This window comes from Strongylocentrotus purpuratus, unplaced genomic scaffold, assembly GCF_000002235.5.
Source record: "Strongylocentrotus purpuratus isolate Spur 01 unplaced genomic scaffold, Spur_5.0 spur5_contig_868, whole genome shotgun sequence".
Classification (NCBI taxonomy): Eukaryota; Metazoa; Echinodermata; class Echinoidea; order Camarodonta; family Strongylocentrotidae; genus Strongylocentrotus; species Strongylocentrotus purpuratus.
Window position 1 is genome coordinate 2,501 of NW_022145577.1, and position 249,791 is coordinate 252,291.

At 37.0% G+C, this 249,791-nt stretch overlaps 11 protein-coding genes and 3 long non-coding RNA genes across 18 annotated transcripts; 7 read left to right on the plus strand and 7 right to left on the minus strand.

The window, feature by feature from the left end:
* Window positions 1–5,707: 5,707 nt before the first annotated feature.
* LOC100887919 (probable indole-3-acetic acid-amido synthetase GH3.9) lies at window positions 5,708–16,060 on the plus strand. Its single transcript, XM_030975882.1, has 9 exons — window positions 5,708–5,855; window positions 7,118–7,374; window positions 7,677–7,978; window positions 9,020–9,489; window positions 10,619–10,754; window positions 13,033–13,197; window positions 13,479–13,621; window positions 14,604–14,701; window positions 15,576–16,060. The coding sequence occupies exons 1-9, from the start codon at window positions 5,723–5,725 to the stop codon at window positions 15,828–15,830; spliced, it is 1,959 nt and encodes a 652-aa protein (XP_030831742.1). The 5' UTR covers window positions 5,708–5,722; the 3' UTR covers window positions 15,831–16,060.
* Window positions 16,061–29,023: 12,963 nt separating this feature from the next.
* Window positions 29,024–40,560, minus strand: LOC115918379 (ras-related protein M-Ras-like). Its single transcript, XM_030975890.1, has 6 exons — window positions 40,378–40,560; window positions 33,196–33,759; window positions 31,871–32,024; window positions 31,009–31,108; window positions 30,327–30,409; window positions 29,024–29,531 (listed from the first exon to the last, which is right to left on the minus strand). Exons 2-6 carry the CDS (start codon window positions 33,389–33,391, stop codon window positions 29,471–29,473), a joined length of 594 nt encoding a protein of 197 aa, XP_030831750.1. The 5' UTR covers window positions 33,392–33,759; window positions 40,378–40,560; the 3' UTR covers window positions 29,024–29,470.
* Window positions 40,561–56,107: 15,547 nt separating this feature from the next.
* Window positions 56,108–125,009, minus strand: LOC115918380 (rho GTPase-activating protein 21-like). 5 transcript variants are annotated; one of them, XM_030975908.1, is made up of 18 exons: window positions 124,420–125,009; window positions 99,292–99,451; window positions 98,381–98,567; window positions 96,312–96,320; window positions 89,447–91,124; window positions 88,837–88,981; window positions 87,512–87,661; window positions 79,054–79,189; window positions 78,379–78,538; window positions 77,794–77,889; window positions 75,072–75,200; window positions 73,882–73,950; window positions 65,792–65,957; window positions 64,438–64,610; window positions 63,720–63,875; window positions 62,666–62,879; window positions 61,223–61,564; window positions 56,108–60,741 (listed from the first exon to the last, which is right to left on the minus strand). In XM_030975908.1, exons 1-18 carry the CDS (start codon window positions 124,594–124,596, stop codon window positions 58,970–58,972), a joined length of 5,919 nt encoding a protein of 1,972 aa, XP_030831768.1. In that variant the 5' UTR covers window positions 124,597–125,009; the 3' UTR covers window positions 56,108–58,969. The 5 variants fall into 5 exon arrangements, with proteins under 5 accessions (XP_030831768.1, XP_030831759.1, XP_030831774.1 ...); XM_030975899.1 differs by having other exon boundaries at window positions 87,476–87,661; XM_030975914.1 differs by lacking the exon at window positions 124,420–125,009 and adding an exon at window positions 104,073–104,246 and having other exon boundaries at window positions 87,476–87,661.
* A 16,178-nt stretch (window positions 125,010–141,187) lies between these two features.
* On the plus strand, window positions 141,188–148,283 carry LOC100890964 (uncharacterized oxidoreductase MexAM1_META1p0182). The gene is made up of 9 exons (XM_003727411.3): window positions 141,188–141,290; window positions 142,389–142,528; window positions 143,651–143,743; window positions 144,196–144,334; window positions 145,009–145,049; window positions 145,657–145,726; window positions 146,028–146,064; window positions 146,622–146,670; window positions 147,548–148,283. The coding sequence occupies exons 1-9, from the start codon at window positions 141,251–141,253 to the stop codon at window positions 147,707–147,709; spliced, it is 771 nt and encodes a 256-aa protein (XP_003727459.2). The 5' UTR covers window positions 141,188–141,250; the 3' UTR covers window positions 147,710–148,283.
* Window positions 148,284–149,860: 1,577 nt separating this feature from the next.
* On the minus strand, window positions 149,861–153,642 carry LOC115920333. Its single transcript, XR_004062348.1, has 3 exons — window positions 153,574–153,642; window positions 150,515–150,649; window positions 149,861–149,940 (listed from the first exon to the last, which is right to left on the minus strand). It is a non-coding gene; the product is annotated as an uncharacterized LOC115920333 (long non-coding RNA).
* An 832-nt stretch (window positions 153,643–154,474) lies between these two features.
* Window positions 154,475–173,731, minus strand: LOC115920316 (polypeptide N-acetylgalactosaminyltransferase 1-like). Its single transcript, XM_030975876.1, has 7 exons — window positions 173,492–173,731; window positions 170,835–171,012; window positions 168,721–168,887; window positions 163,695–163,911; window positions 162,791–162,869; window positions 162,204–162,416; window positions 154,475–154,840 (listed from the first exon to the last, which is right to left on the minus strand). The coding sequence occupies exons 2-7, from the start codon at window positions 170,966–170,968 to the stop codon at window positions 154,475–154,477; spliced, it is 1,176 nt and encodes a 391-aa protein (XP_030831736.1). The 5' UTR covers window positions 170,969–171,012; window positions 173,492–173,731.
* Window positions 173,732–177,957: 4,226 nt separating this feature from the next.
* On the plus strand, window positions 177,958–185,067 carry LOC100891116 (UDP-D-xylose:L-fucose alpha-1,3-D-xylosyltransferase). The gene is made up of 4 exons (XM_003727412.3): window positions 177,958–178,227; window positions 181,625–181,685; window positions 182,569–182,635; window positions 183,425–185,067. Exons 1-4 carry the CDS (start codon window positions 178,148–178,150, stop codon window positions 184,312–184,314), a joined length of 1,098 nt encoding a protein of 365 aa, XP_003727460.2. The 5' UTR covers window positions 177,958–178,147; the 3' UTR covers window positions 184,315–185,067.
* A 10,088-nt stretch (window positions 185,068–195,155) lies between these two features.
* Window positions 195,156–197,385, minus strand: LOC115920348 (slit homolog 3 protein-like). Its single transcript, XM_030975993.1, has 2 exons — window positions 197,263–197,385; window positions 195,156–196,880 (listed from the first exon to the last, which is right to left on the minus strand). Exon 2 carries the CDS (start codon window positions 196,873–196,875, stop codon window positions 195,367–195,369), a length of 1,509 nt encoding a protein of 502 aa, XP_030831853.1. The 5' UTR covers window positions 196,876–196,880; window positions 197,263–197,385; the 3' UTR covers window positions 195,156–195,366.
* Window positions 197,386–200,137: 2,752 nt separating this feature from the next.
* On the minus strand, window positions 200,138–207,275 carry LOC100891488 (histidine protein methyltransferase 1 homolog). The gene is made up of 8 exons (XM_030975942.1): window positions 207,143–207,275; window positions 205,597–205,691; window positions 205,003–205,147; window positions 203,909–204,072; window positions 203,086–203,222; window positions 202,323–202,421; window positions 201,394–201,509; window positions 200,138–200,983 (listed from the first exon to the last, which is right to left on the minus strand). The coding sequence occupies exons 1-8, from the start codon at window positions 207,207–207,209 to the stop codon at window positions 200,919–200,921; spliced, it is 888 nt and encodes a 295-aa protein (XP_030831802.1). The 5' UTR covers window positions 207,210–207,275; the 3' UTR covers window positions 200,138–200,918.
* Window positions 207,276–210,758: 3,483 nt separating this feature from the next.
* LOC115918383 (pyridoxine-5'-phosphate oxidase-like) lies at window positions 210,759–219,373 on the minus strand. The gene is made up of 8 exons (XM_030975949.1): window positions 219,207–219,373; window positions 217,448–217,649; window positions 215,952–216,094; window positions 214,230–214,329; window positions 213,837–213,890; window positions 212,371–212,499; window positions 211,560–211,636; window positions 210,759–211,094 (listed from the first exon to the last, which is right to left on the minus strand). The coding sequence occupies exons 2-8, from the start codon at window positions 217,628–217,630 to the stop codon at window positions 210,929–210,931; spliced, it is 852 nt and encodes a 283-aa protein (XP_030831809.1). The 5' UTR covers window positions 217,631–217,649; window positions 219,207–219,373; the 3' UTR covers window positions 210,759–210,928.
* Window positions 219,374–220,097: 724 nt separating this feature from the next.
* Window positions 220,098–222,563, plus strand: LOC115920338. The gene is made up of 2 exons (XR_004062352.1): window positions 220,098–220,557; window positions 221,412–222,563. It is a non-coding gene; the product is annotated as an uncharacterized LOC115920338 (long non-coding RNA).
* A 5,748-nt stretch (window positions 222,564–228,311) lies between these two features.
* On the plus strand, window positions 228,312–229,990 carry LOC100888072. The gene is made up of 2 exons (XM_030975957.1): window positions 228,312–228,790; window positions 228,971–229,990. The coding sequence occupies exons 1-2, from the start codon at window positions 228,322–228,324 to the stop codon at window positions 229,894–229,896; spliced, it is 1,395 nt and encodes a 464-aa protein (XP_030831817.1). The 5' UTR covers window positions 228,312–228,321; the 3' UTR covers window positions 229,897–229,990.
* Window positions 229,991–230,105: 115 nt separating this feature from the next.
* On the plus strand, window positions 230,106–232,616 carry LOC115920340. The gene is made up of 2 exons (XR_004062354.1): window positions 230,106–230,610; window positions 231,465–232,616. It is a non-coding gene; the product is annotated as an uncharacterized LOC115920340 (long non-coding RNA).
* A 4,597-nt stretch (window positions 232,617–237,213) lies between these two features.
* Window positions 237,214–245,366, plus strand: LOC115920343 (protein PLANT CADMIUM RESISTANCE 3-like). The gene is made up of 3 exons (XM_030975977.1): window positions 237,214–237,640; window positions 244,095–244,163; window positions 244,913–245,366. The coding sequence occupies exons 1-3, from the start codon at window positions 237,428–237,430 to the stop codon at window positions 244,949–244,951; spliced, it is 321 nt and encodes a 106-aa protein (XP_030831837.1). The 5' UTR covers window positions 237,214–237,427; the 3' UTR covers window positions 244,952–245,366.
* Window positions 245,367–249,791: the final 4,425 nt, after the last annotated feature.

Here is a 249,791-nt window from a genome sequence, read left to right on the forward strand (position 1 = left end):
CCCTAACCCTAACCCTAACCCTAACCCTAACCCTAACCCTAACCCTAACCCTAACCCTAACCCTAACCCTAACCCTAACCCTAACCCTAACCCTAACCCTAACCCTAACCCTAACCCTAACCCTAACCCTAACCCTAACCCTAACCCTAACCCTAACCCTAACCCTAACCCTAACCCTAACCCTAACCCTAACCCTAACCCTAACCCTAACCCTAACCCTAACCCTAACCCTAACCCTAACCCTAACCCTAACCCTAACCCTAACCCTAACCCTAACCCTAACCCTAACCCTAACCCTAACCCTAACCCTAACCCTAACCCTAACCCTAACCCTAACCCTAACCCTAACCCTAACCCTAACCCTAACCCTAACCCTAACCCTAACCCTAACCCTAACCCTAACCCTAACCCTAACCCTAACCCTAACCCTAACCCTAACCCTAACCCTAACCCTAACCCTAACCCTAACCCTAACCCTAACCCTAACCCTAACCCTAACCCTAACCCTAACCCTAACCCTAACCCTAACCCTAACCCTAACCCTAACCCTAACCCTAACCCTAACCCTAACCCTAACCCTAACCCTAACCCTAACCCTAACCCTAACCCTAACCCTAACCCTAACCCTAACCCTAACCCTAACCCTAACCCTAACCCTAACCCTAACCCTAACCCTAACCCTAACCCTAACCCTATAACCCTAACCCTAACCCTAACCCTAACCCTAACCCTAACCCTAACCCTAACCCTAACCCTAACCCTAACCTCTAACCCTAACCCTAACCCTAACCCTAACCCTAACCCTAACCCTAACCCTAACCTCTAACCCTAACCCTAACCCTAACCCATCAGTCCTTCTGTATTATGTCCCCGGTTAAACTTACTTCTATTGTGAATTTCCTGGCAACCTTAAAACAACTTTGACTTCTAGTGAGACTTTCGTCCTTCCCAAATGAAAGAAACATGGCACCTGCGAACGTCATAGAGCTACCAACTCACTACTCAGAATTAAACGCTCTATGGTAGATGTGAAACAAACTATGGTGTCTTGTAAATTAAAAGGAAAACAAATAAGATAACTCCTGGGTGTGTTTCACAAATCTTCTGAATGGAATCCGGACATCGCTAGAAATCAGCACTATTGTCCAGAGCTGGTGCATTTTAGATCAGCTTCAAGAGGTCTTTATTTAATTGATTTTTAAAGGCTACGTGTGTATTTCCCGCCCCCTCCCAACTCCGAGAACGGAGAGATGCCATGCGTGTCACCAAAATGTCCGGTAAAGGGGTACTTTTCGTGCGACAAAATCCGGCCCGAGAATTCTAAAAAAAGGAGGTGTATTTGACTTTTCACCCAGAGATTTCTTTAAAAAGGGGTGTTTTTTATTTTTTCTCTCGTCTCTTTGGACTCCTTGGAAATTAAAACATGTAAAAATACGTTAATTTTACCTTTTTGGGGAGATGCCCCCCCCCCCCCTGGCGCTCAAGGGGGGGGGCGATTTTCAAATTTTCGGGAGCAAAACAAAAAAATTAGTGTTCACTAATTGTGTTGCGGGTGGTCTTTCGTTAGCTGGCCCTCAAAAATCCTCACAAAGGGCTTCCTCGACTCTCACCTGAGCCCGACCCCATCAATTGAGGAAGCAACTCGGGGGTAAGACCACCCAAGGCAGATGTCGCGATCCTCGCGGAGCTGGTATATGAGTCAGTAGAACACTGTCTTTGCCACCCAGCTTTAATACGGCTTTAATAGTGGAGGGGACGGTACATTACTCTAATATATAGACTTCACTATCAAGAATAATCCATATTGTTACAATTCATATTTCTATTATAATGTACTTGTGGGGTCCCGATATCAAGCAGTCTTGCTTCTCAGGGGCCCTGGCCATCAGGCAGGGGCGGCGATTTCTTGTCATGACCGGGGGGGGGGGGGGAGGACGAAATGCGAGGGACGAGGGAACAAAGTGAACAAGAGGGGCGAAGGTGATAAAAGGGACTACCCCCTCACAGGTTGTTGAAGTTTTGTTGTATTACAAAATGTCATTTCGTAGCAAAACTATAGTATAAAAAAAGCAATAAACTTTTGTCACACTTTGATTTTCTTTGCCGGTAATTAGAAGTCCGAAGGATTGTAAATATTCAGTAGATAAATTTTAGTAAGTAGGGAGCTTGGGCATGGATGTAATTCTATTTTCACTCTAGGCCTCTGTTATATACAAGTATACTGATATCGCTATGTGAGTTGAAATAGCAAATATATAGTAGTGGTAGTGAACTATTAAAACCAACCAATATTACGGGATACCTGTAACATGCAAGATGTCACTTTTGCACCCCCCCCCCCCCTCCAAAGACGGACTGGTTTTTCATTTTCTATGCCGAATGAGTTATATTTTTAAATGAAATCTGTATTTATCAAATAATCTGCAAAAGTATGTACCTATTCCATAACTCTTTTTTTTTTTTTTAATCTTGATAAGTTTTATTGGTCAGAAAACAAAATGATTTACAAAATATGCGTTACATTTCATAACTCTTCATTTGGTTTACCATACAGAGTAAACTGTGCTTACGTGATACCAACGGAATACAGATTTTCTACAATATTTCTCAAGAACCAAAAGGCAGATCGGGGTGCTTTATTAGTATGTTGTTCTTGAGATCAAACAAAATTAGAGTGAAAATATTTGCGCCCGATCGGATAATGTTTAGCCAAGTTCCAAAATATGATTTTTGATAAAAATCAATTTTTTGGGAAAATTAGTATACTGCATGTCCGATCTGGTTGAAAGTTCTCTGCATAGCTCCCATATGACCTGGACTACATGCATTAGACAACTTACAAAGTATTTAAGCACTTCCAAAAGTTCCCAGGCCTATTAACTCTAATCCTAACCTAGACATAAATAACCGTCTGGTATGGATCATTCTTTAATAAAAAAAACTGACATTTGCCAACATTCCCTATACACAGACGGTAACCCGTAGGCTCGCACAACGGGGGGGGGGGGGGGGGGGGGGGGGGGGGGGGGGGGATTGAGCCGATTTTGTACCACTTTTGCTACAAAAAGTTTCTCCCCCGATTTTCTATATTTAGATCAAATTTTCTGATGTATAAATCAGATAGAAAAAAAAAATGTACATTTTCTCCTTTGTACAGTCATCAAAGTTTGTATTACCTATTTCCATATGCGAAATTTACGGACTAACTTTGTACGAGTTATCCAATTTTATTTCAGAACCATTAAAATGTTACGTTCCTGCATTCGAACTGGTAATCCATGACATGACCCGGCCAATATATTTCCGGTTCAACTTACCAAAACTTAGCCAATCAGAGCACTTGTTTAATATTGGGTTTGTGAATATTCATATATTACTGGGTGAAGCCGGGCTGACTCGTACGTATAACGCATAGCTAGAGGTAGACGCTCGAGAAAAAAAATATTCATCAACTCAAACCAAGATTATAAAATATTTGAATGCACCTTGAATCAAGAGTAATAACCAATTATTGTCGATTGACAGGACTCGTTGAGTACTATTTTATATTTTCCTATTTAACCTTAATCAAAGCACTGCATTCAGCAATTTGTGTGTCTTTGGGCTTTGTTTTAGTTCAAACAATTAAGAAAGATAATTTGTCTATACTAGATAATACACATGTCATTACATTATTTTATCCTAAACATAAACAAACTAATAATGCCCATATTTGCTCTACTGATTTGCGGTCACATGCGCTCACAATGGAATAAGAATATTCATCCCTTTTTAATTAATGTTTGATAGAAGAGAAATTGATTGCGTGTTACTTCATTTTCTTTATGTTACAGTCCAATGAGACCTGCAACAATTTTTCATTTAAAACATCTTTTATCATATGAACTTCTCTTATTCCCCGCCCCTCCTCCTCTCCCTCTCTCTCTCTCTCTCTCTCTGAACTGTACTAACTGCAATACTAGGACCGCTACACTTCTTTCCTACTCGTTAGGTACCATCCCACTACTATAACCTGCAACAGCTTTGCATCTTTACACCACTACACTACTGTACTACTTCTATCATAGGCACCGAAAGCGAGGGGCAGAACGCATTTTCTCTCCCGCCCCCCCCCCCCCCCCCAAAAAAAAAAAAAAAAAAAAAAAAAAAAAATCAGCAGTAAACAAGTAAAAATGGTTTGTATTTTTTTTAACCAAAAAGAAGACAAAAATAATAAACATGAATGGAATCACATAAAAGTTTTATTCCATTCAAAGAAAAGAAGAGTAAAACGGATTTAAATTTCCTAAACATTCCGCATTCCCCTATATTTATCAATGATGAGGCTACCCTGGGTAAACAAGACATACTACTATTATTATTATTATTATTATTATGAAGGATTATATAATGTCGATACGCGCATATCGTGGAAATATTGTGAGAGGATTAGAAAGCGTGTGTTTTTTTATTATAGGGGTGAGAAGACATGAGCCCCTGAACACTAGCATACTGCTGTGGGGGGGGGGGGGCAGTTGCCCCCCCCCCAATAAAATTCAAACGTGGTTTATTTCTAATTCGATACCAGTGATTTGCAAATTTTGCTGAAATGACATGATTTTCCGGGTTTTTCTTTTTTTTAACTTGTTTTGTAAAATATTCAATTTTATGCGTTTGTTGGAAAATTACCAATCACAAAATTTAAAGTTAGGCAAAACATTTACTTTTTAGAAGCCTTCAAGTTATGGCCTGTAAAAAGGCGGGGCTTGGGGTTCGGGGCTCGGGGCCCTCACTTTTTTTGAAAAAGTATGTTAAAGAGAAAATGAAAGAAAGAGAGAAAGAAATAAGGTATCAAAATGTGCTCATCTGACCGTAATTAAATGCCTAAAACCCCTGAGCTTCATGGGGCTCAGCCCCCTGGACCCCACGCCAATTATTGACCTGCCAGTGTCACAAATAAGGTATATAATATGCTTATCTGTACGCTATTGAATGTCTAAAACCCCTGAGCCCCTGGACCCCACGCCAATTTATGCTCCAATCGCTTCGCTTGCTACACTCTACCTGATCGTTAATACTCTACCTTGAAAAGGGTGAGCCCCTGGAATGTTTGCCCCCCCCCCCCCCCCATCCCAAACTGCTTCCGGCGCGCCTGACTACTACTACTACTACTGTAAACACAACCACGACTAATAGCACTACTAATACCACTACTAATACCACCACTACTACTAGTACTAGTACTATCACCACCATCATTATCGTGAATGCCGCTGCCACGCTACTATATAAGATGACGATGACGACTATGATACAGTTATTACTACTATCATACGAGCTACTCCTTTTACCGGCCTACTCTTTTACTCTGACCCAGTATTACAGGGATATTTCTCTACTGTTTACTAAAACAAAGACATTGCCATCTCTTTGATACACTACACTCCTTACATTCTTATGAAAACGTGTGTATATTTCACATGCCATATTAAATACTAATCGCTGCGTGTTTAAGATAAAGAGATTAGTCAACAAACACAACCCGACAATAAGCTGCTGTTTTCCGCTAACCACTGATTCATGTAGTGTATTTTCTTTCCTTTTGGTTAGAAATTAGTCACCATTCATTCACAAGGGAACATAAATCACGATGTTAAAGAGAATGCTTCAGATTCCATGCCAAAATTTAAAAGCAAGCAAGCAGATAAAGGGTCAGTACAAAGTTTAACGTTGTAGGAGAAACATGGCTCACCGCTCTATCCAACCGTGTTTGCTGTTGCTATCGTGTGTGTCTTTTATAATTGGTGTAAACGGGCTTAATTATTGCTTTCATTCTCTCAATGCTTTCGGAGCAATGTGGAAACGTACTATTTCAGGTAAGAATATTAAAACAGGTATCGCTTAAATAGGGAGAGGTCATAAATCTCATAATATGGCCCGGATACTGCTTTTTCAAAATAACCATCTGTAGGAATGACACCTTAAGCAGCAGTGTGCCAAACATTTCAGATCGGATACCGGGTTATTCTAACAGACATTCTGTCAGGACAAGTCAACGAGAAATATGAACTATATTCTGGAAATTCGTGTCTTTGCAATATAGATGTACATTCAAGTGATCGAGTTACACGTGAATGGAATTCAGCCTTATAAACATGTAAATGTATATACACAATTCACCGTGATACAGGTAAATTTGTTCACATGTCAAAAACAACACTTTTTATGCCATTCAGTAATTATGGCGTATGATTTTCTTAACATTATTACCACAAAAGTGCTAAGAAACGGGAATATCAACGTTACAGATCATGCAATATTACAGTGATTGGGTGCTGTATTCATCTGCTATGCTGGCTCCTTAACCATCAACCAGATAGTATAAATCCTGATGCATTTCCATATGTAAGCAGTCAGGCACGTACGCAGGATTTTTGCAAGGGGGGGGGGGTTAACATTTGAAAATTACGCAGAAAATTTCGCAATTTTTTTTTTTGTTGGCTTGTTCGTGTTGGTTAATACGCATAACCGGCCGGCCCATGTATTGTTATTATTACACCATGTTTTTTTTTTTTAAGTGGAGCTGAATTGGTATAATCTTATTGGCTAATTTTGGCTAAAATTACCTTCATAGCAACGGAAGAAATCACATTTAGGTGCGATTGTTCGGTGTACGAGAGGGAGGGGTAGGGCATAATACTAGTAGGGGTGACAGCTTTTCAAATAGCGGAACTCCCTAATGAAAACATTTTCAGAGAACAACAAAGAGATAGATAACACTGAATGAATGTTGAGCTTCCCAGTAGAAAGCAATAACTTGATCTCTTTTCGACAAAGAGGTATATGCTGTCCATGGCCTTTAATGAGTGGTAACAATGGAATTATTATGAAACCTACTGTTACGGCACAAACAGATCTATATTGAGATCGTATATTGAGTACATTTCTTCTGATATGCTTTTTGTTTTACCTCTATACCTCTATTACCTAAATATGCCCATTATTATACATGGAATAACATGCAACATGCAATGGAAAAGAAATGCATGACTTCTATCGAGAGTTACTATAACTATTATAACATTAAATCACATTTAAGCATATTAAATGGAGGGAAAATCTAATTAACTTTATCTAGGTACTCTAGGGATAATATGTCTACTGCTTTCATTGGTGACGGTCCGCATTTCGACACTACGAATAGCTGATGGACATACGGTCATCACAGCTATACTCCACTACGTACTTATCAACTGCACCTTACTCAGAAATGAACTACGCATGCGTGATTATCATTCAGCGTGGAGAAATCCACGTGAAGCACAGGAGAAACTCCTGCAGGACATCATCCAAAAAAACGGTGACACAGTTTACGGGCGACAACACAAGCTGAAAGTAAGAACACTAATTATTTATTATCAACACTTTGCATCATTATTCAGAGACCGTGGATTTTGATCATTGAGTTTGGGTGGGGCATGATTCTTAAAGATTTCATACAGGTTGTATGGAGTTAGGGAGAGGACTTGGCTATTCTTCTATGTTATTTCAAAATAATAAACCAGTCAAAGTCCCCCATTTTGTTGATTAAAGATCAATTTTTTAAATAATGTAATGATTATTATAATCTAATTATCATTCCCTTCAAAATAAATGTTAAAAACAAAAAGAGTGTTGTTTACCTTCTATATCCATAGGACGTTCATTTTCTAAATGATCTAAGGAAGACACATCCTCTGACTACATACGACCATTATCGCTCATACATCGACAGAATGGCAATTGGAGAGAAAGGTGTGTTAACTTCTGAGGCACCAATGCGCTTTGCTCTCACCTCCGGTACTACGGGCAAGGCTAAAATGTGGCCCTATCTCAAATCATATATATCAGATTCATACAAGATCATGTACGGTTTGGTCAGTGCTATCACGTTTAAGACCTTCAACGAGAGGAGTCTGTTGCAACAAGATATTTGGCTTTACACTGCCCCAAAAACAAGGTAAGAAAGCAATCGCTTCCATTACTCAAGAAAATTGAACATTTTGATATACTAACGCATTATGCATTATTCTACACTGCCAATACTACAATGTGTTTTGAAAGATGTGCATGTCTTTATAGTAACTGTAAACAAAGATTTGAATTCGATGGCAAACTTTGCAACTTTCCGACATTGATCACACCCTTTCCCCCTTTTATTTCACTCACAAGATTCACCGAAGGAGGTATCTTAATGGGACTTGGGTTCTATTAACATGATCACACCCTTTCCCCCTTTTATTTCACTCACAAGATTCACCGAAGGAGGTATCTTAATGGGACTTGGGTTCTATCAACATGATCACACCCTCCCCCCCCCCCCCCCTTTTATTTCACTCACAAGATTCACCGAAGGAGGTATCTTAATGGAACTTGGGTTCTATTAACATGATCACACCCTTTCCCCCTTTAATTTCACTCACAAGATTCACCTAATGAGGTATCTTAATGGGACTTGGGTTCTATTAACATGATCACACCCTTTCCCACTTTTATTTCACTCACAAGATTCACCTAATGAGGTATCTTAATGGGACTTGGGTTCTATCAACATGATCACACCCTTCCCCCCTTTTATTTCACTCACAAGATTCACCGAATGAGGTATCGTAATGGAACTTGGGTTCTATTAACATGATCACACCCTTTCCCCCTTTTATTTCACTCACAAGATTCACCGAAGGAGGTATCTTAATGGAACTTGGGTTCTATTAACATGATCACACCCTTTCCCCCTTTAATTTCACTCACAAGATTCACCTAATGAGGTATCTTAATGGGACTTGGGTTCTGTTAGCATGATCACACCCTTTCCCACTTTTATTTCACTCACAAGATTCACCTAATGAGGTATCTTAATGGGACTTGGGTTCTATTAACATGATCACACCCTTTCCCCCTTTTATTTCACTCACAAGATTCACCGAATGAGGTATCTTAATGGAACTTGGGTTCTATCAACATGATCACATCCTTTCCCCTCTTTCATTTCACTCACAAGATTCACCGAAGGAGGTATCTTAATGGGACCTGGATCTCTGATTGCTCCATGGATGAAGAAATTCTTACTCATATTTTCGACTCCTGGAGAAGGTTTCTTCATAAGTCGTCCCTTCGAGGCCACATATATCCATCTTCTGTTTGGTCTCCGAGACCGCAACCTTGGGGGGATCATGGCCAACTTTACCTCCAATTTGATGTCTGCCATGCGACAGCTTGAGCACTGCTGGCAGGATATCGTCAGAGACATCGAACACGGCACCATCTCGTATCTCAACCTAGAGTCCGACGTCCAGAAAAAGTTTTCAAAATCGTTGGGGAGTGGAGACCCGGAGAGGGCCGCTGAGCTCAAAACAGAGTTCGAGAAGGGTTTCGATGGTATCATTCGACGGGTATGGCCACATATACATTACATCAATGCCGTAGATAGCGCAGGACTTAAAGGCGTACTACTCGATACATATGCCAAAGGTATGCCATGTCTAATCTTTAATAAGCACTACGGTAAATGGTCGAATAACAAATATTCTAAATATGAATTAGTGAGAGAAGCTGTCTTTATTATTAGGGAAAAGTTGATTATGAAGTACGCATGATAGTGTACTAAGAGATTTCTTAAAGAAAACAAAATCGTGCGCACACCCCACCTCATTCAGAGTGGTCTCGGGCTAGTCGAATTATTTTGTGACGTACGTCACAGACCACATCTATGTTTGAGTACATCTGATCATAGTATCAAGTTGATAGCACTATTGAAGCTTTTATCGTGAAACCAAGGTAATTTGATTTGTTTATTAATAGTGGAATACAAATCGTGATTGGCAGCCAATGGCGGAATCGTTAATAGAATATGCACAAATTAAAATACATATAAAACACAATATTGCAAATGGTCATACAAACAGCACGATTAAAACATAATAATCAGCGTACGAAGACCATCGTGGATTAAATGATTTAAGAAAAGAAATTTAAAGTCTTAAATTATAAAACATAATTCTATGGAGAGAAGTTTTTGTAGTTAGATCGGCCATATGGTAATCATTGCTAAACGAATTACTTAAATAATTATTTATATAAAGCTAAGAGGCTTATTAGTATTTGACTACGGTCAATGTTTTTAAATGGCATGTGTATTCCAGGTCCGGTAGCAAGTCGCCGAGCATACTTTAAACAAGACAGGTCAGGTACCGAGTCGATGGGCATACTTTAAACAAGACAGGTCCGGTACCAAGTCGCTGGGCATACTTTAAACAAGACTGGTCAGGTACAAAGTCGCTGGGCATACTTCAAACAAGACAGGTCAGGTACCGAGTCGCTGGGCATACTTTAAACAAGACAGGCCAGGTACCGAGTCGCTTGGCATACTTCAAACAAGACAGGTCCGGTACCAAGTCGCTGGGCATACTTTAAACAAGACATGTAAGGTACCAAGTCGCTGGGCATACTTTAAACAAGACTGGTCAGGTACCGAGTCGCCGGGCATACTTCAAACAAGACAGGTCAGGTACCAAGTCGCCGGCATACTTCAAACAAGTCTTGTTATCGTTACCCTCTAGTGAAGCCTCTGTGACTGAGAAAGTGTTCTGATTTCTTGCAGGTGTCCCGATGTACGCACCTGGTTTAGGGGCGACAGAAGGAATGATGGGTATCAACCTATGGATCACATCAGGCAAAGACGAGTTCGTCCTTTTACCGGGGTATACAGTCTTTGAGTTCATTCCAGAGGAGAATATGTAAGTCCTGTTTAGATGACTATATCGCTCTCTCTCAATCAACTCTCTCTGTATTCCCTTCCTACCCCCGCCGCTCCCCCCCCCTCTCTCTCCCTCTCTCTCTCAAGTTCATTCCAGAGGAGCGTCTGGTTAGATAACTATATATACAGCCCTCTCTTAATCACCTCTCGCTGTATCCCCCTCCAACCTCCCCCCCCCCCCCCCCTCTCTCTCTCTCTCTCTCTCTCTCTCTCGAGTTCATTCCAGAGGAGAATATGTAAGTCCTGTTTAGATGACTATATCGCTCTCTCTCAATCAACTGTCTCTGTATCCCCCTCTCACCCCCGCCGCTCCCCCCCCCCCCTCTCTCTCTCTCTCTCTCCCTCTCTCTCTCTCGAGTTCATTCCAGAGGAGCATGTGTAAGTCTTGTTAGATAACTATATATACCGCCCTCTCTTAATCAACTCTCTCTGTATCCCCTTCCTACCCCCGCCGCTCCCCCCCCCCCCCTCTCTCTCTCCCTCGAGTTCATTCCAGAGGAGCATGTGTAAGTCTTGTTAGATAACTATATATACCGCCCTCTCTTAATCAACTCTCTCTGTATCCCCTTCCTACCCCCGCCGCTCCCCCCCCCCCCCCCCTCTCTCTCTCCCCTCTCTCTCTCTCAAGTTCATTCCAGAGGAGCATGTGTAAGTCATGTTAGATAACTATATATACCGCCCTCTCTTAATCAACTCTCTCTGTATCCCCTTCCTACCCCCGCCGCTCCCCCCCCCCCCCCTCTCTCTCTCCCCTCTCTCTCTCTCAAGTTCATTCCAGAGGAGCATGTGTAAGTCATGTTAGATAACTATATATACCGCCCTCTCTTAATCAACTCTCTCTGTATCCCCTTCCTACCCCCGCCGCTCCCCCCCCCCCCCCCCCCTCTCTCTCTCCCTCGAGTTCATTCCAGAGGAGCATGTGTAAGTCATGTTAGATAACTATATATACCGCCCTCTCACAATCAACTCTCGCTGTATCCCCCTCCACCCCCTCGCTCTCTCTGTTTCCCTATGCCATGGATTACATCAAGCAAAATTTAGTTTGTCTTAATACCATGTATACATAATTAGTACTTTGAAAGATGAAACTATCGGGTCTTATCATGCCTTTGTATTACTATTATTTTTATTAATCCTGTTTTGTACCAGCGTGCAGAGCGGAACAAAAGCTTTATGACAAGGCAAGGAAAATGCAGTGATCGATATATTAATAGAAAATTAATAGAATTATGAACATTTTGTCTGGTTTGGGAACTTTGATCAAACCTTTTCAAATAGTTCTGAAATGAACAATTTCCCCGTCACACAGACAATGAATGATAACTGATTTTGTCAATTATCTGATAACGTATACGAATGACACTATTATATTTAGCCGGCTTTATGAAACTTACTGATAAGAAGGTAAGGGCCCGATGTATGGATACAATCATACACAGTCCATAACATTTAAAGCCCGTGAGTTGTACGCCATCGTTGACGTACCTTTGGCTACCTTTCATGATCACAAGGTTTAACTCACGATGAGATATCGACGATCCAGACCATTTCCATTTCCCCTTACTTCTTTGCGAGGCAGATTTGTTGCAACGACAACCAAGGGTATGGTCAACGGAGCGAAAGCCCGAACTCAGCATAATAAACTTCACGTTGGATTCACGACATTAATCATTTTGTCAGACGAAGGAAATATCAATTCAGTTCATTTGGAGATTAGGGTTATAATGAGAAATCATATAAGCTCCAGAATGGAAGATCTCAGTAACTAAAGCAAAGCCCAAAGCTTCGAAAAGGATAACGAACTTTTGCTATAGTTTATCGTTGGTCTTATCGCCAAACAAACTCAATCTTTAACAGCTCCCCCACCCCCTCCCTGCCCCCTCCACCCACCACCCCCGCCTTCTGCATACGGTCGGCCTCCCTAAATGAAAGCATACAATAACTAACCAGTCAATTACTCCTACATAGGAAATTGCTGAATTTACAAAATTCGAGGTAACCCTTACGATATCTAGATACCCCCCTCACACATTTCACCACCATCACCATCACCATCACCACCACCATCAGCAACAACATCAACAACAAAACCACCCTAGCAGACAGTATCTCCCTTTACGTACGTACCCATAACGAATACGCAGTTATAAATGCTATAATGTGTGGAAGCGTTGGTTCCCAGGGGACGGGAATCAAGTGAAGACTTCCTTGGATATAAGAAAAGACTTTGCCTCCTTTTGTTATTTTAATTATTTAAGGGAAGACGAAACTCCCGAGACGCTGTTCCTTGATGAACTGACAATCGATGGCGTGTATGAGATCGTCATCACTCAACTCTTCGGCTGTTATCGGTTTCGCTATGGTGACGTCATCAAGATAACTCGTTTCCACATGAATACCCCCGTGGCTGAGTTCATGTATAGGTATGACATCAAACAACACCCTTTTATTTATTTCCATATATTTTACCTTACTACATAAAAGTAGAGAATATTAATACATAGATTGGTTTATATGATCGAATATCATATCTAGTTCATTGTGGAAATGGGTAACTAGAAGTTTCTAGAACATTTTATTCGAGAGGAAGTCGTCATAATATCGTCATGAGATTTAAAAAGAGTTCGCGACATCCCGGTCTTATGCAGGGTTCGGTTTTCTCGGCAGTTAACAAAAAAATGTTTCTTGGGTTCAATATTCCTAGGTCTGGTCAGATGTTAAATGTTGTATCAGAGAAAGTTGATCAGCGGACAGTGCAGGAAGCCATGTGTGCTGCTGTGGACCAGTGGCCTGATGTTCAGATACGGGATTATGCCGTAGCAGAAAGCACACTCTTAGCTGAGTTAGGTGAGGAGGAGGCACAAAATGTACTATATTCTAATGCTTTCTCAGCTAATATTATTTTGTAATGTCTTCTATGACCACATTATTCTGTTATTAGCCTACCCCCCCCCCCCCCCCCCCCCATCCCCTCTACGATAACAAACTGCATAGGGTCGCACCGGCGTCACCCCTCCCTTTTTTGAAGGACAATAAAGAACTAGAGTGGTACGTTTATCTAAGCCCCTCCCCCCCCCTCCCCCTGCTATATAATATATACTCTGCGTCCCAGATTTTTTGTTTTTTGTTTTTTGTAATGCACAAATGGCTTTTGTTATCAAGCTCTGTTCTCTTTTACCAAAATTACTTTGTTCCATAAAGTAAAAGTACATATCATGCTTTGTGATACTTTGATGCCTTCCATCCGAATATTACCGACTGGAGCCCAATCACTTTGAAAAGGACATTCTATCCCAGTTGGTGGTGTGCCAGATTTGTGTAAAGCTATGAAAAGTAAACGTTGATCCTCTGGGAAGATTCTTTTAACAGCGAGCTACGAACGCTAACGACCTTATCATTAATAAAAGGATATTACAATTATTGTCGATGGTGGGGTATATAAAAAATACACATTGGAAATGAAATTCATGCAACAGAAACAAACGGAAAATTTTGAATTGTCAGAATCTTTTTTTAAAGTACGGTAAGGTGGTATATCTATAAAATGTAATTAAAGGGCAGGTTCCATTAAAATGAAAATAGGAAAATCGTATGAAAGGCACACTAGGCAAAATAAATATCATAATATAACCAGTTTACAACTCAGAATGGGCACCTTTGCTATCACAGGAGAGGCACTTTTTATCACTCGATGGACATTGTCGGTCTCCTCCCCGATTTAAATTCCCCACCCCAGTGAGTTTCTTTGTTAAGGTTGCTCGTAAATTTATTCTCTTTTGCAATAGTTTCCATTGTTTTTGTTATCTCTCTCTCTCTCTTTCCATCTTAGATAACCGTGATAAGACTGTGTGTCCGTATTACATCGTGTTCATCGAGTTGGACCAAGATCCAGACTCAGGTGACATAGATCAGGACCAGTACTGCCTGGTAAGCTTATTCAAAATCAAAGGTACCGCCCCCCCCCCCACCCTCAAAGAAGAAAACAAATTGACCTAAACAATAATTATACAATATAGACGGTGACATGAATATCCAGAATTTAGCTTTTAAGAAAAATTAAGAAAATATATGTCATCGAGTTCTCAGATAGACCTATCACGATCACTACTTTATCATTATCGTTTTTGTACCATGAAGATGCATTGACTTCTGACAAAGATTCATTTTTGATTTTTTTTAAATAAATATTTTGAAAAGGAATGTAAGAGTGTTAATCACTATCAGATATATATTTAAGCTAAGCAGTGTGAGCAATTTGACCGATTTTCAACCAAAATTCGGTTTAACCCTACGCGAGGACTAAAAAATGAAGCTGCGTTTGGGCGCATTCTCTTGTCTTTTGGTTATGCGACGTTGGGTTTTACTGGAAGAAGAGCCCCCCCCCCCCCCCCGCCCCGAAAAGGGGGGGGGGGGGTACTCAGATTTGGTTTGGACGGGGGTGTGCCGCTCAAGCCATGAAACTCTTACCCATTATAAGGGGTCATTTTTCTCGAAAAAAGACCCAAATTTTTAAAATTTCCGGGTGTTTGCATGGCAAACACTCGAAAAACATTGAAAAAACGGACCCATCGGTATTTTTGATAAAAAGTGGGACCCATGTTTAGGGATGTTAAAGTGACCCATTGTGACCCATCACCCATTGACCCATGTCGTAATATGCGAGGGGGGAGGGAGCAAGCGCTTCTGTGTTATTTCTTAAATCCATCAATAATTACACACGATATTATTCTACTCGTAGTGTTTGTTTTTTTCTCGTATAATTGAACCATGTATTTGTTTCACTTTTGCTCTCCTCTTGTAGATTGACAGTGAACTGCAGCGGTTGTCTTTCACCTACAAATCGTATCGTGAGAAAGGTTGCATAGCAACCCCCAGCGTTCACATTGTGAAACCCGGTACATTTAGCCTGTTACATGACTTCATCCTAACGAACACGACCACTACAGCCAACCAGTACAAAGTTCCAAGAAAACTACGTACACCACAGATGCTCAGGCTTATGCTTGATAACTCCGCCGTGAGATCAAATACATTCGGGAGGATGGCCGAGCTGTAAAGATCGACTGAAAAGCACTTTATATAGACCGCCTAGCGCTACCTTCACTATAATAACACAAACATTAGTGTGTTTCAAATAATGCACCATACATTTTCTAGCAAAGGAAAGCAGGAGTATACTTGACACACTGTCTTACAACCTGTGTATTCTTTAAAGGTTTACAAGATTATTTTTATCCGAGGCAAATATTGTTCTTTACGCACATTATTTTCTTCATATTATTACCATAATGAACGCGTTTTGTACGCCTAGAAATTTTAATAAATAAATAAATTAATTAATTAATGTATCATAATTGAATATGTTACTCAAATTGATTTTTCATAAATATTTGCTATCTATATTAACTTTGCTCGTGATGAATTAATACTCTTATTTACATGTCTTTAGTTTAAGGTTTTTATATTTCGTTTTTGTAACTATTTAATTATACTTGTACATGATTATTTTTTACTTTGTAAAGCGCATAGAAAAACTTATGTTTATTATGCGCTCAATAAATCTATCTTTTGTATTATTATTAATAAAGCGGAACGTCCAATGAGACCGACTGAACACGAAGCCAATGTTTGTCTGATGAACGATCAGCCGGTTGTCAAAAAGACTTTCGTATGGGATGTCCCAAGAACCTCATGCCGGTCGGGTTTGTTGAAGCCTATTGTGTATAGTATTTATTTATTTGGTGACATCATTTAGCTTTGTACATATATTTTGCTATATTTTCAGCAGGTATTCTGCACATTCCCTTTTTCTATGACGCGGAGGTCATACGAAACAGCTTTTTATGGTTTGAAAAGATAGATTGTTTTAGTTTTAGTGGTGATTATTTTACCTGACTTCTAAGAAAGCATAAATGCTTGTTAGTAAGCAACCATATACATGATGCCATCATTTATTTTGCTCAAAAAGCGATATCAAAAAGAAGTTTTTAAACATGCCAAATTGAAGCAGTCTAGTATTAAACAGAGTTAACATTTATTTGCTGACACACATTATAGCAATACAAATATTTAGCATATGCAAATGCTTATGGGAATTGTGTTTGCATAGTTATATATTTTTTTTAAATAACATAAATCAGAATTAGCCATGCCCAAAGTATTCAGTGAAAAATCTTGAAACTAAAATAACGAAAGGCAGCATTTCAAAGAAATGATATAATTTTGTCCAGCCTTGAAAATGTTAAGTTAAATTTGATGCCCATTTTATTTTCCAAGTCGGAACTTTAAGAATATTTTGAACAGGCATTTGATGAACATATTTCCATCCTTAAAAATAAAAATTATTTAAGTTATACAACAATTCATTTCGAGGTGTCTTTCTTTAGCTTTGGGTTGGTGTTGACGAATGCAATTATTCCATTTCGTTTGGAACGGAATATATTAGTGACTCAAGAAAATTACATTGATTTTTTTTAATTTCTGCATAGATGTCATGATTATGTGAATAAAAATTATATTGTTCATCTAACAAATGCTTGGCATGAGAGAATCCAGTATCTATCCCATACAACCGTTCCATTTTACTTGATCAGAGGGTTAGTCCAGAACGATGCTCTTGGAAGTTTATATCCTGAATGTTTACATCATTCGTTTTGCGTGAGAAAGCTAACTTCCTCTGAGCATGCAAGTACAATTTACATCATAAAACTATGTTGGGGGGTCATTAAACTTTGAATTGCAAGATCAAGGCAATTTTCCACCAGGATATTTCGTGTAAAATTTACCTTTATTTTCCACCTCAATTAACCAGTTTACCCATGCAACTTTTAAACCAGTTAAAACAGAAAGATGTAACATTTAACCCTCCTAGAATGTAATCCCTTTTGGATTGTGGGACGGCTGATCTTTTCTGATTTTAAATTGATTTCATTTACCCCCGCCCCCCCCCCCCACTCAGTGTTATTTAGAGTACGCGTATGCATGTTCCCTCCTTTTGAAAACACCCCCCTAAGTCAGGTGTTTAAAGTCAATACGGACCGATTTTGTGTGTTTTAAGAGCCGGACTTTGTTGCGTGAAAATTACCCCTTTACCGGACATTTTGGGAATATGAATGCGGTCCCTCCGTTCCCGGAGAGGGGGGGGGGGCATTTACCAACAGCAATACAGTAATACATTTCATACAATGTGTTTACATATACATGAATAAAACTATTGATTGGTAAAAAGGGCCAGATAATAGCACATTTGCTAGTCGAGCCTAACCCATTAACGGCTAAACAGAATATTTTGGCACAAATCAATTTAGAAAACGTAACAAAACAAAAATAATGGGGTTAATTTACTATTACACTCAATACTTTAAAAAATACGAATACTCTACAATGTCTTATAATATACAAACTGATGATGTAAAATATTACTTTTATACATATGCAGACTATATATTTAACTTGGTATTTAATTCATGATTTGTCCGTTTTAAATATTTTAATGTATTTGAATTGAATGAGTATAATATTCTTATATTTATGTTTGTGTGTCATAAATGTATTATTCCTCCTAGTCTATCAAACAAATTTATTTTGAATTCTGAAATACATTCATATATAACTAGACAATCATCTCATTTTCATATAAAACTTATCAAAACTTCTGTCTCCAAAAATTCAATTTTCTTTAAAGGTCCAATTTTATGGAATGAGTTACCTCCTAATGTTAAAGCAAGCCCAACTCTGAATACAATTAAAAAGAAATACAAACAATTACGTTTTTGTGAATAGTATTTTATTAGTTTTTATATATATATGCAATCAGGTGTTAGATGTTAGGTGTTAGTTGTTAGGTGTAAGGTGTTAAGTGTTATGGGTTAAAATTCTTTATTATGTCGCAAGGGACCAGCACAACACAAGACTTAATTGTTCTTTCTTGCTGGTTCCTCATTCGTATATAATATTTGTATATTATGTTTATCTTTCGTTATGTTATTCGTATGTTTTTTATTCATCTGTAAATATCAATGTTATAATCATGTATGTTTTTATATGACGAATGAAATAAAATGAAAAGAAATGGAATGAAATACAACAAATGACTAGTAATAGAATTCCGGAACCAATTTCTAGACCTTGTTAATCTGACATTAATAGATAATCTATTTCAAAATTCACTGCCCGCAAAAGACAATGAATGAATGACGTAATTGTCCACCTTCCTTTTGTTTTTTGGAATAGCTATGCTTAATACTGTCACAGTACTCTTTTGAATTATGATGCAAATTGTCATTGACTAGACCAAACATGAAAGTATATATTGATAAATCATGTTAATTATACACAATTAGGATTGGCAATCTGATAGATAATGGAGCTGGCTTTCGAAAGCTTGAATAGTGATTTTTTTTTCACAAAGAAATATTGGTAATATTTCACTTTTTATTTGAACTAACAAGGGGGAAATCGAACGTGATAAAATATGAATACAAAAGCCTTATTGTGTCAAGAAATGTGTTTATATTGTATAGTAGCAGTTTTGATTTGTGAAAAATAGTTTAAATATTAAATCCTAAAATCTGCAATTTGACACTTGTCTTTTCCGATTACTTCAGGCTCACGAAAATAAAAAGTGATTTTGTTCATGTAGTTCTTTATTATGATATTAGTGCCCACAAATGCCCAGTCGAGTAATTTTGATTAATATTTCAGGAATTTTTGCTTCATTTTCTTTCGCTTTCCTCCTGTGAGCTGTGTAAGTAAGCACTGTGTATACTGCTCGTATTATCAGACGAGTGGTAGCGAAAAGTAATTATCCTTACAAAAGCATATTTCCCTTTGAAATGACTTTGTGGCCCGTTAATTTGCAGCTCGGCGGGAATCTTTTGTCTACGTATCTGCACTTACAACGCACGTTGTTCGCACTGATTTATGCAGTAGATAGTCTCTTCGGCGGCATCTTGAGGCAGCAACAGCTGGGACTTCTGGAGAACGTCGGAATGTCGTCCTATATAAATACGAGTTCATCGTACGTGCACGCACTTACAACATGCGAGTGAGTAAGGACACCGTACGTGAGCAGCACTTGTAAGTACGGCCTCCGTACGATAACTTGGCAACCGCACGGAGACCGTACGTTGTAAGCACGTTGTAAGCACGTACAACGCACTTACCACGTGCGCGACGTACGATGCACGCAACCGTTCACGGCCAGGCGTGGCGTGCGGGACACGTACTTACACAGTGCGTGTGACGCGCGTTGCCGGTACTCCCTCCCTGCCTTTGCCACTCTCTCCCTACGTTTTCAGAAAAACGTGGCGGCCGTGGCCTCCCCCAAAACCGTACGGACTAAAAACACGCACGGTGGGATGTGACCAACGCTTTAAGCACATGCCTGACATATTTTCTCATGGCGGCATCGAAGATGATGGAATGAGGTAGATATGACTCCAGCTCTTTATTAGATTGGGGGATTGGGCTATGTACTGCTTTCAAAATGTGCTAGTGTTCTTTTTCATCATGATCGTCAACAAGCAAATAGAGCTTCGTTTTTTTGTCTTCCTGTTTTTTTTGATTTTTTTTTACTGAATACAAAGTCAGTGTAAGTAGTGCTAGTAGGGCTGCCCTCTCCCTTTCCGTGTGTACTACAATGTATAATAAAAGTACAATTTTAACAAGCTGATGAAATATACATCCTTCCCTAAATACTATGCAGAGAAACACATGCATGACACCTACAAACTAACTCAAACAAAACCATCTTTGCAGTATAGAACAACAATACCCACAAGACGACTACAAGTCGGGCTAAGAACAGCAAAACTTGAAGCTCTGCCCATAGGACAACAATTCCTATACCAACTGAATCCCGTACGATAGAGCGCTATACCAGCGAGAAAACTATATGACGACAACATTTTTAAGATTTGTGAGGTCGCAGTGAAAAAAATTTACATCTTATAAAGAGGAAGGGAAAAAAACTCCAGATGGGGTTATAAGCACATTCTCATAACGGAATACTGAAATGACCTGTGATAAGTAACATAATTATATCGTTTATAAATGCGAGCGAGCTTTGGGGGAAATTGCTCTTAGTCGCTTTAAATTAGGGGCACGTTTAATGATGAGAGGAAAAGGGGACACTTATCGAAAGGGATAAATTTAAACACTTATTAGAAGAGAAAATTAGGAGCACGTGTCAAAGTACAGTACAAAAGGTAATTATCATAGGTGAAAATGAGGCACTTCTTACACCTGGAAAGAGATACTCACCAGGGATGAAAAAGGCACTTAGGAGAATGGGAAACGGGCATTTGTTGACGGGAATGGGGCACCCATCAGATTTTGATAGGGGCATCTATAAGAGGTGAAAAGGGGATAGCTCCCTTATTATAAAGGAAAAGGAGCACGCATCATTGTTAAAAGGGGCACTTATCGCACCTGAAAAGGGGCACTGACCAGATATGAAAAGGGGCACTTATAATAAAGGAAAATTTGCATTTTTTGAAAGAAAGAAAATTTTAATAAAAGCATTTATCGGAGGTGTATAGCGCTTTTATGAGAAGGGGAAAGTAGCTATTATTAAAAAGAAAAATAGCCACATGCCAACGGGGCACTTATCACAGATGAAAAGGCGCAATTATGAAAAGGGGAAGGGGGTACTTATAAGAAGGAAAAAGAGCGTTTATTAGAAAGGAAAAAGGGCACGTGTCAAAATAAAAGGGGCAGTTATTAGAGGTGAAATGGGGCACTCATCAGAGATGAAAAGATCAATTATCGGAGGTAAACGTAGCACTTATCTGAAGTTGACAAGGAGTAACTTCTCGTACCTGAAAAGGATAATTTACCATAGATGAAAAGGCGCTCTTATAAGAATGAAAAGGGACACTTTTCATATGTTAAAAGGGGCATTCATGAGAAGGGGAAGGCGCTCTTAATTTTTTTTAATGGGGGCACTTATCATAAGGAAAAGGGGCACTTATTAGAAAGGAAATAGGACATATCACATGTTAAAATTAAAGGTGCGCTTATCTGAGTTAAAAAGGGGTAGTTATTAATAGGGGAAGGTGCACTTCTTACAAAGGGAAAGGGGCACTTGTCAAAGTAAAAGGGGCACCTCTCAGATTTGACACGGGCAATTATCAGAGGGGAAGGGGGTACTAATCAAAAGTGAAAAGAGGCACTTCTCGTACCTGAAACCGGGCACTTACTAGAGATTAATAAAGGCACGTATGAGAATGGAAAAATTGTCGAAGGAAAAGGTGAAAAGGGGGAGGGTCACTTTTCAAAGTAAAAGGGTCACTTTTCCAGTGTAAAAAGGGACAAAGTTAAAGGGTCACTTTTCGTTGGTAAAAAGGGGCACTTGTTGGGTACTTGTAAAAGTGCCCCCCCCCCTGTCAACCGGGAGGGCCGTCTCTACCTGCAAGCATAATGCATAATGTTTATATATCAAACATCATAAGGCCTAACAAAAAAGATGTTGTATTGCCCTTTAGGTGCCAGAACCTGGGTCGGTCGGTCGGTTTTCTTCTTTCTTATTTTAACCCCCCCCCCCCCTCCCCCCTCAAAACAGAGACCGTCACCCCAAAAAACCAAAAAACGGGAAAGTCGCCCATATCTCGTTGGTTTCTAGCTGGTGCATTGCATGGTGTATACATGTACACTAGGCGGGGGTCTACGTGTTTACAATACCAGGATTTCGAAACTAGGCAAAAGATAAGTGTTTGGGAATGATTTGATGATTTTATACATGTATATCCCGTTTTAACAAACAAAATGAATATCTTTGTATTCATTAAACATTTTTTGTCTAAAAAATGGTTAAAAAAATAAAAACTTTATTAAAAAGCCGACCCTAGATTTAAAATTGTTTGTTTGGGTCGGTCGCAAAGGGCAATAAAACATCTTTATTTAAACACCTGTAGGGTATGTGCATAAGACTTGAAACGGAAAATAAATGATTTACAGACTGCTACAAAGAATAAATGTCACTTTAAACAGAATCATTTCCATTACTTAGATATATTTATTCAAATACAATAAGTAACCTTTGATGGCAATGTACTTATGGGTGTACTTATAACATTTCCAAGATTGAATAATAAAAGAAATCAGAAGAAGAAAAAAAAATCTAAAAATTTATAAAAAGAGACGTGACTTTATCGTACATTCTTCTTATACAGAAGCAATATAAACTTTGCATAATAATGTATCGTTTTATAAATTAAATCAAACGAACAAGGATCAAAATAAAATTAATATGGTTATCTCAACAAAGCGATTCTGTTTGTAACCTCTGACATCATGACCTTTGAATTATACAGGTCAACATACATCGCAGGATATAAAGTTCTCAAAAAGACAATTTTCACCTTTTAACATCTGAATTCTAGCTATGTCAAATTGGTACATGTATGTTAGGATTGTGCAAAATGGATCTATAGATATTGTGGTGATAGAACCAACATATTATTTGTACGTTAGAATGAATGTCACCTCTTTTAACCTTTGACCCAACTAGTCATTAAAACTGAAATTTCGTTCTGTGACAACAAATCAATAAACACTGGTTTGCAAAAGTAAATTTAGATTGCTGAATTTCCACACATAAGATCTTCTGTCCTATTTCTTTATTAAACTAAATCAACATATAGCTCTTTCTTTATTTCATGAATCATGTTATCTCCCTATGTGAATGAATGCTCATTTAAGTTGTTCATATGTTCATACCCTAAAAGGATCTCAAGTGATTGGGATAACAAGTTCAAATGAACCAGAGCGGACGGACAACATTGACGGACTAAAAATTAATCTTCATACAGCACCTTTAAAGGCATAGATATAAACCATAGTAACAATACATGCTACAGTTCAGCAGCAAATTAACAATGAACATGAACTAAATCTGAGTTACTATCCGTTTTAAAATTCTCAAAAATAAAAAATGGAATCTGATATCTTATTTGCCCTGCAGTAAATGGAGATCAAATCATTTATTATGGTATGGATATACCTCATTAAGAAAGTAGAGATCAGTGGAATATTGACATCATATTGATGGCATGTAATCCATAGGGATCTATCTAACCTGTTTTCTTTTTGTTTATTTTTATTTGGACAAGTCATTGCCCTCCGCCTGCCGGATGGAGGGTTTTTAGGCCGTTTTTTTTGGTTTTTCACATTCATCCAATCAGAGATCAGTAGAGCATTGACATCCTACTGGTGACATGTAATCCATAGAGGTCTATCTATCATCCAATCAGAGATTAGTAGAGCATTGACATCCTACTGATGACATGTAATCCATAGAGGTCTATCTATCATCCAATCAGCTACTCATGTTCATACCTTTAACATCTTGAACCTTTATAGAAAATTATTTCTTAAAACTAACCACTTTATAATAATGATTGTATTACTGCTCAAGCAAATAATCTATTATGATTTTTGCTTCTGTATTATTCCATAAAAGGAAATACAATACTCAATATGTAAGTACATCATTTGACCACTAATAGATAGAAAAAAGGAAGATCTTTTTGTAATCCTCTTACAAACTATACACTATAAAAAATGACACATTTTAAGTACATGACAGACAATATTACAAAACATTACTCACTTCACAACATTGTAATTTACTCTACGATTGAGCACTACAAAATGATTTTTTTTTTAATTCACAGAAATGGGCTCTCAAAGAGCAAAGGTTCATGAAAAAAATACCATCATGATTTTAGTATTGGCAGGTACAAAACAAGGAAACAAAACCAAGGAAACACATTTTCCAGTGGAACTCTTGCGATAAAGATTTGGCGCTTCCTATTACATAAAACTGTGGGATGAAAATTGGTACAAAATGCAACCAAAGAACTGCAAAATTTTACTTGAATCTGTAACTGATATCACTATCTTTCCAACCATCTTTAATTTGTTCATTTGTAATCAGTGTTTATCATCATTTTGACAAGGACCATATGCTTGTAATTCACATAACCACGATTTAAACTTTAAAAACTTTTAAATCCCAATCCTTTATAATCATTTATGTACATGTACTGGGTATATTGCAGATTTAGTACGTTCTAAACTACCGAGGTCATAAAACTGTGGGATGACTGTTGATACGAAATGCAGACAAAAAAAACTTCTTTTGGAGCACTCAAGTCTTAAATGCCCAAATATAACCCTCGTTAAAGCTACATTTATTGCATCCTAGATATGGAGGGTCAAATTTCATAAAAATGTGGGATGATTGTCAGTATGTATACAGAAAAAACAGTGAAATGTCAAAGTAACCATCTTTAAATTACACTGTCATCAAACTGTACCTGATTTGGTTGTGTGTATTGAGTATGACTGTGTTCTTAATTGTATAGTTTATATAGGGAGACAATGCTCATTAAAGAAAATTAAACAAATTGAAATCTCTAATCACTTATAATCATTGATGTACATTGCAGATTTTGGTGGTTCCTATTTCATAAAACTGTGGGATGAAAGTTGGTACAAAATATAGCAAAATAACTGAAAATAGTTTAATCCTTGATGTACATTACAGATTTTGGTGGTTCCTATTTCATAAAGCTGTGGGATGAAAGTTGGTACAAAATGTCGCAAAATAACTGTTGTTATAATCATTGATGTACATTACGGATGTTGGTGGTTCCTATTTCATAAAGCTGTGGGATGAAAGTTGGTACAAAATGTAGCAAAATAACTGTAAATTGTTATAATCAGTGATGTACATTACAGATTTTGGTGGTTCCTATTTCATAAAACTGGGATGAAAGTTGGTACAAAATGTAGCAAAATAACTGTAAATTGTTATAATCAGTGATGTACATTACATATTTTGGTGGTTCCTATTTCATAAAACTGGGATGAAAGTTGGTACAAAATGTAGCAAAATAACTGTAACTAGTTTCTCACATTGTATCCACCAGTATAAAAATAACGTTGAGTTCTCAGGGGGTGTTTCACAAAGCATTTTTTCAATGACAAATGACAAAAGTCAGTGACAAATCTGCTGATGACCAATCAGAAGCAAGGATTTCAGTAGCTTATAACAAAAACTGTCATTTGTCACTGATGACAAGTTTTGTGAAACACCCTCCTGGCCAAGCAAGGACAATGCAAAAGAGATGTATGTGGAAACAATTAGTACACACGAATTGGTTTATACTGTAGGCTTTGGAATCATCAAAATGATAAGAAATAAGACTTCTTGCTGAAAGTTGCATGCATACACTGCACATTGAAATGTATGTATATGACTACATTTAGTACACATTATTTCATGTCATATTTTGAATACCAGTACATTTAAAGTGCATATCTTTCTAAGGGAAATTTCAAACTAGTGTGAAAAGAATGAGAACGTTTTGAAATGATTTTCCATCTTTAATTACCAGAACATAACCTTCTCTCTTAACATGGTGTAAATCATTCTCGGTGTAATGTTGTTTCTCTTCAATAACATCCATCTCATTCTAATTCGTACTGGCAGCGATTTAATACAAGCATGACATTCATGATTAAAGTATATGTCAAAAGAGATGGAAGCAAAGTTGAGTAAACATAGATAATTTTCACTAAAATGATATTGAACTGAATTACTGAAATGAGAATTGGAGCATGTTTGTTATGCCCAACTAAGAGCATTCTTCTATTGCTATACCTAGCAGGCTATTATTAAAATATCCCTTTATGGGTGTTTGATTATTGACAAGAATGGAGAATTAGAGCATGTATTGGTGAGCATTACAAAGAACATTCCTACAATTTATTTAAAACTTCTTTTATTTTTACTGTACAAAAAAATCTTAAAACTACAAACTATTGCACTTACATACTTTAGTACAATATACAATTATCAACATGTTGAATGTATATTTCATACATGAGTTTTCTAGGGCTACATAAAGAGGAATCAACTGTTGATAGAAAGTTGACTCAAGAGGGAGTAGGGAAACAGATCTCAACATTCAGACAAACGATAAGAACATTAAGACTTTCTTAAAGTCATGCCACCTCTTTGAAATAAATATGATTATGGAGAATTTCCTATGAGTGCAATTGTATAGTAAGAACCCATCCATATAACTCGTAGTTTACTTTTCTCAAGTCTCATGATGGAGTAGCATACATGTAACCATGTACACATAGCAGGATAATGAATACTGTAGTCTGTTCTATCATTGAAGTGGACAAGGGGAAGTATCACATAGTTTGCTTCTTTTTTCTTCTGTTTTACAGAACAAAAAGTGAGTTCTCACTGTTTGATGCTCACAATTTGATTTTCATCATGTGACATCATACCAGATGAAAACATTACCAGTCAGAAGAAGATAACATTAGTAATCTTACTACTTTGTTAATTTTTCTCAAATTTTCACTGACCTGCATTTCTGATTTTTTTTTTTTTTTCCATTAAAGCCAACTTTCTACAAAGAATAAAAACTCTTTAAATCCATTAATCAAATATTTGTTTTACTGTTTTGATAAATTATAGACAAAAACTAAAAACAAATTCCATTCAGTATTTCAGTCTTCTTACTACCGGTACTCCACATTGTGAGTTAAATTAAGGTCACTATTAAAGCTCTATTTATCTCCTATAATCCTCTCAGATATAGCTTTCAATCAGACCCTTCAACTACTTATACAGAGCAAGAAAGAAAAATTACACACTTCATAATTTGCCCATTGTTGCAAGATGGAGCTACAAATAGAACTTCTTCCTGCTTCTTTTGGTGCTATTTTTTGTTGGACAACTCTTCATGGCAGACTGCAGAAGGTTCAATTGCATGTGTTTATGTCAAACTCCATTCGTGCCAACGCCAGGTGTTTTCTTGCCTCTGTCTTAATACATATGTTCATCTTAGACTTGATGCTATTATTGTAACCATCAATTCATATGAAAATCACTAAAGATATAATAATTAATGGCATATTAATATGTTACACACATATCTTAGATAATCAACAAGTTTTTTAAATATTTTATTGGGTATCTTGAAAGGAATATCTTATCACTTGATAGCATCATAGACTTACTTCAGCCCTTTATTATCTTAGATATAATATTGCAAACACTTCCAAAACAAATCAATGGCATATTCACAATTTGAAGGATAAATATTTCCCACTTGGATGTCTCTGAAATTGACTTGTTGGTTGATCAATTCAATCATGGTTTTATAAATCATGTTATCCAGAATTTGTTATAACACCACATTTTTGCTTCAATTACAAACATGTTGTAATGTGCGAGGGCTACATTGTCAATATACTTCATATCTAAAAAGGGTAAGAGCAAGGCGTGGCCTGGAGTTGGTAGAAATGGAGTTGACATTATCCCATACACTGACCTCTGTACAGCCAACCATGTAGAACAGCCCAACATAAATGGTAAGATACAACATTTCAGAATTAAGAGTTATAGAACTTTGCAGCTAGATAGCTGAATTGTTTCAGTTTTACAGATTACAAAATAAGAAGTTACAATATTCAAAAAAACATATAAATCGTACTCACCAAAATTTAAAGATGGTACCCCACAAAAACGCAGGAGGAATGATTCTGTTACTCAGGTTCAAATCATTTCATATTTTATAGCTCCATCTTAAAACAATAAGCAATTTAAAAAGTGTGCACATTATTTTCTGACATATATATTGTAAAATACAAGTATGTCTGAAATATAATAAAGGAGTATGGTTTTAAGAACAAAAGGAGAATATCACAATCATGTATCAATTCCAATAAATAAATGTATACATGTATGTAAGTCATTACATGGTATGTATAACATATCCTCATCTTTTAACTTTGTTGTTATAAACCCACACAGTATTAGATATGTTGGAAGAAAATATACTCGCCAACATTTCCTACCATATACCCTATTTGGCATTTTGTGTTAATGTTAAAATGCAGACATTAGACACAAAGATTGTAATCTATAATTTCAGATGCACTTATAATGAAAATAATTGGTCATAAATATTCATCCATTACATAAATGAAGATAAAATAAGAGCTGTATAAATACTCCTAAAGTGTATATTAAAAATCATGACCTTGTATACATGTACTACAAATTGTCCATTGAAATACAAATTTCAATGCATGATATCATATATTCTGTGAAATTCATCCAAGAAATTGGAGTTATTGTATATATACTTGTACATATTTCTCTGCTTGAGAATCTGAATTAAAAACTCAACTTTGGCATACATCATTCCCTATTACAATACAATAATCCACTGGAGGGAAACACGAGATCAAGAAATGAATAATTCGCAATATCAATTGCTTACTGATGTTCTCAGAAAAGAATTTGCATATAATGGTTGATCTTTACAAAAACAGCAGTTAATATGAGCTCAGCTACAAGTTCTACTCTCTGAGTTGCAGATTCACTAAACAGACAGACAGACAGACAGACAGCACTCATTACATATCATCCAGACTCCTCTATACCTTGTCCTTCACAGTCTGCTTCATCTTCCAGCAATGAGATTGGAGGAATCAGTCCACTGGTATCCTATTTGTAAAAACTCCCATTCACCTTTCCAGGCCCATTGGCACCCTGGTTTTAAAAACTCCCATTCTCCTTTACAGGCCCATTGGCACCCTGGTTTTAAAAACTCCCATTCTCCTTTACAGGCCGTTTGGCACCCTGCGTTTACAAGCATATCACAGTAGAATACACCTATCCCTTTTTCTATCTTTCTTATTCGAGTCCACGGGCTGTCTCCTACACACAATAAAGAAAGAACAAAGAAAACACTTGACATACATGTGAATTCACATCACTTATGTGTTGAAACTAATCTTAAGTTCTGATAATAGAAATTAAATTCACAAGAAACTGATTTGAACTAATTCTAAATTGTTATCATGCAGACTTCATTTTTTTCAGATCAGTGAAAGGTACAGACTTGTTAGACATTGGATTCATTCACTGACATTACATTCTATATTGTCCTAACTTGGATGGGACAACTAGTGACAGCTTCCAATAACGGGTGTGGGGGGACAAAGAGACAAAGAAACACCTTATTTGGTAAATCAAAAATAAATTTAAAAAATCTAGGAAATGACAGCGTTATAACAATATTTCAAGGGTCACTACATTGTGTATTGCTGCATAACCACACTGCCTTTTATCTTAACCCTCTGACTACTTGCAACCCTATCCCAGCAGCCTACCCCAGCAGTTAGGTAGCCTCAGCTAGCAGTGATGGTACATAGTCCTGCACTGGGGCTAGTATTCAATTAATGATATTGTACTTACTTGCAACCCTATCCCAGCAGCCTACCCCAGCAGTTAGGTACCCTCAGCTAGCAGTGATGGTACATTTGTAGCATAGTCCTGCACTGGGGCTAGTATTCAATTAATTATTTTGTACTTACTTGCAACCCTATCCCAGCATCCTATCCCAGCAGCCTACCCCAGCAGTTAGGTACCTTCAGCTAGCAGTGATGGTACATTTGTAGCATAGTCCTGCACTGGGGCTAGTATTCAATTAATTATTTTGTACGTACGTACCTGATTACCCTCACTACTTCATGAAAGGCTGCGTCAATGTTCTTAGGAGGATCTTTTGCACTTGTTTCAATATAAGGAATAGGCTGTAACAAAGCAGTCAAAACAAACAAAACAATTATGTTATTAGACAGTGTTCGTTGATTAACAGTACCATACATGTATTGACTTTTCTTTAGAAATGCATTCATAGTTTGGTCCTAATGTGTATTAAATTGATGTTATGACAGTCATGCTTCTCTCTGACTTCTGTGAGTGGATGAATTATTTAGTTGGATGATGGGTAAATAAAATATTCAATGATGTCCACATGTACATGTAATGAACTGCTGCTACGCCCTGGCCTGTATTGTTTTCATTTGTTCATCACAGATAACTGTGCATGATCAAAAAAATTGTTGAATTCTGGTTAATTTTGGATTATATTTTTTGGCATATGAACATGCGCAAAACTAGAAAATGTTGTCACCTAAATTTTCCACAAATTACTGTAGAAGCCATTTCTGTAGCAAAAAAAAAAATGCAATTTTCAACAAAAAAAATCATTGTTGTAATTTAGTCTTTCTGTAGCACAAAAGCTTCAAGCCTGTAGCAGTAATGGTTTGACAGTATTTATTTGTTATTTGCAATGCCAGCTTTTCCTCTCCTTTACCATCATCCCCTTCCCATAGATACATTCACTTACCCCTAATTCTGCAGCTACATTCTTGCCTTCTTCTTCCGTTACCTTCCTCTGATGTACTAGGTCCACTTTGTTGGCAACAAGGATCATGGGATACGAGTCTCTGTAAAATAATAGCACATGGGATCATTGCATCAGAGACACACTATAATGCAATCATTTCTTGCAGGGCTAGCAACTGAGATGGCAGTATATTGAACATGTGTGACCAGCTTTGACTCTGAAATATATTTCAAGTTCTTGTTGCCTTTTCTACATGCGAGGATCTCTAGAGGCTTACACAATCCTAAGAAAGATTTTGAGAGAAAGACGTGCATGAGTACTGGAGTAAAAAAGAAAAGAAAAGGAGAACAAAGGGTTACCAGTAAGGAATCTACTGAAGTTCACTCAAGGAATAGATCTAGTGTGAAAGAGGCATCATGAGTGAAAGAGTTATGAGTCTATGAGTATTTGAGTGTGAAATTATTCTCTGTTAATTTGTTATCATCTCATGGAGCTCTATGTGTGACCAGGTGGTAATCTACATGTATGGATGTCTGAAAGTGTGAAGTGTGAAAGTGGCAGGATTCACACATACATGTTTAACAGGATGTCTGAACTTCAATTTGGGGAAGGGGAGGGGGATAATGTTTCACTGACCCCTGATTTTTTTTTCTCAACCACCTACCCCCCCCCCCCTACCCCACTTGAGTAAAAAAAAAAAAAAAAAAAAAGGATTCAGGAAAAAAATTATATCTAACAACATTCCCCCCTTTTGAGAAAGAAAATTGGGAAAAAATCAGGGGAAATTGGGAAAATAAGGAAAAAATAAGGAAAATTGGGGGGAGGGATTCAGGTAATTATCAGGCCTAAACAGGTTACTTACTTGTCTTTGACTCTGAGAATCTGAGTATGAAAAGCTTTCATGTTCTCATAGCTGGCTCTATCAGTGACTGAATAGACGAGAAGGAAACCATCACCAGTCCTCATATATTGCTCTCTCATTGCAGAAAACTCTTCTTGACCAGCAGTATCCAACACTACATAAAATGAAAGAGAGACAAATCAAACATACAGTTAGATTAGAGACAACTGCTTGTAGTATTGAGTCAAGTAGCTGTAAAATGTACAGAAACCAAACATTCAGAAAGTTGCCTCGAGTGAAAGCAGAAAACACAAACAAAAAGAATGTTTATCACTATTTGAATATTACATTGTATACATTGTACATTTATGGAATCATAATTTAATTATTCTCTTTAATACATTCATGTATAGTTGTTGTAATTGTCATAGCTATAAATGTACATGTACATGAAATGCAAGAACATTTCTTTGCTCAATATTTGAAATGATTACAGTACCATGGTGGATATAAAAGTATAATATTAAAGGTGAGTTACATGTATGTCTTGTTATCTGTTACCATTTTGCATAACAGCGGCAGTCAAATGAAAGTTAGGAATTTGTAAGTCGAGGTCATGCAAATAATCATGCATCAATGTAAAACTTAAAATACATGTTTGGGGTCTACATGTATCCTTTAAAGTTAAAATAGCTGGGCTCTACTAGATTAGCAAATTTCATCTGGATTTTTACAACTCGTGCCCAGCACAATGCTAGGTCAATGTACCAGTAGTATGCGCTTCATTAATGGGTATACATTTTTAAATAGTTTTAGTCTGTAAAAACTATGTACTGTAAACCATCAAAGATGTAAGCTGTGATATCATTACTTTAGTAATCAAACAAAATAGGTTTTTCCAATACTGTTGAATGTCGTGGGTCACACAATGATTACCTACCATAGAGTATACACCAATCACCATCAATCTCAGTATGTTGAATGTAAGAGTCTTCAATGATTACCTACCATCTAGAATACACCAATCACCATCAATCTCAGTGTGTTGAATGTAAGAGTCTTCAATGATTACCTACCATCTAGTACACCAATCACCATCGATCTCAGTGTGTTGAATGTAAGAGTCTTCAATGATTACCTACCATCTAGAATACACCAATCACCATCAATCTCAGTATGTTGAATGTAAGAGTCTTCAATGATTACCTACCATCTAGAATACACCAATCACCATCAATCTCAGTATGTTGAATGTAAGAGTCTTCAATGATTACCTACCATCTAGAATACACCAATCACCATCGATCTCAGTATGTTGAATATAAGAGTCTTCAATGATTACCTACCATCTAGTATACACCAATCACCATCAATCTCAGTATGTTGAATGTAAGAGTCTTCAATGGTGGGGTCATAGTCTGCTACAAAGAGTTTCTGGAAGAACTGTATCGTGATAGCACTCTTGCCCACGCCTCCATCTCCTACCACAACCAACTTGTAAGTGGTCAGATTCTCACGAGAAATGTCTGATAATGTCGTCATTTTTAACTCTTTCTTTCCTCTTCTGGTTAGACTAAGTGATATTCCTCACTTAAGCACAGTCAGGGCTATGCTACTTTGTCTGTCCCAATGATTGCATCACTCCAGCTCTGTAGAGGAGGTGCTAGCTGTTTAAATATGACGATCACCACTGCCCCCGATTGTGGGGTAGTAAGTCTGTAGGTGACTTGATGAAACTCTCACTTAACCATCTTAGCAGGTCATGTTTCTATCAATCAGCACAACATCAATGGAATGATGACACCTTGAGGACTCCTTGTGTGGTGAGGTAGAACTCTACATCATCTTCACCGACTTGAATTATCTGTCTTTTTCATTGTCATTCCTTTTCTTCCAATGATCATCAGTACCTACATTCAGGAGACACAATAACCATTGGTTTCTATTAGTAAACAAAATCCATCCACATAACAGCACAATTCTTACTCTATTCTGTAATCAATAATGTATCCAGGCCTATATGATTATTTATGCTACAGGGAAAAGAGAGAGCATGAGAGAGCATGAGAGAGAGAGAGAGAGAGAGAGAGGGGGAGAGATAGCGAGAGGGAGAGATAGCGAGAGAGGGGGAGAGAGATAGCGAGAGAGAGAGAGAGAGAGAGAGAGAGGATGCTTCCGCACACAAAATTTATACAGAAAAGTTAATTGTAGTCCACATATTCATTGGTAATGGTATTTGGTAATGAGTTCGCCTTGGCAGTCACAGTCATAAATGTATGTATTAGAAGTTTTACAAGGTAGGCCTACCTGGCAACATTGCAGAGTGCTTTTAGTACTTCCTGCCAATTAAGTTCCTGGGTCCTATTGCATAAAACTTACCATTGATGGTATTACGTTGCCGTTAATTAATGATAAGTTTTAGACAATGGAGCCCAGGGGTAATTTGCACTCAGTAGGCTTGTTTTTCAACTCACAGCTATAAACATAATACAAATAAAAAAAAACCAATATATGACGAGAATCTTGATGTAATAGTTCTTGTCGGTTCATGTCCAAACCATTAAGCTTCATACTGTACATTGCACACATGATAAAAATCAATCAAACTTGAATAAAGACTGCAAACGTCCAAAAATTATGTGTTAGGATAGAAAATAGATTTCACATACATGTACTTATTATAGAGTATTTTTAATGCACCAACTCAACACGAATAATGTGTTCGAGGCGGAATGGAGAAGAAAAACTAAAAGTACAAAAAAAAAAGGTAAGGTCCAGTTTGTGCAAATGACAGATTCCCGCATGATTTCTTAGTTTTCGGAACAACAAGCAATTTAGAATCGGATGATCTTAAAAGCGTCTGGGAGGATAATAAGGCATCAACAAATTATTGTTGTACTCTGGGGGCAGATCTATGTATAGTTGTAGGCTTACGGTACTGCTAATCAAAACTATTTTACTGTAAACTTAAACACTACATGTACATGTAGATGTGAGTAATGTTGAAGAATCTACTTGATATCTTTCAAGCAATTTTTGTTTTAAATGTTGACCTTTACATGTATGTGTACGCTCTTCAGGGAAAGTGATTGTTCAATGTTTACACTTAGCTGGACAACAACAAAATATTTTACTGCAAACTCTAATTTAATTTATATCTCACCACGCCTTAACATCTTGTGCATGAAATGCATTTGATAATTCATGTGAAAACTACTACCGTATTTGCCGGCGATAAGGTCGCAGTGTTGGGGTGCGGCCTTTACAACAACCTACAACAAAATTCAGCGATCAAAACAGCACTTCCATTTGAACATATGGGACTAGGATGACTAGACAATTCTAGAATAACTCCACACAACTTACCAACAATTTTATGATGCATAGTTGACATGAAGATGAAAAAAAAAAGCATAACTTATTTTTCTAACAAAAATCTGCCGATAGATCTACACACATGTAGATCTAAGTCCGTACCATTGCATCGCCAAAAAAGTAAAAGAAGGGACAGACCATTACTTACGGAGCTAGCAGATGCCGTGCAATGCAACAGCGCAGGTCGAAAACGCAATTCCGGATTACACCGCACATCGTGGTAGGGGTATTGTAGGATACCAAATCTGTGTGCGATACAGTACCGGTACTAGCTTAAAAATCTATGAAGATCTGCTAAATTACGATCATTTTTTAGGTAAACTTCTTGTAAATTTATTAGAATATTGATGAATTTGGTATCAGTTTGTAAAAAAAAAGTGTTCTACAAGAAAATTACAATTACCGTACTTCGTTTGGTCCGGGTTTTTTTAATCTCTTTTTTTTTTTTTTCTTTTTCCCTCTATGAAATGTCAAAGTTGGGGGTGCGGCCTTATCGCCGGCAAATACGGTATCCGGTTGGCAAGGCTCCTTTCTTTCCTAATGCACCGCAACTCAAGTCAAATTTACCATAAAGACATGTACCGGTATATTATGGAATAAAGCAATGCACATTTACATTGTACATGTAGGGCCTGCTTGATTTTGGAATCATGATCACTTTCACAACTTTAAAAAAGGGCGAAGGAAGGCGGCAGACAAAAAATGTGAACATATGAACTTTCACAAATTTCCCTGAGAAATAAACATGTACACTTGCTAAGGTGTCGTCATGCCATGTTGATCGAATCACAAGTTATAACACTGAAGTTCTGCAATTTGGCAAACTCTTGCTTCAATATGTATACCGAGTATCTACTGTACTGTATGTGTAGATGTACTCAGGAGTACACTATGTACACAGTAGCCTATTTGAAGAGCAAAGGAATCTCATAGATGATATATAAAGATGTTTTAGACTATGTGTAATGTACATGCATTACCGATGACTCACCTCCATCATCAGCACACCCTGCACCAGTCAATTTCAGAGAAACCAAATCACTCAATCTTAATAATACACTCATGTTGGTATTGCCCTGAAAGCATTACTGTATAACACTCTGCTCCCACATTCATATCGTACAGAGATCTCATTATTTTCAGCTATATTTTTAACTTTCAATTCGCTAATTTCTACATGCAGGAATTACTCATCAATTCAGGAACATTGCAAAATATTACTTTAAATGTACACATGATTAAATTTTCTAAATTGCCACAAGTATTCATACGTATTAGCGGCCATTTAAACAAAATAGATGAAAGAAGATTTTGCTAATAATCTAAAATTGCAAATTTACTACAACCCTACATGTAATGATGTTGTACAAGAAATGAAGAAATGTGTACAATTATATATGCATGTACATCAAGGCATTTAAACAAAGTGTACATGTAGTCCCCTTGTCAATATGTGAACAGGTTGTAATGCATTACTCATACAGGCAGGCCCTCCCTAGGCTACAGGTTGAGAAGTTTAGATATTACAATGTACAGGCATGCAGGCCTACATGTAAAAAGTAGATCACAGTAGGCCTACAGTACATGTAGATCTAGGTCAAGGCCGGATTCCCAAGCCATCATTGTTTTGCCATCTATCTTCCATAACACTATCACATACATGAATGTACATGTACATGTAAACAAGGCTACATGTAATTGGGCAAGCAAGCTTATATCCATGTACATTATAAAGGGTCAACCTTTATATAAGGATTATTTTTTTCCTTTCAGGTTGCAACCTATTCAGTTTACTTTATGTCCAAATGTCAAATATGTTCGTAATGTGTATTTTATGTTATATAGCTGGTTGTTATATGAAATGTTGTCTTTTTAAACTGAATGAAATAAAATTGAATTGAATTGAATTGAATATCTGTATCTGTCCGTGACGTACAATCACCAGCATCTGGTTGTCGCGTACTTTATAAACCAAGGACTGAATGAGTGCTGGTAACTCCTTGGTTTAACAGGATGCAAAACAAGCTAAGAGTAAAGAATCACATCCTGTATGAACAGGATTCTCTTTACCAAACCAAGCTCATTTACATATTGCTTGAGATTAAAAAGTTATTCAATATTTTTGTTAAAATCACATTTCTTCACACCCTTCCAAACAAATTATTTAAGCCAGTCAGTGTTGCAAATTATAAAATGGAATTAGAGTTTTGGGAGTTTTGTTGTTGTTTGTCTTACTTTCATTTCTTTAATTTTCTTTTATATGATTATAGAAGTTGCAAGATAACAATAACCTCATCAGACACATTGCAGACTTTCACTGGGAGCTCTGATGTGTCAATCAAGTGATTCATAACATCTCAAAATAACTCATTGATTATAATACAACTTACAAATAGCAAACTCATGTACATGTACATGTACCTACAATGTACTTCAGAAGAATTCAATGAATATAGAGATTGTAGGCTAATGATCTAGCCAAGTGGTACATGAACATTTTACTCTTTGAGTCCACCATCCCCCCATCCCCTCAAAGAGGAAAACAAGAGTCATTTCAAAGTACAGGGTATACATGTACCTTTTCATTTTCTATATTTGAATACTGTATGTGTGGAGGTAGTATATCCCATGGCCTAAAGGAGAGAAACATTACACAGACAGACCTTGTATTGAGAGGATTAAAAAGGAAACATGGAACAAAGAAGCTTTAAAAGCATGAGTCAACTCTGGGATAAAAAGAGAGAACAAAATCAATACAGGTTTCAAACAATGAACCGGAAAGCCAGCTCTATACATACTGGATTGGAAGTCAGTTATCCATGTATAACAAATATCTAAAGAAAGTCTACATGGACCTTGCACAAACCACCCACTCAACAAAATCAATTACCGGTATGGATTCACACCCAGCCTACCCTGTATTGCATGAGCTTGGAAAATATATGTAGGCAAACCGGTACTGTATATTATAATGTACTGTGGGGCCATTGTTGTATGTAAGGTGGTAAAACTGTTTCATAAAATAAATTATAGATACACACTAGCTATCATGCTGAACATAATTAGGGAATTGTGAGTGACTTGCTTATGGCCTATTGTACAGCACACAAAAGTGTTCCATGGGGGGAGGTGAGGGGCCTTTTCACACTTGTTTTGCTTAACCCTGTACTTTGCTTAGCCCCGTTCTATCCTTAACCCCAGACTAACTTTTTTGGCTTACCTCACTGCAATTCCTTAGCCCCGTACTAGCCAAAGTGTGAATATTCATTAATTCGCTCCACTGCGTAGTCCCAGACTATTTTTTGTTTCTGTTCTCATTCATTTGCTTGGCACTGCAATTGCAGAGTTAGCAGGATTTAGCACCACAATTGCGGGGTCAGCCCTGCTATTTTGCAGGGCCAGCTAACCCCGTACTATAGGTGGGGCTAGCCCACTTTGGTAAATACGAGTCTGAACACAAAGTGGAAAAGGTTTAACCCCGGACTATAGGTGGGGCTAAGACCCCCCCCCCCCTTTAACCCCACCTATAGTACGGGGTCAAGCAAATGTTTGCCAGTGTAAAAAGAAAGTGGAATAAGCTTAACCCAAGACTATAGGTGGGGCCAAACCCCCCCCCCCCCCTTTAACCCCACCTATAGTACGGGGTTAAGAAAAATATTGCCAGTGTGAAAACAGAATTAGAGTCTCACACCTCCTGCTTAGAAAGAGGGTCAGCAAAAGCGAGCTACAGTTAAAAGTCAAAATTTTCTTTTTGGCCAGGATTTTTTTTGCTTTATCACAATCCCCAATTTTTACCGATGCAGGCACTGACAAAGTGTGGTGACACATTGTCATAGAATGCAATGTACATGTAGGTGTCAGACAATTTTTTTTTTTTTTCATGGTGTCTCCGATTTACAGACAGGCTTCTGGCCTGCATATCTCTTAGTAAGTGACACTGCGTGATAAGTTTTCTTGGGGTCAGAGACTGATGTACATGTACTGTACATGTACATCATATGGGTAAGTGATGGGAGGTTTTGCTTGTCCTCATCGCGCATTTTTCAAGTAAACTGGCAGATTAGCTAAACTGAAAGTAAGTCGCCAAATTTTGATGTTTTCAGCTTCAGCATAATTTTCGATGTGATCTTGAAATTATATTTTCCCGCTTAAAGGCAATACAAAGTTTTGGGAAAATTTGAAAATCGGGTTGATAATGATTCTTTACAAATTTGATAATTTAGCCCCTAAGACACTTCTGCTTTCGAGAAAAATTTAATATAAAAATTTACCGGTGCTCCCGGTAAATTTTCAAATAGCGCCTATGACCGTACAATGGTAGCTGCGACCATGAAAATCTCAGAATATGTAGTTGTGGTATATAATTTCCAAACGGGAATAGCAAATCGGTCGATTTCAGTTAAAAACGTTGTTTTATAGCTTAATTAATATCTTGACCTACAGAGGGAGCTATACAACATAAAGAGTTTATTATTTACAATTTCATAACTTTAGACTCGATTTCAACCGCGACAACGATCACTGAATATTGTAGGATCGTATATGCTTCCAATATGTTCATTTGAACCAAATTCATTACCCCATACCAAAACTTTGTATTACCTTTAAGCTTTCACATTTCATTAAATTATTAGAAAGAAAGAAGACGATTCATTATGGGGCTACACGCCTGGCAAGAGGGACCCCATTATGCACACTGTAAAATTTTGTGCGCCCCTTTCCCGGTAAAAAGCAACACCTTCTTATTATCATCCCCTTTCTTTCTTCTCTCCCTTCTCATTATTCTCCTTTTCCCCCTTTTCTCTCCCCTCTCACTTCACCTTTCTTCCTTTCCTCTTCCTTTTTCTCCTCTCCCCTTTTCTGTCCTCCCTCTTTTCTTCTTCTTTCTCTCTTCCCTTTTCTTTTCTTTCCCCCTCCTTTTTCTCCTTTTGTCCCTTTTTCTTTCCCCCCTTCCCCACTTTTTTATTTACCAGGGGGCACGTGTCCCCCCCCCCCCCCCCCCCCCCCCCCCCCGTGAATCGTTGTTCAGCCACAGCCCAAGAGCAAGTAGCGGGGAGGATGCCTGACGGCCTCGGGCCTCGGCTCCGACTAGCTCCGCTCGCTCGCAGTACACTCGGACACAAACATAACTCATTGAACATGTTCGCACTTACCTCATTGGACGTCGAACTGAAAATTACTTGAAACTTCAATCTCTACAGATTACAAACATCTAGCTGCATTACGCATAGGTTACGATTTGACTCTGAATTTAGCCTGTTTGTATAACTATTTTACTTCCTGTGGATGAAGATAGAGTGCAGACAATCAATACGGACTGATGTGGCGTACTGTAGCTAGCTGGATGAAGCTCGACCTTAGAATAGTTCGGTCGATCTAAAATCGATGTGACCGATTGACCGTACCGACCGAGTGTCTTATTATCAACCGAATTATCAACATTTTCATCATCATCACATCGACATCACGTAGGCTATAGAGAATTTCATCAAGTCGGACTTTGTTTCCTTTCAAAAACAATTTTACCTTTAACATTTCTCTTTTTATAGGTTTTCTACTCTTCTTTCCATACTTTTACCATCACGACTCTTTGACTCTCGTTTTACACAGTTCACCATTACGACTCTTTTACATTCTTTCATCCTAAATGAATCCTTTTCATACTTTCCTTCGAGACATTTCACCATTACGAACTTTTTCCATATTCTCTCACGACTCTCTGACTTTCTTTCTCCATCGACAGTTATTTTCTCACCATTAACTTTACGACGTTTACAATAGAAGTTTTGACTCAATAGTTGTCTGTTTTGATGACGTTTAATATAATTTATACACTCCAAAGTTACGAGAAACGGTAAAGTATTCATTAATATTATGCACTCCAAAATTACGAGAAACGTAACGTATCTATTTTATGACATAATCATAAATATACAACATAAATTTACAAAGTATAACTTCAAATGTGTAATATAACCGTACAAAAGTTAATCATGTGAAATTACAATATTCATGAAATGAGACCAGGGGCGGCCGAGCGACTTCCAAAGTGGGGGGGGGCACCAAGAAAAAAGGGCACTTTCTGGGAAAAAAGGGCACCTACAAAGGGAAATCTCAAAGCGAAAATATACATTTTTTTAGAAATTGGTATATACCCATACATTGTGATTACAACAATCAGGGATGATTTCAGTATTTGTTTCACTTTATACACCATTGCTTAAGCATCATGCCTTGCAGTTGGGTTTGATTGTCTAAAAAAAAAATTGCGAGGGAGCGAAGTGAGCGAGGAAAAATGTTAAGATGTGTGAGGTCGCAGTGCGAAAAATTCTATCTTATAAAGAGGAAAAACAAATCCTGGTGGGGTTATTACAGGTATTATAAGCACATTCTCATAACGGAAGACTGAAAAGAACTTTGATAAGTATTATATCAGCTATAGATGAGTGCGAGCGTAGCGAGCGAGCTTTGGGGGAAATTGCTCCTAGTCGCTTGAAATTAGCTAGGGCGCGTTTAATGATGAGAGAAAAGGGGGACACTTATCAGGAAAGAAAAGGAGCATGTGCCAAAGTACAAAGAGTAATTATCAGAGGTGAAAATGGGGCACTTAGTTCTTACATTCTCTAAAAGAGGCACTCACCAGGGATGAAACAAGTCAGTCATGAGAAAAAAGAAATGTGCATTTGTCGACGGAAAAGGATATTGATAGGCGCATTTATAAGATTATTATTTATATTGTTAAAAGGGAAATTATCAGAGGTGAATTGAGGCACTTATCGCACCTAAAAAGGGGCAATGACCAGATATAAAAAGTGGCACTTAGGGGAATGAAAAAGGGGCACTTGTAATAGAGGAAAATGTGCATTAGTTAAAAGAAAATGGGCACCGATCAGATTTTAAAGGGGCATTTATCTGAGGTGAAGGGGGCACTTATCTGAAGTGAAAGGAGTAACTTCTCGGACCTGAAATGGGTCAATTACCAGAGAAGGGGCACTTATGAGAAGGGGAAGGGGCACTTTTTTAACGGGGCACTTTTCATTAGGAAAAAAGGGGCACTTATTAGAAAGGAAAAAGGGCACATGTGAAAATATAAGGTGCGCTTATCCGAGTTAAAATGGGGGAAGTTATTCAAAGGGAAACTTCTTACAAAGAAAAAGGGGCACTTGTCAAAGTAAAAGAGGCACGTACCTCTCAGATTTAAATAGGACAATAATCAGAGGTGAAGGGGGCACTTATCAAAAGTGAAAAGAGGCACTTCTCGTACCTAACTAGGGACACTTACTAGAGATTAAAAAGGGCACCTATGAGAATGGAAAATGGGAACTTGTCGAAGGAAAAGGGGCACGTGTCCAAACAAGGGGCACTTATCAGAGTTGAAAAGGGGAAGGGGCACTTTTACAAATTAATAGGGGCCCATGTCAAAGTAAAAGGGGCACTTTTCCTATGTAAAAAGGGGCACTTTTCGGGTGCTTGAAAAAGTGGGGGGCACTGTTCCCCCCTGCCCCCCCCCCCCCCCGGGAGGGCCGCCTCTGATCAAGAGAAACCCCCTTAAGAAAGTTGAACGGAATTTTTTATCAAAAGCCATAAGGATCGTATCTAGGTCATCCAATATCATACGTTTTATCATACACGAAACAATGCATTTTCGTTTCGTGAGCATCTCGATGGGCATGATCCATGCCATAGCCAACCATGGAACTAGTAGATGGTTTCATTATACCCCCATTAAGAATTAAACCTATTGTCTTTCTCTAAAAAATAACTTACGGAAAAGCACTGAACATGTCGATGCTATAGTAATCTGATAAAAGGGATCAATAATTGTAATATCCATGTAGATATTCCTCATGGGTAATACATCCTTTCATGGGAATAGCGACATCGCTACGAGCCTACGACAGTATACGCAAAGCATAGATTTGGTACACTGCCGTTTTTGTTTTATCCCAATTTTTCGTCTTGTCGACACTCAAATTCATACTGAACACCGAATGTTTTTGCTCCTGGTCGGATTATTTTGACGCTTTTTTATAATAATGTTTGCCCATGGTTTGCCTTTCCATTTCTTTGATCTTTCATTCAAGGTCGACAAGTAACACTGATGTTTCTGTGTATTGCTTATCTAATCGTACCACATTTCTATTTCTTATTACATCTGGTATCTACATTTATACGACACATTTAACATTTTCATATCCTCTCGCAAACTGATTTGGGATTCTTCTTTCCCTGTCTACGGCTGATTGGCAACGAAACGGAGTTAAGTCTGTCGTCAACTATGTTTGTGGCTACCAGGGGTGTCGATTTGTATCCGTGGTTGGGGGGGATGATAGGTGCCAAAATATTTTCGGCAATGGATCAAAGCAACCAAGAGGTAGAAGCGTATGGCAGGTTGCACCCCTCCCTTCCAAGTTATTAACTTTTTTCAAGTCACCCTCGATAAAGATAACATTTCAGATAATATGGGACCCATGTGGGTCCCATATGGGCTTTGTACCTGGGTTATTATCCTCTCAAGCGCGTAGCCAGGATTTTATTTTAGGGGGGGCGGTAGTGAGCACGCGAAGCGCGTTCCCTAGGGGGGGGGGGGTGCAGGGGGGGGGAGTTTCCTCCCGCGCGAAGCGCGGAAGCTCTGACGTTTCATTAAATTATTAGAGAAAGAAGTCGATTCGTTGTACCGTTAATTCTCGACTCTTAATCCTTGTTTGAACCAGGTTCCCCTTCCTCCGCGTAGCGCGGAAGCTTTGACGTTTCATTAAATTATTAGAGAAACAAGACGATTCGTTGTACCGTTCTCGACTCTTAATATAATCCTTTTTCTTCCAACGTCCTCTTCCTTTCTTCTTTCTCTCTCTTTTTTTTTTGGGGGGGGGCGACCGCCCCCGCCCCCTGCATACGCGCCTGTATCCTCTCTGTCTCTCATTATCTCTCTCTCCCACTCTCTACTTCTTTTTTTGCACTTTTGCGCTTTGCGCTTAACATTTAGCTCGTTGCTTTTTAACGCTGCGGCTTTGCATTTGGCGCACTGCATTTCTATAATGCTGTTGATTGAATAAATTGTATACATCCATCAATTCCTGATGAAACCGTATGAGCGAGATTTCAATTTATTCTTGTCTCCTATAAGGTTGTCTCATTTACTTCGTTTTCTATTTATATATGTATGTATTATGAAAATGTGATAGCAAAATGTGTATATTGATGGTCATCTTGCGAGTAATAACCATTAACTACTCTCCATCGGGCTCTCATCATTAATTTTTCTCTTCACTTTTTTTTTTTGGGGGGGGGGGGGTGATGGTGAATTATTGGGGGGATGATTGTACAGGCCACTCCCCCCCCCCCCCCACCTGAAATATTGGGGGGATATCTGCACATTTTCCTGATTGAGTGATGGTACCTCCCAGGTAAACAAACTTTTCCACCTGTAGTAGTTTGGTTCCACCTATGCTGATGTTAATGTCTTTCTGCTGTTTGCTTTAACATTACATACAATAAGTGATTTTGTTTTTCTTCATAAGAAAATGATCAGTATACATTTGATACAGGTTAATAATACTACCTCCAGTCTCCGTACTGGGTCAATAGCTCTTTCTTGAGAGGGATCGATATTTGTGCCGTCATCCATCACGAGCGCCCGGTTGACCAACTTTAAAACGAGCATCTTCTTGGTCAAGTGTCCAAACAATAGAAGGTATTTGTATAGCTACAGAAAGGTCTTCACAACGGTTGTTGGTGACGCTTAGTCACTATCAACATAATAAATTGTTCTTCTTCTCCGGTTTCTTCTCCTAGTTTTTGGAATTTATCATCACAAACATGAACTACTCACCTCATCTAAATACGAAAGTGTTATCTCTTACAATGGTGAAGCATTCGTTCACTTACGATAGAGTCGATGGTTCGAGAGTTCGGAAAGTTCTGATGTTGATCTCCTGGATGGATATTTCACAGATTCGAAATTGAGGAGACAGACAAAGTCTTATAGAGCAAGGGTTGGGGTTGTTGAATACTATGTATCCAAACGGTAAGACACCGTGTGAATTTGTTAGATTTCAAATAGGTGTGGGAGAAGATTTTAGACCCAAATGCGTAAGTGTTACTTCATATAACAATGAAGTATTCGTTCACCTACGACAATTCCATAAATTCGATGGTAAAGTAAAAATGACTCCTTCATCGATATACCTTACTGAAAAGGGTGCGCTCAAATTACTCAATCTACGAGATAAGGTGGGAGATATCGTTACAAGACATGAGAAAAATAGTGCCAGATTTCTGAACAGAGATGTTGCGATGTTTTTCATCTTTGACGGAGTTGTACCGACGACGCATGCAGACAACCGAAATACACCACGGTGTTCATCATCACAAGCACAGTGTTTGATTAAAAAAAAAGTATATATCCATGTACGCAACTTCATCAAAAGGCAAGCTTCAGCATGGATAGGTATATACAAACATATAGGTGTCAGCTTCGAGACAATAGAGTTCAGGGAACTCGTCAGCCAAGGAAATGACCTCAAACAACAAATGTCTAGAGTAAAGAGCTGCAACCAGGAGGATGGCTGTTAGAGCTCCATGTGTTGCATCGAAGATAAAAGATACAACAGAGCCGCTCATTTCGGAGAAAAGAAAAGAAAAGACAGAGAAACAAGAGAAGACGTCTAGACTTCAAGAAGTCACGTGAGTCAAAAGCTTTTCTGAACCTATTTTTTCACACCATATATCACTCAAGATCACACTCACCTGACATTCTTACTTGTTTTAGTTACATATTAACATGTTTTTATATTTTCAATACACAAGGTTTTATCCTCAATTGTGCTTAAACATCACTGCAAACTTGATATCATACATATATCACAGTATATCGTAAAATATACTCAAAGCTCAAACTAATATATAAATATAATTTAGGATACAAGTTATTCATGGATCCGAATAATATATAAATATCATTTAGGGTACAAGATATTCATGGTTTTCAATTTTACACATCATGTAGTATTAATTTATGGATTATACATATCATTTAGGTTACAAGATATTCGTTGTTGTGAAATAAAGTATTTCGTCTTCTTCGTGCATGGCTGATCGTCAACGAAACGGAGTTAAGTCGTTTGTCAACTCTGTTTGTTGCTACGGCAGGCAGCCAGTGAAAACGAATTCGTTTAATCAAATTATGGAAATGCAAGCATTACTTTAAACAAACAGAACTTTACTGATTAAGGTGTCATATGAAAGGGCAGAAATTAAACTTTCTAGAAATGGGATTTTCTCTTTGAAATTCAGATACCGCCAGCCAAATGACTTTTTGGTTTCCTCTCTTCAAATTGTTTTAATCACTCATGCGTGAAATATGCATCATATCAGTTGCATCAAATGAAAGAGGAGGATCTAAGCTTTACAAATATGTGTCATTTATTAATAATAATTGTGATTAAGTTATGATAAAACATCGACAATTCTTTTTTTAAAGCTTTACAAATATGTGTCATTTATTAATAATAATTGTGATTAAGTTATGATAAAACATCGACAATTCTCTTTTTTTTCGTTGTTCTGGGACGCACTGTATATAAAAAATATAATTGTAATTGAAATACATAAACATACAATTTCAATCAGGTTACATCATATCTTATCTTTTTTATGACATTATGTAGGATTATTGTTTAATATGTATATATTTTTCTCGTTTGTTTCATTTATACATTAGACAACTACTCACCTCATACAGTATGGCTCCTTTACTTTGAAGTCCATCATCTCGACCAGGCGCGTACGCAGGGGGGGGGGTTTGGGGGTTAAACCCCCCCCTTTGGAATTTTTTTTTTTTTTTTTTTTTTTTTTTTTTTTTTTTTAATTATTAAAAAAAAAAAAAAAAAAAAAATTATTCCCATGGCCGACCTAAAAAAGGTGACCTTACCCCCCCCCCCCCCCCCAACGGAGCAAAATGTCAAATTTCCAAATTTCGAGACCCAAAAAAAAATTATTAAAAAAAAAAAAAAAAAAAAAAATTATTCCCATGGCCGACCTAAAAAAGGTCGAGACCCAAATTTCGAGACCCAAAAAAAAATTATTAAAAAAAAAAAAAAAAAAAAAAAATTATTCCCATGGCCGACCTAAAAAAGGTGACCTTACACCCCCCCCCCCCAACGGAGCAAAATGTCAAATTTCCAAATTTCGAGACCCAAAAAAAAAAAAAAAAGTGTCCTCTTACCCCCCCCCCCCCCCCCCCCCCCCCCCGCTTATTTAGCGGTCGGCTGAGTCGTTGCGATTTTTTTGGGACCAAAAAAAAAAAAAATGTGTCCTCTTACCCCCCCCCCCCCCCCCCCCCCCCCCCGCTTATTCAGCGGCTGGCTGAGTCGTTGCGGACCGATTTATAAATGTTAAAACCCCCCCCCTTGAAAAAATCCTGCGTACGCGCCTGATCTCGACCATGTTCAACACTCAGCTCAACTAGCTTTAAAAACTCTGTGTCCTGACTGCCGGGGATGGTGTAGATGTCCGATGTTGCTGAATTCAGCAGCATCGGGTGTTCGAGGCCTCTTCAGACCTTTGGGAAAGCTGGGGAGTTTGGGCACTTGATACGTCATCGGAAGTCTCCCAGTTCTAACATCATCTTTACCTCTAGGGACTGGAAATCTTACACCATTGGTCGGACTTTCCCACTGTGTTTTTGACGTTCGACGGTTGTAAAAATAGATGATGTTTCCCCATCCGAATACCCGCCATTTCACCCACCTTTCTTTCAAAAGGAGGCAGAGAAGCACTGATGCCAGATCCAGAGCAAGTTGTCTGGCTATCCGTCGACCATTCAGAAATCATCACCGAATGACTTCGAATCCCCCGTAAAATGTTTTGGTTTAATTCATTGTAAAGTGTTTCCTCCTAGAGGGGTATATCTTCCTGTTCTTTCTATATCGATGCAATAATAAATTACTCTTCCCTCTGTGTCGAAGTTGTAGCGAGAAGAAGTTAGAGAAATGTACACATTCTGAGGAAGAACGTTACATTACTGGTACGTGGGTAACGGAAAAGATTAAGAAAGCAATGACTTTGGGGTATCGAATTATTAAGACTATATAATTTTATGATTCAAAATACTCTGAACTGAGTGGATGTCAGCTTCTTTGGTACAACAGATCTATTCGTTCAAAATCTAAGCAATATTTTTATTTCCCACTCTGGTGTGATAGAAATGTTTTGACCATTTCTGACTTATTCAACCCACCTCTTCCTGGCAACAAGCTATTTGAGGAACTTGTTATAGATTTCAATATTCCTTCTACAGATAGAAAAAAGTTTAATTTCTTGTTGAAGAATATCCCAAGAAAATGGATGGAGTAATTTGATAGTAGTTATAGCAGTGAGTATGGGGACGGCCATAGGTTTTGTACACAAATATTTTCGTACTATTTCTAATTGACTCGTGTACATTAACTTTGACATAGTCTATTTTCGAGAAAAAACGGACTTATAACACGCGTGTCTATGGGGTTTTGTTGAGGTCTTGACTTTTCGAATTTAATTAGGGATTTGTCATTTTGGACTTGTAAATTTTTTCGAAAAAAAAACTGAATTATAACACGTGTGTCTATGGTAGTAAGACTTTATGAATATGACTTAGAGACTTTTCATTATCATCTAGACTTACAATTTTTTCGAGGAAAAAGTGACTTTTAACACTTGTGGTTATAAGTCACTTGTGACTCCCACGTCAAAAAATCAGAATGTTCATACTTTCATTAATCTCGACTCTCATACTTTCACCAATCTCGACTCTCATACTTTCACCAATCTCGACTCCCATACTTTCACCAATCTCGACTCTCGACTTTATTTCATACTTTCATTTTTATCCATCCACTCCATACTTTCATAAATCTCGACTCTATTTCATACTTTCACCAATCTCCACTCTCGACTCTATTTCATACTTTCAACATCTCGTGAAGATTTCGATGTTACTGCGCTCGCACATAATTCATCGGGTTACGATTCACATTTTCTTTTGAATTACGTTGAGTCCAGTGCCATTCAGAACAAGGTGATTTTAAATGGTAAGAAGATACTTTCATTGACGGTCAATAATGTACATGTGATTGATTCGTTGAACTTTCTCTTAATGCCTTTGTCACACATTCCGTCTACCTTTGGTCTTACGGAACTCAAGAAGGGGTTTTTCCCTCATAATTATGTTTAACACCAAGGAGAATCAATGTTATGTTGGGCCGTTACCCGATGTAAAGTATTTCAGACCGTCTAAAATAAAATCCGCACAACGGGTGGAATTTGATAGGTGGTACACAACTCAAAAAGACAAACCATTTGATTTCCGAAAGGAGATAACTGAGTATTGTCGGAGCGATGTCGATATTCTGATGAAAGGATGCATGACAATGAGGAATATCTCCATGGATATTACAAATATTGATCCCTTTCATCAGATTACGATTGCATCGACATGTTCAGTAATTTTCCGTAAGATGTTTTTAGAGAAAGATACAATCGGTTTAATTCCTAATGGATGGTACCGTTTGTCTGATAATCATTCTCTACTGTCTACTGTCATGGTTAACATGGTTAATTAACAAGGAACAGGTTGATATCAAACATGCTAGGAATGGAGGAGAGAAGAAAATCGGTCATTATAGCGTAGATGGGTATGACGAAAAAAATAAAACCATCTACGAGTTTCATGGATGTCTATGGCATGGATGCCCTCGATGTTACGTCCGTCGAGATACTCTCGTTCCTGGGAGTACTGTTCAGGATGTGTACGGTACACATTACAGCGAGAATTCGATTTACGATCCATTGGGTATAAGATGGTTACCAAATGGGAATGTGATTTCAGAAAGGAAATTAATGAAAGTGATGAACTCAAAATGTTCACGGATCAGTTCACTAACATTGAACCTTTGAACCCTAGGAAAGCGTACTATGGTGGACGTACGAATGCTACGCAGTTACACAGGGAGGTAGAAGGGGATGATAAAATAAGATATGTGGATGTTTGTAGTCTATATCCATGGGTATGCAAATACCAAAACTTTCCCATCGGTCATCCAGAAGTTATAACCGAAAATTTCAAGTCTCCCACTGAATATTTTGGTTTGATTCAGTGTACAGTATCTCCTCCTAGAGATTTGTATCATCCTGTTCTTCCATATCGCTATAATAACAAATTACTCTTTCCTCTATGTCGTAGTTGTTGTGAAAAGAAGTTAGATAAATGTACACATTCTGAGGAAGAACGCCACATTACCGGTACATGGGTAACGGAAGAAATTAAGAAGGCACTTAGTTTAGGGTATCGTATTGTTAAGATTTTTGAGGTTTGGAATTTCAAAAAAAACTCACAATATGATGCCGAAGAACACACTGGAGGTCTGTTTACATACTTTATAAACACATTTCCTAAAGTCAAACAAGAGTCCAGTGGTTGGCCTTCTAATTGTATACCGACATCTGATCAAACGTTGGAATCCTCGGAAATAAAGGAGGCACGTAGGACGTATGTGGAGTTATACTTTGAACACGAAGGTGTACAACTCAATCCCGATAATATCAAAGTCAATACGGGATTGAGAACTGTAGCAAAGTTTTGTCTCAATTCGTTCTACGGTAAGTTCGGTCAAAGGAGTAACTTAACGCAGACAAAATACCTTACAAAAGCATCCGACTTTTTCGATATGTTGACTGATCAGACGATCATCATCATAGACGTTCATTTTGTGTCAGATCAGATGGTGCGTATCCAATACGATAATGTGGGTGACTTCATTGACATTCTTCCAAATACGAATGTTGTCATAGCTGCATTTACAACATGTTATGCACGTTTGAAACTCTATTCGTATTTGGAGGAATTACAACGTAATGTGTTATATTATGACACAGATTCCATCATATATCTGGATGATGGAACCGTTCCCTGTGTACAGACGGGAAACTATCTTGGTGATATGACTGATGAACTTGAAAACTCGGATTTCGGTTCTGGAAGTTATATCACCAGGTTTGTCAGTGCTGGACCTAAACAATATAGTTATAAGGTATGGTCCAGTAAACAGCAAAAAGAGGTTCCCGGTACATGTAAAGTTAGAGGTATAACACTAAATTCTAGCAATGTGGACCAAATCAATTTTTCAAGTATTCTTCGCATGGTCCACAATCATGATGAAATCGATGTTGTACATAACAAAGAAAAATTGCAAGGGATAAATTAGGACCAATTGTATCACGAAACGAATCGAAAACACATCGTTTCGTGTACGGTAAACGGATTCTCTCGGATGATCTAGATACCATTCCTTATGGCTTTTAATAATGAACTATCTTTCATGTTTTAATAGTCTTTTTCGTGATCTCATTTCATGAATACTGTTATTTCATCTCATTAACTTTTATACTGTTGTATTACATATTTGATTTTATATTTTGTAAATTTATCTTGTATATATACCTTGCGATCCTCATATACCTTGCAGTAAATACCTTGCAGTAAATAACTTAAGATTCTCATGTACCTTGCAGTGAATACCTTGCAGTAAATAACTTAAGATTCTCATGTACCTTGCAGTGAATACCTTGCAGTAAATAACTTAAGATTCTCATGTACCTTGCAGTGAATACCTTGCAGTAAATAACTTAAGATTCTCATGTACCTTGCAGTGAATACCTTGCAGTAAATAACTTAAGATTCTCATGTACCTTGCAGTAAATACCTTGCAGTGAATACCTTGCAGTGACTCGTTTCTCATATACCTTGCAGTGTATACTATTATTATAAATAAACGTTATCAAAAACGGACAACTATGGAGTCAAAGCTTCTTTTGTAAAAGTCGTAAAGGTAATAGTGAGACAAGAACTATTGATGGAGAAAGAAAGTCATATACTCGTGAGAGAGTCGAATAGTCGAGATTGGTGAAAGTATGAAATAGAGTCGAGAGTGGAGATTGGTGAAAGTATGAAATAGAGTCGAGATTGATGGAAGTATGGAGTGGATGGATAAAAATGAAAGTATGAAATAAAGTCGAGAGTCGAGATTGGTGAAAGTATGGGAGTCGAGATTGGTGAAAGTATGAGAGTCGAGATTGGTGAAAGTATGAGAGTCGAGATTGATGAAAGTGTGGACATAAAGTCGAGATTAATGAAAGTATGAACATTCTGATTTTTTGACGTGGGAGTCACAAGTGACTTATAACCACAAGTGTTAAAAGTCACTTTTTCCTCGAAAAAATTGTAAGTCTAGATGATAATGAAAAGTCTCTAAGTCATATTCATAAAGTCTTACTACCATAGACACACGTGTTATAATTCAGTTTTTTTTCGAAAAAATTTACAAGTCCAAAATGACAAATCCCTAATTAAATTCGAAAAGTCAAGACCTCAACAAAACCCCATAGACACGCGTGTTATATTAAGTCCGTTTTTTTCTCGAAAATAGACTATGTCAAAGTTAATGTACACGAGTCAATTAGAAATAGTACGAAAATATTTGTGTACAAAACCTATGGCCGTCCCCATACTCACTGCTATAACTACTTTTGATGTTGACATTTTTGGTGTTCATGATACAGTTTTTAAATTATTGAGTTTTACAAAAGTTCCTAAGAATGTGTATAGCTTATTACTTGGTCCTTATAGCCCTGATAAGAGATGCCTATTGGAATAACAGTTTACCAGTACCTCCTAACACTAACTGGGAAAAGGTCCTTAATACAATTTTTTCTGCTCTATTGATAATAAAATTAGATCTTTTTATTTTAAAATTTTCCACAGAGCAATTGCTTTGAATGATTTTCTTTATAAGATAAAAAGGAAGAAATCACCTAATCGTGCTCTATGTGACCACAATGATTCGCCAAAAATGTGATTCCAATTTCAATATTTCTAATTTTGAAAAAGTATTTGGAGTTTGTGGTGATAAATTCATCTCATTTTTATTTTTACTGTTGAAATATCATATATACTGTTGTAAATTTAATGACAATCTTCCTAATTGTGTGTCCTTTAAATCCTTTGTGAAAAAAACAGAAGGAAATTGAATATCATTTAGCCAAGAAAAGAAACAAATTACCTATTCACTTTAAGAAATGGCGTTTTGATGTTTAGTATTCTTTTCTTCCCGCTTTGTTAATATCCCTCCCTCTCTTTTGTATTTGTTTATTTTTGCAACCTCTCGACTACTGTACTCATGCAAAGAAAGTGTTACTTTTATGTATATTGCTGCCTTGTACTTGCATTTCTGTATATACCATTTGTCTGCTTTTTAATTTTTATATTTATTTGTTTATTTGTTTATTTTTAATTTTTATTCACTTTATCAAATCTTGTAAATATGTGATTCTCATGGTTTGTTTTAATAAAACACACAAAGAAAAAAAAAGAAAAAGATTTTTGAAGTTAGGAATTTAAAAAAAAACTCAAAATACACCGTTGAGAAAAACAAGGGAGGTCTGTTAACAGAATATGTAAACACATTTCTCAAACTAAAACAAAAGTCAAGTGGTTGGCATGTTAATTTCAATTGCATGTTAGTTGCAATGAACCTGTTTCTAAACATAACAAAAGTCTGATCAGTCGGAGGAATCCTCGGAAATAAAGGAGGCACGTAGGACGTATGTGGAGTCATACTTTGAACACGAAGGTGTACAACTCAATCCCGATAATATCAAAGTCAATAAGGGATTGAGAGCCGTTTCAAAGATGTTTAATTCGATCTACGGTAAGTTCGGTTAGATAAGTAACTTGCCGCAGACAGAATCACTGACCCATCCGTCTTCTTCGAAAAGATGACTGATCAGACGATAATCATCAAATATATCCATTTTGTATCGGATCAGATGATCGGTATCCAATACGACTCTGAAGAGTCCTTCATTGACATTCTTTCAAATACGAATGTTGTCATTGCTGCATTTACAACTGATTGTTATGCACGTTTAAAAATATATTCTTATTATCTATTTTGACGATGGAAATGTTCCTAGTGCACCGATGGGAAACTATCTTGGTGATATGACTGATGAACTTGAAAAGGATTTCGGTTCTGGAAATTATATCACCAGGTTTGTCAGTGCCGGACCAAAACAATACAGTTATCAGGTTTGGTCCACCAAACAACAGAAAGAGGCTCCTGGTACGTGTAAAGTCAGATGGATAATAGTATTTTTGTTTATTTGTATAAAGCGCTTAGAGACATTTGTATTAAGCGCTATATAAACATTAAATATTATTATTATTATAACGTTAAATTGTAGAAATGTTGAACGAATCAATTCATCGAGTATTCTTCATATGGTAAATATGATGAAGTCAATGTTGTCCAAGCAAAAAACAAATTCCAAGGAATACATCAGGATCAATTGTATCACGAAACGAAACGAAAACGCATCGTTTCGTGTACGATAAACGTAATCTTATAATGACCTCCGTTTGATGTTCTTAACAGGGTTTCTCTGACTTGTCAATGATCTCATTTCGTAAATACCGTTATTTGACATGATTAACTTTTGTATTGTTATATATTTGATATTATGCTTTGTAAATTTATGTTATATATTCATGATTATGTCATAAAATAAATACTTTACGTTTCTCGTAATTTTGATATTAAACGGTATCAAACAAACAACTATTTGGTCAAAATTTCTATTGTAAACGTCGTAAAGTTAATAGTGAGAAATGACTGTTGATGGAGAAAGAAAGTCAGAGAGTCATGAGAGAGTAATTTATGATGAAAGTATGAGAGTCGTAATGGTGAAACGTATGGAAGGAAAGCATGAAAAGGGAGTCAAAGAGCCATTTTGGTGAAAGTATAAAACAAGAGTCTAAGAGTTGTGATGAAGAAAGTATGGAAACGAGTCGTAACGATGAAAATTATAAAACGAGAGACTTAGAGTCAGGGAGTCGTGATGCTGAAAATATGGGGAAAAAAGTCGAAAACCCATTAAAAAAAAAAAAAACACGTGTTATAAGTCTCTTTTTTCTCGAAAAAATTGTAAGTCCAGAGGATAATGAAAAATCTCTAAGGAAATTCAAAGGCAACACCACCACCATCACTATCACTGCTGCCACCACCACCATCATCATAATCACTGCTGCCATCCCCACCATCACTATTATCACTGCTGCCACCACCACCATCACCACCATCACTGCTACCACCACCACCACCATCATCGTCACTATCACTGCTGCCACCACCACCACCATAATCACTATCACTGCTGCCACCACCACCATCATCATAATCACAGGCGTCATCAGGGGCGGCGATTTCTTTTCATGACCGGGGGGGGGGGGACGAAATGCGAGGAACGAGGGAGGAGTGGCGTAATGAGCCAAAACGTTTTTTTTTGGGGGGAGGGGAGAAAAAAATCTGCATCATCATCGCTCTTGCATGTTACATACAGGCCCCGCGGAACCGTTTTTCAAAGTTGGAGGGGGGAGGGGGATAAAGTATTTGCGATCAGATAGAGCAAAGCAATTAAGTTGGGTGTAACTTTGGCGTGGGTTCCAGGGGCAAAGCCCCGATGGGTGTCAAGGGTCGGAGCTCAGAGTTTTTAGGCAATGAGTAAGGGTCAGATGAGCATATTTTGATACCTTATTTGTGACACTTGCATGCAGGTCACTAATCCCCCCCTACAAAAATCGAGGGGGGGGGGGGGGACGTGTTCCCCCCGTCCCCCCGGGATCGCCGCCCCTGGGCGTCATTAAATCAATATCATCATCATATTAAAATTATCACTATTAATATCACCATTCTCAGCCTGCTTTACCAAAAGCACAGACACCAATCCTAATAACTATCAAAACCGTTTTATTCATAATGAGAATTTAAACACAAATATTAATCACATTGATGAAGTTGTATAAGGAAATATTCACTTTAATATTATACCAATGAAACTATCTTTTTTTTTATACAAACACAATACAAAACTTACAGGAGCAAATTTTCTGCAATAACATTGCTTAAAAGATAAAGAAAACTAACTACCAATCTGTACTAGGATTTAATCTCTCATTTTCCATCTTGATTATAATCATTTCATATAATTTCACAAATGTAACAAGGATGATATATGTTTAAAAATGTACATTAAAACAAGAAAATAAACAACCAAATAAAACATCCAATCTCAATCTTTCTTCATGTCTTTCATTCCTTGCTTTTCATTCTGTGTACCGTAGAGCATGTCAACATTAGGTGATATATCTGGTGTAGGTACAAAGGTTGTAATTGGTCTTTATAGACAGGTACAAATTTAGTGTTTGGATTCACTTCTCTGAAGCAGGTATGACTGGCGATGGTGATCTAGAATGAATCTGTCAGTGCCTGGCTGTATACAATACATATGCACTAAAAATCCGACATTTATTCTTGATTAAAAAACAATCATAAATAATAAAATGTGCATAATTTTCATTTCCTGGTTTCAAGACAAAAACTGGTGAATCCATTGTGCAAACATGGATAATCTTTAAAAGAAAACATGAATGTCTGTGTCTCTGATTTGCACAAGCTTCATTTAAGACATGATTAATCTCTCTATAATAAATTTCTACATGATACTAATAATAATATTTCACAAATCATTGAATGTCAAAATGGTCATATTGCGCATTATGACCATGTAACCAAAGAAAGATTGCTTCATTCTGGGTAAAACTTATTCCCAAAATGCTCAACATAATAATTACTTGACTTTAATATTTTCTACCTACTCATCAGCTTGTAACTGGTAATTATTCTGATTTCACTTTTATACCATAGGTTTTAAAACAACGTCAAATGAACAATTTTACACATAATGTGTGTTGAGATCTGGGGGTTTAATTTCTTAATCGGTTAATGGCTTTCTTCCACTCGGCAAACAATTAGTCATCTACATTCAAAAGGTCATCTCACAACTATTGAAGGAACAGCTGAAAGAAAAGAGGCTATAACCAAACTACTGATTTAACAAAGCAGGACTCAATTTTTTGAACGACTTAAATTATTTGGCAATGGTCATGAAAATCATGAACCTTAAGAGCAATTTCATACCTAATTTTCCCATACCAAAATATTATCAAAGATGTTTGAATTTTTACACAGTCATTGGGTGACCAAATAAAGAAAGGATGCTTTGCGTGCAATCCATCCTTGGCCAACAAACATTAATACATTTTTGTCAGAATCCATATTCGATAATACTGTGCTCAACAGAACAAAGGTGAAAATTATTTTTAAAAGGTGGAATTAAATTTTCTATATTTATGCTGGCTAGTCATTTACCCAATCCTCATCATTCCATGCACATTTGTTTGGGGGTGATTATGGACCTCCACTCAGGCAGGCATACTACCTCCAAATATATCCACATCACAAATTATTCAAAAATAATATTACATTATCTTGGAAATCATTTGTTGAGATTACAAAATAATCATAAACCTTTCAATTCTAGAAGTCTAGTGGCAAGCTTCTGGAGCTATTTTATGTAGCACTGTACTTTCTTAAAACAAACCAATGTATCTTTTATAAAAATTAAAAAAAGACTTTACAAATTAGTCTCCTTCCCCCACCCCCCCCCCCCTCGCTGTTAGCTTTCTTAAAAATAAAATGCGCCTTTCTTTATTATTTATATTCCAATCTTTGAAGGCAAGGGTATCAATATCTATACTATGAAGAAATCAATAGCATCACTTCAGTCTTCTGCGGAATGTGAAATAACTAGTTATGAACAGATGTTTCAAGGTAAATTGTCTTTACTGTTTTTTTGTTTTAAAGATGTTAAGAAGACTAGTATATGGCCTTTGGCCTTCAAAACAATTTCCCACCAAACAAGTCATTATAAAGGTGTGTTACATCTTGTTTGTAGACCTTCTTTTCTCTCTTCCCATCATTGCACTTTCCTTTTCAAAATATTTTCCAAAAAAGAAATAAAAACAATTGACATTTCATTTTATACATCGTTGTCATGGTTAACTGATGTATTATCTTTTCAGCAAATACAATTAAAACAGTGACCAAAACAATGATTTTTGCGCCCTTCAGCCAGGCTTACATTAATACTGTTATTCTGAATGCACTACAGTAGCAAGTACAGGTGTGGTGGGCATACATCAAGTATGTTGCAAAAAGTATTAAATGTCACAATCCAGAAACATATTTTATCAAAGTCAATCAAGAGTCATACTTTTAGTAGTTTTCATCAAATACTGCAATTTGTTAGCAATGATGAGTTAATGAAACAGGGCTGTGATCTAACTTTGTGAAGAATATGAATTAGGAAATATCTCGCATATGTTATCACACAATCTGATTACCTTCAGAAAGTCTACAAAGATATAAAAATGAACTTACAATTAAATGGGCCAAAGGATTACTGTTTTTCATGTTATATAATATAGTTTTAGTTATAACTTAGACCCGTATAGCATTACCTGCTACTTTGGTAGCAATGTCATATATAATAACACAGATACAGGGACACACAAGGACACCACACAGTCACATATAAATAGATATTAATGGTGAATTCCTATTGGTTAAAGAGCAAGATTCATTTTGCCTTAGGAATTCATTTGGATATATATATATATATATATATATATATATATATATATACAACGTCTCTCTCTCTCTCTGCTATATACACACTGTCATAACTTATGTCACTATGTTGCTGTCACAAAATTTCAGTAGCTGACTCTACCATTAAGACTCCCCCATTGTTCTATAAGTACGATTCAATTTCAAAATATCTTGGCATTCTAGAAAGCTTGTGAGGCTCGTTGTTGAAATCTGTTGCACCTAAAATAGGTGTGCTTTTTCTACGAAGTTCTTTCTCTTTCCTCTGTTTGTCCGTTTCCGTTGGATGTAACCTTGCAATAGATGCTTGGACTGAGCTTAGGAGGTTGGGGCTGCTTGTAGTGCTCCGGTGACGCTCAGACTCTAACCAGGATTTGATGTCTTGAGGTTTAGAGGTGGATTTCAAGTTCTCTTTACCAAATGGCTTGAGTCTTTCCACAGCACTGACTTTCTTAGATTCTTCACTAGCAAGGTGCTCACTGATAGCTTTCTGAAGGTCCTTACCACCCCCTACAGTATGTCTCCTACGCCTCTTCTCCCTGTTCTTCTCCTTGACGGACGTAGTGTCTTTGGCAGATCCTCTACGGGTCTTGGAGATCTCCTGGGCATTGTTGGCGATGTTATCACGGAGGGACGTTGGAGTAGTTTCTCTCTTCTCCATCGTGAGGATGACTTCAATACGACTGCACTTCTTAGGAGAATGAGATGTAGACTTGGCCATCTTGGACTTAGCAGATGATTTGACGATGTCCTTCGATCTTACGGGAGAGCTGGTGCTAGAGCCTGATCCTGAGGAAGCAGGAGATTCTAGTCTCCGTCGCAGGACATCAGACCTGTCTACAGAGTTACTCCTATAATGAATCCCCCTGGGTTCATCAGCTTGATGATGATGATGGGTGTCACTCACAAGACTAGTAGGACGGGAGGTGTCATCTTCACTCTCATGCTGTAACACTCGCTGTAACCGCTCTTCAAATGTGGCTTTCATAGACTGAACAAAGTCACTTTCATCAATGTGCAAGGAAGCAAATGAGTCAGTAGATGATTGCTTCTTGGTTGATTCTTCTTTAGCTACAGTGTTAGCCTTGAATGCATTGTTATTATTGGAGGATTTTGATTGATCCCTACCTGAAGGCTTTTCAAGAGAGTGTTTCCGACTAGCAGAAGGGCTCTTCATACCTTTACTTGTATAGTCCATGATCTTATTAGATACAGCTGCTAGCTCACTTAGGTAATCTTGTGACTTGAATAACTCTTCTATGTTTGTATTGTCTTCTTTCTCTAAGTCACGTAGCGCCTCAGCATGCTGGCGCTCTATTCGCTCACGCTCTTTGGAATAGTCTGACTGCACCCAGCTGTCTCTCTTTGATGTTGCATTGGTAAGAGATTTCAGCTCCTGCTCTAGATTCAATGGAGGATTACTCTCTGAGGAGTCAGATAGTTTTCTACCCCGTGTTGAACCAAACTGGAAATTCTGATAGTAAGATCGTTGATAAGATCGATTGCTAGAACCAAAGAGAGAGCCTTGAAACATAGCCTCCATTTCCTTGGGGCTCTCATCGCTCCCGCAGCTTGATTTGGAATCAACGGAACCCTGAGAGTTCTGACGCAGTACCACCTTACCGGTGCTATCATCCTTTCTAAGTCCAGCCGCGTGTAACGACCTCTCATCACCCACATCTATCGTGATTGGTTGCTGTCCAACTGTAAGACGCAATGACTCTTGATCATGTAGTTTGATAGTATGTAGCTGAGGTGGCTCTGGACTAGGTCTTCTATACTTGACTTCACTCGTGTCCACCTTCTCAGGAGAGAAAGGTTTGTTGGGTGTCTTTAGCTTCCTTTGAGCAGCAGAGTTCACGGAGAGAATCAGATCTTTAGAAGAGAACAGACCACCAGCATCACGGCGGATATCTTCTGCAAAGAGAAATGTCTCAGGATATTAATAATGACATACAGGGTTGAAATCCTCCATCTACCCATCACAAATGAGAATACAAAGTATGTACACCCCCAACAGAATGAGTGTCAGCTAAAGACATGACACAATGTAGGTAGTAAGGTGTAAAACAATTTGCAACTGCCTTCCCCATCCACATTTTTATTTTGAGGTAACACTATTTGCTTAACCCTTCCAGTGCAATCAATAATCTTAATCACTAAAATTTGGAATTGACACTACTAATTTAAAAGCAGGAAAAAATGTTTTCCTAATTGAAATTGAAAATGACTTGACTGTGAAGCGACATATCACCAAATGTACACAAAAAGATGATCCATAATCAAAAATTTAAAATTTAAAAACATATTGTGAAATCATACTTGTGGTACATGTCTGTAAACTTGGATGTACTGTACTGGAGGAAAGAATTATGTTGAGAGTTGAGTGGAGTCTTACCCATTGAAGATGTTTTAAGTGGACCAGTCTTATCCATCTCATTCTCTTCCTCCTCTTCACCTCCATCTTGTTCATCTTCTCCTTTCCTCCTAGACGGACTCTTCTTCTTCTCCCAGCTGTTCAACCTCACCGCATCACTAGGGACATCCTGCTGACTCTCTACATCATCACTGAAGAACCAATCACAGTGAAGGATCAAGCTCTCTACTATCTTACACTGGTCAGACATGTCTGTTACCATGGTAACCATGCTATCGTCTCCAGAGCGCACCAGGGTAGGACCGAAGACAATGGCAAGGTTACGGACTTCCATGCGATTCACATCTGCGTTGGCTGCAACTCCTATCAAACAGAAGAAGAACAAATTTGTTACACTTCAACTTTATATAATCATAAATCTTGTTCATTTCCATACAGTTGGGATAAATACATATCAGCTGGCAATTCAGTTCTAGGGTTATAACGATAAACTCAACATGTATGATACACTCATTTAAAACCTTGGACATAATGGCCCGAATTCACAAAGGAGGTTTGTCAACAAACCTAGGTTTATGTGCCTCATGTGACGCGTTTTAACGCATTTCAAACCAAGGTTTGCGTCGAAACGCGTTTCAAACCAAGGTTTGCGTCGAAACGTGTTTCAAACCAAGGGTTGTACAAACCTTGGTTTGAAACACGTCAAAACGCGTCATATGACGCACATAAACCTAGGTTTGTCAACAAACCTCCTTTGTGAATTTGGGCCAATATGATTGTATTGTATTGTATTGTATTGGTTTATTGAGATAAAAATCATTGGACATGTAGCTAAAAGCTGAAATTGTTCAATTTACAGAGTAAAAAGTACATGGCATAACGTTGCATTAATAACACATTAAAATATATAGAACACTTAACAAATATTGTGTATATTTAAATACGATTTACAGTTTCATTGATGATATAAAATTGTCATTCGTTTTACATGAGATAGAAAATTGATAATTAACAATTTACAGGTTTATTGCAACAGTGATACGTAGGTGGGATGACATTTAGATGTTTATACCGAAAAAATATGATGAAAGATAAGATATTAAAGCTATGTTTCAATATTGGTTAAACAAGGTGATGTTCCTGAATTAAGCGAAATTGGCAAATTAATATTACATCAGAGAGTATAAAGTGAAGAAACCTTGAATGAATTAAATATAGTGATGAAGATTGTGCAACACATGCTCTGGCAACAATTCTAAGAAGACAACTTCTCAAACTGCTCAAATTTCTTATTTCAACCATGAACTAAACTCTACTACTTGTTTACCCAACACTATTCCTATGCCTACACTGAAGTCCAATCACACCAATAACCCTACATCAAATGATATATCTCAGACAAAATCATGACTAGAGCAGGAGCTCATCCAATAATACACCATCTACGGACCAAAGAAGACTAACCTTTGAGATGGTTGGCAAGGTATTTGAAGGACTCATAATGATGATCTGGTAGGTTATGGATCTGTCTACGTAGAGCCCACATCCTCTCTGAAGGTTCTTCCATACGATTAGCTGCAATGAAATCCTTGTACTGGTTGTTGGGTACCATTGGATTGGGTAGCTTACGGAAGAATAGCTTCATTAAACTACTGATCACATTCACATCCTGCCAGCGCTGCGATTTGGAGAAAAGGTAAAACATTAGTAACAAATTACCATACGCAAAATCTCAATTACCCACACAAGAATGACATTTTTATAATAAAGTTCTTTATATTTAAAAGAATCTCTTCTCTTGAAGCCCTTCCAAGAGAGCTTCCTTATAACCCATATGCTTCTATTAAACAGGAAGTGTTATAAATCAACAATTAAAAACACTGATGAGTACACATGCCATAGACAAGGAATGAACTTCTTATAGAATCACTGTCAGTAGGTAAAACTTTTCAACCCCTCAATGGTTCTATGAAATCTAAAGAATTTTTAGAAAAAATGATTTATACAGACTTTGCAATTGACCTAAATTACTGTGAGCACAGCAAAAATACTGAAAGCCTATCTGCACTGGTTTAGCCAGGAGGGATTAGACCTCCCTGCGTGTCACTGACAGGTGGTTATCTCATCAAATCAGCTCTCATTTAACATAAGAAAGAGGGCATCATGAGGGATCATCGGGTACCGCTTAGACATTGTTTGCTATATAGAGGGTGCAAGTAGCTAAAAGTAGTGCAGTGGGGCTATATCGTTTGACGTTGGCGATCATGCTGTTCCACAACCTTCGGCTCCTAGCCTTCTGTATTAGTACCACTCCCAGTTCTTTCACTCCTCTCTCTTCCAACAATTTCTGCAGACTGTCCAACCAAAGTATCCTCCTTCTTCCCCTACTCTTTCTTCCCACAATTTTCCCTGTCAAAGCAAGATTCTCTAGGCCTTCTTTACATGTAATGTGACCCATGAACTTCAACTTCACACGATGTTATATTGCTAATAAACTATTAAGCTTCTCAGATCTTACCTCATCAGTCAGATCAATCTCATCTACTCCTTTCTTGAGTTCTTCTTTGAGATATGAGATACCTCCGCTGTTCCCAGGTACTCTGTAGATCCCTACATAGTCCATCCCTTTAGCTTCTATGATGGAGCAGCAGATCTCAACAACCATCGGTACAAGCTGAGAAGAGACAACAATTATAATAATTATAATAATAATAATAATAATTATAGTAATAATAATAATAATAATAATAATAATAAATACTTATAAAGCACACTTATCTAATTACTTACTCAAGGCGCTATACAAAACAAAATACACAAATCTCTCTCCAGAATTTTAACATAATATCATTGGTAACTCTGAGTAAATAAAACCGTTTTAACATGTTTCTGAAAGGTTTCTATGCATTGAATGTTTTGAATGGCAATTGGCACAATAAGATATGCACACATCATAAACCTACAAACAATCAATTTTAGCCCCCCCCCCCCTCCTTTCATCAAACTTTTCAAAGCTGCTGTGATTTTGTTTAAATATTTTATTATATCAATTTTTTTCTGATACAAGCAAAGCAAGTCATTATATTCAACTGTTTCATTTCAATTTCCTTTTCTGTTACCGTAACCTTTCATTATATTAAGACATGCAACTTGCCTTTATCTATATGTAGCCAACCCCCCTGCCCCAATGCCTCTTCCTATCAAATTACATGCAGATTTATATGTAACATCATTACCTCATTGGACTGTGATGCGGCACATTCATCCAGAGGAACTCCAAACGTAGCATTGCCGATCATCTGATCATCCAAAGGGTAAGCAAAGCCCCCAGTCCGCCCTCGACCACGGATGTGTCTCTTCATACGATCAGCAAAGCTCTGGCTTGCTTTGGCCTTGGCAAGCATCTCCTCTGTACACAAGCAACAAGAAATCAAGCAATGAGAACTCGACTGAAGAATTCCATACAGCCACAAGATTAAAACAACTAAGCTAATGATGTTATTTGGAGATATTTACTGCTTTTGATGATAACAACATTTGTTTTCTCCAGAAATGAGTATTCATGTATTACTCCTTCGTTTTCAGTCATTATACAGCGTAAATGTATTTATTAACACATGAATTATAAGTTCTCTAGAAAACCCCAAATTTGTTGAATAAGATTATGGGGAAAGTTCACCTTAATATTAGTTTGTGTTTAATAAAAGCAGAAAAATTAGTGAAACAATATAGTGAAAGTTTGAGGATATCTGATTAAATTTTTTTAAATTGTCATCAGTGAAGCACAAATTGGTAACGCTGTGACATATCTTGTGATCTCCTCTCCAGTTTGCTCTGTACAGAAAATTTGATAAACTTTCATTTTCTTAATTATTGATGACGGAACAGACTTGTTTCATACGTGGGTTGTATAAAGACATATTTGCAATAATTAAATTAACAGTGAATGTATGATTGAAATTGCTGTTAAGAGAAAATATACATTTCGGAAGTTTTTTAGTCCAGGGCGTTTTGGAGGGGACCTTGCAAGATATTGCCAATTTGTGTTTAATTGATCAAATCTTCAAATATTCATAACTCTCTTATTTTTAATCAGATTTTGCTCAAACTATCACTGACCTGTTTCTCTCAATTTTCTGCTTCTATGAAAACCAACTTAATATCAGGATGGACTTCCCCTTTAAATAAAACCAACTTGCTAGAATTGATTATAATGCAAGTTGAAAGACAAAACATGCCTTTTTATCTGAATAATTCCACTACCAGCTTTAGCAGGTGTACCATCCAATTATACAATTCCCAATAGGTTGGAACAATGATTACCAAGAAGCCATTAAAATTACGTCAAACCTGCTTTAGTGACAGGTCACCTGTCTACAAAGGCCACATTTGTTGTTTCCCTTGAAAAAGGTTTCTCGTTAAGTCATGTTCTAAAGGAACCTGTCTACAAAGGCCACTTTTTGTGTTTCCCTTGGACAGTCGCTATAGACAGGTTTGACTGTATATCTACTTGTTTTCCTTTGCAAGCTGTGATAAGATTTAGTCCATAACAGGCAGTGTACACTACTGCTTGAGTGTTTGAGTGCTAACCTTTAGCTGTTGGTCTTGGTTTAGGTTGTGTTCCTGGTGAAGTGACCGACTTGAAGAACTTCTTCCTATAGGAGCTTGGTGATGGGACCTTGACCTGATGATGGCCAGGCTGGGTCTCACCCTTGCTTGACTTGTCTAAGAGCTGCAGTAAGTTGTTCTCTTTCTCCTGTTCATGAAAAATAACAAATCAAAATGAGTTTAGGATATCAATTTGACCAAGATATCTCAACTTGACCAAAATATCTCAACTTGACCAAGATATCTCAACTTGACCAAGATATCTCAGCTTGACCAAGATATCTCAACTTGACCATGCTATTTCAAAAGAGCCTCGGTGGTATCTAATTTGTTTCTTGAACTGTTTATACCACTCAAGTCTCTTTCCAAAATATTTATCATGCAGTCCAATGTGGACAAGTTCTGCTCACACACAAATACATTATGTATACTCTGCATGTACATGTATCTGCATGTACATGTATATACATGTAGCTTAAAAATATGGCTGTCATGTTGCTACTGCTCTGAAGGTTCCATCTGATGACCTTTCATGTAAAATGCTGCCTACACACATCCTCACTCAGGTAACTCTACATTGGAGAATATAGGAGCAATAACACTCTTCTGAAAAAGATTCCATAATGCAACTTGTTTCAAAGCAGTCCAAAGAAAATGAACGATACCATGTTGTCTGTATCTGTATGGTTTGATCAGCAAAATGTCCTCTTCAGACACATCCACACTAATGTCACTGTTTATTCTCTCCATAAAGTCTCCCTACATTAACATCCTCAAAGTTATACATGTACGATCAAATCACAGGATAGAAGATTTCTCAAAGTTCTATGACCAGATCAGTGGCAAGAATATTCCTCAAAGTTCTATGACCAGATCACTGGCTATAAGATTGCTCAGATTCAACTAGGAGGCAGAGCCCTGATAATCAGCAGTCTATGCTCATCTTGATCAGCGGATGTTTGTAATGAGTCAAAGTGATCAACAAGCAAGGGAGTCTAGCTGGCCTATGACCATGTCATGGATTGAATTGTTCAAATAGTAAAGAGATCGCATGTATCAGGTCACACACGTATAGGCCTCATCACCTTCATTAGTATCATGGTATGTGACATTCAAACTCATAATGAGTCTCGACACTTAATCCAAGGGAACACTTTATGATGCACACCAACACCATGATATTCAACGTATCATAATGAGTCTGGACGCTTATCTATGCACACCAAGGGAACACTTTAACCAACACCATGATATTCAACGTATCGTAATGAGTCTGGACATGTTATGATGCACACCAAGGGAACACTTTATGCACACCAACACCATGGTGTTCAACGTATCATAATGTGACTGAACATAGGAGTCTGACAAGCACTTTACACCATCCCTCTCTCTATCATGGTGTACATGTATCTGACATTCAACACACAAATGAATCTGGAAACATGATGACACAACTGAGCACTGAAAAGCAATACAGCAGTCTAACAGAACACAAACAAATACAAATGGAATGGGTAGTAGGGCACTTTACAACAACTCACTATCAAAGTATTGTGATATTTACAATATAATGAGTGTGGACACATGACAAAGGAGATCAAGGGGCACGACTTCAGGATAGGAATACCCCTTCTTGTTATAGTATGTAACAGATAACACTGCTCATAACTCTGTGTCTGGACATGGACATGGCACAGAGTTGGTATTAGAACATCCACCCCCCCCCCCCTCCCCTTCCATGGGAATCTTTGGTATGGCACAGTCATTCATCATTTACATAACAAAATGAGTCAGGAAATAAACTTGCAGGAAGCTAGGTGGATGCTTGGTATACTTGCCCTCTAGCTCTTGCAGCCCCTTGATTAGCAGAGATCTAGGATCAAGTGAGTCTGGGAAATCATGTACAATGAATGAGAGAAAGAGTATGTACTCCTCTCTCTTGCTCTCATGTCTCTACTCTATTCATACTCAGGTGGAAGTAACATTGGCACAGAACACTTCAAAACGTTTCAATCTCCTTTCTATTCTGATTTTCAATTAACAAAGACATACCGGTACATGTAAATGTACAACTCAATATCAATATGGTTGAAAAGCTTTTTAACAAAAAGGTTGGTGTAGCTGGATGTGATGTTCTTCACAGTGGAAGTGACAAGAAAAAAACCCACATATTATTCAAGAGAAGACAAATTTGCTTTGGACTAATTCAATATTTCACTTCAAACATGTACACTATTGATGTAGGAGGTGCCGGTCTATATAAAGTGGAAGTAGAAAAAGAATTCCATAGAATTCATCTATTCACAATTGCAGTACAATTTCTGCAGAATTTGTTTCACTTATAATATAAAAGAATACAGTGTAAATGTATATGACCGAATGAATTTACCCACCGTAGACTGAAATGCCAAGTTGCAATGACACACATGTAGCTTACTTGAATCCAATTGGTACATAAAAACGTTCCAATATTATACTTGGATGATATCAAACTGTTACTCAAATGCAACATCCAATGTCCTTTCTACATGATACGATGCCATACTGCACGCACACAGTGTCCAAGAACGTGTAATGTTGACATGCAGCTAGGACAGGAAGAAAATAGAACAGTCGTCTCTTCAAGTCTCGAGTGTGAGTGGTCATACGTCACATTCTATGACGTTGCTTGAAAACTGGAAATTTACTACTTCCTCAACCTCCTTTGGTTAACAGCATTTCATCATCATTCAATAACCTACATATTACATATATTTCCATTTAAAGGTAATACAAAGTTTTGGGAAATTTCGAATATTGAGTGGATAGTGATTCTTTACAATTTTGATATATTTGGATGCCCCTGTGGATGTTTTGTAAGGACTAAAAAATTAGCTCCTAAAACACTTCGACTCCTGCTGTCGAGAAAAATTGAATATTAAAATTTACTGGTGCTCCCTGTAAAGTTTGATGAATTTCAAATAGCGCCTACGGCCGTACAATGGTAGCCACGACCATGAAAATCTCAGAATATGAAGTTGTGATATATAATTTCTAAACGGGAATAGCTAATCTGTCGATTTTAGTCAAGAGTCATTGTTTTATAGCTTAATCAATATCTTGACCTTGAGAGGGAACTATACAACATAAAGAGTTTATTATTTACAATTTCATAACTTTAGACTCGATTTCAACCGCGACAACGATCACTGAATATTGTAGGATCGCATATGCTTCCAATATGTTCATTTGAACCAAATTCATGACCCCATACCAACACTTTGTATTACCTTTAAGTGACAACTAACAAAATGAAAAAAAATTATCACTTAAACTATACTTATGGCAGCATGTGAAAAATCAAGAAATGACAATATAAAAAAGTAAAGCTAGCTCTGAAAAACTACACCAAGAATCTAATACACTTGAATAGATTTTAATGAAGGAGGCTAGCTGTTCATGAACTATTAATTCAATGGCAGTACCCTGTAAATATTACCAACCCTATAGACCTAGCGCTGCTCAGTGGCTGCCAGGCTCACCATCAATTGGGCAAAAAGAATTTCCATTTTCGGTTTAACTTAATAAAATTTGGAGTGGATTTTAAAGAATATTATTATTAGAATCAATTTATTTATAGTTAACATGCATCAGTGTCACTGTCACTGCTATGAAATTGAAAAGAACTTGTATTGTTTACTGTTGGAAAAGACATTCTGGCTAGGCAGTCTCATAGGGGTAGTAGGAGGTGACAAACTTATTAAACTTAATGGATTCTTTTAAAAGCTCTCCTCTCATTATGATATCTATGACAAAAGTAATTTGTAGACAGTGTAGTATGAATATAATCATTCTAATATGGAATTATAAAACTTTCAGGGATGCCTCTTTCCTACCATGCAACCATATCAACATGTTGAGTATCTCCTTGAGGGTCTTAAATCACTGATTGAAACATACCAGTAAATATGGCTCATTTAGATCAACATTGCACAATAATCTAACTTATACTGATATTGCAACTACTCCGAAGATCAAGATACACTAATCTTGATCTAAGGAGACACGAACGAACGAACAATTGCATAAAAACAATGTATATCGCACCAAAAATTATATATTTACCATTACAAAATTTAAAGACTTATATTGCCACATCAACAGATTGTTCCCCCTATTCCACAAACCCCTGAATATTATTTCCTCTCTCAGGAACAGTCATTGTCAAAGTTACTGAATCAAAACTAGGTATCGTTTGATACTATCACAGCGTAAGACCTCAAACAAGATCATATCACAGAGTGCTGTGAAGATTTCAAACAAACTTTCTTTGCTATCTCGAGTAAAGTGAAACCTATCAGTTTCAATTTGGGAGGAAATGCAATTAAATTTAGAAGCTTAACTGATATCACACAAAGAGAAAGGAAGTTAGCTGTCTACATATCAGCATGAACTTCATGAACATAACCAAACTAGTACAAAAACATGAAAAATAAGAAATTTGGGGTGTTCACATATAGTTGGAGACACTGTCATAGTCAAGTATAACAAAAATAAATTGAACAAACTACATAAAATATTTGAATTTGTTGTTTCTACAACAGGAACTGCACTCATTATGGAAATGATAATGATGATCATGGCAATGATTTTAATGATGATCAAAATGAAAATGTTGGTGCTGGTACAAAGGATCGTGAAGATGATGACTTAGATGATAGAGTTGGCAACTGTATCAGGAGTAAATTAAATATCAAATTGCGCAAAGTTATTCAAAACCTTTTGTACAAGGCATATGGACAAATGCTTTTGATTTGATTAACTCTAATACTGGACCCAACAGTACCTCTACTCCTAATCCTAACCTTTTTTTCAATTCAATTCAATTCTCATTTATTTCATTCTCGATTAAAAATGACATTCATACAAATGAAACAAAAGCACAATCACAACATAAGCCCTAACCTTTTATCTCTGTGTCTGAAACTGATGTCACCACTCAAATGCCAGATTGTTATTAATTATCAAAACTAAGCCTGTTAAGATGTGTTTCTTTTACTTTGGTATGGTGCAAGAATGACCTGTAATAACCCCTGGTATGAATGAGAGAAGGATGCCCTTTCTTCATGCAATTAATATTCTTTCTTCCCATTCCAAGTTTCCTCCTTAAATGCCAAACAGCTTCCATTCCAAAACAACATAGGTATTGAGTAATCATATCAATTTCTGACTTAGTTCATATTGATGAACAAAAGATATTCAGGGATCATAAAAGGAAGATGGTAATTAAGTGTCTTCAAAAAGAAAATTGTAAAGAAATACTTCTTCAAAACTGTTGAGGATCTTGGAGAGCAAGTCTCTAGTAACATAATGCAATGGCTGGTGGCCAAACGATGATACCTAGTACTCAATCCATGAAACCAATGATACTATACAGGTGGCAGAGGGAGAGCCTGAAAACTAACATCCTGCATCTATATGTATGCTTTAGCAACATTTCTGAATAATAAATACCCTTTTCTTTGGAAAGTAATGACAACATGACACCCCCTGAATCATTGAGAACAAGAGGTTGGATCAATCAAAGGGCGTCTCTATATTAGACTGGGCAGGCAGGCAGTATGAGGAAGGATGTAATCAGTGTAGAATGGATATAGTCTAGCTAGCTAGCCAAATACAAGGAAACAACAACCTTTCTGCCAAGTGACCAAACCCTTCATCATCCCCTATACAGCACAGGACTCAGTCAATGATGAAACTAAAGTATTGGGAAATGGGATTCTGTGTTCCTACATCACCTATGACGCCTAGCTGGAATGCTCCCCAGGGAGTGGAGAATGTGCATACATTGTGTGCAGGTAAGCCTGAATACGATGACCAGGGTAATAATATATATCTGTAAAGCGCTTTGAGAGGGCATGCGGTCCTGAAAAGCGCTATATAAGACCGCACTATCATTATTATCATTATGATCATCACTGTCTATTACCATCTGGTTAAAGGTACTTGACAACAGTTTTAAGTAAAAAGAGAGTATAGAAATATTCACAATGTTTTAGATATTGTTAAGCTGGGATGACGGTCTGAAATGATTACATCATTTATACATGTTATACCTCACCAAGGCAGATTAAATTGTGCAATTAACGTTTTAATCAAGTTTACACAAATGTTGTATCAAACGGTTAACCTTCTATCCGGTATGCCAACTGCACACACACATTATGTGATTTCACAATTGAAATACCTCTCATAAAATTAAAGATGGGACCATTATAAGAATCAAAATGCTACCCCTATCACAGTATGGTTTTAATATCCTGACAGAAAATGACCATACAGTAAGCAAAGTAAAAATACAAAGCTTAAATTAGTTACAAACACTATTCCAAATTTTGAATTTTGACTTTCCTTATTCCTATTATGCCTTTGGTTGTTTTAAATGGGTCATCTCCCAGATCTGTTGCTCTCTTTTACCATTTCCTCTACGGTACTCTAAATACAAGTTTGCTACAATTCATCATGCTCAAGAAAATGGAGACGAACAATATACAACTTTATCTGTTTATACCCTTTCAATGCTTTAGACATTTCAAATCTCCAAAATTGATATATTACATTTTTTAAACTTCAAGATTATCTTTTAAACAAGTTCATAAATTGTACAGTACCTGTATATGCATGATTTCTTGATGTAATAGAAAAGAAAAAGTGGGTTTGGCAATTTCTCAAGATGGGCTAAAAGATACATCTAAAGTGCAATGTACAGCAAAACATTACAAGAAAATTACAAGAAAATTACAAGAAACATTTCTATATCAAGACAGAATTTCTAGGTTACTGCAGCAAATTTTGTTGCTAAGGAAATAGAACAGAATTGCCAAATGAATATTCCCTTTTTATCAGTTCCACTACCCCTATACTCACCTTTACAATATATACTACTGGCCTCTGTACACGAAACAATGTGTACTGCCTGCATACAACATGCCTCTTTTCAGAGTTTCCCATTGAACTGCCCGTGGTTACAGAGATCACACAGAACTAGCGACTATCGATGAAAACTTACGACTCAGAATCAAAGAGGAAATATTCATTGAAGTGCAAAGTCTTAGCCATGAGCTCCGGTCAACTTGCCCATTCATTAACACATACAAAGTCAACTAAAAATGTGGGGAATCCAAGTCCAACTTCATACTGATTTGTAGCCACAACACTGAATATGAAGGTTCATTTGAGTAAAGATATGTCCAGAGCAGTCGTTAAAACAATGCATTTAATGAGGTACAAGGAGAGAACTAATCTGCAAGTAAACTCACCAGGGAGCTAGCATCAAAGAGGTGATTATGATTATATAGAATAGTCCGCAAGCCATGCATGTATCATATTGCAGGTCAAATATTGAAGACAACAGATACAAGTATTTGTCACTACCCTTACCCCCTATCTAAGCTTACCGACCTCATACTCTCCGTCTCTCTCTCTCTCTCTCTCTCTCTCTTAACTTGTGCGTCATACATCATTGACCTCTTCCTTTATTGCACTCCCCCTTCTCTTTTCCTATTTTGTTGCCAAGTAACATTAATATTGTGTAAGTTTCCCTTTTTCTCTCTCTATGTCTCTCTCTTTCTGTCCGTCTGTCTGTCTCTCTCTTTCTGTCTCTCTGTCTATTTCTCTCTCTGTCTCTACCTCTCTCTCTCTCTCTCTCTCTCTCTCTGTCTCTGCCTCTCTCTCTCTCTCTCTCCCTGTCACTCTCTCTCTCTCTCTCTCTCTCTCTCTCTCTTAACTTGTGCGTCATACATCATTGACCTCTTCCTTTATTGCACTCCCCCTTCTCTTTTCCTATTTTGTTGCCAAGTAACATTAATATTGTGTAAGTTTCCCTTTTTCTCTCTCTATGTCTCTCTGTCTCTCTCTCTTTGTCTCTCTGTCTCTGTCTGTCTCTGTCTCTGTGTCTGTGTCTGTCTCTGTCTCTGTCTCTGTCTCTGTCTCTGTCTCTCTCTCTCTCTGTCTGTATACCTCCCTCTGTCTACAGCATGACCCTGATCAGAAGATAATGCATGCTAAGTATAGAAAGTCAGAATACTTACCCCTTCGCAGGGATCATTGTTTTCCTGAAGTACTTTAATCCAAGCAAGCATTGTCTCTGCTTCACTGACCTGTGTGCAAAAAAGATCATGATGTACGTTACATCCTCAAATTATATAATAAAACAAAAACTTGTTGCAATACCACAGAATAAGTCTGTACTACCGATCATGTGCAATGTAAACCATGAATATTAGTTGTCTGTAAAGTATGTCTGTAAGGTATCGGTTATCTTGGTGTGGTTAGAAACATGGCTAACATTGTATACTCCAGACCTGCCAACCTCTGAAGTTCAAAAACGGTATTCTTTAATCCAAAAAGTTGTATTTTGCTGACAAAAATTGTATTAGAAAAAGACACTGCATCAATGCCTCTTATACATGTGCATGTAGTTCCTACATACAGGAAGATTTTCTTTGTATGGATCATTGGTTGAAAATTTATGATTTTGTCATGACTGGTGTGTTCAATGAACCGAACAGCATCCCCAAATTGCCAATGTGAGATGATTGTATGATACTTTACAGGACGATTCAATCGTACTGGTTGGCAGCTCTGATACTCTATGAACATGGCTATAGTCTACTGTAAATAATACATCACTCTATTATGAACAGGACAAACACTTTCATAATTCAATTAACACATGTCAATCATCTAGATATAATGTAAAACTGAGCTAAAGATGAAATAAATAGAGTGAAAGGTTTTCATCTCTCTCAACTATATTGTTTGCCTTCTAGCACAGGAACCTATTACAGTGATCCTTTCACATTCTAATGATTTACTCATGCCACGACACCTCATGTGTACATGTATGACAGCTATTTGGATGTTCCATGGAATAGCAGCGAATATTTAACAGTTCAATTCAATCCATATTTCATAATAAGGCCTAAAAAAAAAGATGTTGTATTGCCCTCTGCGACCGCCCCAAAAATCTTGAAATCTACGGTGGGTTTTTTTTTTTTAAGTTTTTTTTTTACCGTTTTAAAAAAAAAAAAAGGTATTAAAGCATTCAAAACTGAAAAATATCAGCCCAAAGAGGGAGTAAAAAATAAATAAAAAAAGATTTCTGACCGATCGACCCATGATTTGGCACCTAAAGGGCAATACAACATCTTGTTTTTTTAGGCCTAATGCCAATGATAATTTCTTCTTAAAACTCATCACTCCAGAATTCTCCTCTCACCTGCAGCAAGTAGGTTGTTCCAGCTACGCTTGTAAGACGAATGACATTCTTCTTCTTCTTCGTGTAATCATAGGCAATGTCAACCGTTGATCCATTCAGACTGATCGGCTGGTCAAGGAGGCCAAGATGCTACCAAGAACAAAGGTTAGAGTTCAGAGGTTAAACAGAATAATTACCAAGGGTGTTTAATCAGACATCAAGAGTCCCATCTCTAGCTTAAGGTCATACATTATACAAGATGATGTCCAGGAAACTGCCACAGGTTCCTTGAGTAAAACATTGAAGCTGCACAGTTGATTCGTCAACTTAAATCGATGTCTCTATAGTAGCAGTTTCCAAAGGCGATTCAACTGAATTTGTTGCCTCTCTACCTGTCTTGGGTCCTATCACAGGCCTTTTTAATTGCAAGTCTTTAAATAAAGATAAATTCTAACAAACCTCCTCATGTTGTCTCAAGTAGGAGCTGAGAAACAAGTTCACTCTCCTTGGTTTCTCACAACCCTTTGTGAACAACTGCTTTTTATTGCCTTTCTAGATCCCTTCTTGTGACTTTGTTAGTAAGTCCAATCTTCAGTGGACTGGTCACAGATTTGTATGTATGCACAAACATATGTATCCCCACTAGACAATGCACCCATTAAACCAGAAAGTGAGCACATACTTCACAAACAACATACAATGAGGATCCAACATGGTGCAGGAAAGAAACACGATACTTAAACAAAGAATGGTATCTGCCCAACTGATACTTATGATAAAAATGAAAGAAATAAAAATATGGTTTCATATCCTATCTATTCAGCCCTGTCTTCCTGTTAGCATTTCCTATATCCTTTCCAGATGCTACAGACTCTCTTTCCTTTCTTTTTCACACCCTAATATCCTCATAGGAGCAATGCCAATGTGAGGACAATCATAAGCAGTGAGGATCGCACTATAAGCAATGGTCCCCTGTGGAAGAATCATTTTGATTACATATCCTATCATATACACTGTAGAAAAGGATGTGTTACCCACTACAGTATTTCTGTATTGTTTAACGTTTTTCATTTGTTTTTACCTTTTGTAATTATTGTACAGCGATTTTGTGATTATTGTTATCATTATGTGTGTATGAATTATTTGATTAATAAAAGTTTTAATGGATTTAAAAAATAAAAATCATAAGCAGTGACCCAATGTTTTCAATTACATTACATTTGTATAAATATTCTCTTTGTGCCCATTCAAAGAACATTTCCTTGTCCATGGTCTATATATGTGATTTTCAAGAGGTCTGGGGGTGGGGAGTGGGGAGGGGGCTGCTGCATGGTGATATTACATTGAAAAAATACAAGAAAAAGGGGGGAAACTTCCCTAGAAGCTAAATGTGTGTCCTGCAGATTGTACTGTATGTTATACATAGAACATTTCAGTGAAAGTACGATCGGTAACAGATAAGGGCAGAACTTGGATTTCAAGTAATCCGGAACAACCCAAATACAGGAAATTGTTACTTTACAGGATCACTCTCAATATGCTTGTTGGCTTGAAGCAAAACATGGAATATGAATCTCACTGCGGTTTATATTTAGCAGATGTTACAAGAACTAATACATCATGGGATGTACATCATACATGTAGCCTTAAAGGTGATACAATTTTTGGTACGGGGTCATGAATTTGGTTCAAATGAATATACTGGAAGCATATGCGATCGTACAATATTTAGTGATCATTGTCGCGGTTGAATTCAAGTCTAAAGTTATAAAATTGTAAATAATAAACTCTTGATGTTGTATAGCTCCCTCTCAAGGTCAAGATATTAATTAAGCTATAAAACAATGTTTCTTGACTAGAATCAACCGATTAGCTATTCCCGTTTGGAAATTGTATATCGCAACTACATATTCTGAAATTTTCATGGCCGCAGCTACTATTGTAGGGCTGTAGGAGCTATTTGAAAAGGCAGTAGTATTTTGGGGGCTAAATTTTCTAGTGCTTATAATACATCCACAGGGGCATCCAAATATATTAAAATTGTAAAAAATCACTTTCCACCCAATTTTCAAAATTTCCCAAAACTTTGTATTACCTTTAATGAATTAGAATTATTTCAATTGACTTAGACAGAACACAATCATTAAAGCAGGAATCTAAATTTTAGCAACCATATGCCTTTCTGAAACAGGAAACACTTAATGTATACATTGATCAATCTGATTGTGGACTGGAGCTTTTAATTAGTACAAAACACAACTTCAAATACAAGGGGATTGCAGTTCAAAAGGTTCATGTACTTGGAATGATTTACAAGAGGAGGCGTAGGGGTGGGGGATAAATTAGCAGCTGGATTAATAATTACTGATTAATCATGATTTTGTTGGAGCCTTTTAAGTGCAATAAAAGAGATTTTGAACATTTTCATGCGATACCAAATATATACGACATGGCCTTACAATAAGGCATTTCAATCAGTTGGAAAAGGACACTATACCTATTAGCATTAAAGTGTACCCCTCCATCCCCCCCCCCATTCTGTTAGTGCTACATCTATGCTAATTGCTCAATAAATATGTACGTTTATGCAAATTGCCCAATGAATATGTACATTAATGCTAATTACCCAATGATATGTACATGTATGCTAATTACCTAATGAATATGTACATTTATGCTAATTGCCCAATGAATATGTACATTTATGCTAATTGCCCAATGAATACATCATTCTCACTCTTACCTGTGATGGATCTCTCTGTTCCTTCATCAAGAATAGTTTGTTGACCTGTCCTTTGAGGACGGCCCATACAGGTTTCCATGATCTGTTAGGAGCCAGCTGCAATACAAAACATGCACAAAGGTGCACAAGGATTAACACTCAAATATCTTGTAAAGGAAGAATATATGCCATAATGCCATTGCAAATTATGGAAAGTAAATAATCAATTTGATGCATGAACATGCAAATCAAATGAACAGATATGAACTGGAAGCATGAACAGGCTTATCAAGTAAACTGTAAAAAGACTCCTAAATATGTGGTAAACTGAATTCTATCATCTCATGTAAAAATTGCCTTCATTTTGATTATGTTCACAAAAAAAAAAAAAATTATTATTATTTATTTACTTTTTTTAAATATATTATTTCATTTTTTAAATTATTTTTTAAAGTAACATTATTTGACCACTCTGAGAGGCATCTAATTGGCTAAAGATCTACTGCCTAAAAGATTATTAATAACCAGAAATTAATAATCCATGATAACCGATCAGTTCACCTTTAATAATCAACAATCATTAGCTGTCCTAGCTAGCCTACATACCTTGATATTAAGAGGCCCCTCTTTAGCTACAGGTCCAGTACCAAGCAACTCAATCATAGAAGGCCTTCGACAATGCTGCGCTTCTACTATCTTCGGTGTTCCCTCTCCAAAGAAGGATTTCAGCTTCCGGATGCTTGCATTTCGCTTTGGAGTGATCTTCCTATAAGGGAGCAAAGCAGATGAGACACGGCATATTATGCAAATGATCACCTTCTCATCTCCCTTCCAAGAAGATCTAGTTCTTCCCTGTAATTACACAGTAACAACTCAAGTTTTTTATTCAATTTCCACTGAAAACATAATTTATACACGCTTGTTTCATTTAATTTCAATTTAGTCCATTCAAGTACTGGTAATACATTTGATTTTGACATGAAGATTAATAGCGACATCCCCATTCCTTTTCTGTAGCAAATAGGCTTGGGAGTGAGCGCCGAGTACCTGATTCTACCCGATTCTGAAATCCAGAACCGAGGAGTCGATCCCAATCTCTAGAGAGTCAATTTTCCGAACACATCGGTTCCGAGACTCCCAGACCCAATTCTTTGGCGCTGGAATCTATTCCACAGCACCGAGAATGAGAGCCGAGCCTCTCGACTCTCTCAAAGCAGCTGAGCTTACAATTTTTTACTCATTTTTCTATGAAAAGACTTGATACGAGACACTGTAGCTTACTCTCTTGATTGTCTTTCTCCTTCCTGTGATGATGTGACGCTCCCTGAATCTCCGTGTTCTTCTTCCTCTTCACCATCAGACCCTGTCGCCCTGAGATACGAGGTCCTCCGTACAAGTCTCTGACGTCCGGACTGACCTGAGAACATTAATCAACATTTTATACAACTTGTTAATGACCAGACAACAAATAACATGAGAGCAGGCAGTGATGGGGGGGGGGGGGGGAACTAATAAATAAACATAACAATTTTGCTAAAAGAATCTATGATAAATAGTATACAAGCTTCTGTGAATAAGGAGATAGTCACTACTTTCCCAATATTACTTTTTCAAAAATTGAACCAATGTAACTGAAACCTATCACGTCTCTGGCTTCAAATTCACCAGCACAGACTGTCAAAGGTTCACAGGATTCAAATGTACTTAAAAATGAGCGATTCCTTGGAAAGGCAACGAAACGAAAGGCAACGAAACAGGAAAAACAGGCATACTTGGAAGTTGAAATTTGAGACCAGTTCTCTCCAACTCCAAGAAAAAGAAACGATCCGAGCCCTTCTAGACTGATTGCTTGACTGAAATCAGTGAAACTCATTACAATTGTAGCTCACATCATCACATGCCAGGAAATGGCATGGCGATCAGAAATTAAAGGAGACTAATTTTGGATTAATCTCAGCGGTAGGGCTTAAAAGCGATAAACATTTCTGAATTTGATATGCCGCAGCGTGATAAGCTTGGGAAGGATTGGGATGATAAAAGCTCACATAAAACTGAAATAAAACAAAAGATTGGATATGAAAAGAGTGAATCTATCTATGAGAACTATGCAAGCCAGTGTAAGGTATACTCTATCTATATAAACACTCTGTTGCTTACCCACGCCTTGCTATACATTACACTGATAGAATCAATTTATATAAAACAGGAAATACTACATTTAAAATGTATGGATATCACTAAAAAAATATCATTGAATCACTGACAAAGTCATTAAATTTACTGTAGAAACTTCAAATGGAAAATTCACAACATATGCATTAATTTATCTCTCCACGTTTCTTTTGTCTCTTTGCAAATCTTTTATTCATAAACAATTCTTTCTATTATGAAAACAAAATAAACTAAATGAGTGCAGTCAATAATAATATAATACCCATGAAACCCAATTCAATTGCTGCACCTATAACCAGGCATCTCTGCCCAGAACCAGAAGAACATACCAGTAGGCCTATATCATTTTGGATTCTTTGTACTAAAAACAAATCAAACCCAAATAAGGTTTAAAGGTAATTCATTATATTTTTTTCAAATTACTCAAGTTAATACCATCAAATATAAACTAAACCAAGTGTAACTATTAACCCACTTCAGTATCCTTTTACAAACAAATACCAACATTAACAAAAATGGTGTCTCTATTATTTATGAGAAAGAAAATGATTTACAAGAACTTAGCAGTATCTTCATAGTTTGGAAATAAGGCCAAATTCTTTCTGGTTCTCAGTAGAGTTTACAGACAAAATCAATCACATGTTCATCAAGGAAACAGCATGGTTGTTAATAAACGCCTTGCATCCCATGGCAAAATGATAAACAACTAAAATAAATCCACTTCAATCAAATAATAAATGAAATAAAATATAGTTTGCATTAGCCAACATACAACTCTGAAATCTTTGCAAAATAATGATTAAACAATATAAATAATTTTCTTAGAAGCAGGAGGACACTAAACTCATTTCATACGAGATTGAGTTGATGTCTTTTTGGCTCTCAACAACTGAATAGCATGATCTAATAGCAGTGAAGTAAATCATAAATATGGAGTGAGAAAGTGCACCTAAAACAAAAAAAATACATGAGATTACATAGAGATTAACATGGTTAAAAAAACAAGAATTCTTGTTTTCTAAACAATGGTTCATACTGCAATAGGTGTACAATTGTTATAAACTCAAATGACATTAAGAAAATCTTGTGGTAACATGAATTTCCCTGTTATTTTCCTTTTTGGTGACATGTGAGGATACAATATCCCCCAATAAATCCTATGGAGCACATTTTCAAAGTTCAAAACATGTACACTCTGATACAAAATATATATATTCAGTATCATTTTACAATTCCATACTGACATTATATCTCTTTTAAGTTTTATAACATCATTTCCTTAGGATTTTTTTAATATAAACATATGCATAAATGTAAATCTCATCAATATATTGATAATATTTATGTCATCATTGGAAATTCATGTAACCACTTTGCATCCAAATGAAATGTATAACAATGAATCAAAATCAACAAAATTCAAAAGTACAAATTAAAATAATGATACCAATGTTACCCCATATATCAAATGTTAAACCAAATACATGTAAAGTTAACAACTAAATTATTCATATCCTTACCAAGTTTTGTAATTTTGTAAGTATGTGAAAAATTGATTTGTCTTTGGTATTCATGTGTCCTGAGAATGTGACATGTTAAAGCCAAAGGACATCCAAAATTACTATAACAAAGGCCTTGATTCAACCAGTCCCCCTTTCATTCCTCAGTTACGAAAACACACAAAACATAAAATTTACAAGGGTTATGAATAATTTACAAGGGGTATGAATAATTTACAAGGGGTATGAATAATTTACAAGGGGTATGAATAATTCAGTTGTTAACTGTATCAATTATGAATTGAATACTGCCCTCTGGTGGGTGATAATAAATATTGCTTACTTGATCTATCTTCCTGAGTTACAGTCTAATTCAATAAGAACACAGTAATTAATCATGTTAATACAGTATCAATGGCACACTCTATAAATGACGGAATTAGAAGTAATATAAGTTTGTAATTCCATGAAAACCTTGAACATTCATTCACCCATTGAAACACAAGGTTTGTTATATTTATACCATTCTATGAAGTGTGAAATTAAAACAAATTTCTCATAAATAGATCTTTAAAAATGAATATTGCACACATAAATGTAGGTACTAGATTGAATAAAGACTTACACAAATCATTCTTGGAAGATATATGATATGAACTGTGGTAAGCAAATTTTAACTTTCTCATAACAGAGCAGTGACTGAAACAGGTAAATACACCTAATTTCAGGAAAATGTCTCTAACAGTTTTTAAGGTATAGGATAAACATGCAGGTAATTTTACAGTTTGCCTTCCAAACGAAGTAAAAATTCCCCCTCTCTCAAAGAAAATGAATAAAATCAAGTCAGGAATAAGAAGACTATCACCTTGGTTTCATCTTCCGATAGTCTTTAATACTTGGGACTCCGCATGGTTTTTCATGGCGATTGGAAAATTATTTTGCCTTATGGCTAAGCTTTATTAGGTATACATACTATCACATGCATGGTTAGAGGATGTATGCAATTCATGATCATTATAAAGATATAAGAAATACTGTTGATACATAGCTGATTTAACTTGGGAATGGTCCAAAAGATATATAAAGGCTGGCTGTACTAGTTATGCTAGGGCGGATTAAACCACACATCGTGGTCAATGACAGGTGGCTATCTCATCAACTCAGCTCTCAATTAACATAAGAAAAAGAGGATCATGGGGGACCAATGGTCACCGATTAGGCATTGTTTTCTATATAGAGGGAGCAAGTAGCTACAAGTAGGACAGTGTGGCTTTAATGAAGACAGGACATCTGCTGAGAGCCAAAATGGATAGTGTCAACAAGGAAATAAATCCATAGACAAGTGGTTCATATCAGTAAGGACCGTGGTGACCGTAGAGGGGGTATGTCACAACAAGAATGTGGGTTATAACAATGAGGGCACAGAAAGGGGTGGAATCATCTCAATTCAATTCAAGAGTTCTTTATTCGCTTTAAAAAGCACATATAAAAAATAACAAAAAAATATACACTATATTCTACAAATAGGCACATTCACAATATATGTAAAGACAAACAAACAACATCAACAACAGAATACATGTATAACAGGGTAAGATCAGAGTGTGCATAAATACAAGATAATTTCCTCGCACTCCTCTCGGTTAAGGAAACCCTTACATAAATAATCATCCCTCGAGTTGATCAATTCCTTTACTTGTTCAACTATGCGTATTGTCTCATCATTCACTTGGCATTGCACAGCCCACTGCTTTTGAATTTCATTGTTATCCATGAAGTACTTATCATTCAAGAATCTTATGTTACCTCCCAACACAGAATGAGCTCCATACCTGGCCATTCCAGCTATATGTGCCACTGTATAATTTTTGGAATTCATAGCTTTCAAAACAAAAGATAAACATCTTTTTGCAAACCATAACTCTGGATCCATAACACCTGCTAAATAAGGCAAAAGATGACAGTGTGTCTGCCATGGAATTTTCCAAACCCTTCTTATTGCAACCCGCCATTGTCTACAAATATTATCAAAACATTTATCAAACAGAGGATATAACTGTGAGCCATAGAAACTCGAACAATATTTATGAAACAATATATTTCTTATGTGAGAGTTAGCATATTTGAAATTAAACAAAAACATATTACATTGTCGATTGAAATCTCCAACACACTTTGAGATATCAAAATCATTTATATTCTTAGAAATATCATTCCCTAGATGAGTTACTTTTGATGCAATATCAATATGTCTTCCATTTATCGTGATTCCTGGATCCATAACTGGTTTACCATTACAGCTGAAAACTATTAACTGACTCTTTTCAGGGTTAAACAAAATATCAAATTTAATGGCATAATCTAAACAAGTTTTAATCATTTCTTGAAGAGCAGTCACGCTAGGTGACAGCAGTGTCAAGTCATCTGCATAACCAAATGCTCCTGCAAAAACATTGCCCATAAAGCACCCTATCCCATTGTCACATAACTCTTCTATCAGCCCATCTAGATACAAACAGAACATGCAAGGAGAGATAACTCCACCCTGTTTAACACCATTTTTAACTGTAAAATAATCAGAATATGCATTGTTCCATTTCAACCTTAGCCTTTGATTCTTATACATATTAAGCAATAGCCTGCATATCATTGGGCAGACCCCTTTGCTCAGCATAATGTCAAACAATTTCACATAATTAACTCTATCAAATGCTTTACTAGCATCTAGCAATAATCCATACACATTACTCCCTTCATGATTAAAGTACGATACAGTTTCTTTAACCATAGCAGTACATAGTGTAGTTGATAACCCTGCTTTGAAACCAAACTGTAGGTCATTAGTCTGCAAGTTCCCTTCTTCCCTTTTCATAAATACATAATCCAAAACTTTACCAATGATACTACCAAGTGTTATTGCACGAAAGTTTCCTGAATCGCCCAAATTTTTCCAACGACCTTTAGGTATTGGTACCATTGTACTTTTGAGCATACCATCTGGCGACACTCCATGCCATAACATGGCAGTAAAAAGCATTGCTAAATATCCACTGATTATTTTCTTTCCATGTATAATATGATCAGACATCACACCTGTTACACCATCACTTTTGGAATGATTTAACCTAAGTATTGCTCTAGATACTTCATCTCCTCCTATAACATGGTCATTCTGTAAACACTCATTACATTCATAAGGATGTATTAAACAGAGGGTTACATCAATAAGGATAGAGTTAAGACAGAAGACAGGGGTCATGTCAATAAGGATAGAGTTAAGGGACGGGTCGTGTCAATAAGGATGTACTTAGGGGAGGGGTAATGTCAATAAGGAATGAGCTAAGGGAGGAGCTTAGGGAGGGGTTATATCAATGAGGGCACAAAATGGAGAGGGATCATGTAAAAAAGGATGGAGCTAAGGGAGAGATGTCAATAAGGATATAGTGAAGGAAAGGGTCACATTAATAAGAATGTAGTTAAGGGACGGGTCAATGAGGGCACAAAATGGGGAGGGGTCATGACAGTAAGGATAGATTTTAATGGAGGAATCAAGTTAACATGGATGAAGTCAATGCAGATGAAGCAAAGAGGGGATGGGGGCCATGTCAAGTAGGGTAGCTAGGGCTTCTTGAGAGACAGGTTATATGAGGATAGAGGAAGGTGGTCTGATCTTCTCCTTGACACATCCTTGGGAGGTATACGAGAGGGAGGGCAAGAGAGTCTAGGAATAGCTACATTGCCACGCATAACAGGAAGCACTTGATTTGAGACTGGTTTCCTAGAGATTTATAATGAGGCCAGAGCTCATCAAGAAACATGTTTTGATAAGACACTCTACAGGTGATCTTATCCTGCCCTGCCCATGATAGGATCAGTACAATGCTTTACCCTTACCTTTACTCTTACTTGCTATGTCATACAAACTGCAGTAACCTAATCAGTATTTAATTCAGATTGAGAGTAACACAATTTTGCATTTTTATCTTACATGGCAAATGAAACTTGTCACTGACCTAAAAAACCACTTTAAAAAAAAATCTTACTTGGCCGAACGTCAACAATCCATCACCATTCAACAACTGCTCAAGGAATCTCACATTCAAATTAGTATGAAAACATGTTGCCCTTTCGTACAGCGCTTCACCAATATTTCATTCAACCTCTAGCCCACATCAATACCAACTTGGGCATCTACCTGCTTGACCCAACTTTTGTTTATATAAGAAAAAAAATCACAATCAACTAGACTTTAATATAAAGGTATCAAAACTAATGATCAGAATGGATAACTGCACTTATTGATTTGGGTGTGATATCTTTCAAATGTCATGCATTTTTTTGTGGTCCATCTAGCAAATCTGGAGGCCCGGATGTTAGTAAAGTGTTTTAAAAAACCTGCTCGCATAATACATAACTGTGTGCACTACTTTCCACTCATATGATATTTGACATTATCAATCTTTTATGTACCTGTGAAGTGTATCCCAACATTTTGCCTGCTTGCAGCTCATTTATTCTGACAAGCATGATCAATCTTGTCTCACAGGTGTAGCACCTTTCTATCTCTTTTCTTTTGATTGAAAGGTCTCAAAGAGAGATCACAGGATATACAGCTTAACAGCGTGATTAACCCTAGGGTGATTACTAATGCACTGGCTAATCCTTGCCAGGATAAACAGAGAAATATAAGTTTACAGGGGAACCGCACAACCACATACATATCTTGAGGAACATCGAGTGTCAACACGTACATAATCCAATTTGAACAACTATGTTAACACCCCTACGACAGTAGGCCTAGGGATATTCAAACTTTAAACTGAAACACAGAAAGATGATAATATTCCAAAATGAAATTTGACATAGAATTTTTGTGAGTTTAGGAAAACAAAAAATCCTAAACTAGTTACAGAAATTATTTTACAGTGTTCATTTTCAATTTGAAGAGTTTTCCTTCGTAAGAAAATATTTGTTTCACATATTAGCCTTCAACATTGCACAATTTCAGCTAATACTCAATGCTCATTGTTAATCCCATCACCAAGATAATCTATGGATCAAGAGTATGGAGTATACTTTACAAATCCCCTCTCTATACAATCATGAAAACTTTATGACATTCACATCAAACTGCTCCCTTGAATATGGCATTTTCCCCTCATTGATTGCTTCCCCACAACACACATGAAATGTCCTCTCCTGTATCCTGTGCACAAATGTTTTTTGTGAGTGCGATTTTTCTTGTGTGATTGTTTGTTCTCTACTTGCATGAGGTGATGTGGGTTAGATGAGCAGCATACTTATATAAGGTTAGGTGCATGATATGATTGCTTTATTGTATAATACAGTGCATACATGTATAGCAGCATTGTGTTTCAATATAGCATAATAAGATGGCAGTGGTATGAAGATAGACTTGAGTTCTGGTAATTTGACTGCATTTTAAAATAAACTGTTAAAAACATATTCAATTAAACGAGTCCTCATATCAATGTGATATTATGACTAATGAAAGAAAACAAAGTGCTCACAGATAAGCTAAGCATTGTAGATAAAATTTCTTATACATTATCAATCCTCAGTTTTAGCCTATTCCCAGAATATTCCATGAGTTACTAAAAAATGATACATTTTCTATAAAAAATGAATGAATTAATTATGTTCTCCTCTTGATTTGTTTATCCCAATTTAAGTCAAATCAACCAAATGCGCATTATGCTACTGTCACAAATGTTCGTAAGATTAATAATTTTGTACGAATCTCCCTGGTTTTCCATTGTCTTCCCGAGTTTCCATTGTCTGAAAATCGTTCGTAGCAGTTTGTAATGGCATTTGTGACTGAGGCTTTAGGTTTAATTAAATCACAAACATTTCTAAAGTTAAGAACGATTTATATCAGCATTCATTCTTTTTGCAAAATTTTGGGATATATTAATGTTTGACTATCACCAGACCTCAAGTCTACCTGTACATGGCAACCTATGATAGCAATGGTTTGAATGAATACATGAATGATACAACCAGCACCACACCTTCCTTCCACTGTAGAAGACGACGCGTAGACCCACCAAGTATCTTATCTTTGATCTTTCCTCCACTCCCTCGCTTGGTTGACCATGATCCATACCTGAAGAACCCTGAATCGGACACGGTCCGTGGGCGATCCTGTCCAGTGTCAAACGATGTTGATCTCGGTCGCCTCATTTTTAAGATGAATGCTGTTTACATCGGGGAAGAAAATTTTCTAGACCTTACACATTACTATGAGTATGATACTACCTCCTACTACTGTTTACAAATTCTTAGAATGGAACTTAGAGAGAGGAGAAAAACAAATGTGTATGTACCTTGATACCCAAGATCAGTAAGAGAAAGATCTCAAGATACCAAGTATGAAATATTGAAGGGATCAGTACTGGGAATAGCAAAACTTAAATACAATTCATGTGAGACTGGGAAACATATGCACAAGCAATAGACTTCTTAACAGAAGAAAATGATGATAAAGTATTGTAGAGTATCATCCACAAAAATCCATGACAATCACGCACAGACACATTTTGTGAAATAATGACAGCATGATGTTTGAAAGAAAAGAAGACTAGTGGGAAGGAAAAACATATATGCAGGGTGCTTTAGTACATTGCACGGCAGCTGGGTAAGAATCAGGGTAAAAGTCAGAGTGATTTAAAAGACTATTTTCTATGGTGTATTGGAAGTGAAAACAGAGGGTAATGACAAATGAGAACTGTGTTCAAGATGAGAATACACATAGCTTTGGTACGTGGCTGCAGTATAAAGAAGGGAACAATTGCATCTACAATGATTTGCAATTTTGTATTACGTTTAGGAAATAAAGAAAAGCATTTGTATTTGTGAAGGGTGTGGAATGTATATGTAATGAATATGTTTTTTTATACAATGACCTTTTTTTGACAATGACTTTTACATGTACATTTTGATGAATGTAATGTTCTTCACCAAGGCAATGAAAATACAGATCGTAAAAGTGGCATATTTCCTGTTGCTTTAATAGTATCTTTTAATTTAAAAAAAAGAAATGCTATGAATCTTCCTAAACATATATTACTAACAATGGAGTAAAACGTACCACACATTACGTGCAAAATTGATGTTAAATTACAGGGGAACAAGACCAGAAGCAAATTGGTTCATAAAAATAAGATGACTGTTGTGTAAAATACCTTCCTAAAACACCAACTAAATGACATACAGGAATTATCAAAGCACTTGTGGAAACAAGACAGGGCTCCAGGACACAGTCACTCAATTAACACAACAGGAATGACTTTGCTTTTAAAAAAGGCCTTCAAAATGATAGGGAAATATTTCTCTTTACATACTACATGAGTGTATAGATGCAGTAGATTACCTGGGAATAGTTTGGTTTCCTTTTCTCCTGTAGATCCTGCGCTGTTACTGCTAGCGCTAGAATCTTTCCTTCCTGGTGGTATGAGCGTCCCATCATCAAGCTGAATACCTTCAGGTACCGCACCTGTTGCATTCTTCCTGTATGCCTATCATCAAATCATATCAAAAGATCACCAATAAGTTATCAAAGTCATCTAAATACACTCTGAATAATGTCACTTTCTCTTCTCTTATTCATGGATCAAATCATTCAATATCATCATTGGGTAGTTAAATTCCATATTCTCATTTTCTAATCACTTTCATTCATTGCTCCAATATTTTCAAGGGATAATGGAGGAGTCCAATTTAGTTCAACATATTTGAGCCCATGGGTGCTCCCTATATACTGCGTAAAAAAAGCTAACTTCCCTGCATATCAAGAAATTTTTAAAAGTAGTAGTGAAAGCTCATTACTTGATAGCGTTTGATAAGGGAGTGCTTTTCTTGACACTAGCTCATTTCTCTTCATCCCCAAGAAAGAAATGTGATGAATAGTTTTACAATCAGATTAATACTGTACTTTAGACTTAGTACTTGCTAAATATATAAATGTACTGTAATTGTCATACCTGAAACTGGGACCAATTGGTTCTCTGGTGCGCACGGTCATAGCTTCGACTTCGATGTCTCTCATTCCTAGTCTTGTCTCTCTGTTTCTCCCTCTCAAGACTTCTTTCTCTAATCCTATTCCTGCTACTATCTCTTTTTGGCACTGCTGGCTTAGGCTTTCCCTGGCTGTTTGTAGAGCCTCTTCCCCCGCTCCCATCGCTATCACAAGAACCTCTTCTTGATCCTGTTCTCTTCCAAGGGAATAAGGAGCCATCACTGACTGTTAAGTTCAAATCATCTACTGGCTCTGTAGGGCTGGGTTTCTTGTCCCAGTAGACCTTACTGTCCTGTGGTTTATCAGGGAGTAACTGACATTGGTTAGATAGATGTACCACTCTCCCTGATGCTAAGGATGGGGATCGTGAGACTGGCACCAGAGCAGTAGATGAACTACTAGAGATGTTCTTAGAATCCTGATTCAGAGTCAACCTTCTCCCTTCATGTTTGGGAGACACATTAATGTTCCTTGCATTCTGTGAGAGGTTATCCGCAGAGACTGAAGCTGAGACAGTAACGCGCGTTGCATGTGTTGAGTACTCCTCTCCTTTGAGGGATGCCTTGTATGCATCATGTACATCAGGATCATCCACATGTAATGATACCTTAGCAAGGCCTCCACTCCTACTTACTTTCACACTCTCCTGCTCACTCTTCCATGTATGCATAGCTCCATCAGGGGAGTCTTCACCATCTGTTCTTTGTACACTTTGTCCATTGATAATACTCACTTGTCTGTTCAGTCTCCCTACCTCTGAACGTGCAGCAGCTGAGTTACATAAATCATCACAAGATGAGGATCCATTCAGTCCTCTTTGGGGCTGGACCCTAAGCACCGCTTGTGCGGGTGAGAACCCTGAAGTAGAAAGCAAGTTGTCCACGCTAGAACTGTAGCCACGGCTTGAACTATTCTTTGAGGTATCTGCAGGTTCTTTTGACAGTTGTGAGGAGTTGGCAAGTTTGGCTGCTTCATAGTAGCTCTTGAGTGATGCTACATGTCTCTGAGGTTGTGTGTCATGTTGTTCATGTGAGTCCGAGACACCTTCCAATGCAGCAAGACTATTTGGCTGTTTACTAGAACTTTGTGTATTTAAAACGTTTGTTAATCGAAAAGTCTTCTGTTCTTTTGTCCCATGTGATGCTTCCCCACCAGATGGATTAACTAATGTGACTTTCATCGGTCCTGCAGATTCATGGTTGATCGTAGATGCTGTCACTCGCTGGACTTTGTACTGTTGCCTAGAGTCTGTGATCTTTCTTTCATTCTTTTCATTGTGATAAACATCAGAATTTGGCGTTGATGTGACCAGTTTTGTCTGGCTTCTATGCTCCGGTACCCTGTATGTTGGTGTGTCCGTCGTCAAGTAACTAATGTCACTCCTTTCTTTGACCGACTCTGTGTCTTCACATTCCATACCCTTACCCACCACCACCACATCATTGCCATCTGATATAGATGATAGGTTACTAGTCTGGCTGCTGTACTCTGCAGGCTCTTTTCTACCTTGGTCTTGGACCAAGCTTGTCTTGTGCTCTGTCTGCTTAGGAGTTTGATTGACAGCTTTATAAGCAGATGATGGGTAGGCAACCTGGAGGATGTCTTCTTCTCTTGGGACCACAAACAGGGTCAGGTTCGTGTCACTGCAAAATACAAAAATTATGTAAAGCTTGTTACTATAATTAGATTGATAATTTATGACATACTTCACTGCTATGAAAGCACAATAGACTATTTATGGTAATTTGAGGACCTACAGCTTTAAATCTTATTCAAAGGACTGAATTGAGGGACTGATGCCTTACAAGGGAGGGCTACCACACCAACTTGGTTTTGCACTAAATACCTCCTGATTACCAATCCACTGCTCTACCGCTGAGCCATCACGCCACGTTGCCACCATTTAAATATCACACTTAAGATCATTTATAATACTGTATCAGATGATATAAAATGATAATGTATCACATATCAAAAGTCTTTTGTGAAATCATTCTCTGGTATGACCACATTCAACCTGCTCATGTGGCATTTATGAAAAATTCTAAATTAAAAAAAAGGTCATATCCAATAAATATTCTCCATACTTTATTTTCATCTTAAAACATTTGGCTAATACACCATCATTCACTATCCTTCTTTGTTTTCCTCTCTCTTGCCCTTTCTCTCTCTCTCCTTTAAATTTTTGTTATTCTTTCTTTTTTTAATTTTGAACCATCATCAAAATAAACTATGGATCATAACCATCCTCACTACATTGTTCTATCAATCTGTCCAAGTCTTTGACATATATATTTCTTTCTCATTTCGTTTCCCCTTTCTGCATTGCATTTCCCTGTCATTACCTAACATTAACAACAAGTTATTTTAGTCTTTATTTTTGTAACAATTTCACTTAAACTGAATACTGGTAAGGAACTTGTGATTCATGTTGGTTGTTTATATAAGGAAAGTTCTCATTTAGCATTTTCAAGGAAGACTTACTTATGAAAATGACGTGCACAATGTTTGGGTACCGGTTAACTACATGTCAGGACATATAAACTCAGAGACGTACATGTACATGTATGTGACTACATGTATAATTGTATAGAAATAAACAAAATTTGATGCTCTTGGTTTGTTAATCTTAAAGTGAACAGGTTCTAAAGCCGATACTGTGTACAAATACTGGCATTATGCTAAGCTTTTAAAGTGAATCTATCTTTTATAATCAGTGATTCATTTTTAAGATTACATTATTGATATTGTATGCAATTTAAATGGAATAGTGTGAATTTGTAATGATTCTGTGCAACATGGCACCAATTTATCATTTACTCAAGGCAATGTTATGCCTACATTGAAATGTACAAAGTAGTTCATTTTGAAGTACTCCTTTCCCTTTTAATTTTTAACAGGTAATAAATTTACTGAAGAAAATCTAGCAGAGATCTTTCTTCCCCTCAAGATTTACTGCATACACATGTAAGCTGCTTTAAAACTAGCCCATTAACTACTTTCTTATCTCTAAATCTATAGTCGTTTAAGCCAAACTTTAATCCAAACTTTTATCCATGGATGAAAAACTTGATGTCAACACTAAAAGCAACAACAAAGGGTGGGGTACAAGATATAACCCGATACAAACGTTTAAGTAATATAATAACACATGATGATGGACAGAAAATTTGAATTTTTCAACAGAAAGAGTGATTCCCATTTTGACGTTTTGTAATTAAATACATAAGAGAGATTCATTCCCCGAAATAGATTATTACTAGTCTTGATTGCTACATAACATCTGACTATCAACTACTTAAATAGATGTTTTATTACTGCTTTTCTTGGATTTGTTTTGAAAATGATAAGGTCTATTGCATTCTGAAAGTGGAAAAAATGCAGCAAATAAGGTAATTATCCCATTAAGTTAATACACTGAGCCATCTTCATCATGGGTCAGCAACAGGGCATCGCATCTAGTTATTGGCTTTCATGAAAAAGCAGCTACTTCAAAATAAAGAAAGAGTACTTTGGGATAGTTTGTTTCCTAGTCGACAACAAATACTGGAACACCAATAAAGACAGTTAAGAAATCAAAGGGATGATAGAAGGAAACAGTGATACATAAACAAAGGAAGAACAAAACATAACAATCAGAACAAGTCCAGACAATGGGCAAATGAAGGAACAAGTTTGGGCAGATTCAACAAAAATATTATTTGAGAGAAAGATCATAACTATGTCATACTCTCACCCCTAATCTAGTAGTGTGAAACATAACAAAACAAGTCCAGGCAAAGGACATATGAAGGAACAAGTTTGGGCAGATTCAACAAAAATATTATTTGAGAGAAAAGTCATAACTATGTCATACTTTCACCCTAATCTAATAGTGTGAAAGATACAGGGTTTTACACATTGAGGAGATCATTTAAAGAGAGTTTCATAAGCACCTTTAGACGAGAGACCCACCTTCATCTATTAAAAATAAATAATTGCTGAAATTTTTGGGAGATTCTGAATTTTAAGGGGCATTATGTGTCTATCAAACCCTTGTTATACTCTGCCCGTGCTTTAAGAAGGACCGAACAGAAATATGCAGGGTACATACTTGTTGTTAAAAAGATGTTAGAAAGTATAGTTCTGACCCAGTATGTACCATGGTAATAAAGATTGAGATAAATATAATAATAAATGAATAAATACCAATTGCACACTGGTGGATTATTCAACTCCACTGCCCAAATTAGGATATATATATATGGCTTAACTTATCATTTGGTTGAAGTTTGAAGTTTGAAGTTTGATTTATTCCACATTTTACATAGAAAAACAGTTTATATTCTTGTCTTTTTTTTATACAGGTTTATACATGTATTATTATAGAATAGATTGCACACAAGAAGAAAAAGAAAAAAAAAATTAAAGATCAGTATATTACCAAAAACTGGAAAATGTAAGTGTATATAAACTATATAATAATGCAACGTTTTATGCTGGAAAAAATACTTGTTTATGCTGTACTGTACAACATTTTGAGGGATTAAAATGCCTTTATATAGAAAATGAAAAGTACAGAACATTGAGTTCTATAACCCCTCCCCCCCCCCCCGAAAAAAAAAATATATACATCGTCGCTGTTTTCACAAAGTGACGGTAGTGAAAAAAAATTGCATTCACTTTGCGTGACGATTCTCCTCACTACCGTCACTTCGTGAAAACAAGGACGATATATATTTGGAGATGATTGCGACAGAACTGGTTGATGTACAATGTATAGACAGACAGACAACACAATGTATTACAAAAACAAGACTTACTCTGAAGGAAAACAAACAGTTTACACATTGAAAACAGAGTCCTGTTTCTGTAGTGATAATTTCATATTATTTCCTTTTCATTGTTTCTGTAATGATAATTTCATATTATTTCCTATTCACTGTTTTTCATGCAAATTAGGCTGATGCAGAGTAAAGAGGGATTTACAAAAACATCAACATACATGTACATGGTCTGCACAGAAACATGGTCACTAGACAATGAATAAGATCAGAGTAGAGAGAAAGACAGAGACAGACAGAGAGACGGAGAGACATAGAGAGACAGAGGGACAGAGAGAATAACAACAAATGTAATGATGATAACATCCATTATAACTTTTACATTGATAATTGTGATGACAATGATTAATATGATGAGTGATGTTGATAATGATTATGCTGATTATGATGATGAGTATAAATGGTAATGAAAATCATTAGGAATAATAATGATAATGATAAAAATAATGATAGGAATAAATGACATGAGAAGACAAATATCGCAGCTGCAGGCCCCATGTCTGTATGGCAGTATTAAATAACAGAAATAACAAATGCAATACCCATTGCCTAAGTAACCAGAAAACCCTACTTGATTAAAAGAGAATATATAGATCAATATAGAAAAAAATAGGAATGTGTTCTACCTCATTTAGTGTGCATACTCAATCAGCATTTGACCTGATTAATTTTCCAGTTCATTAAAATCCACCATAAATATGAATTTCTGCATGCCAAAACTAAGTCAACTAGAGTTTTATACTTGCTTGGCTATTATAGGAGGGATGATCTATATGACTGGGGTGAACAATAATTTATTGACTGAATACAATATTGGGTTCTTGTATATAGCGCTCATGTCTGTCAGACTTGACACTCCTGGCGCTCCCGATTATTACCTTGACTTTAGCAGGGCTGCCATTACGGCGCTCTAGCATTTCAAGGAATTAATTCCTGCCAGGTACCCATTTATATCACCTGGGTTGAGTGTGGCAAATGTAGATCAATGTTTTGCCAAAGGACATTAGTGATGTGGTGGATCTCAAACCTTGAACCTCGGGATCGACAGTCCGGATTTCATACTATTTGAATACTTGTCTCATTTGAGATGAACATGAAATCATTATATTAGCCAGGCTTCCAAGCAGAATAAACCATTCCTCATCTACCCCAAATAATACAATTTCAACTAAATCTTGTGTATTAAAGTAGTCTACCCCCTTTGCATAATCACCACTACTTTCCCACTTGCATGCATGCAGTATGAGGTATATGAGGGAGATAAAAATAATACAAGTTCACATAATGTTCTCAAAACTTACAAATAATTGAGAAGGTGAGGAGAGACAGAAGGAGAAGGGAGAGGGAGGGTGAGGGGGGAAACACCTGCTCTGTTTCATGTGTCAATAAAATACAATAGAAATTACTTTTGGCAAATTAAATTATTTCAAAAATACTTTTATTTGTAAGTGAAGATTATTTGTATGGCTAGTAACTTTCAAGTGCTTCATCTTTGTGTGATTCAATCCTGTTATGGAATGTCATACATGTAGAATAACACATTCAGGAATCTCAATCTCTAATACAATTTGTGAAAGTTTCTGTTTCTACAGTACACCTAGCTCCACCCCTCTAAATACTAGATAGTAATTGAGCACAAGTCGTGCTGAAATCCAACTGCTCCCAACCTATATGCATCTAGAAAGAGAAGACTGGTTCATTGATTGTCTTACACAGTTTGGCTCAAGTATGTACAGTAGCCATGATTCATATTATATACATGTATAATGTCCCAGATGAGAACAAAAGCCCAGACCAAACCGAACAAACAAATGATTTGAAAGGGAGAGTGAGATTATTTGGTCTTACTTTAGTTCACCCGTCTGATCTGTGTTTACTGTAGTGTATTTTGTTGAGGAATATTGAATAAATATGGGTATATTGTAAATACTGAATATTAGGATACCATACAGCACAGCACAATATACCATATAACTAAACAAGGACCATATAGAATACTATAGTTACCTGTATTTACTGTCAACAGCAAATAAGAATAGGACAGACAAAATCAGAATATTAGACAAAATATACTCAGAAAATACAACTACAATAACATTTGATGATGAGCAGCAGATACACATTTGAAACATGACACCAACTTGAATGTGCATATGAAGAGATCAAACATTTATTTCTTGAATGTTATAATACCTTCATGTATACACCATATTGATAAAGGATCCATTTTATATTTCATGTTTGCATTGATAATTTGATATGATGGCTCATACTGTACATGGACATTCATTTATAAAATGCTTTTTAGGATTTCTCATTTTGTTGCTGTGTTGGCAAACAAAAACAAAAATCTGATTTTTTAAATATTTTCCACAAAAAAAATTGATTTAAATCTATTTGATTTGTCGATTTGGATTTAGATTTAGAAGCAGTTAGCATTTATTATCATCATACACATAATTTGATTTATATTACCATTTATCAGACTTCATCTAAGTCTCTTATGAAGAATGCACTGATTGAAAAGGGAATATCTTCTTTTTATCATAATTCAAATCCAAAATTAATGTTATTTGTGACTTGTGTGAATATGACTTGACTTCAGGAGATTATTATGTTCATTTAACAATCACACATCAAATACATGTACTTTCAAATTATATCCATTAGCTTTTTTTAAATTGCTTTTCTGGTTGGCACTCCTGGTTGTGCGTGCCATTATTTCATGTTTTTAATCTCTTTTTTTTTTACCACCCACGATCAATTCTCATCAATTATGAAAATGAAACCACAGTTCCTCTCCTCAATGCCTCCCTCAATGCCTTGCTCAATGCCAATACTCAATAGCTTCCAGCTTCCTATAAACTTGGCTTCAATCCGGTACGCACTATGACTGATGGTGTGGTTATGCTTTCAATACAAAGCATTTCTATTAAATATCTGTACACCTCTACGAATCCTCCCATTTTCTTTTCCAGCTAATCTTACGTTCAAAATGACACATTTCTCTCCTATCACATGATTTTTTCCACTTATTGCAGAAAACAGAAAACTGTTCTCTGTGGTAACACTGATGACTTTACATTTGAATGTCAAATGGATATCAAGTGCATTTTGTTTTTCACTTGTCGATTTTAAAAATGTTATTGTCACACTGTTTATAGGTTTCATGCCCTGGCCTGGAGCTGGGTTAGTGAGCAGCACTTCAACAGAACACTCGGCAGCTAGGTTTATAGATTCGTAAATCAAAAAGCTTGTTCACTGCCAATCTTGCAAAGTTATACTTGGCTCAGAGACCTACAGTATGTAGCGTAGCAAGCTTACTTTGGGGTGCAAGCAAACATTCAAACAAATTACAACAGGAGACACAAGCCAATATTGGAAGAGAGTTGCTCCCACATTAGGTTTCTTAAGGCTAGTTCAGATTTGATGAGGCAAAACCGCTGCTTTTTAAAATTTGTATTTATGATGACGTAAAGTGTAGTGATTGCATTATCTTCAAAATATTATCATTATCTCAATAGCTTCTGAATCTTATAACATAGAGCTCAGTGAATACGTGCAAGTCGTCTGTTGCGTGCTTTTGCCATTCATTTAATATGTTTAATAAATGCAGCAGGTGCTTTTTTTTTTGCAGCCCTTTACTGTGCCATATCTGAACAAGCCTTTATGCTTCATCATATTACCTGCTCAAACCATGGACCCTCAAACTTTCACTTATTTTTCAATTTTATCTGCTTTCATTTAAACTGACACTTGGTCAGGTCGTACTTCACAATCGTAAAGAAAGGTATGGATTATCTAATAAAGACCATCTGTTTATAAAACACCATTTTCCTGGTTTCCTTGGACTGATCTTTATATGCTAGAGGTTATTGTGAGATTGAAGTTAATAGGGCCATTCCCACATAAAACAATCAGAGAGATTTAAAAATAGATTTATGAACAATGATCAGAATCAGAATCTCACTTCTGTTTCGAGGGTGAGAAAAATTCCAACTAATTACTGAGATTCAGATCATGCATGATTCATATCTGGCTCTTTCAGTTTCAGTTACGTTTCACTTGTTACTTACCATAGCTGTATAAGATTGACCACCTGTTGGTACGTCTTGCCTGTAACACTCTCTCCATTCACAGACACTATACGGTCTCCATTAGCTAGGCCAGCCTGGTGAGCAGGACCATCCGATTTAACCTGCTTTACAAAGATGGTATCCATCGGCTCAAGGGCAGAGATCCGACTCTTTGACTTGGGTCCATCTAAAATAACATTATTATGAATCAAGGACAACAACTTAAATTTGAAGGATACTATTCTGGTGTTGAACTTTATTCATTAGAAGAGTCCATGTTGTATGGGCCATCGGGACATCTATAGTCACCCGACTCAACACATAACAGATGAAAATTAACAATTTCTGTGGCCATTGCAAAACGTTACCACAAATGAACAATAATCGATGGTCATTTTTATCTATAAAAAAGTAAATATATATATTCATGTACATATATACATTTAATAAATAGGAAGTATGCAGCATATTTCTTAGAGTCATCTGAAACACTTTATTTGGTATAAATCTGTATCAACCCTTTCAATAACCTCCATAGAGCATAAAAGTTGAATTTCATTTTTACTGTAGTTCGATAAAGACAGATCATTAATTTTATGGATGAAAATCACACTACTTCACCTCCAAAAAGACTGAATAAATCATTCATGTGGTCATCACTAATGATGCCTCAAAGGAACATTAATCAATGGTCAGTTTTGTATCTAAGTATATTATATAGCTCATTAAAGCACCTTGAGCACCCTCTGGGTGGATATGTTGTGTGTTATTAATGTCTATATTATTTATTTATTTATTTATTTATTTATTTATAAAAAAAACATAATAAATTATTTAAGCTTTATACTTAGTTTATGGTTTGTGTTGTTGTTTTTTAAAGATATTACTGAATGAGAAGTTACTATCCTTACCTCCACCAGTCTCCTGTAGTCTGTTCAGCTCGGCCACTGCAGACTCAGGTGGATAGACGATGAAGTGACGTAAAGTGAACCCAAAGCCATTGGACCTTCGTTGTAGGGTCACCTTCCTCGGGCCCTTCCAGGTGGACAAAGGATCCTGATGGTCAGAGTCCTGTCAGAGAGAGAAAAGATAGCAGTCAGGAAATAGACAATTAAGATCCTATTCAAGTAACATGGATATGTCATTCATGTCTGTTTAGAAGTGAACAATTTCACCATTGAGGTTTATATCTCTTGACCCTTGTAGGTGGACAAAGGATCTTAATGTTCAGAGTCCTAGAGAAAACAGATATTGGTCAGAAAATAGACGATTAAGATCCTATTTAAGTAACATGGATATGTCATTCATGTCTGTTTAGAAGTGAACAATTTCACCATTGAGGTCTATATCTCTTGACCCTTGTACGTGGTCAAAGGATCTTGATGTTCACAGTCCTGTAACATAGAAAAGATATTGGTCAGGAAACGGACTATTACATGTAAGATCCTATTCAAGTAACATGGATATTATTGCACCCTCTGTTTGTAAATACAGGCAAATTTAAATGCATAGCTACATACAAAAATTGAGGCAATTAGCATGCATCTCTTTATTAAGAACCCCAATAACCACACATCTCTACTAGAATCTGTTGATGAGAAATATAAAGTCATCAATATTAAGCTAGTCTTTAATTAAAGCATTAACAATATTGTGAAAATGCTAAATGGATCCACTATGTTGCAGCCATCAGCTGAATTCTGAGTGCAAAGGAATGTATTAATTACCACAAACGGGAAGGGAAAGGACTAACGCCCTTTGCTAACAAGTGTTTGCAAACTCTTACACCGTGCATGAACCTATCTTGAAGTCAGGGGATTCATTGTCTATATCTTGACAAGTATTTAAAGTACTTGCTCACCCTAAAAGGCCCTAATTAATTGATGCTGATATCCTGTCTGTTTTCGTAACAATTAGCAGTTTGACTTCTCACTACCACCATTCAATCAATGACAAAAGTCCCTTTACCAGGGCTCTACTGAGCAAAGACTTGATTAAAAGAACAATTTACTGAGTAATAGACTACCATCACTTGAGATAAAGGTTGAGATATTGACAGAAAATTACCTCAGCTGTTGAAACTTCACCCAAGAGAAAATATTTTAATAAAATCATCTGAAAAACCCTTTCTGCAGGAAGAAAAAAATAGTTTGTAGCCAAAATAGTTTGCAGAAATATTTTCATTATGTTGTGATGTTCTTGGTCAATTAAATACTCCATTAGTTTTTAATGCCAGGAATGTTTATTAGCTACCATTTTGCCCCATGATTTCAATAGAGGAAACATCCCAAAAGGTTTTTTTGCTTGCAACTGTACACAATGCAAATTAATTTAATGGTTTGAATTGTTTAAGCAGTATGTACAAGCAAGTCAATCAATCAAAAGTGAATATATTTCCAATGTTCATTTTCTGTCTAACTTACACAATAATGAGATACTCTTACAGGCCAAACCTTTATTTAATATGGTTAACATCATTCCTGAAAAGAATATCGATAAGGAAGTACATGTAAGAGAATGCATTTTCAATTATTTTGTTAAATCACATTGAAACTATATTCAAGGCGAAAGGAAATACTTTGAATCTCAAGTCAACAGAATTGTTAAATGATATCTTCAAGTATCTACAGACACAGTTTAAAGGTTTTTTCTGAACCTGTAGTTTGTGGTCTATCAAAAGAAAAGCTTCATTTATTGATTCATTTTATAATTCTCCTGACTGGGTAATGAAAATTTTTAGACTTTGCTGCCAATTCTTTCTCACACAATTGTAACCGATACTTTAAAAAGAATACCACAGAAATTGTCATCCGGATCCTCAAATTCAAGGAATTAAATTGATACGTACATGTATTCTACAAGGAAGTTAGATTGAGGTCTAATTAAGTCTTCTTTTCTTAAACATGAATTAGCATTTAGCAGAATTCCAACCATTGTATTTAATTGTTGATCTGTGCAAAATGTGTAAAATCATGGTATAGTCAAGAAATACATGTAATCTTTATTCAAGGCCCACATCTCAAATGCAATGACTTGTCTGTGTCTTGATCTTGTGCCTTTAAAACCAAAAATGTTGACAACTCAGTTTTCTTAAACTTAGTCCTCAACAAATTTACTTCTAAAGCTTACATGTAGACTTGTTGAACTTACAATGTATATTCTGGAACAAACTTTTCTTGATCTTATAGTTTTCTAAAGCCTAACTCCTGGAACTTCTTGATCTCAGCTCTCAAGATTACGTTCATCAACTTCGTTCTCAAGAACTTAAAAACTTCTGAAACTTTAGAACTTAGGTTGTGGGACCTCATAGTCTAGATGACAACCATATGTTCATGGACAAGGTATAACTGCAACGTGAATGCAGCTAGGTATTGTAAAAGCACATTATCCATGTACAAGGTATAACTGCAATGTGAATGCGGCTAGGTAATGTGAAAGCACATTATCCATGTACAAGGTATAACTGCAATGTGAATGCGGCTAGGTAATGTGAAAGCACATTATCCATGTACAAGGTATAACTGCAATGTGAATGCGGCTAGGTAATGTAAAAGTACATTATCCATGTACAAGGTATAACTGCAATGTGAATGCGGCTAGGTAATGTGAAAGCACATTATCCATGTACAAGGTATAACTGCAATGTGAATGCAGCTAGGTAATGTAAAAGCACATTATCCATGTACATGTACTAGGTATAACTGCAATGTGAATGCAGCTAGGTAATGTGAAAGCACATTATCCATGTACAAGGTATAACTGCAATGTGAATCCGGCTAATGTGAAAGCACATTATCCATGTAGCCTATAGAGGCCTCTAGACAAGAAGATGGTCGTTCAACTCATGGAATGTACGTCACATGTGATGGGGAAAGGAGATAGGGAGGGTTTATCTTGGTAGGATCAATGCAGTTATCATCAGAAGAGTAATGGGATGACAAGATAGATAATTCATGTTGGGAGCTGCAGCATGCGCAAGAGAAAATAAATGGGCTACAAACAATTAAAAAAGAGCTCCATGATCTCACTTTAACAGCAAAGATACATTACATGTGAACACTACACAATTATTGGGCAGTGGCTGAACACCCCCACCTCTGACTGAACCCCCCCCCCCCCCCACCTCTGGCTACGCCACTGACTGGAATGGAATGTAAGATCATGAAAGGTTGCATCTTAAAGTTCCAAACACTTAATGATCAGTCAACAAAAGTTCAATCAAAAACTGGCAGGCAAAACTAATATGGGACTACACATATCGTCGGTGGGGTGACAAAACCTTGTATCTCAAAAATCATGAATTTTCAGGAGAGCGAAAAACATTTCCTGTTTCAACAGATTTAGTGCTGTAACACCCTCCTTTTTGTGGAATTTGTGAAAAAAACCGAGACAGGAGGCGTTCCATGGATTTATCAGGTGGTGTCGTAGGCCATTAGGTACACAATTATGCAAAAAAATCAAAATCTAAAAAAATTGAGATACGAGGTTTTGTCACCCCACCGACGATATGCTGTTAAATTCTACAGCAACTAAACATCAACATACAAGAATATGTGATCCATGAAGCCATTTATACTTTAGGATCAATATGACCATCGTTTGGAATTAGAAAAAGAAAAAAAAAAAAAAAAAAAAAAGTTTTTTCCTTAAAGGTAAAGACCAGTTATGGTCATGCGATTGCATTGTGAAAGAAACGTGGAATCGATCAGAAAAGGTTGATCATCTAGCATCTAGCATTTGCAAGGTTGTGGAATCATCAAAATGATAAGAAATTTGGCCCATTCTTCGTAAAGTTACAAGCACTTTACACAGAAAGATGTATTTGGGACTACCCTATATCTCTCACAGACCATGAGAGAAACAAATTTACCAAATATATGAATTAGTAGGCAGTTTCCTGGCAAATTTTTTATCATCATGTATTAGTCAAAACATTTTCTTTCACATGATTGGTAATGAGAGCTTCCATTTCATTTTTTGAAATTGGGGCATTTCCAATACTGGTCTTTACCTTTAAATCTTCTGTCATTAACTTTGCTGATTACTTTGTTTACAAAGTCAGTCAAGGTCGATCAAAACAGTCCTGTTGATAATGAATTGCACAGATTTAATTGTTCAGTCACATGACTATTTAGTCATCCATTCATACAGAACAATGGTCATGAGTTCGTGAGAAATCACTCAATCCAAACATGGAATGCTTAACCCTCAATCAAGGTTAATGAAGACAGCCGATGGTTAGACAATAAGTCAACAAACTTTCATTCATACCATGCCGTGATGTGAGCTTATATAGCTATATTGAGAAGATTTGAAGAAAGAAAACAAAATCTATGATCTTAAAAAAAAACGACCATATAATTAATATTTGTATAGAACACTTTTAATTTAGACCTTTCAAGGAATGCACACAGAATATTAGAAGCCTAGGGCAGAGCATACACACATGTACATGTACAGGTACTCTAATTAAAATCAGAATATTTGTATGGAAGTATGGAACTTTGCTGATTTGGTCAGAAAATTTCATGCTGCAAAATAATTGAATTACAGTATACATGTATGCAACTGACAAACCATGGAATTTCCATGACTTGCTGAGCTTTCTTGTTGCAAATTAACATTAACGCTTTGTGTTACTTTTTTTTTAAACAGTTTCAAAATAGAAAACCATACAAAAACAAATATTTACCATAGTTATGCCTGGCAACAATGGGTAGAGTGCAAGAATAAGTCCATGCCACACGTAGTGAAGAAGGCTTGCTAAGAAAGTGACTACTAATGCGACAACTATCACACAACCAACGGGTAAGTACTCTATCCAAGACATTGGTACACAAAAGAAACTTTAACCCAGTCACAGTTAAATGGTGATGACTAGTCCAAGTGTTTCATTCACAATCTAATCCCTGGTAGTGAGAGGGTTTCACCAGGATGAAGTTTGAATAATCATCTCTTAATCAATCCTTAGTAAGTCATCAAGTATTTTGATTAGTCACAGATGAAGAGTCACTTTGAAGATAATGCTTGCCAATCAAACATGTTCATCAAGAAGAAGCCTTGTGAATCTTCAAGTCAGTGATGACCTCAGACTTCTCAAGAGAAGATGTTTAGATGGATTAACTCTGACAATCCAGCATCAATAATAGCACACAAAGTGTGTCACACATGGGATTCAAATCTGAAGATTTCCAGCAAATCACAATTGACAATGACTTTAATGCCTCCTTTGGTACAAGTTGTGATATATTTCTGAATGGACTGAATCAGTTCCTCATCCCTTCAGAGTCAGACATGGTTAGAAAATAGAAATCAGAGTTATGAACTTATAATGCATCCAGTAAATATGCTGCAAAGCTCGTTGTTTGACATCCACATCGCATCGTATTTGACAAGATAGTCATGAAGAACAAACATGTATGAGCGATGGTTAAGTGATGAATGAAGGAGACTGCTGGTTTAGTATTGCCTCATGTGAACCAAGTCAACATTCTGATGATGATGACAAGGTTCCTAGCTCCATCAACTCAGGCTGCAAACAATCAAGTTCAAAGCCAAACTCCAGACAGGTCCAGACTAACCCTAAAGCAATACTAGTTTCCTCCTGAGCTGTTCCTGAACATGTTCACAGAATAATAAGCTAAGCCATCCGAGAGGTCATAATGTGCACTTCTCATTCAAGTTCTGCATATATGTACACGGAGGTTAATATCATTGAAACACAATCACGACACTCCAGTTTCCTGTTTTCCACATGTATGCACTATCTCATTGTGGCTTGATGAGATAAGTGGAATCATGATATGAATCAAGAGTGACGTAATGGGTCATCGTACATGGACATGGTCACTTCTGGGCCACAGCTGAACTTGCATGCGATATCCTGGTGGTCACTGACGCAACACCGGTACCTCGCAGGATTAAGATCATTACTCATAATGATCTTGGTTTCATTTTGAGCTCAGCGAGAACAGATCCGTTCAGATATATCACATTAATGTAAAGGATGAGTATAACCCATGAACACAACCCCATGTCACAACAAGGAAGAGTTACAGTGATTCAAGTTCAACCTTGGCAAAGGTAAATTATAGAAATACATGAGCCTCATGTACATGCTTCCTTTCACTTGTTATATGAGATTTCAAAAGACTGCTAAAGCCATTATCCGGTTACTTGAGACTAGTTTCTATCAGTCTAGATGTCTTAGGGGAGGTGCTACTATCGACCAAGCATGCAGACATAGATCTCTCTTTATAGTACGAAGAGGAACCACGCTAGGCATGGGTGCAAAGGGGGGCATACAGGGGGGCATACAGGGGTACAAGAAGGAAAAGATAGTCTACACAAAGAGACTGAAAATGATCCAAGATCCATATCAAATGTTAAAAACAGCAAGTTACATTCAACCAAAAACAATTCAGCCATTATATCTGTTGTTTTTTTTTTCATTTAAAAGTGCTTTGAACTACATTGTACGGTTGGCTTCTTTCCAATTAATTTTGATTAAACACTAAAAAGAAAAAAAATCAAAAACATTTGAAATGTAAGTGGAGCTTTCACTTCTTTTAAATCAATTCTCAACGGAGAAGTTAAGTACATATTTTTTCCAATTCTGGTTATTCAAATGACTTTATTTTTTTCATTTTGAGTTCATCCAGCCCTCCATTACTTACCTCATGCTATAAACATTTAAATGTTTAAATACCTAAGAATCTTAAAACCCTTGCCAGAAGTATGGCCTTTAAAAGTTCACTTTGATCAGTAAGCCAAAACTAATCATTCCCAAGACTATCAACAGGAAGAACACTATAATGGGTGATAACAGTTGTAGAGATAGTCTCATTTTAACGAACACATTGACAGGGCAACATGAATGATATGACTGTCTGAATCTAATAATGAACATTAATAATGCAAGCATCTATCAGGAAATGAATATCAAAAGTAATTTTCAAGGATGTGAAATGAAATAAATGAAGAAATAAAAATGATATCCTGCTCAAATAACAATTTCAATATTTCTAACATTAGTCTATGAAATAATCCAAATAAATCTTAGAAGATATTTAAATTTAGAAATATGAGGCCATGTGAACGTATGACCAAACTGCTTCTAACACTCAAAATATGGGCTATTATTTTAGCATCAATTAAAGATATAATGAAATAGCCCCAGACACCCCACCCCCCCCCCCTACATGTACCTCTGACCATTACTTAAAAACAAGCTGCCCATCTTCAATTAAAAGGGATTTGATACATTTTGGATGATAGCCAAAATGAATGAGCTTCACATTCATGATTAATAAGGCTACCTATTCATGTAGCTTGACTGACACGCAATAGTATTGTGCCTATAGCCTTGCTAATTATCAATAGACGGAAGTGTATAATTAATAGTCATCAATCTTCAACTGTGATGGGGCGCCTAGATGAAGATCATGTTGTATTTACATGGACAACATACAACATTAGATAATAACAAAATTAAATTCTATCAGTCTTTTTACAATAAATTAAAAAAATTAAGTTCGTATTTCTAGACTAGTTGGCTGGAGAATGAAAGAGGACCATCTCCTAGCTTTGATATCTCTGTAGTAAAGTAATTGGGGAAATCCTGACCATGCAGGTTTGAATTAAAGCCTCTCCACATGAACAAGACTCAATGCCAAGGATCAAAGAGACCATGATGATAGTGACTGGGATCATTCCTTTATGACTACGTAATGTGCATTAAAAGAGAAACATGAAGTCTTGACTAATGTGAGCAGGGCATTCTTCAATGATAATATGCGGAGAGAATTCTTAAAAAAGAGAGGGCGCTGTTCAATCAAAATACCATAGACAAATCTACAAGGAAGATCCTGAGCTGTACATGTACTTTTAAGTATCATACACATACTGTACATCTATCATCCACCTTTTACCTTTCAATGTTCCTTCGTTATACTTCGTTGTACAATGTAAAACTGTGTTCATGTTTCACTTGTACAGACAGCTAAAACCTGCAATTTATCTTTAACGGCATTTGGAAACAAAAGCTAATCTACATGTACTTCCAACAACTTTGCCACATACATTATGTCTCAACCTCATCTTAAGAGTAACTCGGTAACATTGTTGAAGATTGATGAAAAAAATTGCTTAATTTTTGTATAAAATATTACTTACTATATTCATTCTACTATACTAACCCTCTGACATGCAAAAAATCCTGAACAAATTCTCAAACCACAAAGATATCTATGGCTTTCTTTGAAGGCTTCGATGTGAGGCACCCTCTAACAGTGATTAACAGTAAATTCTCCCAACCATTTTTGAATTTTCCCAACCTTTTTCCATGAGAAAAATACATAAAACAGGCTATAAAAATCTGTCAACACTTAACTGTCTGGAGTGGAATGTAGAGCCATTTTATTGCTTTGTGACGATTTACATTCACCTAAAATGTAACTAAATTGTCCTTGTCTTGATGCTGAACAGGCTTTGACAAGTAGCAGAATAGAAGTAGAATATAGTTGGGAGAATTAAGGAACCGATCAGATCAGTTTTTCCCAATTTGTACCATGAATAATGATCCGTTTTCACTCAAATTTTCAGATTATCTCTAATTGTACATCTAGCATTGAAGTCACTACCTTAGCACCACTATCTCTCATCTGAACAATGTTACAAAGTCCCTTTAACGTAAGTCTAAAGTCCCGTCCAATCCATGTCCTATATATTCTGATACTTCACTTTCCATCAAATACCAGGCATAGCATGATATTAATTAATAAATTAAGTTTCAAAACTATTACATGACATGAACTTGTACTGTATGTGCATTGTGAAATGTGAAATGGGTGTGTTGCCTCTATACACGTACTCTAATGACCGAGGGTACATGTAACTTATCAACAGGATGTGGATAATAATTAGTATCGACCATTGATATTATTTAATCTTTCGTTCTTAGTGCCAACAATATCCCACTATTTCATCCAAATTAATCATCAACCATGGCTGAATGGCTCATACATCAATGTAAAATACATATTACACATTCAGCTCTCAAAAATCTTTGATTTGTCACATTTTACATAAAACATCCTTTTTTCCTACATTGTGTAAAAGATCACCTAATAAACCTATCAGGGAAAAAAATATTGACAAAATTGGGGGGCTACGTTTCAAGCTTGCTTGCATGAAACACTGTGTAATTTATTTTGCATTGAACTATATGCGTAGTTTGGGGGGCTCTTTTATGACTTTCAGAGGCTCTTTTTTGCCTTTAGGGTGTGAATTCGCCCCGAGCCCCAGTGCATTTTTTCCCTGACACCTATTATCTACTATACATTTACATAATTTTTTTGAGACCTGCTGATTTTACTGACACAAAACCGATAGAACGGTCATAATAATTTGTATTGATTCCAACTATTCACGCTGTATTGTACACATACTGTACATGTATATCAGTTTATTATTGTATTATACTAAGGGCGTGTTTATGCTTAACTTTTTCTGGCCAGAATCATGCATCTGTTACGCGTTTAGTTTCAAACACGGTTGCGTCCATGCTCACTTTTGTAGAATCACCGAAAAACAGCGATCACGATAGCCGATCGTAAACTCACAAAAAGATGCGTTTACAATTTGTAAACGCGTTTAAATGGGGTCAACGCACTGACCTCTAGTGGGTCTACGTAGCATGCACAGTGCAGGTTGCGAATCCAGCTGCAAGGCCAATTACGGCCACACAGGGAGAATTACCTGGAAGAGCCAGAGAAGTGAGCATAAACAGTACACCGTGGAACTGCGATTACGATGAGCTTTTACGATGAGCGTTACAAATCGCTCATTCTACCTTTAAAATCAAGCATAAACGCAGCCTAATTGATGCATGGATGATATTCCATAGTAAAATCAGGTGCACTGTCTTCCATTGTACTAGTGTAAAGGTCAATTCATGCATCTTAACAATGTGAGTCAAAGTTCATTCACCCTATACATGACTGACTGACTGACTGACAGGATACTGGGTGTGGATCTGATACAGTGACTGAGTGATAAAGCTAAACCATGTGTAACTCATAACAGCTACTGTAGTTCCCTGGCTTCAGCAAGGTTGCTCATTATCCAATCACTATCAAACTCAATAAACACACTAAATTATCAAAGCCTCTGGGATTATACAGTTTGCCCTCATAATATAGATCTGTAACTTCCAGCTCGAGATATTAAGAGCCAAAGCAAAATATATTTAGGACACAGATTTCAGAAGTAATCACATAATTCCTCCTTTAAACAAAATGAATTTCTGTATCTCACATGTACTTTTATGCAAAAGTCATCGGTTAAAAGTGTAAACAAACAAACATGTACATAAAAATGTCATCAATAATACATATTGCTATATTGCTAATAGATTTTATAATAAAATGATTTGTTGCAAATCAAAACAAATAATTGTTGAATTTCGACATTATGTGCAATTTGAATGGATTTAATAGAAAGTTGTTATTCAACTTCAGATCAAAAGCTTATGAACATTTGTTTTCTTTAGTGGAGATTCTTTCTCTTCCAAACATGTTAGGCCCTTTAAAATGTGTATTCTTGTCCCAAACTGCTACCACAATGCACCGGTTATACTATCCCTAGTAGGCCACCAATGTCTATCTTCAATTCATTCTACATGTACATGTATTCATATAAGTATTCAATAATCAATAACAAATACATCTAACCAACAGAATGTTTTAAATCATTACCTGTTCTCTCCTTAACGAGGGAGCCCAGCTGCTCAAATACATCATGTAATATTCCATGCTATCCAGCAATGCTACTTCCGCACTCCCCATACTGCTTTTCAACACACAATCATAACTTTTGATGAAGTTCATGTTTACAAATAATACAATGTAGCGATCAATTTAGAGATCAAACTACTCAAGAAATATTTTAAAGCGCAAGTTACTTCAGCAAGTAATCTTTCCATGATAAAACTTGGTGGGAACAATGCGGGATATAATACCCATATCTCTAGATGGTTGGATGCACTTGAGTGAAGTTGATGAATGAGCAGACAAACTGGTCTTTGTTTAGATAAATCAATTTGTACAGTATGATGGCAATGATCTGATATTTGCTTGACTGTGTTCCACGAGTCTGGATCGCATTCTAAGCCCATCTTGGCATGCCAATCAAAAAGCTGACATATTTTATTGGTTTGACCCTCTATATGAACTATTTCAAGATGTGCTACAAGGCTACAGCAAGGAAGTCTCCCCCATTCATATCTAATGAAAAAATGAATATTTACATAAATTTTCTCAATATAATAATATGTTAAAATCTGAACAGATCATTGATAATATTCAGAGTATATTTTTATTGATTTGAAATTGCTCATTGAAATCAATCATTTTTACAACGGCATTGGTCATTATTCTTTACTTATTTTCTGTTATATGTATTGATGTTTTTGATGATGTTTATATTGTTCCAAGTATAGTTTCTATCTTCATATATGTTGCATTTGTTTACAGGGCCCCCTGGAAAACAGTACTGTTATTACTGACGGGGCTACCCTGTTGAAATAAAACGGAATAAATAAATAAATAAATAAATAAATAAATAAATATATAACTACATTGATAGGAGAGTATTAAAGGTTTGAGTAACAAGGTCAAGTTTAACCTGTCATAATAAATCAAAACAAACCTTTATACCATGTATTTTTTCCTTTAATGGGAACTACTACATACAAGTTTTTATAAACTTTTTTGTAGTTTCCGTTTTTTTCTCTTACTATGTATATTTGCCATTCTTGTATATATTATAATATTGTTTTTATGCTTGAGAAAAATTAATAAACTAAACTGAACTGAACTGAACTGAACTAAACACACTCAAGTAAAAGTATCAAGAAGTTAGTGTACTGAAATGCAATGATGCAAGCATTTATAGCATGCCCTTAATTCTGTCCCTTAACAATATGCCATTTTCTTGTATAAAGTATAAGTTTAACTTTTAATATGTCTATATTTTTGTCTTCCTATTTCAGCAGAGCGTAAGTTCCTGTGTGGTTTATAAAGGGGTATGAAGGGGGTAGGAAGGGGGTAAGGAAGGGGCTAGGGCCAGTAGGGTAGTGATAGGATGATATGGTCAGATAGAATGCCTAGACGTCACCCTTCCTCTTGAAGAAAGAGATTTCAATTCAGGCTCTCAATATTGTACGTAGTGCACCTGCAAGAAACAGTTATTATAGGACATACATGCAGAGTAAAAAATAATTTTATTTAGCACCAGGAATAATTTTCCTGGTATCGCATCGCAATTTGCTATGCATTTTTGCATGACTGCTATACAAAATATCTTTTGTGTAGCAGTTTTCTTCCATAGAAATGTACAGAATTTCATTTGAAATATTTATCCATCGGCTGAAATTGCTAATCAAAAAATTTGAGGAAAATTATTCCCTGAGCACTATCCTTTTGTTTTTAATAATAACAAATATAAGATTCCACAAACGAGCCTTGACTAGGGCATCCATCTTGCATGTTCATAATCAATATATTTGGCATCAAAATGTTGTCAATTTCATAAGTGGTTCTAATTCACAGGTTGTGTGGAATGTGTGACATCATTTAATCAAAATATTGAATTTTTCAGCTTCTGAACTTTCCTCTTTTTTTTAATGCCTATCAAAAACAATCAGCAATAGTACATTACATAATATTACAAAAGTTGGTTTTACAATTTCATTATCATGCTTCCTATTTCTTTGAAGGTTGAAAATTTGACAAGGTCTTTAATACCAGTATCTCTTGATGTACAAGCAGGTTGATCAATTTTCTTTACTTTAGTAATTTTTTGTCAACTTAACACCCACTATATTCCATAAGATGTCACACACAGGTATTTCAAAAAGTGAGAAGAGAATCACATGCATATTATGACAGCTATTACATGTATGTCTTTACATGTACGTAGGTGTATGGTGTAGATTTCACAGACAGTTTTGAGAAACTGAGTCACAGGTTAACTCTATCAGACTTTTCAAACTCATTTATCCAATGATGTGTCAATAGCCACGTTCACACTTCAGAATCTTCTGGAACTTAGACAGTTTCCTATAAGATAGGCAATGGAAGGTTCCTACATTATCAATTCACACTACTCAATCTTCAAGAATATTCACAATCCAGGCAATACAGCTGCAAATTATAAAGACAATTGATCCATTTGCATGAGCCGACAATGGTTCCCAAGTTGCCATACATTGTACATATTCTTGCTGAAATATCTTTGCTAGCTTTCACATAAAATAAATGAATGTCATCAGAATGTACCAGGGAACCAAATACATTCAATCAGACATGTAGGAATATTCCCTTGAATTGTGAAGTATTTGTTCTGGCCAACACATCTGTATTTGGCATCTCTCTCAATCCTTAACCCATACACCCACCTCATATGACATCATTGCTTAAATTCAATTAAAGGGCTTAGGATCAAAGGGGGAGGGGTAGAAGTTGGGGGGGGGGGTAAAGAGTTTCATGTACATTGTACAGGCTGTGAAAGAGAGAGGGGGTAGAGCTGAAGCAAGTAAGCAAAACTAAATTAAACAGAACCAAATCCTCCCTGATTTTACATTCTCAGCAATAATTCACATTGTAACATGATCAATGTTGGTGGATGAGTCAAATTAAATTCATAATCAAGACATTTTCAAGTTGCTAAAGATCACTATCTGCAGATAATAATGCAAATACTTGCATAGATCTACATGTACATGAACATGTCTAGATGTCAATTGACATGTATTAAAAAAGAAGAAACAAAACAATCCCATATCTTTGATCCGATGGCTAATTTTGTCTCAAAACTGTTTAAAGTCAAATTAATTATACCTCAAAGAGAAATCCTGAACTAGTCTGGCCTGGCCTGCACAGAACTACAGATGGCGATATTTCACTTCATTCATTAATTGCACTGAACACTATGACCTGACATACATTGTACATGATCATCATTCTAATACATGATATCACAATGTAAAGCTCTGCTGATTATGAGTTAGGACCATTTTGCATAAAAACATCAAGTTCAGACATCGATATACATTTACAGTATGAAAGTGTACATGTACATTACATGTATCTCCTAACACTGATCACATTTTTTTATACACCGTTGGTCCAATACAATAAATAACCCAATAGTGGTCCTTGGCATTTCCATTTTATTATTATTTGTTGAGAAAGAAGTCTCCATGTACATCATGTACAGTCATGATTTGTAAAAATTATTCTCTTATCCACAGAAGCTTTTTAATTGTTCTTGTTGATACACTTATAAGGCAAGATTTTAAAAGGAGAGGGGCAGTACTCTGTATCTTTCAAGCTCTTTTCAATACCCTTCATCTCCTGTATATCATTATCTTCCCCTTGACTTGGACAGTTGGACCGTAGCTACCGAACAGCATGAGAGTAAGGCCTTTGTCTTCTAACAGCGCCCTAATGAGACGACCATACAGCAGTTTGTCACATCGAGTCACATTAATGCTAATGAAGTTTGGCATGTTCCCAACACATTAATTTAGCCCCATGCTCCAGGGGCCGGCTGTATCTAAACTCAAAGGTTACTTCATGATGAGCACATTCTCATAACAGTTATGTCTCTAGTGAATGATGTGCTTAATGTGTTACACATGACAGCGTTTGTGCATACAAATTGCCTGCTATTAGATGTACATTATAACAGCATGTTTTACTAACATATTGCTTCATATTCATTAATGTCCCCTCATTGAGCAGGCCAGCAGGGGCTATACATTTTGTCGCTGTTTTCACGAAGTGACGGTAGTGAAAAAAAATTGCATTCACTTTGCGTTACGATTTTCCTCACTACCGTCACTTCGTGAAAATAGGGACGATTTGTAGTAATAAACTATTATATTCGGCCAGAATTTATTATACTTCACTTGTTCACTACCATGTATCAGCACACTCATCATTTTCTGGAAGTCCAGAGTCACAATTGCCAAGGACCACTGACCAGTTTCTCTCTCATTTTTCTGCTTCTATTAAAACCAACATAATATTAGGGTCGTTTTCCCCTTTAATGGTATCAAGCTCTGTATTCAATGCATTAAATCAAATGACACAGGGTTTTGAGGTACAATTCGTCGCTGTTTTCACGAAGTGACGGTAGTAAAAAAAAAATTGCATTCACTTTGCGTTACGATTTTCCTCACTACTGTCACTTCGTGAAAATAGGGACGATTTGTAGTAATAAACTAAAAAATATGCTGTTGTCAGAAGGAGTATCTTTCAGCATAAACACATCAATAACCAAAAAATATTTTCATTTTGTATTTTCCATCATATCTTTCTTTAATCGCAACAAGAGAATGATATAAATTTATTCATAGAATACAGTAATAATGTAGTGATACACTTTCAGAAAATGAGAGTAAATTGAGGTGGACTGTCTCAATCAACCCTAGATCATTCTGGCCAGTGTTTATCATCTTAATCTGCCCACGTCAAGGGAAACATCAATCTCAAGATATTCCTCTCTCACTTGGCCCCAGACTCTACCAACTTCCCTCCTCAGACAGAGTGTGTTCACTATCTCCACAGAACAGATTTATAGCAAATGTGTCTTCCCTCCATCCAACACTCACAAGGGCAATGTTCACACACACACAAGGGCAGTGTTCACACTCACAGGGGCAGTGTTCACACAATAGGTTACCGGTATTCAACATTTATCATTATTAAAGTGAAGGTTGAGTTCTGGGAAGAGGTGAAAAATAATTTGTGAGCATTACTCATTCTTATTATGCAAGTGTGGAAGAATATCAGTTAAGACATGTTCCCTGAAAAGCATGGCTCTTCAAATGCCTTCAAATTCTAAATATGCATGTAACATCGTAAATATCGGGGGGCCGGCTTTTTACGCCACGTGTTCGTGTAGTCCCATATACATCTTTCTGTGCAAGTGTTTGTAACTTTACCAAGACTTGGCCAAATTTCTTATCATTTTGATGATTCCAGAACCTTGCAATACACACAAATTCTTATATGCTAGATGATCAACCTTTCCTGGTCGGTTCCACACCGTTTCTTTCACAATGCAATCGCATGACCAGAACTCAACTTCATCTTTAAGAGTGGTGTATATCACAAGAAAACTGTGAAAGTTTGAATCAAAGACAATAGAGTTAGAATATTCAGAACTTTAAAAAGTTAATAATTAATTAAGGAAATCTCCTATTGGCAATTTGTTCATACATGTATGCAATTTTATGTAGACTCCTCAGAGCATGAAGGATATTGATAAAGTTTACCACATCCTAGCTCTGAGCAGAGATGGGTAGACAACGTCTTCAGCTCCATCGATTCTCCTGCTCATACATAAAAATTCAAAGTATTATAATGTTTTTTCTTCTTCTTCATATATTGCTTTATGTCTATCCATTTGTATCTTGAGCAAAGACACAGTAGAGAGGATTTACAGGGAGAAATATGAAAATTATGATGTTTTATATATAACGAACAGCCGGCCTACATTGTACATGACGGTCTTCCATGGCAACACTAAACTGTACACTAAATGTACTGTCTGTCCATGAGCATGTATTTACATGTACTCAATCACCCAAATTTGCTAATTTCCATTTTTTTGTTCATGTAAGAACTCCATGTACATTGTATGAACACAGCTGTATTCACACTGTGATGGATTTAAACTTATCAAGGAATCATCCTCATTCTCCTAGGCAGAAAGTATTCCGTCTGAGGAATAATCCGTTTGTAAGCGTTTAATTGGCGGCAGACTTCCTACAAACTATATAAATAGCATACATGTGGACATTAAGACTAGATATATTCTGATAATACTACAAATCAAGCCTACAGTAATTGTAAACATCTACATGTACAGTTTATCATCTTCTTAAATCACCCATTTATTCATGCATACAATGTACATGTTGTTTGGAATTGGAAGTAAAGTACATGGCAAAAGATTTTTCATCTGTTTCTCTTGCAGGGGTGGGGCACAATTCAAAATAAAAAGTAAGAAAGAAGTTGGAATAACGGAGTACAAGCCAAGATGGCAGTATAAAGTCAAACATGAACAATTAGAAGCCTCTCTCTGCAATAAGAAGAGCAAGGCTCCCCATTGTAGTGCATGCATAGCTGAGCACAGAGGGACTTTTAATGCTTCATTAAATATGATAATAACTATGGAGTCAATGAATACTCGGGACAGACAGTTACACACTGAAGCCATGCTACAATAGAGGAATATTATACAGTGATCCCAAAGAATTTTTTCTTTTTATACTTGTATGTTTAACAATAGATGTACCAGTAGTGTGTATTTCATTCCCAACTTGATATAGTGACAACTGTGACATACATGTATTTATCATTCCTCCAAAATGTGCTAAAGCTTAAATGATAGATTTCCAATTAACATTTTTCCTTTTGTCTCTTTGATAGGAGATCAATATAAGCAGGTCAGTGTATACTATCACTGGTATCCTTTCTCTATTGAAACTACAATGTATAGGCCTGATGCTTATTATGTACCCTTGAGTATAAAGGATTATCTAACTGATCAATCTTCATAATCTAATTGAGTCCTTCAAGAAAATGTGGTGTACATTGTCTCGTTGCTTATCTATTACGAGCGTTATGTGCAAGCATACGTGTAGCCCAGGCCTTCTCAACTGGCGGCGCACGCGCCACTTGTGGCACTTGCGATCTGTCGGAGTGGCGCGCGACTGTCGCAACAACAAAACAAAAAACAGAAAGAAAGAAAATATATATTTTAGAATTAAATACTCAGCTAAATCAAGAAGTTGCAGTCGAATTTGAGCCAAAAATACCTGCTTAAGAAACAGGAAGAAAGGGGAATTAATAGTTTTAACCATTTTATACGAATCTAAACCTAAGGTCTGAACAACAATTAGCTTACGATGGGATACCAATTTTAACATTGCCAATCTCTGGAAACATGTTGTTTTTGTTTGTTTGATTTTCACTTTATTTTGACATTTCCAGGGTTTATTGCACACAAAAAACTACATATAAATATACCTCCAGTGTAATTGCACCCAGGAATTGTACTAATTTTGTTCACATCAATATGGAATTATGCTCGATTATATTGTGGAATGAAATGGTGCTAAAAATGCCCCATTTGGGCCTTTAGAAAGCCCTAAATCCACCAGCTTCAGGGGGCTCTGCCCCCTGCTACCCCCCGTTAGGGCTTTGCCCCTGGACCCCACCCATTTTCGGCTCGGTCGCTACGCTCATTCCCAGCACAGTCAATCATACAGGGTGGCACTTCAACTACAAAATCTTTTCGTTTTGGCACTCCTAATAAACTAGTTGAGAAGGCCTGGTGTAGCCTGTAGGGCCTCTGTATCATTTGTATCTTAAATAACAACCTTTATTCCCATACAGTTGTAATAATTAATTTTCAGTTCGTCGGCTATACAGTACAACTACAAAGCTCTGAATCTGTGTTATCAATGTACACAGGTAAACAAATTGTTGGGACCTACATAATTATGTTCATGGTAGATACACACGTACTGTATGCTAATGCTATGAAAAACACATTTCTATAAATGAAATATATTGGAGAAAACATGCATTCATGATGCTGCAAGCAGACATCACATGTACATGTAGGCCTACTCTAGCATGTACATTACAAACTTACATGTAAATAACTAAATTGAGACATTTGGATAATAGTCGATGAAGTACAGTACATGTAAATGTACACTGTACATGTCAAAGGGCAATAAACACACCACCAATCTCCATCTACTGACTGTACCTTCACTGGGAAACTTCTCATTGTAGAAAAATGCTTTATATGGGCTGAGATGAATTGACTCTCTGTGGCTCTGAGAGAAAGTCCAATAAACGAATTAGGATGAGAGGGCTAGTAACTGGTACCTGCTGATTCTTAGTAAGACTCTGAATGACTTTCATGGTCTATTTCACAGACTCTCTTGTCCTCTAAATACACATCAAAGATTAAATGGTGAATACGCAGTGCAGGCAAAGATGGTGGCCTATGATACAATGTATTAAGAACATGTACTGTACATGTACAGGTTTCATGCGCTCATTTACTCATGTTCATAATTTTGAAAAATTAATATGAAATGTGAAGAAAACAAGCATTTTGATTCTCAGTTTTGAAAATTGCAAAACATATTTCAGAGACATGTACAGGGTGTACATGTACATGTTTACTCTACAGCTACATGTGTACATGTAAATTGTAATGTAGCTCTGCATGTGTACATTACATCATATAGAATCTACATGTTCATGTACTGAAGATGCTAGGCATTTTATGTATGATACTAGACATGAAAAACTACATGCACAAGTTTGACAAGTTGGCCAGTCTTACAGGCCTATCTTGGTGTACATTCCTCTGTATAAAGGAAACTGAATTTCAAATGGGATCATATTGATTCACTATACAGTGTACAGTGCAATCAATACAAGTAATTGAGTGATCTCTGCAAGGCTGATGGTCAGTCTATAGACTTACAAGACTGACATTGTGTATGTAGGTCCAACAGATAGCGCTAGCAGTAGCTCTATTCAGGAACACTACAATAGGAACAATCTAAGTGTGTTATGTTTCCTTTATTATCTCATCTCACTCAAATGTATACCGAGGTGGAAGGCCAGGGGGTTGGCACTGTTTGGTGGGATCTGCCTTATAGTAACCTTGGCATATCTTTCATTCAAAGGACATTGGTAACTATTGGGATTACAATGCACATGTACAATAATCACATGTACAATAATCACATGTACATGTACTATGTACAAAACTGCATGTGTTAAGTATATAGCAAGGAGGGGTTGTATTTGAGTCTGAGATGTGCATAGTGTGTACAAAGTTTCATGCCGGCTGCCATCTCAGATGCCGTGCTTGTAAATAGCATGTACCTACTGTACATACGTACACATATATTGTGAAATAACTTCACCTACATGATTGTAGCTGTACAATAAAGACAATAAGCTAATTGCAATCTTCACTCTCCTTTCCATCCATGTAATAAAAAACTACAATGTCCATTGTTTGTAAACAAAACAGAGCTCCCTGGATTGAAGTGGCCCTACAATGTGGGGTCTGTATTCATGTGTGTGTGTGTGTGTACCGTGTGGTTTGTGCAATGTGAGCTGAATATCAACTGCACACATACACACAACTCCTAGAGCACACACATGTAATCATGGGCTGTGCATAATGTACAAAGACCTAACCACATAATCCCAGGGCATACATGCTGTGTCTGTGCATTGGGTGAGAAGCTGACCTTGAACTGAATTCTTGAGGACAAGGTCACCCAATCAAGCATTGTGACATCATCAACCAAATGATTGTGTCAGAAACAATAGACCAGAGAGAGAGACAGAGAGAGAGAGGGGGGGGGGCATTGGAGAGGTGAAGTCTCACTCTATATTTTGTTTCAGTGCATACTGAACTACTGTGAAGGTACAGTGTATGCCCAAAGAGTGCTGGTATCTCTTTGGCATGCCTAGATACATGTACTTTTACTATTTGGCAATACCTGTATGGATAGACAACTTTGTGAATGAGATCAGAAAGAGTTGATAGTTTGAGCCCTCTGGCTCTATCACCCGATATCCCCTTCAATATTGACTTGGAAATCAATACCTAAAGAAGTTCATTCACCCGGCCTACCTACAGTACATGTACATACTTCAATTAAACTCCCAGTTATATAGCCTCTGTTTATAGACAAGTACAAGTTCAACCAGATCCAGTACAGAGGCAGAGTCAGCTCATTATGATAGGGGGTAGAACCAGGGAAAAAAGTAATATTTATTTTCCAGGGGCTACTTTTCAAGCTTGCCTGCATGAAAATAACATTCTAAAATTTGTTTTGCATTGAACTCTATGCAAATTTACTGGGGCTCTTTCGCCCCTAGCCCCCGTGTATTTTTTTCATTGGCTAGAACCCTAGCTAAAATTGTACTATCTACTATTCCTTAGGCTTACAGTGTAGTTCATCATTTCATTTTCATCCCAAGTAGTATTACCAACTACCCCATATGCAGAAAGAACTTGAGCATGAAATTGCAATTAGTTGAGGCAGCCATTCCATACTGGTGAAGTCAAATCATGCTGGCTTAGCACACCATGCTGAACCAAAGAGATGTTGTTGGTCTTGCATTCAGGTGTACTATGTTTATCCATCTCCCACTGTCAATGCACATCTAATAATAAGAGTAATACCAATAGCATTTAGCTCTCCTTGAAGTAATTAAGCATGACCGAGACTACACATGTGTGCCTGTTTAAAATACGACATGTATTTGTTGAACAAATAATTTACAGGTGCCTGGAAGTCAGGCTAAATGATTATCAATTTATGAAATATCTTTCACAGTATGGTGCTGAGTGGTTAACTGCATTCTGTATTTCAGACCAAATTACACTCAGTCCATCACATTCACCTACTCAACTCAACAGTGTGAGTGTACAAGACCACCAACATCACAACATGTTAGTATTTTTTTCTGGAATTCATTTAAAGGGAAGGTCCATCCTGATATTAAGTTCATTTTAATAAAAAAAGAAAGAAAAAAGAGAACAGATCAATGAAAGTTTGAGCTATATATATATATATATATATATATATATATATCTGATTAAAAATAAGAAAGTTATCAATTTTTGTAGGTGCGATCAATCAAACACAAATTAGCAACTCTGTGACGTATCTTGCGAGCTCCCCTCCCATTCGCTATGTATATGTACTACTAAAATATCAGATGTTTCTATTTTTACTCTTAGAAAGAAAATTTCCAATCATACATTCACCCTAAATCTAATTTTTGCAAATTTGTTTTTGTATACAACCCCTGTATGAAAACAAATCTATCCAATCATCAATAACAAAGAAAATGAAAGTTTATTCAGGTTTCTATACCAAGCAAATGGGACAGGAGCTCACAATATTTGTCTGCTTCTATTAAAACCAACTTACTATCAGGTTGGCCTCCCCCTTTAAAAAAAAAAGGAGAAATGACAAAAGCATGTACACCCATGTATGGTGCGTAAGAATAACTTTGTTGTCCTACTTTTTGATAATTCTTGCAATCTTATTCTGAGTATATGGTTGGTGTGGCATGACAGGACCTCTTTTGTCTGCTTTTCACATGTCCTTTCAAACTTCTGTGAATCTCATTTACAATGAGAACTGGCTTGGACCGTATGTCTGTCTGTAGACTCCCCAATGCAGCCAGCGCTCCACTCTCCAGAGTACAGCTTGCTTGTGTCACCTAACGGTACCCAGGATGAAATTAGATTACCTAGTACCTACACTGTACATATTCCCACTCATTCTCATCAAGCTAGTCTGGTTTTAAGGCTAGAGACTACCCTCCCCCCCCCCCTCCCCTCCTTTCCCCAATCACAATTCACATTGTACAGTATGTTCGTTCACTCTGGATTCTGGATACACCTGTACTGCACATGGAAAGTTAGCTATTAAACCATGACAGTATGCTTCTACACAACTGCTACTGGTCGAATAAATATCTTCACCTGGAAGTTATAATATATTATCCTTGTGCAAAATCAGTTTAAAACTTTCACAATAGCATGTTAAGCACTGATTCAACAAACAGCAAGATCAGTGAGCACATTTTTTTCTCCTAATTGCAATGTACACTGTACATGTAATTTCTCCATGCAACTAAAATATGACCATTATTGTAAACAGGAACTCATGTTTTATATTAATGAGAGAAACATAAATCAAGCTTTATCAAAATGTTGAAACTTGAAACCAAAAGTGAATATATATCACGGTCATTGATTTGTAATCAGAGCACACTTCCTTCAACCACAAAGAGAGGGAAACTGAATAATGTATACACGTGTGCATACAGTGCATTGTGCAAACTCCATAAATCAAAGGCCCAGTGAACATTGATGGCATTCATTCATATGTATAGGCGTACACCTCTTGATTACTGTACACGTTTGCCCTAACTTCATGTACACTGTACAGGGATATGTACTGTAGGCATGACTGTATGTTTGGTGAATGTACATTGGCCCAATTCATACAAGGAAGTCTAGCAATTAAAGTGTTTTGTTACATGTATTAAAGGAAGACAATGTCCTTGAGGTTGCATACATTTAACATACATGTACAGGTGTATACACATGTACATGTAACAATAAGCCTTGAAACCTTATCCACACAATCAAAATGGACCTTCATGTATAAAATGAAGTAGCATTTACCGAGGAAAAAGAAGAAGAATTCATTTAGCTTGAGCAGCCAACACAATCTTGCACAATTCTAAATGTTTCAACATGTATAACCGGATTTATTCATTTGATCAAAAAATGATATAACCATGGCTACATTAGTATTGGTCCTCTGGTTCTCTGGTATGATGGTATCACTATCCACTATCAATAGTAGTGAATGATCTAGATCTTTCATCCTTGGATAAAATACATTGTGCACTAGATGGAAAAGGGACCTTTTATGTACATGTATGTTGGAGGGCATTTACACTTTACAGCCTTATTCTCATGCCCCCTTTTCGATGACCAAGATACACACAATGCTACATGTATGAAAAGGAAAAGTCTACACTGTACAAATGTATGTCTATTTTTGAAAGTTATATGCATATTGTCTGTTAAATTACATGAATTACCCAAATAAATTACATGCATGTTGTACCGCAAATTCGTGTTAATTTGTTGCGTTTTCTGGGGTTTTTTTTTTTTTTAGGGGGGGGGGGAGGGATGGACATGAAATAAAGAGGAGTAGTTGTGTGGTTCAATGTACAGTGTTCTATGCTGATAAAGTAAAACAAAATATATTAATCTGAGATGAAATGAATATCATAGGCATGATAGCTTAGTGACGCATACAAAATTCTAACAAAATTACTTCAATAAATCTATTAAAGTTGTTTTACCTTGTATAAAGACACAACTCTTATAGTGGACAATCAATAGAATGAAATATAAATCAAATCTATCTAATAAATTGAATTATATTTAAACAATAGTTGAATTAGATTACAGTGTCTTGTGTACAGTGACAGGTACACGTACCGGTATGCATAGTGTACATATCCTGGTTGACAATTCAACGTAGGTACAGTACAAGCCAATGACTCAGACAGGGAGTGGATAATTAAACGTGAGTGTGTTTGCACAAACCAAATTAATTATTCAATGTTTACGTGCAGGTCTGCTATTAAAGCTCTGCTATTAAAGCTCAGATTTGAAGTTTGAACTTTGAACATGTACAGTACATTGTACCTAATGAAAGAATGCATGTCATCCCAAACACATGAAGTATGAAAACAAACAATGTCAAAATGGGTCTATAATATGCAATCAAAATAACACAATAGTGTACACATTATTTGTACAAACACCCAAGGCTATTGAATGCTCGTACTACATTGTCAACTATTAAACAATTGTTTTTCATTTTTCCATTTCTGTTTGGTGTTTTGTATGACTTGTGTGCATAACAAAGGTGATTTATTTGCTGTACATGTACATAAATGTTAACTTATGTTATCCTCAAAATGTACATTGTGTGTACTTGTATTAAATGTACATGAATTGAATACTTAATAATTGATCAAGGAAAATATTTCAGTATTTTAAAACAAGTGAGACATTAATTTGCCCAGGCTACTTTGTTAGGTTTTTTTTCCTAAATTCCTGAGCTACACATGATTCATAGCTCTCTGCCTTAATTTGTTTTTCTCTCACTATATTCTACACTGATGTACACCCTGTGTGATGACTTTTAGAGCAACACATCATCTTCAGATAAACTTTGTCCAACATTTTGAGGAAAGTTTGAGTTGTTTTAGGCAGCGATTTACAAAAATACCAAGAGAGGACAGGTACATGTATGCGCTCTCACATTGCCTGGCGAAAATCATCCACAACAACAACAACAAGCTCACCCTGAAATAGAAGACTGGGTTTGAATCTTGGGTGCTTTCTTCCTTCTTCTCCTCCGGATAACACACCGTCAACACTGTGTTCGTATCTTGTCTGTTAGATTTGGCCTGGATTAATGTTCCAAATTGGATCCTAAGAAGAGTCTGGTATCGAGTCACAGGGATCTGAGAGGACTCCATGTCCACGTCTCCACCATCTCCCTTTACAGAGAATCTATTATGAAGAGTCCCGCATCAAACTACAACTTCACCAAACAACAAGCACACGTAGTGCTCACCGTCTACGTCTCAGAGGTAGAACACACAATAAAAGGAGTTTGCTGATCCAACCGACCCAAACTTCTCCTTTATTTTCTTTCCTTGACTCCGGTAATGAACGACCTTTGGAATGTGTGCGCCTAGATGATTGATGTAGTAAGGGGGTTTCAGGCCAACTGGTGGGAGTACGCTGATTCGGTAATGCCTAAAGCACATGTCATATCGCTACAGGACCTGTAAACATAGTTCTCCCTCTTAGAAAACAATTGATGAAAATAGTTAGTAGCTTGAGCACCCCTGTGTGCTCTCCACTCCAATCGCTTGGGACTCCTTAACTTCCTTTACAATCCACGCATGCCAGCACCGCAGGAAGTTCTTATTTTCCATTAATTTCTATTTCTTGTCTTGAAGAATTTCCGTGTAATAGAGAGCCGTGTCATGAGAAAGGGAAGTGGACTTCCTAGCGAGGTATATCCTGCCTCTATCATCAATAACATCTCTTTTTCAAATGGCTCGACCCTCCTGATTAAGTCCAATCTTTAAATGTTTAAGCTACTTTTCTGTGATTGAAGTAAGCCTTATTATGGTTTAGTTGCTTTGTTGTTAGTTTGAATAGATTTTTTCTATCAATCATAAGAAGATTTGAAAACCTGTAACTAATGACCTGTGAATAACCCCTAAGAACAGGGTCAGTCTAGATGCTCACAATATCTACAATGTGTCACAAAACAAGGACTTGTTAACCGCGACAGACAGGATGCTGGTATACAATGTACACGTACATGTACATGTAAAGCACAAGCAATTTGCAAACTTTTTTTTTAAACCAAAATAAATCAATGATTCAGATTTATTATTTTAAAGCTCCAAATAGTCATCAATTATCACTTGTACAAAAAGGAACTGATATTTATGAGCTCGACGTACTGTATGAAGACTTAATACTTTACATGTACCTGTACCTGTACATGTACATGTACATGTAATGTACAGGAATTTCAGCTGAGGGTCTGTATTACGTACGATGTACATGTACATGTTCATATTTATAGACTACATGTTACTCACATTGAGTGATTGACCACACCGCTCTATTGGATCATGGACCTACATGAACTACAAAGAAGATACAGGCTTGATATTCAGACAGGATTGTAGAATAAAACCACAGTAGTCTATTAGTAGATACATGGCTGGACCACTGTCAGTCACTGCATATGGCACAGTGTCTGAACTGCATAGACTACATTAAAAACGCTTTACTTCAGACAAAGTGAAAATCTTGTATGCATCAAATTATAGAGTCTGTATGAGCAGACTACAGATTGTCTTGACTGCATCATTCATGTGCAGTATTAGTAAGCATGTGGAAATAATCTATTATTCAGACAGAATGTGATTAAAATCATTTTCCTCTTGATAAGATGCAGTGTTTAAGATGGTCATGATAGCCCAGATTGCAGAATCTCAATTATTTCTCTCCCAGGGTACTGTTCATGAATTTGTCCATCTAAAGGTGTTTTTTTTTAAATAAACAATAAGTCTTAAAAGTTAAAACCATACATGTACATGTATGTTCATTCAAATTTGGCCTATTCTTCAGTATGTACAGTGTCCATTAATACAGGTTATTTGTTTACAGTTTAAAAACGAATGTGTTGGCGCCCTTGTGGTTCCAAACAGACAATACACTATAGCCAGGCCTACAATTGTACATGTACATGTACATACATGTATACAGGACACGTTTTTAGGTTTTTATGATTTATAAAGGTGATGGACACTAAAATCAGGAATTTTTACGGGGCATACTATATTAATGAAGAATTGTTTTGGTATCATTAATCACAACGGATAATAAACAGAGCGAGACAATGGTCACACCCTACTGATATGTATGAATGAAAAGCCCTCAGGCCTTCACCTATAATGGGTTGAATTAAAGGTTAATGTCCCATCATATCTTAGCAATTCACTGGTCTATGACCAGGTTACCCTTCCATATAATCCACTGTCACAAGATAGTAGGCGCATTTCAAATACCTCATTTAGAAAAAAAATTGCAATGTTTTGCGCTCCCGTTTACTCTTGTGCGGAAACATCACTGACTGAAAAGGTTATCCTGCACATGTAGTTTAGCACCTTGGGCACCTGGACAGGGGATAAGCATGCTTTTTGAAACTTACATGTAAAAGTTTGCTTTAAACTGCAAGCAATCTTATGTTAAATGTAATATCTATCTATATTATTAATACACAAAATCGCCGCGGGGGTCCAAAACGGGCCAAAACAGTTCCTCAAAAACGTCTTTCCCCGACCGCGCCCGCCTCCGCTGGGGCGCGGGGACAGCGGCACAATTACACGAGGCCTGTCTCCCGTAACCCGCATGCCACGTCGACCCCGCGATCGACGTCCATGCCGTTAAACGCGTTTTCGGGGTTCCGGGGAGGACGGGCGGACGAGAGCACTGCGGGCGTGGTGGATTGCAAGGAGGCGTCGAACCTGTGAGAGCGAGTCGGGAAGGTGTGCATCCGCCCTCTGTGCAATCAACAAAGAGACACACAGCGGACGAGAATCCACTTCTGTCAATGGGTGTAGCACATCACGTAGTAACGGGTGTGACTTACCCCGAGTTTAGGCCTCTTGCTATAGGATACGCTATGTAGCATGTAAGAGAAATACACATTAACAGATGACTCACCCGGTGAGGGGATGTAAAAATGCACGCTCTCACGGGTTGGGCTTACCCGTGTTATGCGTCTTTTTATATATGCTTTGTAGGCCAGCCGGACCTGCTGCGTGTACGAACGTACGTGTATAATGTATGCGATGATTCTACGCTCACCGTCACACGCACAGCTCAGTCGCTTCGTCTTTGATTCTATGATGATTGCCGTGATTTATATATAGTTTACGTGAATAGAGGTATGCAAGTAGGGTTACTTTGGTATTATCCTGTTCATGTTTACTGAATTTTGAAGATCATTCTTCAAAGTAAAGTTTTCACAAGAAATTCATCGTAACTGACAGTTCAGTTGCAAGCTAGCTGCCGTGAGGCACGGGCAGTGCAGTGCGCCACTGCTGCCGAGCACTGCCGGAACTGTGACTGTGTGTGAGGTGAGGTGAGCTGAGCTGAGCTATTATAGAGTAGACTCGACACCATTTTGAAATTGCTCTTATTGCCCCTATTTCAATATAGTTTCGTGACTATAGAGGTATGAAACCTGAGCTTAGATTGTGATTATTCTGTCCATGTATAGTTGTATGCTGAATTTCGATAATCATTTTTCAAAGTAAAGTTTTCACAACAAAATCAGACGGTCGTTTAAAAACATAGCCATTGGCATTGTCTATAGCTGGATAGAATACTTAAACTATGATACAGTTCCTTCATCAAATCAATGCATTAAAATGGGTATTACGGTGCGCCATTCATGGTCAAACAGCGTTATAAAAATCGTCTAGATTCTAGGCCTAGACCTTATATAAAAATAATCAAATTTTATTTTCGATAGCACATAGGGTCTAGGCCTCTTTCTATTTTCCATTTAAAAATTTTGCGCGCGCACTGACGTGCGGACGTACACGCACACGCGTGTTTTTTTACCTGAAACTAACTGGACTGATATTGACCTTAATCATGATAAATATGAATAAGAAATACCTTTTGGTTATGAAGATATGATCATGGGTTGATTTTCAGATAATTTCACAAAATGGCGCCCTGATGACGTCATCAGTCAAGGTCAAGGTTAAAAACCTTACCGTGTTTTGTCCATACATGTATGCCTATTCATACGTGTGTCAAATTTCAAGGTATTTGATTGAACCATTTCAAAGTTATCTTGTTAACAAAAAAGTGGGTAGAATTAAGAAAAATAAATAAAGGCGATTTTAACAAAATTATAAGGTGGTCTGTATTAGATACAGCCCACCTGATAATAATTAAACATTTTTATATGGCACATAACACATAGGCAAAATTGCATGTCTCTATGCACTTTAAGAAAAGAAAAAAACAATGCACTGAGTTCAGGATTCTGATTATTTATGAAGTGGTGAAGAGATATGTTTGCAGAGATTTGATAAAGGTTTTATAGGATCCTGTGCTGTTCAGATGTTCAGGCAACTTGTTCCACAAAAAAGCGGCTACATATGAAAAGGACCTTTCCCTGTATGATTTTGTCATTGTTTGTGGAACACAAAGCAGGGACTTGGAACTGGATGATAAATGATGGTATTAGTATTACCATTGAACCTTCCTTGTTCATTCACAGATGTAGCTGAGATGTTTACTTGAAATGTTACACCCCTTCCTTTTCCTGCTATTACAGGATAGCACAACCTCCTATACTCTATAGTATTTGATAGGTCATGGAAAATCACAAGGTACAATAACATGCTTACCTGGAATCCAGGGGTGTTTTTAATGAAATATCATTTCATCTCTTATTTCAGGGACATACACCTTCCAATTGGTCTTCGCAACAAATACATAATCCATTATGATGCATCATACAACTTGTGAATCTGCACAGGCAACCAAAATAAAGCTAACTTTAAATACACATTGTTGGCCTACAGTGTACACTGTAATGTATTGCAGTGTTGGTGTCACCTACAATGTATTACATGTAGGTTTCCTATAATTTTGATGTTTGCTTTTCTATTGTACAAAACCTGTAATTCGGCTTTCGAGCCATGATTGATTTTTATTTCAATAAACCATTACTACTACAGTACTACTACTTCATGTACCTACCAAATACACACATACAAGTTCACCATACAGTACATACACAGTTCATGTTCATTGTACATGTAGGGCCTTCAAGTTCATAGTGTATGAAAGTCTTGAAAGTGTGACTTGGCAACTACGGTAGACTAAAATGTGCTCTTCCAAATCCAATCCAATACAGGAAGCCCCTTCAAATCTTAAATTCAGATCTAGTCAGCACTGACAGCAGATGAGTTAATCCTATTTAATCCCGCTTAATCCCAGATTAGACATTGCTTAAAAATGATGTGGGCCAGCTTCAAGATTAAAAGTTCACTGACCTACATTGTAAAGGATAGGAAATGAAACAGTCCTGTACAAACATTTGAAAACATATGAGGCACAATACAAGAAACTGCATGTAAGGAAACTGTATATTACCACTAGATACAATGTAAGGCCTAAAAAAAAAGATGTTGTATTGCCCTTATACATGTAGGTGTCAAAACATGGGTCGGTTGGTAGGTCAGAATTTTTTTTTCTTTTTCTGCCTCTTTGGGCTGGTATTTCTCAGTTTTGAATGCTACATTTTTTTCCTAAAAAACAGTTAAAAAAAAAAAAAATTAAAAGCCGACCGTAGATTTCAAGATTTTGGGGGCGGTTCGCAAAGGGTCATACAACATATTTCTTTTTTTACGCCTAATGGATTCAAAATTTAAAAACAGGAGATAGATCATGAAGTTGTACAGTACAAGGAGGTTCAATAACCCTTCTTTATTTACTTTTCATTATAGAATATTTCAGATTAAATCAAATAATTTAATTCAGGCTAATTATTATTGTATTTGGCAATATTTCTAGAATATGATGAATAGACTTACCTCAGGTGAAGATCCTTGTCCTACGTTGTACGTCGCCATACCCCCAGTACACGATGGTCAACCACAGCTATAAATCCAATGTTAGAGGGTCCAGTGTATATCTGAACCTGTCTGATAAAATAATGTTTCAGGGCACGGCAGCCCTTTAGTGTTTCAACACTGGCAAAACACCATCGTTAGATGAGAATCCAAATTATCAGAGGCGATACAAAAATGTTAATGAGTTCATGGTTGATTCACCCCCACACATATCATCCAGTGTGGCATTGGGTGCATTCCTATTCCGCTTTGACTGCCTTTATAATCCTTCTGACTCTCTGACTGTGTGATTCAATGGAGCAGGACTCCCAATGTCATGATGGTAGGATCGGTCGGTTGAGAGGATAGGATGCCGGCCCACTCTGCCTTGATCACTCAGCTCTGCATTCTTGGTACACAGAGTGAATGGATGATGCCCCTCATGCATGCAGCCAGTAGCAGGCACGGTGTACTCACTCACTAATTACTATCCATAAACTGATGCCGGTCATGTAGAGGGCCACTGAGCTGAGGAAGTCTATCTTGTCCTGTTTATCATAAGCAAGAGAGGAAAGCAAAACAGGAATCAGATCACTTGCAGTTTATGAACAAAATTTAAAGTGCAAGTGAGAGGGCAAGGCAATATATAGGTCAGTGTTCAAATATGATTTACATACATGTACATGTAGGAATCAACTGAGATGATGTCCAGAGCCAGAGCCAGAGGTAGTCACCACATGTATGCATCCTTTAGTTTCACTTTCAAAATAAGTCTGCATGTCTGGAGGTTTTTAGTTATCTTCACTTCTTAGCAGCACAAGTTTAATACTCACTTGTTATTCAGTTTTAATGTTTTTATCTTCTGCATAATTTATTAAATGGCCTTGTCTGCACTCCCTACACCAACAATTTTTAAAGGGGCTGTAGCATGGGAAATACTGGTTGACGCCATCTACGTCTTCTTTTGGATAACTGCACGTAAACAAATGGACTTGATTAACCGGGTCTGCGTGCGCTAGCTTTCACAAAAAATTCTCCTAACATTTCGGTTTCGCGTATGTTGCACACACGTGAATACGTACATGTAGGCCTACTGCTTTCGCGTCGTCCGTAGTTGTATCATACCTGATTGGCCCCGGGTCAGGCCACAGGAAAGACACGTAGTTACGCCATGCTACAGCCCCTTTAACAGTGTCAATAAATAGATCATGATGAAGGCATCAGTTTTCAAGTTTACTTTCACATGCTTCAAACTAATAGCATTTCCACACAAAGGAAGTTATTATAAACAAACATTGATGAGCGTATCAAAGGGCGTATATTTAAGATGCCTGTATGGTGATCTCAGGGCCTACACATGGTAGGAAGTAGTGCTGTTACATCACAGATATTTCCAACTCCCTTTAAACGCTAGTCAAAATTGGACAGTTTTTGGTTACCAGGTAAACAATTTTTTTTTTTTTTTTTTTTTTCATAACTTTTTTATATGTGTTTTTATTGGAAAATTATAAGAAATCACAATATTTACAAATAATTTTCATTATTAGAAACAAAATCACTGAAAAAATGGAGACTTTACTGTCAGGCATGCATTGGAACAATGACTGGGTTTCACTTTGTTCATGAAGCTAATGAATCTAGTAGTACAGTTGTGTATTCATGTTCATAGCTATTTAAATGGCAACAGTGAAGTATTGTGCATGTACCGGTACTTCAAGGCTGGGAACTTAGTTTTACGAGTCAACTTCCCAATCTGCATTCTGCAATCTTGAAATTGATTGTTATCATGTACATTACCATGCTCTGCAATTCAACATTCAACAGTCGGGGCTGACTTATGATGACTATAATGTCGGCAAAATTTGATTTATTAGCTTCATATTATAAAACAAAGTGAAACCCAGTCATCATTTCCGTTTTTGTTCTGTGATTTTGTTTCTAATTTGTATTGCTTTCTTTTGATTTTCCAATAAAAACACAAATTTAAAAAAATGTGTGTTAACGAAACCGTCAAATTGAAAACGGATAGTGCCATGGACGGTCGGATACCGGACGGTCAAACGTTTGACCACATCACTAATTTGTAGTTGAGATTGCTAAAAACTAAAAAATCTCCCTGGTGCACTAAGTAAGTCTAGCTAGCAGACATTGTGAGGCATTTGTAGTTGAGACTGCTATTAACCTTAAAGGGATAGTTGAGTTCTGTTGCAGAGGGCGCTACACAAAATAAATTTGTTGTGAGATAATGAAAAAGTGAGTGTCAAATTTGAAAGAACATAATATTTAAATGACAAATTCATCTTTGTTTGATCAAAATCGGTTCAGAGACGGCTGAAATATAACAATTTCTAATACTTGTATACCACCACAAATATTAGATATTTTGACAAATTTGAAAAACCGTTGAAAAAAAAGAAATAATGCCTTTTACGTCGTCTTTCAGCCAATGCCGATGTTGGATTTTTTTATGGCATTTTCGTGTTGCTTATAATTTTCCCACAATAATATTAGCCGGCTCATGTATTGATGGTTACCATGTTTTTTTTTAAAGTGAAGCTGAATTGGTATGATCGTTTTGGCTAAATTTCACACATTTTGGGGTCTAAAATTACCTTTATAGCAATTTTAGGTTCTAAAAGGGCACTATAAATGTCATAGATAAGAATAAGAGCAATAACCATGCACTTTGAAGGCATTTGCAGTCTGAAAACAGAACTCAACTATCCCTTTAAAGGGATCCGGTTACTTTGTCTCAGATTCTGAAACAAAATCCTACGTGTAGATTTAGCTCATGCTGCAATGATAATTACAAACCTTCAGGTCAGTCAGGAACCACATGACTTTTACAAGCCGATCGCCTGTCTGATTATCAGGATATTTATGATTGGAAATCAAAACCAAATTTTGTGTTTACCTAATGGTATTCATAACACTGCAGTCTATTGGGGAAAACAAGTATGGTAAAACCGGTTACTCAGAGGTTTTTTACACTTTTGAGACACTTATTGATCATTCTGAAGCGCAATTTTTTTAGGGCTTCAATATTACACCATATCACAGACACTAATAACACGTACATGTACATGTAGGGCCATGCATCTCAGATTTAACATTGTTAAAACGATGCCTTTAAGATTTCCCTGTTGCACTTGTCCAGAATAATAGAGCCTTCCGCTCAGGGATCGGGCGAGATTTCCTCTTCCTGCCAAAAGGCTTTAACAGCATTTCGGCCACAGTAAGAAGCCAAGCCATGTGTAGACACACCCCTCCATGCCATGCCAGGCTAGGCCAGGGTGGGCTAGGCTAGGATGGCTAGGCCAGACCAGGCCAGACTAGATGAGTCTCAAACCTCCTCCTAAGGCATAACAATCACATGGGGATTGGGGGGAAGAGAGAATATATAATATATCCACATTGCTGAGCAAAAGGGGAAATAAACATAAGGCCCTTCACTACGCTCGCTGCTCAATGATTAATCAGTAAATTTGAGGGAGTACACATCATAATACATGTACAGTGTATGTTTATTTTTATTGCATCTAGCTATAAAGCAAATTATATTATCTTGTATTCAACAATGATATCAGTATTAGGAACTGTTGTGGAAACTAATTCAAAGCTGTGAATGAGAATCAGAACAATATTTTTGGATGAGGCAAATATTAAGAGCAAATATATTGAAAGTGGAATAGGGTAAACAGAAATATGGTCCCTCATTTCCTACAGTATATTAATTATAACTAAATTATAGAACTATTTGCCCAAATTTGCAAACTGTTCAGTAAACATGTGTCAAAAGAAAATTAAGAACAGTCATTGCTACCAAAAACATCAACAACAACAAATACAATTCTGATGTACTGTACATGTACATGTAAATCCATGACAGGATTAGTTATCACCGGTACAGTATGTATCATATTTTATATTTTGTTTAAAAGATAATGTTTACATGTATACCGGTAATGTACATCGTACAGGAATGGTGTTTGACCTACAAACTGTACACTGTACAATATTTGCCCTCTAAAATAACAAAATAATTCTTCAAGACCATATTCATTTGTGGGCGGGGTAACACATTTTGTTTTTACTATCCTGTATGTATAAAATTCATTACCATAACTGAATTTGATTACGTTAGTCACTTTATAATCACTTTCTAAATCAATGCCCCTGAGAGTCCAAGATGACAAAGTCAATTTACCGGTAAAAGAAAGATGGGGACACAGGTTTTGAACCCAATGTATTATGGTGTATGATATTCTTCATCTGATTTGTTTGGGGTAAGCATAGTAGCATACCCTGTTTATTACCAACCTGCTTTATAATATTCATGTAGAGTAAGTACACCCTTCATATTCTGTGTATATCACTGTACTATTAAAAAAAATGAATGGAGCAAATGAGTCTATGAATGGAAAACCTGGTTTCCTGGTTGGGTTTCCTACCAAGAATAATCAGGGAGAAAGGAGGGTCAAATAGATTTCCTGAATTGCATTGGGCTGGCTGGCTCTCTGCCAATCTTGAAATTCAATTCAAAGGCTCATCCTAACATTGTAAGGGGGATGAAAGCAATTCAGCTCTGAAGGGTTCAGAAATTGCATTTTTTAGTGAAGAATCTCAATTCTATTATTTCCATAAATACATAGTAGCTCCCTTGAATTGTCTACTTCCTTCTTTTTTTCCACTGCATACATGTACATGTACATGTATAGTCTTCTTTTCTCTGACAAAAGTGACAATAGTCTATTCAACCAGTAATAATCCATACGTTATGTATGTAATAAGAGTTACGATACTACATGTACAGTACATGTATCTATGACTACATGTACATATGTACATGTAATGTATGTGATATTACGAGACCAGAATAGTACATGTACCATTTTGGTATGGGTTGTGACTTGCGGCATCCAAGCCGAAGCGGTGATCTGGTTCTGGCCTAGTCCACCACCTCCAGTCAAAACTCTTCTTCGGAGTATTTAGGAGGAAAAGAATCCAAGAACCAAGATCCAATGGCAATACTTGCGTCTTGCATCTTGTTCAGCTCCTTTTAGTTAAAATCTAGACTCTAGATTAGTTACATACATGTAAAGCCTAGTTAGAACCATCCTACTACGGTAGTCTACACCATTGGAAGACGGTGCAGGTGCAACCGTGATTCATACGGCATGCAAAAGTCTGCACACACAAGCCCAACGAAACTATATGTGCAATTCAAAATACCGCTATACCATTAGAACGGGCCAGAAGCCTGTATCAGGCGAACTGTGAAAATAAAGAGAGAAAGACGATTTGGGAGGTCGCCTGACAAATTGTCATTGGATATGTGTCACCTCACTTTTTCTTTGCCTGCATTCGTATCGTACATGTAGCTTGCGATTAACCCCCCAAAAAGGGCACCAAATCTCAAATTTGGGGGACATTTTTGCTGACCGTTTCATATTAAAACAGGCTTTCAGATTTTTCTGCAGGCAGCAGAATCACATTTTGATTTATTTTTTTTCTTTGAGTTCTGTTGTAGTCAGTGACTATGTCTGTGTGTGTAATGAATTGATTTGAGTGGTTTAGATCATAGATGTCTTGGCAGTGTAATTTAAAATATGTCAATCTGTGTACGAATCACGATGGTGTAAGAATCATGGCGGTAAACAACGTCAGGGCACTCTACTGAATTGACTCTATAGCGCGAACACAAATTAACATGCTTGAGGTTGATGAATTGAAACATTTAGTGTTGTTCTTTTACTGTATACTTTTTGGTAGCAGGCATTTTTTCACAAATCTAATTCTATACCATGCTAAATTCACAAAGATTTCATCAGTAGGGGCACTGGTCCGTTAATAAGGATACCCTCATACCGCAGACAAATTGCGTCCTAAAAAATAAGGATTTTCCGCATTTTTGCAGATGATCCTTATGAACGATCCGCGCGTTGGTGATGTGAAAAACGGATTCCGCGATGATGCTCCATGATGCATTTCTCATTGACCTAACACAGAGACTTTCATGTTATGAACGATAAATCCTCAGGAAGACGGATAACTCTTAAAAGTAGATGGTGAACTGGGGGTAATTATTACGCGGAATCCGTTTTTCGCATTGCGCGCGGTTTGTGAACTATACACCTGCAGAGCGCCAAAGAAATAAAAATGTTTCGCGGACGATCATTATTTTCTATGACGCGATATGTCCACATTTACGAGGATATCCTTGTTTAAGCAGATGATCCCATTCTTGGACCAGCGCCACTACTGTTCATGCACGCAAAGGTTTCTGGCACTCTACCATTTTAGTTTTACAGTCAGTACATGCACAGCTTCACTTCAGCCTGGAAAGGTTTAGACCGAATTTTCCGTCTCTTTCGTTGGTTAAGCCTCTTATTTGGGTAGGGTCGGCTCTCTCTTTACAGACGGAAGCCAACTATACGCATTCCCTTGCTAACACCAAGGCCATTTATGGCCATATTTTTATGCCCCGAAAATCCCCCCAAATGTCATTTTACCTCGTGCATGTTATATTGTAAATTAGGCCTAGGCTATAATAAATCGGTTCTACTTACCAACTTGACTGAAAAAATCCGTTTAATGGTCCCTTTTTAGGAAATTATGGGTCGAAATTGAAATCCACGTTGAAAATCTTGCAAGACGTATTTTAACTCTCGCTGCGCATGACTTCATCTAAATCTCATCTCGTCTAGTCTACGCTGAAGGCAAAATGATTATGAAGGAAAAACTGTGCGCGAGCTACACGTTCGTAATGGCATTATCAGTTTTTCTTTATAATCATTTTGCCTTCGGTGTAGACTAGACGAGATGAGATTTAGATGACATCATGCGCAGGGAGAGTTAAAATATGTCTTGCAAGATTTTCAAAAATAAAAATATGGCCATAAATGGCCTTGGTGTTAGCAAGCGAATGCGTATCGTCGGCTTCCGTCTCTAAAGAGAGAGCCGACCTTACCCAAATAAGAGGCTTTACGAACGAAAGAGACGGAAAATTTGGTCTAAGAAAGGTTGTGTGATCATTCAAGCACCACTCAATGAAACGAACGGAAGTTTCAACAGGATCACCTCACACTTCCGTATACTGATGCGGATTCATATTCAGTTTCTGATTTTCTCTGGCCAAGCCCACGCCGCGCCCATACATGTACATAATTCATGAGAAGTCAGATCAGATGAAATAGAGTCTAGGCGGGGCTTAGGGCCTAACGTTAGGGCTAGGCTAGACCGAAAGCTTCAGTCTCTCTAATCGTCGGTTGTTCCACTGAGACTACGTCTGGCTCCACTAGACCTCCGATTATAGAGACTGAAGTCTGGGGACCTCTTTCTGTGAGGCACTGTACGGAACAAATGGTTCGGTTCGACCGGACCGCGATGAATGAGATATGCAACGAGATTTTCACTCTTTACATCCTCATACATGCTGCAATATGACAATAATTTAGAGTCTAATTAAAAATAACATATATATAGCTTATTTGACTTACGATAGCTTGCTCATTTAGATCCTAAATTAATGATTAATCCGAGAAAGTCTCGTCGTCAACATTATCCGTCTTGGTTTTAGTTGATGAATATTCATTTTTTCTTTTCGAACGTAGGCTACGTCCAATAGCTACCGTAGCTACGTACGAGTCGGCCCAGCTTGACCAACGAACTCCCACGAAACGAGTGCTCTGATTGGCCATTTGGCTATGTTTTGGTAGGTGGACCCGGAAATATATCGGCCGCCGGGTAATATTTCGAATGCATGAACGTACCGTTTCACAGTTCGGAAATACAAATTGGATAATTCATATAAGTAAGTCCGTAAATTATACATTTAATATTAAGTTATCAAATTTTGATAACTGTAATTAGGACAAATGACATACCGACCTAATTTACATCTGATTTAGAAATCAGAAAATTAGATCTAAATAAAGAAAATCGGGGAGAAAATGTTTTGACATAAAAAGCTGCCATTGTTGGCTATAGCTACCCCCACGAGATCTCTGGGTTGCCATCTGTATTGGGGAATGACAACAAATGTCAGTTTTATTAAAGAAATGACCCAAATAAGATGGTTATTGCTGTCTAGGGCTAGGCCTACCTGGACTGGAGCTGGATTGAAATTAGATCAGTTTACGATGATGATAATGATGATTATAACGACGATAATGATGTGATGAAGGTGATGATGATGAATTGATGGTAATGATGATAATGGTGATGATAATGGTGATGAAGATGATGATAATGGTGATGAAGATGATGATAATGGTGATGAAGATGATGATAATGGTGATGAAGATGATGATAATGGTGATGAAGATGATGATAATGATTGCATTTGCAGCTGCAGTGCATGCATGTGCAGCGCGCAGATCACTGATGAGTGATGTCTAGCGATGATCATCCCCCTCATTCACTTATCATACCACTGGCACTACACTGGCATGGCCTACTCTCTCTATACTATAGCTTACCTAAAAAACTAGACGTAGAAGCGCGTTATTTCCCAAGGCATGTACTACGGTAGCTTATCAGTCATAGTATATCACATAATATAAGAAAGGAAGGCATGGAACCTGCATAACGTTGCATTTATCAGTCAATTTTATCCAGGCATCAACGAGAGACTCGGAGTTAAACTGGTGGATCCATTGATTTCCACACTAAACAAAAATGACTCTATTATCGTACTATTCCACGTACTACCAACAGCGATTAGGAGGACAATTGTCATCGTGGGTATACGAAATACACACTTTCTGTCTGTATTTTGTTTCAGATCTTCGTAATGAGTGCGCCCTCTACGGTGTAAACAAAAAGCAGGACAACAAACTCTGAGAGGGGAGTGGAATGGGTTGGGGGGGGGGGGGGGGTCTCCTCTTCTGTAAATAGACATAGTGTTTCATTTTGGGCTCATGTGCATTTCGAAGTCATCTTTTCATCACCTGTGTAAATTCTAGAAGTGAATCCTTAAGCAAAACTATTATTATTCCAACGTCACTCAAAATGAAATATTTTAGGAAACAAATAAAATTGAGAGGAGTGGTCCGGGAGTCAGGCTTGTAAAAATGTAGGCCGGCAAAAATTAACAGCAAAACAGACAAATAAACAAACAAAGAAACCAAGAAACACCACACAAACAGAAAAAAAAGCAACTGGCCAGTCAAAATGCTTTCTTATATGTCCACTATCAAACTGATTTAAACCTCAAACACATGTAATAATAATCTTTTTCATAGGCGTCCGACATTATTTTGATCCGCACTTTTCAAACATTTCCGCAAGTCAAATTTATTTTGTAAAAAAGGGAATCCACATTCCAAACCGATTGGAATCTCTCTTTTGCAACAAATGACGTCAATTTCTACGTGACTGTAATAAAAAATAATCTATTTTAGTCCTGATTGAAATAAACCGATTCCGACCGTCTTCTTTGAATGTCGTTGAATTCACGCCAAATATTTGATTTGAGCACAGATAAAATCCTCACAGTTCCCTCAAAAGATTTCTACTCCCTCCCAGACCACGATATTCCCTCATCCCAGCCGTCACAACTAATGGTAATATCAAACAATTAGTATTTCTGTATTCTTATCGTAACATTTCCAAGCTATGATTAAAGGGGACGTAATCATGAACCACGAAAAGAACTTAATTCAGTCGTCATCCCATAGTCTTCTCTCTCTCTCTCTCTCTCTCTCTCTCTCTCTCTCTCTCTCTCTCTCCCTCTCTCTCTCTCCCCCCCCCCCCCATTCTCTCTCTCTCTCTCTCTCTCTCTCTCTTTCTCTCCTCTCTCTTTCTTTCTCTCTCTCTCTCTCTCTCTCTCTCTCTCTCTCTCTCTTTCTCTATTTTCCCTCTCTTTGTATCCCTCGCTCTCTCTCTCTCTCTGTCTTGTTAAGAAGTTTCATTAATTTATTAATATTATTTCTTATAATAGACAATGTCATTCTAAAGGATCTCCCTACAACATCTAGCTGTCACGTTTCCTCTTCCTCTCTCTCTCTCTCTCTCTCTCTCTCTCCCCCCCCCCCCATTCTCTTTCTCTCTCTCTCCTCTCTCTCTCTCTCTCTCTCTCTCTCTCTCTCTCTCTCTCTCTCTCTATCTGCCTTTCTCCATCATGTTCACTCAAGTATCATAATAAGGTTATTATATGATAATTATGAAGATGTACCCTATTCCATTTTAATTTATGCTTTTACGTTGTACATTTCATATAAATCAGCCGTCGGGCTGCCAAGTGGACTTTAAATTAATACAATTTTGATTTCAGTTTCAATTTCATGTTCTCTCTCTCTCTCTCTCTCTCTCTCTCTCTTAATCCGAACTGCTTTCCCTGTCCCCATCCCGGGGTCCCCATCTCTCGTTAGTCTAATCATGACTCTGATGTATCCAGAGAAAGAAAATATATCGGCAGCCATATCCTCCCCCCCCCCCCCCCCCCGAAACGTTAACATTTGTATCGCGGACCGTCTTGCTTTATAATTATTTAAACATTTTGGCTCTTCCTGCACGCATGAAGTTGCGAGGACGTCTGTTCTTTTCCTGTCTTCTCCTTGCAAGTGGCCACCTGTTTATCAAGCGTTCCTAATGATTTATCAAATAAAACTTTAAAAAACGGACACAAATTTTAAATGCAGAAACAAACTAATCAACGAAAGCCTTTTAGTATTATTGCAATTGCTTCCGGTTCGTTCTCAAAATTGGTTTTAGTCAATAATTGTCTTCTACCCCGCCCACCCCCCCCCCCCCCCGCCAAAAAATAAATAAATAAATAAATAATCGCCCTGATATTGGCGAAGGGAATTTTTATAAAAAATGCTGGTAGAATCTTTTTTCTACATAGTGAAAGAATGCAGGCAGATAAAATACCGATACATTATTAGCAACTACTGGTATATAGGTCTATACAGGTTTCGACTGCATTATTATGGTAACTCTTTTATTCTGAAGGAACATGGATTTTAAATTGAAAGGGAAAACCGCCGCCATCATAGGTAAGACATTTTGATTCATTAGTTTCAGACTTAGGTATTATTGAACTCTTATGTCATCAGTTTGTGAAATTTATTGTTTCTAGTTTGACATGGCTAGAGCAACGCCGAATGAAAGTTATTTTCACTTTGTTGTACCTGCTTGGTGACTACTAGTATGTCTCAAATTCTAAATAATTCGCTTATCCCGAGCATTCCTGATATTATGCAAATAAATAGAACATGTTACATTGCAAGTCGTTATCATCGACCATTATCATCGACACATTCTTAATAAAAAAGAAATGTAAAATGAAATACATATCCCATTTTGTTTTTCCTTTGAAATATATTTTTGTGTGTTTAGTGGCTGGGACGTGAAAGCAAAGCCTGTTGTGGATAGGGACTGAGCATGAGGTGATTCTTTTTTCTTCTTTGAAACATTTAAAACATGAATTTACAGGTTAACAAATAAATTAAACAAATACAAAAAAAAAAAAATCATCATCGACACGCTGACGACATGTTTATAAAGAACAATACCAGTGTAGACATACACCTGTACCATTACGGGGAGGAATTGCCCTTATAGGCTCTCAAATCAAAAGGGAGAGAGGGAGAGAGGGAGAGAGAGAGAGAAAGAGAGAGAGAGAGAGAGAGAGAGAGAGAGAGAGTGAAGGGAAGGGATGGGGGGGGGGGGGGGGGGGGGGGGGAGGGAGGGGGAGGGGAGGGGAGGGGAGGGGAGGGAAGGGAGAACCGAAATACATATATAAGGACAGACAGACAGGCAGACCGAATATGAAAAAAGGGAGATCATGCATAAAATGCAAAATTTTGGAGACCGATATTTATAACTCTTAATAATACAGTATATAACGACAATAACAATTGTTGTAGTTTTATTTAAAGCAATGTTGCAAAGTTAGTTAGGTGATTAAGTACCGGGGGAAGGAGAAAACAGGATTAGTTAGGATGCATTTTCAATGTTTCTAAAACTGACAACCCATCTTGAAAAGGTTCGGAGATGTGAAAAAGAGGGGTAAATAAAATTGGGGAGTTGCAAAAGTGTTCCCTTTTGTCATGTTTCGTTTTTGAAAATCTTTTCCCTTTCTCTCGTTTCAGGCGTAGAGGGCAGACTAGGTAAAGAGGTGGCCGTTCACTTTGCATCTCTTGGATGTTCCCTTGCTTTAGTAGGAAAGAATCAATCGAAGCTTGATGACATTGCCAGAGACTGTATCAGTAAAGGACTTATTTCAAAACAGGTATGTTATAGAGAATACTACGGGATCTAAAATCAATATTCAGCATGTCGAGAAAAAAAAATCATAACAAATGAAGGAGTTCTTTATGGTTTAGTTCTCAGAAATGATCTAACTTGGAAATAATTATATACCCCCAAAATAATATTAAAACAATTAAAATATGGCGAAAGCATACAGGAATAAAAATGTTTACACCTTATCAAGAGGGGCTATATTTATAGTAAATATTGTGGAACTGTAAACCATTTTCCCGGATGCGCATATTTTTTTTACACAACTGTTTAGCCACTTCAGTCAAATATACTGTGCAAACGACTAGAGACAGAGTCTAGCATTACCCTTAGCAGTTTTGTTGGATTGCTGGAGCTGTATACATGCATGTGTACATACATGTACGTATGCACGTACATTCCTCTTCTCTTTCATTATGTATTTCTGTGTTCTCCTTCAATCTATCCTCTTCTCTTTTGTCATATATTTCTTTTTTTCCATCAATATATCCCTTTTCTCCTTAGTTATATATTTCTTTGTTTTTCCTTCAATCTATATCCCCCAGTTCTCCTTCATTATGTATTTCTTTTGTTCTACTTTATTCTAACCTCTTCTCTTTTGTTTTATGTATTTCTTTGTTTCTCCTTCAATCTATCCTTTTCTCCTTCGTCATCTATTTCTTTGTTTTAATCTGATAGATTCCCTTTCTCCTTCTTTATATTAATTTCCCTGTTTTTACCTTAGTCTAGAACTCTAGATCTATGATCCTCTATAGCTCTTCAATTATATATTTCTATGTTCTTCCTTTGACTTATCCTCTTCTCTTTCCTTATGTGTTTCTCTTGTTTTTCCTTCTCCATATCCTCTCCACTATCCTTGTTTTCCCCTTTCTATCATTTTCCCTTCCCTGAGTGTACGTGCTTGCTGACGACTTAGACTCTTTCACCAGAGCACTTCTTGGAATTTTTTCGCCAAAATTGCTAAACAGTTGTGTAAAAAAAATATGCGCTGCCCCGCTTCCCGGATGCATAAGTCTATATCGCAATCAGTATATACGGCAATGTTGTTTACAACGTATTAAGGCCAATTATATTGATGAACAAATAAAGATTTTCCCCCATTTTGATCCAGGTCTTGGCAGTCCGGTGTGATCTAAATCAAGAATCTGATTTTGAGAATATATTTTCTAGGATTTCTGGCCAGTTAGGACCATTGCACGTATTGGTAAGTTTACATGTTTGGTACTTAGATTTCATCGATAGAGTTAGCCATTTGAACCAATAACATGGGCAATACGAATGAGTCGAGATTATTATGGGATGCGATCGAGACTATAGCGTGAAAGTAACCATTCTGCAAGTAAAGTGGATTGTCATGAAGTGAAGTATAAAATATATACACTTACACCCATAAATATATATAAGTATATTAGTGTATAGTAATGTCAGTCTAAATACTTATATTATGAAAGAAAGATTTTTTTTAAAGAGATAATTTGTGGATATCACTCTCTTGAATCCAAATCTTCCTCTTCCACTTGCCACACATCCTCTCTTCCTACTCTCTCTCTCTCTCTCTCTCTCTCTCTCTCTCTCTCTCTCTCTCTCTCTCTCTCTCTCTCTCTCTCTCTCTCTCTCTCTCTCAATTGCACCTACAATATTAATCCTCAATTTCAGGTTAACTGTGAAGGAGCAATATCGTACGGACGATTGTCTGAGCTGACGCCCTCAGCGATCGATGATGCCATGCAAGTCAATACTCTGACAACTGCCATGGCAACGAAAGCGGCAACATCGTACTTGGAGCATACTCGCGGTAAACATTGCTTTCTAAATTGAAGTGTGCCAGTGTATAGCCATTATTGCCTTATTTTTTGTCACTGGATTATTAACAATTCCGTACCTATCGTCCTTATTATCATGGTCAATATGATATATTCATTGTAGTCGTCATCATCATCATCACGAAATCATCATAATCATCTTTATTATCATTATCACCACCTCGACTTCCTTTACCAATATTATCATTCTCACCACTATCATCCCTCTGTTAGTTCCTCCTCTTCCCCTCCTCCTCCTCCTCCTCCTCTTCCTCCTCCTCCTCTTCCCCTCCTCCTCCTCCTCCTCCTCTTCCTCCTCCTCCTCTTCCCCTCCTCCTCCTCCTCCTCCTCTTCCTCCTCCTCCTCTTCCCCTCCTCCTCCTCCTCCTCCTCTTCCTCCTCCTCCTCTTCCCCTCCTCCTCCTCCTCCTCCTCTTCCTCCTCCTCCTCGTAATCATCACAATTACTTTCATCGTTATCGCTTCTCTTTGTACGATTGTCAGGAAGTAAGACATAAATAAATGTGTAGCTCGATCGCCGGGTGCACCTCCTCACTTTAATTTATCTAAAACACAACAACCTTGATCTGTTACTGATTCATGGCGTTTCCTGAGGCTTCAAAGTAGGCTACCTGAATCATTCTTTTAATACATTTTTATTTTATTACAGGAGTGGTCATCAATATTTCATGCAGTTGTGCACATCGAACGGTAAGAAAGAAGAATGAAACATGTATACCTAAAAAAAAAAGTAGAGAGAAAGAGAGAGAGAGAGAGAGAGAAGAATACGGAGGGGAAAGGAGAAAGGGAGGAGGGAGAAAAAGAAAGTGATAGGGAAAGAGTGAGTGAGAGAGAGAGAGAGAGAGAGAGAGGGGGAGAGGGGATGTATGGTCGAGGAGGGGGTGGGGAGAAGGTTGGAGAGGGAGGGAGGGAGGGAGTTCTGCATGGGTAATGGATACAACTTGAAATTGATTATATCCTAATTAATAATAGGAATTTCTATAGCGCCGTCTATCTAGAAAATAGTTCTATTCCGAGGCGCACTAATAATTACCCAGGCTATAGCCTAGCTGCATTCCAGCACTCCAGCATTTCAAGGAATAAATTCCTGCCAGGTACCTATTAACCTCACCTGAGTCGAGTGCAATTAACTCCTATCACACAGCTACGACTAATTTTAAGTGCGATTAAATTGAATCAATCGCATCTACATCTCATACAGATGTGACAGCTGGGGATGGATTGCAAAACAAAGTGCATTGCATTATTTTCATGATTTCATCTTTAGCTTCCAAATTAATTCATTTCTATCCAACAGTCGCCCAGTCTACTCGCATTCGGTATGGCCATGTCTTCAATTAACTACTTCACGCAGTGTACAGCCATAGGTAAAGAACAAACAAACTATTTAGTAAAATAATGCATTGTGATTAAAAATAGATTTGGATGATAGTTTGCTTTCAGCGAAATAATTTTTTTTTCACTTGTGATTTAAAAAAAAATTAGATTAATGATTTATTCAATATCTTCAAATTTCAAATGACAAACTTTCTTTCATCAACTTTCTTTAATCTATAATATTTATTCAGTACGTTCCGCCAAAGATCGGTTTTCAAACTTGCGTTAAAAACGTGATTCAACATATGATTGTCATATTAATTCATCTATTGTTATCACATATTAATATAGAGCTTGCTCCAAAGGGAATACGCGTCAATGCTGTAAGGTAAGTAGTATTGTTATCATTCTGTGCAATATACTTGCTACGATGACCAATCAATTTGGGAGATTGCAATTAATAAAATAATGGATAATAGAGGGAGAAACAAAATGGTAGAGTGAGACTGAGAGAGAGAGAGAGAGAGAGAGAGAGAGAGAGAGAGAGAGAGAAAGAGAGCAAGAGAGAGAGAGAGAGAGAGAAAGAGAGAGAGACGAGATTAGGGGGGGGGGCAGTTTTTTTTCTCAAGTAATTCCCATTTCTTTCTACCAGTTATAATCCATCTTTCAAAAATGTTCGTATGGCAGAGGGAATCATACGAAATCAAAGTCATGAATTAAAAGGTTAGTGTAACTTGAAATGTATTGTTTAATATATTTTGTCGCTAACCTTATATCGATGTTGTAGATAGCTTGCATGAAGATTTATACATTACTTGGAACTACTAGTAGGAAATTACATTGTTACCAGCGTTATATTAAATGAATTTAATTAAAAGAACTGTCTACGTGTTAGTTGATTATATTGACGGAAAATCTTTTGTACGTTCATTCATTTTCATCCAGTCCGTCAGTGGATGTATTTGAAAGTCTTTTGGACCCTCCTTCTGCTAAGGTAAGAATCGTAATATCTTGATAACTGCTGTGTTGATAGATTATGGGGTTAACAACTTGTAGGGAATAGAGATATACATTTTATTTATAGAATTTTAGGTTTCACCGTCACACAAGATGACAATAGGTAACTATTTTATGCACCGCCTTGCAGTTCCAATAACTATAGCACCCCGGGGATATCTTATGTATGAATCACATTGTATTTGTGTGTAGTTGCAGAAAAAACACAAACGATAAGTTAGACAAAACACACACAAAAAGAGAAAAAAGAGGACAATGTCATTGTATAATTCTTCCCAATTCACATAACTGGGTTTTATTTCAGTAAAACTGACCGATAGTCTCTATATAAATACGAAAAAAAAAAGAAGCTTCAGAGTACAAACTCGTATATAACTATATCTGTGTAAACTACTAAATAAAGAATAGAAGAGTCAAAACACAATTAAAAAAGTCCAAGGATTGTTGGTATGTTGAAAGCAGTTTAACATACTGAAGACAATCATTGTAGTCTATTCGATCCAGCAGTATAAAGAGTGATATACAATATTTTGAAAACGTTTGTCAGTCCTCTTTTTAATGACGATACACAAACGAATTAATACTGCCCCAGCTAGGATGAGTTAAAGTCCTATATGAACCCGCTAAGGCAAACAAATAAATAACCATGGTGACTAATTAGATTTCAATGCCAAATTAGGGATTTTTATTTTCTCGTGCTCTTAGTTATCAGATACTCTGCTGTATGGGAGCCAGTAAGGCCTCATCCAAACAGTGTTTTTCTGGCTCACTGCAGACGTTGATTAGATCCATTTATGGTTTAATACAAAATCGATTGTTTTTATTTGTTTCGTTTTTAATCTTTTTTTCATCAGCCGTACCAGGAACCTCGTAAAGCCCCACTCAACCAGTCTCCTCCTACCGTCGATGACGTGCTCAAAACCATCACTTTTCTCGCATCAGACGAGAGTAGCTTTATTACAGGCGAGATTATCTGTGTCGATAACGGTCTTCATATCGCTGGGCTGCCCTTCTAGAAATGTTCTCAGTCTATTTCAAATTCAAATAATGTACTGAAATAGAGTCATGATATGAATAGGATTATCATTTAAAAAAAAGAAACAAAACAGAGCGAAACAAAATATAAATATGCTAAATAGAAACAACCTCAAAGGCAAAGGCAGATATGGTTATGATATGATTATTAAAGTGTCTTTGGTTCTATGAAATTGGCTTAATGCCAAGAAATACATTTATGTAGACATATACAGTGAAACCCGCTGTAATGGCTGACAATTGGAAACATAAAAAATGGCAATTGTACACACGTGGCCTTTCTAGAGAGGATCTAAAATACATTTTAAGGAAGAAAACGATATGACAGAGGTGGCCACTAAACAGGTTTGATCGTATATGAATTGACTGTTGGCATCATTATGGATAGCATTTTATTAATAAAAATAGTTGTTATGATAATGATAATGATAATGACTACTATAGCTACTACTACTATAATAGTAATGATAGTAACGATAATGTATTTAAATAGCGTATTTACCGCCATATAGTCATGTTCAAATGCGCTTTACAATTAAATTGTTAACAAAAGAAGTGAGTTTTGAGATATTTTTGAAAGTATTGAGATATTGCTAGATCCGAAGAAATATGGGTAGGGTATTCCACAGTTTTGGAGCAGCAAGGCTCTATCACCAAGTGTAGGTAGCATCATGGGAGATGGATGGTTCAGAGTGGATGTATTTGAAGCTGAGAAGAAGCATTATCTTGCATGCAATGACGAGTTAATAGGCTTCAACAAAGATGATAACCAGACCTAACACAAAGGAGTCGCTTCACAGATTATTCGAATACACATATTACACTGGAAAAGAGAATGCCGCACTTTTGGCGAAACACATGACCAAAAAATACTATAGAGCAGATTTTTACTCCGTAAACTTGTTATCGTATAATACAGAATGTGAATACAATGTCGTAAAGTTACTCTATGAATCTATCATGAGAGGGAAGAAATCAGCAGCAAATTCTCCCGGCCAACCCCATCAATACCCACAGCCCACGATGTTACAATACTTCAGTTTCAGTTCAGCTCAGTTTGTTTTTATTATTATCATTTCGCAGTCTCAGCTGAATTACATGACAATTTACAATCAATATAAAAATAACATCACATTTCATTTCTAAACAATGGAGTTATTCCTCAACAGGAGAACAAAATATATTGCACATAGAATATTGCAAGTTTCTCTATGTTTAAAACTTTCGGACAATGTCAATCGTATTGGATACAATTATAATGTACAATGATATATAATAATAGCTCACATTTATAATGCGCATAATACTTTGTTTCTAGGCGCAGTACATAATTAGGTTATCTAGGACTTTCAAATATAAATTTGTTAAAATATATAATAGATTTGAGATATTGTATATTATAGATCAGAGCACAGAAAATGTATTATACTGTAGCTGCATTTCCGAATTACATTTCCTCTAACATTGTTGGAGTTTTAATTTAAAATGAATAACGTATTTAGCAACCTTTGTGAATATTTCGATTCATAACAGCACATCACGATCTTCATGTTTCATTTGGATGGCCTCCTGTTTAGCCTCTTAACTTTTTCATTTTCTGTATTTCTGTTTTCTTTTTAAGAAATAAAACATGGATCGAAATATTAAGCAAATAAACAAGATGAAATAAGTACATTTCTGAAACGCTCTAAGAATCCATCCCAAATAACACAAATGACTTAGATGTAATTCACCGATTACGTTTTTGAACTTGTCAATATGCACGGCTCGAGTATTTAGTACGCTTTTAACAAGTTAGATCATAGATTAATTTAAGACACATGAGGCAGGTAAATTTCAGCACAGAAGCGGTAGTCTAGAAAAGGAGGTGGGGGTGGGGGTGCCTGGGGTGCTCAATACCCTCCCCAGTTGTCTTGTTTATAATGAATGAAAGCAACGTTCGTATTGAATGGAATCTATTAACCCATAAGACTTAAAACCCCAAAGCGCCCCACCCCCATAACAACAGAAAAAATCTTCTCGAACCTTGCTTGCATGTTCACCTATTTTGAGGGGTTTACCTCCACGATTCTGGGTCAAATCTAGGAGGCATTTCCCATCGTTGATTAGGGTTTGATTCTAAACATGACGTCATCTCTATCCTCGTAGAACCCTTGTCTGTAAACTGTATTCCAAGGCATGCATTATGATAACCGTGACGTATTTGCTTTGTCTGTAAAGTAATAATGATAGAACAACGGTAAAAATATAACAATATTGATATGTACGAGACTCCGAAGTAATCATTTAAGCTTTTTGAGATCATTATCGTGAGTGTAGATTCTTTTCTGCAAACCATTTTGTATTATTTCCTTGTTTTGTTTAAGATCAATTTGTCTGCCTATGGCCATTGAGACTGATCAATAAAGTTCTGAGAAGATATTAACTTTATATATCAAGAATAAATCATATCGTAACAATTATTTCATGAAAAGTGGTAAAGAATAATTCATTTCAACATTGTGGGCAACATTTTAGTTGTCTAGTTTGCTTTGGAATTCGATTATGAAGCTGTAAGTAATTTTTTTAAATTAATAATTTGTGACCAGAGCTGCGTCTCATGCAACCGTCATAAGTACAAGTTTGCCGACATCCCTTTCAAACGCGTATATTAAGTTTAACACGCGTTTATAGGATGTCGCTAAACTTTGCCTACTTATGACGGTTTCGTGAGACACAGCCCAAATGAATATGTTCCTTGAATTAATTACTTCATTGATTCAATTGTAAATCTTTAGACACATTACCGAATTGTTCCATGTCCATAGCTGATTTCCTTTGCCCTTGTGACAGTGATATGTGGATAATTCTGCTCCTTCTCCAGTGTAATCAATGCAATCTAACTCTTGCTTCAGCTCATTGAGGCTGGTGTACTCCCACAGCTACGAGAGAATTTAAAGAATATGTAAATCTATTTCAAATTGCAAGGAGCTTGATTTAAAAAGAGGAAATCAAACACTAATTTTCTCAGAACTTGAACATTTCTGCGAATCAGGTTACTCAAATATTAACGTGAGAAGGTGAATTATAGTAGCAGTATAGTTGTAGTAAAATAAAATAGGAAAATTAACAATACTACTACTACTACTATATTTCTACTACTACTACTATCACCACCACCACCACCACTACTACTACTACTACTACTACTACTACTACTACTACTACTACTACTACTACTACTACTACTACTACTACTACTATTACTACTTCTACGACTACTACTACTACTACTACTACTACTACTACTACCACCACCACTACTACTACTACTACTACTACTACTACTACTACTACTATTACTACTTCTACGACTACTACTACTACTACTACTACTACCACCACCACCACCACCACTACTACTACTACTACTACTACTACTACTACTACTACTACTACTACTATTACTACTACTACTACTACTACTACTACTACTACTACTACTACTACTACTACTACTACTACCACCACCACTACTACTACTACTACTACTACTACTACTACTACTACTACTACCACCACTACTACTACTACTACTACTACTACTACCACCACTACTACTACTACTCCTACTACTACTACTACTACTACTACTACTACTACTACTACTACTACTACTACTACTACTACTACTACCACCACTATTACTACTACTACTACTACTACTACTACTACTACTACTACCACTACTACTCCTACTATTAATACTACTACTACTACTATTACTACTACTACTACTACTACTACTACTACTACTACTACTACTACTACTACTAATAATAATAATAATATTAATGATAATAATAATCATATAGTTATAATCACAACATTTATATAGCGCTTACGCTGTACTATTAATATTAGACCTACATTGGTATTAGCCGAGCTACCCTGATAAGACGTTCTGGCATTTGATGAATTATTTCACACCGGATACCCATTTCATGAGTACAGAGTGGCAAATGTAGATGAATATCTTGTCAAAGAACATTATTGACGCAGTTACCCCATCCGCGCGAAGCGCGGAAGCTTAGACATTTCATTAAATTATTAAACAACGAAGACGATTCGTTGTACTGCTCTCGACTCTAAACCCTTGTATGAATTCAGTTTCCACCAATCGCGCGAAGCGCGGAAGCTTTGACGTTTTATTAAATTAATTTAGAAAGCACACGATCCGGTGTAGTATTCTCGACTCTTAATCCTTAATTGTCTGAATTCAGTTTCCCCCTATCGCGCGAAGCGCGGAAGCTATGACGTTTCCTTAAATTATTAGAAAAAGCAGACGATCTGTTCTACTGGTCTCGACTCTTAATCCCTGTCTGAATTTAGTTTACCGCTCCCGTGCGAAGCGCGGAAGTTTTGACGTTTTATTAAACTATTAGAGAAAGAAGATGATTCGTCTTACCGTTCGCGACTCTTAATCCTTGTCTGAATGAAGTTTCCTCCTTAGACGTTTCATTAAATTATTAGACAATGAAGGCGATTCGTTGTACTGTTCTCGACTCTAAACCCTTGTATGAAATCAGTTTCCCCAATCGTGCGAAGCGCGGAAGCTTTGACGTTTCATTAAATTATGAGAGAAAGCAGACGATTCGTTGTACTTTTCTCGTCTCTTATTCCTTATCTGAATGAAGATTCCACCCTTCCGCGCGAAACGCGGAAGCTTTGACGTTTCATTAAATTATTATAGAAAGCAGACGATTCGGTGTAGTATTCTCGACTCTTATTACTTGTTTGAATCTAGTTTACCCGAAAATTTTAAACCTCTGATTTCTTTAGCTGATATTATAGGAAAGTCAAACTTCTAGAAAATACAAGTATTATAGTTGTAGTCTCTCTCGATGTCGTCACAGCGGATAAAAGTCACAGTTAGTAGGGGAAAAAAAACTTGTCGGCCAACCGACATTATACATCTCATCAACTTCAAATTCCTGCACTTATATAGTACTCGAGGATCGAGCAAGAATACCGACACAGCTGACCCGACATAGCAATATATTTATGCGTGTCTTTCTTGCTCCCTCGACGAGACGGCTCCACCCAACAATCCCCCTCTTTTACTCCCACCCACCCTCTCTCAGGCTCTTACCTTCCCTTGTTTCCTTTTTCTCTTTTTTTTCTTCCTTTTTCCCTTTTTTTCTTTTCTCTTTTCTTTTCTTTCCTCTCCTCCCTCTTTTTTTCTCTTCTCTTTCCTTTCCTCTCCCTTTTTCCTTTCTTTACTTTTCTTTCCTTTCTTTTCCTTTCTTTCCTTTCTTTTCCTTTTCTTTTTTTCTTTTCTTTCCTTTTCCCTCTCTTTTTCCCCCTCCCCCTTTTCTCTTTTTTCCCGACGGCAGCGCAATTTTACCGACAATATCCTGACAGGCGGGGGGGGGGTGTTGCACCCCCCTTTGGCGACGCCCCTGGTCCCAGGACGTATCCACAAGACCACGATATCTCTACAGTAATCGCAATTGCAGATAAATGTATCTTCATTTTTTGCTGATGTATCAATACAGTGATGTAATAATAATGTGCTAATGCAATAGTTATCTTTGTTTAATATTATTATCATTACATTACATTCATTACATAACATTATTGTCAAAATAGTAAACAACTTTATTTTGGATAACCATCATCTAAACTTTTCAAAGTCAAAGTAAATGCTGATTGTTAATAAAATTTGAAGGGTTAAACAGATAGATTACCCTAATATTCAAGCTATCCCCCCATATGTTTTTGTTTTCTTAAGTTTTCTTCTCAAAGAGTAAGGGGTAGATCTCTCTTTATTTTGAAGTCATTACGAAGCAAATCGGTCACCTACCCGTTTTTCATTGAATGGTCCACACGGACTTCCTGTGATCTTCTTATCAGCTCTCTTGTCAAGGCAAATGTTAAAGTCAGGATTCCGTATCTGAGAATAAAGTAAAATAAGCTTTACTTCAACCTATCTCTTTGAGAAAGTAACATACCAAGTGGGATATAAAGACATGCGCAGTGGTCTATCAAAGCAACATATTTCTATCTTAACAGATTTCTGTGCTTATTTATAATCACATTCGACATATTTTGAATTGGTAGCAGTATAAAATTTCAGTTAATCCACACAAGTTAATTGCGGGCAACTGATAAATGATATGAATTTTACTTTTCTTGTTATACTAGAGTTATTGAGAATGTGAGGAGATGGAAATAACGCCACTGGGCATGATGTTGCCCGACTTAAGTAACGCTTTTCTCAAACATTTCTTCGTTACCTGCACATATTGATGTTATTACTTTCTATGGCTTGTAGAAATAAAGAAAGGGCATTCAATTTATTAATTTATTTATTTGTTATTTGTTCTTTATACAGAGTAGTCTTTTGAGTACATAAAACTGATTTGCAAGAGAGTGCTGTATAAAAATAATGAAATAAATATACAATTTATAAAAAAAAACAAAAAACAATACAATACATAAGAAAACAAAACCAGTGCAAAACAAAAAGACTGACAATGGAAACTAGTATTAGCCTTTTGATCAAGTTACACACAATTCAAATGTATGGATGTTTCTTATCTTTGGATTAATAGTGGTGAGGTAGCCCATTAATCTGAATGGACAACAATACTTTGAATCCAGTCTGCATACATTATATGTTGCTATGTCGGGCAAGCCTAAGGTAAGCTTACATGTTGTCAAGACAAACCTTTCTTTAAACAGTATGCATACAACATGCCGGTCTATTCAGCTAAACTATACTCAATGAATTCGAACCTGAAAGTTGATTTACTTACAAACCCGAAAATGCTTCCTTTCCTCGGCCAGGGTGATTCTGGGAATACATTATCAAGATACCAGTCAAATGACTTGCAATCCAGCTTCTTACGAAGATTAATCTGATCTTGAATGTCACCAGCATCTATCCTCATCACATCTGGATGCAGTTTATAGTAGAAAGCACGTGCATCACCTAGCCATACTTCAATGAGGCGCTTGTTGTTACGGTGAAAGTAACTGCCCATGCCAGTGTAAGGTGCAAACTTGCGGAAGATATGACCCACGTGTGAGCAGGCCATGGTATACAGAGATCCACCACACATCCACGTCTGTAAAAAAATAATAATAATTTGGTACTCATTTAAACACAGTCCCTTTGGTCTATGGTTAAACCAAGACTAAGGTAGCTAATGCGTTAGAAATAGACCGAAGCGCAAGCCCCCCCCTCCCATTTAAATAAATCTATGCACTATTCTGTCTGGAGGATATTCTGCCCCCATTGCTCGTGTCCATCCGAGACTTGTATTCTGAGGGAAAAATTATGGGAAGAATTTACCAGAAAAATATTCCCCTAATTTCTGACAACCCGGAATGCACCCAAGGAAGTAGAAAGAAATTCTCCTGATTTACGGAGTGCTTAAAAGTGCAAAACCGTCAATGCAGTTAAATTAATACGAAGAAACTATTTTCGTAACGCAACGAAGCAATCAGTCCATACTGTTTATCTAGACGCCATCGTTTAGTGAAGACTGTCATAATCATGAAGGTTGTCGTTAATTACGAAATGTCAGTATCACCTTCATTCTTTTTAAGCTCTCCTTTGCTCTTTTCATACTACTTCTACATCTTCTATGGATTCAAGGTATGTTTTCCCCTTCTTTTTTCTTATCAATATTTGTTTGAAACTTATCTTATTTGTTCGTATTTACTTCTAACTCCTTTCCAGCAATAGGCGCCAGTTGTATAACCTTCACTATGATACATCATGTTGTTATTTCTATTTATGATAAGGCCTATAATATCACCATCACCATTATTTCACATTCTGTTTAAATGATGGTTGGCTTCCAGGGTGGCTCGGTGTAAAAATGTCAGTGGAAAAAATGTCAGAGGTAAAAATGTCAGAGGTAAAAATGTCAGAGTTTAAAATTTTAGAGGTAAAAATGTCAGAGGTAAAAATGTCAGAGGTAAAAATGTCAGAGGAAAAAATGTCAGAGGTAAAAATGTCAGAGGTAAAATGTCAGAGGTAAAAATGTCAGAGGTAAAAATGTCAGAGGTAAAATGTCAGAGGTAAAAATGTCAGAGTTTAAAATGTCAGAGGTAAAAATGTTAGAGGTATAAAATAAAAACAAAAGCATGTGACAAGTTTGTTATGTTTACACCCGGGTTATATATCAGGCTTATCGAAAAAGAACAGCGAGGGATATTCTGCAGTCGTTATTTCACCGCTGTCTTATTGTATTAGTTAAGTCTTATTTTGAGCGTATACCAAGGTTGTAGTCTTTGTAGAGGAATCTTGTACTTTGAAGCATGCTATCAGTTGTCGCTGGCAAGCTGTGAAAGTCGGAGTACACCATCCATGTCCCATAAGTCTGCCTTATTCAATATTTATATACCGGTATATTATGTTTTTGTATAAGCAAATGGTACTGGTACACTGAGCAAACTTCTGGGGAAAAAGATTTCTAAAATCGAGAAGTTTGACCATGTTTTATAGGCTGAGTTGTCGCTCCATGGTGTAATCATTAAAAAAAAAACAAGGTTATTTAATAAAAGGATCATGCGACAAATAATCATTGTGATTCAAATTGATGCAAGGATTTTTTTTGAATAAACAATGCTTTTCACCAGAATCTTCTTTGTAAAAACGACTTTTACAAATCTAAGCCATTCAAATCTGCCACTGTGTTGTAAGATTACTTTCAGATTAGGAGAAGTGTATTCTGTAATGAGTATTTTACATTGAATGGAACGTCTCAACTCAGTAAGCATGGCTGAGATTTGTAAAAGTTGTTTTTACAAAGAAGATTCGGGTGAATAGCAGTGCTTATTCAAACAAATATTCGCATCAATTTGAATCACAATCATTATTTGTCGCTTAATCCCTTTTAATGACCTTGTTTTCTTTCTCGTTTGCAAGGGGAGAAGAAGATATGTCACGTTAAAGACATCATAAAGATCAGTGTTGTATACGTATATATTATATTACACAGGCCAGTAACAGCTATGTAGCTTGTAAATTTGTAAGAGGGAAAATGCTGATTGAAATGATAATGATGAAATAGCAAATAATTGAGGAGTATCATAGGTACCAATTCAATGGATATTTGTATAACAGAGAGCCCCCGTCAGTACTAAAAGAGCCCCCGTGAGAAGGCTCACGGGGGCTCTTTTTGGGGGGGAAGAGCCCCCGTGGACAAAAAATTAATTTGAGCCCTGGTTGTAGAGGAATCATGTACTTTGAAGAATGCTATCAGTTGTCTGATGACCGCTTGCAAGGCGTGAAACTCGGAGTACACCATCCATGTCCCATTAGTCTGCCTTATTCAATATTTATATACCGGTATATTATATTTTTGTATAAGCAAATGGTACTGGTACACTGAGCAAACTTCGGGGAAAAAGATTTCTAAAATCGAGAAGTTTGGCCATGTTTTATAGGCTGAGTTGTCGCTCCATGGTGTAATCATTAAATAAAAAGAAAAGTCAGTACAGCCCCCAAAATAGGATCAGATATCTATGAACCTTCCCCCTCCTACTTCTCCTTCATATTTGAAGATTGTTGGACATTTTAACTGCGTGGCAATGTCTACTATTATATGTAATTTCCAATAAATGCATATTTCCGACAATTCCACTTTCTTGAGGGGTCAATGTCGCTATTCATAAGGACCGCTATTCATAAGGTCCGCTATTCATAAGGTCCATTATTCATAAGGACCGCTATTCATAAGGTCCGCTTTTCATAATTGGAGAAAAGGGTCATTATTCATAAGGGTCATTATTCATAAGGACCGCTATTCATAATCAAAGAAGAGGGTCGGTATTCATAATATTAAAAGAGGGTCGCTATTCATAATAGGAAATCGGGGTCGTTATTCATAAGGGTCCCTATTCATAATATTACAAAAGGGTCGGTATTCATAACACAGAAAGAGGGTCGCTATTCATAATACGAAATGAGGGTCGCTATTCATAATACGAAATGAGGGTCGCTATTCATAATGCAAAATGAGGGTCGTTATTCATAAGGGTTATTATTCATAAGGGTCATTATTCATAATAAGAAATGAGGGTCGCTATTCATAAAAGGAGAAGAGGGTCGCTATTCATAATAGAAGAAGAGGGTCGCTATTCATAATTGGAAATGAGGGTCGCTATTCATAATAAGAAATGAGGGTCGCTATTCATAATAGAAGAAGAGGGTCGCTATTCATAATAGAAGAAGAGGGTTGCTATTCATAATAGGAGTAGAGGGTCGCTATTCATAATAAGAAATGAGGGTCGCTATTCATAATAGGAGAAGAGGGTCGCTATTCATAATAGGAGAAGAGGGTCGCTATTCATTATAGGAGTAGAGGGTCGCTATTCATAATAAGAAATGAGGGTCGCTATTCATAATAGAAGAAGAGGGTCGCTATTCATAATAGGAGTAGAGGGTCGCTATTCATAATAAGAAATGAGGGTCGCTATTCATAATATGAGAAGAGGGTCGCTATTCATAAAAGGAGAAGAGGGTCGCTATTCATAATAGAAGGAGAGGGTCGCTATTCATAATAGGAGTAGAGGGTCGCTATTCATAATAAGAAATGAGGGTCGCTATTCATTATAGGAGTAGAGGGTCGCTATTCATAATAAGAAATGAGGGTCGCTATTCATAATAGAAGAAGAGGGTCGCTATTCATAATAGGAGTAGAGGGTCGCTATTCATAATAAGAAATGAGGGTCGCTATTCATAATATGAGAAGAGGGTCGCTATTCATAAAAGGAGAAGAGGGTCGCTATTCATAATAGAAGGAGAGGGTCGCTATTCATAATAGGAGTAGAGGGTCGCTATTCATAATAAGAAATGAGGGTCGCTATTCATAATAGGAGAAGAGGGTCGCTATTCATAATAGAAGAAGAGGGTCGCTATTCATAATAGGAGAATAGGGTCGCTATTCATAAAAGGAGAAGAGGGTCGCTATTCATAATAAAAGAAGAGGGTCGCTATTCATAATAGGAGTAGAGGGTCGCTATTCATAATAAGAAATGAGGGTCGCTATTCATAATAGAAGAAGAGGGTCGCTATTCATAATAGGAGTAGGGGGTCGCTATTCATAATAAGAAATAAGGGTCGCTATTCATAATATGAAATGAGGGTTGCTATTCATAATGCGAGCCCCCCCCCCCCCCTCATCAGTACGCCCCGGCGCGGATCCAGAATTTTCCAATTTGGGGGGGGGGGGGACGGAAATTTGAAAAATGCGCAGAACGTTTTTTCAACTCAACATACCAATACTGACAAGGTCATATTAGAAGCACGATACGGGTACCTAGAAGCAGGAACAATTTTGGAAAGGGGTGCAAGCTCACTTCACGTCTCTTGTCAACATTCCCCGTTTTTAAGATATACATTTTTTTGACATTTTCATCGGGGGGGGGGGGGGGGGGCTAAAGCCTCTTGCCCGAAAAGGTAATTTTCTAGTTCACAATTCTGCTTGTGAGCGAAACGAGCGAGCAAAAATTTGAGCATTATATGTTTTTTGTGAAAGTGTTATTTATCACCAAGATAAACGAGAAAAGATATCAAAAATTCATATTCGGGCAGCTTGCTGTCCCCCCCCCTCCCCTCCCCCACCCATTACGCGCGAAAGCTTTGAACTTTCATTAATTATTAGAAAAAGAAGACGATTTATTGTACCATTCTCGACTCTTAATCCTTGTCTGAATTCAGTTTTCCCCCTCGCTTTTACCTTTCATTAATTATTAGAGAAAAATTACGATTTGTTGTACCGTTCTCGACTCTTAATAATTGTCTGAATTCTATTCCCCCCTCTTGCGCAAAGCGCGTAAGCTTTGACCTTTCAATGTTTAATGCATTTATTAGAGAAAGAAGATGATTCGTTGTTCCATTCTCGACTCTTAATCCTTGTCTGAATTCAGTTTTCCCCCTCCCGCGCAAAACGTGGAAGCTTTGATGTTTCATTAAATTATTAGAGAAAGAAGAGGATTTGTTGTACCATTCTCGATTATTAATCCTTGTCTGAATTCAGTTCCCACCCCCACCCGCGATTCGTTGTACCATTCTCGAGCCTTTTTCTTTGTCTGATTTGAGTTTCCCCACCCCCTCCCGCGCAAAGCGCGGAAGCTTTGACCTTTCATAGTTTAATGAAATTATTAGAGAAAGAAGACGATTCGTTGTTCCATTCTCGACTCTACGCGCCTGCCTTAAAGGAAAAATGAAACAATCATGATTGTGATAGCACACAATAATGTTAGTAGAAATAGTAAAGAACAAAAATTATTGCAACAACCATGGATAAATCACGGCCGGGAGCGTGGGCCGAGTGTCATATCATACATAGTTTTGTGTTATTGGGCGAGGGGGGGGGGGGGGTAGCGACCAAGCGAGACTTTGCAATGTTGAATGCTGACATTATGCACTCTAGGAATCCCTAAGCCCAATATGTACGTTCTTTCCGCTATATATCTTTCTACCCCTTACTCCTATTATTTTATCAGACATTTTGAAAATTACTATTGAATAGCGACCCTCTTCTCCTTTTATGAATAGCGACCCTCTTCTCCTATTATGAATAGCGACCCTCTTCTCCTATTATGAATAGCGACCCTCATTTCCTATTAAGAATAGCGACCCTCTTCTCCTATTATGAATAGCGACCCTCTTCTCCTATTATGAATAGCGACCCTCTTCTCCTATTATGAATAGCGACCCTCATTTCCTATTATGAATAGCGACCCTCTTCTCCTATTATGAATAGCGACCCTCATTTCCTATTATGAATAGCGACCCTCTTCTCCTATTATGAATAGCGACCCTCTTCTCCTATTATGAATAGCGACCCTCTTCTCCTATTATGAATAGCGACCCTCATTTCCAATTATGAATAGCGACCCTCTTCTCCTATTATGAATAGCGACCCTCATTTCCTATTATGAATAGCGACCCTCTTCTCCTATTATGAATAGCGACCCTCTTCTCCTATTATGAATAGCGACCCTCATTTCGTATTATGAATAGCGACCCTCTTCCCGTGTTATGAATAGCGACCCTTATAAGTAATGAACCTTATTTCGTATTATGAATAGCGACCCTCTCGTCGTATTATGAATAGCGACCCTGATTTCATATTATGAATAGCGGTCCTTATGATTAATGACCCTTAATATGAATTATGAATAGCGACCCTCATCTCACGTTATGAATAGCGGTCCTTATGATTAACGAACCTTATTTCATTATGAATAGTGACCCTCTTTTGCCATTATGAATAGCGGACCCGGAAGTACGGGAATTTCCACGTTATGAATAGCGGTCCTTATGAATAGCGGACCTTATGAATAGCGGTCCTTATGAATAGCGAATAGACCCCTTCTTGAGGGCTTGGTATTTTGATACTCTGAAACAAGCAGAAAGCCATGTTATCAATGCTAACCGCACCATCACATTCCCGAAGTGCGCGCGTTGCAATAAAATATTGTCGATTACCATTGCGGTATAAAATAGTCTGGGAGAAAATCAATAAGCAGCTTTGTTACTCCGATACAAAGCAGAAAGCCGCACATGTTACATCAATTAAAGAGAAGGTTGAGTTCTGGGGAAAGGTAAAAAAAAATATTTGTGAGCGTTCAATGCAAGTGTGATAGAACATCAAAGAAAAAAGTCATTCCCTGAAAATCTATTTCAAATGACTTCATATCCCAGATATAACAAGTAACATCTTTGTATGGCTGCCCGATTTGTATGCCATATGTTTGTGTAGTCCCATATCAATATCTTTCTGTGTACAGTGCTTGTTACTTTACCAAGACTGGGCCAAATTTTGTATCATTTTGATGACTCCAAAACCTTGCACTACACACCAATACTTACATGTTTATGCTAGATGATTAACCTTCTCTGATTGCTTCCACAAAAAAATAAATTTCAAAATCTATTTTCCACATTATATTATCCTCAGGACATGTACGATATACAACACATCCATTTAGAAAGGAATATAATAGACTAGCCCATGCAGTAGCTGTACGTCTCGACATTCTGAGTGATAAAAGTGCTGAGATATTATGACGGCACTCATTTGTTTTGCTTGTACCTCTGACATTTTTTCCTCTGACATTTTAACCTCTGACATTTTTACCTCTGACATTTTTACCTCTGACATTTTTACCTCTGATATTTTTTCCTCTGACATTTTTTCTTCTGACATTTTTACCTCTGATATTTTTTCCTCTGACATTTTTACCTCTGACATTTTTACCTCTGACATTTTTACCTCTGACATTTTTACCTCTGACATTTTTACCTGGCACCTTCAGGGCTACATGGATTGTATCTGCCTCTCTGTATTTTCGTTGTTCTTTATTTTCTCTTTTTTTTCTTCTCTACCTCTTCACAGTTTCTTATCATTGTATTTAGTCCTTTTCCTCAGTCTTAATGTTTTGATAGTGAGCAAAGCTAAGATTTACCTTGAAAGAAAGCTCTATATTCTCAGCTCCCCAGATCTGAAAACCAGGATCATACATGCCCAATTCCATGAAGTAGCCCTTATCTATGGAGAATAGCCCTCCCGCCATAGTGGGTGATCTGATTGGTAAGGTTGGGTTTCTTTTCGCCTCTTCTAGATCCATGGTTTGTATCGCGGTCCAACGAAAAGCCATTGTCCAACCAAAACTGCCGACCTTGACAAATAAAAGAACAAAAAGGTATTTTTGAAAACTGAACATAGATAGGAGTGTAGGCAAGGAATGAAAACATAGAGATGGACAATACAATAATTGAGAGAGGGAGAACTAAGAGCTGAAATTAATTCAGAAAACTTTTCAGTGAGAGTGTAGTCGAGGGAGAGAAACAAGGGAGTGAAAGAGAGAGAGGAATAGATGGAGAGAGAGACAGAGAGAGACAGACATAAAAAAAGGCATAAAAGAGAGAGAGAGAGAATAAAAAGAGGCAGGTGTAATTTTTTATCATATATAAAGATATTTTATTGCATTTTTGCCAAATCTATTTCTTTTAAAGAAATAACAATTAACAGTGTAAGAATAAAAGATATTACCTGAGGGAGTTGGTCACTCCCTTTGTATGCTAGGTCATTGTCATCTATAACATCTATTGTAGGGGTAACAACATTCCTCCTAAACCACAAGGATAATAAGAAATACAAAACCATAAAGTAACATCTCATGAAAGATTGTGAAGAATAATCATTAATCCCCCGATTCGTTCTTCACAAAAACACTTGTGTATGTTAATATCTTTCAAAGGTTCATGGTGATGAAAGGGTAATGATGATGAAAATGATGAAAGCAATGATATCAACAAAAATGACAATTTTATTCCGCACACTAGAGCTTGTATTTTGTGTGAAGAAAATGAATCGTCTATGGCGAATGCACTTTGTACAAACGAATAAGATGAATTGAAGTTCGCTCTTACTTTAAATTGGATTGAATTAGCATAAAAAATAAGAAACAAAAATGAAAGTTCAGCCGGAATAAAGATATAAATTACACTAAATATTGGAATGAAACCACCACTTACATTGCAATACTTTACAATTGTTATAACATAAAAAAAAAGCCATTTTAGTGAAACCTTGTCTCAGATGACAATAATTTCAAAATAGCATATATATATATATATATATATATATATATATATATATATATATAATATATATATATATACAACATAAAGAATGCAATCCTGTTTGTATATGATAACACAAATGATTTGAATAAAACATACCCACCTCTACTTTCAAATCAAATATTGACAGTAAATATTAGACCAACTCAAAAACATTAAATTTACAAGGGTATGAATAATTCAGTTTTTGACTGTATGTTTATTATGTTAAGTGAATTCGCATGCAAATTGTGAGCAAAGCAAATTTCCACTGGACAATAAAAAATGAAATTTATACCTAAAAACAGAACCATACGAATATTCATACGAACCTGTCTTTATCGATAACAGCTAGAAGAGGCTCAAGCCATCCTACGTTGACTTCACAATGTGAATCCAGAAAGGTTAATATATCACCGATAGCATTCAAAGCACCATGGATACGGGCTCTAATCAACCCTGAACGAGTGGGTAACCGTTCAATACGTACCCGAGCAGACGAGTGAAAATGGCGAGAAATATAATCATCAAGCTTCACTTTTAAATGTTCTGCACAAGGTAAAGAGATATACATAGAGGTTTTACGTTCAGTTCGTTTAGCGTTGATAAATGAGCAGCATTCATAGCATTGTTAAAGACATCATTAGCAAGGTGAATACCCATCACATCACTACTATAGGCCAGGAAAGATATCACATTTTTTAGGTAAACCTCAAACAAATTGCAATACAATATTTTTCACTGCAATGCATTTTAGTAAGGTCCCCCAAATGACATACTAAAAGTCCGAAAAAATCCGTGTAGTGGAAGTGACCCTAATTTGCATAAATCCAATATGGCCGCTATTTCGAGGATTTTCACATAGATTTGTCATATTGTTCAACTTGTATGGGCTGTTGTGGCATTAAACAAATTGCAAACAAATATTTTTTACTGCAATGCATTCTCGTAAGTTCCACCAAATGACATACTAAAAGTCCGAAAAAATCCGTGTAGTGGAAGTGACCCTAATTTGCATAAATCCAATATGGCCGCTATTTCAAGGATTTTCACATAGATTTTGTCGTATTGTTCAACTTGTATAGGCTGTTGTGGCACTAAAGGTGTTGAAGAACTGATCTGCTGTACATTTTTTTTTATCAACTAAAATACCCATATACTACAGGTATATCACACACCTGAAACAAATCTCCCGCACACCCACACCCACACAATCCAACATGTAATTTATGCTCAATTTTTCACCTTTAATAGCAGATGATGTTATTTCATTATGCAATAAACAAATATATTGTAATACGCAACACAAAAATCATGCCATTTTAGTTTGAAAAAACTCAAACAAAAATCTTCAGAAAAACTGGCCCTTATGAGTATCCGTACAAACACAAGAGCTGCTGGTACGTGGTAGGGCTATGTAGGGATACAGCCTGCAACTTACATTATCCTCATTGTCATTGGATTGGTTAAAAGTTGTTCTCATTGCATCAGTTTACTTTAGAGAGGTGAAAAACATTGCATGCTCATGGCTCATCACAATACAAGAATATTACTGCGGTATTGCGCTCTCTAATCACTATTTCTGTCAAATATTCAACTAAGTTAGACCTGAAAGCGTTTATTGTGTGATATCCAGTGATAAAGCTTAATGCTTCATTCATAGTCATTCATTGTAGAACTTTAAAGTTGAACACCCAATTACAGTTTCATTATAATATCGATGGAAAGCTTATAATGTGCAGAATACAATATATGTTTTTAATAAAAAATATATGACCCCACATAGGCACAATGACTAATCAAAGTTTGTCACTACACCCCACTTCATCTAAGGTAATTCAGATGTCAAATTAAGCCTGTAATTCATGACGTCACATAATGTACACCTTTCTATGCAGTGCTACAAAGACAAGCCTACACATGAGCCTACATCAATAGGAAGGGGGTTTTAGTTGCTGGTGTGGTACTGGTACTGGTTGTCCTATTACTGTAGTTGTATAGTAGGAATATGCATGAAAAGAAATAATACTTGGTCCTAAAATGTGTCTAGAAGACTTGCATCTGTCAACGATCTTCCCGCAGTTGATGCTGTATACCATAAACAATGCATAGTGAACTTTAAAACTGAAAAACAAATACCAATGTTATACTCTGTGAGCACAAGCACTTCCAAAAAGGCTAAAACTGGCCGATCTAAGGATGAGGTGAAATTGACTGCATTCTTAAAGTGATTAAGTTCCTGGAGGAAAAGGATGAGGAACAAACAGCAGTAGTTGATCACTAAGATGCAAGAGTATTTACTTGATACAGATCATGAGGCCTACAGTAGGGTATACATGAAAAAGAACATACAGGGGCACTTTGGTGAGAGGATTGTTATAACTGAACTGAACGGAAAGAACAACAAACCAAAGCAGGAGAAAATGAGGATCATAAGGACTGCTGCCTCACCGTATAAAGAATGACGTCAAGCTAAAGAAAATTGCAAGTGACGCGTTTACCCAACTCCTGCTGAAATGTCGTCTACCTTCGGAAGTTCCTATAGTGATCACTATAGGAACTTCCAGAGGTTGTTCAGCACCCAGGCGTTCCATGTGGAGCAGATTCCTGGAATTAATTGTGATGCAGCAGAATTTTAAAGCCACAGTTCTTGTCGGTGATGACACAAACCTTCTCATCTTGCTGATCTTCTACGCTGATCTGAATGCGAAGGACTTTTTGTTTGCACCTGATCAGCCCGAGGCAAACTCCAAGTAGAACCGAAGATGTAATATGAAACAGCTGAAGGAAACTCTAGGAAGGTAGTGTGTGTAACTACTTTCTCTTTGTCCATGTGCTTCTGTGCTGCCAGACAACGTCTCACATATTTGGATATATAAGGCGTGCAGCACTGAAGAAAATCATGAAGAATGACGACTTTTGTGAGCTTGCCATATGGTACGTCAGCCAGCATCAGACCTGAAGGAGACCATTATTACAGCTGGATAGAAGACACTCGTATGCCTGTATGGTGGTGACTCAACAGAAGTATTGCGTAAAGGTATCATTTAATCTTGTCTGCCTTATTATTAGAAGCAAAGACTTTGCCACCAACTTCAGCAGCAGCAAAGTTCCTCAGTCTGGGTGTGTACTATCAGATATCAGAATAGACAGGAATGGCAGACAACCTGACATCAGGAAACTGAGTTGGCAGGTCATGGATGGTGAATATCTTCCAATAAAAACTGATAAAACACCAGCACCCGCATCACTCCTTAAGGTCATCAGATGTGGATGCAAGAAAGACTGTGCAGCCAAGAAATACATGTGCCGGAAGTATGGCCTCCAATGTTCAACAGCCTGCATTGATTGTCGCGGCACTAGTTGCACCAACTCACCACCATTAGACCTACATGTAGAACTTGATGCTACTACTAATCAGCATGCCACATAAATGTATGTTTGTTTGAGACTACCAATTACTCTAATCAACTTAAAATATGTATACCAAACTGTAGGCCTCATGATCTGCATCCTGTAAAAACAACTGAACTGGGATTGTACACCAACATTATTATAGCTGCTCTGAAATGCACTATAAGGTGAGAATCAACACAAAATGTATGCAAATTAACCCATTTTTTTGAAAATGTATGTGTATATGCAAATTAAAGAACCAAATTATGATACATTTGAAACATAACAATATTTTACAACATGAATAAGCGTTGTCGCAATTATTCTGAATATATCATAGGACAAGAAATATAAGTATAATTAATTCTCTACAAAAATGCTTAATTTGGCAGCCATTTTGAATTCAAGCAGATTGAAACACTCATGCAACTGGGCAGATGAAACCTTGTGCAAACAAAAGCATTCCAGGAAATAACATTTTAGACTTTCAAAGTACACTCAAAGTATGCTAAAAGGTATGTATGATGAATAATTTGACCAAATCTAGGAAAATTAAACCCTAGAATTGGTGGCCATTTTGGATTTATGTAAATTTGACACACTTCCACTACACGGATTTTGGCGGACTTTTAGTATGACACTTTGGGGACTTTAATAGAATGCATTGCAGTGAAAAAAATGTTTGTGCAATTTGTTTAGTGCCACAACAGCCCATACAAGTTGAACAATATGACAAAATCTATGTGAAAATCCTCGAAATAGCGGCCATATTGGATTTATGGAAATTAGGGACACTTTCACTACACGGATTTTGTCGGACTTTTAGTATGTCATTTTAGGGACCTTACTAGAATGCATTGCAGTGAAAAATATTTTATTGCAATTTGTTTAGTGCCACAACAGCCCATACAAGTTGAACAATATGACAAAATCTATGTGAAAATCCTCGAAATAGCGGCCATATTGGATTTATGCAAATTAGGGTCACTTCCACTACACGGATTTTGTCGGACTTTTAGTATGTCATTTGGGGGACCTTACTAGAATGCATTGCAATAAAAAATATTTTTTTGCTATTTGTTTAATGCCACAACAGCCCATACAAGTTGAACAATATGACAAATCTATGTGAAAATCCTCGAAATAGCGGCCATATTGGATTTATGCAAATTAGGGTCACTTCCGCTACACGGATTTTGTCGGACTTTTAGTATGTCATTTGGGGGACCTTACTAAAATGCATTGCAGTGAAAAATATTGTATTGCAATTTGTTTGACCTCAAACCACAATTTTCCTAGCCTACTACCAAACCCTTCAAAGATCGATGTTATAATGTTATACTCAATGTTATACTCAATGAGTAAAATATCTATTTTAAATATGCTAAATTTGAGACCTACACTAAGAGAAATAACTACATCTAAAATCAAGATATCAAATTTAAAGAAAGAAAACAAATACGCCTAATTTTTTCATAATTTTCTGCAGGTAAACTGTCTCGTAAATGAAAAAAAGAGAGGATATTCTAACGTAAATTCAGCATATTCGAAAATATGAGAACATCCCCTCCATGTCAGCCATTTTGTACTGACAGCCCATTAAGAATGGTCTTTAAAAACTAGTGATTGGACCGCGTCCAATGTACCACTGTCATCAACGAGAATGAGCTCCTTATTAAAAATGGGGCTCCTATACCCTCACTCCTACCCCTCGATTGAACATAGTCTAACAATGTACATGGTATGAAGATAATTATTATGTACTGTGTGTGCTAGCATCATCAATCAAGATGAATTCATTTGGAAGATGTATACGCCCCCTTCCCCTCCAATTCAAAATGGTCTATCAATGCCCCAGATAGGACCTTCCCTGTGTGATGTCATCGTCAACCAGAAGAAGTTTTTATCCCCCTCCCCACCCTCTATTCAAAATGGTCTATCAATGATCCAGATAGGACTTACCCTGTGTACTGGCATCGTCCACCAGGATGATCTCTTTTAGAAGATGCCTAGGTGACCTGTTGATAACACTATGCACTGTCCGGAGCAAAGCACTGAAAGCCTCGTTGTGAAAAATGATGATGACACTGGTAGTAGGTAGTACCTCAGGATAAAACAGCGACTTACATCTACAGATAAAATGAGAATCAGTGGCGTAATCATTTATCTATAGGGAAGGAGGCGGCGCAACACTTCCCGGAAAACACGTGGAAATCCCGTTATTTTCTGAGCCTAGCAGGACCCGTATCCACACAGCTTCACTAGGCTACTTTTCTACTCACTAAATATAATTTATGAAGTTGTGTGAAACTTACTTACTTTTAGTTAGGTTTTATGAAGATGGGTATAGTTATTTAACATTATTCTCAAATAATTGTGTGTAATAACTATAAAGTAAGAACGTGTATGCAATGTCATTCCTTTTATATATAATTTGCATTACTATCGTAATTCTATATCCAGCGTCGGAATTTATAATATATATTATGCTAATTGCTCTAGCCATGAGGCTGAGTTTTCATATCTTTTCATACAAAACGTCTCTCTGATGAAGACGTACGTCAAAATTGTGAATCGACCAGACGAACCTGCAAATATGCAGTCCAATTATTCAATATGAAATTTACAAATGTCATATCATCTGTGTGCTCAGCTGGCTTTAAATCGGTGGTGTTTATTCCCCCAGGGGCTAGTCTCCAGTCGTATGGTAGTGGTGAATGGTGGTGGTGGTGGTAGGGAGTGGGGGGGGGGGGGGTGAAGGAGAAGGCCTACCCCAATATGGCTGGACGCCCTATTCAACGAAATATGTCTGTCTAAATAATAAATTAAAATGCATTTTGCATTCTATTTTCTAGTTCTTCCACTTGATGATCCATTCAAGTTTTGCTGAATGTGGATGACTAAAACATACGGTGAACGTTCTTTTACACACGCCTCCTCAGTTTTAAAGAATTCACTTCCAGATTCCATGAGAAATCACAATAATTTGAACAAGTTTAAGGTTTCTCTTTAAACGTATTTATTCAACGTTAAAAGGGTACACCCATGAACTCAGCGTCCAACACTGCATGTACTTCTTTGCTTCTAAGTGGATTTTGTAATTTGTATGACTTTTTCTTGTAATTCTTTCCTTTCTATTTGAAGCGCTTAGGGACATGCTATCCTGTAATGTGTTATGCGCTATAAAAGTACTGAGTATTATTATTATTATTAACTTAAAAATATAAAAAAAGGAAAATATTAAGGTATGTTATGTGAATGAGTTTTTATTGAAAACACATCAATATCCAACTGGGAGGAGTTGGGGAGGGGGGGGGGGGTGTAATGTACTTCCAATGTAATCGATAATTGGTGAAGTATCCATCACACTGAAGAGAAGGCGAACACCTGTCCATGTGTGTGTGTGTGGGGGGGGGGGGAGGGGGTAGAGGTGTGTGTGTGTGTGTTGGGGAGTGGTAGGGTGTGTGCGTGTTGTTTATTTGGGTGTAACTTCCAATGTAATTGATGAGCAGTGGAGTATCCATCACACTGAAGAGAAGGCGAACACCTGTCCTCGTATTATTGCCTGTCTGCAAACAGCACCAATAATTATTAAAAAGGAGTGGATGAAATAATATTTGGCCAATAATAGTCCACATTTCGCAGGACAGTTGTTCAAAAAGGCGTTTATTTGCCACGTTTTCATGTCTATCAACATGCCTCTCTGATTAGTGTATTATGATTTCACTATAGGCCTGTTCTCAAAGTCGGATGAGAGAAGAAAATGTGTGAATGCAACTAAATCTAACTTTCAGTGTTGGCTCAGTCAGTAGAGCGTATGCAGGTCGTGGGTTCGAACCCCGGCCGCGTCATACCAAAAGACGTTAAAAGATGGGAGTTGTTGCTACCTTGTTTGGCGTTGAACAATAAGGGATAGAGCAACGTCGATCTGGCGCTGCTCAGTGGCTGCCGGGCTCACGATCAATTGGGCAAAAAGAATTTCCGTTTCGGTTTAATAAAATTTGGAGTGGATTATTAGGCTATTATTATAATTATTATTATTATTATTATAATTTAAAAATGAAATGTTCACTTACTGTTGTGGTCTCACATCAGGTAATGATCTATTGAATGCTATCATGTCGCTAGCTAGGAGATTGAATGCATTCTTATGGTAAAGAGCATCAGCATGGGTCTTCATGTCACCTTCAAAGATAACAGGTTTACCCATCTCTCCCAGTGGATGAGCAGGATCAAACAGTCTCTCTGGAAGCTCTGTTTGGGGTAGAACATTATTTTAAATCCATTTGAGTTTGATCGATTCATTTGAAATCACATAAATCGATTGTTTTTTTAATTTCCCCGTTGCGTGATATCTGTCACGTTTAGGCGATTTTAGTACTTTGATGTAGCAATTTATGTTTAATTACATTTTAATATGTGTCCCCTTCTCACATACAAAATTATGTTATTACTTATATTTTTCATGTCAGACGTTCGGGTAAAATCATTTAGGATCCAGTACTGGATTCTGATGCATCATATAGCTAACACCATCTATTTAACCATGTTATGTGCAATAAGCCCCATCCCTTTAATCAAACCCTTAGTTATTTGTGTAATTTTTCACCCGCCGTGTATCTTGTAGTTCATAATTCAATAATCCATACAGTATTTGCTTTAAAAAATAACAGTGAGTGTAACTGCATTTGTCACTACATACTATTGTCAGAAATGAGGGTTTATCCAAAACCAGAGCCAATAAACCTTACAATACAAATATTAAATCTCTTGAAATTTGAGCCATGAGGCTTGACGTTGCACATAGCCATTGTATGCCTCATTCACTGCCTAAAGGGATATACGCTGTGCGTTTCACAAATGATATTACAGCCTATTCACGTAACATGTCTCTCTTCATATCAATGTACGTGTAACTCTACCAACTGAACGTCTAATATATAAATCATCTTCCTAAAGCAATCCCTAAATAGCCTTCTTCACAATATGATGTCTCCTTTGAAACCGTGTCATGCAGTGTCAAAAGGCCTTGCCTCACAAGCATGGCTTATGATATGTAAAACATTACAATGTACGTGGTGATGTTATAATCACTGTAATAACCACTGTTCTTTGAATTCTTGCATTCTATCATGTTTATGATTTTCTGTTTTAACAATGAATGAAGGATACCCGAATAAGAGTGAGAGAGAACGAGAAAGAGAGAGAGAAAGAGGGAGAGGAAGGGGAAGAGAGAGAGAGAGAGAGAGAGAGAGAGAGAGAAGGGGGGGTGCGGGAGAAAGATTGTTTGAGGGTATAATCCAAGGAAGACAGAGAAAGAGGAAGAAGAAGAAGAAGAGAGAGAGAGAGAGAGAGAGAGAGAGAGGGAAAAGGAAGGAATTGCAATAAAATAAATGATATCAGTTTCCCTTAGAATCCTCTTTTGTTAGCGATCAATGTTATGTTTGTATTACAGATCGTGTACCGTGTGCGCCATGAAGCTCGAAGCTATACAAACCAATCAATAAGGTTAACACCTGTTGCGATTACAGACTCTATAGATTTTTTACACTTGCTTGCATTGATGAGCAATTAAGAATCATACATTAATTTTTATAACACTTATAAGCCATTACCGGCACGCACCTTGGTCATATAAATTCACTTTTAGAAAGAATATCATCAAACCCCGCCCCCCCCCCCCCCCCCCCCCCCCCCACTCAGGGGTCGGAATGACCGCATGCGTGTTACCAAAATGTCCGGTCAAGGGGTACTTTTCGTGCGACAAAGTCCGGCCCGAGAATTGTAAAAAAAAGGAGTGTATTTGACTTTTCACCCGGAGATTTCTTTAAAAAGGGGGTGTTTTTTCTTTTTTCTCTCTCATCTCTTTGGAATCCTGAGAAATTATTCCGAATTTAGGGGGGTACATTGAGCATTTTTCTTGATTCAGGGGGGGGGGTGTCTCCAAGGCAGGAAAAGCCCGCGAAAGGGGGGTTCGGAAATGTTGGCAGTCCTCAGATAGGGGGTGTTTTCAAAAAGAGGGAACGAGCATATGCGTACCCTAAATAACACTGAGTGGGGGGGGGGGGGGGCCGGGCATCAAACACTTTACGAAAAACCTTTAATTTGTCAAGATATTTATCAACACTCCCAAAACATGCCAACATGAATGAAGTATTTATGAACATGATGAACAGCTTTTGTATGGCCAGTTGAAATAATATTTTCAGCTTTACATCAAGGAAATTATAATCAATAAATAAGTTTTAACGACAATGTTTTTGGATAATTGACACAGTGGTTTTCACAATGTCGTGTAAACGGACCTTTATATTTTCATCATGCTCATAGGCAGACTGACATGACAATCTGTATACCAATTATCTGAAATGCATTTAGTGTGTGGATAGGTATTGGTTTTTTACTTTAATGGGGGGAGGCTGAATGGCATCTCTTATTTAATTATGAACACAAAATATTGTGTCCGAATTCTGCTGAAAAGGTCTTTGGCATGTTACGAAAATGCGCTCACATCTCGCAAACGATTCACATCATGTATTCACTAGGCTATTTAGTGTTGTATTTCTATTTTGAGTTTTACGCCTCGAAGCGAGCTAAGCATTCCAGTATAACATTTTAAAACGGATAAACAACGACAAACAACACCATGTTTATTTGAGTAATGGTATAGAATATTTGTCAAATATTTCACGAAGACTTTATCTTAGAAACAGTCGTGTTTGTGTTTAAATACCTTTCTTAAATTTAAATTTATCAGGATCAATGATGATAAGTTGAGGAGCCTCTGTTGTGATTATATTCTCCTTGTTTGGTAAACCATCCGCTGCTACATTGTTGATAGCAGGTCTGTGAAGGTCTGGTAGATGTTCTTGTCGTACGTCGTCCTTCACACCATCTTTTACCTTGGTGATATTATGAGCAACACCCTCTGATGATGATGATGATGTCCTCGGCTTTAGAAGATGGTCCCCCAACTTTCTTGTATCATTAAGGTCATCTTTCTTTGTCTTATAGATTTTAGCCTTTGGTGGATTGTTGGGTAATATGAATTCTCCATCAGCAAAGTGATCATCTATTTCTTGCTGGTGTAGTTTTATATCATGCATTTCATGTACAAGACCCATGTGTTCGTCTAATACATTGGGTTTGACTTCCTGCTCCTCTGCGGCCTGGCGAGCGGCATCGTTCACGAATCGTGGCATGGTCCTACGATTAATCGGCTTCTCGTCTTGCCTTTCAACAACCTCAAGTACTTGCTCAAAACCGATATCAAGATCTTCATGTCTAGCGTCAATGCCGTCATTTCGGAAGATTCCTCTACCAATAGTACAGATGAATACTATAAATATTGCAAACATGCAGTATTTCAATGCTTTCCGCACGTGACGTTTCATCATGATTTACTGATTGGTTCAATAAAATTCAATTTACTACAATCCCTCGTAGCTAATTAAGAGATCGGCAAGGAACTCTAAGGCCGCAGGCATCAATATTAGTTGAATCGTACTTGATATTTATGATATAGTAAATAGGCCCTATACGTTGCTCTCTGATCTCCTCGTATACACCCTATTATCTCCTATTAATTTGTGCGTTTCTCCACCTGTTTTTCACAAAATCGATCGATGGACGCGTAGGCTATGTCTCGTATATTGCTTCCAAACCGAACCCATCGCACACACAGCCTATGTCCTTGGTTCAGCATGCTCTACCACACCAGAATAAAGCGACCTCATTATGATATTCTGACATCAACATCAAATTTTATTCAGATGCAGTTGATTGATGGTTAATTTTGCGAGTGCTATTGATATTTAATCATACTTGTCAATATGTATATATAGACTCCCATCCTCTAATGCTGTTCACGTTGATGTGTATTTCATATGTATTGTAATCTTTAGGTTTATTTGTGATTTTTGTTTAATATGTAAATGTTTGTCATTGTATTTTGTTTGTTATAGCGCTGAGAGACTTCGGTGGAAAGCACTTTTAAGCACCGTTTAATTATTATTATTATAAGTTGTCTATGATGAATCTACAATATAAACATTGTAATGACGCGAGATTAAATTGGGAAAATCGTGAATGTAGACCTCTTATTACTAAAATGAAGGGAAATTTCGATTAATAATTCAAACGCCATATGAATTATTCATGACGCGAAGCTCGCGACTACGTCATACGTAGGCCTAATAGTACTGGAACTTGATATCTAGTGTAGTTTGTAAACACGATCCACTTAGTGATAGTAAAGTATTCCTTGACATTGTCTTTATATCAATACAGAATATTGATTTGTTAAATTACATTTTAAATTGATTTATATATTTATAAGGAGAATATTGATGTAGGTACATCAATGAAGTTTAATAAATACAATACAAGTTAGTATTAAAGGTAAAGACCAGTATTGGAAACGACCCAATTTCAAAAAATGAAATGGAAGCTCTTATTACCAATCATGTGAAAGAATATGTTTTGACTAATACATGATGATAACATTTTTGCCGGGAAACCGCCTACTAATTAATATATTTGGTAAATTAATTTATCTATTGGTGTGTGAGAGATAAACGCACATGTCGCGCACGTGTGCGTAGTCCCATATACATCTTTCTGTGTACAGTGCTTGTAACTTTACGAAGACTAGGCCAAATTTCTTATCATTTTGATGATTCCAGAACCTTGCAGTACACACTAATACTTATACGCTAGATGATCAACCTTTTCTGATCGATTCCACAACGTTTCTTTCACAATGCAATCGCATTCCCATAACTGGTCTTTATCTTTAATAGTTGTATGCAAAGTCATAATAGTAAGGAGATACTCTAAATTATCAGTCTTTTCAAAGAAAAATCTAAGAAAATATAAAATACAGGTACTTGTTTTAAATCCATTTTTTGTACACATTTAACAAGGTTGCACGATGCCGATGATACCCTGAATTATACAAATTTTAAATCTCATTTTTTTCTCGATCCCCTAACCCCTTCCTTAGACGATAAACAAAATTAAAACTTTAATGTCGTCAAAGTTTTGTTATTTCCAAAATAAAGTCTTAACCTGAAGGCCTACTTTATTCGTGGTGGTAGTAATACAAATTTGACTGATTAAGATAACTAACTACCAGAAGTCATTTATCCTCTTGTTGTTGTTTTTTTATTTCTCTGTCGCAAACCCTCCCTCCACCATCTTCCACCTTTATACAATGTCGACACACGGTCTTTATCTTTCTCTCCACTCTCTGTCTCTTATTGATCTCTAACCATTGTCTTCCCTTCTTTCCCTATAAGGATTAAGAGATGGGTAAAGAGGCACAGACAGAGAAAAGGAGAAATTAGAGAGACAGAATGAGAAAATGAGAGGATGAAAAGAGAGAGAGAGAGAGAGAAAGAGAGAGGGAGGGAGAGAGAGAGAGAGAGCGGAATAGACGGACATAAATTTATACAGCGACATGGACACAACAAACTCGTATTTTATCATATTCCCATGAAAACTCGTCAATAAATTATGTCTACTCTCCTTTTATAGAAAACACTTCTAGAATTAACATCCATTATAATTTAGTCACAAATTAATTACCAATGCCCTTTGAGATTTATATGCATCAAAAATAAACACGGCAGATGAGAAATTAAACACGCTACCATGTTCACTGGCTATGTCTCCCTCTATATGTTATATATCTTCTTTGAAATTGTCATTGACAGTAGTGATACGCCTACGTGTAATTCAATAATTGCCCTTTTGTATTTCCGACCCATACCATAAGTACTTCAAATAAAAGCACAATCGATAACAATTGTATCTTAAATCTGAATCTCACAAAAGAAAATTAAAATGTGGACTTGAACATCAGCAGTGATAACGCAGTCCACTGGATCAAAGGTCGGGTGACATCCAAATATAAGTGGATTCCTTTGGATGTGCTGTTCACATTAAAACGAAATGTAACAAACACACTAACAAGAATTATTCAGTAAGAAATATGCAGAAGAAGGGGTACCACAATAAGTGCTGGCGTCATACCGTGATAACCTGCGGTGAGGGGGGGGGGGGGGGGGGGGGTGGGGTGGGGGAGGGCTGATTTTTGAAATACATGGTTATGATATTGAAGATGAAAGTGAAAATGTCTTAAAACACTTTTTGTATAATAATAATATGGATATTTATATAGCGCCGGTATCCGCCAGGCTCTGACGCTGTACACATTACTAATCACAAAAATATAACTTCTTAACTACAATAAAGTAAACTTAAACAACACAAATTATTACGCTACATTAACATGCTTACATAGCACTGTTTAGAAAGAGATGGGTTTTTAGAGCAAATTTGAAGTCATGAAGGGTAGTTAAATCATTTTAATCATTTTTAAAATTATTGTTGTTATAATAATTATGTTCGCCATTATCATCATTATTATCAGTATTATTATCATTATCATCATTATCATTATCATTGTTCCCATTATTACTATGAGTATCATTATTATTATAATTATTGTTAATCAGTTGAATTTACTATCTTCTGCATTTTCATTCTCCGCTAGCTCTCTCTCCCTCTCTCCCTATCTGTCCCTGTCTCTCTCTCTCTCTCTGTGCCTTTTGGCTATTAGTTTTTTTTTATATATTCTCAATGAGGTCCTCATTAACAATCAATACCAGTGTCGTAGCTTATCGTGGGTATAAGAGGCGTAAAAATTGGGGGAGGGGCATCAGTAGTATTATGCAGATGAGATGTTAATGAACAAGGAAAACGATTAATTTGGTTTTGGTTTTACTAAGGGGGTTGGTATTAACTTCTTTTCATGTTGCATCACTCTCTACTTTCCCCCTTCCTTTCTTTCGCTCTCTTTCTCTCTCTCCTTCTTTCTTTATCCATCCATCTCTCTCTCTCTCTCTCTCTCTCTCTCTCCATTTTTTCCTGTCTTTCACCCGTCACCTATCAATTTAACAGGGGGTAGTTCCCCACCTGTTAGCTTCGCCAATGATCGCTACATAGAGTTTTTCAATGAAAGGAGCTGAAAATATGGCTCTTTAATAGCCACTCCAGAGTTAGTTCCCTGGTGGGCGAGTGGTACTTTAATTGGCTCCAACCCTAGCTTCCAAGTATTGAGTGAGGAAACTTGAAAGAAGATATGACCTTTACACTGGTACTTCATCTCAACGAGTCACACAGTGAACTTTGCTACTGTTTGATTATAATTCTGCGGGATGGGGAATGAGAATAACGTATTACGCAGTGTGCGTATGAGGCTAGTATCAATTAAACAAGCAAACATTGGACGATAGTTACTAACTATGCAAACAACAACATCGACTGGACAGACCATGATACCTTTATAATTGAATGTAACAACAGAGAAAGATCTCATTATAAGATGTGCAGAAATGACGACGACAACTTCCTGGATCTTTATACACAGTATGATATGAATGCGAGGCTGATGGAGAACATCAGGTAAGACATACAATATAAGATGGTTCTTCGACTTCGTTGTAAAATGAAAATATTTTTTGGTCAATATTAATCTATTACCGCGGGTTAATTGCTGCTATTTTGACTGCTTTTTAATTATTTTCTCACACTGCAATTTTAATTCGAAAGATCAAATGAATCGTAATATGTATTGTTTTTATGCTTCGAGTACATAGCCCTATATTTATGTACATTGAATAATCAAATATACTCAGTATTGAATTTCTAGCAGATTAAAGAATGGTAGTAATAACTGCTTTTACGATTAATCATTCATAAGTGAATTATCAAAATCAAACCCAAATCTAATTCTAGCAGATCGATAAACACAATGAACGTATGAATTATTCTTAGGACGCATTCGATAAAAATGAATGTATTATTTGAATTCATTGCAATTCCATATGTAGTACTTCAATGATCAGAGTTAATTCATCAAATTTAGGTTTTAAGCTTTGTTTACGTTTAAATTTAATAACGAAATAATCTGATTTAGTTGCAACTTTATTTCTTTTCCTTCACTAAATGTAATGTTTTCTATAATAGTGTTTACATTTTCTACATGATTGTGTATATAATCGAAGTAAGTCATAATTCCAGCAGTCCCATGAATTTTATCAATGCACAATTGAAATTAATCTCTGTTTAGAACATAATCAGCAAGAAGTATCATTAATGTTCTGAATGCTTTGTAAATAGGACCACATTGTGAAATCATTCACAATTTCAATCCCTATCAAAAGATCTTGTCAACTATTGTTTTCAAACTTTTGATATTCGTACCTAACAATGTCAGCATGGTCATGCAGAATATAAAATAAAATATCATAGTTTATATCAAACAATTTGATTTATAATGCACACAATTATTAGTTAATTATCTTTAGTTATTTTAGTCAATCATTAATCAGGTTACTATTTTTATGCACTTTGATCAGTGCACGTATCATCGCGTTTAGGCTTTGGTGCAATGATGTTGGTTTAAACAATTTAAAAAAACATTCTCTCTCTCTCTCTCTCTCTCTCTCTCTCGCTCTCTCTCCGTCTTTCTGTCTCTATCTGATGATCTTTAAAGTTGAGGTTTTGCATGGCGGTGTCTGTAAGGTCAAATAAAAAACAAAACATGTTTAGCCTCCTGCCTTTTTGAAAAGTAGGAAGGAGGAGGCCCTTTTTAAATTCTTTTTTAAATTCAAAATGGCTGCTCAAAATGGCCGCTCAAAATGGCCGCTCAAAATGGCCGCTCAAAATGGCCGCTGGGTACATTTTCCCTGAGAGTCGGGGATATTTTTCAAGAGGGCCGGCATTTTGTTTAATTTGTTTTTAAAATCAGAAATAGATCATTTTATTATCATACCAAAACATCACAGCATACATCAATTTCTATGTACTTCATAATCCTGTTCCGATAGCTTCCAGTCTCATTCGCAACGTATTAATAATAATATTGGATTCTTATATAGCGCACGTATCGACCTTACAAGGTCCTCAAGGCGCTCCAACATTACCCGCCTATGCTAGGCTGCCAATTTCGACGCTCACAGCATTTTAAGGAATTCCTTCCTACCTATGAAACTCTATCATTTAAATAATGTTATATTTTCACTTCCATATATAGGGTTCAGTAGGTCTACTTCACTCTTTGACTTGTCTTATGTCCGAGAAAAAAAAGATCAAAGTAAATGACACGGCACGTTTCAATATTCCAGTTGAGAGCCGCGTCTAGAAAAAAGAAAAAAAATCTATAAGGTACCGTTTCTCGTGGAAATAGTCAGGCGCGTACGTAGGGGGGGGGGGGGGGGGGGGGGGGGGGGGTGTTAAACCCTCCCCCCTTCCCTTGGGTTTTGTATGTGTATGTTTTGTGTATGTTTTTAGGGCAACCCCCCCCCCTTTTGATTTTTTGATTTTGATTTTTTTTTGTGTAATAATAATAAAGAAAAAAAAAAACTATTATGCCAAAGGCTGACCTAAAAATGGTGACCTTATCCCCCCCCACGGAACAAAATGTCTAATTTTCAAATTTCGAGATCTTAAAACCTCCCCCCCCCCCCCCTCCCCTACCCGCTTATTCAGCGGCTGGCTAAGTCGTTGCGAAATTTTGGGCCCGATTTAAGAAAAAACCTTGAAAAAAATCCTGCGTACGCCACTGGAAATAGTATTGAGGTTAATTTAACCTTTCCAGATGAGGAAAACATTTTCAAGTGCCAAAACAATAAGGAGGTCAGCCCTGATTGCGATATTGTAATCATACCACTCAGGATTCGTATGGGGGAGGGGAGCGGGGGGGGGCAGGAAACACACATTTCCTTAGTTTCTGTAGCTAACTCCACTATACTAACATTTGTCCGCACCCCAATGCATTTTCGGAACTAAGAACCGTACACGGTTAGGTGCTTTTGATCAGCCGCGCATGCACCCCCTCCCCCCACACACACCTGTTTACAAATCCACCTCTTCCTTCGTTTGCTACCATCTTGATATTTAGGAGAAAAACTAAATGTCAGGATACTCCACAGTGTTTAAAGAATGAAATATTTTGACAATTTCAGAAAGACACTCGAAGCGCATAAATATTAAGAGTGCAAACAAATGTTGACACAAAGGTGTGGGTGGGCACTAGAAGAGATATTCTAGAATAATAATTCACCAGTGTATGGGGCGAGCTACTTATACAGAGTTCTAATTGATCCAAATCAATCGCAAGTCTTCTAATCGATTGCAAGTTTTTAGTCTCTTTTCTCTTATGCACATAGTTGCGATAGAAATCAATCACAACTTTAAGTTGCGATTCATATTACCTTTTGATGAGACTGGCCCTGATGTGCGCTCCATTCAATGACGTTAAGATTGTGAACAATTCAGCCATTGGCTGCTAATTACAGTTTGTATGCCACCAGGAATTATAAATAAACCATCGATCATGCATAAGTGGGATGTTGTGGAATACACTTAAAATTGCTTCATGACGAAAATTCACTCCACGATCATCCTTATTATAGATATGATTGTGCGAGGTGCGTTTTTTCCATAAACCGATCAGTTGTTTTTCAGTCCAATGGTACAAGCTTATAAAAAAACGACAAGACCTTATCAATTCTCTCTGATATTTGATGCTTGATCTGGGAGTCAAGAAAACAGAAACTTGTAGAAAAGATTTGTGAGTAATTTTTCAAAGTTTTATTCTCGTTATTTCCTTCGACGTTTGATGCATATTAAAGTAGGTATTACTTCTAAAAGAAAAATATTGTTCGAGCGATCCAACATTTGTGTTGACTTGATAATTTGGTTGGGACAATAATAATTTATTTGAAACCCTCGGTATTCGCCATGTATTATCTAACGAACCTCCACTGACTATGTTTTCCTATCGTTTGAAACAAAGGAGCAGAGGAACACCTGCTAATAATCAGACCAAGATGAGGAAAAACACACTGCGTGTAGGGGTAAGTACGACTAGAGATTGAAGAAACTGTCGGCAAATATAAGATGACTTTATAAGATGTATTATTAATAACCAGTTTATTCGTTGATATCCTTAGACCAAGTCAACACATAATACATCTAAAGTTATGTATTACCGCTGGTATACATGGCATCTTATAGTATTTGAACTAACCCTTTTTAACCATAGTTTTTTGTTTGCACAGAAAGATCCAGTAAAAGTGTTTATACAAATAAAAGGAAGTTTCATGTGTTAATCTGGTGAAGGCTCTTCGTAACTCTCATACGAGGGTTCTATGTAATAATAATTGCAGGGCCCGCAGGAAGAGCAGTTTTAATGCTGATGGGGCTAAATTAGAAACCAACCATCATCATCATTATCATTATCATTATTATTATTATCATTATTATTAATATTATCATTATCATTATTATCGTTATCAGTATTACTGTCATTATTATTATTATCGTTATCATTATTATTAATATCATTAATTTTAATATTAGTATTATCATTATTACTATCATTTTCAATATCATCATTATTGTCATTTATCATTATTATCATTTTGCTATTTATTTAATGTAATAATAAGTTGCTTCCTATATTGACATTGAATAGTGTTCACTAAAGCAGTTGCTTAATCCAACCAAATTAAACAGTCCAAGTAAACCCAATTAATTTATGACTGAACCTTATCCTAACAACGATGCTATTGTCTGCACATTTTAATTACCAAACTATAGCCTAGCAACAGGACGTTCTAATTACCAGAAGTTGGTTATAACTTGGTTCTAATGAACAAATATGTGTTGGTTCTTTTAACTTGGAAATAGTGGCTACACGTTATTATCTGTTTGTTTTGTTGTTGTTGTCTTTTCCAGATAAAAGTCGTCTTCTTGCTAAGTTTCGCCGTTCTAAGCTTCTACCTTGGATGGCATGCAGTACCACGTAAGTTTTCAAACAAACAAAAAACTATATAAAAATTCAAGAATGACAATGTGGTAATGATAACAAATACGCTTAAATGTTTTTCATCTTTTCTAAGCCGACTTAAAGGTAATACAAAGTTTTTGGCATGAGGTCATGAATTTATTGGAAGCATATACGATCCTACAATATTCAGTGATCGTTGTCGCGGTTGAAATCGAGTCTAAAGTTATGAAATTGTAAATAATTGAAAATTGAAAATAATAAACTCTTCATGTTGTATAGCTCCCTCTAAAGGTCAACATATTAGCTAAGCTATTAAACAATGTTTCTTGACTTAAATCGACCTATTAGGTATTTCCGTTTGGAAAATATATATCACAACTACATATTCCGAGATTCCATGGTCGCAGCTACCATTGTACGGCCGTAGGCGCTATTTGAAATTCATCAAAACTTACCGGGAGCACCGGTACATTTTTATATGTTATTTTTCTCGAAAGCAGAAGTTTTTTAGGAGCTAACTTTACTAGTGCTTATTATACACCCACAGGGGCATCCAAATATATCAAAATTGAAAAGAATCACTATCCACTCAATTTGCAGAATTTCCCCAAACTTGGTATTACCGTTAGGGGACTATCTTGCAATATTCTTTTTCTCCTTCTGCATTCTATGCATGATACCGCTCTCTCTCTCTCTCTCTCTCTCTCTCCTTTTCTGAGTTCTCATATTTTCATATCTTTGTATTCGTTCGGTTATGCAATGAAGATGTGTTTTATTGTATTTGCTTTCATTATTTTCATACAGGGTCTGCCGCGAAGAGAGAGAGGGCCATCCCATATAAAGCTCCTGCGGCCAGTCCGACTGCTGCTAGTCTCTCAAACAATGGTAGACTACCTTTACAAATCGACAAATGTAGAGAAAACTCAACGACTAGAAAGCCTACTCCGACCCATTCTAGGCCTAGACCAAGACCTCGAATCATATTGGCCACAACCAATAAAGCCTTCTTGGACTTTACAGAGAACTGGATTGAGAGCCTAAAGCGATGCAACGTCAGGGACCACGTGACTATAATAGCTGAAGATCCTTCCACATATGAAATCCTAGCCAAGAGACATGATATCAATCTAGAACTATTGCTGACGAGTAAAACCAACTTACCTGACAGTGATCTTGCTTTCGGATCACAAGACTATCTTCGTTTAGTTAACAAAAGACCCAATTATATTCTGCGGTACTTACAAAGGGGCACCGACGTCCTCTTTTCAGATGTGGATACGGTATGGCTCAAGAACCCCTTACCGTTCTTCGAGGGCGGTTACGATTTGTACTTCGGAAGGGACATCTACGACGATCAGACGAAACCGGACTTGGTGTGTGCGGGTTTCGTGTACTACCGTGCCACCAAAGCTACGACTGATTTAATTGTTAAATGGATCCAACGCATCCACGCTCGACCCGAGATACCTGATCAACAACTACTGAATCATTTGTTACGTAACAGAACTATTCGAAATACACTCAAATTGAAATATCTGGATCAAAGACAGTTCCCAAATGGAAATGATTATTTTAATGTGGAATGGAGAGAGAAACATGCCAACATAGAACCGATCGTTGTACACAACAACTGGATAAAAGGACATGATATTAAGATAGAAAGGTTTAAGAATGCTAGCATGTGGTATTTATGATATTTATAAAGACCCCCCCATCCGATGAAAATAAAATATATATAAAGGAATACAAATAATTTCCCTTTCAGTATTGCACAAAAGTAAATTAAAACCTCCTTTTTCGCATCTCTCCAAATTAAAATTTAACAGGGGTACAATTTGACGCAGTTACATAAAATGTGGACCCGATTGGCTCGCTGATGTTGCCGAGGTGATGACCCGTGTTAAATGAATTAAAATTCATTGTGAATATAGGTACTGATGATGTCATCAAGTCTATAGGTAGTCGTTAGGTTTTCAAAAGCTAAATAGATGTCGAGTTATTAGAGAGCTGTTACTCCTCTGACAGGCACTGAACTTTCTGTTGATATTTAATTCAAATTTAATTTCCCCTTTCCGACAGGGTCTTTAATCGAACAACTAGTGCTGTAATCAGGTATTTCACGTAGTACGTACAATTTTGTAAAAAGATGTTTATTTAAAATAGTATCATAAAGTTGGGGTTTCTGTGAGGGAGAAGAATTTAAAGAGTTTTATGATAATATTACTCTATTTCGGACAACCATATAGGCCGACATGCAACTCCATATTTTAGCGTTCTTAATCAGTTTTCAATAAATCGCTTGGCAGTGTTCATTCCTTTCCACGGTATAGCGCATTTGGGTAGGATATTTTATAATGAAAGTTCTGGACAGGCCTGTATGGATATTAAAGGGAAAGTCCACCCCCAAAATAAGTTTGTTTCGATAGAGGCAGAATAATAAGAAAATCAGGTGAGTGAAAGTTTGAGCGAATTCTGAATGAAAATAAGAAAGTTATGAATTATTGAAGTTGTGATCAATCAAATACAAATTGGCAACTCTGTGACTTATTATACGAGCTCTCCTTCATTTGCTTTGTGCATAATATTCCATAAAATCATGTTTTCTTCGTTATTGATGACGGAATATATATTTGTTCCTTGCAGGGGGAGTATAGAAACATATTTGCAATTATTATATTTAGGGTGCATGTATGGTTGAAATTTTTCTTGAGGGAAAATGAAAATTTTAGATTTTTTTAGTACTGAGCAAATGGAAGTTGAGCTCGCATGATACGTCATAGAGTTGCCAATTTGTGTTTGATTGATCACAACTTAAAAAATCCTAACTTCCTTATTTTTAATCGGAATTTGCTCAAACTTTCACTGACTTGTTTCTCTCATTTTTCTACTCCTATTAAAACTAACTTAATTTCAGGGTGGACTTCCCCTTTAAAGGGAGTGTGTCATGACGAGACTATGTGTCTTTCCCGTGGCCCTACCCGGGGCCAATCGGGTATAATACGACTACGGACGACGCGACCGCAGCATTCGTGTGCGTGCAACATAATAATGCGAAACCGAAGCGTGAGGAGAACTTCGGTCTGTTTCGCTAACGCTAGCGCGCACTGACCCAGTTAAGCGCGCGCTGACCTAGTTAATCAAGTCCATTCGTTTACGTGCAGTTGTCCAAAAGAAGACGTAGACGGCGAGCATTTGCCATGACACACTCCCTTTAATACCCATGTTGAATGGTATAGCTCTAAGGGTGGGGTCACGTGCCCCTTGATAAACAGAAGAAGAAGAAGAATAAAGGGAGAGATGAACGGATAAGTGGAAAGATAGTGATAGAGACGCATTCATTTGTAAGTGGTCTTGTTGATTAATAAAATTGTCATAATCTCGATTATTTTCCATGTTTTATAATAATAATAATAATACAAATAATAACGTTTTATTTACCCAGGGTAGCCACTTCAGTTATGAAACTGCTCTTCCAGCGTGCCCTGCATAACATAATATGTTATTACTACCCTTCTCCAATCTAATATGATGAGTGCCTAGCTAGAAGGCAGAAGGTCCCATTGTTATAAGTCTTTGATATGACTCGGCCGGGGTTCGAACCCACGACCTCCCGTTCATGAGGCGGCGCTCTAACCACTGAGCCACCATATGCCCGGTTTTAGGGTTTGTTTTTATAGCCAAAGCCAGGACAGTCTTTGTTATGATAATAGTGTGGAAGCTGGCTGTAGACTGATTCCATAATTGTATGACTGAGCCAACCCAGCCCAGAACATAAAAGAATTAAGCCCCTGGATGCATGCCTAGAATTGCAGTAAGACCAAAAAACGAATTGAATGAAGAAACAAAATGAATTGATAATTTTTTTTTTTTAAATACAACGAGTAAGACCCATTATATACTAGCTTTGCGTACGCGCTGAATATCAATATTAACGTGGGATATAACTTTTGTTGCGCTTTTTTTTGCATGATCATGCATGCATCAAAAATTGGTGCTGTCATGTGACGCGTATGGACCAATCACGATGATTAAAATACTACAGCCATTTTATAAATATTATTAAACCTGTATTCAACGTTGATCTTCCCATACTTAAACTACGGAATTATAGCGTGGGGCAATTGTGCTGACTATCATTTAAATAGAATTTTGTTACTTCAGAAAAAAGCGCTGCGTGTTATATGTCTTTCCAGGCGCGTACGCAGGGGGGGGGGGGGGGGGGGGGGGTTGGGGTTAACTCCCCCCTTGAGTTTTTTTATGTGTTTTTTTGTGTATGTTTTTTGTGACCCCCCCCCCCTTCCCTTCCTTTTTTTTATTACACCCCCCCCCCCCCCCCCCCCCCCTCACTGAGCGACTTTTCGGCCGGCGCGATTTTCAAATTTTCGGGAGCAAATTTATAAATGTATAATTAAATAGATAGGAACTGCAAGATGTTTTTTATTCAATATTTACAAAGTATGTCAATATTCATCATTATCCTACTCGGTCTGCCGGGCTTTTTCATCTACCAAAAACAAGAACTTTGCTGTCAAATAAATTATTTGTATTTTCAGCCTCAAAACTTTGGAACTCTCTTACAGATACTGTTACAGATAAACCCACGTACTATAGTTTTAGTAGAGGGTTCAAAAGAATTTAATACAAAAATTCATGTCTCCTACAGGTCAAATTTCTCGTGTCTCTTCCGTTTCACACTCTCTCGCTCTTTCTCTCTCTTCTTCTAATTTCTGTAGTGTGCAGCTTTGTTTTTGTCTCGTCTTCGTCTTGTTTTGTCCTGGCATGTCTTGCTTTGTCTTGTCCTGTTATGAGTTGTTTTGTCATGTCTTGTCTCATCGTATTATGTCAGTTTCCTATCCTTTGTGTCCCGTTTTGTTATTCTGTTCTTTTTGTATATTTCGACTATTTAAATACATTTAAAGGGTTTATGAAAATATGTTATTATATTATATCTATTGCACTGTGATTATTAGGACAATTTAAAATGATTTATGAAAATAATGTTCATATTATATTTATTATTAAGAACCTACAAAAAACCAGCTATGCTTTCCAGTAAGTTCCTGTTTCATTTCATTATTTTGAACTTACTTTGTAAACTGTGTTCTTTATTGTGCAAACAATTGTTATATGAAATGAAATAAAATCGATCAATCAATCAATATACTCCCTCTGACAATCTGAATACATGATACATGTGAACATTTCAAACAATAAACTAAGATTGTGTGTTACCAGCCGATAACATCAAAAGGGAAATCAAACCTAGCAAAAATGAAATAATTTAAAGTAATAATTTCTATGCCATCGACCTTGGTATAATTTTAAGTGTCACATACTACTGAATACGATGGCCCTCAAATTGTTATGATGAATTCCATTTTTTATGAGAAGGTCTGTATTTATCAATATGCAGGCCCATTAAACGTGACAAGTGACTTTGATGATTTCCGCTTCATGATATCCTGCCACTCCATTTAGTCATGTTATCATTAAAAGTCCCATTTCGTCGATAACGATAGATCGAGAAAGCTAAATCTAGAAAAAGGTCTCTTGACTTTTTGAAACATCGGTGCTAGTGCTGAAGGTACATTGGGCATAGCAAAAATTTGATAAAAAAATCAATATATCAAGCTTCACGCAGTAATATAATCTTATCGGTGATGGGGCCAGCCCTTCACATTGCTCCCATTCGCTAGTTGTATACTTTCCACATTGACAAAATAAGGTATTCACTTATCATGGGTCATAATACTCAGGGTTTAAGATTTATATTAGACAAATGGCTATCACCTCACTCTGCTAAAGATTGGTCGATCTTAAACCTGTACAATTGGTCCCACGATAACATAATTATTACTTTATTATATTAGTGCATGAGGATATATGTCTTGGCTTTAGCCCTTGGAACCAATATTCCAGCTGCCATTTTCTGTCTGTTTCTCAGTTGACATATTTTTATTTCAGGCTCAAGCAAACATATTTTGAATGAGAGGCGTGGGGGAAAGACTCATTTTAGAGAGAGAGAGAGAGGCTATTTCGTAGTAGGCCTACGTCATGCGTAAAGCATTTTTTGCTGGACACCTTCCCATAATGTGTTTACGTAAGCATCCGTCGCATAACCGTCATAACCCGTCACTATCACCCTCAAAACCACATTCCCTTATTCATACAAACCCGGTCATACTCTCACAAAAAAAAACTTTCTCACCTATCTAAAACCTACTTAATACAATCCGCACACGCACCCATGCCATCCAACGTACATCCTAACAACAATTAAAGGTGAAATTCAAAGAAAATCCCAAATATGTCAACTAATGTATCACTAGAAACTGGTAAGCTAACAGATGGCCATCGTACAAGTTATAGGTCAACTACATATCGGGTGATTATACAAATACAAATACAACTTCCTCCATAGCAGCTGGGATATACGAGAGATTCGCCGGAAAAATAACGATGTTTTAATGACGTCACTATATGGACCAACACTGCCCAAGCAGACGACATCCCATAGAGAATGAACATAATAGCAAAGCTATTATTTGTCAAATTATAATGAGTTTAGTTTATATAGATGTAATGGCATGTCAAATCATTCAAAAGGGGATATGACCCGATTCTGGTAACTAAAATCTTTTTCTTGTAAATACACAGGATAGGGGTTAATTAATAATCAAAGAAACCCGACTTTCAAATTAAAAAGCCCCCGGAATGATATTAAGGACGGCATTTGTTCTCTCCTGAAACGCCGAACATACCCCGGTGTGTGCAGCTGAATATACAATGGCGTCTTATTTTGTTTACAAGCGACAGATTCCTTTATTTTCGTATCGCTGCATTTGTCATCAAAATAAAACCATGTGCAGGGTTTAGAGTGAGGCAATAGATTATACATTTACCCTGACGGTAGTGAAGTAAGAGAAAGAACTCAAGAGAAGATGAAAACACAGGCACTGAAAATGTGTGAGATGTCATGGCGCATCGTCTGCTTGTGCAAGTCATGTCCATACTGTGATCTCACACGTCTCAGCAGCGTTCGGATAGCTCTTCAGGTGCTATGCCGGGGCTGTATTTAAACGTTTTTTGTAATTTATAATAATCGTTACTTCGAATGTTTCCAAGCATTTCATTTTGATAACCTTGTCGAATCAAAGTTTCAACTTTGCAATAATGAAAATAAAGTTCGTTTTTAAAATCAATGAATATCTACTTTAATATAAGACCACATCCTCACCCATACAAACCAATCAACACTCCTAGATGTACAATCTTTACACTCACCCATACAATCGCACACCCTCACCCATACAATCGCACACCCTCACCCATACAATCGCACACTCTCACCTCTACAAACCCACACCCTCACCCATACAATCGCACACTCTGACCTCTACGAATCCACACCCTCACCCATACAATCGCACACTCTGACCTCTACTAACCCACACCCTCACCCATACAATCGCACACTCTGACCTCTACAAACCCACACCCTCACCCATACAATCGCACACCCTCACCTCTACGAACCCACACCCTCACTCATACAATCGCACACCCTTACCCATACAATCGCACACCCTCACCTCTACAAACCCACACGCTCACCCATACAATCGCACACTCTCACCTCTACAAACCCACACCCTCACCCATACAATCGCACACCCTCACCTCTACGAACCCACACCCTTACTCATACTATCGCACACCCTCACCTCTACGAACCCACACCCTCACCTCTACGAACCCACGCCCTCACCCATACAATCGTACACTCTCACCTTTACAAACCCACCTCTCACCCATACAACCGCACACCCTCACCTCCACGAACCCACACCCTCGACCATACAATCGCATAACCTCACCAATACAATGGCACCCCATCACCTTTACAAACCCACACCCTCACCCATACAATCGCACACCCTCACCTCTACAAACCCACACACTCACCCATACAATCGCACACCCTAACATCTACAAACCCACACCCTCACCCAAACAATCGCACACACTCACCTCTACAAACCCACACCCTCACCTCTACGAACCCACACCCTCACCCATACAATCGCACACCCTCACCTCCACGAACACTTTTTTTTAATTTTTTTTTTAACAATTTTGTTTTATTTCTCCAGATGTGTAATACAAACCATGACATACAATTGAATAAAATAAACGTGTTCAATATTGATGCTTTTACATAAACATAATTAAACACAAACTTATTTGAAGTATAATATAACTTAGCAACAAAGTAAACGTATAAGTACCTAAACATAATATGTCAATTGTAAATGTTATTTACTTATATATTACAAAAAAAAACAAATCTGGAGATAATTTTACTGAAACAATCCTGCCCCCTCCCTGTCCCCTCCATCACACAGACATACTCACCCTCTATCACACAAACATACTCACCCACTCACACACATACTCACCCACCCACCCACCCACCCCCCCCCCCACACACACACAGTACTCACTCAGTGGATGTCTGCCAACATTCTCAACTTAAGAAAAATATACTAAATAAGTTATCCAGGCCGCAAAATCGAGTTACGCTTTTAACAAGCTCACGGTGGAGAAGAAAGCAAATCTTAATCAATCTTAAGCTGCTCCCACTTTAAGAAATGTGATCCTAGTTTTCCCATTTTAATTGCTATTTTCTTTTCCTCATCCCTATACTTAAAAATGCTTTTTTTCATCTTTTCTAAAGTTAGTACTCGCCCCCCCGATCTTGACATAAATGTAACATACTTCACCATGAAAATTATAGTATTACACCTTTTTATTCTATATGAACTACCTACCAACCCAACAAATATATCTCGCCATTCTAAATCTTTAATTTCATCTAACTCAAAAAGTTGTATTAAAGCCTGCCATAACCTTTGAACGCTCCCACAAGATAAAAATAAATGTTTGTATGTTTCTATTTCCTGCTTACAAAACGAACATAAATTATCACCAACAAAACCAAATCTATGAAGATGCTCATTAGTGTATATGGCTCCATGCAATAATTTAAATTGAAATTCACGTTGTTTTCTAATGAGTATAGTAATTCTTGGTCTAACAAATATTTCTTTTAATTCTTTATCTATAAAATCATAATCATTTTGCCCATCCCTCACCTGCAAATCATACGTTCGTTGCAGTGCTTTGATGAAATAATCATAGATTGTTCTTGAACCCACATCCACAAACTGTATTTTTTTACTAGAAATATGGAAATAAGTATTAAAGCTTATCAAATCAACCTCGAGGAATTCTATTAACCCTGAATCATCCTTCCATAACCTGGGTATCGCATCATAAATATCAATAATCATAAGCAAATTATTACCTTTCATACCGAGGTTCATAAAATATTTAACAGGCTTAACATGACCTTTCTCAACCAAATGATTCAGTTGAACAATCCCACTTTCAAACAAGTATCTATCAAATATACTTTTTCCATTTATACATATATTCTGATTATTAAAAATAATTGGATTAATATAACCCTCCAAATATCTTAAATTACTTGTCTCTTGCCATGCTTGCAACATTTCCATATAGTATGGTGGAATATCTAAAACGAGTTTAATCTTGTTTAAATCATAATCACATAAAAAAATAAATCTACCACCCACAAACTGTAAGCAATGATCAAAAAACAATTTCCATCCCAAACTTTTCTCTCCATATAAAAGACGTTTTATCCACATTATGCGCTGTATTTTAACGGACATTTCAAAATTAATCATTCTTAATCCTCCAAAGTCATAATCCTGATACATTATTGCCCGTTTAATTCTATCTTTCCCCCTCCATATGAATTCAAATGAAATTTTTGCAACTTCTTTATATACCCAATGAGGGACAATAACGAGAGATGAAATATAATTTAATTTTGAAAGCGCATAAGTTTTTAGCAAATGTATTTTACCCATAATAGTTAAATCTCTTTGTTTCCACCATACAAGCAATTTTTTTATTTTACTTAGAATTTCTTTATAAAACACACACCCTCACCCATACAATCGCACACCCTCACCTCTACAAACCCACACCCTCACCCATACAATTGTACACCCTCACCTCTACATACCCACACCCTCGACCATGCAATCGCACAACCTCACCAATACAATCGCACACCCTCACCTTTACAAACCCATACCCTCACCCATACAATCGCACACCCTCACCTCCACGAACACACACCCTCACCCATACAATCGCACACCCTAACATCTAGAAACCCACACCCTTATCCATACAATCGCACACCCTCACCTCTACAAACCCACACCCTCACCCATACAATCGCACACCCTCACCTCTACGAACCCACACCCTCACCCATACAATCGCACACCCTCACCTCTACGAACCCACACCCTCACCCATACAATCGCACACCCTAACATCTACAAACCCACACCCTCACCCATACAATCGCACACCCTCACCTCTACGAACCCACACCCTTATCCATACAATCGCACGCCCTCACCCATACAATCGCACACCCTCACCTCTACGAACCCACACCCTCATCCATCCAATCGCACACCCTCACCCCTAAAAACCACACCCTCACCCATACAAACCAACCACCACTCTCACATGTACAATCTTTACACTCAACCGTACAATCGCACACCCTCACCTCTACAAATTTCAAGTGTCACATACTACTGAATACGATGGCCCTCAAATTGTTATGATGAATTCCATTTTTTATGAGAAGGTCTGTATTTATCAATATGCAGGCCTATTAAACGTGACAAGTGACTTTGATGATTTCCACTTCATGATATCCTGCCACTCCATTTAGTCATGTGATCATTAAAAGTCCCATTTCGTCGATAACGATAGATCGAGAAAGCTAAATCTAGAAAAAGGTCTCTTGACTTTTTGAAACATCGGTGCTAGTGCTGAAGTTACATTGGGCATAGCAAAAATTTGATAAAAAAATCAATATATCAAGCTTCACGCAGCAATATAATCTTATCGGTGATGGGGCCAGCCCTTCACATTGCTCCCATTCGTTAGTTGTATACTTTCCACATCGACAAAATAAGGTATTCACTTATCATGGGTGATAATACTCAGTGTTTAAGATTTATATTAGACAAATGGCTATCACCTCACTCTGCTAAAGATTGGTCGATCTTAAACCTGTACAGTTGGTCCCACGATAACATAATTATTACTTTATTACGTTTTAGCCCTTGGAACCAATATTCCAGCTGCTATTTTCTGTCTGTTTCTCAGTTGACATATTTTTATTTCAGGCTCAAGCAAACATATTTTGAATGAGAGGCGTGGGGGAAAAGACTCATTTTAGAGAGAGAGAGAGAGGCTATTTCGAAGTAGGCCTACGTCATGCGTAAAGCATTTTTTGCTGGACACCTTCCCATAATGTGTTTACGTAAGCATCCGTCGCATAACCGCCATAACCCGTCACTATCACCCTCAAAACCACATTGCCTTATTCATAGAAACCCGGTCATACTCTCACAAAAAAAAAAAACGTTCTCACCCATCTAAAACCTACATACTACAATCTGCACACGCACCCATGCCATCCAACGATATCCTAACAACAATTAATATAAGCCCACATCCTCACCCATACAAAACAATTAACACTCCTAGATGTACAATCTTTACACTCACCCATACAATCGCACACCCTCACCCATACAATCGCACACCCTCACCTCTACGAACCCACACCCTCACCCATCCAATCGCACACCCTCACCCCTAAAACCCCACACCCTCACCCATACAAACCAACCACCACTCTAACATGTACAATCTTTACACTCAACCGTACAATCGCACACCCTCACCTCTACAAACCCACACCCTCACATATACAAATCAATGCACAAACTATCCATACAATTGCACATACACAAATAACCAGCACAAGCCCACATTGTACGTATTTATAAACCTCGTTCAAATTATCATTACAAATACACGTATTTACATTACATGTGATTTTAATATTCATGATTAATTTCAACAATATGAAAAAAGGTTAAGTAGGCCTACAAGACCAGCGTGACGATAAAAAGTCCTTTAAAAAATTAACCCTAATTCACATGAACTCTTAATTACGAATATTCAATCTGCAAGAGTTACATGAAAGATTAGTATTCAATTCAATTCATTTGTTTCCTCTTTCAATTTGTCATATTCACAATGATAGTACATTTTAACATATTCACATACATATAGACCAATTTGCACAATACGATATTTTAGGAAAAAACATGATGAAATTGAAAGGGAGAGGGCCGACTAAAAGGCAGAGCATGTATGGTGTAGGCCCCCCTGTAAAAGTAATTATTATGAATTATTTTTTTATGATAAAGAAAACACAATAATAATAACTGATTCAGTAATACAAAGATCTTTTTTAAACGGAAAACAATGATAAATACATACATTAAAAGAAACAATCAAAGTAACACGAACATCAAAGTTGCATAAAGTCACACTACATTATTATATTTGATTGGGGAATGCAATAGCCTAGTCGCTATTCAGAAGAAAGCTTTCAAGTCTCCTTTTGAACATTTGTATCGAATTACACTGAAAAGAATTTGACAGTTTTGGACCTTTAAAAACGAATGTCTTCTCTGTATCAAGGGACATTTCAACATACATGTATGTATTTATACAGATTGTTTGAAATATTAGCACAAGGCATTCTATCATTTATTTTCTGTATAAGTATTATAGCAACCACTATGATTGAAATTTTCAATTATGCCGTTTTCAAAAGACGGCGACTTCCTGAATTTTTCTCCTCCAGGTTGTGTTTCTTGTGATATGTTCTGCCATCCCGATGATTGATACGAGCTTTGGAAGACTGATTCCGATGAGTGATGGAACAATGGTTTATTCTCTTCACTAACGTACCCTGACCTCTGCTTAACTCTGGTCATCTTGACATACCTAGTTATTATACAGAGTATTATGACCGTTATGACTGAACATGACAAACTAATGATAATCATTTTATTCCGGAAGGACAATCCAACCTGATCTATTACTTTATCCTGAAAGTTAACTACTAAGTCATCACTTTCATCTCCATATGAAAAAGAATAGGTTCCTTCGATCGACGAGTTCGCAGTGTTAGTATCAATAATCAAAGCATCGTTGTTAGTCAAGAAGTAAGGTCCTTGTCGTTCACCATGTTCTGAAAGCTGTCTCCCATCTGGTGTAATCCAGGTACAATCAACCCCTGCGCACGGGAGCTCGTGTAATAGTCTTCCCTGTAGTGTCATATTCTTGATATCAAACGGAAGACAATCTTCATTATTGTACACATCAAACAAAGAGTGGTTTTTTATCTCCTGTCGTTCTTGGCATTGTCCATAGATATGATTTCGACTCTCGTTAAGCCACGAAGATATCCATGACATGCGACAGTCACACAGAAGAGGGTTGCCAGTTAAGTCAACAGCAACGTGTAATTCATGTATGTCAAATGAGGGTTCGGCCATCACTTTTATCATGTTATCACGGAGATCAATTTCTTTCAGGTGGGGCAAGTTATAAAATGCCGTCCGTCTCACGCATCTCAGTTTATTTTTCCGTAAGTTTAGGTACTCCAAAGAGGGCATATGACTGAAGCTGTTTGGTCCCAATGTCTGAAGTTTATTGTGAGCCAGATTCAGAGAAGTGACATTTTCCAATCCCTTGAAAACACTTGGTTGAAGGTCGGTTATATCATTGTTTGACAGTGTAAGGTTATTGAGATTCCTTAAATTCTCGAAAGCTTCATTCTCTAGTTTGGCAATTTTGGTATGGTTGCTACCGATGACCAAATTTTCCAACTTATCAAGATATCTTAACATCCCGCGTTCTACCACATCAAAGAAGTGGTTTTCAATAACCAATATTTGTATGTTTTCGAGGCCTTTAAATCCTCCCGATTCTATGTATTGCAAACCAGAGACTGTGAATTTCTTGCAAGAATTAATTAAGGAGGGTAAGGAGGCTGAACAACGAGACAATTCCTGGATGGACCCTTCTCTGAGAATCTCCCGTCGATCAAATTCAAAGAGTAGGTCATCACATGAATACTTAAATCGAAAATAGCATCCACTGCCGTTTTCCGTGGAATGAAATGCATTGTCAGATGTTTGCCCGCTCAGATTTAAAGGTGGAAAAAGAGCGAGGCTCACAACTAACACCAGCAGATGTAACATCATCTTCTCTGTAACGAGAAAAAATAAAGGCATTTTAATTGTAATGTTGTAATTCAGAAAATGTAGCTCAAGAAAAAAAAACTATATACGAATTAAGGATATTGCTCATTGGTCAACCATTTTTCTTTTGGCCCACTAACAGAAACATTGAGGGAGGTTTACCTACCAAAACCAGCCCTCTGCGTACGCGCCTGGTACCGGTAAGAACCTCTCTTTCACGATGCCATATCAAAAATTCCTTTAATAGGTCTATGATTGTTATTACTCTGAAAGTGTTATGAGGTTCGTCGAGCGTGTTGGGGAGGTGGTAATTCATGATTGGAAAGTGAGCTAGTGCAAGAAACACTGCATCAAGGCTTAATTATGATTGAATAGATAATTTGCACTTACCAAATATGAATGCAGCTGATGTATAATTGAGATTCCTGAGTAAAACTAGCACTTAAACGATAAAAACAGTATACTTCACACAGATAAGTAAAAGATCTGCAGTCATCAGAATTCTCCCGAAAGACTGGAACTGAGGGGAAAAAAAGCAGCACTCCTGCGTTTTCATATCAGTTGGTATACATGCATTTGGCCTATTTCCGTACTTTCACTTTTGTTTTTAATGTCAACCCGGATCAACTTCCTGAAACTCTTGAATATTTGTATACTTCTACAGAGCGTACCAAAAATGAACACTTATGAACCCTACAGTATAAAAATTATAACATACCTGTATAAATTTACCTCTCTATATATAGAGAGATAGTGCAATAATGCAATAACCTATATTCTTAATGTTCATCAGACAGAAAAGTGTGTGTTGGTGTGTATGGAAGAGAGTGTATGTGTGAATGCAAATTATTTCCTTTTTTATTATACAATTACTGGAGACAGACTTTTACATAAGGCCCGGCCTTCCTAAAATGTTTTCCCGGAGTTGAAGTTGATCCACATGTCTGCTCCACTTGTGTTATTCTCACGTTATATATTGATACATGTATTATATTTTAACTTTTATACGTTTGTTTTCCTTTGTTTATTTTTAATGAACGTATTGAATAAAGTGAACTTGAACTTGATATAGTTGAATGAGGGAATTGTTTATTACTATGATTGTTGTCAATATAGGATTGAGAAGGCTCTGTCTACTTTAATAAAGTTCATCAGTCTCTTTTGAATAGGGTTGAAGTTAATATAATTTTATATCAAAGAATCCTCACTCCAAGAACCCTCACTTAAATAATCCTCACTCAAAGAACCCTCACTAAAAGAACCCCCACTCAAAGAATCCCCACTCAAAGAACCCTCACTCAAAGAATCCTCACTCAAAGGACCCTCACTTAAAGAATCCTCACTCGAAGAATCCTCACTCAAAGAACCCTCACTTAAAGAATCCTCACTCAACGAACCCTCACTCAACAAACCCTCACTCAAAGAATACTCACTCAAGGAACCCTCACTAAAAGAATCCTCACTCAAAGGACCCTCACTTAAAAAATCCTCACTCAAAGGACCCTCACTCAAAGAATCCTCACTCAAAGAACCTCACTCAAAGACGCCTCACTCAAAGAATCCTTACTCAAAGAATCCTCACTCAAAGAACCCTCACTCAAAGACTCCTCACTCAAAGAACCTCACTCAAAGACTCCTCACTGAAAGACGCCTCACTCAAAGGACTCTCACTCAAAGAACACTCACTCAAAGAACCTCACTCAAATAACTCTCACTCAAAGAATACTCACTAAAAGAATCTCACTCAAAAAATCCTCACTCAAAGAACCTCACACAACAAACATATCACAGCTATCTACTTTACAACCAGAAGATCAATATGACACATTAATACATCTTCATGTACTTGCATTTATTACAGTCAAATCTTGCTCATAAGCTCCATTATTATCTCTCTGTACAATACATGCATCATAATGTTGTCACATGATTTCATTATTTGTATAAAAATTTGGAAAGAACGAGCACTTCGTATAATTCACAGATAATATGAAACATGTTGGGAAATGCCCAGACATATGCCCACTAAAGAAATTATAGACATGCGCTAGTATTTATGTTAAAGGTACTATGTCCCATTTGCAGGCCAAAAAAATGAAAAAGTTAAATTCCAACTGCATTTGAAAGATAATACTTATTTAGAACTTCCCTAAAAAAGGTGCGGCTTGAAAATGTCTTCGAGTGGGAAATTAATGGCTATTAGTTGTCAAATCGACTTTAGGGCTATAGAGCCCAAAAGTAATAGTCTTGATTTTCAGACAATTGTACCGAATGGTCATACGTTTTATGCTCCGCAAAGATTCAATCAGTTTAATCTTGGCCATCACAAGAAGTGGGTTATTGATGTAGACAAATGCTCATGTACCCTTTACAACTCTTTTCATGTATGTTATTACCAAAGAAGAAAAAAAAGCCAGTCAGTCAGTCAATAGTGTCTGACAGTGAAGTCTAGTAAGTAAACGGGTTTCCTTGCATAATTTGAATATGAGGACACTGCTAACGTTTAAATTTCACAGATAGGACATACATGACATATTCATAATTCCTGCAAAGTTCTACAGAATTTGAGGTTGGCTGCAAAAGGGACATAGTACCTTTAAAGGTCTTTTATGGGCTTATAATTACATGTATATCCATCTTCTGAAATGGGTTGGACTGATTAGATAACTTAACCAGATGTATAAATCTATTTAATAAATCCTCTTAGTGATATTTGTCATAGGTATGAACTACATGTAATTATCATTTTACTTACACGTAAATACTTTTTCAAACTATTCTTTGTTGTGGACGGACACTCTGGACTGCCATTTTGTTTACAAACATATTGAATGTGTGACAATGAATGACTATGGCAGTCCAATGATTGTTTTATTTGTTGCCCTCAGCAGGCACAGAGTTGATTCATCACACAACTACAATTTCTAGTGAAAGTAAGACTTCAAAAGATAAAGTTGAGTTCTGGTCATGTGATTGCATTGTGACAGAAATGTTGTGGAATCGATCAGAAAAGGTTGATAAGTATTGGTGTGCACTGCAAGGTTCTGGAATCATCAAAATGATAAGAAATTTGGCCCAGTCTTGGTAAAGTTACAAGTACTGTATACAGAAAGTTGTATATGGGACTACACAAACACGTGGCATAAAAATCTGTCCCAAATTTTATGATGTTACATGCCATATTTATAATAGTAATATAATAATATTTATATAAGGCGTTTGAAGAGCCATGCTTGTCAGGGAATACTTTGTATCTGATGTTCTTCCACTTGCATAATACAAGAATAACGCTCACAAATTATTTTCACCTTTTCCCAGAAATCAACCTTCTCTTTAAGACCCACGTCGTTAGCCTCTGCCAGATCCTTCTCAGTACATGTGTCAGCTAGCATGTCGGAGCTCATTAGATGGTCCGTGGTCAAGGGGCCCTGCCCACTAACTATCTGCTAACCAGTATATGGATCCCCACTTGTGCATGTTCGCCCTGCACCTCCCCATACCTGTACGCTGCCTGTTAAAACTGTGCTATTGTGATCCATGGTCGGTCAGATCCTGCAGGGAGTGTCTCAGATGGGTCAATGGCCATGCGTTTCTCAAGTCTCTCTTCCAAGATGCCAATGCATCTAGATATTGTGCAGCCTTCTAGTGGAGAGACAGAAGAGAGGGAACTTCTACACGAATTCAAGCATTAAGGTGCCAAAGGAAGAGAGTTCAAACAACTGCTATAAAGAATTCTGTCGTCTGTGAAATGGGGCACGACTTAAATTCTCCCCAGATAGTAGAGAATGTGGATACATTGCGTGCGCCGTGCGGGCAAGCTTGAATCTGATGACTGAGATAATAGTATATCTTTAAAGCGCTTATAGACATTGTAGATGTATTAAGCATTATATAAACCCAGAATACCATCATCAGGAGTAGATGTTTTATTAAACAAACACAGCTGATTCATTTAGTCTAAACCTCATTCCTTTAGAAATGAATTTCTCCAAGGTCTATGTTCCAGGTATCAAGTCAACAAGCTCTGAGGATTGCTTGCTGTGTTCTCACGTCTTTGCTCCCTTGTTCTCAGGCTGTATGAACCGCATTTCCAGTATCTCCCTCCGAACTCCTACATGGCAAAAACAGATACCAAAGAAAACAAAAATTCAACATATTATGTATGTGGAAAGTAACTGATCAGAAACCTGCAAAACTTGGTCATATAAATAAATTTAAAAAGAATATATTTTTTTTTATGAAGAATATTGGTAGATCAAATGAAATGGTAGATCATATGCAATGGGAATCAGCTCAGGATATCAAAATAAGACAAAGATGTAGTTGTCTGAAAGTAGTTGTCTGATGGTAATAAGAGGTACATTGTCCAATGAAGAATTGTCTGAATTGGTATTTTTCTGGGGTAAATGTCAAGGGACAAATCCTATTGGATTTATTTCAATTATTTCAAAATCATTCTATTTCTACCACAAAGCTTTCAAAAAAAGATTAACAAAGTTAGAACACTCTTTTAATCCTCACCTTGACTGATAACTTTTATAGATTCTATTTCAAATTCTCCCTTCTCTCTCACAAAGTCTTCAAACTGCCTGGTCCCACCTCCTACACCGAAGTAATGTGTCTTAGCAGCAAGAAATCTAGAACATGGTTTAGGTTAAGTATAATCAAGTCTTATCAGGTTATACATGTTCGAATGAACATTCTTGAGACTGTGTCTTCTCATCCATTGGTCGGTGTTTGTAGAACTCAATTAAAATCACACTTCATGCGATTGACTATCTAGAACACTTCAAATGATGCCTCAAAACACTAAATATATTTCAGCAAACATGAAATATGGACTTCATGAGAGGAGCGTGCCCCTTTGAATGTTTCTAAATATGGTGCCATATAAATTCTTTGAATCCTCACCATCATCTTTAAATTCTAAGAAGAAGATTATCATTTAAATCATGAGAAAGAGATAGAGAAAGAGAAAGATGGACATACTAACAAACGAGGGAGAGCTGCGGCTGGGATCACAGAAGCATTCTAAGCTCTCTAATTCATGCCATAAACTAACATTTCCGAATCCAAGAACATTTGAGACTCAAGAAAAAGGGCAAGTCATATTTACTCTACAGGTATTACACTTGATGTATTTGCCACTCTAAAACTTTGTTACCATTCTACAGTCCAAACATCAGGAGAATAAATGAAAGGATAGGAGCAGGCAAAAAAGAAGAATGTCTCAGAGACTCAGACACTTCTAAAACATTTTAATTGAGATACACAGTAATAAACCTCTCATATCAGTGTCAAAGTTAGATTTCTGCATTCAAATTTCATTACAAAGTAGAACATAGCGAATTGTTTACCATCAATTAACACATGCAATTATAGGTACAATGTACAAACAACTTAAATTCTAGAAAGGCCACAGGCTTGAAAACTAATGTGATAAAGGATACACTTTTCCATTTGGTTTGAGTAAGCTTCTGATAATGTTGTAAAGCCTGGGTTGGGAGTCTAAGCTGTATATTGTCTCTGAAGTCAGAATAACATCATACCTGGAACATGTAATACACATACAGGAAATAAGAAAGAGAAGGACGAGAGAAAAGATTTATATGACACTAAAATACATTCATGGACACTAAATACTCAGTCTCATCAGTATAATACACATAATTAGTCTTATATTACATATATATTTATAAATATAAATAGAGAGTTTGAGATGTCATAGAAGACAATAGATGCTCATGGATGAAGGGTTTCAAGAGAGAGCTAGAGAGAGAAAGAGAGAGCAACAGTGATATGTTGATAAAGGAAAATGGGAGACATGAGAGAGTAAGGAAAAGAGATTGAAAAGGGAGAATGGAATGAGGGAGAAAAGACAAATATGAAGAAGAAAAAAAAAAACAGAAAAAAAAACACATCCAGAGGGAAATGAGAGAGATAGAAATGAAGACAAACTTCTGCATAAATATTAAGGCTTGGAGAAGTGATTTACTCTAATTACTCCTAAGCAGAATAAATTGATATGTATTTAACCGCAAAAAGAGACATAATATGAACGAAGATAGTAGGACAATAAACCCCAAACTGTCATTTCCTGATAACCATTCCAGTATCAATAAACCAAATGAAATGGGGGGAGGGGGGGGGGGGGGAAGGGGTGGTCTGGGGGTGGGGTAGGGTACTTGAAATAGAATATTAAGCTAGACAGACCTGGTGCCTTCCTGCATTAGGAGATCTTGCACTAAACTCCAATCCCCAGCTAAGAAATGGCATTTCTCTTTGTAGACCTCTGGTATGGTGTTCAGCTGGACATTTGGAATGGTCAGGAGTTCCAGGACCTCTTCATTCTGAGAAAAAGAAAAGAATTCTCTGTCTAACTGATTGGTTCAATGTTTACAAAATAGGTAGGGCAACTTTTATGAACATGATGAAATCCAATGACAGAATTCCTGGCATTTACATCAAAATGTGTATTGCTTAGAGTTATGCACTTTCATGACACTTTTTGTGACCATGAGTCAAGAATTTTGTAAAAGGCAATAAATTACTGCTAATACCCACTGCATGCTGGAACCAGATGGTTCCTCTATTTAATACATGGAGAATAGGAGAATTAAGCAGTCAGTTGGTTAACTCATATACTGCAGTACATGAAACTAATATCCTTTGGCAAGGTATTAATCTACACTTGCTACTCTCCACCTACAGTAGGTGTTCAAACGGGTACCCGGCAGGATGCGACCGTCATTGTTGGTCAAACAGTTTTTGAGCGTCAAGTAACGCCTGGCTGGAATGCTCCCCAGGGAGTGGAGATTGTGCACACAGTATGTGCAGGCAAGCACTGAACCCAATGACTGGGGTAATAGTTTATCTGTTAAGGGCTTAGAGATGTCCGAGATGTATTAAGCGCTATTTAAAATCTGACTATTATTATTGTTAAACTAGACTTCCCAGGAAAATGTTCTTTATCGTGAATAGTGATTTCAATAAAATAGAAGTTAAATTGATTTAATCCAATGAGTGGTAGTCTTACATAATCTTGAAAATGGACAGTAGCTCCTTTCATCAGAGTGTAGATCCCTGGTAGACCGGCTCCACATCCTAGCTCCAGGATAGTCTGACCAGAGAAAGAGATGGGATCCAAGTCCTGGAGATACTGGACTAAGTCTAAGGAACATTCCCAGACTTTCAGCCCACCTGTATGCAAGAAGAAAAAAATGAAGACTCTTCCATCAGCCCATGAAAATGAAAAGATATAAATATTAATCTTTACACTTCAGTTTAAATTATTTTGATGTTTCTTATTAATATTAAATAAATCTTAGGACACTTTGGTGAAACAAGTGATAGAAGACAAAAAATCAAACACTTGAAAAGAAAGCTGTTGCTTTTCAAAGTCAAAAATAGTTCATTCCACTGTGTTCTTAATATTCCGAGGAATTTTGCTGAATTAATTGGAACAATTTGAAACATGGATGGAGTAGAAGTTTAGGTAGCTTAGCAAAATGCACTGGCACAAAAAGATGCATCCTGAACGCAAAATGCATGATCAGTGATTTTTGTTAATTCAAAGTTGGACATATTTATCTGAAAGAAGTTTATCAATCAAGATGGTAAATTCATTTGCCAGCTCTAAGGATGTATTTCCTGAAGTTCATGAAGTATGTTATTCCTGATGCAACTATTGACTCCTTCAAGTTTTCCTACTATCCACGAGCAATAAAGATCTGGAACCATCTACCAGGCTCAGCAGTCAATGCAAAAGGAATAACCTACTTTAAGGAGGCTGCCCTACCGACCATTAGAGCAATGTGCAAGCCTCCTGTAGGCTCTCACATAGTATAAGTTTACTGGCTTGGTTGTAACTTGTAGTGGACTTAGCATATTTTTTTGTAAATTGACAAATGCTTTGTCTACACTCCATTCCTGCACTTTATGGCACTCCTTGCAATTGCTCCCCTTACCTATCATCCCAATATAGCTTCCTGAGCGAGCTGCCAAAGGGATTACTCAACCAAGTACCAAGGATGTTGTTCTAATCCTGTGTGATAAAATCACGATTTTCAACAACACTTGCAGTTCGCTTTCTGGACACATATTGTTATGCATTTCACTAATGTAGCTTACCTTCATAAACAGACGGCAGGAGATCAGAATGTGTTGAGATAGCCTCCTTGATGTCACTCTTTTCTTCAATCATTCCTTCTACATCTTGAGGATGAAGGTAGCACAGGTTCACATCACCGCATGATACACACACAATTCTCCTTTCCTAAGGGTCAAAGGTCATGCAAAATTATTGATGTTATGGTAGGTAGTGTTGTCAGAAATTTCTCATACACTTTGAACAGCACAGGCTTGTTCCTTTTGACTCTTTAGCTTTGGTCGACTACTTAACTTTCAGAACACATACCGAGTCTCGTCCACTTTGGTCAATTTCTACAACTTGGAAATGCCAAATTAGTGACAGACTTTGTTTCAAATTTGATGTTACTATTTTATTACTAATGCAGTAGCGATTATGGCTGCATTTAGTCCTGGGCATAATTTCATGAATCCGTCAAAAGAAAGAGTTTATCGACATCCTATTAAAAGATGTGTGTTTAAATCAACACATGTTTCAAAGGGATGTTTAAAAGCGACTTTTGTACTTGCGACAATTTGATGAAATGATGCCCAGTATACTTTCCTATTACATGTATATAAGCTTTCATTTATTACCTCATTTCTTGTCTCGTTGTAAGGAATATAGATTTCTTTAGCTGGTCTCAAGGTTATATCATCTGGTCCTCTATGGTCTTTAACTGCAGAAGAATCTAAAATATAATATAAAATGTAGGAATTACAGTAGCAATATACAAATATACAATGACACTCGAGGATCTAGCTGAAACTATTCGCATCGAAGGAACATGAACTAGTACTAATGATGTTCCTGAGTGCGAATAGTTTCAGCTTGTTCCGAGAATGAGTCATTTTATATTTGTTTTATATCCCTTCCATCTGTATTGTTCCTACACTTCTGTAATAACATGAACCTTATACTCACATTCACATCTTACATTCAGATCTAAAAGAAATGACAAGAAAATTGCACGGCTCAAATGAAACATTGAAGGATGTAAATATATTTAGCTGGCGGTATTGCGTTAGTGTAGTGCAATTATCGCACAGCGCAAATTGCATGTGCTTGAGCTCTGTGACAGAGCGCGCTAGTTGGTCGTGCGTGCAGCGCTTAGGCATTGAAATCCTGTACGCTCGCTGACGTCACACATAGGTACTATGCGTGACGTCAGCAATAAAAAATGAACTATTCCGATGTAGTCGGCAGGAAACGTCTTTTATAGTAAAACTATTCTTTTTCTAGTTGTGTACACTTCTAATGCAACAATCTTACGATAAGGGATATAATAAGAGTTATTCTGTCAATGTGGACCTGGTACAATAATCTTAAGATATAGACTAGTAGCTAATTACAAAATAGGAATAGGCATAAACAGGTGGGGGAGGGTGAGGGATGGGGCAAAACCTTAACATTTCTCTATAAAATCTAAAGGATATATCTGGTGAAATATAATTCTTTTAACTTCATTTTCAACATATCAAATTTTCTTTAACGAAGAATGGTTCTAAGCAGTTCAGAGTTGCAGGAACAGATTTTTGCCTCTCTAGCCAACATACAATTCTCGAATTCATTTGAAGATTCTTGCAGATGGATGATGTTAGACACTGTTTAAACTAAAAAATGACTAATAGACCCTATTATCGTAAACTCAAAATAAAAATAACATGCATTTTTGTTGTCTGGAAAGTCATTGACCTGAATACATGAATAAACTCTTACAAAAACATTCAAATAAAGATTGGTTCAATTTGTCATCACAAGTGTGTCACAACATGAAAATCATGCACTCAACAAACAATATAATAAAAGGGACATTTGGCTTGCCATAGAGTGCATCAACATGCATGCATGCATAGTCATAGACTCACTAATACAAATGTAGGTCATTTCCAATTACTTTCTCGACTACTGGAAATCAATAATACACATTTCTTCCTTTTTCGGAACATCAAGACGTCCCTTAAGACCCAAACCGTAGTTATCAGTCAAAAATATCATTGTTAAGCCTTGCCATGCCACGCGTGTAAGATATTAGACATTGTCCCATACATAATGTTTTATGTTAGTTTAAATACGATACTAAATCGAAAGTTCATTTTGTGGTACACTCCTTGTCATTTCATGACACAAAATGATATTTACCATTAGAAGCAGTGTCTATATTGCTGTCGTCTTCACATATCTCGAAACCAAATGTGAAATCTCCCATCTCCTAGCTAAGCTGTCCAAACCGAAAGTTCACGGTAATCTGCCCAGCTACTTCTCAAGCAGCCGATTTTTTTTCTTTCTATGAAGTGCCAAACCAATGACTTTTTTTCTTAAAAACATAATTAATTTCCGAGAGAACTATATATATATATATATATATATATATATAACTCTTTTGTTTTAGTTTGAAAGTGAAAAGTGACTTTTCATGTGTTTCTCAGTGGTTTTAGGGAAGGGAATAAGGAAGACAGTAGGATTCACAGTAGATGCCCGTTTTGTATTTTCTTTCATATTCCAGTCTACCATTTCTCTTTTCTCTCTTATATATCAAAGGATATTCCAAACTTCTCTCTTATTTATCCGTTATATATTAAGGGATCTTCCTTCCTTCTCTCTTTCCACAGTACTCCAGCTTTTAAAATTTAAACTCACATCTACTTGCTTACTCATATACACCCTTTCCTTTTAACTCTCTCATGTTTTGTTTATTGCCGTCTCCACTTGCACTCTAGTATAGTAATGAGAGCTCCCTCTCATTTCCTTATTCTTTGTAATCTCTATACAATTTGTAACTTTCCTCTCATGCCTTTCTTAGTATATTTTCTGCCCCTGATTCTCTTTCTCTCTCTCTCTCACTCCCACTCTCTCTCTCTTTGGCTTGGCTTTTTTTTTAGGGGGTGGGGCACAATTTAGGTGTGTAGGTTATTTTTTATAATATGAATCTACATTGAATTGTTTACAGTATCTTCTCAAACTTGTATTCACAAATTTTTCTCTTACCAGGGATTAATTCCATTTTTATACTCTCCTTTCTCATTGGCCATTGTTCTAACAAAATACAAAATAAAAACTAAATATTGGATGATCAAAATATTTGATTGCATGGTCACAAAGTGTATTCTATTTTCATCGACATAATTTGGACATGTGTATGTACAAGATACAGGCAATAATATTTTGAAAAAAGCACACATAATTAGATTTCATTTGGATCCTTGTCTTCAGCTTGACTGGAGTACATGTGTATTTTTATGTGAGTTATCACATCTACCAGTGTTATCTCCTTCTTCTTCTTCCTCTTTCTAATGTTCTTCATATATCTATCCTTCCCTAACAGGTTTGTGATCATTAAAGCTCTTTTGTTTATGCTTGAACAATGATTGCTCAAAACAACACTTCAAGTCATTCACACAAAACAAGAATTAGTGTATAATACTTCATGGCTTAGGTTTAATACTATGATGATTTTTGGCTACAAAACCAACAGTCACCTTACTATATCCTAATACCAATATTATATTTAGCTTAAGATAAGCCAAAAGAACCCACAAAACAACGTCCTGAGATTTACACATACATGTACAATGAAATTCACACATCCCAAATTATTATTAATGGCATCATTCAAATATTCCATCATAACTATTGACATATAACATGTTTATCAACATACATGTAAATAATACTGCTATTGATCATTCCCTAATACAAACCACATGTATATCAATACTTAGTATATTGCTTGTTTATATTTTACGAATGGAAGTATCAAGTATGACTCCATCATACACAATAATTCATAATATTGGGTCTACACAGTGTATACAATCAATGTGACATTTTAACGCGAAAATTTGCATACATGTCAAGTGAAGTGTATAGAATAATATGGTAATTTTGAAAAATTCACTTATTTGCATATTTATAGTAATTTATGCAAATAAGGTGATAAAATTCACATTTTTGCCCATAAATCATAAATTATTCATATTTAAGCATTCATTTTCACTACATATATTTGTTAGACCATTTGGAACAATAATACGACATAAAAAAAAGGAAGAGCCAAGTTATTCCTTATGTTATCTCTTGTTTTGATAATTTCTTATGCATTTCATTGTCTTTTTAACTTATGTATTTTATTGTTTTATTGTTTTATTTCATTTATAACTACAATTCAACTGTTTTGACCCAAAAACAAACACCTAAACTTTAAACAAGACTAAAAAAACATTGTTTTATCTCTTTTTAGGAAAAATGACATTTCCATATGTTTTTTACACAAATCACAAAAATGAGCGATTTTCGGGCTGACATGCAAAGACAAAAGGTCACGTGACTGTAACTATACGTCCGATTTTCAAAAAAAATTCTTTTAAAAGATGCGTAAGACTCGAAAGAAAAAAGTCATGAAAGGAAAATTTTATATCTGCCGCGGTTTTGGAGTAGCGAAATTACTACAGGGGGTCAAATTGACCCCCCCCCCCCCAGTTAACGTAGGGTTAAAACATTGTATGGATTGAACAAATGTGACATCTAAAACATCGGAGGCTATATTATGGATGGAATCAATGTGACATTTAAAACATTAAAGGCTACATTGTATGGATGGAACCAATGTTACATTTAAAACATTGGAGGCTTCATTGTATAGATGGCCAAAATGTTGAACATAAAACAACCAGCATGTGAAGTAATTGAGCAACTATTAATGGACGCAAAACTCTCTGAGGTATTAGTTTCCATAATTGGAATGGCAGAATACATGTGACTTATAACAAGTAACATTACAGAAATGGTTCAGACAAATTATGAAATATACTTCATGTTGATTATGACCATTGGCACTTACTAATATACCTATATGCAAACAACAAATGCGTTATTGAAACACTAGTCTTCCTTCAATTCCTTGGGTAGATATTACAAATCAACCATCACATTATTCATGGAAATTTCAACCACAAATCTTTTATGCTAAATATTACAGTTGTTTAATCAACACCACAATCACAGTGTCCCTTTCTATGGATGTCATTCTCATTTTAGAAATCCAATCATCATGATGATACTGCTGCATTCATATTCTGTGTTTCACATTAAATACTTTGCCTCTGTGAAGTTTTATACATGTGGTATAATATTACATGTATATATATATATGGCAAGAGGAAATTTTGTTGAAATTACAAAGCTATGCACAACAATGTCTCCATAGAGTATACATAGTGCACAACGTACAGACATATTTAATTCACTACATCTTTTGTTTCTTTCATAATGATATGTTTCTTGAACAATTAACTGTCTAAATATGAACAGGGCATGAGAAAAGTCATTCGAGCAAGGAATATTTTGTGTTACACAAGACAGACAAACAGAAAAAAAATACAAGAAGTGACATTTGCAGTAGGTTTCAGAAGGGGTAACTGACTCCTTCCAATCATTTTATACCTTAAACTGATGCAATTTCCTTGCTTGATTTCCCTTAAAGGTATCCAGTAACTTTGTCTCAGATTCTGAAACAAAATCCTAGATTTAGCTCATGCTGCAATGATAATAATAAACCTTTCGGTCAGTCAGGAACCAATGACTTTTACAAGCCAATCGCCTGTCTGATTATCAAGATATTTATGGTTGAAAATCGAAATCAAATCTTGCATTTGCCAAACGGTTTTCATAACACTATAGTCTATTGGGGAAAACGAGTATGGTAAAACCAGTCACTCAAATTTGTTTACTTTTTTGAGGCACTTCTTGATCATTTTGAAGCTCAATTTTGTTTAGGGCTTCAATATAACACCATATCACAGACACTGATAACACGTAGGGCCATGCATCTCAGATTTAACATTGTTAAACGATTCCTTTAATATTTGCCTACATTTGTTCTGAATTGTAGAGGAGCAGAAAATTCACCATCAGTTGAAACTGGCTTTCTCAAGGTGAAAGACGCTCGTAGACCCAGCCATTCTCTCCTTGGTGAACCAACTTTCCATCAATATTTTCTGCTTCTCTGGGCTTACGAAATACAATCCTGTCATGGAGTCTGTTGCTCTGCCCTTGCCAGAATTCTATAACATCAGGGATCACTTTGAAACCACCCCTGGAATAAAATAGTCAGAGAAAAGTGAACACAAAGATATGAATAGTGCATAATTAATCAAATTACACTAATACAAAGCAGAAGCTTCACTTAAACACTATAATACAAAATATAGAGATAGATAGGGGAAAGGGAACAGAGAGAGAGAGAGAGAGAGAGAGAGAGAGAGAGAGAGAGAAAGAGAGAGAGAGAGAGAGAGGGAGCATTTCAGAGACTGACACAAAACAATAGAAAGGGAAAGTCATGTTAATCAACTTAAATCCACTACTAAAATATTAAATAAGACTTTCCATAACTTGGATTTTAGTAGCATAATCATTAGGCAGATGCCTACCCTAACACAATTCCAGTCCTTTCTGTCAATAAACATTCAGATTACCATTAACTAAGTTCTATCCTTTGAAAAAGCCACAACAATATGGTAATGAGTTTGAGTTTCTATTTTTTTTCCTTCATATTACATACCAATAGTCAGGTCTGGGAATAACACTGCTCTCATCTTTATATTGTTCTTTCAGTTCAGCGTCTTTCTTAGTCAGAATCTGTCAGAAAGAAACACAAGAAAATAAGAAAAGTAATTCATTTCAAAATATCCAGATTGCCTTCCCATTGCTACGTAAAAACGACTTTTGTAATCAGTATCAAGTATGCTTCTGATTTTATATTGCTGCTTACTGATCGCCTCTTCTATGAGCCTCTATACCAGCATTAGTATTTTCCACTTATTTAATACAAACCTTTTCAATAAATATTTTTTTTTAAAATAATTCTGACCTACTCTTACGAGCTAGTTTATATGAAAATACATGTCTAAATCTCTACTGATGTCTCTAACATAAATAACATCTTTATTCTCTGGTATTAATTGATACAGGTGAAGTTTTACCTGTCTTGGATCAATGAGGTTCAACATCTTTATTCTGTACAAATTTACTGTTACTCTTTAGCAAATGTATTTAAAAAAATGAAAATAAGATAAATATAGTAATTGATTTCATGATAAAAACTATTACACGAGGTTGACACTTACTGCTGCATAAATCGGAGTGCAAATTCTGGTCGTTCATTAGGAGCTTGGTTATTAACACAAATTAGTATACGCTTGTATGAAGATAAAATCTACATGAATACACTTGAAGATCCATTATTGTCTTAAACTCTGCATGTTCTCTCTATTAAACATGGACAGCAAAACAAGGTAAATGATTGCTATGAAATAACAATGCTTCCTGTGCTTGATTCGTAGACATTAACAATGGACCTATATGTGACTTACATGTCTGTCCTCTATGGGTGTACTCTGATTACTAACTACAGCACCAATCTGACTGGTCTTGGGGCGGGAATGGAAGTACTCGGACGACTCTTCAGCTGCCAGCTTTACAACAGGACCCTCAATACGAATCTAGAAGGAAACAAGAAGTAATAATAATAATAATCTGGATTTATATAGCGCTTAATGCGGAATACCATCTCTAAGCGCTTTACAGATATTGTCAACCCCGGATTACCCCGGTAATCGGATTCATTCACATACACTATCCTATCATGGCACTAATGACCTTTGAAAAGACATTAATCTACATTTGTAACTCTCCGCCCAGGTGATGTAAATGGGTACCTGGTGGAAAGAAGTCCTTAAATGCTGAAGTGCCCTAATAGGGTAGCTTGGCTAATGCCTTTGTAATAATTGTACAGCGCTTAGAAAAAATAAGTACCGGTATTAAGTGCTTTATAAATGGTACTATCATAATGATTATTATAATATAGAATAAATTAAGACAATTTTGGTGATCAAGATGAGTTAATACCTTCCCATTTAAAGCATTAGTTAGTAGAAGTTGAATGGGTTAAAAAATAAAAATAAAAACCTTTTGAAACTTTCTTAATTGTTGGATACAACTACAATTGTAAAAGTGGCCACAAGAACAAACAGCTTCTTTCTTTCTACAACATATCGATACTGTGAAATAAGTCATCTATTACATACATGTGATTGAGTCATTTATTATATTACAATTAAAATCTCCCGATATGACCATGAAGTGACAAATGGTAGTGATACCAAAAGAACCATTTATCAACTTTCATATCAAGAGCTTTTTCATTTTTAGACAAGATTAAAGTGACTCGGCAACATTGTTGAAGGTTGATGAAAAAACTGTGAAATTTTTGTATGAAATGATACTTATTATATTCCTTCTACTGGACTTACCCTCTAACAGGCAAACATTCTTTTAAAAAATTCTCAAACCACCAAGATATCTATGGTTTTCTTTGAAGACGTCACTATGCAACACCCTCTATAAGTTAACAGTAAATTCTGCCAACCATTTTTGAATTTTCCCAACATTTAAAAAAATGTTTCAACACTTAAATATCTGGAATGGTATATATAGCCAATTTATTGCTTTGTGACGATTTACATTCACCTAAAATGTAATCATCAAATTGTAATAATATAGTTTGGAGAATTAAGGAATCGATCAGATCAGTTTTTTCCATTTATTATCATTGATAATGGTTCGTTTTCATCCAATCTTTCAGATTAAATCTTTAACCTTTAAAGCACCATTTTCTCTCATCTGAACAATGTTACCAAGTCCCTTTAAAGAATTAAAGTGTCATACATTGTCATTGCATAGAATCACCCTTCAAGTAGTGAGCACTACAGGCAGGTGGCCATTATAAGATTTGACTGAATATGAATGTGATTGATATTCACAATAGAATGATACTCACTGATCTGCTCTGGAAGTCCCAGTAAAAGACAAGAGCTGCAAAAGGGTTCTCAGCCTATAAGGAAAACATAATCATGTACAAAACCCAAGTCAAATCAAAGACATGATACTTACACATGATGGACTTTGAAAAAAAACTTTTGAAATACGGATAAGAAACTAAGAATTATAAAATTATAAAACTTTACAATAGTTTCAGTAATAAGATACATTTTTTAATTCACTTGACCTCAATCGAGCCATCACTTAGACCTTTGAATATACACTTGAATATAAAAATATAAAATGCATTTCAAGGAAATCAAGCACATACTTTTGAAAAGAGAGTATTTCCTGAAATATTGACATGGCTGCTGCTGCCACTCCTGTCGTCGGAAAAGCAAAAACTACTCACCAATTCTCTGCCTTTTCTGCTCTCATAGTTGGTATAGAATCTGAATCCTGTTTCATCATAGCCCTTCAACAGCACCATTCTGGCAGAAGGCCTACCATCTCTGTAGGAAAAAAAAGTCATAACAAACATAAATCATGTCCATTAAACTCTCAATAATAATAATAATAATAATACATAAGATTTGTATGGCGCCAAATCCACTTGACAATCAAATGCTCAAGGCGCAGCTTGTACAAAGGATGAAATACATGATACATAATATATACAAAAGTGCAATAGGAAAGGTACAGACATGAAAGGTAATGGTAATCAATTACATGGGCTGCTCGTATTATTTTTCGTTTAGACCGTCGTCACGATGCCATGCCTCTACTAACATCCCTTCATTGGTTGCCAATCAAACAGAGGATTGTTTTTAAGATTCTTTTATTTGTATACAAATTTTTTCATGATCAGGCACCAGAGTATTTTAGTGACTGTCTTGAGTTGTATCAACCTGTACGTACAAACCTTCGCTCCAATGCAGACCCATTTCGACTGACATTTCATGTGGCTCGTAGTAAGGCAGGAGATCGCACATTCACTGTTGCAGCAGCTAAGGAGTGGAATAAACTTCCCTCCAGTATCAAAGCTGCTGCATCAGTGGATGTTTTTAAGAAACTCCTTAAAACCTATTTATTTCCTACTTGATTCGCTATTTTGTTTGTTTGTTCAATGTTATGTTATGTTATGATTTGTGGTTATTATTGTAAGCGCTGTGATATAGTGTACTATGAATAGCGTAGCTAAATGCCTAATAATAATAATAATAATAATAATGTATAGCTAAATTAAACAGATATTTCTTAAGATTGTTTTTGAACAATTCACCAGAACTGCTATTTTTAATCCATTGAGGGAGAGTATTCCATAATGAAGGCCCAGCATGAGCGAAGGTTCGCTCCCCCCACTATGTTTCAATGTACCGGTAGAGGTGTCATAGTTGAATGGTAAATTATAAATTGATAGAAGATGTGAAGGTCTTAGGTCCAATACACTCCTTGCTGATAACAGTTTCTAAAGCTGGAGCCCTTGACATCACCATGATTGTTTGGTCACAGAGCAGAAACAGTTTAGGGTTAGAGTTAGATATAGTGTTTTGTACAGGATGAAGACAAAAATCTGGTTAATGTAGGATATTTCTACCGCTAAACTATTGTGACTTGAGCATGTGCCATACAACCATGCATTGTACAGGAATAGAATTCTATTACTATTCTCATTGTCGTTATTACACCTAAAAAATAGGATGTTGTATTGCCCTTTACAATCGACTCAAAAATCTTGAAATCTACGGTCGGCTTTTCTTTTTTTAACCATTTTTTAGAGAAAAAAATGTTCAATGATTAACAAAATATGTATTAAAGCATTCAAAATTGAGAAATATTGGCCCAAAGAGAGAGGGAAATAAATTATTTAAAAAAAGAATCATGTGTTGGCACCTAAAGGGCAATACAAACATCTTCTTTTTCTTAGGCCTTATCACTATGAACATGACTGACAAAGGAACATCCCTTCACAGCTATTATGTAAAAAGGTGAATATGCATGTGACACCTGTTCTACACATTTTTACATAATAGCAGTAAGGGATGTTCCTTTGTCTACCTGAGGAACTGTATATTTTGTCCGCTCTCATTGTCAGTCATGTTCATAGTGTATGGTGGAGCACGAAAGAACTCACTTTGTAGCAGTGGCGATTGTCATTGCATTAGCTTCTGTCTTGGAGTTCTGTGTAGCTTCACAAGCTTCCTTGAACCAAGCTGTGAACTGCATCATTGGATCCTTGGAATTCAGATCATCTTCAGTGAATGCCTGGTGTCCAGCCTAAACACAGATACAAAGAAAGAAAAACAGCCATAACACAATGACTCACATGACCATAATATGAAATTCTTATTAAAGCCACACTGAACTACTTGCTCCCTCTATAAAGAAAACAATGCCTAATCGGTTACCATTGGTCCCCCATGATCCTCTTTTTCTTATGTTAATTGAGAGCTGAGTTGATGAGATAGCCACCTGTCATTGACTACCCTGGGTGGTCTAATCCCTCCTAGCCAAACTAGTACAGACAGCCTCTAAATCTTCTGGCAAATGTGAAGAAACTGCATAAATTATACAGGTATATTCTAACTAATATTACTAAGTGACAGTCAGAGGTCTCTCTGCCATTCCTTTGGAAGAATCATTTCCCATAACAAATTACAAACACAGAAGATCCATGACAAGACCCTTCAGATGTAGATGTAGAAGTGTCAGTCGAGTGGTTTAAGCTCTTTGACTTGAAATTCAAAGTTCGTGGTTCGATCACCAAGACGGCACTAATGTCCTTTAGCAAGGCATTAATCTTAATTTGCCGCACTCAACCCAGGTGAGGTAAGTGGGTACCCGGAAGGAATTTATTCCTTGAAATGCAGGAGCGCTGTAATGGCAGCTAGGCTAAAGCCGGGGTAATAATTAGTGGGCCTCGGAATAGAATTTCTAGATAGACGGCACTATAGAAATGCCTATTATTATATTATTATTATTACCAAGCTAGGGAAGACACATTTCTGGAGGAAGCACTGATAGGTCTGGTATCCAAAGCTCAAACTGGTTTGAGCAAATGAAGATGGTATTTTGTTTGAATTTCATACCTATGAGTATGATCTTAAAGGTATAGACCAGTTTTGGAAATGCCACCCTTTTAACAAATGAAATGGAAGCTCTTATTACCAATCATGTGAAAGAATCTGTTTTGACTAATACGTGATGATACAAATTTTGCCGGGAAACCGCCTACTAAATGGTATATTTGGTAAATTATAATTTCGATCCGGCCTGGATAGATATCGCAAAATATGCACTTCAATCAAAATTGAACATTTGGGCATATATTTCTGCTTTTTTGCAAATTTAGGTTGAAGTATTGCCATCTAAACCTCTGAAGGCAATATTTAAACAATATTGAATGCATATTTTGCACCCAAACCCTTGGACCGCAATTTTACCATTTCTTCTTCTTCTTCCAGTTAAGTGCCGCTTCATGGTGATGAAGATAATCGCGCTGGTTTTGTGTGTATATGTGGAGACTTTCACATGTCCTGTTATTCCACATTTTAACTTGTTGTTCTTGTTGTGCAGGTGCATATATACATGTGTAAGTAAAAACACTACCGGTCTATACCTTTAACTGACCTTGTATGATTTCCTCATAGCTGCAACATTGATGCCATTTGTATCAACAGCCATGGTGTCATCTGCTGAGCCGGTCAGGGAACGATGAATGGACCCTAAAACCCTTGAGGTACAGGAGAAACAGAGAGGTCTGGAGACACCAAGAAGAAGAGAGACAAGGCTCCGTGATCTGGAGAGGACCATCGATGTTCTTGATATAAATCTGTAGGAAATAGACAGTCACTGAACTATGAATTACATTCATCACATACAAAGTCTGTGCCACTGCAAGATAACCATGAAGGCCTCAACCACAACCACAAAACATTTTTTCCTGCATGTGTATCATTCAAAATAAAAAAATCTTTAAGATAAAATACAAGTCTAGATCTACTAGTACCTGCTCACTCCACACAGCACACAAGCTTCTAATATTTTTGTAAAATGTATTGCCATTAGGCATTACTTATTACTGAAAGTGGAAAGAAAATGCTAATGTCTAAATCCCTAATGGATTGGCTTTAGGCATTCACGTTCTCTTTCCACTCTAATTTTACTTTTACTTTTTTTTTTTTGAATTCAATAAGATTAGAGTCTAGTCTAGGCATCAACGCGACGTTCTCTTCCCACTCTGAATAATCATTAACTCCGGGAAGCTCTAACACCGGCGCCACAGGCGTCGGAGCTTCGGGTGGTTTCGTTGTTTTCTCGTGAGGGCTAGTAAAACAGCCGATTGGGTGATATTATTGTTAAATCTACAAAGGGAGTACTTACAATTTTTACATCATTGTGTGCAAGACTCCTCAGGGCTCAACTCCAATCACTTGAATGTATAATTTGAAGAAGTCTTTGATGGGAAAAAAAGGTTAATTCGGGGTACTACACCAACGATTCTTCCATGTCGCAGCGTTGATTCAAAATAGCGATGAGAAGGTACGCATGCGCGGCAGTGGCGAAGAAAATATGCTATCGAGCGCCGATCGCTCGAAATCGCTGAATATGCATGAGGCCGATCGCTCAAAATCGCTGAATATGCACGAGGTTGAGAAGGGCTGTTTGTTCGAGTCGTGCATATTCAGCGATTTCCAGCGATCGGCGCTCGATAGCATGAATATTCATATTTTCTTCGCCACTGCCGCGCATGCGTACCTTCTCATCGCTATTTTGAATCAACGCTGCGACATGGAAGAATCGTTGGTGTAGTATCCCGAATTAACCTTTTTTTTCCCATCAAAGACTTCATCAAATTATACATTCAAGTGATTGGAGTTGAGCCCCGAGGAGTCTTGCACACAATGATGTAAAAATTGTAAGTACTCCCTTTGTAGATTTAACAATAATATCACCCAATCGGCTGTTTTACTAGCCCTCACGAGGAAACAACGAAACCACCCGAAGCTCAGACGCCTGCGGCGCCGGTGTTGGAGCTTCCCGGAGTTAAATAATCATCTGCTTACTGTGTGACAGCACATATGCCTCCACACTGAATGAATGATTTCATAAACCCATCTTTTTTATATTATTTATTAACCAAAAGGACAGATTAACTAGCAATCCTTACTCATGAGGCCTGAGGCTCATTTCTGTGTCAAGGACAATAGATATATGCCTAGGCGCACAGACACATTCCGCCTCCACTCGCGATCGGCTTTCACATAGCCCGTAAGGGCTACGGCACAAAAGACGGCCAACACAGCCATATCATGGTATCTACGTGTAACAATTTATTTATAGAATCCTGTTCAATGTTGTGTTAATACTGGCTTTCATGACGACCTACCTTTCTTAGTAATATGACGATATACTAAAGGCACACTGCTGATCAACGATCCAAGTATTGTCCTTTTGAAAATGAATTTCTGAAGCAAACTGATCACTCACATTGAAATTTCACTCTATCAAACACCGAGTCACGGCTACTGATCACGATGATGTAAGAGGTTACGCAACTCTTTACGACATCGACAGGCTATTCCATTAATGTAGAAGGGGGAGCGAAACATTGCAGGATGATTTGAAGTTTGAAATCATTTAGTTTTAGGCATTTATTTTAGCCTGGTGGTTTTTAAAATAATTATTCAAAGTTATTTTTAATTCAGAGATATAGTATTAAATCTATATGGCAGGAGGAAACTAATATGTAAGATCAATCTTCCCCCTCAAGTACGTTATCAAACTCTTGAACACTGGCCTCAGTTGACTGAAATCTGATTGGTCGAAAGTAAAATTGTATTTGATCTTCTTTTTTTTTTCTTCAGAAATGACCAACATATAATCAGTATTCCAAAGGGTAGGCCTTTAAAAAAAGCAGTAATTTTTTTTTTAATTGAGCTGATAATATATATAGAACAAAAGGGGCACTTCTCATATTAAAAGAAGCACATTTTATATTTGAATGAGGGCAATTATCAGAGGCAGGGGCGATCCAGTTGGTATCAAAGGGAGGGGGACCAAAGAGGGGGCCCAAATTGTGAGAAAATTTGGAGAAAAAATCGCGCCACATAGGTTTCGTCATATTTCACTATAAAATAAATCTAGGCCTAGCCTATTCGTCTTCTTGTAAAAGCTGTTAAATAACTCGATCACTTACTCACATGTAACTAATTTTCTTTTCTGTGATAATGATTTACAAAGAATTGTTTTACATTGTAATATGTGTATCATGTAAAATATTGTGACGGTCAGCGTAAAATCTAACTTGTTCATTTTTATAAAACTGACTTGAAACACCAAAATATATATGTGGGACTGATTTTTCGATCTTTTCATATATTTTTGTCTATTTCACTTGTTAAATTGCTGAGTTATACTGTCAGGCTGACTTACCATTATTCTAAATGTCTGTACTCTCGGAATAAGGCTCTTACTTTATTTTGATCAATATATTTCTCTTTGTATAAAGGTTACAAATTATTTGATGTAATCGCACTTACTTTGAAATAGTTATTGCGAAGATTTATGAATATTCATGTGCGTACATATTCGCGTGGTTAAAGCATACGCGCATAGCGCATGGTAGTGCGCTGATATGTGATAGCCGAGTTTGATCGATGTGGCTAGGCTGTACACTTTGGCATTAGATGCGCTGTGAAACTGACCTGTCTGTGAACCTTGTTGAACCGAGATTTACGGTAATTATTCCTTTCGTTTCCGCCCATTGCTATTCATATGCAGATTAGCTGATTTGCATTGCACCAACAACAAATGTTGATCAATCTATTGGACTTTGTACCAAAATTGATGTTTTAATGTTTATTTTAGAGTTAAATGTGTATTTTCATGGTTTTTAAGGCCGAATCGAATACAGGCCAGAAGCAGATTGGCCAAAATCTAGCCAAAATGGGATGGCCCAAAACTAGCCAAAATGGGATGGCCCAAAACTAGCCAAATTGGTATTGTGCATATGATTAGTATGACTGCTGTGTATATGGAAGCTTGTTATATTGGTATTCATTTATCAGATAATAGTTATCAATATGTATGCTTGGAACTGAAACAGAATACACAAAATGGACATGAATTCTTGGATTTTATATTACTGTGCCAGTAATTATTTATTGAATAATGCAACACTTAATAAAATGTCTTTACAATTATATTGCATTACAGAGATGTCAGTTCAGATATCACAGTCACTGTTAAGAAATGAGCATTGGAAGTGGTGAACATATTCCCTTTATTTATTACTTTTGGTTGAGAGATTTTACTCTTTGTAGCTAATAAATCATTAGCTACGCTGAAATTAGGTGTACTTCAGGTCGCTGGATAGTTTGACTAACTGATCCTTTGCGGGTATACCTAAAGGTCTAACCAATTCCAATCTGGTTTCTGTGACAAGTAGTTCTAAGAATGTTTATACATGTACAAACTTTTATCTATTTGTGAGATATTGAATATTAGTGCTACTGCTTATTATTCAATGGAGGACTGATTATTTAATTGGTCATTGGAACATTTTCTCTTTTATTATCGATTTTTACTCTAGACTATAGACCATATCTGCTGTGTGACCTAATACATTACTAGTAATATGAATTTCTGGAGGACGAGGCTGAGGGCCTCAGTAACTTAGTCTGTCACCTGTACCTAGTAGTTTAAGAATATATCTATCTACATGTAAAGCAGTTGTAACTTATATATATTGAACATTTGTATATTTAATAATTGTATTCTATATAGTTGTACTTTAAATATATTCGTCATATTTATGAACAAAGTAAATACGATCTGATGCTATTACTTGCATAAGATTTAGTCACTTGTAAATAGATTCACAATTCAACAATTAATGATGTACAAATTAATATAAGTAGCTTATGTATTTATGGAGCTGTAACTTACATGTATATTTTATCTTAGTAACACTTATTGATAATGATCCCTTAATAAGCACTGAATTACAGAGAGCAAGGAACGAATCCCTAGACAAACCGGTTGTCTTAAGATTAAAGTACGTTTAGAACTGATTAGTAATTCTGGAAGTTAGCAATAGGATAGGAATTGGAAATTTGAGGCTATAACCTATTGTAAAGACCTAAGGATTAAAGATCGCATGGTTATGCCGACAGAGTGAGCTGCCATGACGAGATTAGGGGTGGATAGACCAGTAAGTAAAATACCCGTTGAGCGGTGAATCCGAATACCATAAGTTGATTATGCCTAGGCAATAAGAAGGAAGGCAGTTAAGTATTTGTACTTGAACTTGGAATGAAGTAATTATTGGATGGCTGCTGGTCAGCCTAGATTGACCGTAAGATGAAGTGGCTATGTTGTGCCCGGAATAGAATTACTTTCTCATGTTTTAGTAGGAAAGAAAAGGTACACTTTGGAATAGAATTCAGTTGCTAATGATCTATTATTGTAACATCTTAAACCTGTCCCTATAGAACTCTTTAACATAATACTGCATCTACTATTATAGTCTATACAATTAAGTTAGTATCACTTAGGTAAATGATTGGTTGTCTGACAAAAGTGACAACACATCTGTATATAATGTACATTTGAACTCTTATACTTAGTAATTGCATTGCATACATTTTCGAGTTGAATTACGTCAACGTTGAATTAGGCATGAAAGCCTCACTGTTAATTGAAATCCATTAATAAAGTGTTACTTGTTATTTGTTCACCTGAACAATTAGGCTGACAGATTCATTCTTATAAGTTACAGTAATACATGTCTGGTTACACATTAGTTACAGTAGTTAGTCAAGTGTGAATGGTGATTGGTACTTTTACATCTTCTTTAGATAGCGCGATTGAGAACTTGAAGAACGAAATCATTGTCTGGTTCTATTCAGACACTTATCCATGTCATTGTGCCTTTAGATTGCTCGCTACCTTATGGGAGGATTGGGATAGAGGACGTGAGAGAAAGTGCCCCAGGATACGAGTGCGAATAATGTGTGTGTTTTAACTGCGTGTACAGGACACCCAGTGTGCCCTGTCACATGTTTGCAGTGTGTTGTGCAGAACGTTAGAGAATCTGAGCTGTACAAGTCTGATACAAATATTAGGATTAAATCATGCTTACAGAGTACTGACAGAATTATTCAGATCTTATGATGATGCTTTAACTCACCTAAATGAAGAAATACAAGCTACTTGAAGTGTGGAACAGTGTGGAGATGAGCCAGGCTGCTCGTGGCACGAGTTGAATCTAGCGCGAATGTTTACGAGAGCCCAGGGTTCAGGTCAAAGGTTGACCATTAGTGCGTTGTGTTGAATTCAAGAGGTGCGAAATGAGCCAATGAGAAGGCTGTGATTTGTGAATAATTAAGTCATTTAAATATCGTTTATTGTGTGATCCAACAGGTCTGGTATTAATCTCTTTACAACATCAAGTTGTAAAGAGAAGAGAATCTAGCGCTCTTAATAAAGACTAGATGGTGGCAGCTTACTGTGTTGTGAATGTTGACTTGATTTTGGTGGCAAGCGATGCAAGCACCCCCCCCCCCCCCCTTTCTCTCTCACTGGGGAATTACAACACCACCACCCCTCTTCCTCTTTACCCCCCTTCTTCCTTCCTCTATTGTATTATCTATTAACCACCACCCCCCCCCCCCCTATTCCGTCACATTTGGTGGCAGCAGTGGGATGATTTCGTTCGAACAAAATGGCGCATTTTCTTGAGAAATTTTGTACTTGCAAATAATTGGAGATGAGTATTCCTCCAGTGAATTTTTGAGGTGAATTGGCAAGTAAAAGTACCAGCAAGTTGTTTACGATGTTTTAGACATGACAGATAAACTTTAGCATTAAGTAGCTAATGTGAACCAGACTAAGTACGTTACTAACTTACAAGTAGGGTTACTGTATATTAAGTATGGTTATGCTATGGCTTGATGTTGATGGCGACAAATCCACTGAGGGTTATTGATGCCGGACACTCGTGAGCAAGGCTCTGGTTGAAGAGAAGGGCTGATCACTGACTAACTTTTGCTTGAATCTATTCCATGAGCTGACTTTTACTGTGTGCAGTGCACGGCATACATGTAATTATGTAGATTGTGCTTAAGTGGTTATGAGTTAGCAGAATTGGTATTGAGGTCTGAATCGAGTGGGTCAAGACTAAAGCTTAAGCAAGAGACAGCAAGGATCTGTTGAGCCGATAGTTTAGTTTGTATTCGAGTAAGGCAGTCAAAGGAGTACTGCCGTTACTGTGAAATAAAGGACTCGAGTTCAGAATCAATAGTCATCCAGAAGTGCATACCAAGCTATACCAAGAGTAATAGTGTACCTATAGTTACTTAGTTAAGATTTAGTTAGTGTACTCTACTTAACATGCACAATGAATATTCAATGTGAATAAATATTAAGAAGGAGTTCTACTCCTTTTACATTGTAAAGGTACAAGGTGACAGATATTTTTGTTTGGTTACTCAAAATTAATCAAATAGGGATTTACGAGATTGAGATGGATGCTCCTGTTAGTGAGCAACCTGGAGAAATGGCAGCCGGTGACTCTGGCAATGATGAGAAAGAAGTCCAAAGACGCTGGGCAATAGACGAGCGAGATCCGGAAATCGCTGTTGAGATGTCAGGCTTTGGAGATGCTATACCTGGAGAGAGGCGCCAGGTGTTAACACCTACTGACTTCCAGAATCATCCGCTTTATGTTGCGAGTAACCAATCCACCGACTCTAGGAGACGAAAAGGTTCAAACTCTGGAATGAGAGATGTTCTTCCAGACAAGTTTGCAGGCAGAATTCCATGGACAGATTATCGCCGACATTTTGATGTCTGCATGAGGCTAAATAGATGGAATGATGTGGAGGCTGGACAATTTCTAGCCACAAGACTTCAAGGAGCAGCACTGAAAGTGTTGAACAATATTCCCATTGGTCGTGAGCTTACTTATTCTGAACTTGCGTCACATTTGGAGCGTAGATTTGGTCCAGGAGAGGATGCTGAGAATTTCTTATTGGAATTGAGGACGAGGCGTCGTCAACCAAAGGAGAGCTTACAGGAGCTAGGTCAGGCAATCAGAGATTTAACTTGTCTGGCATACCCGGAGTTAAGCAGAGATGCACGAGAGAGGCTTGCACGAGGGCACTTTTCTGATGCTATCGAGGATGTAGAAGTTCGAGCAGGAATTTTCCGCGCCCATGCAATAACGCTTGATGATGCTATCCGAGCAGGATTGGCAACTGAGTCTTTCGGCAAGGCTGAGAAGGCTCGTGAACGTACTCGACCAGCTCGTCATGTTCGTAGCATGGAAAGCAATGTGGAACCAATCCCTGTAGACAAGATGAGAAAGGAAATTGATGGGTTAAAGTCAAGTCTTGGGGAGATGATGGAAATGATGAGGGAAATGAACATGGACAAATCCAAATCAGTAGGAATAGTTTGCTACAATTGTAGAGAGAATGGTCATATGGCAAAATACTGCCCTAAACAGACCCAGGGAAACGGAAGCAGACCATCCCGATGGACCGGGGGACGGTCAACTCAACAAGGTCCGAGGATGTAAATGCAGCCAGTTTAACTGTCTGCGTAATAAATGAGGCAAGGAGAGGAATGTACATTGCAGTTCGGATAAATGGAGTCGTAGTTAGTTTTCTCATTGATACTGGAGCTATGAGTACTATAATGTCACAAACGTTCTATAATAGGATTAGAAAAGATGAGGAAACTGATCTTCAATGCACTAATATCAAACTCCAGCAAGCTGATGGTGCACCAGTGAGAGTTTTTGGGACTACAACTATGAATATGCAAATTGGACAAGCTTATCTATCAACCAAGTTTTTGGTAGCGAACATTCAGAATGATGGCATACTAGGTATATGGATGTGTTACTAGCCACAAAGAGCACAATAGACTGTGACAAATGTGAGCTGATAATGGATGGTAATGTCATTCAGTGTACAAACTCTGATGGAGGAACCTTGCTTACAAGACAGATTGATGTGAATGTGGATATTGATGTAGCTACCCAAGTTCCCGAATTTCTCCATGATTTATATGAGAAGTCTAAGGTGAATAATGACAGCTCAGATTATCTAAAACTTGCAAAACTTCTTTCTGACTACCAGGATGTGTTCTCCCGGGGTGATCATGACATTGGCAAGACAGACAAAGTGAGACATAGCATTCATACGACTTGCCTAGCACCAATCCGACAGCGACCACGACGTTCCCCAATTGGCCAAAGGGAAGAGATGGAAAAACAGGTACAAGATATGCTAGATAGAGGCATTATTAAACCTTCAGCAAGCCCATGGTCTTCGCCTGTAGTGTTAGTGCCAAAGAAGGATGGATCAAAGAGGTTTTGTATTGATTATCGAGAGCTGAACAAGCACACGGTGAAAGACTCTTTTCCCCTTCCCCGGATTGATGAGTCGATCGATTATTTAGCTGGTGCAAAATACTTTTGCACACTGGATTTGGCAGCCGGTTATTGGCAGGTACCCCTCGACGAAGATGCAAAACTGAAGTCGGCATTCGTGGTGCCCGGAGGATTATTTCAGTTTGAAGTTATGCCATTCGGGCTATGTAATGCCCCATCAACGTTCGAACGACTAATGGAGAATATATTTGTTGGACTACAATGGAAGACCCTCCTCATCTATCTAGATGACATTGTTGTGTTTGGATCCACTGTTGAGGAAATGGTACACAGGTTAGAGGATGTGTTCATTCGTCTCCGAGAAGCTAAACTCAAACTGAAGCCTAAAAAATGTCACCTCTTCCAACGAGAAGTTCTCTACCTTGGACATGTTGTTTCAGAACGAGGAGTTAGCACGGACCCTGCAAAAACAGATGTGGTTAGGACCTGGCCTACACCTACCAATGCCACAGATGTAAGGAGTTTTCTGGGTTTAGCTTCTTACTACAGACGATTCGTGAAAAAGTTCTCGGATGTAGTCAAACCGCTCACTGCCCTTACCCAGAAAGAACATCCTTTCATTTGGACTGATGCATGTGAGATTGCATTCAGGACGATGAAAGAATATCTTATCACTGCACCAATCCTTGCATATCCACAATTAGGAGTACCGTTCATTTTGGATACTGATGCTAGCAAGTATGGAATCGGAGCCGTCCTATCACAAGAGCAAGAGGGAAATGAAGTTGTAGTTGCCTATGCGAGCAGAACACTAAGTAAACCTGAGCAAAACTACTGTGTAACTAGAAGAGAACTGCTTGCTATTGTGGTTTTCTTGAAGCACTTCCGACATTATCTGTATGGACAAGAAGTGACGGTTCGGACAGACCATGGAGCTTTGAGATGGTTAATGAACTTTAAGAATCCTGAAGGTCAAGTAGCCAGATGGCTGGAAGTTGTTAGCCAGTATCGACTTACCTTAAGTTAGTGCACAGAGCAGGTCGAATTCATTCTAATGCCGATGGATTATCTCAACGCCCCTGTTCACAGTGCGGCAGGCTTGATGATGTCTGCAATGATAAGAGATAGATTGAGTTAATACATAGACTATAGTTACTTATGACATGTTATATTTTATGGTGTTATTTCGTATATATATATATTTTTTTTTTTATATACAGAATTCGTGTTATGATGAATAATGGAGACACCAACTAATGGAGATGCGATTGGACTTGAGGAGAGAGTAGAAGCGATAAGTCTTTCACCTTCTTTCACCTTTGCTGAAATAAGGAAAGCACAATTAATAGATGGTGATATCAGTGTTGTGTTGAAATGGAAAGAGAAGTCTCAATTGAAGCCAGAGTGGAAGGAAATGTCTATGCTATCTTCAGCAGTAAAGACATATTGGATAAACTGGGAGCTACTGGAAATAAAAGATGAGATTCTAGTTCGAAGATGGGAGTCAGATGATGGTAAGGAAGTGAACTGGAAAACTGTACTCCCCAAGTCCCTACGCTCAGTGGCCTTGGCTGATTTGCACGATGCAAAAACAGGAGCTCATCTAGGAGTAAACAAGACGTTACACAAACTTCAACGTAGATTCTACTGGGTAGGACTAGCCGCTGATGTACGCTCTTGGGTTAGGAAATGCACTGTGTGTGCACGGTCCAAGAATCCACCTAAGAAGAATAGAGCACCTTTGCAACAGTACAGAGTTGGAGCCCCGATGGAGAGAGTGGCTATGGATATTATGGGACCTTTGCCCGAGACAGATAAAGGAAATAGATATGTGTTGGTCATTGGAGACTATTTCACTAAATGGACTGAATCTTATGCTATGCCAAACCAAGAAGCCAAGACAGTGGCTAATATCTTTGTAGAGGAATTTGTATGCAGATATGGAATCCCAAATGAGCTCCACACTGATCAGGGCAGAAACTTTGAGTCTAACTTAATGAGTGAAGTATGTAAACTTCTAGGAATTAAGAAGACGCGTACGTGTCCTCTTCATCCCAGGAGTGATGGGATGATTGAACAGTTTAACCGCACCTTGATTGGCATGGTGAGAACCCTCATCGATCCGGACAGGAACCAGAGAGATTGGGACGAGCTGCTTCCCCATGCCATGTTAGCTTACAGATCAAGTGTACAGGAGTCAACGGGAGAAACTCCGGCAATAATGATGTTGGGAAGAGAACTTTCATTGCCAGTAGATATATTGGTTGAGCGATCTTCATCTGTGGAAAATGGAAGTGAAATAGGAGATTATGCAGAGCAACTGAGAGATAAACTTCATGATGTGCATGATAGAGCCCGAAATAAACTTCGCTTGACGGGTGAACGCCAAGCTAAGATGTATGATAGGAACACTAGACTCACCAGTTATAAAGTTGGTGACTGGGTTTGGTTGTATGGAATAGAGAGGAAGAGAGGAGTGTGTCCTAAGCTAACCATGAAGTGGACTGGTCCTTACTTAGTTATCACTAAGCTTTCTGATGTGGTATATCGAATACAACGAAGTGAGAGATGTAAGCCTAAAGTAGTGCACTTAGACAGACTTAAGGGTTATGATGGTCCACCTCTGGAGACTTGGCTGAAACGTCATAATCCAGCTAGGACTCGGCGTGTGCCAGGACGATACCGAGATTAAAATGAATATTGGATGTGGGACTAATTTGTTTTTGTTTCTGTGTTTCTACCTCTTCCAGATTTACGATTTACGATGTTACTTCTTTGCAGTACATGCAAGGCTGGTTTTACTTCACGGGCAGAGCTAAACAGACACATGAAAGAGGCCCATGGACGTGAACTAACTCTGAAATGCGAGACTTGCGCATATGAAACCACTGAGGGGATTAAATTCCGTAGGCATTATAGGAGAACTCATAACCTCTCCAAAAGCGATACTTTAGCAGTGGCTTTCTCCGCGGCATCAGATCGTTATACGTTGAAGCAAGAAAACCTGAGAGAGGGGAAGGAAAGGAAAAGGAAGTTGGAAGAGGAGCGAGTAGGAGAAGGAATTGCTAAGAAGGCAAGAGAAGCAGAAAAGGAAAGAAGACAGAAGAGTAAGGATATTAACTCAGGATCTAGTACCCCTCTGCCAGTACTTTCGTTGAAATATTTGTACGAAACATTATCTTTGTCTCCAGGGGACTATTTCTCTGACTCTTTTGACAATCAACAACCAACCCTGGATACTGACGATCGACGACCAACCCTGGATACTGACGATCGACGACCAACCCCGGATACCGCTGATCAACAACCAACCCTGGATACTGACGATCGACGACCAACCCCGGATACCGCTGATCAACAACCAACCCTGGATACTGACGATCAACAACCAACCCCGGATACCGCTGATCAACAACCAACCCTGGATACTGACGATCGACAACCTACCCCAGACGCAACTGATGACCGACAGCCGACCCCAACTGACCCAAGACCAACACCAGACTTAGAGGAAGTAACGATTAGTTTAAACAGAGCAGCAACAGAAATTGGACGTATAAAACTGGTGTCAGTGACCGTCGTAACCGAGACTTATTATCACGTGCACGGGAAGGAAAAAAGAGGGAAGGTAGAGACGAAAACCTTTAATTTCGACGAAGACAGTAATGAGGAGTAATTTTTATTTATTGTGTATTTATAACTATTGAGAATTTTAATTATTGTATATTTATTGAAACTAGCGTTTAAGCCTACATTTATGCTGTATTTAACAGAAGAAGAAAAAAAAAAAAATACACATAGACCTGTATGTACTGTATCACTACCATGTCAAAGTATGGTACATGTATGATAAGAAATGAGTGGTTGTATTTTTAATTTTTTTTTTTTTTTTTTTAGTCGCTGGGGACAGCGATTTAGAAGAAGGGAGGTAGTGTGACGGTCAGCGTAAAATCTAACTTGTTCATTTTTATAAAACTGACTTGAAACACCAAAATATATATGTGGGACTGATTTTTCGATCTTTTCATATATTTTTGTCTATTTCACTTGTTAAATTGCTGAGTTATACTGTCAGGCTGACTTACCATTATTCTAAATGTCTGTACTCTCGGAATAAGGCTCTTACTTTATTTTGATCAATATATTTCTCTTTGTATAAAGGTTACAAATTATTTGATGTAATCGCACTTACTTTGAAATAGTTATTGCGAAGATTTATGAATATTCATGTGCGTACATATTCGCGTGGTTAAAGCATACGCGCATAGCGCATGGTAGTGCGCTGATATGTGATAGCCGAGTTTGATCGATGTGGCTAGGCTGTACACTTTGGCATTAGATGCGCTGTGAAACTGACCTGTCTGTGAACCTTGTTGAACCGAGATTTACGGTAATTATTCCTTTCGTTTCCGCCCATTGCTATTCATATGCAGATTAGCTGATTTGCATTGCACCAACAACAAATGTTGATCAATCTATTGGACTTTGTACCAAAATTGATGTTTTAATGTTTATTTTAGAGTTAAATGTGTATTTTCATGGTTTTTAAGGCCGAATCGAATACAGGCCAGAAGCAGATTGGCCAAAATCTAGCCAAAATGGGATGGCCCAAAACTAGCCAAAATGGGATGGCCCAAAACTAGCCAAATTGGTATTGTGCATATGATTAGTATGACTGCTGTGTATATGGAAGCTTGTTATATTGGTATTCATTTATCAGATAATAGTTATCAATATGTATGCTTGGAACTGAAACAGAATACACAAAATGGACATGAATTCTTGGATTTTATATTACTGTGCCAGTAATTATTTATTGAATAATGCAACACTTAATAAAATGTCTTTACAATTATATTGCATTACAGAGATGTCAGTTCAGATATCACAGTCACTGTTAAGAAATGAGCATTGGAAGTGGTGAACATATTCCCTTTATTTATTACTTTTGGTTGAGAGATTTTACTCTTTGTAGCTAATAAATCATTAGCTACGCTGAAATTAGGTGTACTTCAGGTCGCTGGATAGTTTGACTAACTGATCCTTTGCGGGTATACCTAAAGGTCTAACCAATTCCAATCTGGTTTCTGTGACAAGTAGTTCTAAGAATGTTTATACATGTACAAACTTTTATCTATTTGTGAGATATTGAATATTAGTGCTACTGCTTATTATTCAATGGAGGACTGATTATTTAATTGGTCATTGGAACATTTTCTCTTTTATTATCGATTTTTACTCTAGACTATAGACCATATCTGCTGTGTGACCTAATACATTACTAGTAATATGAATTTCTGGAGGACGAGGCTGAGGGCCTCAGTAACTTAGTCTGTCACCTGTACCTAGTAGTTTAAGAATATATCTATCTACATGTAAAGCAGTTGTAACTTATATATATTGAACATTTGTATATTTAATAATTGTATTCTATATAGTTGTACTTTAAATATATTCGTCATATTTATGAACAAAGTAAATACGATCTGATGCTATTACTTGCATAAGATTTAGTCACTTGTAAATAGATTCACAATTCAACAATTAATGATGTACAAATTAATATAAGTAGCTTATGTATTTATGGAGCTGTAACTTACATGTATATTTTATCTTAGTAACACTTATTGATAATGATCCCTTAATAAGCACTGAATTACAGAGAGCAAGGAACGAATCCCTAGACAAACCGGTTGTCTTAAGATTAAAGTACGTTTAGAACTGATTAGTAATTCTGGAAGTTAGCAATAGGATAGGAATTGGAAATTTGAGGCTATAACCTATTGTAAAGACCTAAGGATTAAAGATCGCATGGTTATGCCGACAGAGTGAGCTGCCATGACGAGATTAGGGGTGGATAGACCAGTAAGTAAAATACCCGTTGAGCGGTGAATCCGAATACCATAAGTTGATTATGCCTAGGCAATAAGAAGGAAGGCAGTTAAGTATTTGTACTTGAACTTGGAATGAAGTAATTATTGGATGGCTGCTGGTCAGCCTAGATTGACCGTAAGATGAAGTGGCTATGTTGTGCCCGGAATAGAATTACTTTCTCATGTTTTAGTAGGAAAGAAAAGGTACACTTTGGAATAGAATTCAGTTGCTAATGATCTATTATTGTAACATCTTAAACCTGTCCCTATAGAACTCTTTAACATAATACTGCATCTACTATTATAGTCTATACAATTAAGTTAGTATCACTTAGGTAAATGATTGGTTGTCTGACAAAAGTGACAACACATCTGTATATAATGTACATTTGAACTCTTATACTTAGTAATTGCATTGCATACATTTTCGAGTTGAATTACGTCAACGTTGAATTAGGCATGAAAGCCTCACTGTTAATTGAAATCCATTAATAAAGTGTTACTTGTTATTTGTTCACCTGAACAATTAGGCTGACAGATTCATTCTTATAAGTTACAGTAATACATGTCTGGTTACACATTAGTTACAGTAGGTCTAGTTAGTCAAGTGTGAATGGTGATTGGTACTTTTACATCTTCTTTAGATAGCGCGATTGAGAACTTGAAGAACGAAATCATTGTCTGGTTCTATTCAGACACTTATCCATGTCATTGTGCCTTTAGATTGCTCGCTACCTTATGGGAGGATTGGGATAGAGGACGTGAGAGAAAGTGCCCCAGGATACGAGTGCGAATAATGTGTGTGTTTTAACTGCGTGTACAGGACACCCAGTGTGCCCTGTCACATGTTTGCAGTGTGTTGTGCAGAACGTTAGAGAATCTGAGCTGTACAAGTCTGATACAAATATTAGGATTAAATCATGCTTACAGAGTACTGACAGAATTATTCAGATCTTATGATGATGCTTTAACTCACCTAAATGAAGAAATACAAGCTACTTGAAGTGTGGAACAGTGTGGAGATGAGCCAGGCTGCTCGTGGCACGAGTTGAATCTAGCGCGAATGTTTACGAGAGCCCAGGGTTCAGGTCAAAGGTTGACCATTAGTGCGTTGTGTTGAATTCAAGAGGTGCGAAATGAGCCAATGAGAAGGCTGTGATTTGTGAATAATTAAGTCATTTAAATATCGTTTATTGTGTGATCCAACAGGTCTGGTATTAATCTCTTTACAACATTAAGTTGTAAAGAGAAGAGAATCTAGCGCTCTTAATAAAGACTAGATGGTGGCAGCTTACTGTGTTGTGAATGTTGACTTGATTTTGGTGGCAAGCGATGCAAGCACCCCCCCCCCCCCTTTCTCTCTCACTGGGGAATTACAACACCACCACCCCTCTTCCTCTTTACCCCCCTTCTTCCTTCCTCTATTGTATTATCTATTAACCACCCCCCCCCCTATTCCGTCACAATATGGGAACAATAAACTGAAACTGGAACTTGTTTCCCACTAGGAAAAAGGAAACAATTTTTTCTTCATTTTAACTGATTGCAATTGGTACTAAAATTCGTATGGCATAAAATTCTGGTGTCTTGTTTCTCTCTTCCTGGAATCACACACACAAAAACATGCTCTTATCCAACATTACCAATCGAGCAATATGATTTTACTATACAATACAATACAATAAAGTCATGCTGTTACAAACTGACTGTTGTTTCACAGCGCTTTACATACAATTATCAAAGAATCTGTTATTGATCATGGTCAAAGAGGAGAGTTTTGAGACATTTTCGGGAAACATCCAGCGAAGGTGATAAACGAATAAAACGTGAAAGCTTATTCCAGAGTCGAGGAGCACATGCCCGGAAAACATTGTCGCCAGCTTTGGTGTATGTTCGAGGAACTTGTAAGTTGTAGCAGGTTGCTGTCAATACAAGAGCGAAGGCCAGGACGAGCAGATTGGTAGGGTACGATCATTGAAAGAAATGCAAAGAAAATTATGATATGCAATATATCATTCTATATTGGCGTTGCCAGACGATGTGCCCTCTTTCAATATAGGCCTATGCATTTTGTATAGTGAATATTTAGGTTATTCAACTACAGTATGTATGTTTAAGCGCATTTCATTCATATTGTTTGTAGTGGTATTTTTATTAATTGTTTCAACAAATATTACATTTTGACAGACACACAAATTTGATGGGATTGTATTATTTCATTTGCTATGCCCTACATTACACTGCCGTTTTGAAGAGTAGATCAAGAAAATAGTTGTGGATATGGTTAGTTGTAGTCGTTGGTTAGGAGAATGAATCTCTTTAATGTTAACATCACTTGTTCTGCGCCCAGTACGCCAGGTATAGCTTATTATTGTTCTCCATACTATGTTGAAAACTATTGTGTTGACTCTAGTTACGTTTAGATAAATATTGTGTCGAATTGAAAGATATTTTTGGTCTTTGTTTGCCGCAAGCGAAGTTGAAACTATACGTTCCGGACAAGGGCATCCGCATAAGGTTGTACGCCCATGCATGCAGTACCTTGGTTCATTTGTTCCCATCCTTTGTCAGAACTGTTTTCGCTGGCTTTAGTTCCTTTTGAATAATTATTTTTATATTTTAAAACACAATATTTGTTTTATGTATCATTGTTTTCCCAACAGGGCGTACTTAGGCCTACACTCTTCCAAATGGACGAAACAGCCCCCGGGTGGGGCAGTTTGGCCCTTTTGTCGCAATCAACTTTATGAGTCCTCTTTGGGAAACTATGTGCCTGACCCCAGTGAGAATAGGATATTAGCTAGATATTTACCTATGCCTTTCTACATGAAAAAGCAAGTTCGTGCCTATAAAATGACGGCTCTAGAAGAGTGAGATCTAAATTAGGGTGAACACTCCCCGCTTTCCCCTATGTTAAAACCGGTCTATTGGAACCCCACGATATCGGCAAGTTTACCCAGCGTATAAACTATCGGAACAAAGATTAATACTGAATGTTTCATTTTGTCACTGTTCATCTTTGGAATAAAACTTCTTGTTTCATGAACCAATCTTGAATTTCAGTAGAAAAGACCATTAACTAGTTCTCAGTGCAGAGGCGTATCAGAAATTAAATCGGCAGTTAGAATTGTATTTACCCTTTAAAGACCTTTAAAGATCACTACTACTGGGCCAGAAGGGATTAGACCACACAGCAAGGTCACTGACAAATGGCTATCTCATTAACTCAGCTCTCAACTAACATAAGAAAAAGAGAATCTTTGGGGACCAACAGGCACCGATTGTGGAAGTTTTCTATATAGAGGGAGCAAGTAGCTACAGATAGGACAGTGGGGCTTTAATGGGTAACGCCACACAGAATATCGGAAGTGTGTTTGTGCAGTTTAACATAGTGTAATAAAAATGATTAAAAAATCCTAATACAACAGAAGGCAATATAAATTATGTGAAACTTCGCACTTTACTCACATACCCCCCCCCCCCCCGCCCTTGGCTCATGATAGAAAATGGGAGGATGGTGATTGTAAAGATGTTCTCATCCATTAAATACCAACCCATTCAGCCTGCCTCGCGGATGTAATAATAAATGAAACCCAATCTTTTCATGAAGCATTCGAAAGCTGTAAAATAGCCCCCATCAATTCTTCATATCACACAGATGAAAGCATCATACAGTATAGTAACATTGACTATGGAAACTGCTCTGTAGGCCTATAATCAACATGCTCATGTTCATAATGAACCGCTGATGAATAGACCATTGTGTCTTTCATTTACACATCATGCATATCGTATAGACCTATAATTATCTTCACCATGACTATATGATCTACACTATTTATCATCTCCATGGTAATCTCAATGGGGGGTAAATCGACTGATCGTATACGTAGTATCTCATAATGAATGGATGCGAGAGACTATTCCCTGGTCAACAGGGAATAATAATAATAACCTTGGCCTCTACAAAATGATGCTTTGCATGGTGAAACCATGGCACGAGATCAAAACACCAAACAAACAGCGTGGTGGCACAGCGACCAATCCAGTCGTATTTGAGCAACACATTTCATCTTGACCTAATTCAGTTCATTTATCGATGTTTAATTTATTACATCTGCTATCGGGTGTGTTTACATTGCACATCGTTTCACTATTATGAAGGCACGTATTAGTAATGATAATATATTCTATCACAATGTATTCATATACATGTATCTTATCATCGTTTATTTTTGTTTACTCCTCTTCTTCTTCTTCTTCTTCCCCTTCTCTCTCTCTCTCTCTCTCTCTCTCGCTCCCTCTATCTCTCTCTCTTTCTCCATCTGTCTCCCTCTCTCTTACCAGCTCCTACTCCTTCTGTCCCCTTTACTCAACGCACGCATGCATTTTGGTATTTCCATGATTTCCATGATTTCTGCTCTTCCTGCGGGCCCTGCTATAACTATCTCCCAGCAATTACCAGATGCTAATGTTTTCGCTCCTTCATATTATTATAATACTGTGATATATGCAGTCCTGGATATATGTATCCATTTTGTATTAAAACAGTTTGTTATTTTGCCTTGTAACTCCATGTAATTCAGATTCAGCCCCTGGTGATGCCATGTGGAATTATTTTAATAAAATACAATTCAATGAGGAGTGATGCTTTCACACACTTTATATCAAACAAAACAGTGTGTATATATTTTGAGATGAAACAACCCATATAATTATAGTCAGACTAGTAATGCATACACATTCCACATAGGCCAAATATCAGATTGGTTTCCAAGAATTAAGAGGAAGAAATAGTGGAGAGCTAGGGGCGTTTGGTCACAACAAATTCACATGTTTGGGATGGATATCGTCGATTGCTTAAGGCGAGAGGGGGTCTCTATTTATTGATTTACCTAATATATGGACATGATGGAAGATGTAGCTTGATTTCTCATTTCTCATTTTTCATGTCCATGTCAAGATAATCCTTGCAGTTTCTATTAATGCAAACAAGATCATCGATCACCGCATGATATCGATAGTAGTATTCACTGACAACGCCCATCCCGTCCCGAAAAACGCCGTCAACCTCTTCGACCAATCAAATCATAGCATTCATTTTTTGATCTGTACTCTGGTGCGTTATGGAAACAATATAGATTCTTTATTTTTTACGTGCCAATACTATAGCAACACCCTTGCATTGAGCTGTAGTTAACATAGAGACTGTATCACACTGAAACTTATCTCTATCCGTCCCTTGAGCTTCGAGACCCTCACACGTCTAACGTCTGGATACTGGTACTTTCTATCATCATCATCATCATCAATCTTAAAGAACTTTGAATCATCATGGGCGAATGGAAGCATGGTACATTTGGTTGCTTTGATAATTTCGGGATCTGCATCATCACGTATTTAGTGCCCTGTTACACGGCTGGTAAGAATGCAGAGGCGAATGGTGAAAGCTGTATTCTCTATGGATGTCTGTCCATGTTGGGATGTATTGGACTCTGGTCAATGACCAGCATCAGAGGAAAGACTAGGGCCGCCAAAGGAATTGACGTAAGTTTTCATTTAAAGAATCGGCACAAAATAATAATAATAATAATAATAATGGGTTCTTGTATAGCGCTCATGTCAATCAGATTTGAACTTCCTGTTCAAATCTTCACCTGGGTGGAGTGTGGAAAATGTAGATCAATGTCTTGCCAAAGGACATTAGTTTCATTAAACCCACTCTTCCTCTCGCACTTCCACTCCTTCATTTACTTGTACCACATCAGCGGCTTTCTGCTCATATATTCAATAAACCAAGAATTATAATAATAAGCATGATTGAATTCGCAGTAAACAAGCTATATAATATAAGTCACTTTATATGGATTGTGATTTTAATCTCGATGATGAGGCTTATGATTTGTTATGGCAGTGATGATGATGGCGGTGATGGTGGTGATAATGATAATTATAATTTTCTTTGAGGGGGGGGGGGGGGGGTGGGGGGTCATCATTCAAGCGAGCAAAGCCCCCGAAATTTGAATGTTGGAGGGGGACGTACTATCTTCTAAATCCTCATCCTTCTTTTCTCCACTCCCTACTCTTTTACTTTCTTTCTTTCTTGCTTTATTTCATTCCCTTTTCTCGCTTTATCTTTTTTTCCCTGTTAAAAAAAAAAAAATGCATTTCAATAGGGCCACCATTAGCTGCGCCACGTGCGGGTATGTGTGTGCGTGTGTGTGATAGAGAGAGAAAGAGAGAGAGAGAGAGAGAGACTGTTTACCAGAGGAATTTAAATTGGGCTGCACCCTAATCCATTCACTTACAATGGCGTTGTACATTTTTCCATGTCAATTAATTTCGATTTTTTTTTTTTCTTCTTTTTTTTCTTCTACTTTTCTAGGTTTCACACGCGCATTTTTTTTCTCCTGCAATTGATTAGACATATTTTGACAATACCCAAAACATTAAAAGAAGATACACTGAATGTTATCTTTATGATTTCATAGCATCACATTTTGACTTAATACATAATTCAACCATGGTAATTCAAGCTTTATGAAAAATGTATGTACCTAATGTAAAATTGTACATTCGAATGCAATTAATTATGGTTGTTCATATTATGAAATTACTAACATAATGGTTGTACGTCTCAAACATTTCCCGCGTTGTTCATCAAAGCTAAATGTTGTGTCACTTAAACAGGGGTTGACATTTTTCTGTCGTTGATTGTGTCACTTTTCCCAAGTCGTGTTATAGAAAACACTCAGATGATTTACAAAACAAACATGTTTTTTTGTCAGACAGTAAATATTCAATGATCGTTTTTGATCAGAAATTGTCGCAGATCATTTTTCTCACGTGAATTAAAACACATATATTATATGCGCAATTTAATGACTTTCATATTTTAGCCAATACAATGCAAAATAGCGTATTTAATGACCTTTTAGCACTTTTAATATCGTATGGCATAAAATAGTAATTTCTGTATTTAATTTAATGGATCTATTTCATTAAAATATGACTCAGTGAAATAAAAATATAATTTTTTTCATGGTTGCGATTAAACACACTTTTAAAATAAATAAAATTTAGCCCTGAAAATAAATTATTTTAATGTATTACGCTGTAAAATGTTAACACCTGAGGCGATGGTCTAATGCAATTCATAGGAGCAAATCTTATTAATATATACCATCTTCGGAGATTTGAACCATCGAGACCGACGAACATTCACCACTTTTTTTTTTTAAATAATTATTTTCTCTCAAATCAAATACTTATTGTACAAATCATTCTTAACAAAACTGGATACATTGTACTTTGATATTTTGGATTAAACATAAATTGCAGTAATAAAAATAAAACGAAAGTATATTTCCATAAACTGTTTAGAATTGTTTTTCATATATGATCAAGAATATTAAAGTAAACTTGAGAGAATTTGTTGTCTATTCCCCCATTCCCTCCCCCGTTACACATACTCTCAACATCCTCATCCACGCAGGCACGTAGCCACGGGGGGGGGGGGGGGGGGGGGGGGGGGGTCACGTGCCCCCCAAAAAATTCCAAGATCGGTTGAACTTTTTTAGACCCCTTTTTTTTACCTCGATCGATTACATGTATGTGCCCCCTCCCCCCCCCCCCCCAAAAAAAAAAAAACCCATCAAACTCTGGCTACGTGCCTGCATCCACTTCCACACACTACTGCCCCCCTACCATGCGACATACGACATACACACACCAACCGACCACACTTCCACACGTATACCACACACTGTTCCTAGCCTCCTCAGAATACCCACAATTGGAGCGACAGAATAATAGAAATAATCTATTTTTTTTTTAAATCGAGTAAATTATTAAAACGAGGCTACATTTACCCAGTGTTAAAAGTTCATGCAAACTTCACTTGTTCTCACTTTTGTAAATGTAAGGCTAATGACACACATATATCACATCCTCACACTCACCCACACACACACACACACACACGCACACATACCCTCTTTCTTCAAACCTAAATGATTTAATACACGCAATAAAAGTTTCATATTCGTATAACATGACGCACAAGCGATATTTACTTTAGTAGCCCTTCTGTGTCGCGTTATTTGATCGTGTACATAACCGAAAATGTTTGAATAAAAGACATGCCATATCTGTTTGAGCTATCTTTATAATAAATCGGTAAGTATTTACACGTCAATTGTATCCTAGCAATAGGACCACTCTCTTAACAATGTGATTCGTCAATCGAATCAAATACAATAGATGACGACGAAGCAGCCGTGACACAGAAAACGAACCTCATATTTTTGTATTGGTTCTCCATTTTGTCCTGGCCTCAAGCAACATATTTACCAAAGATGGTGATTTTTTCCCCGCACGTTTGAATCCCAGTGTGTGTTAATAAATGATGAAGAGATTTTAAAAATTTCAAGCACAAAGGCGTGCTCAGAAGTTAACAAACAGGTGTAAAATTAGAATATGATGTTGATTAACCACTTCGCAATTTCCTTTAGTGCATTTTCCATTTGATTGGCTCATCTATGTGTGCAAGACATATTTTATTGTATTCTGCGCCTTTGTATGTTTTTATGAAAGTGGTAAATAAATTCAATTCAATTCAAATCAAATTAATAAAGCAAGTCTAGCGTGAGGACACCACCACCTGCTTAAGGGGCAGTTTCCCGTAAACATTTCATTATATTAAAGATAGGTTCCTGGTATATCAGGAAAATATATTATTATCTATTTCCCCCCCCCTTCTTCTGATCTTCCAAAATGGGGGGGGGGGGGGCGTTAGGCTGTTTCCCATGCTGTATTCATTATGTCACTAGTTTGCTGCCGCGCTAATGATAATTATGTGGGTAAATAATTATTGCAAAGCAGCTACATTTGTATGACAACAAAAGAAGGGACCGGAAGAGTGTGAATATAAAAAAATAATAATTTGGAATTAAGTCATGGATAACGTTTATATTTCAATAGACTATCTATCACTGATACTTTCCTCCGTAATATAAAACATATTAAATAACTTTATGTGAGCACTTTGTTTGACAAAAATGCCTTTAAAATCAAGGTTGGAATAATGATGACTTGATGAAATGCGATGGAGAAAATAACTTGAGTAGGATATAAGTGTTGCATGGGACTTCTCCTCATAACTCATGTATTGTGGCATGTACAAGTATTTCTAAGTGGTGCTCTTTTGCAAAGTTATTTAGCATATAAAAACACACCGACTAAACGGAAACTTGATGCTGAAAATCTTCAAAATCCATTTCCTTCAATTTACTTCCTTGTAGTCATTACAATGATAGAAACAAGGAAACATGATGAAAATATAAAAGCCTTTATCACTTATTCAACACGTTTAAGGGGAGGATCATGTAAAAACATGAACTTGATAATGTGCGATGGATTGACATTAATTTAAAAATTCATAGCTCTTCCATCCCCATTTTGATTTGTTATACATTTTCAGAATAATTGATCAATATTATCATTGTTTCCTGTTTCACTATTATCAAAGGTAATATAAGCTAGTAAACTACCCTTCTAACTGCTGATGTTCTATCGAAAAATATTTCCTGTTTCATTCTTATCTAAGGTAATGTAGACTACTCCTTCAAATTACCTATGTTCTATCGAAATTTGCGGAAGTTGGGAAAAGTAATTGTTAAAGGAAGCTATTGTCTTCGTTCCCTGTTATGAACCCAGTGAATTTATAGACCTATTTGACTTTGCTTTAGGGGCTAATAAAAGCCTTTTATGATCGGTTCAGATGATTTTGATATTGGGGTCAATACAGATCCTGACACTCCCACTTCCACCTGATGCAGACTGGTATAGAATTGAGGGAAACAAAGCATGTTATGCTATGCTTGAACATGGATTAGGCGAACCAAGCATTATCTTCCCGAGGAGGAAGATTGGGGGGAGGGGGGGGGGGGGGGGGGGGCTCGAGTATAGTTCGAAATATCCGACAACCACAAAAGAACTGGCCAGGGGTGCACACTTTATATTAAATCATATCAGATTTTTGGATTAGAAGAAGGGGTGGAGGTGGGGGGGGGGGGGGGGTACTTGTGCTCTTTTACCCACTGGATCCCGACTGGATTATGGCATCATGTTTTCTTTCTGATTCGGTCATGGATGTTTGAATGCGAAGTCTGTCATTGTATAATATTTGAAAATGAACAAGGCTAAATTCCTTCTCATGGAAAGAAAAAAGAGAGTAAAAAAGAAAGAAATTAAGGTTTTACCAGCATCATGCTCTCAAAACAGTATGTGTGGGTATGTGTGGGTATGTGTGTGTGTGTGTGTGTGTGTGAGAGAGAGAGAGAGAGAGAAAAGAGAAAGAGAGAGAGAGAGAGGAAAGAAGAGGGGATAGAGAGTATAACAAGTAGATAATACACGCTTTACACAACCCATTCAGTGGCTTTGTTCTTTCCTATTTTATTCATCTATTTAAACATGTCAAACCTAAGACAAAAAAGTGTGAAATATTACGAAGCAACTTAATAGGCCTGTTTACTAATGTATTCACGGACCTTTAAATTTGCACACGGTTGTAAGCTCTGGCAAACAAACCGAGCGCAGTGTCTGCTACGGCCCTGCTACACACACTTTGTATACCGCGATGTGGGGAATGCGAGGAAAAAAAGGCTGATCATCGTCCTAATAAACTTCGTTTAAAACTGTTTGTTTCCAACCTTAGGGTATATAATTAAAATAATATAGTTTTTCTCAGTTGTACATGACAAATCTTCGATTATTTCCGAAATCCGACGAAATATCGCAAAAATGGGAGGTAAGCATTGCTGTTACGGCACGTGTAACAGCGATTCACGGTACGCAGACAGACCCCATATGAATGGACTTCATTGAACTTCATTTGCTCCACATTCCCGTCAGCAAATAGACGATAGTCCTCAAACGATTTATATGCTTTGAGTTTCTTTCTGTCGTAGTCAGTTCTATTTACTATCAGGTAGTTGAAAATGTCGTATAATCCGAAATCTGGTATACTTTCAAAGTTCTCGGTGTAGCCGGTGATTTCATTGGGTCGTCGTCGAACGAGCACCCCGCACGCTCCAACTTCTCCCGCAGCGACCGTGCGGAGTCGAAGCTCGCAAGGTCCGGGTCTTGGGGCAAAGCGATATCGGCCACAGCAGTCGCAAGTGAACTAGTTTCTGTTTGTTGTACCCTGATGTCGTAACTCCTCTCTTTCTTAAATAATCGGTGAGCTCCTTCACTGTCCACTGCGAAAACGGCTTGCTGGAACTACAACTCGATGTCGAAGGCGATGCCATGTAGAAATTAGGGTGAAAAAAACGTCGCGTCGCGTCGCTAGCAATGGCTTTGTATGTGTATAGCGTAGCGGGCATGGAAAAACAATGTGGCGACCGTGCCGCACCACGCAAAGCTTGCCTACGTAGTAACAATCGCTAGGGTGCGAGGGATTATGACGTCACTCGCATATCATTAGTAAACAGGCCTATTGTATAACCCAGTTGTGTCATATTCTATTTTCATTTTGTTGTTGTATTGTTAATGTTTTCGTTATTTTTGTTGTGACTTTTGTGTTGTTGTTGGTTGTTGCGTGTACTTCACGCTTCTTTATAAGGGTGCAGGGGAGGATAAGATTTCTTCCATAAAGGGTGTATGCGGATTGAAGGATGAAGCGTGTGTGTATGTGTATTTGTTTCTGATAAGATGTCTAATATACATGTACAGTCAAACCTGTCTATAGCGACCACCCAAGGTAAACACAAAAAGTGGCCTTTGTAGACAGGTGGTCTTTGTAGACAGATTTCTTTAGCACATGTTTCAATGAGAAACCATTTTCAAGAGAAACAACAAATGTGACCTTTGTAGACAGGTGTTCTTTGTAGACAGGTGGTCACTTAATCAGGTTTGACTGTATTTAAAACAAATTTCAATGAAAAAAGAATAACTAATTACTAATTTCTTTCATTTTTATATTCATCTTTGTACCCAGGGTTCGTGTATCAACGATCTGCTGTGTATCTGGTTCTGCACCTTGTGTGCCTTGGTCCAAGAAAGCCAGGTGAGTACGAGAAATCTCTTTTACTATTAATCCTTTGCTTACGGGAATCTGGTGGTCCCTGTGTTAAGCCTATGGGATCTATAACATTCAGTAGCCAACGGGTTAAAGTCTCCAGAAATAAATCGGAGCAGGAAAGATTCTTGGATTGTATAATATATACACAATATCATTTTAAAAGAAATCATGAGCTCTTGTAATGAAGAGATATAATAATCATCACAACATCTTTTTACACTGGAAAAATTATTAAGGTAATTGTGGACAAATCTGTTTGTAAATTTATCTATGAAAATTGAAACAAATCAAAGTATTTATCTTCCTTGGGTTTGCGAAAAAAGAAAATATTTATTTTAAGAAGGTGCATAAATGCAATTAAAAAAAACATTGCAATATCCTTTGGGCACGACTATTTCAATACCACGGAGGATGATATGGGTATTAATACGTATCAAACAGTAATGAAATGAAGGAGAGACACTATGGAGTTTCCAATATCTCTTTGTCAGATTGTGTTTTCAAACTGTCCATGTCGCTGAACAAACGTGACTCTCTTGCTATTAAAGCTCACTTATTTAGGGCCGGATTCTCCATTGAGGACAGGGGATTTACGTGTATACTGTCTTTTAAAATAATTTTAATTTTATCTCATTGTTCTCCCCCTCCTCTCTCTCTCTCTCTTTCTCTCCCTTTCTCTTTGTGCATTCTCCCTCTGTTCCCATTCTCCCACCTTCCACCCATCTCTACTACAGGAATGGGACAATGGTGGCCAGGCTATGGCACGTGAATAATCGCTCAGCCTTCTTCTCCTGTTCTTTAATGTTAACCAACAATATAAGTCACCTTGGTCTTCTCATGAGATCCTAACCATCCATACAGCAATGGACCATCCAACCGAGGACCATGGTCAAACCAGTCAATCCACACTGGCCTTTTAATCATGGGAGTATCAGAAAGCAGGGATGAAACGGAAATGATGCAATCTTCATCTAACTACTATTAATGCAACCACCTGCTTGAAAATATTAAGCATTGCTCGAAAATTCATTAGCTTGTCAACCTATCCTATCTCTCGTGTAGAAATAAAACGTACACATGAACACCAAACCTTCAAAAAAGATTGCTGAATTATTGTCATGTGGCCTACTGATGTGTAGGCCTACTGACGAACTACTGCAACGAAATAAAGTAATACAACATTGAGGCTGGTAGGAGTATGTAAGAGGCTTTAGTAAATAATATGCACACTGGGTTATATTTCTTTTAAAAAAATTACTTAATAATTATGTATCCTGATATACTCGGGTTGAATCAAATTCATTAATCTGTTTTACCTAAAAATAATTGGAAGTGTTATATCGTGCATTTTGATACACCGTATGTTTTTTGATTACCTTTATGTCCGTCATTGGCATATCCTGTAAATTATCGAGAGCATTAACAAAACTTATTTGTATTACTAATTGAAACTAAATTGGATTTACACACCTAGAGACTATTGTATACTAATTGAATCTAAATTGGATTTACACACCTAAGGACACACTTGGGGAGAACTTGGTACATAATTTAACGATTTTATCGAACTTTTTATGGCAGTAAACTCACCCATGAATGCAACAACTCGTAAATGTACAATCTTGAATGAGAATGCCATCAGAATTATCACAACTTTGGTTTCTTTTAATTATAAGGCTCAGAGATAGTTATTATCAACTTGAATTATAATGAAATATTGTAAACTACACATTAATTGAAATGATCAGAATTGGTGAAAAAGATGAGTGTGTCATTACGATTTTGGAAATACCCAATACCGATAATTGTATTTCATGGGTGTCTTCGAAAGATGTGAATATCATGTATATTGAGATAAGAAACGTCTTTGTGAAATCAAATGATTCAATAATAAATAATCGTATCAGCTGCATTTAATAGTGTCTTTTTTTAAACGAATGATTATGATGGATGTAACTCACAACATCTGGTAAATACCATCAGGAGAAAATGTTCACTCTGAATCTTGTATATAGTTTTGTATGCATAAATCATTTATCTAAGTACATTGTGTCTTTTTATTACTCTTTTATGATAGGCAAATTTTCTTTGTGAGGCATATCTCTCGAGCTGAAACGCAACATTAGGATAGATTGTATAAAAGTCTTTCAAGAAATAGTATCTAGTTTTTTCATATTCTTATACTATGTCTCAGTAATTATGAGGGGGAAAATGTATATTTTCACTAGGTTTTTATTCTCCTTGCATACTCTGCCTGCAAGGAAAATTGCTTCTAAAACGTTACAGTTGTAATAATGTATTGTCTGTTGTCACTCTGCTACAATGCTGTTTGCCCTAAATGAATTCGCGCTTTTCATAATCATACAAACTTGTCATATTTAATCAGGATTATCGCCGGTCAAACTTCAAAAGTATAATCTATCATAAACTGCATGATTAAGAAGGCTTGTGCGGTGAAGCTATTTGAGCCCGTCTATCCATCCTGAGAATACGTGATAAAGGATAAAGCATCAAGTTTTGTGATATACTTTTAAAGACTGCGAAATAATAAATAGTAATACAATCACCTTGTACAGTGAAAAAGTACGCTCCACACAAAAAGTAACGAAATTTCACCATTCCATAGAATGAGAACGTGTAGATTATTTGTAAAAACTTAGTGTTTCTCTTAGGCTCATATTTTTCTATAAATACATTTTTTGTGTATTCCTAAAGTAGTGAAATCGTATTAGTTTTGTTTTTGTATGACACATTGGAGAGATTAAAAGAAATTGTGATTTCTGAAAAAAATGTGTAATTTTGTATTTTTTCCGTTAGTACATATGATTTACATTGTATGGTGAGCATAAACTAGAGGGGATGCGAGAGTTAAGAGTCCAAAAGGGTGTCTATAGAGATATACATGAGAAGGCGGATCCAGGATTACTAGAAGATGAGGGGGAGGGTAGTGGGCTGTCATGCGTTTTGTATTCCGATTGCAATTTATATCTATATATATTTCGCGGTCTTCAAGGGAGCAATGGCAAATGTCTTCAAACTCTGACAGTAAGAAATCTGTACATCGTAATATATTGCGACTTTGTGACCTTTTATTTTAAATGAGGGGCTACCCTTTTCCCCCCATGCGGACCCGCTTATGTTCACATGTACATTGTGGCCTTCATAGTGATATAGTGATAATGAATGAAAGACGAAGAAGTGATGAGCGTGATGAATGATTATGATTATTTATTCTGTTACTTTCAATATAGTTAAAATAATAGTTTCAGTTTTCGGTTTCAATTTATTGTTTTCCATATTTCACATATTGCGAATATTACAATATAAAACAAATCTTTGTAGATAATAATCATACAAGAGGAAATTAGATACATGTTACAAATTATAACTTATTGATGGAGTCATTTATCAGCTTTTACAGGAAGACGAATATGTTTATTTGATGTTGAAATATATGACGAAACCTAATAAATAGCAAAGCTTGTAAAGAATAGGTTCCGTATAAAAAGTTAAAAGAAAAGGTTATTGCAATAAAAATATCATAGGCCAGAGTTTTAAATTCTATACAAATTATATATAGAAAATATATAGCCTATAAGAAAGAAAAAAAAAGCAATTTATGTAACCAGAAAAAAAAGAGACAAAACCTTAATAACATACAGATTCCATAACATATACATGGATGATTTCATTAAAGAGCATTTACATAATCAATTTACTCGAACCTACTATACGCATGCCCGCTCCAAGGGAGCCCCCGGACAGGCAAACTCGCCCGCCCGTGCAAGGCCCGAGCACCTCCCGCCAAACTTCATGCCCAATGCATTGTTGCTACGCCGGGCAAGCTCTAGGCTTGTCATATGCAAATATGAACCCCCCCCCCCGAAAAAAATAAAAAAAGCCGGACCCTGATGAATGAATCCGCAAGTCCGACGGCTCACCGAAAACAACATGCATGATACATACAATCACGATCTGTATTGGTGTAAAAAAAAAAAAAAAATTGAGATGGCGTTTTAATGAATACAAAGAAGATGATTCTTTAAGGTAGGTATCAAGTTTATTCCAGAATTTAGATCCGGTAAACATCAAAGTATTATTGGAAAAAAACGTTCTTGTAAGAGGTAAATGTAGCATTTCATTTGTCTAGTGGGGGTAAGATTGAAGTGTACTAGTGAATATTGACATCAAAGCATCAGGAAGTTCAATTGTTGACGATTGAAACATAATAATACCTACATTGTAATAAATAGATCGTCAAGTTTGAAAAGCTTACTGTTACAGTCGTATTTAGGGAAGACTTAAGTTTATTCACGTTTTTTGGGGTTAGTTTACGACTGCCAGTTGCAAACTATATTGTTTGAATTACCAGCATTTAGGGTGGGAATATTTGCAAATAAAGTAAAATGATCTGTAATGTCTGGATTTGAGATGACCTGAAATGGGGAAAGTAGGTTCTATAGACAGAGATGATGTCAAAGAGCAAGCAAACAGTACACATTTTGACTAGATTGAACAAGTTCGGAATCCCTCATGAAAACTTTGTAGCTGTGTACGTGCGGCCATCTCTTGATTACGCGGCACCGGTGTGGCACTCTGGACTCACCAAGCAACAGACCAGTGACCTGGGAAAGATACAGAAGAGAGCGATGAGATTGTTCTTGGCCCTTATTATGAGTCCTACGAAAATGCTCTCAAGAAAACCACGATGGAAACTTTAGAAGAAAGAAGACATAACCTTAGTACAAAATTTGCCGTCGCATGTGTGCAGTCGCAAAAATTGTTCCCAGTCAATTGTACAACTCATACCATGAATCTCCGTACAAGCAGAAAGTACACAGTTCATCTCAGGACCAAACGGTACCAGAACAGCCCCATAACATTCTTGACTTCTTGCATTAATAAATAAAATCATTTCGTTGTGTGAGAGAGTGACTTTGACTTCGGACTTTACGTCGAAGTGTTCAAGTAGTTTAAATTTTAAGTTATTGGATATATACATGGCAACCCCACCTCCCCTTTTATTGGTTCTATTATTAACCAGCATATCATAAACTTTCAAGGAAAATATTGGAACAAGTGAATCTTGAAGCCAAGTCTCGCTCGAGCCGATGATAGAACAGTCGGATTTTAGTCTGTTTATTAACAATTCTAATTGGTCCAAGTTTTTTCTGCAAGCTTCTGATATTGTAGTGTAATAAAGGCAGGTTATTATGACAAGCTGAAGTTTTATCTTAAAACTGACTCTCAGTCAAATAACTTACTTAGATTAAATTTACAATCCTTGTTCATTGTAATGGAATTATCTGAAATAAATTAAGTTCCTAAGTTTTTATGTTTAGAGTATTGTTTTTCACAGGCGCGTACGCAGGATTTTTTCAAGGGGGGGTTTTAACATTTATAAATCGGTCCGAAAATTTCGCAACGACTCAGCCAGCCGCTGAATAAGCGGGGGGGGGGGGGGGGGGGGGGGGGGGGGGGGGGGGGGGGGGGGGGGGGGGGGGGGGGGGGGGGGGGGGGGGGGGGGGGGGGGGGGGGGGGGGGGGGGGGGGGGGGGGGGGGGGGGGGGGGGGGGGGGGGGGGGGGGTGGGGGGGGGGGGGGGGGGGGGGGGG

What these genes read in the sequence shown, in the direction of transcription:
- LOC100887919 (XM_030975882.1), top strand. Translation starts at nt 5,723, where the DNA reads ATGGCTCACCGCTCTATCCAACCGTGTTTGCTGTTGCTATCGTGTGTG. An exon ending in GTGGAAACGTACTATTTCAG is followed by an intron (nt 5,856 to 7,117) that starts GTAAGAATATTA and finishes AACTTTATCTAG; the next exon opens with GTACTCTAGGGATAATATGT. An exon ending in ACTCGATACATATGCCAAAG is followed by an intron (nt 9,490 to 10,618) that starts GTATGCCATGTC and finishes GATTTCTTGCAG; the next exon opens with GTGTCCCGATGTACGCACCT.
- LOC115918379 (XM_030975890.1), bottom strand. Translation starts at nt 33,391, where the DNA reads ATGACGACATTATCAGACATTTCTCGTGAGAATCTGACCACTTACAAG. An exon ending in ATGTAGCTGCAGAATTAGGG is followed by an intron (nt 30,410 to 31,008) that starts GTAAGTGAATGT and finishes GCTTTGTTACAG; the next exon opens with CCTATTCCTTATATTGAAAC. An exon ending in GAAGTAGTGAGGGTAATCAG is followed by an intron (nt 29,532 to 30,326) that starts GTACGTACGTAC and finishes TATTGTGTGTAG; the next exon opens with GAGACAGCCCGTGGACTCGA.
- LOC115918380 (XM_030975899.1), bottom strand. Translation starts at nt 124,596, where the DNA reads ATGGAGTCCTCTCAGATCCCTGTGACTCGATACCAGACTCTTCTTAGG. An exon ending in GAACAACCTACTTGCTGCAG is followed by an intron (nt 73,951 to 75,071) that starts GTGAGAGGAGAA and finishes TTTTGCACACAG; the next exon opens with GTCAGTGAAGCAGAGACAAT. An exon ending in ACAATGATCCCTGCGAAGGG is followed by an intron (nt 65,958 to 73,881) that starts GTAAGTATTCTG and finishes TTTCATGAACAG; the next exon opens with GAGAAAGAGAACAACTTACT.
- LOC100890964 (XM_003727411.3), top strand. Translation starts at nt 141,251, where the DNA reads ATGGATTTTAAATTGAAAGGGAAAACCGCCGCCATCATAG. An exon ending in AAGGACTTATTTCAAAACAG is followed by an intron (nt 142,529 to 143,650) that starts GTATGTTATAGA and finishes ATTTTGATCCAG; the next exon opens with GTCTTGGCAGTCCGGTGTGA. An exon ending in CACGCAGTGTACAGCCATAG is followed by an intron (nt 145,727 to 146,027) that starts GTAAAGAACAAA and finishes ATATTAATATAG; the next exon opens with AGCTTGCTCCAAAGGGAATA.
- LOC115920316 (XM_030975876.1), bottom strand. Translation starts at nt 170,968, where the DNA reads ATGGGTAAACCTGTTATCTTTGAAGGTGACATGAAGACCCATGCTGAT. An exon ending in GCTGTTATCGATAAAGACAG is followed by an intron (nt 162,870 to 163,694) that starts GTTCGTATGAAT and finishes CTTGTGGTTTAG; the next exon opens with GAGGAATGTTGTTACCCCTA. An exon ending in GGAGTGACCAACTCCCTCAG is followed by an intron (nt 162,417 to 162,790) that starts GTAATATCTTTT and finishes TTATTTGTCAAG; the next exon opens with GTCGGCAGTTTTGGTTGGAC.
- LOC100891116 (XM_003727412.3), top strand. Translation starts at nt 178,148, where the DNA reads ATGTGCAGAAATGACGACGACAACTTCCTGGATCTTTATACACAGTAT. An exon ending in AAAACACACTGCGTGTAGGG is followed by an intron (nt 181,686 to 182,568) that starts GTAAGTACGACT and finishes TGTCTTTTCCAG; the next exon opens with ATAAAAGTCGTCTTCTTGCT. An exon ending in TGGATGGCATGCAGTACCAC is followed by an intron (nt 182,636 to 183,424) that starts GTAAGTTTTCAA and finishes ATTTTCATACAG; the next exon opens with GGTCTGCCGCGAAGAGAGAG.
- LOC115920348 (XM_030975993.1), bottom strand. Translation starts at nt 196,875, where the DNA reads ATGATGTTACATCTGCTGGTGTTAGTTGTGAGCCTCGCTCTTTTTCCA.
- LOC100891488 (XM_030975942.1), bottom strand. Translation starts at nt 207,209, where the DNA reads ATGGGAGATTTCACATTTGGTTTCGAGATATGTGAAGACGACAGCAAT. An exon ending in CTAATGCAGGAAGGCACCAG is followed by an intron (nt 202,422 to 203,085) that starts GTCTGTCTAGCT and finishes TACATGTTCCAG; the next exon opens with GTATGATGTTATTCTGACTT. An exon ending in TATAAAAGTTATCAGTCAAG is followed by an intron (nt 200,984 to 201,393) that starts GTGAGGATTAAA and finishes TTTGCCATGTAG; the next exon opens with GAGTTCGGAGGGAGATACTG.
- LOC115918383 (XM_030975949.1), bottom strand. Translation starts at nt 217,630, where the DNA reads ATGGTCCTCTCCAGATCACGGAGCCTTGTCTCTCTTCTTCTTGGTGTC. An exon ending in GCAGAAAAGGCAGAGAATTG is followed by an intron (nt 213,891 to 214,229) that starts GTGAGTAGTTTT and finishes TTTTCCTTATAG; the next exon opens with GCTGAGAACCCTTTTGCAGC. An exon ending in GGGACTTCCAGAGCAGATCA is followed by an intron (nt 212,500 to 213,836) that starts GTGAGTATCATT and finishes GTTTCCTTCTAG; the next exon opens with ATTCGTATTGAGGGTCCTGT.
- LOC100888072 (XM_030975957.1), top strand. Translation starts at nt 228,322, where the DNA reads ATGGTGAGAACCCTCATCGATCCGGACAGGAACCAGAGAGATTGGGAC. An exon ending in AATACAACGAAGTGAGAGAT is followed by an intron (nt 228,791 to 228,970) that starts GTAAGCCTAAAG and finishes TACCTCTTCCAG; the next exon opens with ATTTACGATTTACGATGTTA.
- LOC115920343 (XM_030975977.1), top strand. Translation starts at nt 237,428, where the DNA reads ATGGGCGAATGGAAGCATGGTACATTTGGTTGCTTTGATAATTTCGGG. An exon ending in GGGCCGCCAAAGGAATTGAC is followed by an intron (nt 237,641 to 244,094) that starts GTAAGTTTTCAT and finishes CTTTGTACCCAG; the next exon opens with GGTTCGTGTATCAACGATCT. An exon ending in CCTTGGTCCAAGAAAGCCAG is followed by an intron (nt 244,164 to 244,912) that starts GTGAGTACGAGA and finishes TCTCTACTACAG; the next exon opens with GAATGGGACAATGGTGGCCA.